The 236,941-nt window shown below is 38.0% G+C and overlaps 26 protein-coding genes across 54 annotated transcripts; 18 read left to right on the plus strand and 8 right to left on the minus strand.

The window, feature by feature from the left end:
* Positions 1 to 28,703: 28,703 nt before the first annotated feature.
* On the plus strand, positions 28,704 to 40,005 carry Spoon (A-kinase anchor protein spoonbill). 2 transcript variants are annotated; one of them, XM_076910259.1, is made up of 6 exons: positions 28,704 to 28,845; positions 35,893 to 36,726; positions 36,792 to 37,304; positions 37,402 to 37,617; positions 37,708 to 37,838; positions 37,910 to 40,005. In XM_076910259.1, the coding sequence occupies exons 2-6, from the start codon at positions 35,937 to 35,939 to the stop codon at positions 38,003 to 38,005; spliced, it is 1,746 nt and encodes a 581-aa protein (XP_076766374.1). In that variant the 5' UTR covers positions 28,704 to 28,845; positions 35,893 to 35,936; the 3' UTR covers positions 38,006 to 40,005. The 2 variants fall into 2 exon arrangements, with proteins under 2 accessions (XP_076766374.1, XP_076766446.1); XM_076910331.1 differs by lacking the exon at positions 28,704 to 28,845 and adding an exon at positions 33,908 to 33,982.
* A 1,104-nt stretch (positions 40,006 to 41,109) lies between these two features.
* Positions 41,110 to 42,151, plus strand: Taf12 (TATA-box binding protein associated factor 12). The gene is made up of 3 exons (XM_076909564.1): positions 41,110 to 41,555; positions 41,633 to 41,825; positions 42,007 to 42,151. Exons 1-3 carry the CDS (start codon positions 41,265 to 41,267, stop codon positions 42,132 to 42,134), a joined length of 612 nt encoding a protein of 203 aa, XP_076765679.1. The 5' UTR covers positions 41,110 to 41,264; the 3' UTR covers positions 42,135 to 42,151.
* A 646-nt stretch (positions 42,152 to 42,797) lies between these two features.
* Positions 42,798 to 46,536, plus strand: LOC143431785 (E3 ubiquitin-protein ligase ZNF598). Of its 3 annotated transcripts, XM_076908726.1 has the most exons (4): positions 42,798 to 42,968; positions 43,344 to 43,935; positions 44,069 to 44,735; positions 44,793 to 46,536. In XM_076908726.1, the coding sequence occupies exons 2-4, from the start codon at positions 43,522 to 43,524 to the stop codon at positions 46,391 to 46,393; spliced, it is 2,682 nt and encodes an 893-aa protein (XP_076764841.1). In that variant the 5' UTR covers positions 42,798 to 42,968; positions 43,344 to 43,521; the 3' UTR covers positions 46,394 to 46,536. The 3 variants fall into 3 exon arrangements, with proteins under 3 accessions (XP_076764841.1, XP_076764837.1, XP_076764847.1); XM_076908722.1 differs by having other exon boundaries at positions 44,069 to 46,536; XM_076908732.1 differs by lacking the exon at positions 42,798 to 42,968 and having other exon boundaries at positions 43,522 to 43,795; positions 43,869 to 43,935; positions 44,069 to 46,536.
* Positions 46,537 to 47,575: 1,039 nt separating this feature from the next.
* On the minus strand, positions 47,576 to 48,909 carry Arf102f (ADP-ribosylation factor 2). The gene has a single exon (XM_076908738.1). It carries the CDS (start codon positions 48,522 to 48,524, stop codon positions 47,982 to 47,984), a length of 543 nt encoding a protein of 180 aa, XP_076764853.1. The 5' UTR covers positions 48,525 to 48,909; the 3' UTR covers positions 47,576 to 47,981.
* Positions 48,910 to 50,207: 1,298 nt separating this feature from the next.
* Positions 50,208 to 51,998, plus strand: LOC143422819 (bifunctional methylenetetrahydrofolate dehydrogenase/cyclohydrolase, mitochondrial-like). The gene is made up of 4 exons (XM_076893756.1): positions 50,208 to 50,383; positions 50,442 to 50,626; positions 50,717 to 51,085; positions 51,604 to 51,998. The coding sequence occupies exons 1-4, from the start codon at positions 50,298 to 50,300 to the stop codon at positions 51,996 to 51,998; spliced, it is 1,035 nt and encodes a 344-aa protein (XP_076749871.1). The 5' UTR covers positions 50,208 to 50,297.
* Positions 51,999 to 52,477: 479 nt separating this feature from the next.
* On the plus strand, positions 52,478 to 54,140 carry LOC143422788 (glyoxylate reductase/hydroxypyruvate reductase-like). 3 transcript variants are annotated; one of them, XM_076893719.1, is made up of 5 exons: positions 52,478 to 52,668; positions 52,749 to 52,892; positions 53,080 to 53,400; positions 53,476 to 53,933; positions 53,995 to 54,140. In XM_076893719.1, the coding sequence occupies exons 2-5, from the start codon at positions 52,816 to 52,818 to the stop codon at positions 54,120 to 54,122; spliced, it is 984 nt and encodes a 327-aa protein (XP_076749834.1). In that variant the 5' UTR covers positions 52,478 to 52,668; positions 52,749 to 52,815; the 3' UTR covers positions 54,123 to 54,140. The 3 variants fall into 3 exon arrangements, with proteins under 3 accessions (XP_076749834.1, XP_076749841.1, XP_076749825.1); XM_076893726.1 differs by having other exon boundaries at positions 52,478 to 52,651; XM_076893710.1 differs by having other exon boundaries at positions 52,478 to 52,892.
* On the minus strand, positions 53,055 to 55,602 carry LOC143422807 (mitochondrial thiamine pyrophosphate carrier). Of its 2 annotated transcripts, XM_076893737.1 has the most exons (4): positions 55,435 to 55,602; positions 55,213 to 55,365; positions 54,827 to 55,029; positions 53,055 to 54,765 (listed from the first exon to the last, which is right to left on the minus strand). In XM_076893737.1, the coding sequence occupies exons 1-4, from the start codon at positions 55,552 to 55,554 to the stop codon at positions 54,300 to 54,302; spliced, it is 942 nt and encodes a 313-aa protein (XP_076749852.1). In that variant the 5' UTR covers positions 55,555 to 55,602; the 3' UTR covers positions 53,055 to 54,299. The 2 variants fall into 2 exon arrangements, with proteins under 2 accessions (XP_076749852.1, XP_076749862.1); XM_076893747.1 differs by lacking the exon at positions 55,213 to 55,365.
* A 989-nt stretch (positions 55,603 to 56,591) lies between these two features.
* Positions 56,592 to 62,495, minus strand: LOC143422771 (ATP-dependent RNA helicase p62). Of its 4 annotated transcripts, none has more exons than XM_076893681.1 (7): positions 62,338 to 62,469; positions 61,985 to 62,026; positions 60,650 to 61,645; positions 59,914 to 60,092; positions 59,773 to 59,832; positions 57,428 to 57,664; positions 56,592 to 57,340 (listed from the first exon to the last, which is right to left on the minus strand). In XM_076893681.1, coding segments are annotated over exons 1-7 (1,611 nt in total). In that variant the 5' UTR covers positions 62,340 to 62,469; the 3' UTR covers positions 56,592 to 57,245. The 4 variants fall into 4 exon arrangements, 2 of the variants coding, with proteins under 2 accessions (XP_076749796.1, XP_076749805.1); XR_013101756.1 differs by lacking the exon at positions 56,592 to 57,340 and adding an exon at positions 58,485 to 58,904 and having other exon boundaries at positions 57,610 to 57,664; positions 62,338 to 62,476; XR_013101757.1 differs by lacking the exon at positions 56,592 to 57,340 and adding an exon at positions 58,485 to 58,904 and having other exon boundaries at positions 57,610 to 57,956; positions 62,338 to 62,476.
* A 675-nt stretch (positions 62,496 to 63,170) lies between these two features.
* Mys (position-specific antigen beta subunit myospheroid) lies at positions 63,171 to 68,212 on the plus strand. Of its 2 annotated transcripts, XM_076908310.1 has the most exons (10): positions 63,171 to 63,372; positions 64,418 to 64,583; positions 64,663 to 64,954; positions 65,033 to 65,261; positions 65,502 to 65,586; positions 65,661 to 66,308; positions 66,397 to 66,708; positions 66,791 to 66,991; positions 67,073 to 67,576; positions 67,651 to 68,212. In XM_076908310.1, the coding sequence occupies exons 2-10, from the start codon at positions 64,419 to 64,421 to the stop codon at positions 67,714 to 67,716; spliced, it is 2,502 nt and encodes an 833-aa protein (XP_076764425.1). In that variant the 5' UTR covers positions 63,171 to 63,372; position 64,418; the 3' UTR covers positions 67,717 to 68,212. The 2 variants fall into 2 exon arrangements, with proteins under 2 accessions (XP_076764425.1, XP_076764344.1); XM_076908229.1 differs by lacking the exon at positions 63,171 to 63,372 and having other exon boundaries at positions 64,410 to 64,583.
* A 2,612-nt stretch (positions 68,213 to 70,824) lies between these two features.
* On the plus strand, positions 70,825 to 75,495 carry Gb (solute carrier family 7 member genderblind). Of its 3 annotated transcripts, XM_076902634.1 has the most exons (13): positions 70,825 to 71,007; positions 71,118 to 71,187; positions 71,359 to 71,508; positions 71,932 to 72,117; positions 72,392 to 72,614; positions 72,690 to 72,805; positions 72,909 to 73,034; positions 73,213 to 73,357; positions 73,426 to 73,549; positions 73,639 to 73,839; positions 73,943 to 74,092; positions 74,161 to 74,338; positions 74,503 to 75,495. In XM_076902634.1, exons 4-13 carry the CDS (start codon positions 71,937 to 71,939, stop codon positions 74,562 to 74,564), a joined length of 1,506 nt encoding a protein of 501 aa, XP_076758749.1. In that variant the 5' UTR covers positions 70,825 to 71,007; positions 71,118 to 71,187; positions 71,359 to 71,508; positions 71,932 to 71,936; the 3' UTR covers positions 74,565 to 75,495. The 3 variants fall into 3 exon arrangements, with proteins under 3 accessions (XP_076758749.1, XP_076758742.1, XP_076758758.1); XM_076902627.1 differs by lacking the exon at positions 70,825 to 71,007 and having other exon boundaries at positions 71,049 to 71,187; XM_076902643.1 differs by lacking the exons at positions 70,825 to 71,007; positions 73,639 to 73,839 and having other exon boundaries at positions 71,049 to 71,187.
* A 19-nt stretch (positions 75,496 to 75,514) lies between these two features.
* Vha14-1 (V-type proton ATPase subunit Vha14-1) lies at positions 75,515 to 76,951 on the minus strand. Its single transcript, XM_076902654.1, has 5 exons — positions 76,739 to 76,951; positions 76,593 to 76,674; positions 76,275 to 76,357; positions 76,002 to 76,124; positions 75,515 to 75,633 (listed from the first exon to the last, which is right to left on the minus strand). Exons 1-5 carry the CDS (start codon positions 76,790 to 76,792, stop codon positions 75,604 to 75,606), a joined length of 372 nt encoding a protein of 123 aa, XP_076758769.1. The 5' UTR covers positions 76,793 to 76,951; the 3' UTR covers positions 75,515 to 75,603.
* Positions 76,952 to 77,365: 414 nt separating this feature from the next.
* Positions 77,366 to 83,300, plus strand: LOC143432664 (uncharacterized). 3 transcript variants are annotated; one of them, XM_076909460.1, is made up of 10 exons: positions 77,366 to 77,444; positions 77,613 to 77,781; positions 77,964 to 78,138; positions 78,287 to 78,493; positions 78,645 to 78,856; positions 79,015 to 79,349; positions 79,425 to 80,711; positions 80,797 to 80,938; positions 82,434 to 82,826; positions 82,952 to 83,300. In XM_076909460.1, the coding sequence occupies exons 3-10, from the start codon at positions 78,004 to 78,006 to the stop codon at positions 83,166 to 83,168; spliced, it is 2,928 nt and encodes a 975-aa protein (XP_076765575.1). In that variant the 5' UTR covers positions 77,366 to 77,444; positions 77,613 to 77,781; positions 77,964 to 78,003; the 3' UTR covers positions 83,169 to 83,300. The 3 variants fall into 3 exon arrangements, with proteins under 3 accessions (XP_076765575.1, XP_076765576.1, XP_076765574.1); XM_076909459.1 differs by having other exon boundaries at positions 77,441 to 77,781; XM_076909461.1 differs by lacking the exons at positions 82,434 to 82,826; positions 82,952 to 83,300 and adding an exon at positions 81,029 to 81,125 and having other exon boundaries at positions 77,437 to 77,781.
* A 619-nt stretch (positions 83,301 to 83,919) lies between these two features.
* Positions 83,920 to 86,543, minus strand: Arfgap1 (ADP-ribosylation factor GTPase-activating protein 1). The gene is made up of 8 exons (XM_076909463.1): positions 86,402 to 86,543; positions 86,058 to 86,339; positions 85,602 to 85,813; positions 85,298 to 85,412; positions 85,133 to 85,222; positions 84,852 to 84,911; positions 84,482 to 84,657; positions 83,920 to 84,380 (listed from the first exon to the last, which is right to left on the minus strand). Exons 1-8 carry the CDS (start codon positions 86,459 to 86,461, stop codon positions 84,176 to 84,178), a joined length of 1,200 nt encoding a protein of 399 aa, XP_076765578.1. The 5' UTR covers positions 86,462 to 86,543; the 3' UTR covers positions 83,920 to 84,175.
* A 719-nt stretch (positions 86,544 to 87,262) lies between these two features.
* Eif1 (eukaryotic translation initiation factor eIF1) lies at positions 87,263 to 89,352 on the plus strand. The gene is made up of 3 exons (XM_076895302.1): positions 87,263 to 87,440; positions 87,666 to 87,823; positions 88,507 to 89,352. The coding sequence occupies exons 1-3, from the start codon at positions 87,413 to 87,415 to the stop codon at positions 88,651 to 88,653; spliced, it is 333 nt and encodes a 110-aa protein (XP_076751417.1). The 5' UTR covers positions 87,263 to 87,412; the 3' UTR covers positions 88,654 to 89,352.
* Positions 89,353 to 90,191: 839 nt separating this feature from the next.
* Larp4b (La-related protein 4B) lies at positions 90,192 to 104,163 on the plus strand. 7 transcript variants are annotated; one of them, XR_013102384.1, is made up of 11 exons: positions 90,399 to 90,532; positions 91,885 to 92,251; positions 93,042 to 93,291; positions 93,505 to 93,645; positions 94,016 to 94,240; positions 94,551 to 94,693; positions 95,859 to 96,716; positions 99,554 to 99,755; positions 100,298 to 100,401; positions 100,524 to 100,835; positions 100,914 to 104,163. XR_013102384.1 is itself a non-coding variant. In XM_076902606.1 (10 exons), exons 2-9 carry the CDS (start codon positions 91,896 to 91,898, stop codon positions 100,391 to 100,393), a joined length of 2,271 nt encoding a protein of 756 aa, XP_076758721.1. In that variant the 5' UTR covers positions 90,192 to 90,279; positions 91,885 to 91,895; the 3' UTR covers positions 100,394 to 100,401; positions 100,524 to 104,163. The 7 variants fall into 7 exon arrangements, 5 of the variants coding, with proteins under 5 accessions (XP_076758721.1, XP_076758713.1, XP_076758697.1 ...); XR_013102385.1 differs by having other exon boundaries at positions 102,537 to 104,163; XM_076902606.1 differs by lacking the exon at positions 90,399 to 90,532 and adding an exon at positions 90,192 to 90,279 and having other exon boundaries at positions 100,524 to 104,163.
* A 4,041-nt stretch (positions 104,164 to 108,204) lies between these two features.
* Unc50 (Unc50 RNA binding protein) lies at positions 108,205 to 110,022 on the plus strand. 2 transcript variants are annotated; one of them, XM_076907565.1, is made up of 7 exons: positions 108,205 to 108,310; positions 108,692 to 108,791; positions 108,865 to 109,016; positions 109,097 to 109,283; positions 109,395 to 109,528; positions 109,660 to 109,761; positions 109,857 to 110,022. In XM_076907565.1, the coding sequence occupies exons 2-7, from the start codon at positions 108,700 to 108,702 to the stop codon at positions 109,991 to 109,993; spliced, it is 804 nt and encodes a 267-aa protein (XP_076763680.1). In that variant the 5' UTR covers positions 108,205 to 108,310; positions 108,692 to 108,699; the 3' UTR covers positions 109,994 to 110,022. The 2 variants fall into 2 exon arrangements, with proteins under 2 accessions (XP_076763680.1, XP_076763688.1); XM_076907573.1 differs by having other exon boundaries at positions 108,296 to 108,432.
* A 368-nt stretch (positions 110,023 to 110,390) lies between these two features.
* LOC143426525 (uncharacterized) lies at positions 110,391 to 113,863 on the minus strand. Its single transcript, XM_076900064.1, has 4 exons — positions 113,732 to 113,863; positions 111,344 to 113,559; positions 110,666 to 110,952; positions 110,391 to 110,572 (listed from the first exon to the last, which is right to left on the minus strand). Exons 1-4 carry the CDS (start codon positions 113,801 to 113,803, stop codon positions 110,409 to 110,411), a joined length of 2,739 nt encoding a protein of 912 aa, XP_076756179.1. The 5' UTR covers positions 113,804 to 113,863; the 3' UTR covers positions 110,391 to 110,408.
* A 1,041-nt stretch (positions 113,864 to 114,904) lies between these two features.
* On the plus strand, positions 114,905 to 120,387 carry Egl (Egl_like_exo domain-containing protein). 4 transcript variants are annotated; one of them, XM_076907030.1, is made up of 9 exons: positions 114,905 to 114,994; positions 115,241 to 115,423; positions 115,605 to 115,790; positions 116,126 to 116,310; positions 116,505 to 117,989; positions 118,322 to 118,402; positions 118,506 to 118,750; positions 118,842 to 119,227; positions 119,529 to 120,387. In XM_076907030.1, exons 5-9 carry the CDS (start codon positions 116,583 to 116,585, stop codon positions 119,888 to 119,890), a joined length of 2,481 nt encoding a protein of 826 aa, XP_076763145.1. In that variant the 5' UTR covers positions 114,905 to 114,994; positions 115,241 to 115,423; positions 115,605 to 115,790; positions 116,126 to 116,310; positions 116,505 to 116,582; the 3' UTR covers positions 119,891 to 120,387. The 4 variants fall into 4 exon arrangements, with proteins under 4 accessions (XP_076763145.1, XP_076762992.1, XP_076763072.1 ...); XM_076906877.1 differs by lacking the exon at positions 114,905 to 114,994 and adding an exon at positions 115,100 to 115,240 and having other exon boundaries at positions 115,309 to 115,423; XM_076906957.1 differs by lacking the exons at positions 114,905 to 114,994; positions 115,241 to 115,423 and adding an exon at positions 115,117 to 115,240.
* A 2,296-nt stretch (positions 120,388 to 122,683) lies between these two features.
* LOC143423776 (bifunctional purine biosynthesis protein ATIC) lies at positions 122,684 to 125,460 on the plus strand. The gene is made up of 7 exons (XM_076895336.1): positions 122,684 to 122,841; positions 123,028 to 123,231; positions 123,312 to 123,600; positions 123,758 to 124,249; positions 124,414 to 124,806; positions 124,946 to 125,210; positions 125,320 to 125,460. Exons 1-7 carry the CDS (start codon positions 122,823 to 122,825, stop codon positions 125,437 to 125,439), a joined length of 1,782 nt encoding a protein of 593 aa, XP_076751451.1. The 5' UTR covers positions 122,684 to 122,822; the 3' UTR covers positions 125,440 to 125,460.
* A 392-nt stretch (positions 125,461 to 125,852) lies between these two features.
* On the plus strand, positions 125,853 to 128,462 carry Cstf64 (cleavage stimulation factor subunit 2 CstF64). Of its 2 annotated transcripts, XM_076899911.1 has the most exons (8): positions 125,853 to 125,997; positions 126,081 to 126,159; positions 126,284 to 126,858; positions 127,066 to 127,237; positions 127,307 to 127,333; positions 127,432 to 127,529; positions 127,999 to 128,195; positions 128,325 to 128,462. In XM_076899911.1, exons 1-8 carry the CDS (start codon positions 125,937 to 125,939, stop codon positions 128,442 to 128,444), a joined length of 1,329 nt encoding a protein of 442 aa, XP_076756026.1. In that variant the 5' UTR covers positions 125,853 to 125,936; the 3' UTR covers positions 128,445 to 128,462. The 2 variants fall into 2 exon arrangements, with proteins under 2 accessions (XP_076756026.1, XP_076756034.1); XM_076899919.1 differs by lacking the exon at positions 127,307 to 127,333.
* A 1,924-nt stretch (positions 128,463 to 130,386) lies between these two features.
* Ry (xanthine dehydrogenase rosy) lies at positions 130,387 to 140,281 on the minus strand. Its single transcript, XM_076903766.1, has 25 exons — positions 140,158 to 140,281; positions 138,955 to 139,094; positions 138,471 to 138,524; positions 138,193 to 138,289; positions 137,858 to 138,093; positions 136,274 to 136,518; positions 136,050 to 136,191; positions 135,772 to 135,939; positions 135,596 to 135,672; positions 135,301 to 135,507; positions 135,026 to 135,210; positions 134,837 to 134,950; positions 134,625 to 134,763; positions 134,249 to 134,545; positions 134,065 to 134,187; positions 133,624 to 133,979; positions 133,343 to 133,517; positions 133,051 to 133,242; positions 132,818 to 132,963; positions 132,245 to 132,422; positions 131,776 to 131,904; positions 131,288 to 131,530; positions 130,954 to 131,208; positions 130,693 to 130,860; positions 130,387 to 130,512 (listed from the first exon to the last, which is right to left on the minus strand). The coding sequence occupies exons 2-25, from the start codon at positions 139,064 to 139,066 to the stop codon at positions 130,468 to 130,470; spliced, it is 4,083 nt and encodes a 1,360-aa protein (XP_076759881.1). The 5' UTR covers positions 139,067 to 139,094; positions 140,158 to 140,281; the 3' UTR covers positions 130,387 to 130,467.
* Positions 140,282 to 141,533: 1,252 nt separating this feature from the next.
* On the plus strand, positions 141,534 to 151,484 carry Ciapin1 (cytokine induced apoptosis inhibitor 1). Its single transcript, XM_076907555.1, has 6 exons — positions 141,534 to 141,766; positions 141,923 to 142,233; positions 142,302 to 142,449; positions 142,722 to 142,834; positions 142,912 to 143,032; positions 151,234 to 151,484. The coding sequence occupies exons 1-5, from the start codon at positions 141,616 to 141,618 to the stop codon at positions 143,020 to 143,022; spliced, it is 834 nt and encodes a 277-aa protein (XP_076763670.1). The 5' UTR covers positions 141,534 to 141,615; the 3' UTR covers positions 143,023 to 143,032; positions 151,234 to 151,484.
* Positions 146,202 to 156,401, minus strand: Cue (Low-density lipoprotein receptor repeat domain-containing protein cueball). Its single transcript, XM_076907542.1, has 7 exons — positions 156,067 to 156,401; positions 151,194 to 151,409; positions 149,866 to 150,055; positions 149,040 to 149,639; positions 148,573 to 148,887; positions 148,069 to 148,348; positions 146,202 to 146,481 (listed from the first exon to the last, which is right to left on the minus strand). Exons 1-7 carry the CDS (start codon positions 156,146 to 156,148, stop codon positions 146,377 to 146,379), a joined length of 1,788 nt encoding a protein of 595 aa, XP_076763657.1. The 5' UTR covers positions 156,149 to 156,401; the 3' UTR covers positions 146,202 to 146,376.
* A 2,167-nt stretch (positions 156,402 to 158,568) lies between these two features.
* On the plus strand, positions 158,569 to 169,791 carry Dab (DAB adaptor protein). 4 transcript variants are annotated; one of them, XM_076892699.1, is made up of 7 exons: positions 158,569 to 159,268; positions 162,044 to 162,258; positions 162,585 to 162,728; positions 163,839 to 163,979; positions 164,099 to 164,347; positions 164,438 to 164,689; positions 164,770 to 169,791. In XM_076892699.1, the coding sequence occupies exons 1-7, from the start codon at positions 159,232 to 159,234 to the stop codon at positions 168,850 to 168,852; spliced, it is 5,121 nt and encodes a 1,706-aa protein (XP_076748814.1). In that variant the 5' UTR covers positions 158,569 to 159,231; the 3' UTR covers positions 168,853 to 169,791. The 4 variants fall into 4 exon arrangements, with proteins under 4 accessions (XP_076748814.1, XP_076748840.1, XP_076748833.1 ...); XM_076892725.1 differs by having other exon boundaries at positions 164,099 to 164,131; XM_076892718.1 differs by having other exon boundaries at positions 162,044 to 162,216.
* A 10,472-nt stretch (positions 169,792 to 180,263) lies between these two features.
* LOC143427433 (forkhead box protein D3-A) lies at positions 180,264 to 182,794 on the plus strand. The gene has a single exon (XM_076901588.1). The coding sequence runs from the start codon at positions 180,887 to 180,889 to the stop codon at positions 181,958 to 181,960; it is 1,074 nt and encodes a 357-aa protein (XP_076757703.1). The 5' UTR covers positions 180,264 to 180,886; the 3' UTR covers positions 181,961 to 182,794.
* A 24,789-nt stretch (positions 182,795 to 207,583) lies between these two features.
* On the plus strand, positions 207,584 to 226,334 carry Cerk (Ceramide kinase). Its single transcript, XM_076900390.1, has 8 exons — positions 207,584 to 207,723; positions 219,050 to 219,301; positions 223,084 to 223,277; positions 223,693 to 224,068; positions 224,514 to 224,666; positions 224,747 to 224,943; positions 225,368 to 225,537; positions 226,137 to 226,334. The coding sequence occupies exons 1-8, from the start codon at positions 207,594 to 207,596 to the stop codon at positions 226,210 to 226,212; spliced, it is 1,548 nt and encodes a 515-aa protein (XP_076756505.1). The 5' UTR covers positions 207,584 to 207,593; the 3' UTR covers positions 226,213 to 226,334.
* The last annotated feature ends 10,607 nt before the right edge of the window (positions 226,335 to 236,941 follow it).

Raw genomic sequence — 236,941 nt, forward strand, 5'->3', positions numbered from 1 at the left:
AAAGGACGACGTTTCTGTAGCTTGATTTCAAAAATAGATAAGGCTCATTCACGAAGTTGTTACTCCAGTGTTACGCACCCAAAGATTTCACAACGATGCAGAAATATAAAATTCACAGTTCAGAAAAATAGTTACTCCATTAGTGTTACCGTACGCCTACGATTAATTGTTTGTTCGCGTATATGTTAGATTGCTACTCTATTCACACGATTACTAGTTGCAGGTAATGAAGTTGCAGTAATTGACCGAATAGGTGAGTGTATTAGAAACAGAAATTGACAAACAAATGGGACGTCGATTTGAAATGATTAAAATCAAAGAATAAGGTTCAGGATCGAGCCGTGATACTTTATGATTTAAAAAATAGAATACGTACAATTATTAACATTGGTGTATTATGCAATTTCGAAGTACCCTACGCGATATTTGTAGCGTGGTTCTATTGAGAGCTTGTCGACTACGAGGTATGCACGTCTGGTTCATCAAGAGGAACAGACCGATTCCTCAGACGAAACCCCCTGCCCTCCTCTGCTCGAGACGCGGAAGAATGGATTATAATAAGTATAATGCCGTGGACAGTAAACCCTTCAGAATTTCGTCCAAGGATCCCCTTAGACGACGGGTTCAACGAAGCGGGCGTTGTAGGTCGCCTAAATGAAGGTCAAGGTCTCCCTTGTCGAGGATTCCAGTCTAACACTCGTTCCTGAACTGAATGCTTACCTATTATTACCCCTGAATGTTTGTGGACCACCGAATTTTCAAACTTAATGGAATTAAATTCGACGAAAAAGATACGGGTTACGACCTTCCTTCCAGTACTTATATGGTTCGCGTTGAATTCCCCTCGATAGATACGTTAACCAAGTCGAAAAGAGCTGCTTGGGATGCATTAATTATTCGTTATTTCGAACCAACAGAAGATTGTCTCTTGGTGCGAAAAGTGAAAAGAAGAAATTGATCTTCCTTCAACCCTTCGCCAATCGATTAGCCGAGGATCAAAGAACGGTCTCGACGTTCGACTTTCCCGAAAAGCGAACTTTTAATTGTCCGCGGGCATCGAAACCGTTAAAGGTTCGTTATAACGATCGTCGAATAAACTTTCAACCCTTAGCCGGAAAGTATCTACTTTTATCTGTTGGCGCATATAATTGCCCAGACAGAGGAGGGTTCCTTATCGCCGCCTCTTGCAATCTCCGACAAAGAATTCCTTCCGATGTCTTGCATCCATTAAACTCGAGCGCAAACAGTCGTAAAGGTATCTCCTCGAGCAGAGAAATTAAAATATTCTTCGCTGAGACGAGCTAAGGGACATAATCATCGAATTCCTCACCGTTTATCTCTGCACGCGTGTTACCAAGTATCACGAGTCGGTTCGCTCCGAAATTTTCCATCTCCATCGGTGCAGCTTCTCCAAACGTAGCGTTGAAACGGGAGGAAAGAAAGAAAAGTGACGAAAATTTCCAGGTATCGAGCACAATGGCCGCGCAAAGATTACACCGGGTACTTGAATCTATTGACGACACTCTTTTAAATCGAGCCACGCGTCGCCTTTTCACAGCGGCCGTGTTCCTCGAGCGGTAGGAATGCTCGGAGGAGCGCATTATGCGCTCGCTCCCGAGGCCATTCTCACAGGGGGGTAATCTCCATGCGGTAGCTGCCCGCGGGACTTCACGGGCAACGTATTACGTGGCCGAGGACGCCGGTTGTTTAGATCTAGATGAACCTGAATCATCAAACCGGTCTGAATGTGGTGCGCGGCTGGCTGGAGTACGTGGCGCGCGGCACAGCGCGGCTCTCGTTGGATTAGGTTAGGGACGAAGGAGACGTGTGTCGTAGCCACGCATGGGTTAGAATAGAGAAGGAGCTTGCGAGTGGGGCGAGCCTAACCGACGAGAGGGACGGAATCTCGTCTTGTCCCGTGATAGAGACGACATGGGGTTGTATATCAGGAGAGAGAGAGAGGGCAGGAGTGGCTGGTAGAGGAGAAGGAAACCGAAGGAAATGATAGATAATGATAAAGAAACGGGGGCGAGGCGAAACAGATAGAGCGGGGTGGTCGTCGCGTCGAGGCGAACGGGAGACAAACGCGGGTGGAAATCTCTCTAATTGAGATTATGGATTTTTTTTAAACGATGAAATATGGAACGATAACGTAATAGAGGACACTGAGGGGGAGAGGGGGGTGAAGGATAATGGGGACAGACGCGATGCTATAATTAAGGAGGAGACTGGACGTCTGGAACGAAGAGGAAAACAGTTGGGTGAACGTGGAACGCAAGGTCGGTTTACGCTCGAAGGAGGTCCTCGTATGTTCGGTCTATTTAGAGAATATCTCTGCGTGCCTGTGTCCGTTCTCGACCGATACAGTTTGTCTCTTCGACGTCTCGCTATTTTTAATAACCCAGCTTCGTATCCAACCCCTAATTCCGTCCAACAGGAAAGAAACGTACGAGACTTCGATCGAGGTTGTCTAGTCTCTGATCTTCCACGCTGTTTAAATCAAAGACCATTACACGCTACGCGGTCTACACTCGAACGCACTTCTACAGCCGCAATTCTACTCGAACGGTTCGTAACCCATCTCGCGAGGAACGAGATCAGTTTGTGTAACGTATCTCGCTGAAAGTGCACTTTCACTAGGCCCAAACCGCACTTTCTACGTAGCTATTACGCCGTTCTGGCTCCAATCGTTCTGCAACTCGCCGGACGGCAACGAAATTACCGAGGACGGATTCAGACGAGCATAAATCCTGCCCTGGGCCCTGGGACGACCTGAGATCGGAGTCGGATTACACAACCGGCAGACACGATCGATCCCCGTCGAGAGGAGACGGATCAACGTTGCGTAATTGTCCCGAAAGTGTAAAGTCTGCGAGAAGGAAGCGACGCCAGGTCGTCACGGACGTGAGGGGAGACCGCGAGACTGGTTCAAGTTCACGTAGCCCCAGGGCTTTAGCTGGGCCCCAAGGTCAACGGAGAAAGCCTTCCTTGTCCGTGGTCTCGCTGCCGATATAGCGTTCGGCTACCCGATACCGCACATACTAGATTCACTCGGTCAGAATTCCTCGACAGGCTAACCCACTCCTCGCCATATAGGTCATACCCTTGCGCCAGGGTTTCCTAGTCCTGGATTCTGTACCCTGAATACATTCGTTAAGACTTTTAACGCGGAATACTTTCGATTTCTCCGTGGGATACTTTCGATTTCTGAACGGAACGACTGCTTTCCAAAGTTCGATCGAACGAACTGCCGTCTACGCATCCAACTCTCCAGTGACACAACGAGAAAAAGTGATCGAAAGTGATTCAAAAATACCACTCGCTCGAGCGTCCATCGAACGTTTTCCATTTCTGTGGAAACACGATCGTTCGCGGTTAATCGGGGTGGAGGGGAAGAAAAAAAAATTTGTGAGATGCTTTCACCGTATCGGCGAAGAAAGAGAAAATGAGTTCGAATTCAGCTCGCGATGGCGTCACGCGAGGGAATTCCGCCGGTTCGTCGACCCGACCGGGCTCTGTTCTCCACTTTCGTTCTCCGTAGGGAGACGGGCGCGGATGGCGATCGCCCAACGAAAGCGAGACACCGCGGCGAGAGTTTTAGAAACCGGATCGCGATCACTGGGGGTCCTGAAAACTCGTCACGAGGCCGGGCTGCCGCGTCGAGAGCGAGCGTGAGAGTCGTTTTTAAGAAAGCGAAACTCTGTTTTGCCCGGCGGAGAACGCGGGCCCGCAACTTTCCTGCGCTATCACCTTCTAGCGGCGCCAAACCAGAGGTGAAATCGCTGGGCTTGACGAGCCACGGGATCCCTCGATACGACCTGCCTTGCCCCGACTTACTCCTGGCCTAGAAAGCGACACGTTGCTTCACTTCGCGATCTTTTTCCGTTGAAAATTTCAAATCGTAAAAAGTAATTGTAACGGTAGCCATTTCAATGGTTGCCCAGTTAGAAAGTGACACTCGCAATTACGTACTAAATTCACTATTTGCCTAGTTGCACTGGACGCATAACGACATACAAGACACGACTGTATCTCTCGAAAGTGAAATCGTACTTGTTCCCCTTCATTGGTCATCGATCGAGCCACCGTCAGCCGATGGAAAAGTACGCAACGACGCGTCTGACCATACCCCCGATCGTACCCCTTGCGTCTTCCCAACCTGCATCTTTTCGCACCTACACCGACGATTACTGACAAACCCCATTGACATCCATTCAAACGATCAGATTCGTACGCGTCACGATTTATGCGTGTACATATTAAATTTAATATCGTACCAAGTAATTGTACATAGTGTGACTAATTAAGAAAGAGAGAGAGAGAGAACCGATTTACGTGTTTCCACAGCTGAGTTATTCCGGAACCAATTAGCACGCTAGTGTCGGGTACACGGATTCGCTGGCACTTTCTCCGATTTCGCTAGTCCGTGACTCACGAGTCAGTCCCGAAACGAAGAGCGGATCCACGACGATGCTCGGCCGTGGCCGCATCGTTGGCCTTGAACCTGGCGGTCGAAAGTGCAAGTGGATCGGCCGGGCGTCAGAGCGAATCGAGGCGACGAGGCGGACAGCGGCGCGACGCGTCCGCAGGAAAGAGAAAGAGAAACGGGGGCCGCGGCCCAAAGAAGAAACGGTTTTCGGCCGCGTTCGACGAAAGTGAAACGGCCTTCGGGAACGAGCGAAACAGCACCGCGCATATATGGGCGCCATTGAACCAGTGACCTTCATACGAGAACCGGTCTTTGTTCACGGCCTCTTCGCGAGCTGAGCGACCTGATCTACCCTCGCCATACTAGCCTGCTTTCTAGACGACGCGCCCCATTTGCATCTACCTCCGGCCGAGATCCCAGGGATTTTGCGCGCTTCCTGGACCGATTTCGTGCGGCTCGTTTCGCCAACCGTACGGCACGCCGATGATTAATCGATCTTGACGCCAGCTTATCGACTTTTCTTTTATTTTCTGCTCACCAATGGGGGGGGGGGGGGGGGGGTCGATCGATCATCGTCGCCGCTCGATTTTCTTCTTTTATTTCGCGAATGAGTAAACGAAATTTTCTGTTCGTCATAATCGTCGGAGCGAAGAAAGGTTTGATATATTTGCTCGTCGTTACGTAATAATTTGGATTTAACAGTAATCGTTATCGTACATTTCCTAATTCTATTATTGCTTGGTCACTCGAATAATGTTGTGAGCGACGTTACAGACACGATAAGATCGTTTCAACTACCCCCTTACGCGTTAAGATGACAGCGAGATTTCTGCGATCAATTCTCGTGTAATCCAACTGGCGCTCACGGTCTCTTTTAAACATCACAGCCTCTTTCTGTTTATCGTCTTTATTATCGTTCATACGCACGAAAAAAACAGTATTGCTTAAACAGATAAGCCGCTCACAATAACCGCGCGGTTCAATGTTTCGAGGCGCGTAATCGCGCGTCGCGAGTCGAGAAATATCGGCGAGACTTAAATTTCATAAATAATTCAACACTTCGGTAATTAAGCCGGCAGAATTTTGGAACTGAAGTTTATCGCGCGGTCGTGAGGCTCGACACTTTTTTTCAGAATGCAATCTTTACCATTTCCAACGACACTTTGGTACTTCTTATCGTTGCAATAAACTTGCTTCTCGAACGGTATAAAAAGCTGTTTTAAAGTACATGGAAAATAAAAGAGAAAGATCAGACGGAATATATTGGAATATATCGAGCAAGTTACGCACAAAGTTTCTCTTTTTTGTTCCGCAGAAACGCGTCAGTGCGTGATTCTTATCGAGCGCGAACTTTTCGTAAGCCCGGCCTCGTCTTGAGGAGAGCGAGACGAAGAGAAAAATAAAAAGGCACGAAACGTGGTGACTGCGTGGCGACTTATCGATACCGATACAGCCACGGAGGGAAGAGGGAAATTCGAAGGTGGGCAAAGTTTAAGTAGCCGTCAGACGGGAAAGCCATGACCTGTCTCAAACGAGGCGCGATCTCCGCGTTTCGTGACTCCGACAGGGGGGACTCGCGTGCCTCGAGAAGAATTAAATCCGCTTTCACTCTTCGGGGCAAGAAAGTTGCACGCGTCGGGGTGCACCCGTGAAAATCGCTCATTTACATAACTCTTGAAACACTTTCGCGGGATCGCGATTATCGCGCAGCGATACACGACCGCCAGCGATACGTTTTTCGCGTCGCTTTTTCTCCACAACCGGGGAATCACTTTCGATCGCGATGAATTTCATTCGTACGATCAAACTTTCTATATATCTTGTGTCGACAAACTTTTTTAAATCGTGTAACCCCCGCTAGGCGTTACGGTTATGAAACTTATTTCGCGGGCTTCAGAGTATTTTGCCTAGTCGTGGAACAAGTATTTATCGTTCACGTTTCATTTGACTATCGGCTGAGTGATCTCATAATTCGATCGGTACGATCAATAATTATTATCAGCGTGGAAAATATTATTGAATCCAATGAAACACTGTATCGAGGCAAGGCTTAAACGTTAAGCCCGTACTGATCAGATGGCGACAGATATTTATACAAATTCTTCTGTTAAATAACGGTGGAGTTAAAAGTGAATGGAACGTTAGAAGGCAATTCGATAAATGTTTAGAATAAACTTGAGAAAACGTTCCATAGGAACGAGAGCAAACACAAGGTACACCGCGATTACAAAATTATCACGACGCGGAGACGACGTTGGTGGCCAGGTCTGTATCACCTGCGATAATTTATGTTAACATTGAGACAGAGCACTGTCGACTCGAGGACGGCTACTTCTGATTCAGATATCATATCTACAGACGTGAATGCGTTTCTGGTATCTATATACCAGTTCTTGTTTCCCTAACCTTGAAGCCCTTTCAGTGGTTTCGTGCGTACCCCTGAGCGTGATGTCTCTGACGCTTCTTTTTACAAAGAGTTTAGAGAGGGAGGAGGAAGCATTGTTACTTCTAAAAGAATAAAAAGAAAGATTTCATGCCTACGTCGTCTTACGTCGAACGACCAACGTGTAACTGAAAAGTCGTATAGTTTATTGTAAGAATAAATTCCACAGTTTCATGCTCTGAGACGAAGCAATCGATAATCGATAACGACCTACGACAAAGTCTGGAGCGCCAGTTGAAATTCGTACTCGGGGTTTATCACGTAATCTCAGTCCTCCTTGTTTGACACTGAATTTCTTATCAGTTTGTCTGCCGTGTAATTCACGTCCCGTTCAAACATATTCGTCACACCTCGGCTACTAACTTGCTTCGTTCCATTTCAATTCTTTCATCAAGTTGCTCTCGCAAAATTATTGCAACGCGCGCAACTCTCGAATACAAGCGATCGATCAGGACGAACGAAAGGGTCGCAAAGTAGTCGCGATCGAAGTGATGTAGACTGACAAGTTTACGCGGGCGCGTACTCGAAGAAGTAGAAAAGCCTCGCGACGAGGTGTCGACGATGGAAGAGATTTCACTCAGAGGCGTCACGTGTCGCAACAACGGCGCGCACAAGTCACCCCTCGCGATTCAACCCTGTCGCGTTCGAGCGTGAAACCACCCCCGTCGTTTCCGTTCTGACGGCTGCGTTTTTAAAAGCTTGCTGCGGCCACGACGACGCGTCGCACCGTGCAATTTGTCGCGCATTATGTACTTATCCGCTCGCGACCGCCTGGCGTTACTTCTAATAAGTGGTTGGTCGAAAATCGCGCTACTACGGCGCACTCAGGACGATCATTAGCGTCGTTGAAAAACTGTGAATCGCGTATGTAAATAAGACGATCGACGGTAAGAGATTTATTTCGACGTGAGAGCTGCAATTTGTATCGCGTGATCCGCGTTATCTTCTTCGATTTGTTACACGGTACGAGATGCTTAATTTCTACCTCTCTCACTCTGCCGCCTTCATTTTGCGATATTTCTAATGTCCAATCTATAACTTCTTAATCTTATTCCATCCAACACCCTCGGATATCAGGTGTTAAGGCTCGCGATTACATAGGTCTCTATATTTCCTCTTACTCTGTACATACTCAAACGTACGCGATTCAAAAACTATCGATCGTCCAATGCAAGGGCAAATATACCCGCGTGTTGGCAATTTTTCGATTTCCACCGTTCAAGTATGCACGGAAATCACCACCCGCAACGACGTTCCCGGAATCGGTACTTTACCCCCCTCGATCTCCCCACTCTGCTGCTGGCAACCCCTAACCCCTCAACCTCAACCCCCTGTCGACGCTCGCCACCCTACGTCAGACGATAGTACGCATTGCGCTGCGCCTACACTGAGAACCTACAGTCTAGCCTTGACTGCGCGCAGGGGTTGCTATGGCGATCACCACCCCCGCTCCGTACGCTCGCCCGCGGCCGCCGCTCCTCGCCGCCCCTCGACACCCCCATGCGTCCCGACGCCGGCGACGACGGTCTACGACCAAGAGTGTGACCCCGACCTTTCAGGTGGATGACCTCCACTGCATCGCGTGGATGCGCGCGCACGCGGCGGCCCTCACCTAGACAGAGCCGCGACCGTCCACCCCCGTTTCGCCCTCTGCCACCCTCCGTCGACCGACAACACACGCCCGCGATGCAGCCAGCGAGGGTCGAGAACGGACCGACTGTGGCTTGTCATTACTCGAGACTGAAGATTGTCTGGCTGGTTAGAGTGAACTTCCATAAGGGAGGCGTTTCAGGGGTTGTCCTCTCTGACAAACGGCGCTGTTGTTCTTTTTGTCCATTCGAATATCCTCAGGTTCGTGCTCTCTGAGAAACAACCCAGACGGGTGACGAAACGAGGAATATTAAGGTTTCTTTTTTTTTTTTAATGCGGATAATCTTGAGGAAATACTTAGGTGTTATTCTACATCTTTGTAAAATGAAATGGATGACAAAAACCAGCGAAAGAAGAGGAACTGGATTGTTAGTCGGAAATCGAATAAAAGAATCGGAAACTCTATGTTCCAAGGGAAAGAGGAAATTTCCACAGGTAGCGCGTTTCACCGCGAAACTTCTCCGCGATTCGATTGGTCGATCGTCGTTGGTGGGGCACACGGGGCGACTCCTCGCGAATCGTTAATATTCCGGGGAGGAAGCGAGGAGAAACTCGGGGAATTTCCGGGCGCACCTGCGACGCGGCAGCAGGAATCGACAGGTGTGGAAAAAGTTTATTCTCTCGCCGGGTTTCGCTGACCCGGTCACAGGCGGCACGAGCGTTGCATCTACGCCTATGCGCCAGACGCCGACAAGGGGTTGCTCACCCCTTCCTGTCTGCACCCTCACATGGAAACGCGTTCGCGGCTCCTGCACGAATGTGCTTCCCCGACTGCACGACTCCGCTTCTCTCTATTCCTCTCGCTCGTGCTCGTACTCTTTCACCCCCTTTACTCTTTCCACCCCTTCTCGTTCTCCTAGCACTGTATCCTCTTTCCATGCCCGTCGACCTGCTCGATTTCACGCAGCCAAAGAATACTTAAAACGCTGCAGTCGGGCATCTTTCGAGCCTCCGACCAACCCCCCTCAAATGCACACCCTTGGCTCGTGGACATTATTCGTCGCGCCGAGAGCAGCGTGCATTCAAACGAGCACGCCTCCCAATTTGCGCCCGATATTTTTTCGCACCCCACGAGCGCGACACGCGAAACCTCGCTTGGGTATGTGAGATTGCATGCGGGCTGTGAGTCGTTCCGAGTACCTACGCGATTTTATCCCCGAGTCTGTTAAAAATTGATGCACGCGTTTGTAATTCGCAAGAGAAACGATTGATTATTTTTAATTCACGAGAAACTTTGGCTGCACGTTTTATCGATCAGTCGATATTTGCCAGCCCATAGTCCACCATAATACCGCGGCTTAACGCAGTCCATCTCGTGCTAATTACATAAATTTATTAATTCCTTGCTGCGCCGACTCCAGATCGGATTTCCAATAATGTTGCCGGCGTCACGTATCACGCTGAATATTTCATCCGCTCGGAAATACCGGGAAGCACGTATTATTAACGAGATCCCAATCGACCACCCGGTAGATCGTCGTAGTTATCGCTGTCGTTGATCGACAATGACCGCGAATGTTAGGGTGCTCCTGTCGGATCGCTATTACAATGCACCGCAACCCTTCTTCGATCCATCACTAGTTTCAAAGACAGAGTACTGCATTAATACACAGTGCTGACTATTTTCAGTCATTTCATTAGATTTCTTTGCGGCTAAATAAAAAAATCTATTCTGCCCTCCCTTCGTCTATAGAGTGACCAATTCCCCACTTTTCAAAAGCCCTAATCGATCGTGCAAAGAGGCACGGGGAGAGGCACTAAAGAAATCCACCCCAAATTCGCGAAAGGACAATCGTTCCCCCTCGAAGCCCGGCTCGGACTCGTCCCGTGCCGCTTACCGGATAACGAATCCAATTACTTGCTAATTAGAGAATCGAGGCAGCGGTACTTTTCAAGAGTTGCGTGGCAACCCGCGTGGGCGCGCTGGCGCGAACCTTTCAGGGGCAGCAGGGGACGCCATGGGGTTTTTCTCGGCGAGGATGAAGTGCGCAATTAATCCGTCTCGCGTAGCCACTTCTACTACTGAAACTGCATTGATATCCCCGTCTGTTGCCCTACGCCGTGTCCGCCATTTTCTCCGCGGGGCTGTCGATGTTTCTTTCCGTCACGACGCCCCTTTCAATGAACGCAGCCGAACGTCTAAGAGCGTCCTCACGTTCCAACCGCGATCTTGCAGACAGCTTCGAGCACCGTGGCTGAAAATGCCTGGCGAATTCGAAGACGATTTCATTCAATTTCGATTATTACAGATCTGACAATTCAATTTCAAATTTGCAAATTCATTAGTGACTAAGATCCAGGAAACAGTAGAAGGCACGATAAAGTCCACGTCTCGCTAGTCCCAAACGTACATATACGAGAGAGTTTGCATCATATTATTTCACAAAAAATGGTCCCTAAATTTTTCCTATCATAAACCGATTTATCAATCCCACGGGTATCGTTCTATCGATTAGAAATTCAATTTGCGCTTGTTCCATCCGACTGCACAGTCTAAATGGATTCGCGCGACGCACAGTTGACGCGTTCAGCCCGTGCACCGTGCGACTCGAATTAATTATTTCGGGCGTCGCGAGGCTACTATTTTCGACGGTATTGATGAAGCGTTTTGCGTCAGAGAGCGGATATATAAATGCACCGAAGACGGGGGAATAAACCGCAGCGTTCATCGGAAATGTTTATCTTGACAATGCGCAGGGATCAGCGCGCAATTAGACACGTTCGGAAACGTTTCAGCGTGGCCAATGCCCCTGAAGCTTAATGACCCCGTGACTGTGCACAAGCAGCTGGCCAAAGGCCCCGCGTATCGCGTGCACATACACTTTGCATCGTTATCGCACGAATAATTATACACTGCCTACCCCACGAATCGGCCTAATCGCCGCCGAACTCGGGACGAACTGTTTCGTGCGAATTGCGATCTTGGCTATCCCTGACGAGTACAACCTCACATTTCCAAGTATCAGAGGGAAATATAATGGTAACTGATCGAATTAAAAGGCTCCCATTTGTAAACGAGAACAATTCAACGAGTAATTATATTCTAAGGTGAAGTCTCAACCAAGAGCTGTCCAAACATTAAAATTATGGTGGCACTTGTTAGAGTTAATTTAACCAGCTCGCAAACCGAATCGAAATCGCAAATAGAACTCCAATTATAGCAGACGAGAAAATACGAGAAAATAATTGATTATTCTCTAAATGAAGGCTTATATTTGGATGGCCGTTAAATGGTGCCTGGAAACGACGGTGAACTAAGATTGGAAAGTTCAATCTTGAGAAGACGTCGCGCGATAGGCGTAGAGGAGGGTTCGAGAATAGAACAAGGAGACGGCACGGTGGTTTCTCTCGAAGGTTGCATTCTTCGGCTGCACTTTTCGGCCGCATCTGAAAACAATGCGTCCCGCCTACGCAGTCTACCAGCCACTATTCGTTATTGCTTCGTTCGCCACGAGGAACGACGTCGTTGCCGATTCACGGTCACAGTTCCGCGGCGAACAACGATCCGTCTAGACAGACAGCTCTCCACGGACGAACCTTCCACCTTTTCTTCCTCCACCCCCGTTTTTTCCCCTCTAACGCAGCGCGTCTACTTCAACGTATCCACGACCGCTGCACACCAGCGTCCCGAACAGTTTCTGCATCGCACATGCTACGATCGCATCTCCGCCATCGCAGATTTCGCTCGATAAAACGTAGCATGTCCTCTGAAAAAAAAATTTGAATCGTTGACATTGGCCACCACTCCCACTGTTACAGGCTGTCTGTTGTCTGAATAGAATTGCACATGAAAGTACAACGAGATCCCTCCATGGCCTTTCCCGCACCCATTTCAGCGCCAAAAAGTAGCGAAGATTAAATTCGATTGTGAACGGAGGATGGTGCGCGGATGGAGCGTCTCAGTAATCTCGAGGTCCCCGCATAATTACGATTAATTAAAAATGACTTTGGTATGCCGGCGTGGGCCCCTCGTGAAAGCGCGCATCGATCGTGGCATAACGGAGGGTCGTCGTCCGCTTGTGTTGCAACGTATCCTACGCAGACAGGATGCACTCCTTTCATGTCCGCTCATGCAAAGGACACTCTCATCGCGTATGCAGCTTCGAAGGCTCCACTCGAATTGTCGGATCTCTCTCCGGCTGTGGCTTTGTTCCAGGCCAGCAGCGAGTCGATGCCGATTCCTCGCGAATACACGGTTAAAAAAAAAAAAAATGAAAAAAGGAATTGATTTTTATCGGCCGGATCGTTTCCTCCTTTGTCTGGACGTCGCTGTGCCTTTAATTTCGATTTAAATACCGTTCTGTCCAGGCATTCCATTGTTTTGTTCCATTACTGAGAATTCATTTTTTACTAGGCAATTTTTAATTATTCTAATTAAGGTGATTCCAGAGGAGATTCAGATATTTTATAGTTTAACTCGAATTTGATATTGTTATTTTATTTATATTTAAACAAAGTGGTCTTGGGTTCATCTGATACCATGGCACAGTATTGTGTTTGAACGAGTTTTTTATGGAACGATGTAATTGCGAGTCCTCCACGAGATCCCATTAAATTCTTTTAAGAAGTAGATTCAGACGCGCTGTTCAGACTACCACCTGAGTCTAGGAACCTGGAGAACAGCGCACCGCGACTGAAGCTACTCACAGTTAGCTAAATCGCCTTGCACAGCGATTTCTTTTATATTTTCTAGTTATAATTTTGCAACTTTGTTTAAAGTTTTAGTGTCTATTATATTTATTTGACTATCCTTCCTCGTTGAAAAAAATCGTAGCCAGTAAATTGCACGTTGCTAAGAAATTCTTTCCCTTCGATTGTTTTGCGTCGACATCCCCGACGGTCGTAAATCTGTACGATTCTATATTTTCCCTTCTCGCTACCAACAGCGCGGATAATATGGGATTACAAACAGCTTTTGCGGTGATCAATGGGGTAAAGTGGCTCACCATACGTCTTCGAAAGCGTTCTTGGGTGGATCCTCAGATTAGAATTTCTAGTATTATGTTCTATGTAAGGGGGTTTCTTAACATCGGTATAGAAGGGTGGCAGAGGTCGAAAGAACGATCCCCATCATCTAAACGTCCTTTGGAAACCCTCCAGAATGGATTCGCATTTTCCTACCTCTCTTTGGACCTAACTCCATTTCTATTTTCCCTCCCCCTTAATGGATATTTCGCAAAACATATTGAGCCCTCGATACTTATAAATATTCTTAATCCCATTATGACTTCCGACATTTTCCCGACCCCCGCGCACTCTTTTCGTTATTAAAAGACGAAACGAGTCTCGTAAAATAAAAACGCAATAATTCTTCGCATCGCGCGAAATTAAGATCTTCTAATCGACGCTTAAGGGTCGCAGAGGCACTCAACCAGACGGGACCAAGGAGTGACGAATAAATTTTTACTCGGAGGACCGTCGAAATAATGCGTCCGAGGAGGCAGACAGTCGTTGGCACGATTTTCCGTCGTAGCCGTGCCTTGCCAGATTATATTTCAATGGCAGTCGAGGACGGACCCTCGGCTTTCCACCCCTGCGCGTCCGAATTCCCGTACGGCGAGTGGCTTAGCGTAAATGGGATTTTGCTGTGGCGATATGACGGTTTTAATGCCGGGAATGCCCCGTCAGGAACATATGTAGACGCGACGCGGATCATCCGCGGAATTTGTCTCACGGGGGAGAAATATTTCGCAGAGGTTTACCGTACGCCAATCTCATTAATTATTCCGTATCTCTCTCTCTATATACGTATACTATAGTGCCAAGTGACAAATTAATTTTCGCCCAGCAAAGGGTGTCGATCGTTCCTCCGCTGTTTACGAGTACCTGCATGAACGGATTTCGTTACAGAAACCGATAACTGGTTTCCTGTCGGACCAAAGGGTGACGGTGGTGATGGCGGCGGTTGCTGGTGGTGGTGGTGGTGCAACGGGTAGACGAACGCTAGGTCGCCCGGACACGGGGGCTGGAATTCTGCAGACAGGATGGCGGCACTGGGGCGAACTTTCGCTCTCTCATGCTGCACTACCACTATGCCACTGCCACGCCCCGTGACGCGACTGCAACCAGGTGGAAGTTTCGCGTCGCCCCAACAACGTGACGGCAAGACGCTGTGTCCTGTTTTTAAATGGCCGGCCAGCCAATTCTCAGGCATTTAATTTTTTCAACGTCGACGGCGACGGTGTTCTCATTTATTGCTATAACGATCAATTTATTTTGTATTTAGTTGAAGGCTAATCTCTGTATCAGTAGCCGATTTCAATTAATGATAATGAACGATTTCTGCTAGCTAATTCGTTCTGCTAATGTTACAAGCAACACCTGGGTGCAACAGGAGGTTAATTAGGGAAACATTTGAATACAGCGGTCGAAATTCCGCAGAACGACACCGCTGGGACGTACCTCCGCGTTCCCGCCACCTTTGGTACCACGTTGTAGTTGCTTCTCTTAATATTTGCCGCGTTACTTCAAAATCGTTTTTCCATTTCTCAAATCCTCAAGTTTCTTGCTTCGAGGAACTCGATTGCAATCTAAAGAACAATCGACCCTTTTCCTCGAAAACCCAATAAATCTCGAAGCTTCCGTAACGTTCGGGAACGTTCGAAGAACGACAAAGGAGAAATCTCAGGAACGGGCCCGAAACGCTTCCGTTATCCGTTTCTTACCCCTTCAACCCCATTCTCCCTCTCTACGGCGTTAATAAGTGGGAGCCATCTTCCTCGAACTGGCTCTAGGCCCGCAGAATTTTTTTTAATAGGTCTTCCAAAGCTTGGCAACCGCCCTGTCTGCGAGCTTGCTCCTCTTTTTGCTCGTGCGAAAGCGAAGCGGACGAACGGCGAGAGAAAGAACGAAGACGAGGACAGGTCCCGCGCGAGAACGAGACGAAAGTTTGCCCCAGTACGTTGCTGGTAGGCCCTTCTCTGTCTGGCGAAGGCATCCAGCCAGCCAGCCAGCCAGCCAGGGCCCCTACCATAGGGGTGTCGTCCCTCCAGGCGTCACAGGCCGCCAACCCTCTCCGACATCCCGGTACTCCCGTATTCCTGTTTCGCCGCCCCCGAGTCCGCTGCACCGCCGCCGAATCAATACCGGCAGACATCCTAACTCACTGGAGGTCAATGCCTCGTTCCCGCGAACGGCGACGACCTCAACCTCCTACGTTCCCTAGCCTACAACCTCCTTCCAGAGACCCCTCAAGCCAGACGATGCCTCCGTCTCGCTTCCTCATCCCCTGTCCCTCCCACGCGTCTTCCCTTTCTTCCAACATTTCTCCGTCCCTCTTCATCTTCCGGTTCATCCAGCACGCCTCCCTCCACCCCCCTTCTTCTTACCCCCTTCCTATTGCTTTCTCTCTTCCTTCGGCCACGTACGCGTTTCACCGCAAGATTCCCAACCTCTTACGCGCTGCGACTCCGCCGCTTCACCTTGTTTCCCCCTCTGTTTTTACTTTTGTTTCGAAGGTAATGTCGCGCGGACCCATTATTTTCCTTTCTGTAAGCGCACGCGAGATGCTTTCCTCGGATAGGTTCCTCTTTCAGGTCCTTTTCTCCTAGCGAGCTCCAACGGGGTTGGAAGGGGTGGACGACGGGGTCAGCGTTTAATCTTCCGTTGTGAACCGTCGCATGTAGAATGGAGACTGGATTTTCTGTAATTTCTTTGCTCGGATGTGTCGACACTGTAGACACACGGGCACCACGATTGGACATTGGGTTCTTTGAGAAGTACTCCAAAGTCTTCGAACTATCGTTTCGCTGACGTGTCGTTGCGGACAAGAATCTAATGTTATTCGATACGTTAGAATCTGCTGGTTCTGCCGATTCTTTAATTATTCGTACGATTATTTTCGGTAATCTGTTCACGAAAACAGGAGCAGCCAATGTTTGTTTGCATCGGACTGCACGATTTCTCTCCAACCCCTTCTTGCCAATTGAATTTTGCGACCTCTGTTGCCGTTTCAACCCTCCGACTCGTACATCGTACGTCTGTCCAGACGTCTCTTCGCCCGCCCTATCCCTCCTCGAAGGGGGTTGAGAAGTTTACTTGGCTTTCCTCTTTGGCTCGGAGACCGATTTTCGTGCGGCCAGAAATGCGATTGCGGGGTGGATCGAAGCGGAACGCTACTTTCGCCTCGTCTAATCGGCTGTTCGCCATTACCAACCGGGCCAGGCTCGTTGTTAACGGAAAAAAAGGGTTATGGGAATTCTGTGTCGAGGCGTCTTTGCGAGGGATGATCGTAAGATGCAGAGACAGCTTTTATTGGTTTCTCGAGGGTGCCGTCACGCTCGAGGGCTATACCGGTTATTTGGGGGACGAAAATCAATGGTCACGGAGTTGTTTCACGATTTCACAGTGTCCCCCTCTCTCTATTGGCCTCTCGGATATATTGAATTTCTTTGCTCGATATGACTACGGCTCTGTCGTATGCTATTGTTCGGTACTTTCGTTGCAAGTGGTCCCATTGTTGGTGATTGAAAGTTAAAGTCTATTGAAAGCCAGTTTCGGGGTCACTGCGAGTTTATATATACTGGATAATCCAGATTTCCAGCTCGCATGGAAATAATTTGAAAAATATCTCTGAACGAACAGCTTCTTGTTTTTGAATCTTTCTTTTTTAATGCAAAGCACGTACAAAATTCTAAAATTTCGTGAAACATCTACTCTCGAAACGCACGAGGAAACGAACCACCCCAGGCTGCGTCAGTGGCAACCGTTTGGCGGGATGCAATGGCGTGCCCGAGAGACAAAGACATTGACATTCAAAAGAGAGATCCTCCTTTCCCGGTGCCTCTTCACATTAGACGAACACTAATCCCTCCTCCCTCGTCCCTGTTCGAACGTTTGTGTTACGTAGTCTCGTTTCGAACCCGTGCAAAGAACGCGTTCCGGTACGCGCGTGCGCCCTATTCACCCTCTTCGACTTCACCCCTTTCGCCCTCGTCATTTGCATCCTTTTGCAATTCCTCGAAACAAACGCCGATAGTTCACCACGGATCCAGACGAATTTCTGCCCCTCCGACTTTGTTACCATTTCCTTTATCCGTTTATTAATTCCCTCGATTACCATTAAATCAGAACTCGAATGCGAATCATTTCATATTTCGAATCAGTTCATATCCGAGGATCGTCCATTCGCTTCGCGCGACGATAATCCACAGTTTCGTATCCCGTTTCTATGTTCCGTAAAAGTAATTCCAAAATGATCAGGATCGGATATGTCGGACGAGGAGAGCCTTTCGCGAGCCTTGCATCGACGAGACGCGCAAAAAGTGTGTCGGCACGGGGGAAAGGGCGAGGTATTTGCACTAGACCTAGAGAAAAACAGTGTTCCCGAGGGTGTGCATAAAATTAGACGGTGCATTCAACTCTGCTGAGAGCGTGCCAAGAGCGTCGCGGCCGGGTGGTGTCTTCTCGTGGCTCCCGCGGCCGCTATGTGCCACGACGTTGCACCAGCCAGGATGGCACCAATGCCCCCGTTCCAACCTCCGCCTGAAACGCTCTCCACGTTTCCCGTAATAAATCGCCTTCCGACTCCGTGGAACGTGATACGCTTACCCGCGCGAGTAATCGGTACGAAAGAGACGCGATCGAACCGAGGTGGACATTCCGTTTCCGAACCTGACTCCCTTTACGAGCTTGAATACTTCCCACTGAAATTGACAGAACGCTACGTACCAATATTTTCGAGAATATACTCAAATAGAATCGCACGAAAGGTTCAATCGGTCCTCGCTCGATCCCTAATTACGTTCGACGTCGTCCCCTCGCGCGCGAGCGCAACATCGAGAGGATAAAACGAGAACTCCTCGTTAAATCGGTCCGTGAAAGGCGAATCCTAGCCAGCGAGAAGGGAGTGCAAGGAGAATGGAAGAAGGGGGTGCAAGAATGTCATCCCTCGGTTCACCATCTCCCGGATACCCTACCCTGGTACCGACACGCTCGAACACGCTAACGAGTGTTCTATTTTTCAAGAGCACTATGTTTACCGCTGCCGGCGTCTGCTGTCGCTCATATCTAACCCCGCGGTGCCGGTGCATTCTGTCCCCTGACAGGCGCGGGCACAATGTGTGACGACGACGACGTCGCCGGCGAGGACGACGGCCAAGGGAATGGGGCAGACAGACATTGCACTTTCCCTCGCCACCCGCCTGGCCACCCTCGCTACTTTGCCCTCCGACTTTCATATCCTCTGTCGCGACCCTCCCTGGCGGCCACGATAGAGCGTCGGGGTCGATCGCGTCGCAGTGGTGGACAACCTGCGCCGCGTTAAGAAAGTCAAGTTCACCCTCGTCGGCGGCTGTTTTTTTTTTCTACGGTTCGAGGGAAAAAAATTGTTGGAGGATCGTGCATTGGTGGTGGCTTCCACCAGGGGGGCGACGTCCACGAGACGATATTTAATATCTTGTTGACTATCTCTTCTCGTAGTCGGTGAAAATATTGTATCGTCTCACTTTACCAAGTAGGGACAGGTAATGGAAGATATTCTGAAGATATCTGTTGTATGAACAAGTTCTCGATCGAAGTATTCGACTGTGGACCGATTGAGAAACTATAAGGAACATTAATGGGGTTCTAACTCTGACTATTTTAGACACTATATCGGCTTTAAAATCAACAAGAGCATATATACTTTAGACGTGGCTCTCCTCTGCGAATCCCGAAGGGTGATATTATCGCGGCGAGAAAACGGGGATTACCGTAGGAAAAATGGGAAATGTTTGAAAAGCATGCGTAAACTTGTCGGAACCGCTCTGAATCCGGGTTACAGGAGGGTTCCTTGATATCCTCCGCGAGGAAGGATATGCGCGTGATCGATATTACAATCTGAATACCACCGCACCAGTCATCTTCTTTCTCTTTCGTATCAGCGTGAGAAAAAAATTCCATCGGATACTCCAAGCTTTTCATTCCTCCTTCCAACTTCCCTCGATTGTTCAAAAATCGAATTAATCTTAAGAACGCTCGAAGAGTATCTACTTTACCACTGTTCCCCATAATTACCCAAATTACTTGGAAAATTGGGAGGATCGAGAGATGTACGCGTTAAAAATCGTTCATCGGGCAGAATCTCGAGAGCCATTCAGATTTCGTAACCTCCAGTTAGAAGAGGACACGCCGGTTCCGCTCGGCTTGGCTCGCTCGCGGCTGGATCTAGGCGAAAATGGCGATCGTTTACTCGCCGTGTCGTCCTCCAGGGTGACTGTCCAGGAATAGCTCAGGACATGTCAGTCGGGTGGTGGCTGCGTATATATACGTTCATCAGTTCAAGGTTAGAGGAGCGCGCGGGCCGTCGCCACCGCGTGGCAGCGTCAGCGTTCGCGGGACCGAAATACATCCCTCCGGTGATGTATAAATACTTGGCCGAGGCTGTTGGCCGGGGAACAGGGACGACAGATCGTCGATGCATCCCGGTAACCTTGCTATGTTGCCACTAAAGTCAACGCACCGATTTAAATAATTGGTTCGGACTCGGCTGCGGAGAGAGAAGCTCCGCGCGTAAGGTGCGCTCCTCTCTGAATCTGTTTCGTTTCGTTCGGTGTCTTTTGCATTTAGTAAATAAAAAACGAAACGGCTACCCACGTATCGTGCATGCTGCGATTAATCTCAGATGTCAGAGGCTCGAATAACGCCCCTCGTGCTGTTGCTCAATTCCGCTGCAATCACCGCGGAGCACCGTACTCCGATTGGAAAAGAGAGGCAGCGGGTCAATCGACTGTCACAATAACGCTCTGTTTAGGCTCCGTCTCGATTTACTATGGCCGAGAGATAGCGACGCGAATAGCGACGGATGTTTTCCATTTTACGTTTTTCAAATCGGCTCAATCGTCGCGTGCCGTTCAAGGCGAGGGATCCGCGGCTTACGTTCGATCGAGAATCGTCCGCGAGGACGATCGAACGCCTCTCTTTCTAGCAGTAGATACAGACTGGTGGACGCACCGTCTCGAGATAATGCTCGCGCGATCGAATGCGTTGACCTTTACGATGGAATACACCCTGTCGCATGTCGATGACACTGTGTTCTATAAAGATACCCCGAGGAGGTAGGGACTTTTAGCCTTTGTCTCAGTCCCGTCCGGCAGACGTTGAACCCGGAGCCCGAGGACAGCACACTTTGAACTATGTATACGAGTAAATTAGCTCTGCCATTGTGCGTGATCCTTTCGAAGGATCTTTCATTATTTTTTCTATTTTTTTGCGAAGGGATGTTCATCCCTTTTGTTTGTCTGAAAAGATGGGGATTCAACGTTCCGTGACGCAATGATCGTTAGTTTTTAGGGCACGCTCGTGAGATAGATTAAGTAACAGGCTTTAGCTATGGAAAATTAATGTACGTCTGATGAATGAAGAAATTAGGAAAATTTTAGTCGAAGTTTCTGCATTTTAAAGCCTTTGTTTTATATTCTAACGTAGTTTCTCTTCCCTTTTGAGTCGCAACCCCCTCTTGCTATATCCTAATAGCAGCGACAACTCCCTTGAGGATCACAACCCTCGAATTGAGAATTACTGTTGAAATATTCTTACAAACAGTTAATGCTTGTTCATTCTCTTTTTCATAAGCTACCTTGTACATTTTCTAATATATTTTTAGCCACGTTCCAACGATTTTTTTAATATCTTTGCATCTTATCATAGTCGAAGCGGATAGAAAACGAGATTAAAAGTGAAATGTGTAATTTTAATCTCGCGTGAGATCCGCGGGAGTAAGAATCTTGTAAAACGAATACTTTCACTCGATTTGAACCGTTAAACAATTAGAAATCGCAGTTATCGTTTTTTGTACGTACTTCGAAAGTGAACGAACGCGTCGAAACGAAGGAAAAAGGAAAACGGTCCGCGCCCGGGCTTTTTCTACCAACAACCACGCGAAACGATTGCAAACGAAATATCAGAACGTGAAATATAAAGTACGATTTCGAACGCGTTTCGATTTCATTCACAGAAAAGAATCCGCGAAATGACCAACCAGCTTTCCACACGACTTATGACAAACAAATACCATCGCCCGTTTAACGACTTATTCACTCTACGACAAGACGAAATCAACCGCGTGTAATTAAAATTACGATAAACGATAAAGGATGTTAGAAGCGTATCTATCAATTATCGTAACTGCATCCGCGGCGCGTCTAACAATGCGCTCGTTTCAAACTCTGCTCTCCACACACTTGCCCATGGTCGATCACCACGAATATTACCATTGTTCTCGCGTTATCCGGCAAGTGTACGCGTCTACTTTCGGATCGTCTATCGGCATTTTTTTCGCGATAACGCGGTTATGAAAAAGGGGGGGCAAAAAAAAAATGCTGATACCACTTGCTCGGTATGGCATTGGTTACAACGAACTCTGGGACTCGCGCAATAACCTCGAAGGAAGCGGCAGACGGGGCCTTGAGGATATAAAAAAGTAGTGCAGTAAATAACGAGATTAGCAAGAACAACAAGATAATAGTTCCATGAGAATCAACGCGCGACGCTTGAATACGTAATTCCTGTACCGCATACGCGACTTAATATACTGCAACCTTGAAGAGGCCAGAAAAAAAAAGGATAATTTTTATTTAAACGTCGATCATCCTCCAATAGTTTCGCTTCACGTGATACAACAAATACAGATTCGACGAAAGATTAAAGCTCGGCCAGAACCACATCCCAGACCGCTGTAATTCATTACACAACCGCATCGCAACCATTTACAACATCCTCGGGCATCCTCCTCTCGTGTCGATCCTTCCGAGAAGCAGAAAAAAAGCGAATAAAAGAGAAAGAGTCGAGGGACACAGAGACAGAGAGAGATAGAGAGAGAAAGAGAAAGAATTCGAATTTGAATTTCGACGAGCACCTTTTCGGGCACGCGGGCTCCGCCAAGGTGCGATGCGCCTACGTGCAGCCGGGTCAAGGTCGTATCCGTGGTGCGGCCGCTTGGCTGAGTCATTCGTGCAGAATCGTGCATGCACTCGCGCGCGCGAGTGCATCGAACCCGATGACCGTTGCAGCTGCGAGGCGCAGCCTCGTGCATCCTCGGCCGGGTTCGGCTGCATTCCGCGTGTATCAACCCGGGAGACCGCCCTCGAGAGAAGCGCCGAGTGCAATGGCCAATGCCGCGCGAACACGCGCCGCTATGACGCGAACAGCTGCGAGCAAGCCTCGCCGCGGACTTTGGTTGCCTTCGGTTTTTGGTTCTCGCCCGAGCTCCCCGTTCTTTCTCTTCGACGTTAGCCTATCCAAGGGCTCGCGCTCCCGTCTGTCAGCGCGGAAATCGCGACACGTACGCGTCACCACGTGTATTCGCGTAGAACGCATCAGCCTCGTTAGCTCAAAGGTTTCGTTGAACGCTGCGATCCGTGCGATGATCGAATGGTACAACTTATCCAAAGAATCGACCCAATCTCGAGAACGAAGTCGATACACGATGATCCGACAAATGAGCCGACCGTAAAATCGATACACCCTACGCCAACTTCTTCTTCCATCTGATTCTAGAGCACGGAATGCGGGACCAAGAATGCACGCTCCCTCGTATGACGCGCGTGTCAATACGTTCGAAAAGGATGCTCGCGCTCGTTTTTGTCCACGCGGCTGTCCTTCGGCTTTCGAATTCTTTAGAGTTCGATGAAATGGCAAAAAGACCACCGCGAAAACGCGCCTGCCCTCCGAGGGTGGCGTACGTGAGCGATTTCGCGTAAACGTTTCGGCTGAATCTCTCCGCGTAATCTCGCGACGATAAAATTGTTGAATTATTTAGCCTGGACATTAAACGTCCACTACATACACGTTATCAGATAAAAAAATATATAGATAAATATATACATTTAAAAGATATAGACCAATCGACTCATCGAAAGTCAATTTTCGACGCTCGGAAACTTTCAACCCTATCGTAGCATATGTCGATACTTCCTATTGATATAAATCCGAAGTTCGACTCCTTTCTAACACCCCTCGAACGTTCTCCCTAAGGGCCACGCTGACAAAATGCAGGATATTGCTTAGGTTTGAGAAACGCTGTGCGAAGGGCCGACGCACCGGTCAGGGTGAACGCTCTCCGTGCGGCTAGCTCGCTAACTTGTCCTCTCGCTTCGTTTCTGTATCCTCTCCCCCGTTCCCAATGACTCCGGACGCCCAGTGTGCTCTTCTATTGCGAGCTTTCGATACCCCTCTAACGACTCGAGGCAATCGTTCCAGTTTCCCCTAAATGATTCGCATAAATCGCTACAATAACGAAAAAGGAAATTAATAATCCGACATGACTAAAGTAATCGATCGAAACACCCTAAATACATCGTTTAATCCTACCAATCCTACGAATCGTCGCGGTACGCGTTCACCATTCCTGTTGCGATCCCTCGTTCCCGGAGAACAGCTTGCGCCTATTCGCGACAACAAGAATACATCGGTGCAGCCTAACCTAGACCCGAGTTTGTGCCCAATGGGTGCGCACGCGCGCGTACTATTCCACACGCAGCCAGGCGCGTCGTGCAGGCATCGTGCGTGGCCGGCTGCCGGCCTCGCGGGGTCTACTCCCGAGCGAAACGACTGGGAGTGGACGTTGCATATGTGCGAAACGGGTGCAACGCGTTCGAGGTGCAGAACAGACGGCGAGGGGGGCTGCGAGGGGAGGTGAACCGGAGAAGTGCATGGGGCACCGCGTGCGGCGCGTTTCGCATGGCCACAGAGTTCAGTGTCCCGAGCCAAGGCCGCTGGGGCACCGCCCCACTGAACCAATTGTGCCACTTTTATGCTCCCCGGCTCATTTTCGCCGCGTTTTACCACTCGTCAGCCATCGATCTCTCTTTTTTCTCTTTTTTTTTTTTCTTTTTTCTTCTCTCCCGTCACCCCGTTTGTTTAGTCGTCCGGCGAGCGGGACGGGGGTCTGCGAAAAGATATATATACCCATGAAAGTCCCTGTTAATCCGTAACGACTGTTAATGAAGAAGTCTGCTGGTTGTACGATCGATCTTACGGATCTATGGGATTCGATGGGATATATAGAAATGTAAGATTGCAAATTCACTGTGAGAGCTTCTGGTGTAGAGTCCGTCGTTTCAAAGCACACGGATATCGTTAGCATCATCCTTGGTACGAACGAAAAAGAAATCTATAAGTTTTATACGTTTTTCTTTTTAATAGGAAGAACAGTGAAAGTGTTGCTCACTTTTCCGTCGATTCTATCTGTTAAGCATTTGAATTTTTAATTGCAGTCGGCTCGATAAATAATTCAGTTTCGAAATCAGATTTCGTCTGCGAGTAAACGCGCAGAATTTGAAATTATCAGATGGGAAGTCGCGGGCGTGTAAAAAAAAAGGAAGGAACAAATTCTTGCTCGACCACGATGGCACGTAGTACGTACACGTCGCGTCGGAGTCATCCAGTTTAGGAAACGTGCAGAGCTAGCTGAAGGGCACTGAGCCACGGTGACTCACCGATAGCTATACGACGGATTCGCTGGATCAATGTCAACGAATTCCACGTATCGATCGGTATGCGCTCACCGGAACATCCGGACTCCTCTTGAACCTGGAATCCAGCCACCTCCGACGTCCACGCGTTCGCTTTTTAAAATGAATCATGCTCCTTTTCCTCGTTTCAAGTGCATACGGAGAATCCTGACTAAACTGATCAATATCCCTGTTTTCTATTGCACACTCTTTGCTTTTCTTTACAGTTTTAACAACTGCGCCTGGCAGTTCGAAACAGCGCAACTGCATATGTATTTAAAAAAAGCTATAAAGTAGTACCACTATTTTATAGCTCTACTTAAATTGCGCCACTTTGTCATTCTTCCGTCCGATGGATTTAATTCGAATCGAAGGCAAGCCATCGTCGAAACTGTGCCATGGGTGACGAAGTTCCATCCGGGACGCGAACGCGTGAGAGATTTGCGAACCCCGGGAAATGCGTTCGGGTTTGGGAACCCCCAGACTGGAGGGGATTGCCCCAGACACCCCCTCCAGCAGACGGGTCTCCCTCCACCATGGCTGTAGCTGCTTCTGGAACCCTAGCCACCGTCAATGGTACGGGGTGCAAAACCCTGTCTGCTTGATAATGCGTTGCACCACCCACGCGCGATAAACGCAATACGATGCATTCAGCCGCGATGGGAAAATGAATCGGAAGAAAGAGAAAAAAGCGAAAATTTGCGAGAAAGGGAGGGTTTGTCGAGTGATCATCTCATTTGACCACCCTCGTGTTTCCCGTACGATTCGCGCGAACGGCGTATAATCGCATCTTCTTTTCGTTCTTGGTCGCTGGATTATCGGAGAAAGTAGAGCGAAGGTACGTGCAGTGGTAAATATCGAGGAATCCAACTAGTGCAAGCGGGAGGATCACCCATCGAAACGCTGGGATTCTCCGTTAATTGAGATTAATGGGCGGTCGTTTTATTAGAGAGATGGGTGGCTGTTTCAATTTGTAGACCGATTAATTTCTAACTTAAATTATTAAAATTCTATTATTCATATGCCTGTATACACTTCTATAAAGTGTACGCACGATTCACGTAACTTCTATGTACGTTGAAAGGGTTATTGTGACTCTGGTGATTATCGACGGTCCACTTGTCGAATTATTTCGAAAAGCATTCTCTGAAACGTGTAACCGACGCATAATTAATCCGAACGCATAACCGGTGGCAGTAAAGGGACTCAGCTCGAGCCGGGCTCGCGTAATTAGCCATTACAGTTGTTTAATCAATAGCCCGATTGATACACGTGGGCTGGATGTAAACAATCGGTGTGCCTCGGTGTCGCAGACTGTACAACGCCACTGGAAAAGCTGGGGTTGCGAACCCCAGCAAGGTAGCCAGCCAGCCAGCCAGACAGACTAACATGAAAGGGGGTGACCCAGACACCCCCTCCACTACGTTATTTGCAAGCAGCTCGACTACCGCATTGGATAACAATCGAAGGGTTAAATGCACCAGCGAGCCAGCAATAATCAAACGAACGGCTCTGATCGAAAATTCAAACGGTACTCAAGGTCGAACGCAAACGTACGATCGTATTGCTAATTCTGAATCAAGCTCTCGTGGCCACGAGTCCTCGGCCATAGGAAAATTCTTTCTACCGAAAGTTTCGTTTTTCTTTTCTCGTTTGAAACTGTGGATGTTCGAATTTCAGTCAGATTCGCGCACTGTGACTACGGAAATATGAATAGGAGTTGAGGAAACCCAGTTTAGAGTGACAGGAAAATATTCGTCGCTAGGGGAGGCAGACGACGCGTCCCCCGGTGATTCCCCTACGCTTCGAATCCACTTATCGGTCTCACTAATCCCTCGAACACGTCGTTTTAACATAAGCGACAGGGATAATCAGCATTTCAAATGTTTCTTAACCATCGAGTGAAATGAAAACGTCTGATCACCGTGCAAAAATGTAAGAAGACAACCCAATTGTAAGTTGCTAATAACTGTTAACGATTTGCAGTAGAATTATGAGTTCTTGAGATCAGTTTAAAAGTGAGATGTTGATACGATGATCCACAAGAAAAAATCTCCTTGTAATTTATTCGTACAATTTCCTTCTGACAAGGATTGATCGCGTTAAAAGTAGATATCTGTCTTTGCAGTTTGATAAGCGAGGACTCTGGTCGTAAGATTTTTTTATTTCCTTCGTCTTTCTTAATAAAATATAGGTAGACGCGTACAAGAAAGTGAGAGATAGACCGGGTGGTAGGGCTCCTGGCTGGCGAAACTGCAAGAGGGGGAACGATAGGAAGGAAGGAAGGAAGGGCAAGAGAACGTAGGGAGAGAAACAGGACTGGGTGAGGTTGGGAAGGGGCGAAGAGAGTGAGAGGAGAGCGGCCGTGGTGTTGCTGACCCGACGACCGCTGTAACCTTGCGTCCCGACGCCGCGCATCCAGATCAAACCATCTCATTGATTATCTGAAGACCTTTTCATTCCGGGTGATCTCTTGCAGTCGTTTTTTCGAACCTGTCCCCGTTGATATTGCGTTTCAACAGAAGTTGTTTACTATCCGGTATTTTTCAAGCGATTTATCCTGTTCCAGGAGAGCATTTATTAGAAATCGACTAACAGAATCTTGGCTCGACGAATAGGGCCTGTTTCTAGTCGAAGTTTTCAAAATGGACAGCTTTCGCGAAATCTAAAGCGGCGGTGACGATGCGCCCCGATTTGTTTAAGCTTGGAAGATTGGATACTAAATTTATCATATAGTATGCATGCACGACCGTACGGAGAATCAACGTTAGATTCCCTTACAGACACGATCTTCGTCGAAATAACTACTCCATTTGCGTTATACGTTATGGGGCACCGTTCTCGATATTATGTAGAATACAAAGCATGCCGTCCTATTGTCATTTACATTTTTATGAGAGTCGATCCACTCTTCGCCAGGATTTACGCTCTGCCTATGCATATAAGTGTCGCGGGATACACGACGCGCGATCCTTATGGTAAAATGTCTAATAAAATACCGTGGAATTGCCATTGAATACGTAAGAAGCATCGTAGAATCATGGGACGTAGCTCGTTTAAAATAGGCTACCGATGCGCACGCATTTCAACGCCAAGGTCTTGCTCGTTCTATGTCTAGGTCGAACCCTTAATTGCTGCAAGATTTTCACAGATCACATTTTAAACTATCTAAGATATTGATTTAAAGATATTCCTTACGATACTTCCATAAGAAGAAGTTTAAAACTTTCCTTTTACTTTTCACACGCTTACCTACTTGTTTAAATGTTCTGCGATTTTCAAATCTATTAGTCTGCCATCTTCCAAAAGATAGCTGGACTTACGCATCAGGCATCATTTTTATCATTACGATACAATGCGAAAGTACATTACCAACAACTGCTCAAGCACGATACCTCTTACCGACTAGTCGATAGCATAATATTAATCGTCTGACATGAACTTTTCGCTGTAAGATGGCAACGCGTACCAAAATAACAGAAATCAATACCTTTTCGTACGAACCGAACACTATATTTAATATTCCACTGTTTCCCTTTCGCGATGCTAATAAAAACACGCTACGGCAACATTAACAATTCCGCAAAAGTACATTCTATTTTTATTTTTCACGCCGATTTCAAATCGAAAGTGGTTTACCGCCGCGGTTAATTCACCGTTTCTCTGGTAGACGGCGATGGGATCACATCGTGCCGACCACACTGCGCCCAAATCTGTACCGCCATATTGTCTCTCACGAGCAGGGAAAAACATTGAGATTACGTGGTGCAGTTTTGTACGAAAACCACGGGAAGTTGATATTCTTTGTGCCTGGAATCGTACCGCAGCCGTTAGTCGATCAAGTGCGAAAGATCGTGACGAAATTGGTTGCCGATCGACGAGTAATTACACAGGTACGTCCATCGTGTTCTACAGACCTCGTGCTCGCCTGTCTCGCCTAGCGGCTTTCGTTTGTTATCTTTTACTTAACGCCGCAGAGAGGTTGTACAGCTTCTGAATTGATTTGACTCGACGTTTGAAGCGAACGTTCAGTTAAGGGAATCCGATCTGCGCGCGGCAGACAAGCGATTCCCGATGCATGATTCAGAGGCGGAAGCTGGGGTTATTATTTTCTTCGGACACGACCCAGTCTTTTCTTCGGCGAAATTAGGCCTGGCCGCAATATGGGTGCATCGTTCGGCAAAGGAACGAATTCAGTTACCGCGACACGCGTGACACGTGCCGCGTATCGGGAATCCCGCAGCACTCTTGTGCGTCTTTTAAGAGAACGTCTGTCGAACGGTGTTTCGTTCCCTTCCCACGATCAAGTATCAATGCATACACGTCGAAGTATGAAATTGGCATGTTTTCGAAGAATGGACGATATACAACATCTGGAAATAGAACGTCTCGTGTTCGTTAACCCTTTCCGCGTTCTGATTCACCTTTTGTGTACACCTCGGTGTAGAACAGCGAAATCGTGCCATGCGTGTGAAGATACGTTGATTTAACTACGCACGCTGTTCATGGAATTGATAAGTTACATCGGGCGCCTGTAATCGTTGGGAAGAAAAAACTTGTGGTCTCTGCCGGCATTTTTCTGTTACCACGATTATCTTATTTATTAACGATTATCGATAAAATATCGTTTCGAGGAGTAACTCGCACGTGAGGTGTTTTACACGGCAGCACGATGACGCGATCTCCCATGTGTGTACGGATATTTAAAGGGTCAACATACCGCGATGTCGCTTTTAGTTACGTGCTATTTCTATGTTACGACCGTTCGGTTTGTCCGTCATCTACTTTTCGATCGTGGTTGGCCCTGAATATAGCATTGGTTATTTCCGTATACTAGTTGAATCATTGTCTAATCATTCAAATCCATAGAATCACGTGATGTATCTCTACGAGCGTGAAATTTCTGGAAAACGCGAGGCGCGTTGTTGGAGATACGCAGAATAATGCCAAATAAATTTCAATGTATTGGCAAATAAATTATATTTAATCGAGAAATACTTTACCGGCAATTGATAATCAGAGGGTTGTTGAATATTCCATTGCTCTGAACTTTGCTATTATCTTGTTTGTTGATAGTGGATCCAAAAAAAAATAATGACGAAACGCGTATTATCGTCCAATAATTTACGTTTGCTCATTTATAAATTACATTTTCATCGTTTCTTTCCATTTAACGTTAACATCCGTAGTTTTATTCTGAATTTCACTCGTTAAAACTATATCGCGTCGGTGAAAATATTCGCCGGCTGCTCTTTGAATAAAACATTACGGCAAAGTGAAAATCGAAATCGGCAATACTTAATACGTATAATTCATTTTTATTTTATATCCATGTATTGCATAATGCTCGAAACGTGAGCCACGATATTTGAGGATATCTTTTCGATGGTTTTCAATAACCAGCTGGTAATTAAAATTGAACAGCCGCGAAATTGAATGTAACATTTTCGCAAATGTTCAAGAGCCATCGTTATTTAAATAATAATTTTAAGCATCATTGATAATACTGGCTTCGATCCATCGATTTGTAAATACGCATATGTCTACGCACATGCAAGGTCACTCGTACAGTAGACGAAGTTGATTCGTAAAGGCTCCTTACAATTTACTGTCGATGGATGAGGTGGTTATCAATGCTTCAATTATAATGTAAATAGAATGTAACTGTAAACAGAAGACGCTTAATCTGTAACGATAAGGACTGTACGTACGTACAACCGATAGGTCTTCTGCCGTGGAACATCAGGTATTAAAAATAAATGAAAACTAACATGCAAAACATACATATATTATAAACATACATACATATATTATAAACATACATATATTATACTAATTGCACTATGGTATCTTGCATATTTTTCCATCGTATCAGCAATTAGCATCACTTATTACCCTTACATAATGTTGCAGCGATTATGATGTCTCGCATGATGATGTACTCGCACCACGTTTTGGTCCTTGATCTTCAATGTACTTCTCGAATACGGACATTACCCGTCGAGGAACAATAGTATCATGCAAGTGATTAATTCGAAAGCGTTCAAAACCGATCTGCGATTGATTCACAAAATTTCCACAGATGGTGCTGAGAAGTTCGTCTCTTTTCAAAACGTGTTCCACGGCGAGGAGCAAGGATCACTTTTGCGTGTCCTTCTCACGAGTTCCTCTTCCTTTTCTCGTCCCCTCGTCAGCTCTTGATATTCCGTTTACCGTGCTCGGTTACTTCATCGCTCTGCGTGTGTGCAGGTTGGACATTCCAGGAGCACGTTGAACCGCCGCGGTCACCCTCGTTTCTTGTATATACATATACACCGTCGTCTTCCGGCGATCTTATTTATTTACTCTAATTTTTCAAATTCCAGTTGACGTCATTAGGCTCTATCAACCGATTTATTCGAATTGCGATCTGCGCTGCTTGGTTCGCTTTCGATATCGACGAATCGACCGTGTCGTTCAACTCAGGTTAGCCGTGTTAATTAATCCGTAATGTCCACGCCAAGTTGCTCAAACTTGCAATCGCTACTTTGTATCTAATTACTTAACATTGGCAATCGGTTTAGGTATACACCGACACCTGACCCACCGTAAAGTCCTGATCGATCCTTTTGCGCTGGATCGGATCAACCGTGTTCGTCGCTCGATTGCATGCATTATTTTCGAGTCACGATGAAAGCACCTTGCGAGCACCGTGATTGGGAACACAGCTTGTATCGTGGAGAAGTGGCAAGGAGACCTAGATACAGCTTCCGTGATCCAAATACCTTCGTATCCGGGTATTCGAGATAATAATCGATCTTCGAAATTAATTACTGGGACTCGAATCACCCGGAATCGTTTAAAACAACGTTATGCTCAACGATTTAAGAAAAGTCTCTGAACATGAAGAAAATAACGTTGCTACGCAAGATAGCAGTAGGATTTCGGTTTGACGGTCGTTCATCTAAACAGTAAATCGATAGAAAAGAATGCATGTCTCTTTCTCTGAAAATTTTTATCCCACGAGGAGCTCTGTTGGCGCGTAACCCAGTTCCTCGAGCGATTTCAACGTCGATCCCGATCTCCATCGGACAACGGTTACCGGTTTCATTTTAATTTAACTTGCTCCTTTTTCTCTCTCTCTTCCCTGTCGCTCCAGTACTGTATCCCTTCTCCGTTTCGGGTACCGCAAGTAAAAGCTCAAATCGTGTTCTTGCCTCACCTTGGCCGATCTCCTTTCTTACGTACTTCTCAGCTCCGTGTCGAAAGAGATTAAAAGGGGCCGCTGAAATCGCCCTTCCGATGGAAAATACTCGGTGACGATTGTCAGGCCGTTTCTTTCCTTCGATCGCTCCGTTACGCGCCGCTTGTTATCGTTAAGAACGATGACGGTTTATGTCGGCGAGAAATGAACGAAGAACAACTTTGACTTTCTTCCGATCTCCGATAACGGGAAGCGCAATTGAAAAAGTACGATCGAAGAGAAGTTGTCTCGATTTAATGTGTTTAGAACGATAGCAGAGTGTTCCGGCTGTTACGTTAAATTAAGAGACGTTTACTATTTTTAGCGTTACGTCGGCGAAACATTGCCAAGAAATTAGTAATAAATATTGTATATAAGGAGCAGCGATATATAAACGTTGGTACACCTGTGCGACGATATCAATAAGACACTGAAAGTACAGTCTCATCCGAAGCGATAGTACAAGTTTATTGTACAAATGAATGAACGTAACTGCTCAACCATTTTTCCTTTTCTTCCGTACAAACGTCAAACCGATCAAACAAAAGAGAAACTATTTAGACGCTTCTATCGTATGTCTTTCCTTCTTGCTGGCCGCGTATAAATCGAGAAACGTTTGCGGTTAGCAATTAATTTTTTACGATAGAACACGAACAAAGCGAATTCCTTGGACCCGGTGCTGTACACATTTGTATGTGTGCGTGAAATCACCTGTTCCGTCGAAATTGTATCCTACACCAACACCCAACTGATCGAAACCTATAATTTTATGCAACGTTGCGTAATCCCCTGCTTTGATCGACAATTTTAATCCTTTTACTTTCAAAGCGGATTTCACGATAACTTTCTGAAATCGTATTACCCGAAAGGGCGCGTATCGTCGTTCGAAAAAACTGTTTGTAGCATTTTGAAAATTTATAACTGAAGTGGTGAAGACCTAAATATATTTAAAGAAATAACACAATTGATGACGCGTATAATATCCATCATAAATATAGCCACATATAAGTTATCGATATTATTCTTCGAGATAAGTTCCTTAGTAATTTAAACCGCGTCCACGACAGTACTTACTCCCGAACAAACCGTTTTCTAAAATTGAAACGCCCTCTTCTATATTCGATACACACCGTGCTACTCAGGCCAACCCGAATACATATCTAAAACCACTGATTTCACTGTTACGGACAATTATCCTGTTCGATCTAGCCACTCGAAGGAACAAAAAAAAGATGGATTTTTTCTTTTCTACTTCCCTACATACATACTTTTCGCTTTGCACACTCTTTGCATTTAATATCTTTGCATACATTGTTCTTCTTCTTAACTAAAATTCGTTACTCTTTCCTACACCTTCGTAAACTCTTTCTTCCCCCTATTAGTCGCCTCTTACGACAAGCAGGGGATACTGTAGGTGTATTCTGATCCCCACCGCACAGGGATGCGTTATCACTGTTGTTATCCATCGTGTGAACGCCGCTTAAAGTAATGGCGCCTGCGCAATCGGGAGCGGTTCCAGTCGAACTGGTCTCCTCCGGGAGTTATCCACGTGTTGAAAGCCGCGATCGTTCCGCAAACCGCAGTGCCGCGTTAGTCTCGTTAACGAGAGTGCCTTTACCTCTTCCTTGTTTAATTATTTTCGCGAACGCCTTTCCACAACTCTCGATTTTCACTTAGTTCCCCGCAGTCCGTTTCGACCCGTTCACCCCCGCCCCCTGCGTTCGCCGATTTTTCCATACGGATTCAAAAACGGGCCCGTGACACGCGTCGAACGATCACAGATGGGTATAATAATGGGCGTAACGCCGGTAAGTCCCCTACGATTGATAAACCCGATACGTTCCACTCGACCTTTAAGTTAAGTTGGAAAACTGTTTCGCCTCACGCGTGGCCGTGTCCCTCATGGGAACCGCGTCGGATTCCATGTCGCAATCGACTTCTCGAAAGCGAGAGAAATTTCGTCTGTCGATCGTGTATTGGATACGACTAAATTCTATCTGTTCGTTCGATATTTGTCTACGAGTAATGCAAATTTTTTTATTTGTTCGACGCGCGATAAACATTTCGCGTAAGAGAGAGGGGCACACAGGACGTCGCATATGTGTACATCCGTGTCTCTTTTAAATTTCCGGCCAACGGTTAACTATTTTTGAAAGTTCGAAAGTACTTCGCGTTACGTTTTTTTCTTTTTAGCCCGCTCAACGATGTTTCCTTTGACCTGTGGGGGAACTGTTTGGATACATTTATTGACTTTTGAATATCACAGATGTTATCTGTGAGCGGAGGGGATTATATATTACACAAGTTGGCTTAAGGTACGCGATGTGGATCGTATGGAGGAGATACTTGTCGAAAGAAAGATCGACGAGTTATAAATGATAAAATCAGAACGCGTAATACATTTCAGATACGGACCATATGTTTTAGTACAGTCTGTACGATGTGTCGCGCCTCTTGATCCACCCAGTACACTTCGAATCGCGAACTCGAGCCGCGACTTCTAATTAAATGTATATTTATCCGTAGGTGTGGCGAAAATTCTGATGAATAAATATTGAGCGAGTAAATCATTCGCAGATACCGTATCTTTGTTTGTTAATATGCTCGCGTTGAAGTAGATTTATGATTCGGAACCACTTTACGCTCAATTTCCCTATTAAAATATTATTCAAAACAAGGCATCGACTTTGTTGTTACCTGCTATTTATTTTTGTTCGTAAGTGGTCCCATTTACAGATGAACTTTCTAAATGAATAAATAAACGCATGCGATTACGATTTTAGTAACGGACTACTAACTAAATTTGATTACGGTTTTACCAATTAGTTGCAAGCCCGTTGTACTTGTTAATTCCACGTACACGCGCTTAGATTACTTATGCCAGCGCGTGTTTAATTAATTTAATGAAATATTAAATACGACAGTCGCATGTATCTTTGGTTTTCTATCGATGTTAAGGTCAAGATCAATTTTTCATTGATCACCCCTAACGATAAGTTAATTATAATGGGATTCTCTTAGAATTTTAATAGGATCTTCTTACTCGGTGGTATTTATATAAAAATCCTTCGATTTAAAAAACGGCCAGCCATTTGTTTGTACACAATATCTTCACTCTTAATTAAATTATTCGAACGAGTATACACTACTGGCCGGAAGTTCACGCTTGTGAAACGGTAATTAACAAAGGAAACCAAGTAAGACGAGAGGCTGAATAAGAATGAAATTTCATCGACTTTGTACGGTTACTGTAAAATACGTTTAAACGTAACTTTTATTTCAAAACACAGAGCCTCCCGCTTCTACGTAACAGAGTGATATAAATGTTCGAATGATGAAATCACTTTTTTCTGAAAGAGATAGAAACTAATGAGGTGATAGAAAAAGTACGACTCAATGTAGATACTAGTTGCAATCTAAATAATACAAATATTTCCGCGTAATTAACCACGTTTGTTAACCACGATACTTCTTGTTCAGAGAACAGAACTTTCGATCATTAGGTTGCCGCGTACTGCGCCACTAGATAACACTAAAATAGAAACATACAGTACGCAGGTGATCAGAATTAGACTGTTGTTCGAAAACTTTCGCACTTGATACATATATAATTACTTTCCCACCAGAATAATGGTCGAAAGCATCTATGTCTCCTCGATAATAATTAACGAAATAAAGTATAAGATCCGCTTAAAATAACTGACTCGATCTGTTTCAGAATAAAAAGTTTCTCAACGCCAGCATCTACGGTAGATTGAAACCATGTCAGCATCTCATATCCAAGTCGTAAAGTGGACTTTCCCTGCATTTGCCCTGATAATCGGTCTACTCTGGTACAGACGTCGTCGAGTGGACAGAGTCGATCCGGGTGGAATTGACAAATCGGACTGTAACGAGAAAAATCACATCGATCAAAGGAAAGAAGCGAGTTTATCGAAGACCAGTTTCAGCTTTTGCGACTCCGGCGTTGGCGATGAGTCGTTCGCGTTAAGTTCGCCCAGCCAACCGGCAGAGGAGATTGTTTGCAGCCCCAGAAAAAGAAGCGAAAGTCTGGATATTCCGCAGAGGAAGCCTGGCACGCAGTGTATGTCGGTACACTCCGACACACCTCCTATAGACGACCAAGCATGGTACAGTTACATGGACGCCGCGTCGAAGATGGACATACAACTGGGCAGTAATCCGAAAATAAGCAATTTCGATATGGTCGCCAGGAGCAAAAGCGCCTCCTCTTTGGACGCGGCCGCCGATTCTTACGAGAAGATGTTAAAGATATTCGAGAACCTTGTCGAGGAGGAGGAGCAGAAAACTGTTCGCGAGAGTAGCCACGCAGAAGCTGTCAACAAAAGCGATGAAAATGGTACGAACAATGAGTGTAATTACTTACAGAACGAAGAACTACCTGTTGCCACTCCGGCCCAAGATAATGCTAAAACACCGCCGCAAGCGTTGTCTGAAAGGGACTCCGCGAACCACAGTCCAGTTTCTGGTGTATTAGAGGGCAGCGTCACGGATGAAGCTAGAAGCGAAGGGAGTACCGACAGTGGGAAAGGTGAAGTTAATTTGTTAGAGAAATTTTATATCGTTAACGCTTATCTTGTACAATATCCGTTGCAGGAGGTAGTATCAAAGGCCATACAAAGGATAACGCGCTTCCAGTCGTGTACGAGTTTTGCATACCTGACAATTTAGTTGGAAGATTAATCGGCCGCCAGGGTTGCGTCTTGCAAAATATTCGACTCAAGGCCGGAGTACATATAGTCATTAAGCCTCATCCCGTTTGGAAGGACCAGAAAATTTGTGCCATACAAGGTTCTTCGGAAGGAGTCAACATAGCTTTGGATATGATACGACAAAAGTTTCCAGAGAAAAAGTATCCACACGTGACGCTTGAACCGATATTCCCAATGAAAACGCCGGAACTATTTCCGTGTGTTACTCAGTTGATGCAATTGTCTTTGGTCGAGGGAGTGAACAACGACGTTGTCGTGTGTCACATAGTAAAACCGAACCGATTCTTCGTACAGCTTCCTACACACCCTACATACCCATTCCTGCGGGTTTTAGAAAACAATATGACACAATTGTATAATACGACAGACTCACCTGCAGCCCCAGATGAACTTAGTAGTAAGTTATAAATCTTAAATAGATAGTTATAAATTAATTAATTGATTACTAAGAAGTATCGAATTCGTTGCTGAATTAATTGTACCTTAATTTACAGGAGGTATGATCCTAGTTGCTAAATGGTACCACAGGTGGGTTAGGGTATACATTGAACAACCAGATCCTCACGGAGAACAACATTTAGTACGACTCGTCGACCACGGGGGTTATTGGTACTTCAGTAACGCTGAAATAAAAAAAATTAGGTCAGATTACCTTGCGTTACCGTTCCAAGCAATTGAAATATTCCTGGCGAATGTTCAACCGAAGGATGGTAAGCATAGTATTATTACATTTCGTACATTTTGCTACATTAGTCTTGAATCATATCCTCAATTTATATCCATATATAATATTATATTAGATGAGTGGAAACAGGAAGCTTATGATGTAGTTGCTTTTATGTGTTCTGGACTTGTTGGTCAAGCTCAAATTGAAGGCTACATCAATACGAATATATATGTTAATCTTTATCTCAATATTCAGAAATACGGGGTAAGCAAACGTCAATATAAAATAAAATTTTTGTTCTAATTAACTTTATCTCTCGAATTTGGTACTTGCAGATGATATCGCTTGCCGATGAACTAGTGGCACGTGGATTCGCGGAAAGTGTACCATTAGAGAGCATAGTTCCAGAAGAAGGTATATCAGTTTCTTAAGCTTTAGTTTAAAAATTTAGTCGTAAATAATTCTACTGTAAAGAAATGTTGCGGTGATAATACGTAATCGTGTAATTTTTTTAGTCACTACATGCGTATAGAGAATTTTTTGAATTCAATCGTTCATTGTGCGGAGTTTCCATACTTCACGATAGTTTCATACATTCGAGGGAAAAATTACGAACGAAATGAGATATACTTCCCAATATTAACTTGAAAGTTGTTACTAACAGTGTAGATCTCTTCTGCCTGTTCGATATGCTGTTTCATATTTATTAACTTTACATCGCGTTACATGACATAATTGCATACATTCTCTTGTTAATACATTCAGTATCATCGGGCACATGGTGAAGTATGTTTAACGAGCATTTATAAATACTCCTCGTGTATGATTTGTGACTAGTACAAATACTATTTTTGGAATGTGGCATGTTAACGTGCATCGTTAAATGAAAATTTTTTAAACATTATTTCTCGCGCAACTGGGTGGGAAAAAGTTTAAGGTCTTTAGAGTGTTTCTTGACACTTGGTATATATATACATATATGTATACAAGTACGAAATGCCACGTTCTAGCGACAGAAATCGAGTAATAAGGAATAAAAAAAAAAGAGAGGACCTGTGTATATTTAATACTATATTCAAACAATTTGTAACGTAACACCAGCTATTTTACGATATGATAGTGTAACATACGTATTTCGTAATCTATAGCAAAGAAAAGAGAGTTGAATTTTTCATAAATTACAAAAAACCACATGGTACGGTCCATGATACTTTTACTTCTGGAACTACCGTTTTTTTTTCTTTTCTTTTCTTTTTTTTCCTTCATATCGCAATGAAGTATACATAGGACAAATTCTACAGATGATACTGTGACGATTTTCGATAATCGATTATATAAAGAACTCCAAACACGGTTACAATAAGTTTGAATTCCAAATAGGTACAATATAACGCGAGGAATTGAAATGCAAAGTTTGAGACTGTTAGCAGGAAAAAATACAACTGTGTTTGTGTTTCGCGTTGTATTTAGTTTCCCGTTTTTTTTCTTTTTTTTTTAAGCAGATTACGCGATTAATACTTCTGTAAATAGTGTAAACATTACTGCTCCGTTTATAAAATATTTATAATACTATACTCGATATAATGATTATATATAATAAAAGAAGAAAAAATAACGGTTAGACGCTAGCTAGCTCTACACGGTGATAAATATGACAAGATGTAAAAGATAGCAAAAATTTATATATTTTACACTTCTCAAACATTGATAGAGAAAAGTGATTTGCATTGTAAATGAACCGGACGAATCGGGAAATTCGCTTCTCCGCGTGACTTGCGTGCCACCTGTTACAAGTCCAAATTTGTTTATTCTAACATGATCTTTTTCTTTCTAGGAATTAAATTATAAAAGAAACATGCTTTCTCCGTTTAGTATCGGATCATTGTTCGAATTCTTTATTCTTTTTTCTTTTATATTGATACTAAAAGAATCACGAAACGCGGTGACATCCTTGAATAACTGAGATTACTATCTCAAGAGTTGTAAACTTTATTATCAATATACATGTTAGAAACTTTTCGTATAATCTATATCATGTTGAACGATTATTAACGAAAGTTATTTTCAGCAATGCAAAGAACATTGTCTATGATTTCTGTTTTCTTTTTTTGCATAATCGTAACATTACTTTCTCACTGCATATGTAATTTTTGCCTCCGGTTATCGCGGCAAGTGATCTGTTATATTTTTACTTCCTAAATCATGCTTTATGTTTCTTAACGATATTTGTCCTAATTCTAATTATGCATTGCCGTCGAGCAGATGTTTGCGAAAAGACTGATAGTCTTTTCTATAGATCATACCGTGTATTGTTTACGTATATTTTTAATCATAGATTGTTCAACAATTTACTTTCAAACTGCTCTCGCACGAGAACAGCAATCATATTGATTATACGTATAAGCTACGATAAGCGTGATACAAATTGAAATAAGAGAATTACGAGAAGAATGGTGATTTGTAACTTTCGAACTGGAAAACACAGCTTTCAGGACTGTTACGTGTTAATACTTATCGTTTATTAATATGTAAACGCGATAGAGATATTTGTCTAGGAATATAGATAGGATAAAGTTATTACGCCGCGAATTACTGAATTGTACGTGCTTCGATGTATCACCGTTACGAAGACAAGAAATTTCCAAATTATTTAAACGTTTTTACATCAGGATTAGTTTAAAAAAACAAAAAAAACAGTTCGTTTCCTATCGTATGTATCGCAACGGAATTACTGCACGAATATTTTTTTATTTTAACATCCGATACGTCTTTCCAAACAGAAGAAGTACGGATGAAAATAAAATTTCGTTGTACATCAGCCTCTTAAATCGTAAGTAGTATACTCTTTACGTTGCGTATACATGTAAATAGTAATATACGGCTAACGAGCATCCGATTATTCATGTTTCTTACGATGTCATTTATCATTATCGATTAAATTAAGCTCATTTTGTATATACTTCAATGTAGTCTTCGGCGTTTTCATTAAATGTGCATCATTTTAATCATATTACCTTTACTCTACCTGTGAAATTACACAATGTTTTTTTTATTAACAATAAAAGCAAGTAAAAATGTAATAAATATGTTACCATTTGTAAAAATCGTCTCAATTAAGAGCTGTATAATATGTAAAGTATCTAGCAAGCACGCGTTAACGTTAATTATCTCGAAGAAAAAATAACATTGCAACGTGCAGTACCAAATGCGAGTTAGAAAATCAAAGTTACACGGACTTTTGAATTTTGTCGCCTTATATGCCCCTATTGTAAATCTAACGAACTAAAACGAGAAGATAACCAATAATGAGCAATTAAGTAGACAGAGCCATTTTCGATGATAAGGCTCTCATAATTGGTTAATATCGCTATTAATTGCCAAAATCTAAAAGAATATATTCCCGGGAATTCAAACTATAAAAATACAGTCATTGATACATTTAGTTTATGGTTGTATTAAACGATATGTGCGCCGTCTCACGTGATAAAAATATAATAATTCAGACGCGAATCTAGAGAATTATGTTTCGTGCGTTCACTTATGGAATATGTTCGGTGTTTGTGTCGCACATTCGTTGTGTAAACCCGCGCAGTTAACAGTAAGAAACAGCTATGTTTCAGAGGTTAAAGTTATTTGAATTTACTTAATAAATAATAAAAAGGAACGTAGTAAATAATAGAAGTAAAGAAGATGTCACAACAAACAGCGCTCGTTCAGACTAGCAACGCGGGGTCTGATATGACACCTGTGCTGGGTAGTTTACAATCTATCGGTCCTAATACTCAGGCAACATCTAATGTGCCTAATATACAAAGTGGTAACACGGTCGTACAGATATTACAGCCTCAGACGCAATCCCAGCAAACGCAATTTGTTTCGCAACCACCGAAACAGCAAGTAGTACAACAGCCCTCTGCTCAACAACAACCGCAACAACAACAACAACAACAACAACAAAGTTCCTTCAACGATTTTCCGCAGGTATGTTTCCTGTGTGTAAAACAGATTGATCCTTGTTTTTCTTTTCCATCTTATTCTTTACGCTATCTTAATTTCAGTTTCTGACTAAAACCAGATTGCAAGATCTTGTGAAAGAGGTAGATCCCACCGAACAATTAGACGAAGAGGTGGAGGAGATGCTATTACAGTTAGCGGATGATTTTGTAGAGACTACCGTGAATGCAGCATGTTTGCTAGCCAAGCATCGACATGCTAACACAGTGGAAGTTAAAGATGTGCAATTGCACTTAGGTAAGCTATAATGTATAATAAATATAAAATTTACGCAGCAATGAAGTTATCTAACAACTAGATTTCTCAAACTGTTTAACCAACATGTAGCTGTATGTGATACAATGCTGTTAACTGCCCTTGTTTATTAATTATTGTTTAATTTTAATTAATTTATTAATTATTGTTCTTTTTTTTTTAGAAAGGAATTGGAATATGTGGATCCCTGGTTTTGGCACGGATGAAGTACGCCCGTATAAACGGGCGACGGTTACGGAAGCGCATAAACAAAGATTGGCACTTATACGAAAATCAATCAAAAAATATTAATTTTCCTATACACTTCATCCCGTGTTTTTTTTTTTTCTATCTTTAACTGATAATTCTTTTGTATTTATACGATCTTATATTTTGCAGTAGCATATTCGTACAATCAATATTTTTAAATGAAGAAAAATTGAATTGTACAACCATTTTTGCTACATATGTATGTATATAGTTTTAAGTATTATATAATTTTTGCAGTGGATAATATAACTAAAATGTTTATTCTTAAAGAAAAGAGTTAAGAATTATTTAAGTATAATTTGAGTAGGCATCAAAGCATTATTTTAGTCTTGGGTATTAAATAATACTTGCCATTTGTAACTTTAATGCAGTATTCTAAGTTCGAAGAAAACTATCATTGAGAGGAAAATCTACTATATGCAGTAAAATAACGCAATATGTAGTGGCAATAAAATTATTATACTAGAAAACATGAATGAAACCTGAATTGAAAATTTATGTTCAAGTACAATTAACGAACGATCTAAGAATATGAATTTTGATATTAATATTTTAGAAATATATTCTGAGAAATCCGCAAAATTAATAAATGCTCGTATAAATGGGATGGACGAATGTTAAGTAAATCGTTTGAATGTTTGTTTACATTAATCTTAGATTTGAAACGAAATGGCACTAGATTCAAATCACTAGTATATCTAGTTACTCTTTAATTTAGTAATGACTGAAACAGAAGAAACCGGAACCTGGTTGTTCAGCGAGCTGAATTCATCAAACCAACATACCATAGTCTAGTATATAAATCGTGATAACCTTTTTCTTTCAGGGACATCCTGTGAGATTTTACCATCTGCTTACTGGAAGGGTTCCCAGACGGTATTGTTCATTTTTTTCTACCTATTTCTGGAAATATGTTCGGCGATTTATAAGAAAATATTCGCGTATCGTCGCATCCCGGGATATAAACAGTCACTTTTTTTTCACGAAATATCTCTCCTCTCGCGAATCTAGTGATTGTGAATTACTTCGACGCGATACGTCTATATTCTGCTGCTCAAATATAAAAACGATACTGGACAGACATTAGAAGTTCGTATTTTGCTTAATCAATCTAAGTGAAGTGTTCCTTTTAATAACTAATCAAAGTTACCAACGAAGTAGCATTCGATTACATACATATAGAGTGGTATAGTTAAGATTATATTTATAGGTAGTAAATATATCGAAATTGAAACGTTAACTGTGTTGCAGATCGTATGGAACTTTATAGAAGATAATACAATTTATCCCATTGAAGTCAATGGTTCACTAAAAAAAAAAAAAGAATTGAGTAAATTTGAAAAAGAATAAGTATCTATTGTTAATCTGCGAGCAGATTGTATACTCTGGCAGAAATTGACATTTCCAAAGAAAATTCTGCTTGAAAAGAATGTCCGGTAGTAATGAAAGTACGAATAGTAACACCTGTGTCGTGTGCTATAAAAATGTTAATATTTATAGCATCGGTATGTGCGAACATCCTGTGTGTTACGAATGTAGCACCAGAATGAGGGTGCTCTGTTGTCAGAACGAATGTCCGATTTGTCGCCAAGATTTGCCAAAAGTTGTATTCACAAAGGAGATAAAACCATTCCGCCAGCTGCACAAAGGACACCTATTAGATGCAAGATACAATATCTATTTCGATACGTCAGACATTCAAAGTAAATTTTATGATTTATTGGCTAATATCTGCAATATATGTAAAGAGAAACCTGTGTTTAATAATTTTAATAGTTTGAAAGATCACATGAGACATCAGCATGAGTTACACTATTGTGATCTTTGCGTGGAAAATTTAAAGGTAAGTTATTGTTATTCTACGTTTTGAGTTTATTTCAGTATACTTATTAAGATTATTTTTCAATTTCTAATAGGTTCTAGTAACAGATTAATTAAAGTGATTTTATTAAAAGATTGTTGTTTCTTTACAACAGATATTTTCCCATGAAAGGCGATGTTACAAAAGGTCCGAACTTGCACAGCATAGGAGGAAAGGAGATATAGATGACAAAAGTCATAAAGGACATCCATTGTGCGAATTTTGTGATCAGCGTTATATGGATAACGACGAATTATTTCGACATTTAAGAAGGGATCATTTATATTGTCATTTCTGTGACGCGGATGGTTTACATCAGTACTATAGCTCTTATGATTATCTTAGAGATCATTTCAGACAAGAACATTTCTTATGTGAGGAGGGAATGTGTGCCGAAGAAAAATTTACGAGTGTCTTTAGAACTGATATAGATCTTAAAGCGCATAAGGCAAGTGTTCATAGTAAACAATTGAGCAAAGCTGCTGCTAAGCAGGCAAGAACATTGGAGCTAGAATTTACACTAGCTCCTCGTGGTGAGAATCGAATGAATAGAAGAGGAATGTTGGGTCCGTCGACTTCTAGGAATTCAAGAGATTACAGCGGGAGAGATTACAATCTCAGGGAATATCAGCAAACAGTTACGCTAAATAATTCTAACGTATTCGTGTCGAGCAACGAACCTACATTTGTACGGCAGCCGTCAGTGGACGTACAGAGTACAGAGGAATTTCCTACGCTGGGCAACACTGCACCTATCGTACCTACCTTAGGTCAAAGTAAAGGTAGAGGTAACGTAACGATTCGTAGTACCATAAGACCCCAGCCTCTTGCTGTTACAGACGAAAACTTCCCCGCGTTGGGACCGGAATCGGGAAGTACGGGTATTTCGAAAACCGTTAATTTCAGCGTGTCTAGCAGTAACGTTTCAGGCCCGAATGCACAATCACAAAAGAGTACAACTTCTAATGTATCTATTCAAGTAAATCACGAACCAAACGGAACTGTTACTACTAAAGTTTCAGGTCCCAATATCAGAATTCGTCCTGCTCAACTTTCGATGGAATCATTTCCTGCGTTAGGTTCTGCAGAACCATCGACTAGTGGTAATGCAAACTCGGCTCATTGGAAGGAAGTTTTACAATGGACTTGTTCCAAATCAGCGTCCACGTCGGTACCAAAACCTAAAAAAGTTGCCTCACCGCCTCAGGTGCCCTCACCGCCGCCTATTCAATCCGGCGAAGACTTCCCTACGTTATCGAAGTCGTCCAAATCGAAGAAGCAATCGACGATTACGGTGGTTACTTCCTGGGGCCAACCACAGAGCTCTAGCAACAGTAACAACGCGAAAACTACTACCGATATAACGAAGGGGAAAACAAAAAAGAAAAAAGTCAAACAAAGTTCTAGCAATAGTAATACTAACGGGAACGATGGTAGTAGCGGTTCAAGAACAAATGTAAGCACTGTTATGGTAAAAAAAGAATGCGAGACACCTAAAAGTCCGACTAATACAAGTAAAACGAATGTTGTGCAATCAAGTTCTCAGTCTACGCGAAATGTGGATAATATCAGTAGTAACAGTGAGAATACATCGAAGAATATAAACGTTCAATCTTCAAAGGAAACGGAACAAATTAACAAGACACAGAAAAAAAAGCATAAAAACGTTGAAAATGAGACGGCTGCAAATACAGACACCGATAATAATGCCTCTAACGGGGTACAAAGAAAACGTACCGAATTGAAGATAGATAGCTTGAACTCTACGAATAAAAGTGCCTATCATTTAGACGAATTTCCAGCTTTAGGTGGCAGCAGTTCCAAACCACCCGGTTTTACAAACCCGCCGCCTGGATTTGGGACAACAACTCCTCCGCCTCCTGGTTTTTGTATTAAATACAACAGTATGGATAAACTGAACAACAGTAACGGATTAACATTCACGAACAGTTCTGGAGAAAGTTACTCTATCCTACCGGACAATAGTAAACATAATAGCTCGTACAATTATGTGCCACCTCCTGATTTTCAAAAGCGGAACAAATGTCTCGTAGCCAAAGTTAACGAAGTTCTGATGCAACACGATCAGATCGACGAGTTTCGATATATAAGTGGTCTCTTCCGTCAAGGGACGTGTAACGCCCAAGATTATTACACGAATTGCCGCGAGGTAATGGGTCTCAGCGCATTCGAGAACGTGTTCCCGGAATTGTTGGTTCTCTTGCCCGATATCGAAAAGCAGCAGGAACTATTTAAGGTTCATAAAAAGGAGAGCGGGAATAAGATAAAAGGTTTAGAAATTTGCGCAACTTGCGGCCAAGTCTTGAAGAACGGTCCTGATTTTCGAACACACATGACTAGTCATACATTAGAAAATCATTTTCCAGCGTTAGGTAAGAACAGCGCCCCGCCTCAAAAAAATTCTTGGGTACGTAAATGAGTATAGTTGTGTTCCTTTAATTTAACTTACAAATTCTGCCAAGGCTCTGTAAGCTATGAATAAAGGAACTGCTAATCAAATTATTTTTGTTAATGGCATCAATGTAAGATAATTACATAATTAATTTGGAGCTACCGATAAAACACGTAAAGTACATATTTCAACTGTCGACTCTTAGTGTTAAAAGAACGTTAGTTTGAACAAATTAATTACCATGTTATACTTGGTATTTGTTCAATGAACTTGTGTGATTGCTGCCTAAAATAAACAAGTTTGTTATCGAATGGTTGTACTAATAATTTTACGAAACGCGTACAGCAAAGCAAAGTCAATAATCCTCTGTATAATAACAAACTTTATGTAAATTAATTTAAACGATTTAATGCTCGTGACACGTTATGGATAAGGTATCTACGTACACACAAATCTTGTACTAAAAATGTTTTAATTGATGCCCTATTCTGTCATATGTTAAAACTACTCTGTATATATTATTCATAAGTAGGAAACTATTTCTGTAATTTATTCATATCTTTTATGGAGTAGAGATGGAATAAAATTTTATGATGCATAAAAAATAACACTGCATATTAACAAATTATTTGATACGTTATACATTATACAGTGCATGTATTGATAATGTACTGTTTTGTACTATAATAAAGTTATTACATTGAGTTATACAAAGAAGATTAGAGGATATGCTTTGTCTCTTATATCTCCCCTTATTTTTTAAATAAGAGATTTTTAGTACCTTATTCAAGAGAAAAAGGAAATTGAGAGCAATAGTATAAAACAGTTGTAAATTTACAATTTATAGTTTTATTTCTAAATTCTTTCTTTACTTTATAATAAGCATATATGGTATTTTTTTACAATATAAGAGAAAATTATAAAATTGTGAATAAAGAAAGAAAAGATAGTAGATTTAAATGCTTATTCTTATAACTTACTGTTAGTGTTACTAATTCTACAAAATTTATTATTTATTTAGAAAAAATTAGATAGTAAAAGTAATGTTATGTAATATATGTAATTAATTTAGTTTTAGTTTCGCTGCATAGACGCAGAGCAAAGTGCAAAATATAAAAATTCTCATATACTTTCTTCTGCATTTTTTATATCAGAAATTGTTAGTTATAACTATAGTAGCTTTGCCTCCAAATGAAAACAATATACGTGTAAAAATTAACGTAGAAATATTCTGTATTTATTTCAAATTCAAGATACATTTCTCTTTAGAGTAAACTCACAATTCTATCGATCAGACTAATAAAGTACCATACAAATAGCATACAACTGATAAATTTATACATTCTTCTTTATTCCTGTTCTTTTTTTTTAGTAAAGGAAATTTCACTTTGTAAACAAAACCTGATTCAAGTATCGCGATCGTCGAGTCAGTCAAGTTAGTTATGCTCTTATTATTTCAACTAGTATCCCGTCTTAAAAATTACAATCACAGTGGTATGTTAAATTATACACGTAGTGCGTAATCTGACGAAACGGAAATTGCGACCTGTCTTCTACGTCCATGCTTAATGAATAAATCGTTCATGATGATTACGAATAACAGATAAGTGTTTTATCACTTTTTAGCTAGTTCATTACTCAACCAGTCGAGCCCTTCATAGAGTCCATTTCCTTGAGTGGCACAAGTGCTCTGAATGTACCAATGACGCCCGCGTAACGAATTCAATCCCAATTTATCCGTGAGTTCAGCCGCGGACATCGCATTTGGTAAATCCTGTTTATTAGCGAAAACTAATAAGACTGCGTCCCGTAATTCATCTTCTTTTAACATGTTTGCCAGTTCGCGCTCTGCCTCCCCGATACGTTCACGATCATTACTGTCAACAACATAAATGAGGCCCTGTGTGTTCTGGAAGTAATGTCTCCACAGCGGTCTTATTTTGTCCTGACCACCGACATCCCATACTGTGAAACAAATATTCCTGTATTCAACGGTTTCAACGTTGAAGCCAATTGTAGGTATTGTTGTAACAATTTCGCCAAGTTTCAATTTGTATAATATAGTGGTTTTCCCGGCAGCATCTAGTCCGACCATTAATATTCTCATTTGTTTCTTGCCAAAGAGCCGGGTAAGCAAACTGCTGATTGTTAAGCCCATTCTGTTTGGGAATACACTGAAATGGTCTGAGGTACTTAAACTAATACCTTTCGACTTGGAACGATCTTTTAGCTGCCACGTATTAATCTAGTATCACCGACGATGCGATGTTTCGCATAAAAGCGCAATACTTTAAAATCTTCGAAACGTGACGACGTTTACGATGCTGAACACACCTTGCAGACAATAATAGCAAACGTCACCTCTCAAGGCAACTTATTATTCCGGAAATAGTTGGCAAAATTGGCCACGCACACCAACTCCTGCTTTAAAATACTGATGGAAAATGCGTTGATATAATGAAAACAATTTTAAATAACAGTCTCTTTCTGCGACATCTAACCCACACAAACGCAGATAAACGTAATCGAAAAGTATACTGAAAATTATTTGATCACCATATCTCAGGAATCTTATGTACTGAAGAGAGAGCAACAATAATGCGTGCCTTGGCATACAATTCATTGACTGTATAACCAAGCGGGCAATTCAAAGGTAATACATATCTTTGTTGAATACTGTATCATTTTATATTACTTGTAAGAAAATTCTTTTATTTAAGTAAGTTTATTTGGCAGTATAAATTTCGAGTTTTTAATTGTAATTTTATTAAATAAATTATGTTTTAAGCGTGATTCGACAAGCCTTATTATTTTGATTTTATATTATATCATCCGCCTATTTCTTTTCAACTGCTGGTCTCTTTAACCTAACTGGTTAACCCCCAATTTCTTTTTTTACAAGAAGACGGCCGACAATCTTGTACATCTCAATAGTTTTATTGTCATTTATTCTATATTTCCCGCTTTAGAGGTAAGAGAGAGAAAGATACATAAGAAAGCTATAAGAAAGAGTGAGAAAGATGTTATCGACCCTACTCTAGAACCCGTGGCGCCATCTTTGTAAAAAGTGCTCAAACTGGTCGCCCACAAGTACCGACAGCGAAGTGAACTACTGAAAACTACTAGCGCCATCTCTGCGGGGGATTCTGAAACTAATTATCGTTCTTCAGTAGTTCACTTCGCTGTCGATAACGCTGTGCGACCAGTTTGAGCACTTTTTACAGAGATGGCGCCAGGGGTCCCGAGTGAGGTCCGCTGCATCTGTCTCACTCTTTCTTATAGCTTTCTTATCTCTCTTTCTCTCTCTCTCTCTCTCCCTTTCTCTTAGCTCTAAAGCGGAAAGATATAATTTATCTTACTCTTTTCAGTCGATGAAAAATAAGGAATTTCTTTATTTAATCAGTAGTACTCTAAAATTCTATAATTAAGATGAGAGAGTACAGGAGAGAGATGGAAAGAGATGCGGAAACGAATAAAGAAGTATTTGTGAAATTTGCTGCCCTCCACGTCTAAAAATAATTACTTAAATAGGGGCTAATTAAGTCACGGGAACAATCAATGTATAATAAATAATTTAATGTGTAGTAAATTGTACAAATATATTTATTTCACTAGTGTATCGCAAATATTGAACGTAATATATTATACAATATTGCCACGACTATTTTGCCTCTGTACCATATATATATGCTATAGCGGTGCTAGAATATCGCCCCTATGCTAAGACTATGCCGTCATAAGAACTGAGTACGAGTACTGAGTACTTTCTCAGCATGATTTCGCCACGGAATTCGTTCCACCCGTTGCCACTAGCGTGGTAATCGCTAGAATGGCTGGGTAAATTATACGATTTTATATACCAGGAACTCTATAATATTCGTAATTATTTTTTATTATTAATTTTCGTAATTATTGTCCAATTGATAATTATATGTTTGATATCATGTTTTTCTGGAAGGAGCTTTTAAAAATTACTTTGCATGACTCCTTGAGGCAACTACATACTTCAAAAAATTTGTAAGTATGCTAGTATTTAAGGGTTTTTTCATTTAATCAATTTAATGTATATTTTTAGGCAAAAAGCTGTTATAATAAATGGTAAACAAATAGCTAGTGAAATTCAAAGTGAACTGAAAGCAACTGTTAATAGTTGGATAAATGATAATAGAAAGAAACCTAAATTAGTAGCTATAATAGTTGGAAATGATCCAGCTAGTAAAGTATACATCAAAAGAAAAATTAAAGCTGCAAATTTTATTGGTAAAGTGCTAATAAAATTTATATACTAATATAATATCAACAATTTTTAGTTGAAGAAGCATTATAATGGATGAATATTTATACATTCAGGAATTGAAAATTATACCATTCAGTTAGAAGAAAATAGCACACAAAAAGACCTTATTAAAGAAATTGATCATTTAAACAAAGATCAGACTGTGGATGGAATTCTTGTACAACTACCATTAATGAAACACATGAATGAACAAGAAGTATGCCAGGCAATTGTCCCACATAAAGATGTTGATGGCTTTCATTTAGAAAATTTAGGTAGTTTGGCATTAAGTACAGATGGGATTGTTCCTGCAACTGCTTTGGCAGTAAAAGAATTAATAATTAGGAGCAATATTGATACTTTTGGGAAAAATGCAGTGGTAGTTGGAAGATCCAAACATGTTGGTTTACCCATAGCATTACTTTTACATGCAGACAGCAAAGGTCTGCATATTTATTATTATATTATTATATTATTTATAATGATGAATGATTATGGATGCGGATAGCATATTGCAATTGGATGGATTATATTTTAAACTTTACAAACGATAAAAAAACTATCGAAAGTAATGTTGCATGATAATATTCATTTTGCTATGACATAATCATTAAAATTCCTGTGTACAAAACATGTCGTCATATTATTAAGGTCATATCTTCCATGAAATATATAGCTATCAAAAATGTTAGATATATTGTGATATATTGCCTTTTTAGACTTTGTACTCCAGTACCCTTTCACATAGAATGTTCTAAAAAATTGATACAGAGTAAAAAAATACTGTAAGTCCTTTCAAAAAGAAAATGTATTTTTTGGCTACATCGTTCCACTACTGATTTTTTTCTTCAACAAGTTTTTCTTATTTCTTATCAAATTCAAGATATGACCCATCCCAGTTACATGACACATTATGTAATTACATCAGCATAGAATATAATTTTTAATCTTGAATTTATAGATAAAATAAATGCGTTGGATATGACTACAACCATATGTCATCGTCATACTCCTCATACTGAATTAGAGAAATTTACAAAATTGGCGGACCTAGTGGTTGTAGCAGCTGGTATTCCTGGTTTAATCACCAAGGAAATGATAAAACCGGGAGCATGCATAATTGATGTAGGGATTACAAGAATAAAAACAGATAATAAGTATAAATTAGTAGGTGATGTAGACTTTGAAAATGTAAAAGAAATTGCTGGATATATAACTCCTGTACCTGGAGGTGTAGGTCCTATGACTGTAGCAATGCTAATGAAAAACACAGTTCTAGCAGCTCAAAAGAATTATGAAAACTCAGAAAAATACAGACTTAACAAAATTGGATTGATAATGGATAAAAGCTTCTGATGGATAATGGTATATAACAATGGTATAATGGATAAAAGCTTCTGATGGATAATGGTATATAACAATGGTGTAATGGATAAAAACTTCTGATGGATAATGGTATAAGGCAATGTAAATGTTACTTTTTATACTTAATATAATCATTATTTAGCGTAAACATGTGTTATCTCTCATTTGAATAATAATGAAACATCTCTACATTTACCATTCTTGAGTTAGTAATATCAAAGAATGATTCTAGATAATTTATGACACCGAGCACTACAACCTTGTGATCTATTTACAAAACTATAATGATTCAAAATGATCTTGAACTTATATTTGAGATAGTCATGATTTTTTATTCATGTCACTATTGCAGTATTAAACATTGTGTTTTTTTATTACATTTATCATTACTACAAATGCTATATACATTAAGAATTTCATATACTAATATATATCTATTTGTAAACGTAAACACGCACATACATACACGCGCAAATATGTGCACGTAAATGTATCAAAAATAAGAAATTAATAAATATCAATTTAATATGTAGACAGTACACGTTACATATATAAATTTATCTGCTTATTTTGCAGTATGATGTACGATAAATAAAAGATATTTTGACGACAATAAGTAAGGTTACCTTCTTTTACTTCACATTGTAAGAATTAAATAAAAGTAATAGTACTTTTATTATTACGTTAAAAAAAAAGAATGTTGTTATCTACTTTTTTTTCCTGTGCTAAACTAACTCAAAGGTCACTGCTTTCAATCTCTGTGAAACTTTCACAATATAATAGCCCGAAATTTGTAACATTTGACTCGATGAAAATGAGTCGACCGAAAGTATTAATCACTCGCCCAGACATTCCAGCTGCAGGATTAAACTTACTTAAAGAACAGTAAGTACACCTTTAAGTAAATTAAATATTTAATACGAAACGTATACCTTTCACGTTTTAGCAAATAAAATGATATATATACGAACAAATTTTCTTATACTTCAATTTTTCTATTTGATTATTTTTATATCTTTAATTTATGTGAATAATTCAATTTCTACCTTTTTATTTATGTCTCGTATTATAGATGCGATATCATTCTATGGGAAAAGCCAGAACCAATTCCTAGGTCAGCATTATTATCAAAAATAAAAAATGTGGATGCTGTTTACTGTTTGCTGACAGACAAAATAGATGAGGAGGTTTTAAATGCAGCAGGATCACAATTGAAAGTTGTAGCTTCTATGTCGGTTGGTGTTGACCACTTAGATTTGCAAGCTTTAAAACGGAGAAACATTAAAGTTGGTTATACACCAGGCATTTTAACAAATGCAACAGCTGAATTAACTGTAGCATTATTACTAGCTACATCTAGAAGATTAATAGAAGCAAACAGAGCTATCTATAAGTAAGAAATTGAATATTTTGTGACTTGTACTAGATAGCATAACTAAAACATTAATTTAAAATACAATTCGTGTAGGGGTGAATGGAAAGCATGGTCGCCTACTTGGATGTGTGGTCCAGGATTATCTGGATCAACAATTGGAATAGTAGGTTTAGGCCGTATTGGCACTCAAGTGGCAAAGTGCCTTAAAAGCTTCAATACTGCCAAAATATTATACACAAGCAGAAGTGTTAAACAAGAAGCATCCGAGTTTGGAGGTGAAAGGGTTGAATTTAATGTGTTACTACAAGAGAGCGACTTTATAATTGTTACTACAGCTTTAACACAGGAAACTAAACAAATGTTTAACCAAGATGCATTCAAACAAATGAAAAGATCTGCTATATTTATAAACATCAGCAGAGGGGAAGTTGTTGATCAACCAGCTTTGATAGAAGCTTTAAAAACTGGAACAATCAAAGCTGCAGGTTTAGATGTTATGACTCCTGAGCCTATTCCATTAGATAGTGAATTATTGAAATTGGATAATTGCGGTAGGTATAAAAAAGGTATTCATAAATTTATGACGAAATTAACAATTTTTTTATATTTTAGTTATACTGCCTCACATTGGTAGTGCTGCTATAGAAACACGAGAACAAATGTCAATAATCACAGCTAAAAATATTATGGCAGTCTTGAAAGGATCTCCAGCAGATATGCCTACTCCACTACAATTATAGATTGTATGTTGCAAATAAATGATTAAAATAGGAATAAATATATAAAAAATAAACTGATATTACTCTTCATATAGGCATAATTAATAACTAAAAATCACATTATATTGATCTCATGTTTCTTGTACATTATATATGAATTGTTTGTCCCCTGATGAGTTCAGACCACTAATGATCTTATTATTCAGAAAAGTGCAATCTTAGTGCTTTTAATGCCTTCAGGCTTTGTTCATATGTAGTAAAATGCAACGCTGTTGTTGCAGTAGCTTTAATTTGACTTGGTACTAAACCTTTAAAAAGTCCTCTTACACCTTCTGCTTTTACAGTTACCCTTAAACAATCTATAAGTCCTCTACACTCGAAAAAAGTACCAAAATTTTTTCTACCACTTTTAAATCCTTGAATCTGTAATCTTTTTCTACTAAGATCAAAAGGATATATGGCAGTTTTAGCCAAAAGGCCAGCTATGCTACCAGATATCATAGAATTATGAAAACTAGTATCAATTTCATTAGAATATTTCTTATACATATCAGTAAAGAACCCATAAAATGCAAATTGCAGACCACTGTGTGGTAGAATTTGTAGTAAAGTTGGTAGTAGTCCATAAAAAAATGTCTTTGGAGATTCATGTTTTATGATGCAACTGAAAATGCATTATGGAAAATAACAATTTTAACACATGTTTGAAATAACATTAAACTTACCTGCAGCAGTGAAAAAGTCCTTTGTAGACTTGGTGATTAGTTGACTGTGCCACTAATCTTGTTCTTATGGTATCAAAAGGAAATGATACAATTGTAGCTACAGCGCCAGCACTTGCACCAGCTATAAATTTGGTTGAATATTTCCACTCATTTGACAATGAAAAATGACGAGATACATTCATAAACATTTCATATGAATAGAACTGTAAAATTTTAATAACTAATGTTACATATATTACTATATTTTAAAGAATTATATACATAAAATGGAAAATTCACAGTTTCTAAATATACCGTTTACAGTTTCAAAAAGTATCTTAATTTTCAATTAATGTTAAAATGAAGGAAAATATTCTATAGAAACATATTTATATCAAATAATTCACCTGGCTCATTCCATATACAACTGACAGTACTTGAGCAGGAACATGTCCTTTCCATAAAGAAACTATACCTTCTTCCTTAAACATGGTGTAAAATGCTTGGAGTAACGAATGATATTTACTACCATGATGGTTACCAATTGGTTCAACTTGCAACTATATACACAACTAAATGAATAGTGCTGTAAACATGATAGCTTTGTAAGAAGTTAGTTTCTCATTTACCTGAAACCTAATTTTTACAACATCTAATGGTTGACAAAGAAATCTTGTTACAGATCCACTTATAGCTCCTGCCACAGCATGATCTAAATTCTGATCATTGCCTTTTAATGAGATACCCATTACTCCCTTTTTTTTTACTTTATAGTAGTAAACGGAAAATTGAAAATAAGATTTCCTACGCACAAAGAAATATTAAATTTTAAATATTAATATTGAGAAACTATATTTACGTATGTGTCTATTTTAATTGAAAAGTATAACTTTTCATATTACACATAACCTAAATTACTTTTAGTATTATGTACATACAACGTAAATGCTTGCAAACTTTGAATGAAATGTTTGGAATAACCTTTCGTACATAAATGTTAAGTCCAAGAGTGATCAAATTTAGATTATAATTACAAATTAACATGATGGTCTATAAATGTTAATACTTTTCAGTTTTTTCAATGTCACGTGTCCCTTATCTATGTTAAACTGAAAAAAATGTTTTATGTATTATACGTACACATCAATGAGTAACACTGATGTTATACACCTTCTATGCTTATCTTTCTATTAGTAATTTCTCTTAAATTTCTGCGTCTGTTTTCATGGATTGAACTTCTAACCATGGACCGTTCCATTATTTCCGTTCAGCGTAAACATTTTGGTCTTCGTTCTCCTTCGATACATAAATGATAATATATTTGCATCGATATACATTCACTACTAAGATAGAGAAAATGGTTTATAGTATTTAATTAAATATATTAACATTTAAAAATATATCATTACTTACGTTTCAGTGACAAAATGTATGCGTAAATCAGGGATTGTATAATAAATACGTTTTTCTTCTTTAATTCACACTCAGTTTATTCTTGAAATTGTAAATCTAATACATTAATATACGACACCTTTTTTTGTCTCTTGAACATCTTGAATATATAGAATGAACGAAATAAATTGTTTGAATATTCACTAGAGTATTATGACAGTTTTGAATAATCTGTTGGGTTGATGGAAAATTCTAAATTGTTTACTTGCATACACAATTTTATTGTAAAATCGAATCGTCGGGCAGATTTTTTTTTTTTTGGTGAATTAAAATTACGGTATTGACATAGAATATGGTAAGATATGCATATAAATAAACTATAGTTTTACAAATATTCAGTTCGTTCTCCTATTTTATTGTAGGGACATCAACAAACAAAATTTCACTGTCTGACCAAATATAGAATCGGTCACGTTTAAGTGGAATGAATACTGATACATTTACTATGTACTTATATCTTACTGAGCTCAAACTTTTGAGACGCTTAAAGAATCATAAATTAAACATTTTTTTATCTATTAAAAAACTGAATAAAATGTAATTACAACTAAATTTTAGCAATCGATTTCTTATTGATACGAACGAAAACTTAATTTAAGGAGATTGTCAATTGTTCCACATTAAGTATTTATTATACTTAACATTTCCATGTGCAGTAATGAAATATCTACCACATTTTTCGTTTTGTACGCGTCTCGATGAGTAGAAACATAGAAATGTAGTGTAAAATATTATTACATAATGGAAATTTAACAAAGGTACTCTTTGCATGTAGTTTACTGAATTGTACATTAGTGCTAACTACACAAATAAGATTATAAATAAGAATAAAAAAAGAGTAACACCGAGCACGGAACTAACGTAAAGCAATACTAGCTTTGATGGAGAACTCCTAATCACAGAGAAAAAGATTGTAACAAGTTGTTCCAGATCTCCAAAAGAAGTTACTTATTCATAAAGTTTGTGATCGGAAGTCGAAGTAGATCAACTACGCGGTAAAATAACTTACATTATCGAATCGTTTATGCGTTTTTGGAGGGAAAACGGTTTCTCTTCTACGGTAATTTCCATATCCCCAACGATCTGAAAAATTTATATATAAAATAATAAATTAAAGAAAAATAACTTTACACTAATTAATTAGTTTCAATTGTTTTCACAAATTCTTACTTCGAGACATATCATTGCCAGTCTTGTCTGCAAGTTCCAGCAACTTTGGATTGATGATTTGTTTGGCTTCCTTAAGTACATTAACCAAACCTTTAGCTTGCCGGCCATTTTGTGGTGTAAAGAACGCATAACTCGTCCCAGAATTATTTGAACGGCCTGTTCTACCAATTCTATGAATGTAGTCTTCGGACGAGGTCGGATAATCGAAGTTGATCACGTACTTTACGTCATCGACATCTAAAGAAACAACCATGTTAGAAAATATACTGCCGCAAGAAAAAAATGTGTTTTAAATATGGTATAGATGTTATGTATGGTAAAAGTACTAAATTTTTGACAGTATGTACTGTCAATAATATTTCATGTAAATAATTGAAACCCGTATCTGTTGTATTAAAATTGTACATCATATTTCTATTTCTGTTGACCATTAATTTGTATGTTTTCCCGTTGATATAAGTTAAATATTATGTAACAGAAATAAATAAAATAACGAATCCTCAATACGAAACGAAATATGCAGCTAAGCCTATAATCATACACTATTATCCTGTATCATATCGTACACAAATACACATTTCAGTATAAAAGATTAAATTTTATAATAACGAATAATTAGTAAGTTACAGAACGTTGAACTGGTAACACGTACAGACATTTTTGTCTTTTTAAAACATACCCCATATATAACTCTGAATGCATGTAAAATGCATAATATATGAAATTTAAAATATAGATCAATCAAACTAATAAATTAGAATACAACCATCAATCACGAACATATTTCAATAATTACGCAAATTTTGTTTAATATTAAAATTACTAAATGATGACTAAATTAAGTATCAAATTTATGATTATTTTAATTACTTAGTAACACAAACTTTTTTGTCCCAAATTTGCTTAAGTAACAAAAATTTAACGTTATTTAATCGTTTATATTTATGCTTTCGTTTATGATGATCAAACTATAAAAAGTATACATTATAAAGTTGAATCAATTTTATACTTAAATGTGTATGAATGTAAGTTAGCTGCATAGTAATTAAATACAAACCCAGTTATCGTTGAATATTGCGTTCCGTATGACTCCATACAGAGCGCTGCACCGATGTGTGCTATTTCTTAAATGCAACTTCACATCGCAACGTTGTGTCCTAAGCATCACCACCGAGTAGCGATAGTAGCAAAATCAATAGATTGTTGTCTCTGATACGGGCTGAACATTGGCTATGAAGTGTGACGGTTGTAAGAAAATGTAAACCACGGTCTTATCTCACAACCAACCAGCACGATAGCGGCACCACCCGCGCACCACCCTACTACTTGCGTGGTACACAGGCTGAACACAGAGGCACATTAAGTACAATACTATGTGCAAAACAGAATTGCACATGTACAATGAGTGAGCCATGTTTTCTTTATTGAACGATCGTTTTTCATCGCACACTCAACACAATTTGTGCACCATGTGCCTCTGAAACAAAGGACAACCAGACTGATTAACATAAATTACAAGATGCCCACACTTATTACTAACGCACATCCTATATTTCCAATCTTTAAATCTCAATTCTTTAACACAAGCGTGTAGTTCAATTTTTCCTTCTCTTTCTATTATTTTTAAATAATGGAATAGATCGCACTATTAGATATTATAAATAAAGCTGATGAAATAATGAAAATGAATAAAAAATTATGTACATTTCCTAAAGCATTTGACATATAATATATATATATAAAATATAAAAAAAATTGTACAATGTAAGATTTAAAACTCTTCTTTCACAAAACATCTTAATAAAATAAAGTATAAAACTCATTATAAGTATTTGAAGCTTTCATATACATATATGTAAGTTTTTAAATGTATTTAAATAAAAATGAAAGAAACAACAGAAATTATAAGATATATATACCAGCTACCTAATGCCATCTAATTCCATCTATTTAGAAAATACCAAGCTTATGTTAAGTTTGAGAATGTGCATAAAAATACTTTTTATACATCGTGTTAACCTTGTATCACTCTGTATCTCCAATAATTAATTATAAAACTCTGCAGTAAAATACTGTTCAGAAGTCATTTGTTATCTATCAATTGTTTTATTTATTAAAGATATATAATTAGCTCAATAACTTATTTAGTATGAATCACTTATACTTTAAAAACAGTGAGGCATCACCTTCATATAACCAGTCTGTGCTACATCGCCACTTTACCCCCATTTTAAATTAAGTATAAATTTTCCCAAATGCATTTATCTAAAGCTCAATGAATCCTTCAAATTCCAATATGTTTCAATCAGAATAACAAATATTAAACTAAGAAGACCATTACTTACCCAATCCACGAGCAGCAACGTCTGTTGCTACAAGAATTGAATCCTTATTTCTCCTAAATTCTAAAATTTGACACAATGTTATTAAAGACAGCACGCAAAAAATGTAATGGAAATATTGTTCCAATTGCTAAAAGAACAAACCTGCAAGGACATAATCTCTTTCCAATTGTGATTTGTCACCGTGTATACATACTGCAGGCCAACCATAACGACGAATAGTTCTGGTGATAGTCTCCACCTTTTTCTTCGTTTCTACAAAAACGATAGTCTTGCCACCTTCTGGATTAATATTACCAATTTCCTGAAGGAGGTTTTCTAATCTGAAAGTAATAATAAAAAAGGTTTTAAATTTTGTGCGAAAATAACAAATAAAATATTTATAAGTTAAATATAAAATATCAGTTCTTCTTAGAGGAAAAACGTTCATAATCATAAAGTATCATGTATTACTTTCATCATAAGAGATAGGATAGCAAGTTTCACTTTATCATAATTTATAACATTAATAACATGTTCCAGGTGTATCAAAGTATTAATAATTATAAATGGTTGCTACAAATGTTTTTCCACTCCTAATTATTGATGTTAGTGTCTCAATTCACGTGTGTATTTATATACATTTTAGCATGTTTAATAGTTATGAACCACATTTATCGCATATTTTGTCGTATAAATGTAGTTATTAGCAAAATAATGATGTGAATAAAAGATTTTCTACGAATACTAAAACACCTTAGCACGAATTACTCGACCCAAGATGGCGTAATTCCAGTACTATAGATTATTGTGTAGGGTTATAGATGTCGCTACGTGTCGTCACTTTTGTGTTAACTTCACGACATTTTCTGCGGTGATCTTACATAAGTAAAATACGTACTTTGATTGTTTTTCGTGTTCTTCGCAAACGTCAACAATCTGAAGAATATTGTGATTCGCTGACAACGTTAAGGATCCAATGTTCAATTGTGTGTAGTCTACAAGATATTCTTCTGCAAGATTTCGTACTTCTTTTGGCCAGGTTGCAGACCACATCAGTACTTGTCTGTCTGGTCTAATTTGCTCAATAATTTTTCGGATTTGTGGCTCAAAACCCATGTCTAGCATTCTGTCCGCTTCGTCCAATACCAAATATGTGCATCTGCGTAAATTAGTTGTACCACGTTCCAAAAAGTCAATTAATCGTCCTGGTGTGGCAATACAGATCTCAACTCCTTGTTCCAAATCACGAGCTTGACTTCCTTTTGGTGCGCCACCAAAGATGCAGGTGCTTCTTACATATCCAAAATTATATGTAACTTTTTGAATTTGTTGTGCCAACTCTCTAGTTGGTGCTAAAATTAAAGCAATTGGTCCATCACCACGATTTAGAGGTTGTTGACTGCTAATATGTACTATAGCAGGTAAAATGTATCCTAAAGTCTTTCCAGAGCCTGTTTGTGCTATTCCCACCATATTTTGACCAGACATAGCGATTGGCCATCCTTGAGCTTGAATAGCAGTTGGTTCACTGAACCCTTGCTTTCTAATGCATTGCATTACATGATCAGGAAAATTCCCTTCTTCAAAATGTTGTATAGGATTAGGAATTTTTTCTCCTTTGAGAGTAATCTGATTTTCTTGTCTAAATACATCTATTTCTTGTGGGTGACGCGATTGAACATTGGGATGTGGTATATAGAAATCCTTTTTGAAAGGTTTCAAATTTTCAAAGTTCCAATTTGGTTTCTTTAAATTAGCAACAGTGCCATTGATATTAGTTTTTGTACGATTTTCAAATCTTCCATTTCTATTGGTATTATTATTTCCATATGGAACAGATCCCCTTCCCTTAGTGTTTCTGTAAGTCCCACTGTGGTAACTAGCTCCGTACGTCCTATAAAACAAAATGTAACACGTGTTAAAAGTAAAAATAAAAGTAACAATAACAAATTGGAAATCATTACATTCTGTATGTATAATTGCAAATAGATTACAATATAAATGTAGTGAACATAGAGAGACGGCTCCAGACAAAAATGTGTGGATTCCGAAGGCATGTTCTCAATTTACTATTCCTCTCAAAAGCATTCATGCTCCATTCATGTATATAAAATGGAGGCATGCCAAAATGAGAGGTATGATAGGGGCCGTATCTATATCACTAACTGGATTATGTATTTTAAACTTTAATGTATTGTACCACAATTATTGAAGGAGATACTTGGATACAAACCTAATTCTGAGGGATCCAATAGCTCCTACTACATTCCGTAACCTTTAATAAATCATAACCGCGTTTATATGTGTAGTTATGATCAATTATTGCGAGTGCTCCCAAATGCACGTATATATTAAAATGAATTTTAAAACAAATATCTCAGTTAAAAAGTCTTACGTAACAGTACTTCGATAAATTTACGCAAGATCGTGATAGAGCAAAATTTAGCGTCGCATTGCAGATATTCATATAATGGCCGACTATCAACGATATTGAAGAGAAAGAATTGCAACCGATTCGCATACATCAAATAAGTAAAAAAAATTCCTCGAGGTATTTGTTACATTCAAAATAGAAGTATTACTCACATTTTTGATGCGGTGATGGACTTTTGATCTCTAATTAAATTTCTGTTCAAAATGATAATTTATACTTGATTGATTGGATAAGGCAGCAACAATTCTAAAACAATCAGTAATTTTTAGTATTGCTTTTTCAATTTAATCTACAAAATATATACAACTATTATAAAGAAGAATTAATGGTTAACTATGATGGAAAATCTAAGAGTTAGAAAAAAAATGCAAGCAAACAGGGTATAACGACAGAACATCCTACTTACGCCGCCTCCAGGAACAGAAAGAACGATTTACCACGAACCCGGATGTTCAACAACGTCGATCGAACGTTTTCAAGAGTGGGGGATGCGCAGACACTCCTTAAGTCTCTGTTTTCGTTCTGTGCGCATGTACATTATAAACTAAATTTTAATCAAGCAAAAGTAATGAACTACGTTACTCAAAATAATATATTATTTGCTTTATTTATGTAGCATTTTGGCTGTAACTGTATATATATGCTTTTAAAAATAACAAAATATTTTTATCGTATACATTTATACATATTTATACCCATTTATAATAACAAAAATTTTACTTTTGATTCCGCAAATTTTATATATTAACCTCAACAATTGGTTAGAAATTATTCTGCATAAAACGCTAGAGTTTGATAATAATAATATTCAGAATATGTTATTACTACTTATATAAAGCTTGATGTTTAAAACCTCCCGCTCTTTGCATATCATAAAAAAAGAAGAAAGGAAGTAGTTCGAACATTGAACACGTACAGCATTAATGTTGTAAATTAACTGCAGACATCTAGATATTATTATTCTATGGTAGAAGCGGAATCGGGCTGAGACCGTGTAAACACATAGTACTGTGTGGTCTGTGGTATAAGTTGGTCTATTGCGATTTTGTATAGGCAGTTGCTTGTGCTTGTGGCGTGCGTGCGTTTGATGGGTTACCTTTTATGGTAATTCAAGTAACAAGAAAACATTAGCCAAACTTGTGATGTTCTAATAACATAAAGCGAAAAGGGAAATTCCAACAGAAGAAGTAAGCTCTGAAAATTTCTTGATCAACCTTTCTCCTCGTTTTGATATTTCCTTTTTCTTGACCGCAAAATGATAGCACTTTGTAAATATAAAGATGACGGCATCATCATGAATGAATAAATGGTCTGTTTTACACAGTTGATAATCGTATCTCAATATATCGTATTAAATATACCTGAAATATAAATGAAAAGGTCTTCAGAATTCTGTATTAGATGATTTTTTAATTCAACTAATATACGAAATGTTGCCTACGAACTAGTAATTGAAAGCGTGAGAGATTTTTTGTATAGCCGCACCTTCTTTACATTTTCCTACTTCACCAAATATATATATGTAAATATAAATAATTGTGTTTTTTGTAAATATCGTTCACTTTTAACAAAATTTTATTTTCATTAATTATATACGTGCTTTACACAAACCATGTAAATACTTCAAATATTTCTATGCATAGTTTAATTACTAATTTGTTTAAAATTATATAGCTTCAATGTTAAAATAATATCATAGATTGTCTAGAATTACTTGTTTTCTGTATAAATATGTATATATAGGCAAACTAAATTGTTCCTCTTGGTCTTAAATATTAATACCTTAAAAAAGTTTTAGTATATCTTTTCCTTGTAAAGTGAATCATTGTACACCATATGTAATGCTTATTCTTAGTAAGTAAAATAAGAACAGACTGTGTATAATTTAAGAATTTGATGACTCAACAATTGCAAGAATAACACCTCATGCGTGTTCCTTATTTTAAAAAAAAATGATTTTATAAAAAGTTATTATTTCACTAAAATTTGTTAAAGAAATAATCAAAGTTTTAAATATATGTTATTTATCATTTTCATTTGAAAAAGTATATATTTAAAATATAATCCATAAGCTATGTATCAATTGAACTAGGTGTAAATTAGGTCAAATATGTAATACCTAGGTAAATTTTTAATTGATTATTTTAATATTTTTAATTAAATTCCTTACGATCGTTAAAACTATACTTTAGAAACAAAAGTTTAATGTGCATAAATATTTTATATGTATAGAATGTTCAGCAGCTCCAGATGGATTTTAGCAATAACAATTGTCACGTCACTAGCAGAGGCAAACTATTCGCCTCCAGAAAGACTAACTGGAATGAACCCCTGTATTAGTAAACAAACCTGCCATGAATGCATACAAACACCACATTGTGCCTGGTGTGCTGCACCAGTAAGTATTTATTACTTATTTTATTTAATATACATCATAGTTTAAGTTATAAAATATGTGTATTTTTTTTTTTTTATAGAAATTTTCTGAGAAGCGGTGCTTCTTACCAAATATCAATGTAAAAATATTTGCAACATGTCCAGAAGAGTACACATGGAATCCAGACAATGTTTTCAATATGATAAGACATAGAAATTTAACCAAAGGTGGTTATGCGAGTGGTTACGAATATTCCTATGCAAATTCTTCATATAGCTCTAGTTCACAGTCCCACAGTGAAAGTAGCAGTAGCAGTAGCAGTAGCAGCAGTAGCAGAAGACAAGAAGCTGTACAAATTTGGCCACAAGAAGTTAATTTAAAGCTTAGAATAAGTAAGCTATTTTTTATAATTCTTATGTCATATATGAATTTGTAATCTAAAATAATATTTGCAATGTAAATTGTTTTAGACGAAGCACATAGAATGACTTTTGCATATTCACAAGCTGAGGATTATCCTGTTGATTTGTATTATCTTATGGACCTAAGTAAATCAATGGAAGATGACAAAAAAAAATTGTCAGATTTAGGGCAACTCTTAGTGGAAAGTATGAGCAAAATTACAAGTAATTTTCGCTTGGGCTTTGGCAGTTTTGTTGATAAAGTTGTAATGCCTTATGTTAATACAATGCCTCATGCGTAAGTTTCTTATATAAGAAATTGTAATTTTTACATATACATAATTCTGTGGTGAAATAGAAAAATGGAAAGGATCTTAAATTGGAAAAGGATTTTTTTGTGAAAGAACATTCGTGTTTTTCAAGATTTGGCCTTTTTTTATTTTGATTGACATTTAATTTTCTGTTACACCATAGAATTTGACTTTACAACCTTATAATATCATTTAATAATAAAATTATAGTCGTTTTTGTGTTTCAGATTAATAGATCCATGTGGTGGGTGTGCAGCACCATATGGTTACAAAAACATTATGACATTGTCTCGAGACACTAGTCACTTTGCAGTAAGTAGATATGAATTACATTTTTTATATTGGCATCCTACAAAAGATATTATTGTTTTCTTTTCAACTTGTAGAGTTTAGTGCGAAATGCTTCAGTATCTGGAAATTTGGATGCTCCAGAAGGAGGTTTTGATGCGATAATGCAAGCTATAGTTTGCAGACGACAAATTGGTTGGCGTGAAAAGGCTCGTAGACTTTTAGTATTTTCTACAGACGCTGGTTTTCACTACGCGGGCGATGGTAAATTAGGCGGGATTGTAAAACCAAATGACGGCGAATGTCATTTGGATAATAACGGGCTTTACACTCATTCATCTTTACAAGATTATCCAAGTATTTCTCAGATTAATTTAAAAGTTAAACAAAATGCCATTAATATTATATGGGCCGTTACGGAACAGGAAATTAATGTATACAAAAGACTGACTAAACATGTAGAAGGATCTTTTGCCGGCAAATTATCAGATGATTCAAGTAATGTCGTGGAATTAATTCGTGAGCAATATGATGCAATTTCAAGTTCGGTTGAAATGAAAGACACGGCTAGCAGTACAGTGAAAGTGAAATATTTCTCTAAATGTTTGGGGTCGGGACCACTTGTTGAAACTTCAAAATGTGACGGATTAAAAGTTGGAACGAAAGTGGAATTTACTGCAGAAATTGAAGTAACTAGTTGTCCAGAAAATAGATCTGAATGGAGACAAAAGTTTGATATTTATCCGGTAAGAATAAAAGCATTTGAATTTGGCTTAATTTTTTAATTATTTAATTGAATTATTAAAAACAGAAAAAAGATATTTGCTTTTTTAGGTTGGTATTAATGAAACACTTACTGTAAATTTGGAAATGTTATGCGATTGTGAATGCGAACGCGAAGGTGCTATGTACGAATTAAGGTCACCTGAATGTAATGGTGTAGGGACTTTAAAATGTGGTATTTGTGAATGTTACGATGGATTCTTTGGAAAACGCTGTGAATGTAGTCCTCATCAAGATATAACAGGATTTGATAAACATATACAATCTTGTAGGCCTGATAACACATCTCTTGTCGATTGTTCAGGAAGAGGAACTTGTGCTTGTGGTCAATGCGAATGTGAAGAAAGAGAAAATCCGCAAGAAGTAAATATGAATATTTGTTTCATATATTTTAAAGAGTTGACAGTTTTTCTATTTAGCTATTTAATGTTACTATTTGTTACAGATAATTTCAGGTGCTTTTTGCGAATGTGATAATTTCTCTTGCGATCGAGATCAAAATCAGTTGTGCTCGGGTCATGGCACTTGCGAATGTGGACAGTGCGTTTGCGATCCAGAGTGGACTGGTCCATCTTGCAACTGTGTGTCTTCGAATAAAACTTGTATTGCGCCTAAAACTACTAATGGATTATTATGTTCGGGACATGTGAGATATTTTAGTAATTGGATAAAGCAAAGTTTATTCTATCTAGTAATTTGTAACTTTTATCAATTTTTCATTATTCAGGGAGATTGTGTATGCGGTAAATGTATTTGTCACGAACATGGGAATATTAGGTATTCCGGTGAACACTGTAACAAATGCCTAAACTGTCCTCGTCGTTGTGACGAATTGAGAAACTGTGTACTTTGTCAAATGTATGGTACTGGCAATTTTACTGACACAGAAGAATGTGAAAAAAATTGTAGAGAATTCAAACCCGAACCAGTTGACACAGTTATACCAGATGTAGATAAAGATGAAGTTCTATGCTTTGGTATAGATGAAGATGACTGCAAATACAATTTTGTATATTATTACAATGAAACGAACTGCCTACAAGTTCGAGCACAAAAGGAAAAGGAATGTCCACCACAAGTTTATATGCTAGGCATAGTATTAGGTGTAATAGCAGCTATTGTTTTAATTGGGCTTGCCTTATTGCTTTTATGGAAATTGTTAACAACTATACATGACAGAAGAGAATTTGCAAGATTTGAAAAGGAAAGGAAGAAGGCGAAGTGGGATACGGTATAAACTTTAAATTATATTTGAGATTATATAATGTAATATTAAGCATGTCTTATTAAAATTTGTTTAAACAGGGAGAAAATCCAATTTATAAACAAGCAACATCAACGTTTAAAAATCCAACATATGCTGGAAAATAAAGGAAGCAAGGATGATCTCTACTTAATGGAAAAATTATAAAATTTCAGTAAATTGTGTTTTTATATATATAAAAATTGTTAACCGGTTAATATTTAAGTGTGACGCAAGAAACTTTAATATCCAGCAAATAAAGCTTTAGCAGTAATTAGGATAATTCTTAACATCGTAATTTATAAATATTTAACGCAATTTAATGTAATACGAAATTTTATCAACTTATTCGTTTAAGTACGATATTATAATACTGCCATATAACTTAGACTGCTATGTGTGAATGAGTGCGTATATGTATAGGTGTAAATTATGTACACAATGTATACAATGAAAAACTATATAATGTAGGGTTGAATATCTTCATAAAAATATGATAACGCAACGGTTTAAAGATTTAGGATATAATCTTACCTAAAATTGATATGCAAGTGCCTTTTATCTTATGATAAAAATATTTATGTAATTTTTTAATTGTTCTTTTAATACGAAATTTATAAAGTATATATATTTATCTTTCAGAGGACTTCATTCACACTTTCCAAATTTAGACTTAAAGTGTAATGAATTCTTCTATTAAATATCATATTTATTAAGATTTATCGTACATTTTAACACACTTCAAACAAAATGATTAATAAGCTAAATATTAATATGTGATATTATAAGATTTAAAACATTTTTTACAGGTATGTTTTAACCAACTATGTTGAATTCTTCTCTGTCTAAGTCTTCCTGAATCTCATGTATGTTTTAATATTTTATAAAGAAGAGTCTCTAAAAGTGTATGTAGAAAATTGTATAAATGTAAAAAAAGAGCAAAACGTATAGTAATAAGTATAAATCACTTTGCGCTTATAAAAAACACAAAGTTTGCAATTTTTTACAAATGTTCATACAATATTATATAGAGAGGTAAAAAGCTATAAAATTTGGTTGTTTGTTCTCCACCAAACGTCATTAAAATAATTTAAATGGACATTTTAAATGTAGCAAAAATTAATGCTTTTATAAATGAGTTGTATAAATTACATTAATAAGGTGTTCCCACTTTATGGCTTTCTACCATACTCTTTTCTTATTTACACATTCATGGTAAAAAGGAAAGAAAAATCAAATATTTATAACAATAAAATAAGGCTCAATAATGAATATTTTATCATTAGGTGCAAACAAGTATATACTATTATTATAAAATAATTGTGTTTGTACGAAATTTATACTTAATATAAATCATACACGCGTCACTTAAATTCAATCATTAATAATGATAAAAGTGTCTGCTTATCTTACAATTCATAATAAAATAAAAAAGATAAACATAACACTCTATATCATTTTACATTGACAATATAAATAATTTTATGCGCATTTATACAATGTCTTTTGTAGCGCTTTATTCTCGTAAATAAACTAAAAGCTTATACGAGTTGATTTTACATTAACGTTTATTTATCATTCTTTAAAGAAGAGTACAAAAACAAACCCGGAAATATATAATTCTATATAATAATATTATTAATATAAATTTTGTTCCTAAAGAATTGTATAGAATGTTTTAAACATATCCTCTTAATTTTTTGAATCGGTAAATTTAGAAATTCTGAACCAGTTTCATATTCGTTGACCCCTACATTTTACTAGAAATTTGTTTATCGCCTGAAACCAATGCACGTATTGTAATTTTCGCGAAAATTGGCGACTCGACAAGAACGTAGTGCAATAGTATGTTGCAGTTGTAATTTTGTGATAAACCGCGCAGATTTATATAATAAATTGCATTAAGATATACAAATTTATGTTCACTGAAATATGGATAATATGACGCTAAAATTATCTTACATGCAACTGGATTGGAAAGTACGGTATACAGTTAAATGATATGGCTATACGCTGTATAGAGATCACGGGAAAAGAAAAATAAAATGTATTATTAATTATGTAAGCTATAATTATTTATTGGGTAAATATATATACTTGGTATTGAGGTAATTATTATACAATTGCAACATACAGTTACGATCTTATATAATATGTTAGTCCGAATGAATCATAACAATCCTGATACTTAGTGTTAATAGAATACACTGTACACTCTACATAATGAAAATTAGGAATGATTGCATTTAATTGAATGAATGTCAAATGAAGAAAAGCCAGTCACTCGCATAATGTCCTTAACCTTTTAAAATTAGAATTTTAAATCTGCCTAACTTTATGATAACGGAATATTTCAGTGTTCAAATATTTATATATATTTCGAAGTTTTTACAAATTTAAAGGAAGGACAACGGTAATAATTTGAAAAATATATCTGGCCGGCCTTATATGGTTCCTCATTTATATTTGCTAAGATAAATCAATTTGTTTGGCATCACGTAGATGTATCAGATACAGTACATCTTGCGGAATTATAAACATGTAACAATAGATGATTTAGGGTGACTAAGCATAACACCCAATGGAATAATAAACTCCATACTAATGAGGATTTCTTGAATCTAATTTAATCAAGTTTGTAATTTAAATATTTGGAAATTAAATTATGACTTCATTTATACATCCAAACAATATTTCAGATTAGGAAAAACGGTACAATGTGTAAGAGAAGTGCGAAATCACAAATGCTCGAGAGGGTCGCCGTGTTTTCATCATCTCGATGTTAGATGGAAAAGAAAAATAAATTCTAGGGGATGCTAGGAATTAAATCCTTCTCGTTATTGCATGGTGAGAAAGTAAGATTCTTTTTAACCGAGGCTTTATCATGAAAGTTTGTACAATAATGCCTTCTTAGGTCGTTCATATTAGTCTCGAGGATACCCCTAATGCCATCTCACACGATTTTTTTAAAACCTTATGCTTTTAAGAAGGATTCTTCAAATTAAATTCAGATAAACTAAATATGATTATACAATTTTAATTTGTATGTACGTAAATGCAGCTTTTACATTGGAAAGAATAGAGGGACGCTTTAGAATATAATAAAAAAAATAGGCTTGATAAATCATTATGTAAATCACAGCTTAAACAGCTTGTTGCAATGATATTTCAATCGGAGTCTTTTTATGGACAGCTTCGTACCTGTAGCTGTAACCATTGATGTTGATTAATTAATACAACAAATTGATAATTGTCAATGCATTTTTTTAACGTAATAATTTATAATAAATTTAACAATAACTTGAAAATTATGCAATTATGTTAATATTATGTAATTTCACTGCACATTACGTCAGGTATCTTCTATTGATTGCTTCTAAAATGTGCAACACGTGTAAGAGTGATGATTTAACAATAAGGTATTGATGATGTAGGTGTTAATAGGTCAGTCCTATTGAATAACAATTTACATTACACTTAAATTCTTATTTTCTATAATTGTTTCATTTAAAAAATTTAAACTTAATAGTAAAGGAGGCTTGCGAACCAACCTTTAAAGTATCTTAACGCACGTGTTCCTTTCCGAAAGTATAACCTAGGTAGGTATATTTTTCGCATAACAGTTCAAAATAAAATTTTGCAAATAATAAAAATCAATAGTTTACGTACATCATTTTTCATAAATACTGTCATTAATTGAAATAGTATTATATACAATTTTACTGTATGTTTCTGAAAATAATAGTATTAACAAGAATTTTCCTTTTCAGATGATGCACATCCAAAAAGGAATTCAGAAAATTAATGTTCACAGATAATATGCAAACGCCTGCATTTTTTATAGTGTACATCTATTTATTCTTTTACTTATACCAAAGAGAGAAATCTCAGTATTATTAAAAAATTTAATTTCCATAAAGGTATATATCAATTTTTATCAATAATATTGAAAATAATGGTTTCATGAATAAAAAAATATTTTATAAACATTAATCTATTATCCTAATGAGTACTTATGTATGTTATTCATTTGTATTTATCTTAAATATTCAGTATTAAGTATTATAAATAGTTTAAAAGTTTTATCATAACATATTTTATAATAATAATAATATTAAATTATTTCTACTCTATAAATGAATAGGTATATATACTTTATATAAATATGTATATTACTGTTACATAAATAAAGGTATACAGCATATTATATATACAATATAAAATGATACTACATTTCTCAGTAATTTGCAAAAATATCATTGTAACGAAAAATTATTTCTTCTGCATACATATGTACATATATGTATAAATTACTATTAATATTTTATATTGATTTCATATAGACAAAATGGTCTCCCAAATATTTGATGAGTCTCCCAAAGAAATGCAGTTGCTTAGCTCAGACGATGAATCTCAGAATCATAAACAAACAGATAAGAAGGTTAATAACACTGATAAAGTACAAATGAGAAAGCAGCTAGGTCTCTTAGAAGGTGTTGCAATTATTTTAGGAATTATATGTGGTTCAGGTAACAATTGATTTTAATATATGTATTGCAATATTTTCCATATATTATTTTTAATATTTACATTTGTATTTTTTCTATATGTTTAATAATTTAAAAAATGAATTTTTATAATTACAAAAATGTATGTTTTGGTCATGCAACTGAAAGTTTTTAATATAATTTAAAAATAATTAATGGAAACTAGGGTAGATACACCTAGTACATTTATTGCACTATGTAATATACAGCGTAACTAATTATATAAAAATTGTGAAATTATTTCAAAATTTTGTAGGCATTTTCATTTCCCCAAAAGGCGTAATTACAGAAGTAGGAAGCGTTGGTGTATCTTTAATTGTTTGGATTTTATGTGGTTTACTATCTATGGTGGGTGCATTATGCTATGCTGAATTGGGCACTTGCATACCTCGTAGTGGTGGTGATTATGCTTATATTTATGAAGCTTTTGGGGATCTACCTGCTTTCTTGTACTTGTGGGCTGCAAACTTAATCTTTGTGTAAGTTACCATTATACAATTATAATCATATTTATGTACTTTATAGTATGCATGATATTATTTCTTTATTTTCAGTCCAACTACAAATGCTATTATGGGATTAACTTTTGCTCAGTATGTTTTACAACCATTCTTTCCAAATTGTTCTATTCCAGATAATGGCACACGTCTACTAGCAGCAGTTACTATCTGTAAGTTACATTTTCTTATACATAAAATGTAGTTCTTCTACTTGTGTTGTATTTTATTTTATTCAAATGAGACTTTATTTTATTCAAATTTATTCATTACTAGGTTTACTTACATTTGCAAATTGCTATGATGTTAAAGATACATCAAAAATGCAAAATGTATTCATGTTTGCTAAAATTGGTGCATTGGTAATTATAATTATCACTGGATTAGTTTGGATAATGTTAGGTAAGTATACATTCAATGTGTTATATTTAAGTCTTTTGAAAATATGTAACAAAAGAATATATATCATTAATTTATAGTAGATTTAGTTAAAAGAAAATTTCCTATAAGAACTATAATAAATGTGTATATGCTATGTTTTAAAATATTTAGTTTCATATCCTTTAATGATTTATTACAGGACACACAGAAAACTTTGAGAACACTTTCGAAAATACAATTAAAGATCCTGGTAAACTTGCAGTGGCATTTTATTCTGGCATATTCTCATATTCTGGATGGAATTACTTAAATTTTATGACCGAAGAATTAAAAGATCCTTATGTGTACGTGATATAAAATAACGTAAAACTACATTTCTTTTCTTAACACTAAATAAATAATTGCATTTTAGGAATTTACCACGAGCTATTTACATATCACTGCCTTTAGTGACACTTATCTATGTCTTGGCAAATGTAGCTTATTTATCAGTTTTGACACCAACTGCAATGATTGCATCTCATGCAATTGCTGTGGTCAGTACTATTATCCAAATATTATTCTTATACAAAAATTTTTATATTGATTATATGCAGCATAACATTCCAAACTAACTTTTTTTTAGACTTTTGGAGATCAACTTCTTGGTATGATGGCATGGATAATACCTGTTATGGTAGCTGTGTCTGCATTTGGCGGATTGAGTGTGCATATTATGACATCATCTCGAATGTGTTTTGTTGGTGCCAGAAACGGTCATTTTCCTTCAATGTTAAGCCATATTAATGTTTCCAGATTTACACCCACACCTGCCTTGGTCTTTCTTGTATGTATATGTTACGTTTTTTTTGTTTTTGTTTACGTTTTTTACAAATTTTTACAAATTTATGTTTACATTTACATTACATAAATACTGTTTTCCCTTTCAGTGCACCTTATCCTTAATAATGCTATGCACAAGTGATATTTTTGTATTAATCACGTATTGCAGTATAGTTGAATCATTTTTCATAATGTTATCAGTAGCTGGTATTCTGTGGCTTCGTTACAAACGGCCTAACATGGATCGACCAATTAAGGTAATTAATTAAATAAATATCAATATAAATATTTTTATTTCTTATATTTTCTTATTTATATTTTACAGATGCCTTTGTGGATTCCTATTACATTTGTAGCCATATGTGCATTTTTAGTATTTGTTCCTTGCTATGAAAGGCCGTACGAAGTTGGGATAGGTACTTTAATAACTTTATCTGGTGTTCCGGCTTATTTCGTCGGTGTTAAATGGAAAAATAAACCACTATGGTTTCAACAACTTAATCGTACGTACTGTTTGTAATAAGCCATTATATATTACGCGAGATACATATATTTATCGTGTTATATTATATATATATATACTATTTTAAATTTGTGTTTAATTATAATTTACTGCTTATTTTAGCACTTTTAGATTTAAATAATTTTAGAATTTTTGTATTTACAGTTGAAATTACTTACACTGTACAAAAGCTATTCATGTCCGCCATTGAGGAACGGGATTATTGATTTAACTAATATATCAATTTAAAAACAGTCTGAAGCGAAAACTTGATATTTTGTTCTAATGGTAACTATATGCATAACTTGCATATTGTTAATACTATATAACTGTGTTCTTGATAATGAAATGTTTACAAATATACATATAAGATAAAATAGGTTGCTCTCTAGGTTATAAGATTAATTATTTATAGTTACCAATTGCTATTTATTTGGGAAAAGAATAATAACATTATAATTTATTGCGTGCAACATGATAATCTTAATTTTTTAATGTCATTTTTTCATGCGAAATTCACTGCAAATTCATATATCATTTAGAAGTAAAAATTTCTATTTTTATAAGTATTAATGTGTTTTCCAATCTTTATTTATTACATTAAAAAATTAATACATATTTGAAATTTGCCTTAATTAAAAATTTTTGAATGATTTTGTTAGATATATCAATACTGAAAGTTCTATAATAAGGAATTTGAAATAGAGTTTTAGTAAAAAAAAATAATTATGTTCCTGTATACAAACTTTAAAAGCAACATATTATAAAGAATGAATAATTTATCGTAACCTCTGTGATATGGGTAATTTATGATGAAAATGTTGATCCAAATTTTTCTAATATTGTAATAAAATACTTGTAAAATTCAATTACATAGATAAAATCATAAATCTTAGTTTGCAATTAATGTTTATCAAAATGTTATATGACAATAAAGATTCCTCTACATTGAGCTGTAAATAAAATATGCTGTAGTTTACTATATATTTATAATACATTTGTTCATTTACTTTTACCAAACTTCATGTATGCAACATCTTTGTAGAATATGTTTCTTTAATTTGAAATTGATTTTAAGTGATATCACATGTCTGTACAGAATAAGAAATAAACATTTTATGAAGAAATTGAAAAGTTGGTAAATTTTTTAAGGTATAATAATAAATAATGGAATGTCTTATACACATTTCCTTTTTTTCTACATGATCTATAATAATAGAACAACATTGAGAATAGAGAAGTCATCAATTATTTTCTGTACATATATTAATGTATATCTTCTGGGTTAAACATTCCCTGCAAAGTAAAATTAAAGAAACTAATTATATAATTAATTAATAGTAGTTCAATATTTCGGAATGCTTTCTCACAACTGTTTAAAATACTTGGAGGTGATAGTACATAATCCATTCATGCAGATTTTAGTTTTAATATATATTAGCCTTAACTGAATAAAATATATTATTTATAAATAATTATATTCACTTTACGATTAATAAGTCATTCATATATATAAAACTTACATGTCAAAATATTATTTATACAATTATGGATCAATAAGGTTTTTTTTTTTTTAATTTAACACTTAATCACAGTGATAACATACAGTATATAAAAATGAGTGAAAGTTAATTTCTATTTGTTATATGTATTAATTATCTTACCTTAGCACGCCTTAGAATTGAGTCTTTACTAGCATCGTATGGGTGATCCTTACTTGGAATTTCTAATACTGATGGTATAGGTTGTGTGTGACTATCAATTACATGACGAATCATTTCAGCAACCTTAAATGCATGAAAGAAGACTTAATATAAATAATATTAATTAAACTTTTATTATTATATTAATCTTCCTCTATATATCACACAAGTAATATAAATTTAAGCATATTTCATATTCAGTCTTTTAGTTCATAATGTACATCTAATACTTACATTTTGGTTGATAAGTATAATATCAATATCATCACGTTTAATGAAACGTTTAAACGTATCCTCTATGTCACTTATAGCTGTGTCTATAAAAAAAATATATACAAATGTATATGCATACTTATCTAAAAAAAATATATATATAAATATATGAATTTTTAGTTGTTAAAATGTTAGATGCAGTTATTGCAGACTGTTAAGTAACAAGTAATTCACATTGATATTTTAATACAAAAATATTAAACTACAGTGTTAATCTGATACCTAATAACGTTTGATCTTTGGAAAAACAAAAAAGGAACAATATTTAACAACACGTACTCTTATCTACAACCATAAAATTGGGTTGACGATGTTTGTTAATCTCACCAACTCCACCCAACAGAAAACCAACACAAGTGTCCTGAAATGAAATTCTTGTAAATATTCTTTTAATGTTAAATTTGATGTAGACATATTTTATTTACCTCATCTCCGATCACAGCTAGAAGTTTGCCCTTTCCTGCAGAATGAAGAGCCATTGTTACGAATAAAACGACACCAAGAGACTAAATTTAAGAGAACAATTAATTTAACAAATCTTAACGATGTGCATCAGCTGACAGTCACACCTATTTACGTATAATACTGAAACTACTTAAACATCACGTGCCGAATTTGTCCAATCGAAAAAGTAGCGGAGAATGATACCGATCGAGTTCAGAAACAGTGAATTCTAAAATAGATGTACTACCTACAGTGTTGTATATATCCGCCAATCTTTTACTTCATCTCCCTCTCTCACTTTTTCTCTCCCTGACAATATCGATCGGAAAAAGATGCAATGATGTAATATACAATTGTAGACAGATGCTAGGAAATAATTTCAATACGTATAAGACTTGCTCTCATATCGGATACTTCGCTTATGTCAAGCTGAGTTTCTACTGAAATGGTTATTTTTAGCCATTTTATGTACTAATTGCAGGAACAAAAACAAATCCACATGTTTTTATTACATACAAATGAGTTAAAATTTGTTGATAAAAAAAGTTAATTCGAAACGTATGACTTAAAACTTAAAGCAGCTACATATGTGTACGCATATAACGTGTGTAACGCATAATGTCTAGGGTTATGTTTCTGCATGTGTTGAGGCATAAGTGGTATATGTGTCTGATATAATAATTATGTGTACGTAAATTGAAAAACGAAAGCTTGTGTTAAATTCAACAATTTTATGCATTGTTATTTTATTATGTTTATATACAGAAATTTAAGAACAAATATTCATTGAAATATCTGTAAAAATTCGACATATGTATTTGCACTCCGATTATCATTATTAATTATGTTATTTAGGTTATTATGTGTTATGGAACTTAAAGTCCTAATTTTTGAAAAGTTATAAAGTATACTTTTATTATTAAATGTACAAATATGAATATTCGTGATATGAATCGATTTTCCTCAAACCTGGAAAGGAGTAAACGTCCAATTATCATTTGCTGTTAATAAGAGTCTCTAACTTGTAAGTTATTACTATTATAAGCAGCATAACCTTAAGTAAATATCAATATTTTAGCAGTGTATATTCATTTACAGACCTCAATGATACTTAATCACTTCACATAAATGTATTTTCCAATATATAGGCTTTAGTCTGTATTTTAAGAATTTCACTTTGTTAACACATGTACTCGTTCATTGTAGTGTAATTATCAGTGGATGTAAAACAAAAATAAAAAAAAAAATGTCATTTGTGAATGATGTTGATATTTATAAAAAGATGGTTTCCGAGGATATTATACAAAAAACATGTACGATGCATGAAAATTCAACAGAGTTTATAGATTTACCTAAATGTGAACACATTGAAGAAACACTGGTAACAAAATAATAAATATTTGATGAAAAATGTATTTATACAAAGTTGCATTATATTTTTCATATACATATATGCATATATAAATATATATAATTTTTTATATATTTGAAATTTATTTCATATTATTAATTAAAAATATTTTGCATAGGTTGTTGGCGAAGAAATCATCGTAGATGAAAATATGGATATAAATCAACAAATCTCAGAGGAAGTTATTTGTAAACAAAAAGATGATCCTGAGTATTTTGAGGAAGGTATGCCTATCGAGTACGCAGAAGATTCCATACCCTTATCTGCAGATAACATAGTTAAGCAAAAATGGCTTTCGAATGATATTAATAAACAAGGGCTATTGGTAAGTTTTCAGAAACACAAATTTTATGGAATGTGTTATTGAAAATTTGATAAAACTTTTAATCAAACAAACTTGAAGCAATAAATTAGTAGAAATTTATAATTCATGTTATATATAATTTTGTAATACATATATTTATATAATACTATAGTTATCAGAATCTGAAGAAAGTGAAACAAATATATGTAACAAAATAATAAATGATGATCAAGATGGAGATGAAGAAGAAACAATAGCTACATTTGTAACTGCCACTGGTCAACAATTAGCATTGTATGCAGTTGAAGATTTAGAGGAAATTTTCGCTGTAGCAGTTTATGATGAATCTGGTGAACCTCCAACGAATTTCCAATTTCTCATGAAGTATGCATATTTAGTTACTCATTGTGTTGATATTTTACTTGTTGTGCAGATTTAATTTACATAATGTAATATGGTGTTTGAAGATTAATAATATGATATTTTGAGAAAAACACCAGTAAATGTATGTATGCAAATAATGACATAATTTCATGTTGTAGATCAGATGTTGAAAGATTGATAGGTGAAGGTGCTGTTAGAACAGTAAAAAAACCAACACAGATAAAAAAGCAGTTAGTAACTACGCAATCACCGATATTTTTCTCCAAAAGTGAATCAACAAGTGATGTATCAGTACATAATGAAAATAAGATCATATCGAAAAGAAATGGAAGAGATCGAGAAAAGGAGGAAATGTTAGAAGAAAGTCCAAAGTTAATAGAAAGTTGCAATTTAAATTTAGATGCAAAACGTGTTCCTAACATCCTATACACATCCGATGAAAAACAATCTGATGTAACATATTTAATGATGGACGATTGTTCTATAAATACGGGTATGTATTAAAAAAATATAATTATTCTAATATAGTAAACTTCCAGATATATATAAAAATATTACAATTTAACAGACAATTCTGGGGAGTATGAAGAAGGTGACGAAAGCGACGGCGAACTTATAGAACAATCAACTGTACAGTATATCCTATTTGAAGGTGATCAATCGGATTCTGAACTAACATTCGATGAAATTCACGAAACTCTTCAAAATTTAAAATCGAACGCAGCAAAGAAAGAAATGACCAAAAAATTAATTAAGGATCAAAACAACTTTGGAAATGTGAAAGCAACAAAACATGAAACACCGATACATAAAAATTCTAGTAATCAAATGTCTAATACTTTAGCGGAAAGAAAATTAAATTTCTTAGATAGCCGAAAAGAATTATTAGAGACATTAGGAGACTCATCGACGGATATAATATCAAGTAGCACAAATTTAGATATATTGAACAGTTCAACTGAATGTACATCACCCGAGTCATCACAAACACAGTACAAAACTAAACGGTCCCGGAAGCAACAATTAATATCTGTAAATCGTGAGGATTCGGAGATTATCATACAACCAGCATCTCTCTTAACCGAAGAAGACAATAAAGTTAGAAAAAAAACTAGACGAAACAGGAGAGTTGTAAATCACTCTAGGCATCGTCAAAGAAATAACGTCTCGAAACGAATGAAAAGAGTCAAACGGAAAGAAGTGGAGATTATTGAAATTGACATTGACGAGGAAGAAAGTACTTTAAAATCAAAGCGGGATGTCGTTGAGATAACTATAGATGATAGTAAAGATAAATATTCTAGCGATAAAGAAAATGAAATTATAATGGTCGGAGATTCCGATGACGAGTCACAACAATCAAACTCGAAAGCAATTTTGTTACAATGCCAACACTGTTCGAGAAATTTTAGGCAGCAAAGAGCTCTAGAGACTCACTTGCGAGTTTGCTCGAAATCACCGTCGAACGCGATACGATTTAATGAACAGAAACTGAAGCAAGTAAATGGAACAACTGAAGAGATTGTTAAAAAACAGTATCCTTGTAAGATATGCCAGCAAAAATTTGATGTTGTGGTAGCGTTAGCGCGTCATGTACGTTCAGCACATTCTCAAAGGAAAAAACGTAGATTTAGTAAATCGTCGATAGAACGCCCATCTATAGAACTTAAAGAAAAAGAGCATATTGAGCCGAAAAAACAATTGACTATAATTAAGAAAATTAAAAGAAAAAGGAATCGACGACCAAATTGTACATGGGAAGCCAAAAAATTAAGTTGTTCTGATTGTGGTAGGTGGTTCCCTAGTATTGCATTATTGAAGGCACATTATTTACAGCATGGAACAAAAAAATCTGGTAAGAGTCTCGGTAATTGTTTGAAAACTCATCAATGTAATTTATCAGTGGCATTAAAATAATAATAATAAAATATTTTTTATAGAACAACAAATACGTAGATGTCAAGTATGCAAAAAATTAATTAAGTCTAGATTACTTTTTGTGCAACATTTAAAGAAACATGGAAGTTTACAAAAAAATACAAAATCTACTCCAAATATTCAGAAAAAATTACATACTACCAGGTCAGTGACAAGTAAAATTACATCGCTCAGAAAACGGGGACGTTCACGAAAACTTTGATCTCTTCAGACATTAACATGTAAAATTTCTAGAAATTGGTGATATGTGACAAAAACTGTTGCTATTTCTTCTAATGTGAAATATGTATAATATAATGTTCATAATTCCAATAAAAGTTGGAAATATTTATATGTTTGTTGAAAAAAATATCTTTACGTTAAATTACATAAATATAATATAATATCCAGTGAAGTGTATATATCATACGAATATACTATGTATATTATGGATCATTTAATTTTACATTGTCATATTATACATTTATAGCTTAACTATTGACTAAATGATTGACTTTTTCTAATTAATACTTTTCTCTTATGCTTTTTTAGTAATAATGATAATACTTAAAGAACACAACAAGTGCCGAAAATTAAATCAATTTAAAAAAATGTAGAAACACTTGCGCACACACGCATCATATACGTATGTAAGGTAAATTAGATAAGTCAGTCTTTATTCATAAGTTTAAATGGTGTACATTGGTACTTTCTCATATATTAATAATACTACTGACTATTGTAAATAAAATGATTATTGCATTAAAAGAAATATACATACATATATATATATATATATATATACATATGTAAACATTTGGTCTCTTATATGTAAAAATTTGTTTGATCATCAAATTTTTAAATATTTCGAAAATGGTTGTAAATTTCTTCTTTATATTTGATTATTTATTATTTTACTGTATTTAACTTTGCTTCTGTAACAAGTTTAGTGTTTCACAAATTTCTTAAAAATCGACAATATTTATTAAATTTATTCCACATAATATGTATGTACATATATATATTATATTATATTTTATATTATTTCAATCAACCGATACTGCTCAAGCAAACTTCCCAAATATCTGATACATACAAATTTTATCAATGAAATCGCTTCAAATTTCACACATGGTTTGCTGTATTTGGTTATATTAAGTGTTAGATATTTGCAATTATTAAATAATAATTTTATACAAAACTTTTTTGCTTAATTAAGTGGAGAGTTTTATTACGATATAAATTTAAACCAAGTTTATTGCAATCCATCCAAGTCCAAAAATTAGCATAATGTTTACTAGATTTAATGCAGCTATTTTTATACGAACTCGCCTTTATATTTTCGATAGTATTATAACAAGATATGAGATATTAGATCGTAGTACGTAACCTTAATAGCGTTCGCTATTTTCAGTATACAATTTACTTATAATATTAACATTTTATAATACATAGAAATATGTAGGAACTTATATTTTTAATATACCCGTATTCCTTTCCATTTTACCAATTGAAATTACATCAGACACGGAAGAACCGGCATTCCGACGAGTTTGTCTATTGTTGATTTTTCTTTTAAGACAACACGTTTCTGAACAATATCTTTCAACAATATTATATATTATGGAGAAAAATGAAACAATCGGTTTTTAATATCTAGTGTGAAAATGAACGTCGCCAAGAAAAAGGAAAGTGTGAAAAAGGTTGCGGAAGAAAAAAGTGAAGCAGGATGTAGTGGCAATGTAACGAAATCAAATAAGAAGTGGAATAATAAGAATAAAAAGATATTGTTAGAAGCTTTAAAAAAATATGGATCTGAAAATATTGAAGCTATATCGAAAATGTTGCCAAGCATACCGCCTAAGGATATTAAATTGAAAATTTCTGAGTATTCCCAAGAAGCAAAGAATTTATATGAAGAAGAGTTATTGAATAAATGGTTGAATTGTGGACTGTACAAATCTGGAGATAGCCTTATACCAAAAGCATTATTATTTATATCTTTATTTGAAGATCACCCACCTCCCTCGGAAATGGATGGTTACAACATAAAGTATGGGCTTATTTTATTTGTTAATCCATTTGCAATACAATCTGTTGACTAATATATAAATTGCAATTGCAGTATAACTTAACTGTATGTTTTGTTATATTAATAATGATGTGTTATTATTGTAGAGCAATATATGAGTTCCTTTATCATTCATGCTCCCAGCGAAGATCTTATTTTGATTTATCACCAAAAGATAGGGAGCTCTTATGTTTTTTATTATCGAGAGTACAAAGAAGAGTATGGCCACAGTGTCAACAAGAGATGTTGGAATATATTGGTACGGTTTATAATAAAAGACACATAAAAAGAGTATATCCAGGAAAAGGTGGACATTTCTTATAATATAAAATTAGAATCTGTTTTTATACGTTTGTGTTTAGAAATGTTTAAGAAACTTTATAGTAACATGTTTTCATTTTTGTATCAATATGAAATAATCCATTCATGATATATATATAGTAAAACACAGCAATAGACATAATGAAAAATTGTGACAATGACAAATGACATTTGCAGTAATTAAATTGATTATTTACTATTTTTCCATCAACTATGAATGAACACCTTATTATTTCTAATGTTTAATGATTTAGAACTTTTATATTATTATATTCAATTTAAAATGAATTGTCTTAATTATACATACTTAAAATTGATTTTCACTGAGAATTTCATTTATAATAATTATATGTAAAAGCAATTAGAATATATTATATTGTGCATAACTATATAAGTGAATTGAAATAGACGTTTATTGCCAAAACATTCTAAAAATACACTATTAAAATATAACTTTTTTATCTTAAACTCGATCATAATAATAACTCAAAATGATAACTTATAAAACTCATTTCATGCAATATGTATTGTAAAATGTGATATATTGACTTTATATTTTCTTTATTTAAAAGTTATATGTGTGTATAATATACGTCTTTGCCACCTTATTAATTGCATAAATCGGATAAAGATAAATAATGTAATACGCTAGCTATACTACACATTTATGGAATAAAAATACAAACGTATATTGTAAAATAATTAAAATGTAATAAAAAACAGCACAATAATATGTAGAGTACTGTACATTATATTGTTCTATTGTATTATTTAACATGCATGAATTATAAACCAGAATTTGGAGCACCATCGTTTTATGACATAACGTTTATTTATGCTTCTTAAAGCAGAAAATATACTGATATTAAAAAGGCAAGATGTAAAATAAAAATAACTTCATTTTAATAATTAGTGTTATACTATTTTGTATGAATTAAAAATTCATAAGATGGAAAGAGCATTTAAAGATCTTGAATTTTGATACAAATTTCCTAATTAATAAATAGTAATCAATTTTTTAATATTTCCCATGCATCATCTTCCAATTTCGAATTCCAATTTGATGCATGATTATCGGTACCAAAATTAATTAATGATTCTTCTTTAATTGTATCTTTTGATTTTCTTGGAATTGGTTTAGGATCCGATATTTCGATACCTTGTTTCATATCGTTACCCCAATCCCATTCACAATTTGTAGCTGATACATTGGTTCTATAAAACAATTTTAATTCAAAAAATTGTATTCAACATAATTATTTATTATTTAGATTTTGATATCTTGTTTCATTCAGGAAACAAGTAAATCAGCTTACTTGGATTGCGACGTTTTCACCAACGATGTTTTTTCAGTAGACTGATACTGAGCTGCATCACTATTTTGATACGCGGTAGAAGAACTTTGATAATGTTCTTTTGAATTATATTGATTCTGTCCGACTGAATTAGTCCCTCCAATGTCACCCCAACCTCTTCTTCCTAAATCTCCAACCTTGAATTCATACATTACAACCTTCATTCAGAATTCATTTCTCTACTTGTGCTTACAAAATATGAAATTATATGAACATTCACAGTATAATTATTAAAAGTAAGTTATAACAATATGATATTAACCAAGTGTTAAACTATCTAATTGATATGCACTATTAATTAAAAAAATATTTTCAATACACAGCAATCTACCTTAGCAGCTAAATTATTAGCTTGAGTTCCAACTTCTTCCCAAAGAGTACCATCGCGTACCTAACAAAAACAAAATAAAATAAAACCGAAAAAGAAAAAATGAAACTGAAAAATAAAATTTTGCCAAACATATATTGAAGACAAAATTAATAGTAATTATTAATATGCTATACTATTAAATAATAATCTAACAACTTATTTTAAGATCAAAGCATTTATAACTATCATAGTCACCATTTATTACTTACACCATTTATTATTATATATATATGTATATATACCTTTTGTATAGCTAATTCTCCAGTTCTAATAGCATTCTCTGTAGCTTTACTAGCTATTTTTGATGCTGATGAAGAAAGTAATGACCAACCCTACAAAATTGAATATCAATTGTAAATTGTCTATGTGGATAATTATAGATATTAAAGAATAATTAAATATCTTACACTAGCTAAAGAAGACACTGCAGTGTCAAAAAATTCTTGTGAGGAGCTTCGAGGTGGTGCTTCCATTTGGTAACCAAATCCTCCATATTTACCACCTTGACTAGGCGGAATATTACTGAAAGAGTATTACTGTGCTAGTATATTATTTAACATATTTTATTGCCATTTTAATATTTTGATATAAATCCTTAATATCTTTCATTTAGTAATTCGGAATAATGTAAAATCATAATCTAGTTTAATTAATTTTTTTCATTCACACCATTGTAATTTTTAACTGTACATATACTAAATTAATACTTACTCTGGTCTATTAGCATTTTCATTTTGTTTTCTTGCAAAGAAAGCTTCTGTTTGAGACTTACAACTATTTGAATTAAAATTTTGGTAACAATTGGATGCATCATTTTGATATGAAGAATAATCTTGTTGATTTTCTGAGTATGTTAAAGTTTGAAAATCCTTTGCAGAGGATTTAGTCGGACTCCAACTTTCTCCACGAGCTAATGTTGCAATCTATTTATTTACATAAAATATAATTTCTTGTTTTCAAAAATATAATATTAATTATACACATTAGAAATATTATTCTATGTACTTAGATAACTTCTAGACCAACTAAGAAAGCTATATAAAAGGCATAAAATTTAAATCTTTAATTAGTTTCATTATAGTTTTGACAATAACATAATCAACAAAAATATGTATTATAACAGGAAAAGTAGAAGAGTGTGACCAAAAGCATTAAGATATATTCTACCTTGTCTCTATATAATGCTGCTGCTTTAGTATTATACTTTTGAGTTATTGACATACTCTCATCCCAATCAGGTTGAGATTCAAAGAATTCACGAGCATTTTTGTTACCGCCGACTCTCATTTTTTCTAATTCTAAATCTTTCCATTTGTCCATAGAGATAGACCGTACAAATGATAAATGGACACCTAATCCTCTATGCTTGCCCGAACATTCAAGACAGATCCATATACCATACGTGACAGAAACCCACTGTGGATTATGCGTTCCACATTCGAAACATCTCTGGAAAATAAAACAGAATTAACATATGGAATGCTGTTAAGAGGAGAACACGAGTGTATTACATTATTCTCATCCTTGGGTTTCAGTTCACTTAAAATTCTTCGTGTACGTGGACTGGCCATATTTCGTATTACTCAAACTCAAATCAAATCGAGTCCAATATCTATGTTGTAAATTAAAGATCCACCATACTGCATTTATGTCATCAAACACCTGACGGAAGTTTGTTCCGTTTTTTCATGGATAGTAAACGGATAACAGTACTGATTAATTCCGATACATATATATGTCAATTAGTTCCTATCTATTTGAAATTCTATCATATCAAAAAGATAGTAATCGTATTATTTACATGCAACCGAATTGAACAGAACATCACAAAGTCTGAGAAATTGATCATTTCATCGAATATGTCGATCCATATGATAGAAGAGAACTAACAATGATTAAAAATTTAAGTACGGTGAGGTTGTACAATATACCGCTACAGTGCGCTATAATATGTATAAAGTGTACCGACTACATTCTTTTTCTTTTTATAAGTAGGTGGAAAATAAAATCACGTGCTTATTATAAAACGAAAATATATCTATATTTGTATAACAAATATTTGCTACATTCAATTAAAAAATTGTTATTCATAATTAAAATAAACGTTGTTTTTATTTCATTTGTATATTACATATATGCGTAGGGCATATATATTATAAAAATCTATAATTATTTTGTACTTTATTTTAAGAATATATAAAACCAGAATAATTAAACCTGTAGCGTAAAATTAAGTGAGTAATAGTTCAAGTACGATCGCTGGTCATTACCAATCAGATAATGCGGCATTTTCTTCATGTAAACGACGCTTATCGCTGTAAAGCGCGCATGCGCAACCCCACCCACTGTTCATGACAAATGCAACTTTTACTTCCGGTTGACTTCAGCCTCTGCACAAGGTTTTTTGGATTTAGCAGTATTCTTGCTTGGTGCTTCTGTTATCCTACATCATCCGTGATTTTTCTCAGCTGCACTTGCACTTTGCAATTCTATATCTCCCGGGGATATATTTTGTTTGTCGTATGTCCATCCAGAATCTCAACACATTCGGTAAATATAATATTTTCTATTTTGTAAAGACCGATCATATTCTAGAAGATAGTTTTATCAAAATGGCGATGGCGTCTTTTGCTTGCATCATAGTACGCAATTAACATTTTACATCGTTTCTTTCTTTTGTTTACTATAATCATTACTTTCAAAAAGTAATTTATTAATCGAACATAAAATTAAATGAATTTTAACATAATTTCGATCGTTTGGCCTTTCTTTCAGACCCCTTTGCAGATGCAATCAAGGGTTCAGATGATGATGTCCAAGACGGTCTCGTGCATATAAGGATCCAACAACGGAATGGTCGTAAGACCTTAACAACTGTGCAAGGACTTTCATCTGAATATGACTTGAAGAAAATCGTGAGAGCATGTAAAAAGGTAACGAAAACATATATCTACTTCGCAACTTTTAACAATTGTATTTTGTCAGTATCAAATAGTGTACTAAAAATAGAGCTGATGCAGACAACTGTCCACTGTAAGATTGTAATTGCACCCAACTTTACAAACATCTATACACACACACACACACATACACACACGTATATATACATATGTATTAGATTTTCTAGAAAAATTTTCTTAGCGCGATAAATTATTTCATATTATCACATTTTTACTAACTATTTATACAGAAAAATATTTTCCACATTAGAGCTATATTTCAGTAACATATTTTTACGCATAACGAATTCGTAAAAATATTCGACTGATAAAACTGAATATTACTTTTTTATCGAAGAAAGTGAACGAAATTTGAATTTAATTTCATTTTCTTTGATTCATATACACATATAATTTTCATTATATGGAAATAATTTTCATTATTCTCTCTCTCTCTCTCTCTCTCCCACTCTCTCTCTCTCACTCTGCATGTATGTATATGCGCGCGCGCGTAAGAGAAATCTGCGCGCGCATCTCGCACTTAAACAAGTTTATAAAAATTCCTTTATTAATACTTTTTCAATGTTTATTTAAATGTTTTTTACTGTATTATAAAAGTCGCAAAATGTGTACGATATAAAATGAGAATGGGGCAAAATGAAAATGTTTGTTTATAGGAGTTTGCCTGCAATGGGACAGTAATCGAACACCCGGAGTACGGGGAGGTGTTGCAGCTGCAGGGGGACCAGCGAGAGAATATATGCCAGTGGCTAACAAAGTCAGGTCTGGCCAAACCTGACCAACTCAAAGTCCATGGTTTTTAACCAGCAAACACCCATGCCACTATCTAAGAACACTCCACCTTCATCAACACCTTATCATCTTAAATTATCTGTATCAGTCATCAATACTTGTTGATACATCGTGAGATATCCTATTATATACACATATATATTTCAATAAAAAATATATAACAGTAACGATATAGGCACAATATTCTAATGAGAACATTTGTAAGATTGTAGGAAGCAATATTTTACAGCCTTATGTTAGGTAATCCACTAAACTCATCACGTTTTAAAGTAGTAGCGATAACTAATTAGTGATTTGTGAAAAATATACAAAGGATAGATACAAATAGTAACGGATGGCTCTTCTTTTCTGGATTAGGTAGTATGTATCTCGGCGCTATAGACGTGTTCAGAGAGAGAAAGAGAGGGGTTATCAAAGAAAAAGAATTATTTTAGGCCCAATATTGGCTTTATTGTGTGTAATGCTGAATGCTTTGTTTTGTTTATACAGTAGGGTAACAGGCCTGGTTTTTACATTGTCATGTCCAAGTTTTGTGCCTTTAATTCCACATTGATTGTATTATTTATTGAAAGGATCATCTTTTATTGTAATGGATTTACTTTGAGGGAGAATTGCCAATTTTTTCCTTTTTTAAAAACAGTATTGACAAATGAAATCAATTGTTTTCAATAAAAATGTGGCTGTTCTAAATAAATGGTAATTCACCACTATTTTGACTTTCTTCTCCTTCCCCCTATGCTTTTAACAATTAATTAAATATGTTAGAGTAATGAAATAGTACATTGAAGAATGTAAGAATTGATGGAAAAACTTAAAATTATCAAACTATATTAAATTAATAAAAAGTTTACATGCAATTAGATAATTTATGGTAAGAGGAAAAAATTGCTATTTAAGTATTTAGTTATAGCTTAGATAAAATTGTATTTATATTCTTGATTAATTTTATTTATAATCTTAATCACATTTAATTAGTATTGTTTCCATATTAAAATGTAATGTATGTTTTCTTTATTGATATGCACATATATAGCAATTACATAGACTGATACCTAAATTTATCATTTTCATCAGTACCATTTGTTGTATATGCTTTTATATTTAAATAAAATTAATGATCAAAGTAAGTAATGATTGACATACATAAGTTATATAAACGTTAAAGAACTTATTTAAAGATTTTGTATTTCTACTTATATATATATGTGTGAGGGCATCTTTACTTGCTTATACGCTTTTTTCTATTATATGAACATGTTACACAACAAGTGCAATAATTTTATATGAAGTTTAGGTTAAGTTCGATATCTTTATATTTAATTAATAATTGATAAGAGAAAATAAAATTAGCGAAATCGTTTAATAAAGAACAGTTTTCAATATAAATATATACATACGTGTGATAACATATTAATGTACTAATGTTGAATTTCGATTAAGTGAACGTGACAGACGGAAATTATTTGTAAAGATTCAAATTTACCGGGCACGAGTCGTAGCAATCTAACCACTAGATATCACTATAGTCGGGCTACATACTTACGACCCACAATGCACCAAGCTACGGCATGTGCCTTTCTGTGTCGGCCATTTTGTAGTTTCCTTGAGAAATTGTGTTGAGTTGATTCATCTTCTCGGTAAGAATTTTATAAAATTGTAAAACGGCGCGACTCACATTGATCCAAATGATGTAGAGGATTGAGGGCAGATGCTTATGGCTAACTATTCATAGCTTGAGAACGAAGAATAAGGTTGCGTTTTTTGCGCACAACCGTGTGCGCTCACGGTACTTACACCCGAAGAACGAGCCAGTAAACGAAGCTGCCGAGAAACACCTATTGATAAAGGCACATGGAATCCGGGATTGTTTCGGGATGAATGGTGATTTCGGTAACGATATACGATACGCATAAGTGTACTGTCCAAGTGGTTGTCACCATATCTGCGTGCGTGAACGTGTTGGCCCGGCCAACGTCTCGCTCTATATTTGGCTAATCGCATCCAACATATTGCATATCTTGCCTTTTCAAAATTTTTACTTTTCATGCCGTAACCTTTCCTAAAGAACTATATCAGAAGGATACAATGTGACGTTTAAGTGTGAATGCTTGACGATTGCACATTGATACTGAACAAGAGCAAATCTTAGCATGTGGCACGGTTTGTACAATCAACAATTCAATTTTAACATTCAGCAGAATCAGTGAAACATTTCGGTTTTTTTTCTGCCAACGTATAAACGTTCCTTTTCATTGTCTCGCCTTTTCCACGTAGAATCGAATGGCAATTAATCGAGAACAGCCGTTTCATGTGAACGTCTAAAAAATCTGGAATCTCTCTCTGTCCTTCTATTTTTACATTTATCGTTCTTTTACGGTCTATTGAGAGACTTCGTGTAAATAAATTTCACACAATTTGAATACTGCGACATATATGCATTTTGGGCATGCACATACACGCCCGCGCGCGCGCGCGCGTGCATACATACGCACACACATACACATTATGCGCACGTACTATGGTGCTATTGAACATAAGAACGCGCGCGCGCGCATCATACGTGCGACACACATACACTTCTTTATGAGTCGTGTATGGATGTGTTTCATAGATGTATGTGCATAAGTATATATATATATATATATATATATATATATATATATATATATATATAGGTGCTGCAAATGTATTACATCAGACTAGTATATTATGCATATTACATACTTTTAATCACATTTCTGGAGATCTATATTCTTTAACAAACATGTTTAACACTTAACATTGTTCTGTCTTGCACTTTGTTGTATAGTTCTTAAAAACTATTGAAGAAAAGAACTATATTTGAACATTATACACTTAGAAAATGATGGATGATTGAAATTATTTTATGTGACTAGAAAAATAAATTGAAGTTTATGTATATTTAACAATACAAACAGCTACTACATTATTTAATTTTTTAGTATAAAAGAACAAGAGATCATTTCTCAAGGTTCTTAGTTTGTTAGTTCTTTATAAATTTGTAATTTTGTTGTACTAAAAATACATATATTTATTTAATTATTTTGTTTCTTTATGATAAAATATTTAATGACTTAATTAGAATTGTGTGAAATTAATAACTGATAGTAAAATTATATATTACATGTAACAACATGTAAGTATTATTATATGGGCATTGGTAGTCTTTGTAACACGACATCTTGATATATATTACTGATTACGTTTTGTGTTCTTTGTAGGGTACGTGTACATGAATGGGGACATTGGGAAGCTCCCACCAGGGGCGGTTTATCCAGCCACCCCTGAACCTCTGGGTTCTGTTGGGGGTGCAATTGGAAGCACTGCATCCAATTTGGAATATAACGTCATGAACGGTGTTCCAAGCGGAAATGAATTGCTATTGGAAGCGGGTGTTGGTACTCTAGAACCTTCGCCGCAACATACTATGGGTATAGGAGGTGCCACGGGTTATGGGCCAGTGGATGTTGCTCCTTTAGGTGATGTGCCAAATCAACCTGCTCTAATGGGTGATTTATCTGCCCCTGGTATACCTCTGGAACAACTTAAACAAATGCTCTCTTCACAACTTGAGTACTATTTCTCCAGGTAAGCTATTGATCTAATAAATAACTATCACACATTATAGTATTGATTATTCTTTCCTTAATGGTTATAAACTTATGGTTATAAAGTCATTCTACATCTAAAATTATTTTTTGCAATTTATCTCATTTGTTCTTTTATTTCAATGTTGTATTTTTTTCATATAATGCCAATATAACATTGTTTTTAAAGTTTTGATAAGGTTTCTATAATTAATTTTATAACATGGTAATTTCAAAGTTAGATATTTATGCATTAACATATACCAACTTTTTCTGTTGTTGTGTATTATTATGTTTTACTTTTTTATTGTTATTAAGCAACTTGTTTATATAGCCTTGCTTAGTTAAAATGTACCATCTAAAACATTTAATTAATTGTGAGGTTAATTCTACATCTGCAGTATGTATACATGTTCCATAGAATGATATAGCTTGTTACAATAATATGAGTAAACTTAATAATTAAATATTTTTTGTCCTAATTGAAGAAAGAGAAAATTTAATTACAGAAGCTTAATATAATGTAGTATTTGTTATGTAACCTTTAATATATAGTGTTTTGGTTTTAATTTATTTATTGCATATGTATAAAAAATTAGAGGTTCATTTTTAAAATTAATTATACTTACAATTTTTTTATTAACGAACGTAAGGAATAATATTAAATTAATATTTAATGATTAATATGTCATTTGATACATATAGATACTTTTATTTATTATGCAATATTTTTGTAACATCTTGCATTTCACTGTTTGCAATTACTGACTGGATTTTTCTTTTGTTTTTAGAGAAAACTTAGCTAATGATACATATTTATTATCACAAATGGATAATGATCAATATGTACCAATATGGACAGTAGCGAATTTTAACCAAGTGAAGAAGTTAACAAAGGATATAAAACTTATAACAGAAGTTCTAAGGGAATCTCCTAATGTACAAGTTGACGAAGAAGGGCAGAAAGTAAGACCTAATCACAAACGGTGCATTGTAATACTTCGTGAAATACCAGATAACACTCCATTGGAAGATGTGAAGGTGAAAAAAATACTAATATTTGCACATATATATATTTTTTCTATTGTATCTTTTTTATTATAATATAGTATGTGTGTTGTTATAGTTAATTATAAGTTGATCTTGAGAATTAGATACATTGATATAGATATAAAAGTTACAATGTTATAACTATAATAGTGCAATGATCTTCAGTGTTTATCCAATGCCAACAATATAAGGCTTTTATTACAGAATTTATTCTCTGGTGAAGGATGTCCAAGGTTTATTTCGTGTGAATTTGCACATAATAGCTCTTGGTATGTAACTTTTGAATCTGACGAAGATGCTCAGAAGGCCTACAGGTTTTTACGCGAAGAAGTTCGGGAGTTTCAGGTAATTTTTAGTTATAAAATTACTTCATTATCAACCTGCATATAGTCCTAAAATCTTTAAACTACATCATTTAATTACTTGATACTTGCTTATTACCTGTGTCAACATATATGCTTTTTTCTTTACTACTTTAAATAAAATATTCATTACATATACTATATATGTATAATTATTAACACAAACTAATTTATATTGAGGAAAGTAAACATTTTTTTTCTGTAAAAAGAAAATTGTAATATTTCCATTTTTATAAGAACTGATAACTATAGTTATTACTAATTTATATTAATAGTTCGTGCAATATAATTTATTTATACAGTTCTTTTGTTCTTTGCTGTTTAATGTTTATGTCTGTTATTTATTAATTTAGGGAAAGCCAATAATGGCGAGAATCAAAGCTAAACCAATGAATAGGCTACCAATCCCGGCAGTTGCTAGTGTGAGTGGTATTAAAAATGGTTACAGAACACCACCACCACCACCTGTTTATGATCCAAATACCTACACAGCTGGTCAGCAACGCTTCCTTTATACGAATGGTACTACTATGCCACAAACTACCATACCGCCATATGCCAATCAGGTTCATGTATATGTAAGTAGATAGTGCTTTATAAAGGATTTAATCGATAAATTTATGATAGTTTACAAATGTAATTAGATTTATGCTATTTTTAATTACGATAAGGATTTATATCAAATAACTTATTTATAGTTTTCAATATACTTTTATTTGCATTATTCTACATTCAAAATTTGATTATTTAACTTTTTTAGATTACTAATATCTTTATTTACATGATATGTATATGATCAAATATTTATTTATACGTTACAAGATTTCAAAGTCTATTTAAATCTGTTAAGTATTTCAAACTTTGAGCAACTTTGTATAATTTTTATAGCATCAACCATTTTATCCTCCTGGAATGATGTCTTGGGGACCTGCAAGTCCCGCTTATTTCGATATGTCAGGTGTTTTCATGAATGGTATTACACCACATAGCACATTTAAACCACATAACCCAAGATTCAATCCCCGTCACAGGTATACAGTTAACATTAATCATTTTTAACGCAATATTAGAAATATGTACTAATTTTATTATTATAAAAGTTACATATATTCTCTCACATCGATATATTCGATATATTGTTTCTTTGATATAGAATAAAATATATATTCGGAGTATTAAATGAATCTACAGTATTTCTAAATAAATTAAATTTTGAATAATATAAACAAGTTTCTTTAGATAAAAAGTTTAAAGATCTTATATTGTAATTTTCCTAAAAGTTATTTTGTACAGCATTTAACTGAAGTAGGTGGCCAAACATCGGTATCGCATTCTACTTTTTATAGAGACAAAGAAGGGTTATATCGCTGCAATAACGACATAATTCTACAGTAATGATTTTCTGAAAAACAATTTGAATGTCACAAATTATAATCTTGTAAAAGTATCATATTCAACTGTTAAATTGATATAAGAGATATTGAACTGAAATAAAAGTATTATATATAATACCGATACTCTTTCCTCAGTGCCATGACCTGTCAAAAACTATTCGTTCTGCACCAATAACGCAAAAGCGGAAAGTTTGAAGTTGTGGTATTATTGCATTAAATGAGCAATATAAACGTCGATCGGAAATGCTTCTTTTTGAGAGATATTGACATAGAAAGAATGCATAGGACTTAAACAAACTGCTATAAATGATTTTCTTCTGTAGCGATAACTGCTTAATATTAGTATTTTGTGGACATTGAATTTGACTACATGCAGCAATGGTGCAATTTGCAAGTGTTTCACATTATCAATACAATTTTTGTGAATTAAGTTCTAATATGAATATACATTACAAATCAAAACTTAAAGATATTACCAATTTCCAAAATCATTATAGTATTATTATTATTAATTTTAACGATTGAATAATGATAACGCTACCTAAAATTGTACATAATAGCATTTCATATTAAGTTCTATTGTCATTAAAAAATCTGTACATTTAGAAAAAGAAGTTTTTGTCTCTTTGTTTATTTAACCTTTTTGTATTGTAAAAAAAAAAACAGAATACGACGGTAAAGTTTGTCCACCTATTTCAGTTACAACTTGTCTACTTACATGCATAATAATGCACACATACACACACATACACACACATAAATATATATATATATATATATGTATGTATATTATGTGAAACAGAAATAAACAAAGAAATGGGTCTGAAAGACCAGGCTTAATGGACGGTGGAGGCAATATGGTGCCAATGGGACGGACTTCGCATCCGCCTATAAGCGGGGCGCCGATATCCTTAGGAGCGACAGTTCCAACTTTTACTTCGAGCTTGCCTACGGTGAAGCCAACTTCTTCTTCCTATCAGACCGGCACAAAGTTCCATTCCTCACACACAACCGTAGCGACAGGGGAGACCCAATATAATAGCAGCCATTCGAAGGCATCCCAAGAGAATGACGCTCAAACGCTGGACTCTGGGGTACAATTTACGCGTCATCGTATGCATCGTAGGACCAAAGACCAAGAGTCATTATCGAAGGCAAACAGTAGCCCCTTACCGTCGATCAGAGAGTCTACCCCGGCCAGTAATAATAACACGCAATGTAACCGAGGGGTACAGTTCGATTTGGAAGCTTCTGCTTTCCCTCCTCTTCCTGGCCTAGATGCTGATCTTGCAAAATCCCATAATGCTTCAGTAGAAACTATTATTACTGATTGTACGCAATCGCAGAATAGGCTTTCAGATGTAGTTAAAGGTACCGCAAAATTGAAAAGTGTCAAAGAGAAAGAACCGACAGGAGCACAGCAACAACAACAACAATACCATCAACAACCGACAAGTAACAGCAGTAGGTCTGCAAGTCCAGGGTCAAGTGCTGGTGGTCATGCTGGTGTTTCGCTAGAAGCTGCAACAGGTTCTGGCAGTGCATCAACTACTCCCGTTACATCTACAAACGCCAGCTCTAATGCTTCTGCTAGCAACAATGACTCCACAGACATCGCTCTCAGCACCATCACTCTCACTCCCCCGTCATCTCCTGATAAGTGAGTGTGCTTTCTTCTTATACATACATACATACATACATATATACGTACACATACAGAAGTAGATACGCGCTCGAGCGCGCGCGACATATATATATATATATATACCAAGAATATCCAACTTACGTACGTGCATATATATATATATATATATATATATATATACGTATTATGTCAGGTATATGTACATACATAATCTGTGTATGTGCATGTGTGTAATAGAACGAATATATAATTCTGTTCTCGTTGTAAAAGCGAAGTAGTTGTTTAATTACATTTCTAAAGTATTGCTTATTATAAATTATTGTTAAACTTCTTTAAATCGCTTTTATATGATACATTGCATATATAATGTATATATGCATAGACATATAACCTACACAAATATATACATACATATAGACACGCACGCACATACACACATATACATCAGAATGACTTATGTGCAGGCAGTCAATATAGAGCCTGAAATGATTGCTAAGCTGTGTTTGATAGTGTTGGCTGCATTATATGCGTGCTATGCTCTGTATGGTGGATGTGTATTAGTGAAAGTTATATAGTCCATCTATATTTTCATATCATCTATATAAGAAGGAAAGGGAAAGTAGTTGTTCATGGTAGTTTGTTTCAGTGTATATTATGTTCTCTTAGTATGGTACTATAATAATGTTCAAGTTTCTGCTTATTTACTAATTCATAAATAGAATGTATAAACATAGTAAATTAATATTTACTGTGCTAAAGTGAGTAAAAATACGTGAATATTGAAATATATGTTTTACTTTCGGAAAGTTTTATACTATGTGAGCAAAATGTTCATGTATTATTTTTTAATTTGTCAATAATTTAATAAGCGTATTTAATAAAAGATACCAAACATACTTTGTAATTATTCAGTTTTGTCTTCAGTAATGTTCCACAAAATTTGTTGATACTCTAATAGTTTTTCACTTTTAATCTTTTGTTTAAATAAATTTATATCAGATACAATATATAATATATTAATATGTAAAAGTATTGAAATTATATTTAAAAATTTGTTTGCTGTGGTATAATCATTAGACTTTCCCTTTCTTAATTATCTTATACTCATATAGAGCAGTAAGATGTAGGTGTATCTTTTTTTTTTCCTTTTTTTTTTATTTTTGAATTTATCATTACTTTATTATCTATGGTGGTTAATTTTTGTAGGCGTGCTCAGTTGTTCCAATTTGCCATTTATTTCTATTCATTGCTACATCTCTCCTCTCTCCCCCATCTCCATTGAATGACAAGTTGTTTAATGTTGTTTGGAATGCCTCGCTAGTATGGTTCTTTCACTGAAGAGAACAGATTTTTTGAATAAGAGCTGGTGCTCCACTTGATGAAAGAGCAAACATTTAATTTTAAAGCGTAAAAAAATGCTCAAAATCGAGGTAATCATTTGATACTAGGTAGTCAGAAGTTATACCATTCTTCTTATAGTAATTACATAATACGACAAAATGTTTCAATGCGTATGTATGCAAGAATGTATGCAGTACTCTGTGGTAGCACAATTTATATTTTTCTTGCCTATACTACTGCGGCAAATGAACAATACATATGAACTATTATATTATTCAGGGTTCTTTAATATATGAGTTTATTATTATTTTATTACTATTATTATTTTATCACTTTCGTCATATCATTTTCGACTACATTGCCATTTTCATTACCGTTGTCGTTACCTATACATATATCATATCAATGGTTAGCATTGTCATCACTATGAACATCATAATTCTTACTACTAATATTATTGCTAATGTTGCTATTAAAAACTGCTAATACAACTACTATTGTTACCATCTTTTGCACTGTAACTATGAGGATTAAAGGTATAATTATAAACATCAGTAACATTTTTTTACAGTGATTGTTATTCTTGTGTGTATCACTGTCAATTATTATTACTTATTATATCATTTCCTTCAAGGGGTTTCTCTTTTTTTTTTTCTCCAATTCATTTTCATAACTACTTTTGTGTTAGTACAACAGTTATTATCACTGTTACCAATGATTGTTGTTGGTAATTTCTATCTCCTGTAATACATACTATCTTCCATATTGCTTGTTATTACTACTATTACTGTTATTATGGTTACTATTAGTGATTCTACTATTACTAATATTATTGATGTTGGTATTTATCATTATTACCAAGAATATTTTCATCTTTACAGTGTTTTTAACATCTCCTGTTATGAAATTATCATTATCATTAACATTATCACACTGAATATCATCATTCTCATCATTATTCACTACTATTATTATTACTATTACTGCTACTACTACCATTACTATTACTGCTACTATTACTGTCACTACTACTACCACTATTACTACTATTACTACTATTATTCATTATTATAATGTTATGTTATATTATATTATATTATTATATTATACTATATTATATTAGAAATATTAATTGTTCATTTTCAAGTTATTCTTAAAGGCATTTCAATTAAATTCTTAATTTTTAATATAAAGTTAAGCTGTAATATTCGGCACATGAATATAATAAAAAGCATGGTTCATTATTAATGGATGACTATAGATTCATTGTCAGTGAAAGTAAATAAATGATATGTATACTGGTTTGTTAAATAAGTGTTGCAATCTTGCAAGACCCACTCCCTTAACTATGTAGTATTTCTTTTTTTATTTTTTGTCTTTTTTTCTCCTTGAATGAAAAATGTACATAATAGTGGCTGTCTTATTATTTTGTGCATGATATTTTAAGGTGCACAATCGTAATTATTTAATGTATATTGAATATATGTTATATTATACTTATGCACGTTCAGGTTTAGTCCTTTATTATTGAAATGCACCGCTGACAGATCTGTTAAGACTGACGATTCGAACATGGTGAACGGAGTGGACGAGGCTGTTTCAAATGCACACACAATGGAAGATTCTGAACAAGTATCTAGGTGTGAATGTAATGTCCCTACTGCCTCACAAAATTCCCAGTCACAAACGGGAGTGACGTCTACCTTCCCTGTAGTAAGTATATTCTCACTTCTTATGCAATTTTCTATATTTTCTTCTATTATATTAGCAGCTTAACAATGTATGCTTGTATAATATTAATATAGTAAGAGAAGTGTATTATCATATTTGTCTTTAATAGTGCATAACAATTGAATGTTACAGGATTAACAAATATTATTGATGGAATAAAAATAAAATAAGAGATACCAGTATCGTTTCAGTTATCATAAATTTTATACAGAATAATTTTATTTTTATAATACTTATCAAACAATTCTTTTATAGTTATAACGTTTCTATGTAGTTAATGTTATATTAATAATATTTCAGATAGTTTTATTAATCGTATTTATCATATTAAACACGTATCTTTGGTTGAGTTTGTTTTTTAAGTAGCTACTTAATCATTTATGAGCGAGATCACTTTTCAGGATTTGTTTTCAAATAAAATTACTTTCATAGATTTTTCTTAACACAGTGAAGAATACTATTTTGAAACAAGTAAATATTATTTAATATAAAACTCAATAAGTAACAAACATGTCTCATTCTAGGATCTTACAAGACCGAGTTATGCCCAAGTAGCACAACACTGTCGCGAACTACCTTGTACAAAACATAAGACAGATGAAAGGGATGGAAATGTGTAAATCCATATGTAAGTAAACAAATTTTTTTATACACGTTCATTAGTTGTTTCTATTGTTTTTGCAAAAGTAAGCAAGGTTTTCAAATAATGTACATGAAATTGAAGATGTAGTGAAATGAGTACCTTTGCAGATACTACCGCAGCGAATTTCAATATTTAGCTGTTATTCTTCATCTGGATTATATGGATTATGTACCACACTGCTTTTATCCTACTCTGGATATAATATAGTGGGTATGAAGAAAACTTTTTACATTGTACAGTGACTTCGCCTACAATGAATGTGGTATCAATTAACTATGAATCATAACGAAAAAAAAATTATTTGAAGAAACTCTCTCTAATTCGCTGCATATTTAAAAAATAAAAAAATAATAATACGTTTGCTGGCAGGATAATACATTGTGTAGAAGAGTTATTGCTTTGGTTCTGTGATTTTGGAGGTACATATTTGTTAGCTTGTAAAAATGTTAAACTAAGGTATTAATCTTTTAATTCCTTTCTCCTCTCCCCTTTAATAGCACAGGGCCGTAACTGGGAAATGTTTATCTTTGTGCCAAACCTTGCTATGTGCATACAGCTTTATGAATGTTCAGAGTGCAACGAAACTTATTCTCAGACAGAATTCTGATTTAGAAAAAGAAACAAAATAATTAAAAAAAGGAATGTAATTTTTAAAGCAGATAAATCATAAGGATGTTTATTTTGGAAAAAGAAATATTAATTTTTGTTTTCTTATAATTTTCAATATTTCATTTAAATTATTTTTATATATACATATATATAGGCAAGATTTCCATATTTTCCAGAATATTGATGACAATTAATGTACAAATGAAATATATACTGTATCACCTGAGTTTTAATTTCTATAAAAACTCAAAAAGATAAGAATTTAAACTAAAAGAAAAGAAGAAAAGTGCTATATATGTGAGATATTGATTATTCATGGTCTCGCTATTATTGCCTACAATAAATAACTTATTAGGTCATCTTATCAAAAGAAAAACTATTCAAATTTACTATAGTCATTAAATCTATTGTAAGAACATACCAGTAAAAGTATCTTATCATTGTGTTTACCTCTAGAAACGAAGATCAAACTATATTTTATAATTGTTCTTATAAATAACAGTAATTATTCAAAGTAAAGATACTTGTATAATTAAACTTTTGTTTTTAAATGTATTGTTTTACACGTATAAACCAAAAGTTTCTATATATTGGTTTGTTATATTTTCTTCATTACATATTTTGTGCATGCTTATAATTAATATTTTTATCAATAAAATTTATTTAGCAATAAAGACATTCAGTCTGTTGTATTTATCAAGAAAATTAGAAAGTACTGTAATCATTATATTATAAGACAAAAGATGTAAATTGGGTATATTTATTCATAAAATTATCTACGATAGTTTCTAAGATGTGGTGTTATGTACAAGAAGAAACTACTGTAACAGAGGAAATTTAAATTAGAATGTTAGTATACTTCAAAAATATAGCATTCCATATTGCCTCAAATACATTCTAGTCTCCACTAGAAGCTTTAAAAATTTTGTATATTCCAAGTGATTCGGAATTAATGATAAAGTATCGGTTGTTATTGATATTCTGGAAATGATATTATAAATAAATTTTAATTTTGTGTTCATCTTAAATGGAATAAGAGAGACAATTGTTACGACATGTTTAGGCACCTATTTACGGCACTGACTTTTTCTTTTTAATATTACTGTTACATAAGATAACATACAATTTAGAATTATGCTTTGGCAAGTAATATAAGAGTTGTCAGAAATATGGTCTTTGAGCACACGTTTAAGTGCCTCAAAATGTTGTGTATATTACAGGAGCTTGGCTTTAGGTGTTATATAATTACATGTACCTATACATTATAACAAAAGAAACGCATATGATATATTTGTTACTGATATGCGTGCAGAAATCGAAGTAAATGGATATTAAAAGGAAAACCAATCTCCTGAACTATAAAATAATCAACAACATGTATAATTATACTTTACATTTATAATACTGCCTTTTAATTTCTTTTTATATCTGAAACAATTAGTCATGATGTTGGATAATACAGAAAAATTTATTGTCAAACTGTAAATGCATTAAGATATTGACTGTTTCAGTTTAAACCGTGGTGCTGTAAACACTCTGCTTTAGCCTCAATTTGTAGCACAACTTATATTAATTGTATCTCGATAATACTTTTGGAATTTTGAGAGATGTAACGCGATTGATTACATCGAGAAACAAATACGATATATTTAACATACACACATAATTATCTTTTCATTAGTAAATTCACTCATTTTTCAAGTTACGAAGTTTAATACAACTCCTAATATTGTTTTATTTTATTTTTTAGTTTTGTCACATTGATTTTCTTTTTTTGTTTATTGTTTTCTTCTTTTCTTTTTTTAAATCATACGTAATGAGAAATATAAAATATACCAAGTTTAATAGTCTTTTTAAAAAAAATGATATTGTTTTTATTAGCAAAATTTATTATTTCCTTTTAATATATCATATGATGTAATACTTCAGTAAATGTGCGATAGTATATTGACAGCAATCTTTAAATATATCAATAAATAACAAAGTTCATTTATACGAAAGGTAAACTGTTGTGTAAACGATACATCCTATACAGAATATTTTTTTGTATTTCAAGTACGATCGCCTTTGTTTTTTTTTTTTAATTCTATAAGTACTTTTGACTACTTTAATATCGTGTGAAGATAATTAAAGGAGAAATACTTAATAAACGGTATAGCAATTTGTCAATTAATTTACTGAGTTTTTATATATATAAAATATATGTACATATATAATGTACATTAGCGTGAATTTACTGATAAAAAGATTAATATATAAATACGAAAGATACACACACGTATATATATATTAAAAAAAATTAAATAAGCATTAACATTTCTCGATAATGGAGTTTTTAGAAAACGTGAAGAATGTTAAAGTGATTTATCTTACTTTATGCGTTACCCTATAAATTATGTATAGCTAATTATGTGTATGCTTTGAATATTCATTTTAATTATCGCTACGGATTATATGTAAAAAAATTTGAAAGTTGATTCCTGTCTATACATTGTCTTTACTAAATGTATGGAATTTAATGTAAGAAACAATAACAAAAAAATACTGTTGGTATAATGTATACCTGTACAATACAAAGTGAGAAATAGACGCACCAATACCTTGGATCGTAATGATCGCTTGCTCTGTCTAACAATAATATACCTTATAGTTGTTTAAAATGTTTATTTTGTGAATTGCACAAGACGAGAACACTTTTAAGCTTCACATAAGGAACGTTAGCGACAGTGAAAGTTTGTGCTGTGTGATTAAAAGACGTAAAATGTACGGTGATTTCGAGTTAATATGGTTCCAATGGTCCAGGGTAAGGGTAGCATATGCTGGGATAAAATTGTGATTGAAGTGTTTGAAGAAAAAAGAAATGGTATATTAGAACTCCGTTCTTTTTTTAATAATCTCGTCACAAAGAAAATCGTGGCTGATAAACTTACGTTAACTCATTCATCAGAATAAACTGTGATTAGATTGAAGTCCAACAAGAAATACAATGTATAATGTACTCCGTTTCGTAGGCTTCAGGCCTAGAAAGTCTGATTTTTTAACTACTACGAAAAACTTGTGTATTATAATATGATCTATGACGTTTGTTTATTACTATGTAAAGTGACAAATTTCAAAATTAAACATTAATTACTGTTATTGGTTTTTGCTTTTACTTTAGCAACAATAAGTCTCACAGATTAAGTTACATGTATACTTTTATCCGCTAGAGATTTATATAGATGCAGATTAGACAAAATATGGCCTAGCATTTGTGAATAAAATAGGAAGAAAGAAAGGGAGAGAGAGAGAGAGAGAGAAAGGAAGAGAGAAAGAGAGAGAGAGAGCGAGAGAGAAAGCTCTGAGGTATTCCAGTAAACACGGTGGTAATTGATGTATTTATATACATATGACGAGAACCATTTCTGCATGTAATTTAATTCAGGGCATAAAGAAACTGCCAATATCTTTGAAACAAGAGACTGACAGTATCTTTACACAAGATGCAGATTCAATTAAAAAATTGCGAAACCTTCTTAAGTATTGTTCCACGAAAAGATATAATAATTGTTTGCATGTACAAAGCTGGAAAAATGGAGATTTTGTACATTAGAAGGAATCAAATCAAATGATATGTATCTAATATATTATCCTATTGATTAAATATAATCGAGGTGTATCAAGCATTACCTCAATGATAGTATTCAAAATCGGATGATCAGTAGTTACATACTTTGATTTTATAAACTTTATTAATATTTTATTTTGGTATACAACCTGATGCGAGGAAAATTAAAAGAGATAAGTTTGAGTTCACTACTAATATTAATTAAGAAGAAGAATTCTAAAATCAATATTGTTTTGCGATACGACGACCTCAATAACTATTAATGATGTACAATCATACAACGTAATAATTTAACACTTTATTGTCTTCCCTTATTATCTTACATCAATGTTCCGTATATTATTGATAGAGATTAATGTCAATTACGAGGTTTTCATTTTTCATTATTTAATAATACATGTTTGTAGTAGTATCTAGATATATAACAAACAAAAACTTATTGTTTTGTTTAAACGTACAGTTCGTAACTTTATATCTATTATGTAGTATTTTTTCCTTTGCGTGTATTTGACTTCTTGTTATTTACATCAAATTTTGCAATGCAAAATACACTTTGACAAGTAATCAAATAAACTGTACATTTTCCTAGAATTTAAGTTTTCACTTTAATTGAGATACACAAAGTTGATTTGAAATAACTATTAATAAAAAATGAAATGTATAATTTAAAAAAATTGAAAATAATTTAAGTTGTGTACATTATGCTGAATCTATTACAGTAAAATGTTACCAATTAAAAGTTTCAAAAAGTATCGCATTTTTATCATATATGTTAAACATTAATGACAATTTTCTAATAATTTGATGCGAAACATAAAAAATTGTACAAAAATGATAACACGATAATATGATTAAAACTTTTCTCAAAGTGTTTGTAACTACCACATTGACCATTTTTGCAGACAAGTATAAAACTATAAATTATAACTAAATATGAATGAAAATAACATAACGAATAAAGCATCTAGTGTTTGAAATATTATCGATGCGTAAGAACACATCATGATATACATATTAAACGATATTGAAACAGCGACAAGTACTTTGTTATATTTATAAACTGATTTGGTAATCGAACATTCCTGACTAAATCTTCGTTAGTATTCTGCGTCTTTGGCGCATAACTAGAGGAATAATTACAATTTATAAGTAAGATTTGTTTATTATAGTAGGCACTGGACTGCAATGTCTAAAGTAATTATGTGAACAAACTTTTTGAGAAAGTATATGCAGAAATTCTCTGTTAATGTATTTTTAGTCGTATGTTATAAATATTTCATTTTTCTCTTGTATAATAGAACCTGCGTAAGAATAAATGTGCGAGAGATTTACAATTAATACGGCACATTGTAATATGTGCGTTTATATGTAAACTCGTAGCTTGAACTGTACTGCATAAAGTTTAAGTTTACACAGGAAACATCGCAATAAATATATAATTTATCGTGCTCAAATGAATGAAATTAATTAAAGTATGCCATGTCACAAGTGACATTAAATCAAATTTGATCAAAATGATCATGATAAAGCCTTGCAGATGTTAGAATATAGTAATATGAAATATAAACAGCGATTGCCTCCTAAAAGTTTCAGTGCATTACTTATTTGTTAACGAGAATTACCTAACGCTCCTTGTACAATTTCAAGTAACAAGTATACATATGCAATACTTTTCAATAGATTGTTAAGATTTATATATTCTGTGCACATCAGAAGCTTATTTTTCAATTATAAAAATTATACTGCGAAAATCGTGTCAAATGTGACATGACTACGAACAACAATTTTACAATACATACAACACATTTTAACGTCATGAAATTAATTCATCTATTTGGGTCCAAACCGTTTGCAACATCGCTTATAAAAGAGAGAATACTCTCTTTGACATAATTTAAACCAAATATTATAATCTTGTTAATAATATTTGAATTTTTAAAGACAAATTAAAGATCATTTTCAAATTATTTAGAGGAACAATGTTGAAAGATGGTGCGACGATATTTTCAATTCATTCATTAATCTGTATCAACTAATTACGTTTATTGTGCTTGAATTGAAATGCTAATAATTTTCCTTTTCCAATCATAAAAAATAAGAAATGTTCTCATTAATTACACCGTCGCTCCTGTAATACCTATAATACGTCCTAATACCATCAGTTTTATTGCGGACGAACTCGTTGTACGTTCAGTGCCTTTTTACATATATTCATATGTATGTAAAAAAAAATCAATTAATCCTTTTGTATCTATCAATATCTTCCAATTTCCACACGAAAGGAGTTCGTACGATATGAAATAATCTGTCGAGAAGTTCTTATATTCCCTGCCGATTGGAACAAAGAATATGGAGAAAATATGATGCTTAATTAAACGTTGGCTTCTTACGTGTGAAATATAGAAATACGTGATAAGCCAAATTTGAATTAAGCGTATTTACGTATACATACATACATATATAATTTAGCATTAGTGTGCTTGATTTAAAGTGCATCATTTTTAAAGGTACACGCATATTTTTATAAATTTCGGTATTGATACGATGGTTTGCTATATAAATATATATATATATATATATACATACATACATATATATATTTATATTTAAATATAAAAATATAAATATATACATACGAAAATATATAGGAGATATGTAAGAATATATGCGATCTACAACAAATGATATATACATAGAAAGAGAGAAAGAGAGAGAGAGAGAGAAAGAAAGAAGGAGAAAGTGAGAGAGAATTGTATCCTATAAGAAAGTTATGGAAAGAAGAAAAGACAGAAAGCTATATGTATATTAGCTATACATATTAACTCGTGGCGCAGCGTATAAGAAGTTCAATTACACGTATAATTTTATGTTTGATGTGTGAACATTTTCGATGTATCTGTAATTATATATTTGTACATAACAGGTTCATTTGTTGCGTCCATTATGTGGTTAGAGACTACTTTGTACATAATATAAATACACAATAAATAAATTAATTAATTAATCGAATGTACGAAACTGGAAACCGACATCCATACATTTTCTTATTATATATTTATTATATAAAGATTTATTGTGTTCTTATAATATTTTTATTTAATTTACGCACACAAATAGCAACGAATACGAGTTATACATTAGGAATAAATAAAAAAAGATTAAAAATTTTTTAATGATTCTATCGCTGTTTTTTATAATATTTTTGCAATGTATTAGTCATACGTATAATTTATACTATTTTTACACATTATTTATCGCTTATCCTATTTATTGATAATAAAATAATTTGTCTTTAAAAAAAAAAGACAATAATTGAAATCTAATAATCTGCTGATATAAGATAACTGCAAGTTAAGTGATTTGTCTGAGTAATCTATTTGTACAAGTGTATAGAACATGTATAAAACATGCATGTTTTGTCAATAATTTAAATACTTTAAAAGTTCTTATCTCTCTTTCATTTTAAATTGAACGCAAGTCGTTTCTTCGTATTCAAATTGAATTAGAGTACAACAAGTGTTAACAATTTTGTTGTTTTGTTTTAAAAATGTTTAATTTTAGATAAAATTTAGCAACTAGTTTATGGGAAGAGATATGTTTGTCGAAGAGGAATTGAAGCAGATTAAATGGAATTTAACCAATGGCTGTCGTGTATCAAGTAATCCTGTCTTTGAAACTGTAAAGTAACATTTTACACGTATTCTCCTAAGATTGTTATTATAATATATGAAATTTATATATGATTATTTGAGGTTGTTCGTTTTGTTAATATTGAAAAAGATATCTCAAGTGTAGTGTTTGTAAGTTAACTTTCCTCAACATAACCTGTAATAAAAAATGATACATCAAATTGACACAATTAGATATGTTATTTCTCAGAAGAAAAAGATGATTACTAAATGCCATTAGTGGTAAAAGATCATTGTGTAGTTCTATTATATTCTACGAAAATTCATTTCAACAGAAAAAAATATTCGGGCGAAATCAATATCTATATTATAACTTATTTCTTGCGATTTGTTGATGATTGTAAAAAAATGATGAGTTTCTATTAAATAGGCTCAAAAATGAAATACTCCACTTCACCACCGATAAGTAGGTGTAATTCACCTGGCCCAACTGAATCAGGCACAAATTTACCGATGCCAGTAACTTACAGGTATAGAGAATCATATTTTTAATTTTGATTTATCCTAGGTTTGTTTCATATATGTTAAATTTATGTATTTAAGGCAAGATTGCATAGGTGCAGCAACAAAATGTTATAAGTATCTAAGAAAATTATTGAAATTTGAACAAATGGATTTTGAGTTTGCTCTGTGGCAAATGATTTTTTTATTTATATCACCACAAAAAGTATACAGAAATTTTCAAAGTAGAAAACGTAAGTCGCTCTATTTTTTAATAAATTTCTTATTTCATGCATTATATATTTTTTATTGTGCAAAATGAACTACTTCTCAGAAACAAAATCACAATTCGCAAGGGATGATCCTGCATTCTTGGTACTGTTAATGTGCTGTTTATGCATATCGTCTATCGGCTTTACAATAGTTCTGGGATTAGGATTTTTTCAATTTATAAAGCTCTTATTTTACATGATATTCATCGATTACCTTGTAGCTGGTCTAATTGTAGCTACAGTATTCTGGTAAGTTTATACGCACATACACACAGACATTCATTAGCACATAAAATATCTATTATGAACACGGGGTTATATCTGTCTATTATTTGAAGCAAAAAATTTGTCTAATTTCAGGTTTGTAACAAATCGTTACTTAAGGATTGATAAGACTCAAGATGTAGAGTGGGGTTATGCATTTGATATACATTTAAATGCATTCTTTCCACCTTTAGTTATACTACATATTGTACAATTGTTTTTATACAATGGTAAAATTTGTTTTCTTACTTTTATTAATCTATATATCTGTACTTTTTAAAAATGAATATTGATGACATCTGAAGATATAATCTTAATTATATATCAGTTTTATTTTTACTGCATTTAATTGTTACAATAGGTCTTATAAACTATGATACATTTTCATCACGATTTGTTGGAAATACAATCTGGTTAGTAGCTGTTGGTTATTACATTTATATAACATTCTTGGGTTACACAAGTAAGTATATAAATTTTATTACATGTACATTCATTATATTTAATAATTATAACATGAAAGATAAAAATTAATACAAATTTCTTCATTTGTTTTAGGTATAGAGATACTTCATAAAACACACATAATATTATCAACATTACCAATAACATTACTGATGTATATTATGACACTGTGCGCAGGTATCAATATTAGTCATTTAGTCATGGAATTTTATCACTATCGAGTTGTTTAAATAAAGTTCGTTATTTTATTATAAAAGAATTTATTTAAAATTGATTTTTAATACAAGTTTCTGTGCATATAAACTTAATAAATTATGGTTGCTATTTGCGAACCAATGGATAATACTTAAACTCTAAAATGAACTATTTGTATTTAATTTTATAAAAATAGGGGAGAATGTATATCATTAGACAAAGATAGTATTTTTTTTATTTATATTTTTTACATTAAAAACTATGTCATGATAAATTCTTATATTGAATTGTTTGTATAAAAAATTTTTTAAATGACTTTAGGAAATATCATATTTTATTTTTTCAGTAATACAAGGATTAGATCCTCATTTTTTTTCCATAAGCCATCATTTATACATTTACAGTATATAAATAATAATTTTTGTTTTATGGATTCATACTATTAATGTGTTATAAAAGTTTAGGTTGTTGTTTTAAAGTTGAAATATCTAAAATCTTGCTTGGACAGGTTGTCCTATGATTAAATGGGAAACGTAATGGTTTTGGACTATTTTTTGAATTTGCCAATTTCAAGTCAATCTTTGGGGACATTTCACTTTGTACTTTGCCAGTATCTAGAAAATGAAAAGTAATTCTCATATCATTAATTTAATTGAAATTGTGTAGTATATATTTTAAGTAGAAACTATATCTATTAATTATTTTACCTTCGGTTTGAACATTATTTTTTCCTGGTAGTAGTTGATACCTTTCTAGATAACGCATTGTAGCAAAAGACATATTTGTACCTTGTACATTGCTAACTAAAAGGTGTTTTACAGATGCTGAACTTTGTCTTTGTACTGATAATTCAGCAAGTTGTTCATCTGTTAAGTATTTTAATGCTAATGCCTTCATATGCATACTTGTATTTGTTTCATTTACAGCATTTGTAGCTTGCGTCATGTTTGATTGGTAATCCAAACGCGGATAGGATGATAAATCGAACGCCACCCTTTTAAACAAATTATTAAAATTCATTATGCAAAATATAATCTGGATTATTTAGAATAAATCTAACCAAGTTTATATTAATTAATCATTCAATTATAGTAGAGTTTCTCCTGCATCTGAACACTCATTATTCAGTCATTAAAATGTTTTATTGTCCGTTGTATGTTTTAAATATTTCTGTCTACCTGTTAGTTCAGATATAGGAGCCTCTATTGTACCATCTGCACAAGAGTTGAATTATAAACGAGTCATTTAGAAACCAAACTATACAATCAATTCCACTTTGTATAAATTTCTTAAATTTAGTACCAGCAACCTTATAGAACTAGACAGTTTATTTTTATAGAATTAATTAGTTTTAACTTCTAAATGCTTCAGAAAATGAAACGTACTTGTTACTATTGTTTAATTCCTTAACTTCTGGATTTTCGCTTAAACTGATCCCAATTTTTTTAAGTTGTTCTAGTGTAGCGACTTTTACAGTATCTAGTACCGCTCTATTTTCAGTCTCATCTCGTTCATTTTGATTTGTTTTTGTTTTATTTTGTTGTTGCTCATCAATAATGCAAGAGTTTTGTAACAATTGATTTACTTGCCCAAGAACATTATTATAAAATGTCCAGCCCACTTTCGAGCTACGTTTAACTTTCTCACTGTCATCATCGCTGGAATATTCGTGCATATCAACATGAATGCTAGGCTCTGGAGTAGGCGGTGGTCTTTCGTTTATGTGTAAATCGCCGCCGTTTAAAATCAGACTATCCTCAACACATTTAGTCCGTTTGGATCTAGATAACTGTCCTTCTTTTCGGTAATCTTTATAATAATCAGAATTATTCGCAGAACTGCTCGCTTTTGCAGAATCATTGTCTCGTTCCATAATTGGTTTTTTAAATTGATCTGTACTAGTAGAAATATTTGAGGAGTTTTTTACATTTTTATTCTGTGGAACATTATATTCAATATCTACAAAATTTCTTTGCGTCATTGGTGTCTTTACAGTTTCATAATTTCTTGGTTCCTCTGTACAAGTTTTTTCTAAATGTTTTTTTACACTATCTTCAGCCTCGCTCAATTTTGTGATTATATTTCTACGTAATTTAGGAGACTCGGATTTATGGGTATCTATTTCTCTTCTAATGTCTACATAAGCTTGTTTCTCTAGATCTTTTGTAGAAGTACTCGCATTTAAATTACTACTCTGTTGCTGACTAGATGACATATAACTCTCAGAGTCCTCTACTATATTCTCCAATTGTGCACTAGGTATTCGAGTAAAAGAATTCTTGTATCTTCTTAACGATTCGTTAGTATCGCGAAAACCAACGTTGTTACACGGTCTAATATTTTCTTCGTTTTGTTGGCTATTCTTTCTTTCACAATCCTCAACATCTACCGTAAAGGGACTCTGTACAGTGAACTCAAAACTGGTCATTACACCAATGGAAACTTTTTCTTCCACAAATGCTTTCTTTGACTGTGTGTCTGTTAATATCAAATCACTTTGATTTCCATTTTCATTATGACTTTCTTTCCTGCCATCCTTAGAAAATTCCCTTTGATAAACATTCTTTTTTGCATTTTCCAATACAGCAACATAATTAGAAGCATCTAAAATATCGTTAGATTTAACAGCTGTCTTTAACTGATCATTCTGTTGCGATTGAAACAAACAAGAACATCTTTTCCCTTCTTTCAACGTTTTTTCTTGTATATTCAATAATCTATCCACTTGTATCTGCAGAGCTTTAATTTGTTCATTCTGGCTATTTATAATCTGTAGTAAATTCTTTAATGTTTCTTGATTGTCTGTATTATGAGTAGCATAATGATGTACTTGAGGATATGGATAAGCGTTCATGTTAAAATAGGGATACTGCTGCCCTATGTAATGCGGTAACTGAACTTCATTTCTCTGCAAAGCATTTGGATTGATAGGTAAATTATTTACATTTGGCTCGGTAGCTGAATCATTACATGGTATCCTCTGTTGGTTGGTATTATGTGTTACCAGCTTTCTATTGTATAATCGTGGTGAATATTCATTTTCACTAATGATATAATTGTCAGTATTTATGCAGGGTTTACTGGCATGTGGCATGGAAGACACTGATCCAATATGTTTTATTTTATTGCTGTTTTGAACTTTAACAGTCTGACTGTTTTCTCTATGCATTGTATTATTCCCAAGCGTTTCAAAATTATGGGTATTCGAACAATCATAATCTCTTCTATAAGTTTCTTGTTCACATTGCAATCCTTTATAAATATCTCTTCTCCTAACGTAGCTTCCTTCTTTGGATTCGTGTTGGATATCTGAAGGGCTCTCTGCTGAGCAAGGATGTCTACTATAATTTTGATTAAATTGTATTTTTTCAGCAGTTGTATAACTATTAACTTTAGAAGATGATGGTTTGCATGAATAATTCCGTTCTTTCCATGCTGCATAAGACCCATTAGCACTTAATGGAGACGAAGTAATAGTTTTATGTATTAGACTTTTAGATTCTATGGATGGTGACTGAAAACTTGTACATTGTGTACCTTTATAATTTAAAGGTTTATCAAATATTAAGGAAACTTCAGGAACTGATGGTATTGCAAGACACTAGAATTAAAGAGATTAAAATAGGTTATTCTTATAATAAAATTAATTCTTTATGCATTAATATTGTTCATTTTTAAATTTAAATTATTTATTCTCAATAATTAAAGTTGGAACTATTGAAACTGTTTCCTTACATACCACATATATTAATGTATTTTATGGAAAAACTTACATCAGGTTTAGGTGCAGGTTTTGGTGTAATTCTCGGTTCGAATTCATCTTCGTCATTACAAATTTGATACATATTTCAACCGAAGTTTATAATTGTAATCTGTATTCATTCGTCCTCTGTTCATTAATTTTTACGCGTTATTCATTATAATTAATAATATTACAGCTATTATCCTATAGTTATCTAAATCTTTCGGATAAACGTTTAGTCAGTACTTTTACACGACATGCGTGTTAATTACTTCATACTTTTTACAATGCTTCTTACTTAACATATTTTTATTTTACTGGAAACTTATTTCAAACAAATTCTGCGACAATGATTCGAAATAAAAGTGTAGCCAACGTATCGTAAGAAACTAACGAGTGAATAATAATATTCTTCAATGATCTTTAAAATTTCAAGGTATTTAAAATACCAAATCATTTAATGCTTTCTAAATTGTCGCAAAGCAGAATTTTATCCTTGTCTTTAAAATATTTTTAATAATGTTATAAAATTATCACTACCATACTTTGAGATTGAATAATGTTTACATTTCTTATACATGTGATTCGCTACTAGAATTTGACCAATTAAAAGTGTCTTCGTCAACGTGAATTCAATCATACATCATCCTATACTTTATGGCACCGAACACATTTACACAAGTCAAGTCAGTGACAACGGTTACGTGTTTGTGTCCTGTGGTAGCGTCATCAATTGCGTGTCATAGATAGGACAGTATTCTTTCTGTTTATCTGGTTGGACATGCGCATGGTTAAACTGCTATGTATATATTTCTGTTTATTGCATTATTTAAAATACGTATTAATTCTAATTACAGTATAGATATACATATATATCAGCTTATGTATTATAATTCTATATAACACTATACATGTAGTTAATGCATATTATTTTAAATATACATACATATATACGTGTATATGTATGCCTTCTTTTCTCCAAAACATTAATGGGGTATAGTGTATTTTGTTTAACAACGATCTTATAGTTAGTAAGTATAAGTAGAATTAAATTTGATGTCAGGAAATTGGCTATGCAAATGCAGTCATCATTTAAGTGAGTATTGACTGTTGCAAGTATTGTTTTTTTCCTCTTTTTTTGGGGGGGAAAGCTATTTTCCACCTTCGATACTCCCTCTCGTGTCTGTTTTACCAGGTGAGGATTAATTGAATATGTGTGCACCAGTATATAAAATGATATATCGCATGGTGCACCACATTGGCAAATGACTGAAATTTTACCACATAATATTAGGCAAGCTATAATAAAGCGACTTTCGGATAAACTATAATTATCGTTGTCAGTTGTGGAAGTAACAAGAGTCCGAGGATGGTTAACGAATACTATAGGAACACATATCGAGATCATTAGTGTAGCGTGGTATTTTAAATCTATGTCAGAGTTGTTTGACCTGTGATATCTTAGAATTCGTTTATCGTCGATTCTAAAATTCTGCGATCCGATATGCACCGATGTTCAGCGAAATTTCATCTGTCATAGGTAATTATCATACCAATCAATGTCAAATTGCACAACAGTATTCCGTGATACAGTGAATTAATTTACAGACATATGTCTTGTACGTGATATGTGCTGTGATACTTTGTGGAATACACGATTAAATCTTCCGATTTGAAATGCGAATACAAAATTGGAACTCATAAATATTTATCTGCATCATAGGTGGGCAGTTGTTTTGCACTTGTGTCCATTGCATATTTTGCATAATTCTTGTCTTTTTAATCTGTTGAAGATTCATTGTATGTGTGGCATATAAAGATATTTTACTCTTTAATCTATAACTTTTGCTATATTAACTAAATAAATACCTATATATGTTACAATTAATGTTTATATTTACCAGGTTATATTGTAATTATATTATAATCCGTTAAAGTAACGTATACTTTCGAGTAAATTATTATTAATAAACTTGATTTCTTTGCGAGCGAAGTGGAAGGTTTTATAATGTTCCTAATCTGTACAACATATATCATATCGAACGAAAGGAAATTGTATTCACAAGAACTCTAATTTGTTATAACATAAGGTTTGTATGAAAAGAATATGATGTAGAGTAATAATCATGAATCTTTTATAGAGAAACTTATTTTTAGGTATAATGGGTCATTGAGAAGAAACCAAAATTTTCTCAGTATTCTAAGCTTTCGAAAAGTTTAAAAAATTCACAATTTATTTTTAAAGCAACTAGTATGTCATTCGATAGTTTTTGAAATTAAATACATTGATTTTGTCTCTTTTTCTATTTTGGAGAAATTTCAGAGTGAAATTTTTGCTTCTTTCATCAATGACCCAGTTTACCTATGGAGAGTTAAATATAGAAATTGGCATATTAAAATACTTTGTATTTTAATGAATTTTCAGATTTTGTTTGTCTCTGTTATGGTGACTGTGCAGTCGTTCAATCATTGGCATTTGATCAAAATTAAAACGAGTGCCTTTTTTGTATGAAAGTATTGCCAATGAGGTACTTATAAGAATATGTACTAAAAGATGGCAGTAATTTATTTTCTCGCTTGTATCCTTAGTATTTGATAGTTATCATAATGGTAAATATATATTAGTTTGAGTTATATATTTTTATATTAATAAGAGAGTCATGAAAATTGGGTTTCACGTATGCTTGATCTATTATTTAAAAATATTTTAGTTATTTAGCATGTTCATATGTCTGGTACCTTAGATGCAACAAAAAGTCATTTATGTCATATATTGTACTAATTATTTAATTCATTGTGTTTAGGATATATCATGACATCATTTTTTGGAAATTATAAGTAATAAAAGATAAATTCCGAAAGTAATAAAATAAAACAAGAAAATGGATAGTTCAGAGTATGAGACTGTACGAAATATGACACTTTTATTCTTCTTTGAACTTCTTGTGGACAAAGGTGGTCCACGCACGTTACATGATTTGAGCTGTCAATTTGGAGCTAAAGGATTTACAAAGGAAATGCGTCAAATTGCTGGCGGATCACAAAGTGGCCTTAAAAAGTTTCTAGCTCAATATCCAATGCTTTTTCTTATCAACGGTGATTATGTCTCAGTGAATACATTTCAACAAGTTGTCGAAGAAGAGAATGGATGTAAATTAGGCGGTAAACGTGATTACGCTCGAGAGGCTGTAGAATATTTTACAAATAAATTAATGCAATATGGAGTTGGTACCGAGGTGCCAATAAAAAGTCTTCTGGGGCATCGGTCTCAAGCTTCTCCAGAAGTTAGACATATTTCTGGTCAACATTATAAGGAGTTTAGAGATTTCCTTTCAAAATATCCTGATGCTTTTGTAGTTACCGAGGACAATGTAATGTTAAAGCAATACGAAGGCATGAAGGCAGAACCTTTTGTAGAACTAGAACCCGATATACCTATAGATCCAGAAATTACTGCCAAATTATTAGATTTTCTTTGCGATTGTATCGAACAGAAAGGTCCAATTCTTGTGGATCAAATGTTCAATATAGTTAATGATAAATTTTCATATGAAAATTGGACCTCTATATTTAAAACACCACAGGATCTATGTACATTTGTTAAAATGTTCCCAGACGCGTTTCACGTTCAGAGCAATTTGGTAACGTTAATAGGAAGACCAAAATCTGCTGCTATAGAGGGTAAAGCAAAAGCAAAAGTTGGAAATTCTATGCGAAATCAGAATAGCACTACAAGTCAGGCGAATTTTAATCAAGCTATTCAACCAAGTAATACTCAAGTGTCTCAACAAACAATCAATTTGGAACCAATTAGTACTAATGCTGTGAGTCAGACTAACTCTTTGCAAAATTCTTATTCTCCTTCGATTGAAAGCAATAATAGCTCTCCTCCAATAAGCTTGCAACAACAAACTTTAAAGCAAAGAATAAATACGCTTGTAATGAAAACATTGGCAGATAATACAGAAAAAGATAGAAGTTTGCAGACTATGCAAATGGGAGATGCGTGGAAATTAAAAGTATTACAGCAAACTAGAGTCATAGTGAATCCCAGAGAGAGTCTTCAAATTATAGAAGATATAATTAATCCTCGCAAGCCTTCACCTGATGGTAAAATTGTTATATCGTTCGACTGTGAGGGTATAAATTTAGGAGTTAAAGGACAATTGACGCTTGTGCAGATTGGAACTATGTCTGGTCAAGCATATGTGTTTGACTTATTTGCTTGTCCTAATCTTGTACAAGCTGGTGGTCTTCAGAAGCTTTTAGAGCATAAAGATGTTATTAAAGTAAGGCATAATATTAATATCTTTTCTTCCGTAATTCTTTGCTGCTATTAGATTGTAATATATGAAATGTCCCTTTCCTACAGTTAAAAAAGAAGGACATGTAAAATAAAACAGGATTACCTAATAATGAATTTTTCGTAAAGCATAATATAGTATAGCATATGATACTAGACTCTATTATACAATAAAGTATGTTATAAATATAACTAAATAAAATTTTTCAAGGATGTAATTAGAAACATTTAAATGGACGTTTTATATATTATTACTTAATAGTTATTTACCATTTAATCATACTATAGTACACTTTAAATATATATGTATTATTTCAGGTAATTCATGACTGTAGGAATGACAGTGTCAATTTGTACAAACAATTTAAGATTATATTGAATAATGTTTTTGATACACAGGTATTTGATTCATGATTTTTAATATTTTTTAAATGTTTTATTTAATGCTTAAAATGATAAAAGTATATGGCGCTTGAAGAACAAATTGTGCTCATTTTCTTAGGCAGCTCATGCGGTACTCCAGTTTCAAGAAACTGGTAAACCTGTATATAAAGTTAAGAATGTTAATTTGAATACACTTTGTGATCATTATGGTGCTCCATGTAATCCATTAAAGGAACAATTGAAAAATATTTATCGTAATAATCAGAGGTACTGGTGTAGGCGTCCGCTAACACGAGACATGCTCATTTACGCTAGCAGTGATGTTCTAAGTTTGGTTCCACAGATATATGTCTCTATGTCAAGGTATAATACTTAATTATACTTTATTTATCGAACAGTTTTGTTTTCTGTATGCGAAATATTAAGTTGCTTTCTTTTACTGTAATATTATTAGACTTATAAAGCCGGAAGTACAAGCTCTTTTTAATGAGCTGTGTGAGGAACAAATTCAAATGCATATAAAACCAGCAGAAGTAAAGGCGCGTAAAAAGCAACGAAAAGTAGAAACAGAAGTTGCTGATTTGAAAAAAAGAATGGAAGAGGCAACTAGCAAGAACATTGTTTTAAGTAATCGTGAGATACGCCTTTTACGTTATCTTGATCTAACCGAAGACGAGAAGGAAAAATTAAAAGGTAGTTATAAGGTTGCAAGGAAATTAGAAAAGCTTGAAAATATGGGACAAGATAAAGGGGAAAGCAGCGACGACGATGATGAAGATAAAGTTGAGGATAACGAATATCATAGTATGGAAAGTTATACTTCCGAAAATTCACATTCTGGTATAGTTTTTTCGATTCAATAATCCATATTACTATCTCTGTCTCGAGATTCATTTATACACGAGCGATTTAAGTATGAGTCAAGCTTGAAACAAATGCATTGATAAAATATTGTAACATTTTTTACGTTACTTCTTTTTTTTGTACCGAATAATGTTCTTAGCATCTGGATATCTAAGTATTTGAAATATTTATAATTCGAACTTTAAGTTTAACTCATTATCAGACCGTTCTGGTATAAATGGATCTTTATTCAGCATCATCGATATCGTTTTATGTACGAAAATGTTCGTTCCTATAGGTGGTATATTATCACCAAGGAACTCGGACACACCAAGTCTTACTGAATCGATGCAGATGGTGGATGAAATCCTATCCGACGGGCGGATGGATAGATACGAAAAAATTGAAAAACTGGAAGCTATTCTTTCAGCTGTTACTGGCTCCGCAACTGATCAGTTTTCTTCGAGCAGCGCAGACGCGTCTCCGACGAAATATGTGTGCTCATGTCGTGACAAAAGTAAAAGTCCACGAACAGATCACAACGCCGGTAGTAGCGTGGCTTGCCAAACATATAGTACAGGTGATATAGTAATTACCAAAATATTTCTCACGGAAGAGGAAAAGGAACGTATAGATTTATTGAATTCGCCAAAAAAGTAGATACGTCATAGTTATTGCGGAAGTGGTAAGGAATGAAGTTGCCATTATTAGATTTTTACGAAAAGGAAGAGTCGGGTGGCGAGGAATAAAAAGAATTGAAAGTGTTGGCCTATTTTACGTAGTTTGTCAAAATTGTAATATTCAATTGATACATTTGTTTTTCCAAATCTGATGCTACAGGAATCAGAATTTAGGAAGAATTTGTTTTATTGAACGAAGAAGAATTAGCATTGTAAAATATTTCCTCTTTTTTTGCAAAAGATTACCTTTCTTTACAAGAGTATAAGAAAGAATAATCGAATTATGTATTTATGAATACAGTGGAGCGTCAGATATCCTAATCAGTGTTGTTACAGACAGTCTTTGATATAGTTAACAAAACTTAAACATTACTTTAAACAATAATCTTCTTATAACATTAACCATATGTAATTACTTTGTACTGTATATATTTATTTATTTTTATCCTTGTAGAATGTTACAGCTATAGTAATGGATATATATTGTTATTTTATAGAATCTTTTCAAAAGGAATTAATATTTTGCATAATACACACTACATTTTAAATTACAGCAGTAGTAGTCTTATACTCAGTAAGTCATTCTAGCCATAATTTCCATAGTTAGAAACTGAGAAATAAGCATTTTATTATCTGAACAATTTGACTTTCGTATCAACTTGTGCTCACTTGGTTTGGATAGTTGACGCTTTACTTCAATTATAGAAATCAATATTTGTTTACTAACAAGAATACTGTGGATACAATTTTTTTACAATTATTTATGTTTTCCCCTCAGGATTAAAACACTAATGTTGTTCCTCTGTAAAGCGATATATAAACATTTTTAATGTTCTAGTGATGCTTTTAAAATGAATTTTTATTAATTTTTTTTAATACAATTAATGTCTTCATGGACGTACAGAACTACGTTACATGTATGAAAATATAATTTGTCTATGTGAAGTACTGCATTAAAATCACCGTCTTACGTAATGTATTTTTTCGTACATTTATATAGAAATATTTTCAGTTTTATTGGAAAATATTTTTGATAACATTCACTTTTAATAAAAGTTTATGAGGATATACAAAAATTGTTAGTAAAATAAGTATAAATATGTACAGTATGTAATGACATTTTACACGTTTGATATATCTAATTTTCTTGAAATTATATTTGTGCCAAGACCTAACATAATGTATCATTTATAATTAGTAAAGTAGAGAATTTTTGTATGTTTCTTTTACTAATAATAAATGACATTTAGGAACTGTGTTGCTTGTAATAAATATATCCATCTTGAAGATGGCTATATTTGAAAAAGTTGCGACAATCGCTTAAAAGAAAACCGATAAATGTGATAACGTTAAGATGCAGCTGCTTTTAATGCAATACTTTTCAAGAATACAGCGTTTCTATTTAAGTTTAATTTGTACATTGACGTAGCTTTTAATTTCAAACATCTGTTTAAAAGTGTTTCGAAATTTTATTGTTTGTGAAAATGCTTCTTTAAAAGAGCTATGAAATATGCATTAATGGAATTTTAATCATTGACATATTTAGGGATATATAATGATTATTTTAATAACTCTTTTACATTGTTTTCTTTTTTAAATGAGTAGAGCTAGTTCTTTATAAATATCAGACTATATAATATAAACTTTGTTACACAGGCATATACCTCGAAGTATCTCACGAAATAACACAATTTTTTATCTGTATTCAGCGATGTCTTTTAACAGAAATAAGCCTGTTAACATTACGTTATATTTATTACTACACGTAATATACGATGTAATATTTTCTGTTTATTTCTTTCTTATAAATATAATATTGACCAATACAATATTAACAGTAAAAGAATAGATTCAGCTGCCTTATTTGTACTAATGCATTTGTCATTTTAACGAAAAAATATATTCTAAATCGGAAAAAGAATGATGAAACTATTTTATTTGAAATAGTAGACATTGTTGTTATTAACAACAATTAATTTATTGCATTAAACATTTGAAGAATGTGCATAATAAATTTTATGATATAAATTTGCAGTGATTTTTTTATACGAAGCAAGTTACTAATAAAACATATTCCATTTCCTTTCATTTAATACAAAATAGATAAGATGTTTTAATAATGAAGACGTCAGAAGCAAATCATTTGAAGATTATTATTCTGTTTAGATATGTATGTTGTTGAAGATAAGCAGTTGTAATAATCAGAACATAACAACTCAGGATTTGCAGATTCTATTTATGTTGCGAATAAATATTAGCAACTTGTTGTAAAGTATCTTATCTAATAAGATGACATTTGACCCGCAAGACCCCCACGAATTACAGATTTTGAAACTTTATTTATGTTTCTCTTACAATGTTGTTCAAAAGTTTGGGGTACAGCAAAGAAAACAAATTTCTCTATGTACATGTACATTCAATTATTTTATTAGAAATATTACATATTATACTTATTATAAATATTATAAACATATATATTAGATATTACATATATTATATTTATTAGAAATATTATATATTATACTTATATACCATAAACATATTATATTATATAAAAAGGGGAAGAAAGGGTCAACAAAGATGTAGGAAAGAGTAACGAAGTTTAAATAAGAAGAAGAATAAAGAGCGTTAAAATATCCAGTAGAAAATGTTAAACTGTAACTTAAAAGAACGTATGTTCTAAACTTTTGAATGGGAATGTACTCGTACGTGCGAACGCGTCCTATTACTCACACGTATGCAATATATACTATAATGAGAGCGGAGATCACTTCAGGGTCGCGCACTTGTTGAATTTCCATCACGCTGTTTACAGAAGCCGGTTCCGTTCTCTTGTGTGGAACAGTAGATCGTTTTTCTTCGAATCTATTTCGATTTTCAAAGTGAAGTAATTAAAACAGAGAAAGGGTACCATGTCTTCTGGAAATTTAGGTAATATTGCATACAGAATTATCGAGACAGAATTAAAACTGATAAGCATTGCGGGATGCGTGTTTTTTAAAAATCAATGACTCGTATTTATCTTTTTATACTTGCAATTTTTTCTAAAGTAATTAAGAAATTTCCTACAATCAATGAATTGTAAAATCATATCATTTCATTCGTTTACATTCGCAGCACTTTTAAGTGTCTCCGATAAGACAAATCTTTTGCCATTTGCTAAGAAGTTGCATAAGTTAGGTTTAACTTTAATTGCATCTGGCGGAACGGCAAAATCTTTGAGGGATGCTGGTTTACCAGTTAAAGATGTATCTAATGTTACTGGGGCACCTGAAATGCTTGGTGGAAGAGTTAAAACACTTCACCCTGCTGTTCATGCTGGTAAATAAAACCTGGATCATTTAAATCTACTCATTATTTTATAGATGTTATACATATTACAAATTTGTTTTTCTCTGAAGGCATATTAGCCAGACTCACAGAATCAGATCAACAAGATCTTCGTAAACAGAATTATGAACTGATTCAGTTGGTAGTGTGCAATTTGTATCCATTTGTGAATACAGTTGCAAAATCAGACGTGTCAATTGAAGATGCTATAGAGAACATAGATATCGGAGGAGTAACTTTATTACGAGCCGCAGCTAAAAATCATAATAGAGTAACAGTTGTTTGTGATCCTAATGATTACGAAAAAGTTGGGAAAGAGATGGAATCATCTGTTAAGAGCGATACAACACTTGAAACTAGGTATTTTTCTCATTAGCTCTCTATGGTTTTTTAGTGATTAACATAGTATGATCGATTTTTATAATTTTTGTTCCAAGTAAAAAGAAAGGATTGAAATAAATTCAGAGAAAATAGATTCTTATGTACACTATGTTTATTGTGTTCTGTTCCTATTCAGGCAAAGATTGGCACTTAAAGCATTTACCCATACAGCAGAATATGATAATGCTATATCGGATTATTTTCGTAAACAGTACAGTGCTGGTGTTTCTCAATTGACACTTAGATATGGAATGAATCCTCATCAAAAGCCAGCACAGATTTTTACTACTCTGGATGATTTGCCATTAACTGTAATGAATGGTTCTCCGGGTTTTATTAATCTATGCGATGCGTTAAACGGTTATCAGTTAGTGAAGGAGTTAAAAGCAGCTCTAGGTTTGCCAGCTGCTACATCCTTCAAGCACGTTAGTCCAGCTGGTGCAGCAGTGGGTGTTCCATTAGATGCGACGTTAGCTAGATTGTGCCAAGTTGATGATTTACTGGATCAACTTACACCTCTCGCAACTGCTTACGCACGTGCACGTGGGGCAGACAGAATGTCGAGTTTTGGAGATTTTATAGCATTATCCGATCCATGCGATGAAACTACTGCCAAAATTATATCTAGGTAATACAAAATATAGTTACCATGACTTCTTTGTTTATTGTAGTAAATGAGAGATATATAAATGATAAACGAGTGATAAATTGTATTCGAAGTAACAAATTATCATTTGCTTCAATTACTGCGTTGCCTTTTACTTATATTTTTATTTTTGTAACAAATTTTAGGGAAGTCTCTGATGGTATTATTGCGCCTGGCTATTCAGATAAAGCTCTTCAAATTTTAAAAAAGAAGAAGAATGGTGCTTATTGTGTTCTCCAGATCGATCCCAATTATGTACCATCTCCAATGGAGCGCAGGGTCTTGTTTGGTTTGACTATGGAACAAAAACGTAACGATGCAGTTATTGATAAAAGTACATTTTCCAACATAGTAACCGAAAATTCATTCAGCGTTCCTGATTCTGCTATAAGAGATCTGATCGTCGCTACTATTGCTTTAAAATATACGCAGAGTAATTCGGTATGCTTTGCAAAAGATGGACAAATAATTGGAATTGGTGCCGGGCAACAGTCAAGAATTCATTGCACGAGACTTGCTGGTGACAAAGCGGATAACTGGTATATTATATTTTAATGGTGTAATATATAATATTTCTGTATCTGAGAATTTATTAGTATAATCGATTTACTATCGCCAATGTTACAACCCATTTCTGATATGCAATTACCATTGTACATATTGCCAAATGGTGTTTAGGTGGCTTCGACAACATCCTAAGGTTACTGGTATGAAATTTAAGAAAAATGTTAAGAGAGCAGAGATATCAAATGCTATTGATAATTACGTAAATGGATCTATTGGAAAAGATATGGATGAGGCAACATGGGCAGCAATGTATGAGGAGGTTCCAAAAAAACTTACAGAAAGTGAGAGATTAGAATGGATAAAAAAGGCGGACAATGTTGCTTTAAGTAGTGATGCCTTTTTCCCGTTCAGAGACAATGTGGATAGAGCAAAATTGGTATACAATTTAAATATGATATAAGATATCCTACAAGTTTTCATGATAAAACCTAAGTTTATATATATATATATTTTTAAATTTATTGAAAATCATTGTTTAATTACAGAGTGGTGTTAAATATATCGCAAGTCCTTCTGGTTCCATAAATGACGAGGGAGTAATACAAGCTTGCAATGAACACAAAATGGTATTAGTTCATACTAATTTGAGACTGTTTCACCATTAATAGCATTGAAGCGCTATACATTGCGAAAACCGTGTTATTTGCTATAAATAAGAAGATTGCAATAATATAGAAAACTTATTAAAAGCATAAGCAAGCGGTCCACTATAGAAATATTGATTTTTTTGTAGAAAATCGATCTATTCGTATAAAATATTGATCTTTTATAAAATCAATTTGAAATATATATCTTTTTGGATGGTAACATCAAAAGTATATTTTTATATACAATAAAATATCTATAAAATACAAAAAAATAAAGCTGTTAAAACGAGAAAAAAATGTATTCGTCTATTAATTATTTTATTTATATATTTATTTATTTTTACTTCACTATCGGTAACGATGCGCGAATAGTTTGAACACTTTCCTGCGAGATGGCGCTACTGTGACAAAATAAAGTGTTTCATTGGATATCCTTAATTCAGGGTTGCGTTTTCCTCTTAACGAGTTTTGTTTGTTTTTAAACTTCGAATATAACAAACGAATAAATCACGAAAATGAGTAATTCAACTATTTCCGATCAATCGCTTATGGATAAATCTATGCGAAGTGTTTTCGGTAAGAAGCATCGTTTTCTTGTATTATTTTTTCATCAATAATTACACGTATAACCTTAAAATGCGTACGATTTTTTCTAACAGTCGGGAATATCCCGTATGAAGCCACAGAAGAAAACTTGAAGGATATTTTTAGTGAAGTTGGACCAGTGCTTTCATTTAAGTCAGTTCATTTTACATTAGAGATATTTTTATTATTATAGGTCATAATGCTATTTTACAATTATTATCTCTGTAACTTCGGATGGAAGAGGTACTTAAAATGATATGGAATGTTTTTATGTTAGATTGGTATTTGATCGCGAGACTGGTAAGCCTAAGGGTTATGGCTTTTGCGAGTACAAGGATCAAGAAACAGCTCTTAGCGCTATGAGAAATTTGAATGGTTATGAAATCGGAGGGAGGACATTAAGGGTCGACAATGCTTGTACAGAAAAAAGTCGAATGGAGATGCAAAGTCTTTTGCAAGGACAAAACACTGAAAATCCGTATGGTGAAGCGGTACAGTCGGATAAAGCTCCGGAAGCTATAAGTAAAGCTGTTGCATCTTTGCCACCTGAACAGATGTTTGAGTTAATGAAACAGATGAAACTTTGCGTACAAAACAATCCAAATGAAGCGCGTCAGATGCTGCTTCAGAATCCTCAACTGGCGTATGCTCTATTGCAAGCCCAGGTAGTAATGAGGATAGTGGACCCTCACACAGCAGTTAATATGTTACACAAAGCGAATGCAATCCCAGGTGTGTTAACACCTTCCGATAAACCAACTGTGCATCCAGTTGTACCAAGGATTGAAGAACCATGGGCACCTGCACGACCAGCAACGGTTGTTACCAATCCACCAGCACCAATATTTGCTGGTGAGAATGGAATTTTTGTTTGAATACATTGCAGTTGTGCTTTTTCTGTACCACAGCATCAATGTTAAATATGTTTAATTTTATTTAATTAAAATTGAATACCTTTTAATATTAATATAAAAATAGACTTCCCTTATATGTTGTATATATATTTGCTGAATTTTTGCTTATCGTGATGTATCAAATAATAGAAATACTTTATAACAGGACAAGACGTTGATCTGCGTACATTGGACAGGCAAATGGATCCGCGTTTAGCTAGGATGGACCAAGATTTAAGGGGACCACAACAAGTACAACCAACACCTGTTAGCGCGCCTTCAGTTGTATCCGCCAATACAGATCCTAGAGCACTTAGCACATTTAATATTGCAGATAAGTTAGTATTTTTTCATGTTAGAAGAAATTTCTTAATTAATATACTTTAAGAATCTATTCTTTTTTGCAGCACACTTCCTGTTGAAGGAGTTGAGAGGTTCTACAATTATTTTTTTTTTCTAGACAATTTAAAGTAACAGTACTTAAAATATTCTTAATATTTCATCTAAACATTCTTAATATTAATTTTTTCAGTTTCTGCCGTGACCCAAGGACAGATAGATTCGGCAGAGATCCGAGAGATCCTAGAGATCCAAGAATGCCTATTGACCCAAGAATTACAAAAGCTAATGGTAAGGTTGTCAGAAAATTTTCTCGTTTTTTTTTTGTGTTCAATTTATGCAATTGATGATGACGCGTTGGCATCCCTTCTGCGGAAAATCGTGCAAGAATGAACATCAGTCATTGTTTAATGGTTAAATATTTTATTTGGTACGTTTTGGTTGTTTAATTTGACAGGTATATAGATTAGGTGCGACAAAGACGCAGAAGTAACAAAAATGCTAGTTCGGATACTGAATCTTGCATATCTATATTTTTTCGCCTAATTATTTTTGCTAATACATTCATTGTTCAAGGAGATATTTAAATAATTTCTTCGCAGGTTTATCAGTATAGTGCACTATACAGAGTGATTCACTACTCGTGTGACAAATTTTTACAGCTGATACTACACCTCAAAAGCAACAAAAAAGTTTATATAAATTTGTAGTAGTGAATTACCCTGTATTTGCATATACAATTTCTAATACAATTTCTTAGCACCAGTACCAGTTGCACCACCAGTGGTACCGAGACCTGTCGCAGCACCTACTGGTCCAGCTGTGAACGTTCCTACACCCAGTGTTCCAGCTCCTGCTACTTCATTGACAACATCTACCACATCGGCAACTTCGAGACTGATGGCAGGCATGTCTCCCGCAGGAAATATTCCGAGTGGTGCGTCCGACCAGGAGAAGGTATACAAAAATGCACTATTTAAATATCAATTAGTTATTTTATACAAAAACGTATCAAATTTTGTACATTAGTTTTAGTTACATAATCTGGTACATCGTTGAACATAAATATATTTGACTTGATTTTAGGCGGCTTTAATAATGCAAGTGTTACAGCTATCAGATGAACAAATCGCGATGTTACCACCTGAACAAAGGCAAAGTATTTTATTACTTAAAGAACAGATAGCTAAAAGTGCACAACGCTAATACCATTTTTCTAATTTTCACCAGCTTTTTCTCTTTTATAAAAATAAACCTAAAGCAGTATAAAAACTGTTAAAATGTAATAATATAAACTTGGTTCGCAATGGCCAATAAAGTTTTAAAAATAATTTGACATTTGCGTTGATGATAAACGAATAGGCGCAAAAAAAACATAAAATTTCACCTCGGGAATTGAATAGTTTTATATTTCCTTGTCGGATATATACGACATTGAAATAAACAATATGCTAATATCTAAGTCTATAATGGACTTTATCAATTTTCTTCTTGCATAATTTCAAATAAACCTTTATCGATAAGTGACTTATATATAAGGTTTTCGCATTTTTTGTTTCACGTAGTTTAACATATATAAAATTCTCATCTGTTTCCTGAAACAATCAATTTTTATTGTTTGTAAACAGTAATAATTATATTACTAGAGCATTGTAATTCATTACAAAGTCTTCTCCAGAAGTAACGTAAGCAGTCGAAGTGATTATTCCATCCTTTACTTTAGCCCAGGATTTATTGTATATTTCCCGCTTTAGAGGTAAGAGAGAGAAGGATATATAAAAAAGCTATAAGAAAGAGTGAGACAGATGATACGACCTCACTCGGGAACCCCTGGTGCCATCTCTGTAAAAAGTGCTCAAACTGGTCGCACAGCGTTATCGACAGCGAAGTCAACTACTTAAAACTACTAGCGCTATCTCTTGGAGAAGTGCTAAAACTAGTCGGTAATTAATTTCACTACTTTCCTCAGAGATGGCGCTAGTTCTTCAGTAGTTCACTTCGCTGTCGATAACGCTGTGCGACCAGTTTGAGCACTTTTCACAGAGATGGCGCCAGGGGTTCCCGAGTGAGGTCGTATCATCTGTCTCACTCTTTCTTATAGCTTTTTTATATATCCTTCTCTCTCTTACCTCTAAACCGGGAAGTTTGAAGGTCCCAGGTCTGTACATGTGTCTTTCCACCCTCTTGAAATGAACGCGCGCTTCAGGCACAAAAGAAGGTGCGAAGGACACTCGAAGGGGCACACTAATTGGTAATTTACATCATTTTCGCAAATGCCAACAGTATCCAGCCCCTTGCACAGAGGAAGGAGTAATGTAAGCCTAAAAACTGACACAATTCGAAACGAAGTGTTTCCTTTCATTTGGAACAATTCTCTTTCGCGAAAATTCTTTATGAAACTCCTTCCATTGTACGTTTGCATGGGGATCGGAGATCGAACTTGTTGCAAATATACATTGAAAGGAGGTTTTGTTTAATGATATCTTGTATATAAAAGGAGGGTGGATGGGAGATGGTTAGGGTGGGTCTCCGTTCGCAGCAACCTCCACGTGGTGAGACCTGGGTTCTATTTATTTAATATATAATTATTAATTGCATCATAGAGTGATACGATACAATTAATAATTTTATTATAAATAATTAGAAGCTAATGGCTGCCATAGGTTAGTTTTCTTCAAATTGGTTTAGAATCATACTTTGTAAACCTAATTATGATAGATAATAGAATTTTCCGAACGATACCGCTGGTAATGATTCTTTCAAACGTAGGGGTAAATGTTTTATAATTTTTTAGTAAAAGTACGTTTAGTTTTAGTTCTAACTATTCTATGCTGCATGAATAACACTAGAAAGATACGTTGGATATATACAACCCTTGAACTTTGTGGTATCATCTTATGGGACTTCATATCGTATGTTTCTATCAATCATCGAAAATTTTACTGAAAGTTGTATCGTTTGTCTCAGCCCTCGTAAAAATAAAATATATATGAAACATTTTTAACTTACTTATAACATCAAGATCTTGGAAAGAAGAAAAAAGGAAAAAGGCAAAAATAGTATAAAACAGTATTAACGAGAAATTGACAAGTTAGAAAAATTACTTTATTAGAACGAATATAATTAGTCTGTTAGTTGTCTAATTACTTGTTAGTTGTTTATCTTATATCATACGTTGACAATACATGAATCTATAATGATACATATTTCTCTATCCATTAAAATACTTTTATGGAACGATGTTCCATTGACATTGTACATCCGGTTCCGCAATCTGGAATTTAAAATATATTAAAATTAATACACAAATTACTCCATTTTCTGCTGTAAATTAAAAAATATATAGTCATCCTTTGTCGATTATTTCGTTGTCGCAATTCTAAACCGCGAATAGCCATATATAACTACTAAATTGCGTAAATTGAGAAAGGTATATATAAAATACTTGATTTACTTTTGATGTAAGCTCATCGGTACACGCTAATCGAATACGAGCTGCAGTCGCAGGCGAATCTAATCGGAAGTATCCCTTAACACCAAATTCCTCGCGAGCCGATTTAATAGCTTCTTTAATTGCAAAGAAAACAGAGGACGCTAGAAATAGTGGCGGTTCTCCCACAGCCTTGATTATGTAAAGATAGTACATTAAGTAAACGAAGAAGACAGTGTATTAGGTAAAAGAAAAAGATAGAAAACACCTTTTTAAAATAATTACTTTGGAGGAATAAACAGCTCTAGGATTTGAAGCACTTTTTAATAAAGATACATTAAATACTTCAGGAATATCTGTAAAACCAGGCAACTTATATGCGCCTGGACCTTTACTACAAACTGCACCATTTCTCAGATATATCATCTCTTCTAATGTGAATAGACCATATCCTTGAATAAAAGCACCTTCAACTTGTCCTATGTCAATTGCAGGGTTTAGACTTTGGCCCAGATCCATCACAATATCAGTTTGCAATACCTATGTACGATTATTAATGTTACAAAACTGCTTCCATTAAAAAAAAAAATTAGAGTACACATGATACACATATATTTACTTGATGATCACCAGTCAAACAATCAATTTCTACTTCTGAACATGCAACACCATATGTGAAGTAATTAAATGGAGTTCCTGTATTAGTTTCGAATGAATATCCTATATCAGGGGTTTTGTAAAAACCTGTAGCAGAAAGGCTGATTCTTTCTAAATAAGCTATTGAAACCCATTCTTCCCACGTTCCATCTGGTTTCTTATCGATTACGGGCTTCAGACGTTTCATAATTTCATCGCAAGCATTCTGCAATTTGTTTATTTCATCGGTGTTACTTTCTTAAATTACTAATTTTTACTATACTAATTAATTTTTACTATACTAACGTGATCCTATTACTCGATTTGCTTTGACTTGACATAAAATATTAACTCATGTTTCTTTTAAGCTTCAAATGAAACAAAGATACCAAGGTATAACAAGAATAAGGTTTTTATATCCACTTAAAAGATTTAAAGATTATATTAGCAAAAAGGGATATGTTTACATACCATAATAGCCATTCCATTCAAATCAGAACCAGCGCTAGCTGCTGTAGGAGATGTATTTGGTACTTTATCTGTAGCTGTTTCTATTATACATATTTTATCTGGTCTCACTTTTAGTGCTCTACTTGCTACCTAGATATGTTTAAAAAAAGGACAAACAATTGTTATATGAAAGCAAAATCACATTATGATTATATTTCAACTTTAGCACATAATATCCAGTGTGTTAATAAAACTAATTAGAGTAATGAAATAATATTAAAAAATAGATTATAATGCATAGAATGAGTCTAAATTACAGAAAACTATATATGCAAATGTTTTGAATAAAAATACATATACAAACAAAAAATAGATAGAATTTATGCTAGATGAGAACAATTACAAATTACATTAAACCGAAATTACATCATACGAGAGGAAGATATATGAGAAACAAAATTGTTAGTTTAAGTAAAATAAATAATGTTACTTGTATCATTTTTGTGTGTAAACCTTGTCCCATTTCAACACCACCATGACTAATTAATACAGAACCATCCGTATAAACATGTATAAGTGCTCCTGCTTGATTCAAAAATAGTACAGTGAAGGCAATACCAAATTTCGTTGGGATTATTGCCAATCCCTTTTTCTTGTACCTATTTTCTCTATTAAAATTATCAATTTATTAGAGACAATACAAAAAAGTTGCAGACAAGAATTTTTATACATTGAAACTTCAAAATATGCTCATATCAGGAATAAAAAACAACTATCAAGATTTTTGAGACTTCCTCGGAAAATATTTTAAAATCGTGACATATTCTTATTCCTTTCTCTTCACTTTTTTTTATTTTTAAGTAAAGTTTTTAGGAGTTTAACACACCCATAATAGAACAAAATTTGTATACTATGATTGCAGAATGTGCGAAAAATATAGCAATGAAAACAACAAATAACAGGAGTAAAGAAAAGGCAAAAAATAGAAATACTACTCATTAAAGATGAGGAAAGCACAGAACATGCTCAGACATTTTGGAAATGCTTTAAAATCCATAAATACCTGTTATACTTTTGTATTTGCACAACTCGTTCGTCATAATTCGAGGATAAAATACACTCTTCCCAGCAACGTCTCAATGTGCAATTAATAAGTTTTTGATTATAATGTGTTATATCTCCTTCTTTATATAAATTTAACTTTGATATCTGTTTAGATTAAGTTGTCATTATTTCTTAAATTCTATTTGTCAATTACAAACCGTACATTCTCGTACTGTCCAATTACAATTATACCTTAATGGGGTCTACATTTAAATATTCTGCAATATGTCTTATCATCGTCTCGGCTGCAAACATTCCTTGCGGACCACCAAAACCACGAAAAGCTGTGTTCGATGGTAAATTCGTTTTACATACGAAACCGTATACGTCGAGTGCTGGTATTTTGTAGGAATTTTCTACGTGGAACATGGCACGTTGTACAACCTAAAAACATATAGTTAGCATTCTGTAAACCATAACAATTTGTTTTTAGAATCATCTCTTAAGAAATATCTAAAAAATTCAATATGAAAAATCAACTTACTGCGAAGGAAAGATCTTGAGAGTAACCCGCGTTGTTATAAATGTAAACTCGTGCACCTTTAATGGCACCAGTATCATCAAATCCAATTTTATATTTGAATAGAAAGGGGTGCCTTGTTCCAGTTGTCATAATATCCTCGTCTCTATCTAACATACATCGCACTGGTTTTCTTAATCTGTAAATATAAAAGTCTTCTGTTATTATGTTTACAAGTAACTATATGAACCACAAACGGTCCATACTTTGTAATTAACTAGTCTATTTCATTCTAATACAATTACTTGTGGGCGGCAAAAGCAACTGGTAGAGCAAGTATCGATGAACGCGATTCCTTTCCTCCAAAACCACCACCTAATCTTTTGACTTTCACCGCAATTTTATGGGCGTGAACGTTCAAAACATGCGCTACATGCTTCTGAATTTCCGAAGGATGTTGCGTTGAACAAAATACCTCCAATTCATCTTCTTCTTTCGGAACTACCAAAGCTGCAATTGTTTCGAGATAAAAATGTTCCTGTCCACCTATTCGAATTTCTCCATCGAGAACGTGTGGTGACTCAGCAAGTGCTTTCTCTACGTCTCCATTTCGTATACGCATTGGAGTTTCATTGAAAAAAGAACTATGCTTAATAGCATCCTATAATTAATTCCAAACTAATGCACAAGAAGCAAAAATTCAATTGGGATTGAAACATTATAAATTATTAACGTTCGTAATTTACCTCTATAGAAATGATTACTGGTTCCAAGTTCTCATATTCGATTTCAACCATTCTAGCAGCCTTTTGTGCAATGCTCTGATTAATGGCTACTATTGCCCCAATTATTTGACCATGGCTGGTTACCTTGAGAAGAAATGTATTTATTTTTCATTTGTGCAACTCTGGATAGTAACGAAATTCTCACCTTTTCTGATACAAAAACTTCTTCATCATAACATACAGGACCGTGCCATCGTTGCTTTTCAGGTATATCTTTCGCACTATAAAAAGCTTCTACACCTTCTAACATTAGTGCTTTAGTCGCATCAATTTTTAAAATTCTCGCATGAGCTCTGGTAGATAAAACCAAGGCTAAGTAAAGCTCTTCGGAGTACTTTGGCATGTCGTCGCAATATATTGCTTCTCCTGTCGCTTGTTTAAACGCGCTAGCGTGGACAATTGTTCTTCCAATTAAATCATTTGTCTCCTGATCCTTTGAAACCTAAGTACATCAGTATTATTAAAAATCAGAAAATTTTCAATATGTTTTCACTTTTAGTGTTTGAGTAAGTTATAAATACCATTTGGTAATATTGTGAACTGCTTGGTTCTTTGGTATGGAATCCCACTGCTGCACTTTCAATTTCTTTCGACAAAAGTTGACGATTCAAAACGACTTGAAGCTTCTTAGCTATATGTAAAAATCCCTTAAAGAACAAGCTGCAAGGTTTATTGAAAAATATTATCTTGAAATAATACCAATTTATTATTAAAATACAAATGTATTATGTACCTTAGAGTTAACGATTTACGATACTTGACCATTCCGCCTGGAACATTATCTGGTAAAGGTATTTCATTCAACAGCGAATCATAAACAGTTTCTAGAAGGTCTTTGTCCCATTTTCTTAAACAGTTTCATATTAATATCCTAGGTACAATTTAATCGGAAAGGTAGATGTTATGTAGCTTTATAAAATACCTTCCAATCATAGTTTCGCAAGTTTTTCCGGCTAATATCGTTGTCGGAGCCATACCACCAAAAGCTAGATAGGCTTTACTCACAACAGTGGTTTCCGGTTTGAAGAATACGTTCAATGCCATATTAACAATGGCAATATCATCATCTCGTCTTCTTGCCTGTTTATAGGCAATAAAATATTGATCCTAAAAGATAGAACAAAAAATGTAGCACACTGCTAACTGATCATCGGTAAATTAACACGACTTTATCGAAGTCCTAAACATTTTCCTTACTTTTTCGGAAAATGGTATTTGTATCGAAAGGAGAATCTCTTCCGGCAAAACAACGTTTTGTCTATACCCCTTAAAGAAAGTGTGATCCATTGGGATAAGCCTGTTTCCATTCTTCAAGCTAGAAACATTCAATTTTATGCCTGCCGCCATAAAAATTGGATTCAAATCCGATATTGGACTTCCTGTCATTATATTTCCACCAACAGCCTATCAATCAGTGTTAAAAATTAACGTTTAAATATTGAGTTTATCGATAAGAAGTCTTGGTAGTATATTTTTAACGAATAACACTCACAGCAACGTTTCTGATTTGTTTCCCGGCAAACCAGTGAAGCATATTGACTATTTCACTGAAAACTCTTGTTTGGTACTCTGAGGGATAGCAAATCATACAATATTTGTTAAATTAATAATCTACAAATTTTTAATTTGTAACGTAGGACTTGAAGCACAATATATATAAACATTTACCAGGTTTTCTGGCAATTTGGTTTTTTAAGAATGTTTCCATTTCGACAAGTGTAACACTAGCACCCACGTTGATCACGTCCGGATGCTCTTCGATATTACGCATTTCTTTAACTAAAGTCGGTTGTATAAGAACTGGGTACGATAGGTGCTTAAATTTAACTTCGACACCTCAAAACAGATACAACAAATTTACCATATGTACATGACTTTTGTAATCCCATTAAGTAATTAATATTTCATTAACACATCCATTAATTTACCAAATAAGTGAAATTTACCTATTTCAGTATTTCCAACTACAATTTTGGCATTTGGGTGTTGAGCTTTTAGATGAAGTAATTCGGGAAGTGTTTTCGGTCTATACCAAGTGGCGTTCTTTCCTTTTATTATCAGATACTCGTCATCTAAGTGCGAAGAAAGCTTAAAAGATAGGTCATTTCGTTTATTAAAATAAAGTTAAAGACAGGAAAAGAACACCCATTTAAAAAAATAACTAACTTACACATAACTTAGGTGGAAATATAACTTCTTGAGAAGGATCATACGGACAGAATTCTTTCGAATCGAAAACATCTGTAGATTCTGCTATTGGAATTTTTTTGCAACAATTTTCTCCCATTGGACAATTCCCGTTTGTTAATGTGCTCTCTTTGTTTTTCGACATTAATTGCATTGTTTCCCATTCTTCTGTGAATGTTTTGTAAGCTTCTATGATAGGACGGTACCCAGTACACCTGCATAAGTTTCCTACAAATAGATCGTCAACCAAACTGATAATAAAACCGTAAATACATAAATAAAAACGTAGGATTTTTTATTCAAGACATGCAAAAAAAAATATTTCGTAAATTTTCAATCAATTAAAAATATAAAAATAAATACAAGAAGTATCACTATTGAATAAATCGTGATATCTTTCTACACTTTTATTCTATGAAAATCATTCGATATAAAAATTATAGAATGCTTAAAGAAAGGACCTAATTCTTTTCTGCATTTTAAATTAGCTATCAGGACCATAATTAGAAAGTTGCTGAAGTTGAGTAATAGAATGAAAGAATGTGTAAAATGAAAAAAATATGAACACGATTTTGTAAAAAAAATTAACTGTTTATTATAGAAAATTTGCACAATTACAAAATAGGTTTCTTTTATAAAATGGTAACATGTATATAGGGTGAGTCTCCTCATTTTGCGACCTGAAATTAATTTTAAACTATTACATGAAAAGATATAAAAAAAAATTATATGGTATTAAGAGAAGCACAGAATATAATTAGTTTAAAGAATAGTTTAAAATACTTGTAAAAAATTATTAAACATTTTATTCTAAAAGAAACAATTATTTTATTATGCTAACGTGTGAATTGCCGTCGAAGCAGCAATCTTCAAATCACTTCGCCTTCCTTCCTTAAGAAACAATAATCTTATTTATTGATGCGGATATCATTATATGAAGAGTCTCTTCTCTGCAACAATTATGTTATTTCTATCAATTTTTTCCTACTACTTCGATTATGATTTTATGAAATCTAATGAGTTTTATTTTACCAATCGCAGTTCCTATTCTTCGTCAATTTGATTCCTACTTTTACGAAATATTCCTCAATTTCAGCCAAATTTCAGTCACGATTTCCTTGAGTCTCCGATTGTTCTTTGCATCGCGTTTAACAAAATTAATAATTCTGTAAAACAATATCGTAACCGTTAAGAAAATTTCAAGCAAAAATCAAACTAAAAACAAGAAGAAAACTGCTTAGGAAAACACTTAAATTATTTTTAGCAATGAAAACCATACACTACTATTATTAATGATATACACGCGAATTAAACGAATAGTAAAAAAAAATTAGCAAGAATACAAACGACAAATTAAATTAATTGATATCAGCAACTTCCTGATTATTACCAAGGGTAATTAGAACAATTAATTCCTAAAAGCATTCCTCGTTTTGTTCAACTAAATCGTTTAGTTTGTATCTGCGATTGTAAAACGTTATAAGAAAATAACTGCAGGGAACGCATTACATACCAACAGCCATCATAGAATGTAATCATCCATAATGCTATTAGATTGTTGTTTTACCTTGAAACGCGATTTCAAGATCCTTCATACTTGGTTTTGAAATAGATCTCAGTAATGCGTACATGGACATTACAATTCCAGGTGTGCAGAAACCGCATTGTGACCCGTGTGCTTTTGCTATGCGTTCTTGTACCGGATGGAGTTTCGTTCTAACGCTTCCAATACCTTCTATAGTGGTAATTGCGAGGCCGTGCACGCTACAAACTGGCGTTAAACACGCATTTACCGCGAAATGTCTGATGATTAAAATAAATAGTCAAGGGAAATCATTCTTTTATCTATTACAAGTATAATTACTTAAAATTGGGACTGGTTACTGGTACTAGGAAGGATACGTGATAATTCCGGTTGCGCGATCCAATTTCGATATCATTACTGTGCAGGCTCCACAACCACCTTCTGCACAGCCCAATTTTGTTCCAGTTAAGTGTACTAAATTACTCTTGTTAAGGATTATCATCCACAAATGTTTTTCTTCATTTCTATAAATCCCTGCTGTGTGTGTTGAGTGTATGACTATTTTTTATATATAATACTTTATTTAAGTATCAAACAGGTTTGCATAATTATTTACGTATTATACGTAGTTATTTTAAAAATGCAAAAAGGATACACTTATTTCTCAAGTACCATAGTAAAGTCCATTCTGGATCAACATTATCGTCTACTATCTAGAATAGTATGTGAATATTTGCGATATAAAATAAGAATTCTACGAAAATTATACTTTTCCGTAACCTTTCCAATGATTAAAAAAAATTGTTTATACATTTTGTTGATAGTTATTTTAAAAAACATTCGAAAATTCGAATTGTATAATAAGCAAGGGGATTTGTTATAACAATAATTGATATTTAAAACTCATTGTGAAGAGGACAAAATATGTTACGCATTATGAATAAGAGTTATCATTGTGATAAGCAAAGCAATATGTACAAATATAACTTTGTACAATTAATTTGAACGTAACATCTTTTTAACATAGAATTCTAGTACAAGTCAAAAATGCAATAAATAAATTGTAGTCACATTTACATTTTTTCACATGCATGTACAATATGATACAGTGATGTTTCACATGTAAACACAATATTTACATACCTCTTTCCCATTGACATAAAAAACTAAAGTATGAGATACTTTATTGTGGTGTAAATTATTCGACACCACAAGTTCAGACTCAATACTAATTAGTTTTTCTCGAACCATTTTTACCACTTGTAAATTTTAAAGAAACCTATGAGATGAAATAATACAAAATTATTTTTCTAGTGTATGAAAGTACATTGTATAGTAGGACGCATAATATACTTAAATGTAAACAATCACTGTCTAAATGCTAAAGTAAACACATTAATCTGTTAATACTTTTAATAGCCAGGAACAAAATATTTGAAAGAAATTTATTTTTGACTGGTAGATATAAAAATATCAAAATTTTAGAAAAAATATTCAGATGTTAATATTCACAAACCTTTTTTTTTATTATAGACAACTGAATATATTTTATTATCATAAACATTGAACACAACTGCAAAATATACATATAAGAATATATATTCTATGTATACGTATATAAAACTGAAATATGAAGACTGGAATATGAAGATTTAGAGTGTATTATTAAGAAATATCAAGCATAAATCTTTATCAATATCTATTGCTTAAGAAAATAATGATAAGGATGACCTATGCTTCCAATGGAGTTTAATGTAAATATATAACAATGAAGAGACAAACTCAAGTTAAATTGCAGATCAGTCATATATCTTTTTACATAAAACTTGATATTAAAATTGCTAATAAAAAATTAAATGTGATTATTCCATAATATTCTTTTTAATTTTTCTTTTAGAAAACATAAGAACTTATGCATTATAATTAATTTGAGAATAATTAATATGTACACATATACAATAACTATAGGTAATTGTTAAATTTAAATCAGATAAAATTGTAATTGTAAGAGATAGCATGTGATTAATAACAATAGAAATTACTTTTTTGATTTTTTAACTATAACTGTAAGCAAAATTATATGCGTCATTTTTATTTACTGCTAAGGCAACAATTTTACAAATTGCAACGTCTATGTTGTAAAAAACAGATACTCATAATGCAAACAATTTTTTTGTAAGTTCTTATATAATTTATAAGAAATGTTGTGAATATATCACATTTTAAACAATGTGCTATAAATATAGAACGTGATGTGTGCATACAAAATTGATATGATTATGCATAGTGTTACTGTGTAGTTAAGGTGCTACATAAAATGGAAATAGATTAGGAAAGCTTACCTTTTCTTGCACTTTTTTTCTCAAACCTTTAATTCGTTAAGATGCACTCGCGCCTTAGACTATATAGTACGAATAACAGCGAACAACTGAGCATTAGGTTATCAAGCAAGATACGTTTTCCCTACGAAGCTTTCCTAACATTATTAAAGCGAATGAAGCAATTTGTCCCTACCACGTCTTGTTCCTCAATCAGTCCCTTCCCTCATAACGCTTATAATAAATATCTGTTATGTACTCTGCTGTTTCTATGTTATATTTCATAGTTATATATATCTCAAATTACAATTCAAAACATTCTACGTTACTAGTATACATAACAGAACTGTTATTTGCTTTCGCAAAACTACCAAACTATTGAATCCTCTCGCATTCGATGCATACTGATAACAGTAAACTATATATCATCATTTTGTTGATTACTAAAATTGATTACTATAGTTGATTACTAAATTACACAGGACTCTAAATATATATATGTATAAGTATTGACATCAGAAAGACCCGAACTTGAAATGAAACGCTTCTGCTTCCATCAAGTTGTGTTTTATAATTAGTATTGAAATACACCATCCCTCTTTCCTTTATATACTTACAATTAGAAAGAAAAAAAGATTGTCTGTGAATTTTTCTGCAAGAATAGCTTTTGAAAACGAAGTCTGGCCTCCCTTAGTATAATTATGTTAACAGAATTTATTTAATTTCTGGAGCCAATCTGCTCTTACATAATATCGGCAGACTGTAATTTCAAAACATGTGTCTAATACGGATATTCCCTATAGAATTAATGAATGTAGATCTGTCTGTAGATTGGAAATGAATCTGAAGCTAAATTACTAACAAGTTACAATTATTTTACCTGCTAAGAGCATATACGATTATATAACATCATAACTGATTAATCTAATCAATTCTTTGTACGAAAAATTCTACGAATATCATAGATATGATATGTTAAGTGGTATCAAGTTTTATTCAAGATCATCTTTATATATTTACTGTACTGTGTTCAAGTACAGCTGATAGGTACTGTTTCATGTACATTAATATACGTTTAATAAAGCAATTACTTTATTCATTTACATCAATGAAATAAATGAGTTTTAGTTTTTATATAAATTTAAAGTGGTAAGTAAGAACAGTAATGCTATTAAAAGTAGAAATGCTTGACTGTAAGATAAAAATTTCAAGATTTTGCATAATAGTTAATATACTTTTAGAAAAAAATAAATAAGTACTTGCATACACGTTCCATTATGAATTCAAATAAATAAATTAGTTTGTGAAGGTCATGGTAGATGGCGCTAATATCACAAGTATCGTTTATCTACAGAATTGCTTGTCTATATGTTACTAAATCGTGCAATACATATCAGTTGAGTTCCACACGGTCATACAGTAGGTGAAAATTGTTTATTGGAAGTTTCACAACATTGTTAATGTTTATCGTGATTAGCGAAAATGACTTTTCTCGAAGAAAATAATAACGTACTTGTGATTCTAGATACTGACATTTCTACTGATGACACTGTAGATTTGATTAACGCAATTAAAGAGCATCTTAAATGTGCAGATCAGTTGACAACTGTGTCAACGAAGGAACTGGAAAAATGTATGTAAATGCTTACGCAAGTATTTATAACAAAAAGCGCGTGATTATATATATTCGTATGTCTTAATTGTAAATATGAAACATCAATTGTGAAATTATTAGTGATAGCCGCTTAATTATTGTATATTTATTGTTAATTCTTTAATTTTTTTGTAGCTACCAATTCTTCTTCCTATGATGTAGTCATTTCTCTCTTCAAACAATCATGTACAAATCCAAAAATATTTGTAGAACGATATCTACAAATGTTAAAAGCTGGTGGTACATTGGTTATTTATGAGTCGTTCCAAGGAAAAGAATATGCACAATCTGCTTACAATGAAAGAGTTTCTACGTTGAAATTAGCTGGTTTTAAAATTAAAGTGCCAGAAAGCTTACATACAAAACAATTGAAGGATTTTGTGCTTAAAGTATACAATAATATAGATGATGTTTGTGAAGTGGTAGCAGAAAAACCTTCATTTGAAGTATGTTGTATGTTTTCATAGTTTTGATGTAATGTTGATTTATACTTATATATTTTATATTCATACAGATTGGCTCTAGTGTAACACTTAATTTTGGAGAAAAAAAATCTTCAAATGTTTGGAAATTAGATAGTGCTGATGATGAGGAATTAATTGATGAGAATGATCTCTTAGATGAGAATGATATCTTAAAACCAATAACATCAAGCTTGAGGGGTATGTTGAATAATTAAATTCGTACTATGATTATGATGTAAAAACAAATAGTTCTTCTTGTTGCAATTTCAAAATATGTGATCAATAAAAAGAACTGCTTTCTATTCTAAAAGTGATATGAGAGTCAGACTTTAAGTTGTATTAGGAAATATGAAAAACGATATATATATAAGAAGGGAGCATGCTAATCAAAATGAATGCATTAAGAATAATGAATTTGTAGATTACTGTATCTTTTCATACTTTGTTAATTGGTTACAATTTTATTTTAGTATGTAGTACAACAGGTAAACGAAAAGCATGCAAAGATTGTAGCTGCGGTTTAGCTGAGGAATTGAGCGGAAAAGCTACATCCCAAGAAACTGCAAAATCCTCTTGTGGAAATGTAAGCACTTTGCACATTTCCTTTTGTTTCTTTTTAAACCAGGTATCAAATTACGAGGAATTAAATATTTTTTATAGTGCTATCTTGGTGATGCATTTCGATGTGCAAGTTGCCCATATCTAGGTATGCCTGCATTTAAACCTGGTGAAAAAGTTGTTTTACCCGAAAGTCAATTAAAAGCACCATAGCAAAATATGTGTAAGTTATAAATATATCTATTTACATTTTTGTTGTTTTGCATGGAATTATTTCAATAATAATATTGTACTAAATTAACAGGTGTTGTTCTTCACCTTAAAATTTTTACTTAACATAGTAGATGTTTCTTATTTTATCTTTCTCTAGTAGAATATATTACATACATAGAGTATTTAAGAGATTATCCCTCTCTATCTCTTAAAAAAAATGCAATAAAAACATACAAGATATATATGTACTTGCTTAATTACTTTTATTACGTTTTTTCATTTGTATACAATAGCAAACAACATGTTAATCATAATAGAATGATACAAAATATTTAAGATTTTTGTACCTTCAATAAAGTATATTTCATATTATCAAAATGATAAAATAGTTTAAGTACCACACGTAATTGCTATAAAAAAGTCCAGTATTACGTATGAATGGAGTACAATTTATTATTGCCTTTATTACAAAATACTTTTGTTATAAAGACACGTACGTAGTTACAGACATTATCTGTAGTTACTAGAACTGAAGTACAATAATTTGAAAGATCATAGTCTGAAGATGATCCATGGACAAACCTCAAACTTCTGTAAATTATTTACTTTTTTAAAAAAATTATCGTAATTGAAACGCAAGTTGAAAGAAAACAAAAAATAATTCAGGTTTAAGTACTTGTAAAAGCTTCGAATCTAATTGGTAAAAATTTGATTATGTTTAGTAATATAGATGAACTGTTTGAAATAATCTCAGATTCGAATCTACTTGCAATATACTTGATCTTACTTCTAAATGTGTGTAGACAGTATCTAGACAATGTTTGTAAGTACGTTATTTTAAGATTGCCAATATCAGTTACATTAAGTACAAGTACAAAAAAACAAAAATATTACAATTTAGTTATCTATAAAAATTACTTATAAACAATTTGCGAGGGAATATAAGCTTTTCACTATAAAACCACTATCCCTCCTCTGGGGATGAGTGCTCGTGAAAGGACTACATTCCAAATATAATATTCGATATATACATCACTTGTATCATTCTATTTGAACATACTTTGGAATTTAACAAAAATGATACAAATATGTTGTATAAAAGCGCATAGGTCGATGGGTTTAAATTATATATTGTCGCGTCGTGTGCAGGAACAAAATAAATCGTCATATTTTTAAATTGCCTCTATGACAACAGGAACATTACTCCGCAGTGTAACAAACAGAAGTATATATCGAAAACAAAATTTAATGAATGTTGCTTGAACTATTAACTCATTTGTTTTTCCTTTTTTTTTCTAAATAAAACAATGAGCCATTTGTACTAATGTTTGTGATAATAAATGATAGTTTATGTCCGTAATTAATTATAGAAGAGCATACAGCTGCCCTGCGCCTCTGCGCCATAACAACTACATTGCCGTTAGAATTACTGTCCTGTTTCGTATATTTATTTAACATTATCTCATTTGGTGGCGTCAAAGGCGTACTTTATTCTTACCAGTACGATTATCATATGTATGAAATCCTATAAACTTAATCATTAATGTTGTCTCGAAATAATTAAAGGATGATATTTCAGAAATGAAATTACTATACTTAATGTGTGTTGAGAATGTCACGCGTAACTTTGGTATCAATTTTAGTTTCGGTATAAGTAGATATACACTGTAAAAACCGCTTATCGTGAACAATCGTTAAATGTATAAAGGGGGCGATAGAAAGTACAATTTAATATATGTGTATATGGACAAATCTCGTATACGTATATAAATAGGTATTGGAAGCAATAAAACGGAAAATATGCAATATGACAATTTCAAATAGATCATTGCATTGTTTAATGTTCCTTGTGACATTTTTACTTTCACGTAAACGTATAGCTATCTGTACTCTATTCCGAAAATTAAGAGATTCCAAAGAAGCCTCCAATTTGCAAACAAATTTAAATAAGTGTTCGTTGTACTTTCTATGGATGTAAACGTCTACAAATTATATTCGTTTTGTAATTATTAGTGGAGTTGACGAACACACATCTAATTCGTCGAAACGGATTATACTCCTCCATATAATGATTTTTCTTTCTGCTGAGTCATGCACACGTATTTGCACAAATGTCCAAAATATCAGTATACAATCTTTGTACAAACAATTATAATCGCTTGAAAAACAAAGTTGTTCACAAAGTCAGTATTTTAGTAGAAACTAATTTCTGAAGACTGTCCAACTCATATTTTCTTCATCATTCGTGAAATGTACAGAGCAGTTGTAAAAGGGTTCCTCATTTTTAGTAGAACGATATATAAATATATAACATTTTCTTAACACCCATGTTCATATTTGTGACATATGAATGCATGCAAAGACAGACATAACTAAACTAAGAGAAATGATCTGTTCAATAAATTAATGCTTCGAAATTTTTACGCGTGAGCTATTAAGCTCGATGATATTCTTTTTTTTCATAAACATAATGTCGTTACCTAAAATTTTCTTTAGAAGTGTACTCAATAGTACGTTGAGCAATCATTAAACCTAGTAATTAAGGCATGTTTCGTGTACCCTTTGGTTGTACTCAGAATTAACGCACAGTGCTATTTGCGTAGAAAATATTTCACTGCTATCAAAGCAGCCTAAAAAATTAGATAGAAATAAACAAGGTACAAACAAGAGAACTAGGAAATTTTGAAGAAAGTATCATATACATATATATATATATATAGTTTCTATAAGTTTTATGGAAACAATATACAGGGTATTCCAAGGCGAACAATGCAGTTAAGCAGGCGATTGTTCTATGTGCAAAAATAAATCAAAGATAAAGAACAAAATTTTTTTCATTTGAAGCCTGGGCGTATATGATAAAAATAATTTCTTCTTTATTTTTTATTTATTTTTGCACATAGAATAATTCTTCTTTGTTCTACTAACCAGTTGGATGCCCTATATACGAGTATGTATGTCTTTTTATTATTCATACATCAACAGACAAAAATGCTATAGAACTTAAGATTTCCTGTTCTCTTCTGAAGAATATGTAACTACATGTTTAAAAAAAAAGAAAGAAATCGTTAACCCTTCTTTAACAACTAGACGAAATAATCTTTATACAAACACAGCCCTACGCGTTATATGACGTAATCAAAATTAAGAGTCCTTGAGGACACCTTTGGCTTTTGTTCTTTTATCTTGACTGTATCATCGTTACGGCATTTCCGTACATTTCGCAAACATCGTTACTAAATGTACAATAACGCTACAGCATTCTGCGGTATGTACAGACGTACGGTCCAGCGACCTTTCGTCAACCTGGCTAAATCTTCGCCAATTAATACATCGAGACGTTAGTAGTTTATGCTACCACGTAATCTCTTCCATGTTATCAAGCAAAGAGTTCTTCTCCTCTTTCTTTTTGCCGTTCGCTTCCGATGGCGCGGCACGTAATTTAGTCTCGAAACACGGCTGTAAAAGATAAGAGTTTAAATAACACAACGGCACGATTTTTCGTTTACCTTGAAATTCTGACGATATAAAAAGCGTGATGAAAGCGGCGAACTTTTCAACGAAAAATCTATAGGACGTAAAATATGTTATTTTAGTAAAAAGCAAAAAAATGGTACTGGGAGTAACTGATTTCTGAAAGAAACATTACATTTTAAAGAAATATAAAATCTTTATTCAAGAGTCGATCTCTCTAACAATCGCTTGTATAAAGTATGGATTATACGTTATATTTATTAGAAGAAAAAAAGTTTTATTGTTTCCATATCAAAAGTTTAATAATTCTTTTTTCGTAATACTAATCTACGGAAAGGTGATTACGCTACATTAATACTGAATAACTTTTGCGTGTTCGAGAATGTTTTTATTCGTTCGAAGCTCAATGTGCTTGCAATACAAGTTTGTTTAACTCATAGTCATTAAATGACTGAAAGTCTATTGTATAGTGGCAGCTTTCATGTATAGCTGAACATCATATGGTGTTCACTCATAAAAATTCACGAATTTCGAAAATAAGCATTCCTTTAATCAATCGAAAGCTCGGTGAGAAAAATAACAGAAAAAGCAACAGCAGTTTATGTTTCGTAGTAACAATTCCATACATATGAATTCATGCACTCTGCTGCATATTACCCAAATAATAAAAAGACCAGATATCACAATTAAACATGACGTAATTTTCATTATGATAGCATTAAAAGTTAGTAAATAATAAATATGCAGTTGTCCTAACTTTAATTATGTATTAAGTACCCCAAATTTAATTAAGCACCCATAACAGATCTCGAGTCATCCAATACGACCGCTTAACCACCACAGGCAAATTGTTGTATTCTGATTCAAACTTTCATAAAAATGTGAAACTTTTATTACATTATTTAGAGAATAATAGGGCCAAACTATTTATTTTAAATATGATCCCAAAAATATATAATTGATAATTGTATATATTACAAACATTACGAAATTTGAAATTGGGATAATTTACTCAAATACCACGAAACGTGTTGAGACATTTTTATGCTATTTAGGTGTAAGCACGTTCAACATGCAAAATAAAATTTAGTGTTACTAAGTCTAAGAAGTACTTATACGTTCAATATTTACATTATGTTTATTATATATATTATATGTATTATGTTATAATTGTGTCAATATGAAAGTATGCAAAAGAACGTGATCTTACGTGAACAGTGGTTAAGTGAATCATATAAGAAAATACTTTTACGTCATCTATTCAAAATATGTTAATTGTAGTTAAGTAATAAGTCTTATTACTTTAAAAAAATAGAGGGCAGTGACTTTTTGATCTCTTTGTTTCTGCTTTAGGGAAAAGAAACAATCTACTTATACAATATTCGAGATTCATATTTCATTTGTTCTCTTTAAGTTTTTAGCCGATTCTTTTCCCCCGAATACTTGTCGTGGTTGCAATGCGTACTTTACTTGCAGTACGTATATATATATATGTGTGTTTATGAACCCATTGCACATATCATATACTCATACATAACATGCAATTTTTTATATTTTAGATGGATCACTCACAGTTTCACAGATATTCATGTTGCAGCAGTTGTCTATGATTATTTCGCAGCGACTGTCCCGCAGTTGCGGACGAGACGTGAGCGCCGTCTCAACCCGTTTGCCAGGATTGATACGCTTGATGCGCGGCTGCCTTCGAAGTTTGTTCACGTAGAAACTAAGTACGATTATCACGAGAAGAAGTAAGATAATTAGCACACCAACAATGGGAAGCAGCGTCCCGTATATGTCGTTATCCTGATGCGTCCTTATTTCTACTACTCTTTCACTTTGCTCGGAGCACCTGTCGGTAAAACATAACAGGGATTCATTGTAAATTGTATCTTCTTCTAGGTTTAATTGTAACGATAAACATGCAATAGGAGCACCGTGAAGTCATTTTCACTTTGCAAAAGTTAGCTTAAGAGATCATCTTATGCCCTTATTGCGTTCGTTACTTCAATTATAGATTTATCAAAACGAATAATTGTTACGAAATAAGGGAATATTAATAGTTTTTCAAAGTACCTGCAGTTAGCAGTATCGATACTACTAGGAATTGGCTCAGTGTTTGCACAATATTTTTGACAAAGTTCAGTGATATTGCTTAAAGTCTCACAACGAGAACCCATAGAATATTTACATTTACAAACTGGTCTCTGGTTTAGGACGGAGCACTGACCGTCGTGCAGGCAATAGTCTTTGCACAGATCTGTTTCACATCTAAGCCCAACAAACGTCCCACTACACTTACACATGGGTAGTCCTTCATCATCTATGTTACAGCTGCCTTGAAAGCAGTAATTGTGACAAAGGTGCATTTCGCAGAATGTGCCATTGAAGCTGAAACGATAGAGTTCTTATTTATCGGCTATTATATTAATTACAGATTCATATCATTCCAGTCCTTTGACCAGATTCTAATTTTATTTTTTTTTTTTAGACACGAGACAAACGAACCAACTTTTTCTGCACGGCAAGAGTCAAACACTTACCCAAGTTTGCACTGACAGACCGGGACGCCATTCTTGTCCTCCACGTAACCATCATTCAGGCAGTGTTTGGGTGTTTCAGCAAATTCCGATTCCTCCGTGCTGGTCGTTAAATTACTATACGACCCTATCTGTGTTAGCGTGGACGATTCTTTTAAACGCATTTTCTGCCTTTTCGCAATCGCCGCGCAATCAATCGTGCCGATATTATCGCGCGCTACAACACCGGCCGGCTTATTGCTGTACAATTCAAAAGTATTCAACATATCCTCATGAGTCGCGTTTTTTGGGAATGTCCACACAGCGTTGTGCACCGTATCAGACCAGTATATCAAATCTTGGTCTATGGCCAAGTAACCTGGTTGATGGCGTTTAGGATGAACCAACGGTTCTTGATTTGTACCATCGAGATTGCTCCTTTGTACCTTAATCCGTATGCCCTCTATATCGTCGATCCAGTAGAGTTTCCCTTCCGCGTGATCTATAGCGATCGCCATCGGCTCGAACAAACCGTCTTTGATCACGATCGTTCGATTACTTCCGTCTAAATTCGACATCTCGATACTTGGGCTTGTGAAGTTACTATTTACCCAGTATATCCGACTGGAAAGAACATAAAATTATCAGATACTCGCACTCTTTCTTTACGTTTCGTCTTTTAATCCTGTTTCATTTTACTTTACGCGCGCGTCTTGGTCTTCCTTATCTTTTTATTACGAAGTTACTACATCGTGCGTATTGAGAAAGCATTCTCTTTCCTCACATTGACCGTGAACTTCTAAACGGAATTAGATCGGCCGAGTTCTATGTAGGAACATAAATGGCACACCTGTTACATACGTCCAGAGCAATGGCGCGCGGTATCTGGTCCGTTAAATTGTGCACGAGCGTCGGTTTTTCCGGCGGCCCGTCGTTTGGTAGGCGCATCTTCATGATTACTGCTTGTTGAGTGTCGCTCCAGAACAGGGTCCGTGTCCTCGTGTCAAAGGCGAGCCCTACGATGTTGCTCTCCTCTTGTTCTGGGAATAGCGAAGCATCGTTTACAGACACCCATGTCGATTCTTTACCGCGCGACTGTTTAACCGTTTGACATATACATAAAACGGAATTAACGTATTAATTGCTTATCCACTTCTACAAGGACAGCGTGAAGATATGTTAGAGACATAATTTAAATTTACAATGATCATAAACAGGTGACGTATCTGAGACGGCTTCGTATGTCAAAGGGTTAAGCATCAAGTGCTGCTACAATGAATTATCTTTAAATTATACTCCGATCAGACGCCATTGTGCTTCACTTTTATATCGACTTGCTATATTTTTTCAAGTAATATACTATATTGTAATTTATTCAACTACATAACAATGTCAACACATTATGATTATATCGGAATAATATTCATGGCTTAGATTAATCACAATCTAGACGCGTCAGAATGCGATACATTAAGTTCAGCAGACAAATCAATTCAAAATTACTTGTGCGAAGTAAGAAAGGACAGGAATAAAGCTAATCATATAAATTGAAGTGTAAGACGTAAAAAAAAATGATTAATATGAAAATATATTTCTAATGGAGACGGTTCGCGTTGCGTTGATAGTATTCGAACAGAAATATTCTTCGATAGAATCGAAGAGGGATTAATACGATCTGCAAACAGGTTGACCAGTTGATAACGGGATCAATAGGGTCAGTCAGCGAAAAATATTTTTTCATTGCATGGATTCTTTTTATGAAAACTCTGCTTCTTAGAAAAGTAATAATTCGATCACATTTTTGCAATAAGTAAGCAGACCTACTACTTAATCTTAACGCTACTTTAATTGCAATTCAAATGGAACTCTCTAACTTTAACTTTCTTCTGTAATTAACAACGGCTACTGTTCGTATGATCTTTATTGAATCTTGAATAACCTTTTTTATTCGCTACGAAATGTAATCTCATCAATAGCGCGTTTTAAGTACCGCGATAAACGAATCATTGCAAACACCTTTGACGCCACCCAGCACGTGGCACTCTACGGCTTAGTGTAAGCAATTGCATGACTTGCACGCATACACACGCTTAACCAAGCTATTGATAATGGAAATGGTAGAGATACTTAAAGATATCGTGAAATAACTAAAGCAAGTAAGTAACATAGTACACTTACTTTTAAGTAGCGGTTTCAGGGTGAAATTCTTGTCTTGCAGGTCGTTCCTGAATATGGATACATTTTTATTATTTAGATCACTAAAATACATCATGTGTGTAGTATCATCGTAAGCAACCGCCGACAGGGATCCAGCTTCCTTCACCAGTGCCTGTCCGATCACTGTAGAATTGTGCGCGTAGAATTTTACTTCACGGCCTATTACTACAGCTAAATCTGTAACACAACAATGTAAGTATGTTTAACAACGTTGTAGGATCGGCTGAAATTAAATAAAGGAATCAAATTTAATATTCCGCTGATATCATGAATATTTGGAAACAACATTATCTTAACTTAAATGCGTTTTATAATTCAAATGCAGTATCATACAAATTAATTTAATTATTAGTACTTTGTACTTTTCTTCTCAAGACGAGTGTCTCATGTTTGTGCCAGTGCAACGATGTTCACAACATCATTATCACCATTTTTCACATGATTCTAAAGCATGCAATTGCATATGCATATCTCAATAATTTGCAATACGTCATATACTATCGAAGGAGGAAAATTATCGATAAAAAATAATAAGATAGAAAATTCAGAATGGTTTACAACTTGCTCTGTGCAATGAACTTTGCTTGGAAATTCCAGTTCAGTTAATAGTCGTATAATAATCCTTGAAAAAGGGACGCCTTTTAACATTAAACAAAATATCTCCCCTCAGGAGATAACAATTTTTCTCACTTAATAAAGATAAATGCTGTCCCAGTAATTACTTATTATTATAATTATGCACTCATTGAAAAATACGTTTAACCTTTGACAATCTTATATGATTTGACTAATGAGTCTGGCTTCATTAATCGAAGTATAAGTTAAAAAATATATTTAAACATAAGAGTGAGAGAGAGTTGCTCTTCAACGTAGCTAGAAATAAATATAATTTCTCTGCTTTAGTTACAGCGTATCTTGAACAAAAACTTTAAGGATCTGATTAGCTGTGATTTCTACATATTAAAAAATGTATTTTTAAAAAATGTAACACATATAGCAATGTATAAAAATAACAATGATTGATAAAAAATAGCTTAATTTACTTGAACATTTGATTAAATTTAAAATAGTTAAATCAACAAGCATTCAGTTTCAAAATTGCAGCCGAGTATAATGCTGAAAAGAATTCATATAATTAAGTTCATTAATTCGAAGTACCACTTGACGAACAATTGTCAAGTCTCGATTTCAAGAGGTGATGATAGCACTCCCCCTTGGTTTATGTGCAGTAAGATATCGTTTAATTAAGGCTGATTAACCTTGACTCCTTCGATCGCGTTCAGCCCTCTCTAAATTATTAAAAGTGCAACAACTATATTATTATAGTTAGAAACGAGCGTATAACGAATAATGACACGTTTAAGCTTTCACTACTACCACTGCGAACCATCTCTTTAGTGTTGCAATGCTGTGGTTATGGTGACTCCAAAGTTATGCGATTGTGTAAGAAAATGCAACATACATATTTTCATATTTTTTATAAATAATAATTAATAGCCCGTAAATAATTGCGAGGTAGTACACTGCATAGAGCACAAGTTTTGAATAAAAATAAAAATCTGGCAGTATTTGCATTACAGTAAGAATTGAGAGTTATAAATCTTTCAAATCGAAAAGAACCATGAATTTTCGAGACTAGTTTCTAGAATACTCTAGAAATTTAAATAAGAAGAACATAACAGAATATTTTCGAGATCCTATACTAGGCAACTGCGTCACAGAGACGATCTAAAGCTTATATTATGTTGAATTTATTCACTTCGTTTCGATATGTGCTTTAATTTGAAAGTACATATGTTAGCAATCCAAGTTTTAAAAACAAGGAAGAGTTACGTCGTTATTATTTCTTTTCATTCAAAGCATTAGAAGAATCTAAATTGTTTTTTTTTTCAAGTGTTTCAGCACGTACATGGAACCGCATTTAGTGTTATCATTTCGATTAGTGTTATCATATTCAATGACATTTTACGGTATAGTGGCTGATTTTGTAAACTTACGGTTTTGCATTTTTAAGTTTTCATTTCTTTTTTTCTACTACATTACACGTGATAAATGGGAGGAAAGATAGATTTTATATACAGAAAATAGATATCGCTAGAAAAATGTACTTGTATATTTAATTTCAGATAGCGTGGTTAGAAATTAATCTATAAATCGATGATAACGATCGATGCAACAGGTTCTCTAAATTATATTCCATAAAAAATCTAGTATTCAAAGTACATAGATAATTAAAGAAAATATTAAATATTTAATATGAAAGTATTAAAACAATTTAATATATGCATTTAATGTAAGTATTAAAAGAATTTAATGCAATACTCATCGTAATGACATCAGATATTTCATATGTGTGATTCTCTGGATGAGATTTACAAGTCTTATCTTTTCATATATCTGTCAAATATTTACAACACTGACGGTGTTACGGCAATTTCATACTTTTTCCATTAAGAGCACGGATGGAAATTTTGCCTTTACGTGCGTTCATACTACGCACGTGTTCTGTAACATTGCGCGCGCAGCTGTTCGATATTTGAAAAGTGCGCGCCAAAAGTTCGATGCGGAACTTTTGAATCAATTTTTTCGTTGTAAGAAACATGTACAGAGTTCACAATGCATCTTATAATTTTTAATCGAATAATCTATATGATGCGATAAAATTAAGTAGAACGCTGATGCACAAAATAACATTCCAGATAAAATTTGCTGATTTTTTGCACTTCTAAGAAAAATGACTACAATTATAAGTGTTATACAATATCATATATTAGATTATATTTTTCGATGAAAATTATATATTTTCGGGTATGAATATAATTCATTGCTTTGTGTGCAAGTAACAATTTTATAGCAATCAGAATCATATTAAAAATAAATTATATTAAGAAAACCAAGTTTGATAAGACTAATATATACTTATTTGTGTTTTTCTTACAACGTACGTTCTATCAATTGGAAACCAAGAATAGAATTATGCAAAGCGTGTTATCTAATATGTACACTAGATCTGGATCATAAATAAAAATTGATGCGTCAAACTGTCCGGAAAATTTCTAAGACGACACATTGAAGATAAAATATTATCTAATCGTGCAGTTTGTTCTAAATCGGATTGGAAGTCGAAGATCATCGAATTTTTCTTTCACCATCGACTGACCTGCCCAAGAGGAAATGGAAATACGCAATGACATCGACCCACGGAATAATTTGTTCATGTTTTCGCAATATGTGCGCGTACAAGTATGTAAACTAAGTTGCACTGATTTAAATCATATGCAAAAATCGATGTTAGTCACGAAACTAGTTCTACAAAAACCATTGTGAAACAATCAACAATTGTCGGGATTTAACATATATAAATGGTTATAGCAAAAAAGTGAAAGTAATACTAATAGCACTTTCAATGAAATAAGAATAGCAGATCGCTAGTTTCATTTATTTTACTGCTGTAGTTTACTACATTCTAAAGAAAATAGAGTAACCGTTATTCACTTATAAAACACAAGACTATTTCTATCCGTAGAAAGGAATAATCGAGTAATTATATTTATCTAAAGGTATTTACGGTAATCATCATATATTTTACTAATAAAGACAATACTATATACTATATGTTACAAACATATTGAAAATAGTAATTCCAACACATATACGACTTTAATTCTCCAATTCATGTAATAATTTTGCAATCGATTTCATCGAATCAACCTGCATGGTAATGATTTTCTTGAAAGAGTTCCTCGGTAGATGCGCGTGAAATAAGAAAATTAGTGAATAAAATGCGAAATGATATGCAAAGCTGACTCATCTACTGCTATTGTAATACCCGGTTTCATATGTTTCTGCTTTAATATTAGAGTTTAGCGGTGTGCTGTACGATTTTGCTGTCCCATGTAATTCTTCGTCTTATGTTTCCCGCCTCGTGATAGCTACGTAAGAGAAACAACTCGAATAGTTTTCATAATGCTCGCATGTAATAAATCCCGAGCAATTGATTAAGCTTATTTATAAGATCGAAATCGTCGATTATAAAAACTACTGGAGATCTTTTATATCTGCAACTCGTTGGGCTAAACCATTTCCAGGTGTCTCCAAAACGATTGAAAATTGAATCTCTATTTAATTAACCTATTATGCTGTATATCATTACACTTTTTACATAACGATATGTATATATATATATATAAACTAACATATCCGTAAACATATCGTCGATGCGATAATAGTACTAAAGAAAGCCATAGATTTGTTATGTAATCTGCAATTTTACACTTGATCGCATACGCGTGCAATTAAAATGTTGAGTATACGTTCAATTGGTTACCGCGAGAGTAGGCTACATAATTTTCGTACGTGTTACCATATCATGGTAATCGAATGGGGACCAACTTTTTTGCCGGTTTGTTAAGATTTTGGATAAAAAAAAGGACCCCTGCCAGCCTGCTACCCATCGATCCCTGTGTGCGTGCGTGCCCGCATATACGCTAGGCCAGAGCGCACGGTTTGACATTCATTATATAAACAGGTATAAGGACAAGTACCGTTTCGTCCCGTTTCCGCGTCGGCACAAACGGTAAGAGTCCCGTGGAGCGTCCCGTGGCGAATAAAAGCACGGTTTCATTCACGTTTCGCACGCGGCTTCAACTTTCTGCATGGTAAAACAGTCCGTGCGAAGTGGCGTACGTGACCACGGAGTCCGCGTGAATGGAGAGGCAGGCGCTCGCGCGACCCGCAACGCGGTAACACGTCTACCCTCGTGTACATAGTGTAACATCCAACACTAACAATTTTCGTCACATAAAACGATTAGCGGTACGATCACTCTACTTACTCCAAGATCTGGCGTGCGTCTTAATCGCGAAGATTCCTAGTACTATCGTTAATGCAACCGACAAATTTTTACGGCTTGTCATAGTGTGCGTTCATTTATTAACAGCCGGATTAACTTGGAAACGTCGCTAAGGCACTGGTGACGGTCGTAAATTACGTTGAAAGTCTACTGCGAGCCTAATTTCTTTCGGTCCTCTTTCACTGAAGTAAGCGACGAACGACACAGCACACCCTTCCACTACGGCGGCTCTGCGCAAACTGACTCCCGATTTCGAATCCCCGATAGTCGTGTCGCGACATATATTTAAGTAGTTGTAGTTCTCGCTTTCGCGTTCGAGCTCGCATTACGCGAAGCAGTAGATTTGCATTCCATATACCGTTGGCAGCATATTTCTTGTAGCTCTTACCGTGGATTATGTCAACAAAATAACGGTACGATTAATACGTAATCTTTTATGTTAGATTACGTTCATTCGCACTAACTAAAGAAATACGATAGAAAACCTCTGCTGACAGACTTTTTGGCCGCGCGTCAAAAACGCTGTAACCTACTGTATAACGTACAGTGGATTTGTGACAGAAGTTTAAACGAATTTACTGTTGTTACGTATGATAGATTGGTGACACAAGCATAGGAAATCCATTAATGGAATGCCGTCTATCGATATCTAAAGGCAATGTATCATTTGACGAACGTTAATGAATGATCTATTCTTTCATATAATGAAATTAATTCGAATGTTAATAATCTTGATTATAAATATGAAAAAAAGCGTGAAATAGGAGTTTTCATTTATTTAATGTATCTACTTTAATTTATACAGCTTTTCATTTTTTACTATGAAACCACATTTTTAGTTGCAAACACATACGGAAGTAGTTAAATAGCAGAGAATAGCAGTGGTTGTTAAAAATGTGATCGAAGAATTTGTAGACGTAAAGAATGTTATTTTGATAAAAAAATCTTCATTATAAAACACTTTGTATTTATTGTAACTCTTACCTTGTAAAGAACAGTTACTGTGCAACAACAAAATATTAGATTATCGATTTTGAATTTGCCCGCGTCACACTGTCTCGGTTAGGAAATCTTTTCGGAACAGTTCGTACTTGTTCGGGAACATGTCAAGAAGTGTTTTACAATTTCATACACATTTGCATTGCTAAAATAATGTAATAATGGAAATCAATGAGGTTCTACTGAGTTAGAGATTCTTAAATATTAGTACAACAGTTTTATTGCGATCACTGTGGTACTGAAAAGTACTAATTGGTGTGTGTGTGTTTAGAAAATCGGGTTTCAAAGGTTAGTTCAATATGAACTTTGAGAATTATTCGTGAGAACGCGAATAAGTCCGAAGAAACTTCGGGTTCGATCGTTTGCCTTTTTAAAATAAAAGTTCTAAATATAAATTTCACTGATAATACATGTATATATAAAAAAATTATATTATTATTAAAATTTGGGTGTGTTACTCATCCTCTCATATTATAAAAATATTGACCTACATTTGTGTGTTGCAAATATATATATATATATATATATATATATATATATATATATATATATATATATATATATTTTTTTTTTTCTTTGTAAGCTTCAAGAATGTACCTTTTTGAAGTAGAAGAATAGAAAAGATATGAATAATACTTAAAAGTGCAGCATCTGCACTTCCGCAACGGAGCAGTTTTATGTCAAGTAGCAGATTTTCTGTTGATTTTATGAAACGTTAGTATTTTGTGGTCCTTAGGAATCCTTAGGAATTTAATTAGGATCGATTTAATTTTCAACTACACTAATGACAAAAGTGTAACATTCTTATTTTAAATCGTACCAAACAGAAACAAATTAGTGTACATTTATAAAACTGTATTAACATAATCATTGTTAAATGCGTATTACGTAACCTAATTAAAATTTATATTTTTCATCAATTCGCCGCATGAGTAATAGAAAAACAATTATGAATAACAAAGTAACGCTAACGTCATGACGTTATGTGACCGTCAATATATCGTTTCAGTCAATATTCAAGTACGACTGATCTCTATAGTTGAATAGGTACTGTGCGAACATATATACCGATTCAATGATCTGTCATCTTTGAGAATAAACAATACACGCCACCTAAGTGGATGAAAAAGTGGATTTCACCACGTGCAACTTCCTTATGTAGTTTCCCGTCTAACTTATTTTTTCTTAGGATCAATGTACAATGTATGTAGGCTGTTCACAGAGCACTCTATGTGGTGCTTTCAAAGGCTGACCATATCCTGTAGAATGTAGTAGTACTTTGTCACTTATTCGGGTGGCGCTAGTGGTTTATTCTCAAAGATGGCGGTATTTCTAATTAGCGCGGATGCTTCTTGTGCTTATAAATCCCGTACCGCATCTAGTACATAGAGCTCCGTGTATACAAGCACAAAACTTTAGGAATATGATCCAGAACATAGCTCTATTCCAGACTGGTGAAAAAGGTTAGGGAAAGATAGAGAAAAATGGGGAAATAACGGAAAAGCGCACCCTGAACAAGAACTGTTCTCTGTGGCCCCGAAGCGACGACGCCACGTACTAGATGGTAGATTATTGATTAATAAGAGAGGCTAACATGGGTGACCCGAGCCGGCAGAGGCAGCTGTTACTTCCTCCGTATTTTTACGTGACGCGCGTGTACCGTGAGAAACCATTTGTACAGTGCCCACGCGATCTTCGTGTTCCTTTGGCTTGCTGCAATGAAGTGCTACAAACGCGTTGCGGAACAATAAATACCGACTGTACATGAAACACGGCAGCGTCATACTTCCGTGGAAATACGCGAAACAAGGGTGACACAGAGGGAGTAACGGAAGAGTAACGGCCAGCCAGGACAGGCAAAGAGGCACGATATAGGCCGCAGGGTAAAAAGGGAACCGGTAGTGGGAGTAGGGAAGAGAGACAGAAAGAGCGGGAGGAATAGAGCAGAGGACTCAGGAAGCGAAGGGAAGAAAACGACAGAAGGAGAATCGTAGAAACAGAGGAGAAAGAGACGTGCAAGCGACATGTGTCTGTGTTGAGAATTCTGTCCACGATAGTGCGGCGGCCGAGGGTGCGCCGAGAGAGAAGATCGGTAACACTTTCCTCTCCTATATCCGATACTCTCTCGTCGCCTACACGGGACTATCGATGCAGACCTTACGGAAGAAAAACAGTCCGTGCAAGTGTGAGTAAAATAATAATAAGGAGGAGAACTAACAGAAAGGAAAAGTAACAGAAAGCCACCCCCGTAACGAATTGCACAATTTGTCGTGGATACCATTAGAATCGTGGTGGTATCGACGTCGTCCCGTGTATTTGGTGTATACTTTGTGATACGAATCAACGGATAGGTAGTAAACGACGGTTTCATGCTGTTCCGTTGGATGTTTAACGTTGTCGTAAGGATTACGTTGTGATATCACCCTGTAGATTGGTTAAAGGGAAGCTTTGGAATATGGCTTCCACTCTTTACGAGGGAGAAAGACAGCGGTCGTTCGATTCGTTTCGTGACACAGCTGAGAAATTTCACATGTGAACGATGTATAACGCGCTGAATGAACGAGGTGACAAAAAAATAGGGTATTTTTTGTTGTTCAAGATATTACTGTCATTTTCGTGGTTTTCGCGCGACCTTTTGATGTTGTTTTAAGTTACCGACTGTGGTAATGCAGTTTGTTGATGCGCTCGTTGAAATGCTATAATATATCGTAACTCTTATGGAGGATTATACTGTTTAGCTTGCAAAACACATACTTTACACTGCAATTAAATTTATATTTCAAGAATTACCAAGGAAAATTGAGTTTTATTTTTAATCTTTCGTCTTTAGTTTCAACTTATGTAAGAGAGTCTGAAGATGCATGTTGAATTTAATCTGAACCTCCTAGGTTGCAAAACATAGCATTAAAATAGCGAGGCCTTACGTATAAAACTTAATACTTATAGTTTTGAACACTGTTCTTTTGAGTTCATAAAATATGGTCTTGAATGTTGCATGGAAATCATTGTTGACATATTCTGTGCACAAGTGTAAAGAAAGAAACATTACACTAGGCTCGTAAAACATTTGATTTGGTTGCGCCAGATGTTAGGCAACCCGCAATACATTTCTGCAAAGGACGAATCTAACATTACACTATTAGCAAATAATTATCAAGGGTATTAGAATGCTGTACTTTCGATTGAAATTGAAATTAATTATCGAACCGTATTATTCATCTCCCGATATTGAGATAATTATCTGTAAAATTGACTTCCTTTATATGCTTTACAAATCTTTAGCTGCAATCGTATTTGCTTACACATCTGAATTGTTTCCAGATGATTTTACTAATTTTAGCTTACTTTTCTAGGATATTCGAAATCATTAAAGACAACAATTAAGCTAACACCGGCTGAGAATATCGCATTACGCAAACGGAGGGCCAAATGTTCCTCTGTTTAATGAAACCTCCAACACACGCCTCTCTACGAGTCCCGTTTACAATTTTAAGCTAACAATTGAAATCCTGCCGAAAGTTTGCGAAGAAAAATAATATTCAAGATAATAGCGTATCCACAAGTCACCCCTCAGCGACGACAGTGTACGCACATACATACAGTAGTACATAGTTGTGACAACGCTTGGTTAACGAGTGCACCGGATGGGCAAAGGAGAAGGGCGCTAGGAAAAAGGGCGTACAAAGGTGATCGTGACGGGGTGGAAGGAGGGAAGGGCATGAATTGGTTATCCGGATAGAGTCTCAAGTATCGACAGTTGGCGTTCTCCACTCGAGCCGCACGAGTACGTTCAAACAAATGCGCCGGTATACTCGTGGCCATTAAAGTCGCGAGGGGTCGTCGGAAGTGTGCGTTAAAGAAGCTCTGCGCTCGTGCTGAACAGGGTAGGGGGTTGAAGGGAGCCGGGGCAGGGAGATTTCGATAAATTGTCTGTAGAAAGGCAAATCGAGGAGTTATGAGTACCAGAGATTAAGACTCGCAAGGGGTGGTGTAGTTACGAGGATCTGGTTGATGATCGAGAGAGAGAGAGAGAGAGAGAGAGAGAAAATGTTGTGTACAATAGTGAAGAGCACCGCCTATAAGTATGGTGGAAGTACAATGGTCGAATTGACAGTTGTTGGAGTAGTTTTCCGATGGATGAAACAAGGAATTAAAATAATATTTATTATGGTAGATTTATGGGAGATATAATATTTAAATAGAAGGTATTAGCTACCCTTCTTAATTAAATTGAGTAATTGATTAAAAAGTAAAACTAATTAATACTGTAATAATCAATAGAAGAAAGGCAGTAGCAATCAAAGGACTCTCTTATAGGATCCTGTATTCAAATTAATAATCGCCAATTCGTTCTCAGATTGACGAGTAACTCCATTACAGACTTTACGAGATCAATTTCCCACAAGATAGGCAACGAATCGTGCGACGACTAACAAAGTAACGCGGAATCCATCGCGGTGGGTGCTCGTTTTAATGTCCCCGCATGAGGTCTCTCGTTCAACGCGGGACCAACTTGAGTCCCGTTCCACGCGAATCTATCGAATTATCGAATTCGAGGCAGCAGGGGTCCGAAACGCGATCGGGCTTGGTTTCAAACGGCGTTGGTTTCGAACACTCTCCAACTTAATATCGATCAGCCACACGATCGATTCTCCCAGTCAAAGCGTAAAACGAGAATTCTTTCGAGTGTCCTCCAGACAAGCAATTTATTTCTCTTTCCAGTTACCGGGCTCCCCCTTTCCACGAGTAACGATTCAATCGGCGATTTTTATTTCATTTTTACGTGGACGCATTGACGACTGAAACGTTCAACATTTTTTAAGATACGCGTGACTTTATTTATTTGTAATAGCAAGTCTAGTGGAACAATTAAATGCCATCTAAATGAAATCCTATATTTTTATTTAGATTTCATTCGATAAGTAATAAGCGAGCAATTTTCAATCGTTCATGTTTGTAGTGAAGAACGAACCAACCCGATTTATTGGGGAAGGTGTATCGTTCAAGGCGAAGCTGATTGGCATATTGGAAGTATCAGAAGCACGCGGGGATAGAATGTGCCAAGCAGCTTTGGCGGATCTGAAGATGGCGATTCGAGCTGCCGGTGAACACAAACAACGAATCATCATCCAGGTCAGCATCGAAGGAATACGCTTACGGGACGAAAAGTCTGGGGTAATGATTTTCAAAAATTGCAGTCACAATAAATAAATAGATTTAAAGTTCAACCTTCGTAAAGTCCAAAATTTTCACATTGGATACTCTTTTAATTCATCGCACGTTTAATTTCTGAACGAGAATAGACATCAGAACAGTTATTTATTGAATATTATATTTTTGAAAATTTAATCAACTTAAAATGCCACGTTTAATTATATCGTACATTCCTATACTTGACATCGATAGTTTTTGTATATAATTAAATTAAAAGAGAAACTTTTCCATTTGTTTCTAACGCTGGTCGAAGATTCGATAAAGTGTGAATGTTCCTTTTATTTCAGGACTGTCTGTATCAGCATCCTGTACATAGGATATCGTTCATCTCGCACGATATGACCGATTCAAGAGCTTTCGGGTATATTTTTGGGTCACCAGACACTGGTCATCGTTTCTTTGGCATCAAGACAGATAAAGCAGCAAGCCAAGTAAGATACGCACGGAATCGATTCCACTTTAGTCTTCATTGGCTCTACAAAGTTAAACGAAATTTTAATATCGACTGCTACTTGTTCGTTTAATTGAATCAGTGGATCGATAGTATCGTCATATGTAGCTCTATAAAAGGATCTACTGTTATAAAATTGTTTGATTCCATAAAATATCTCTTCGAACTTATCAATAATTATCAAACTGGAGGGAAATCGTTTGCCACCGAACCGATGAAAGAGCGAGGGACGTGGTGAACGGGAGAACAGCCGAGCATTGTATCCTCGCCGCTGGTCCTACGGTTGCCTTTGAGAAACAACAAAAGGACAAGCTTGCGAGCGTTGATTCGATAGGAGAGTCGTTCGTGCGCGAGCACGATCCTTAAACGTAACTCGGATCGTGTCATTTATCCTGAACGGTTTTCGCTTTGCCGGTGCTAGGGGGTCTAAAATGATATTTGTCCAATCCCTAGAAGCAATATCGACCTCGTAAGCTCCGGTAATTCCGGAGGGGTATGTAAATAATTGCGTTATACGATTCGGGCTGCCGCCCCAACGATACACCGCGGGAGATTGTTGTTCGATTATACGCGATTCACTTCTGGCTGCGTTCTCGATCAAAGGAGATCGCGGTTTCTTCTCAATCAATTCTATTTCTCATTTTACGAGCTTTATTTATACGCGGTGCAGTTAAATGTTTAAAATGCGTGTGATTAATGTCGGTTTTCTAAACGATGCTTTAGTAACGAAACGGGACGAAGACCTTTTTAAAGTAAATTAATTTAAATTGCGTGCGCACGGGTGAAATTGATACTAGGGAAAATTGATATTTAAATTTATGGGAGTACGCGTACGATATAGCTGATCGCATCACTGACCATTGATGGAAAGATGGAAGTGTAAGCGCGCGAGGTGCAAGTGACTGCAGACAGTGTATAGTCAGATATGTGTCAGTGTAACAGGGTGCAACTTTTGTTTGTAGTCTTTACATTGAGTTTTATACTCACGTTAGTCTATTAAGAATTTTCATCTTTTCTTTTCTTTACGAATGAACGATCAATAAAATGTTCCAACAATTTGTTTGCTTTGAGAGAAATGTATTGTTCGCAGGTGGTAATGGCAATGCGAGATTTGTTTCAAGTGGTGTTCGAGTTAAAAAAGAAGGAGGTCGAGCAATCGAAGCAGAATGCCATAAATGTTATTAAATTTCATACCAGTGGCATCTTTGTCGAGCCTATCCCTGATACTAAAGTAATAATCACGAAATATTACCAGTTTTCTCAAAATTTGTTCAATACTCGAGACAATGTTACATCAGCGTCGAAAGATTAAATATTCTTAGGTAAATCGTGCCATTCTTTCTGTAACAGGGTGCAGCAGGATCAGATTCTTCTCTTCATCGGGTAAGAAATACTAATTCGGAGATAGACAAGCCAGCTGACAAACGAAACGAGTCCCAAAGTGACGTAATAGCGGACTTATTAGATTTACAATTCGAATTGAACTCTCTGCAGCAAGGAATTCACCATATGGACAAAATTACCCCTGAAAATCCACTTCCCTCCGCTCCCTTCCTCTTTGAAATCGATCCATTTGGTGATTCATTTGTAAACATGAAGGTACACGCCAATAAATCAATCTTAATACTAACATTTTCATCGTTCAGAAATTATATTATATATCTGGTTTAAACGACACTGTGATTATAGCCGGAGGATACTGTACGACCGATTCTACCGCCGCCACCGTCATCTTCCAAAAGAGGCCAACTAGAACGACAGCAAACGGTTCCAGCACCCCAATCGTCGGTCTCATCGAGTCCAGCCACGACTATATCTAGTAAAACCCCGCCACTTCAAAGTACAATTCAGTGGTTCGACAAGGAGACCGAAAATCTCTTCAGCGACAGTGAGCCTACGAGCTCGCCTAAGAATACGCCAGTTAAAAAGGACGTGGAAGAGGTGAATATTTATTTCCCTACACTGATCGTCATTCTTTGAACCATTTTATTCAATGCTGTATTACTACACGATTGTTATAGGTGCAAGCTACCAGTCCACAGATAGATGTCTTCACAGAATTGGATCCGCTAGGAACAGGTTTAATAAAGCCATACGTGGACAAGAAAGATTTCTTCCAGCATCTGAAGAACCCTCCCAAAAAGGTCCTGAAAGATCTAGTGTCCACCAACTCGGCGGACACGTTCCCAACGTCTTTCAATGCACCCTCGGAGCCTCTGGAGTCAGCGAGCGTTCGAAACGACCTGGCCCCGAAGGATAATCAATTTGAAGACAGTAACTTTGCAAATTTCGACCGATTCGACGAGAATGAAGTGTCACAACCAGTCTTTGCGCGCACCGATTCGACTAAAAAGACAGATACCACGTCCAGATCGGCTCATCATCAACCGCTCTCGGTGTCTTTGCCTCCTGAGGACCCTTCTACCTCATTATCCCCTGCGATCTCGACCGTGGCCACTTCCGGAGGCGTTTCATTGCTCGGCAGAATCGAGAAGGACTCGACGGAGTCCATGCACGGGTTGATAAAGCTTCCCAGTCCCATAAAGTCCACGCGTAGGAAAGAAGTCGATATCGATTTGGCCAGCAATAAACCACAGTCCATCGACAAACCGTTCCCAGTTGACTTCTCGACAGCCAACGAATCACCGGCGTCCCCACTGAAGTCTTGTTCCTCCGATGCCAATTCCCGACTGTCCACGTCGTCCGCGGAATTGGAACTTGTACCTGAACCTCCACCGCGAGGAGTTGCTAGCATTCTGATTAACCCTCCGCCTCTGCCACCGAAAAAACAAGGAGTCAGGGGCGTAATAAAGCCTCCGCCAAGGCCGCCGCACACAGATACCTACTTCCACTACGATTTCCCTGAAAGAGAGCCCGTGGCGACTAAACAAAGAACCAAGAGTCCGTCGAACGAGATAAAGAGTCAGTTCGACGACAACTTCAGCCCACCGATTCATTTGTCCAGCAAATCGGATCTGATAGGCTCCATGACCACGTCCACGTTCGAAGACTCGTTCAGCTCTATGGTGCCCACCACGAATTTGTCCACATTTTTTACGAACACTAGCACGCCCACCGGACCCAAGAAAACTAAGCCTTCATTGGACATTACGTTGAGCCAATTAACGACTGCTAACTTGAACGAGCTGGCCAGTAGTTTAGGAATGACTGTCCAGGAGCTGACTAGTTTGACTCTGCAACAGTTGACCGAATGTTTGGCCACTCTTTCGGTTAAAGAAGCTGCTGCGAGCGACACCGAGGAATCAGTCTCAGCGGGTCAAGAGGAAGTTCAAGCTACGAAACCACAGACTGTGTCCGATATGGCGCAAACGAAGATATCCAATGATTTTCAGCCGTTTGCCAAGATGAACGCTGAACCGGAAACCAAGCAGGATGCTACTTATGACAAGTATGCCGTCTTCAGGGAGTTGTTAGAGTTGGAGCAGATGGAGAAGAACGAGGAAAGCGCGATGAAGGATTCTATAGAAGAGGAGACGTCTTCAGTGACGAAGGAGGAACCTGAAGTGGCTGATCAGCAGCAAGAGGCTACCGAAGACGGTAAAACAGAAATTTTGACCTCTCTGGTGAATCTAACGGTGAAACTTCCGCCCAGCAATGAGGACTTATCGAAAGAAGAACCAACTGATGTGAAACCGGAAGAGTCAACCGAACCTCTTTCTGAAAAGGCTCCACTGGCTGAACCAGAAAAGAAAGCGGAACCGATAGCAGAGTTTGAACCAACTACGGAATTCTTATCGCCACAAGTTACAGCAGATGCCCAAGAAGAGCCTGATAGGGTGAAATCTATAGTGGAAACTGAAGAGAAGGCAGAAGATACTGAATCTGTCGAGAAACGCAGCGATTCTAACGAGGATTCTGACAAACCAGTATTGGAGACCACGTTAGAAGAGACAAGCGGACCTTTGATAGTAGACAAAGTTGAAGTGAAGTTATCTATATCGACATCCAGCGACAGGTACGCGGCTCTACGCGAGATCATAGGCGAGCCGGAGCCACCGATCAAGCAAACCGAAGAGGACGCTTCAAGTTCCACTAGGATGTCCCCAGTGATTCAACCATCGGCTCAGTCGAAGACTTCGACCGAGGTAGAACTCCTGAATCTATTTTCCGACACGCCACCTCCATCCAGTCCCAAGAAAGAGGCCAAGCAAGAGGAGAAACCGAAAATAATGGGCCTGGACATTTTCGAGGAGATCAAGATGTTGAACACCGGCGCGCAATCCACGAAGAAAACCAAATCTCTCATTCCTGAAGATATCTTCTGCCCGTTTACGGAGTTGAAACCGGAGAGGGACGACGGCAAGGACGATGGCAATTGGGCTAAGTTCGACACTGGCCTCTTCGTCTCGGACAGCGGCATCTCACAGTGGTCCCCTGATAGCAAAGAGTTCCATAAAGAGGCTACCTTCAAAGGAAGTGCGTATCGACAATCGGGTGATAGCGACAACGAATGGAAAGACGAGGAAGAGAGCGAAGAGAGTAGCGAACGGTTGCGAGAGGCTAGGCTCTGGTGCAGTCGTCATCCTAGGTTCGACGCGCCTTTCGGCGATAGGGATTTCTACGAGGAGACGGGAGGTGGCTCTGGGAGTAAGAGAGACAGAAACTTCCGGGACAGAATGATGGAAAAGTCTCGCGACGTAGTGAGACTGAAGATTTCCGGGCACAGAGTTCGCGATCCCACTTCTTGGCACGACGAGAACCAGTGGGACAAAGAATCCAAACGCTATCCCCATCGGAAAATGCCATACAAAGACGAAGAGGAACAGTACGAGGCTCACTGGAAGTGCCGAGTCAGGCCTCAACGTTGGGCCTGGCCGCACGAGCACGGACCGTTCTACGACGACGAAAGGAAGAGGAAAATGATGCTGTGGAAAGAGGACAGGTTCGATAGCCAAGAGAGCATGAGTTACGAGGACGAGCACAGGTGGAGCAGAAGGTGCTACGAGAGAAGAAGATGGGAAGAGGACGCGAGATTTTGGAATAGAAGGGCAGGTCTTCCTGACACTGATTACCCTAGCAGAGAGAGCTACTATTACTATAGAGAGGGCAGAGAACGGCCTCACGATTATGTTTCAGCCTGGGATGAAGAGTACGGGTCCGATCGACCAGGGGATGATTCCCCGAGATACAGTCAGTCCGGTAGAAAAAGACATTGGCCCAAGCGGCCTAACAGTGCGAACGAGGGACGCAATGCCGACATGGGTTACACTGAATCTAGAAACAAATTCGGCACCTCTAGATCCGAGTGCAGCGACAACGACTCTGACCTTTATCCGCGATCGTCGCAGCGCTCTAGGAGTCGCGAGAGCTACTGGGGCAGCGACCAGGAGTACGATGCCTGGGTAGACAGACCGTGCTGGTCCGAGGGGCCGGATACCAAGAGCGAAAGCCTACAGCGGAAGAGAATACCCAGGCATAAACCACGCCACGCGATCTCGATCCATTCGAAGACGCAGAGTCCTTTCGAGGACGACTTTGCCCAAAGTATAGAGCATACGGATCCCTCGCCCGAATCGATCACTCCGGCAGAGCCGCGCGTACGTTCCGAGGGTAGCGAGCCGAAACCACCCCCACCGAGTCCCTCCTTTGCATCGAGGTACACCAAAGGATCCAGAAGAGCGATGCCCATGGAGGAAGTTTACAGTAAGAGGTCCAGCTACTTCGAAGACGACCTGACGCCTTCGGCCAGCGGAACGAGCGACACGTCCGATCGGCAACGGCTGTCCGCGGAGCTGAAAGCAACGCCCGAGGAGCTACCCTGCGACACCAAGGAGGCCAACCAGACGGCCGATGTGTTCGTGTCCGAAGACAATGGCCGGGACTCGTTTTTTAACGGAGACCTGAGATACGACGACGACGACGCATTCACTTTCAAGTCAGAGCTAGACGACAATATATCCGATCACCGTGCCACCACCTTGCCGTTAAAGAATCACGGTAAACAAGGAAAGTATCCTGGCGGGAGTAACAATAATAACAACAACAACAAGTCCAGAACCGACCAATACATTAGGAAGTCCGAGTCGGTGAACATATTCGTCAGGGAGAACGATCCCTTCGACGACGATGACTTCTTCAATTGATGCACCATCCGGAGGGTGTTTGATCTACGCAGGCAAGGTGTTGTTGAACATTCCGAGGATGTTTCGCGCAACAGGTCTGGGTTCTCTGAACTGGTGCTGGTGTCTGGGTGATCTGACTCGGTGCATTTCCATTATCTGTCCACGAAACGTACCAGGCTTCGATGCTCTCATTGGCCGACCGGGAGACGATTTCTGTCTAGTCCTCTGGTTAGCGACGGATAATCGTGTACCACCTACGTTTCCCTCGATTGAGTTTAAATTGTAGTGGAGGCGATAAGTATTGATTGGTCAAGGTCGTCGGGGGATGGACCTTGGTACAGTGATCCGTTGGGTATAATAAGGGTTGGTTTTTGTTAATGGTTATCAGGTATATGATTCTGAGATCCGTCATCGCTTGCTACTTTTTCTTCAAATTTTCGTTGCGTACAGAGGGTTAAGCGAGTCCTGTGTTTCATTACAAATAGGTTTTTTAACTTTGATCGTTTGCTTTCGAAAGAAACGCTAAGAGTAACACTATGGAGGTAGAGAGGGTGATTCGTCTGTTCGTATCTGTTGGTTGAGTGTAAAGATGGTATCGGAGTCTTTGTAAAAGGTGAAACGGAATGAAGTCTGCCTTAATTCCTCACAGTCGAAGGTAACTAAACGAGTGGGAATCTCGATATATATAATTTCTATAGCAAACGCATGAGAGTAACGAAATTATTTTTCTGCCATCTTGATGGTGCTAGTTGACTCTGCTTACTTCATAGCATTTATCCGGTTTATGTCGTAAAGAGCATATTGTTACGTGAGAGGGCTATAAAATTATATAGTTAAAAACTACGTTTACTTAAGAACTTCTATCATGTACAATGGTCCGATAAAAATTATAGTCCTTAATGTCTGCAGAATTATGAATACGAAGGAAAGTTTTCCAATAACATTTACTTGATATATCCTCCAGAAAATTGCTAAAGCCGGACGATACTGTTCTTTTTTTCTTATATCAAGTAACTTTTATTCGGAAAAATGTTCTTTTGCCGTCATGATTTAGGAGATATATAAAATAGCAATTTTTGTTGGTCCATTCTATATGAAAACGCGATTACTTGAAGAGTATCGACGAGATGATTGTCCTTGAGTGGTCAGTACTTGTGGCTTCTGCTATAGCCGAGTTGTTTGCTCGACTATGCCGCGTGAACGCCTGAATTAGGAATGATTTTGAAATTTCATAGGGACACAGACGCCTTCAATTTGCGACCATTCACGACTCTGCTCATCATCGAAGAGGATTCGTCTTGGCGTATCGATAGCGAACTATCGATCCGGTACGAGTTACGTACCAACTGCTGGTCATTGTTTTAATAAATTTGTACATAATGTTATATCGGTGTTAGCGTGAGATCGATTCGTCGATTGGGATTTGTATATGCGCGTGCAGTTTGTATGGCCAATTGTTTGCCGTGATTCCGGGGCGTAATTTTAATTCCTGATCACATCGTTCCATCGAGCGTAATTATACTTACGTAGGTTCAGAAAAAGTGGAACGCTCCGTGCTATATATTAGGTAGAACAGTAATTAACTTCTGCCCATTTCACTTTTTTGCTTTCCATCCGACTTTTTACGTCTCGATTCGTTTACGCAGTTACTGAGAGAGCACATTTTCGTTGCGTCGAGGATAAATAACAGATAGAGAGCATGTGCCGATTCGAAAGTGATTTGGAAACTTAAACTTACGTTTAAAGTATTCATTGAAAAGTTTTGGATAGTTCTCGCTTATGTTTGAAGAATTTGATCGAACAAGGAATGCATTTGTCGATACCAAATTGAATCATTCTTTTTCGAGCACTCCACTTTTTTCCGCGTTTTTCCTTTATTCGTTTCATACGATCACAGTACTAGTCATTTTCGAGGAGTTAGGATATTAGAGAACACAGACTGGATTGTTGATGGTTGTTGCGAATGAAATTGTTAGAAATTTTTCAGCACGCTACTTGGTTCATTTGCAGTGTCCTTTTTCTTAAAGGCGGTAGACCGATGAAACGTGCTTTTAATTATTTCATTACGAAATCACGAAGCGAAAGGAGAGCCGAGTTGAAGATGAAAGAACTTTTTTAGTTTCTTTTTTAAGAGCATGAATCAGTTGAAGAAATTCTTAATAATTTCAATGGCAACAATCCTAATTGTGAAAGCTTGGAGAGATCTCATTCGATAGTTAGGTTATTCGGAACGCTTGGGAATCAAAAAATGTGACTTTTATACGTTTTTTGACTAGAACGAGCTTCGTTCGCGCGTTTAATCGATACTTTACTAAGGGCGAAGTAGATTCGATGGTCGATTGCCAATCGAAAACGACAAAAGGAGAGAGGAAAAGACGGAGATATGGAAATACTTCGTCGGTCTAGATAGTTTACAATTGCAGTTTGTTTACGACTAATAGAAGTAATGTTACTCTTTAATTTTTTTTTTATTATTTTTGTTCGCAATAGAATTTTATACTATTTATTTTTTTATTTATTTATTTATGTGTAGATAGGTGCTGATATTTGATGGTAAATGTATTTGACACTACACGAACACGAGTTATTTATTTCATTTATCGATGAACTCATGAGTTCACTTTATAGCGAATATTAGTCAGAGTTTTGCTGACAATAATAGCTTCAACCGACCACGCAGCGGCAAATTTACGTTTAATCACCCGTGTACATCGCGAAGGATTTAAATGTGATTAAGATAAGAAATTGGATTTAATTTATCTAATCAGAGTTCTTGAGTCGTGTGTGTACGCGTACGTAAAGCGATTCGATAAATTGAAATCAATTTTTCTGCCCTTTAACAGACTTAAATTGATCGCGATAGATATATCGAGGAAAAGAAGAAGCAAATTGTGAATTTATAAATAAATATATAATGTACATCGCAGTTGAACTTAAACAGGAGGTGACAACTTTTCCGAGTTGCATTCGGAGCATTGAGTTTACAGCATTTTATTAAACAAATGAAAACTGTCGAGATGGCAATAACTATGTTTAAAGCATAAATTGTAAAAATGTAATTTTCAATGATCGGACACTTTAATTTAAGGAAGAATTGTTTGAATATTTCTCTGCAATTAAAGAATGAACGGAACGAAGAGACGATCGTTAAATGCAGCAGCTAGAAAATGGTGAGCAACGGAAACTGCGAATCTCGTATTATTCGCAGTTTCCTCAACAACAATATTTCAACCAAAAGAAATTTATACATTCATCGGACAACGTACAGAAATTGTTTAACAACAATACTGCAGAGCCAGACCTACCCAAGTCTATTTTTGCGCAAGCTTACTTCATTTATGCACACCCCTTCCATTTTATTGCTATTTGCTTACTTTATTACATCTATCGGCTACAGAGTAAAATATAATGCTGTAAAATTGATTAATTTTTGATACAATCATCGGATTAAGCATATTAATCTTTTTAATATGTACGATTATCAGTTCGTTGTTGATTTAGTTTTCTGTTCTGTTGGAAAGTCGCAATAATTGCACGATTCGAGTTAGTCTGACTCTAAGGCGTATAATAGCAGCTGTGCAATCATGTGACAACTGGAGACACTTTGAGGGACTTTCGCTAACAAAGGACTCGTCAACGCAAACCGTTTTATCCTGTGAAGAGGCATAAGCGATCGGTCATGGTGGAAATCGTGCAATTTCACATAAACGTACAGTTAACACATTATTATGAAATAAGACGAGGGGAAAGGAAAACTATGACGAATATAAAATATATCAGATGCTTGATTTCTACGAGAAGATGAAATTATTTGGAAATTGTGATCAAATGCTGGTTGCGAGTATGTTTCTGTCCGGACGTGTATGTGATTAGCCGAAACGGAAGTCGAAGAACAGGACGAAGGACACAGATTAAATATGCAAACGTATGGACAGCATTTATTTCCTTTTTCTTTTTTAATAGTAATAAATAAAGGAATAAATTTTCGACGTTTAGAGACACGTACTCCGTATCGCTATAATACGATAAAATACGTTCGCGTAAAAATTTATGTGTGCGCTATTGATCGTGTGGGAATTGTCATTTTTATTACGACCAGATCGAAAATTGACAATTCAATTCCGTGCATTATTGTCAGCCTCCCGGTGAGCATGAGCCGCAATACAACAGTAAAACAGGAACCGTTCGAATAAATTTTCACTTTAAAAATGTTGGAACAGAATAAACTTCTTTTGGAAGAAAAACCCCCTGTGCTTTTTTCGTCGTTCGCACTCTTGCTCTTAACTATTCCAATGCTTCACGCGATGCTCGTAGAAGATACTTTGAAACATGATATGCGATTCTTCCCTTTTCCTAACTTAACGCACGCCAGTTCCCTTTTCTTCTCGCGGCTCTCTTATCGATGACGATCGAGGCAAGAGACAATTCTCAGAGTGATATCAGCACACAATTTTACATAGAATCCCGAATGAATACCGAAATATTTCACGGTTCGTTCAAAATTCTCTAATTTGATTTCTAGACTATCCCAGACGAAAGTAACGGATCGAGAGTGGTCGGATAATTGTCGCGGCAATTTCGCGAGGGAGACGCGAGAGATTCGAATCGGTTATTAAACCTCGAAGGTAACCTAATAAAAAACAACGTTCCTGACGGAACTTAATCGATCCCAGGCGAAACGGAGCAGAGCGTAAACAGTGGTAAAACGTGGACGTTCGCGAAGACCACCTCTCCTGGGGGTCTCTCTTTGTTGCGATCGGCAGCAGTGGTGGCGGTCGAGGCGCCTCCTCACCCCCGTTCGCATCGAAACGGGTGGAGATCCCCACCGTTGAACCGTCGGGAACCCCTCCGCTCCTCGTCTCACCACGGCCGGCGTGTTCCCCGTTCCTTGATTTGGCCGAGCACAATGCACAATAAAAGAGCATTAGATCGTCGGCTTTGTCGAGCGGTTGCACGACTTCCCGTAACAATGGCGTGGCCCCCACTCGGCCTGGCCACTCGAAACACCTGGCAAACAAGGAAACAATGCGCACGAGCCGCACTTCGACGGGATTTCGCGCATTTGGGGTGCGCGCATGCTAACAAATTATCACCCCCTCTGTCACTTTCCTCTCGTTTTTTTCTCCGCGCTCGAACCACCACCCCCGCGGTGCGCGCCGCGCGAAATACTTTGCTCCGCTCCGCTCGCGATTACGTGGCAATCCGGTGTCAGCCGAAGTTTAATGACCGCCATTAGTCGACGATGTGGGAGAAGACGGCTTCTCGGCTGTTTCAGCTCGCGATGCTCTCTTGGATAGGCCAGACTCGAGGTAAACCGGGCTGCTGAAAGTTCGAATTGGGTGAGGTTTCGCGTTTGATCAAGTTTGGATGACGATGATGGTTTCGGGTGGAGAACATTTTAGCTGGTATCGATCGCGATTGCGACAGACCGCAGTCGGAGTCGTGTTAAGCTTATCTTTAGTCCTTACTGATATAGTATAATTTTGTATTGCAATCTTTCGATTTCGTGTCCAATTCTCTTGATTCATTTCTGCAAATTAAGACGCTATTTAGTAGCGTCGACGTTTTATTCGTGCCGCGCACTTCAAATCGGAGCGTGAAACAAATTTATCGAGTGTAAAATGCGAAAATGGGAGAAAAAGGAATAAAGCATCCCCTTTGACACAACACTAGCCGTTGACCTACGGTTGTAGAGCAGCGCGCGGAAGGTGACGCAGCGAGGGCGCGAAAAAAGGGGAAGAAAGAAGAAAATCAACCCGCATGTGCTCGGACGCACTTGAAAACGAAAAGTACTTTTGGGCCAAGAGCGATATGGAGGCGGTATACGTCGGAGAACGTGAAGAGTGTACCGAGGGTGCGTGAACTATGAAATGCACCGGCTATACACGTTCCCTCTTTCGACGAATGTAGCTCTGAAAAGCCACGAGAAATGTTTATAATTGGTATCGTTGGCCCGTTGCGCTCTCTTTTCTTCCTACCCACACGCGCGCGATGCTCGGGTACTTGCGAGGGCAACGTCGGTGTGCGCGTTTCATGTAACTTTATTCGAACATGTACGCCTTTCGTGCGGTTTAACGTTTAGAAGATATCGAGAAAACATCGTCGGGCATCGCGAATGATCGTTCGAATCGTTTCGGTTAATCGATACGGCTCTGTCGTCCCCCTTCGAGCGATCGTTCGTAATTTGTAAAAATCATAAGCCCCTAATGGCGGTCAATTTTGAAATTCCGTCCGACGTGTCGTTTTAACTCTCGAGCCGGCGACGTCGTTAGCGTCATCGATGCGAACCTCGTTTCGCACGGACGCGCGCGCCAAATGGAGGCCTATCAATATTTCATAAGCCTGGTAAAAAGGGACGAGTGTTTACAGCGTGCTAAGCGACGAATCCTCGATTTTGTTCGCCGGTTAGCCCAAAGTGTCTTCCGCCCTCGGGTCGCCGGGCGGATTTGCATGCGATTGAATTTCAAATTTCGCTCTCGTGGCCACAGTGTCTCGAGCATCGTGTCCCCGGCCTCCTCTTGCACTCGATTCCGCGCGAAATGAAATTGTTATTAACCCCTTCGTTCTCGTGGACGTGTTATGTCGCGATGGCAAAACCGTGGCGCCGAGTTACGCGTCCGACATTACTAATTCGAGTTCCGTTTCTTCCTGTTTTCACCATCCGTTTCCGAATATATTTGAAATTGGAGGAGCTTTCGAATATATCTGAAGTTAAGTTAATTATTTATACATTTCTAAAAGACAGGACTGTCCAACAAAAGCCACGAGGAGCAAAATCATAGCCCAAAATCGTGTTTACACGATCAAACGTTCGCTTAAATGCCCGTGCTCCTTCACTGAGATCGCTCTTCGTTCCGTTCTTAGCCCAGAAACGATACCTTCAGAGCTTCCTTCTAACGAGCGTCCGAGGAAATTGTATACGAAACACGTCAGATCCATCTGCGTTAAAAACCACCCCGGCGCGCGGAATATTCCGCAATTGCCGCGCGCACAGAGAGAAAATCCGCGGTTCTTTCACCCCAAAAGGAAGCCTCAGTTTGCCGTCTCTGAATCGCGTAGGTAAATGGCTGTTCGCTTTAACCGCGTACACGAGAACCCCGCGGGAGACCAAAGAGGTAAAACGAGGAAGGCGAAAGAGAAAAGACGCGGGAGGCAAGACAGAAAGAAAGACGAAACGAAAGGAAGGAAGAAAGAATGAAAGAAAGTCGAAGGCCATAAAGACAAGGAGGGAGTGGAAGTAGAAAAAGTAGAGGGTTGAAGAGACAGAGAAGGTGGAGGAGGAACGAAGGGGGCTTGTCGCGAAACAGAGAGAGGATCAGAGGCTCGTAGGAGTGGAGTTCTCGAGGTGGTAAGCACGACGTGGTAAAAAAGGAACGGGACAGGGCGGAGGGAGGGTAGGCGGAGAGTTACTGGCGGGAAAAACGGTGTCTTGGAAAAGGTGCAAAGCCGACAGTATTCTTTGTAGCGGGAATATTCGCCTTCTGTGCCGAAGACCTCTCGCACTTCTTTACCTTTTGCAGCCCCTTCCTCTCCTCCACCATTACCAGCGGAGCAAGACCGCCGACCGTTACCCCTCCTCCTTCTTCTTCTTCTTGGACTTAGAAGGAACCGCGTCTCCTTCCTCCTCCACTTCCTCGCTCGAAGAGACGATTTCTTTGGCTTTCCTCCTTGCTCGTGTCAGCCGTCTCCTTCGTCTTCAACGCAACGATTACAGGCTCGACTACTGTAGCTGAGAACCCCGCTGCGTTTTAGTAGTAGTGGCGGCTTACTTCTCCGCCCACGCTCGGATCCCTTACTCGACAGCCTCTTCTGCCACGAGATATTTACCAACATCCAAGATGGCGGCATAATCTTGCCGGCTTTTCGTCGAAAGTCGACGAGTCATCCAACGCAGCCAGTCCCTTTTTTGCCCATAAACACTTTCATCGTTCTCCTTTTGACTGACTCCGCCCTGCTGTTTTCGCCTCCACCCCAACCCCCTCCCGCAAGCCATTCCTTTTCCTTTTCCTTTGCTCCCTCCTTTATCCCACGCTTCTCGTTCGTCCCTTCTTAGTCGACGAGCCACGAAGGCTCCTTCGGCTCCAACGACACCTTCGCTCGCGGTTCTTTTCCTTGGGATCGATCACGCGACCGCTTCCACGCGCTGACAACATCTCGGGGGCATTCGCAATACGTGATTTAATGAACAGGGACACAGTAGGGATACAGATCGATTCGATGGAGATAATCGTAGTTTTTCTCGTGCTTTCGGATCAGATTTGGAGAAGAATCAGTTCGCTCGATAAGTGCTGTACTTCTTTCGTTTCAGCGTAAAATACGAACGTTCTGCGACGAAATTAGATAAGGAACAAATATTTTAGTAAATAAGTAAAATGCTTCTGTCCTAAATTTATCGTTCAATGAGCAACATCCCACCTTGGCATCCAAAGGGATAAGATGTGAAATCGTTTCTTCGATTGTTTCGTTTCCGTCATAGTGAACGACGTCCAAGCAATGGATTGCGAAGTGCGCAATAAGTCCAGGGGACACCTCCGACAGATTTTGCCGCAAAGAGATCGAGAGGGAAGAAGTCAGGGGAGGTAAATACGTGTGGTGAGAGAGTCGATGGATAAGAAGCAATCGAATCGAATCGAATGGTGGAACTCGTGGAATCCGCAATCCGTCGCGAACTGAATGGGCGGCTGCCTAAGGGTTTTTCTATGGCCCGATATACCAGCCGTCTGTTCCTCTGTCCGAGGACATAACCTAACCCAGTCGGAACTTGAGATTAATGTGGTAATCGCTGAATCAGCGGAAGACACGGCAGGCGCCGCGTCGGTGAGAAGGAAGAGGATCCTTTCTAGTGGATTCAATACCTTTCCTTCGAATGGCCGGCCAATGGAATCAGTGGGAAATTTGCGATAAACAAGGAGTGTATAACGGAGCTGAAAAAGATTTCATTCGATGATGCATAGAGAGGGTAGTATCATCGATGCGGAGTTCCGATCGAAAAACTGGAGATCTTCTGAAAAATCGTATCACCATTTTAAAAATTATATTAGCTTTTACGATAGAGCATGGAACGAAAGGCTGAAGTGCGCTCGAACTGGCACGAACCAAAAATCATCTTCGAATTATCGAGATTGATCGAACAAACAACCTCAAAAAACGGTACAGAGAAGCAGACGGTAAAAGGTGCACGAGAAGGGATACCGTAAATCTCCCCGGAACACGGGAACAATACCCAACTTTCTTCATCGAAGCGGCTGGAAACGGAGCGCTGTAAATAATCGCGACTCGAGGAAAAAGCAGCAATAACAGGATACGTTCCCGATGCGACGAGGAGTACACGTACCCCGTCTATCGTGTAAATAAATACTCGGCCAAGGGAGACGGAAAGAAGGAAAGAAGGGGTTGAAGCTGCGCCAGTCACGGAAGAACCTCGCTGGTACGCGGAGTAAGTGCAATAATACCAGATTATTTGCATCGCAAAGCCGTGCGTATGGGTAAACACAATATTCGCTCTCTGCTCCGCTCTGTGAACCGATAGTGCGCTCAGGTAGATACGCATCCGTCTATACCGTCACTCGCATCCTCTCTGTCCCTCCGAATCCAACCCCTATCGCCCCTTTCGCTCCGTTCCACCAACAGAACCGTCGTTCTCTATTCTGTTCACCCTCTATTCCATCCCTCCCTTACGCGCTCCCGTCCTCTCTTCCTCCATCGTCGCGTCTCTCCCTGTCGCTCCACCCTTTCGTACGTTCGGTCCTTCTCCGCCTCTGTCTGCCGTCCCGTCTTCCTCCTTCTCGCTCTATGTACCACCGCGGCGTAATACAGATTCTATTTGAGCTGCCTGAGGGAAGTTAACTCGTGATGCGTGCAGCTCGACTCGCTCTGTTGGCGATACTACGAATCCCATCGTTCTCCATTTCGAAACTGCGAATCCAAGGACCCACCGGGGACCTCGCCAATCGCCCCGTCTATACGCGCGCGCGTGATCCCTTCCGATTTTTCTCGGTCGCCCCGTTTCATTTTCGGAGGCATCATTTTTGTTTCGTGCTATCGGTTATTTCGCGCTTTTTTTTTGGGTAGGGAGAGATTTTGACGGTAAAAGTTTGCGCAGGACAGGAGAATAATCGATCGGAAAGAATAATTCGCGGAAGGAATGTGTATTTATACATTTTTTTAGAGATAGTAGGTAACGAGGTTCTATTAAAAGGACTATCTGTTTTATCAAGACGCACACCTCGGCAGACTCGCGCGCACACGTACCCACACGATGTACCCATTGTCGTGTAGAACATTGAGTATGTTTGAGAACATGATCTCAGGATTATGATGGTATATGTCATACGAATTTATGTATCTAGTATTAAAAGAGATTCGACATTTTATGCTCATTCTTCTCCTCCGGTTTTAGTAGCACGGTGATTTAAATCGTATCTCTCTCTCTCTCTCTCTCTCTCTCTCTCTCTTTATATATTTCAATATAAACGATGAAAACACAGATTTGCCTATCCAGTTATTCGAAGTGATATAAAATCGCAGTCTAACTTAATCTATTTTATCTTCGAGACTCGCGTCGCAACGATCCTCAGCGTTCTATGTTTCGCGTTCCAAATAAACATACTCGAAACGTTTCGATATATCAGAACCGCGTAAGCACCCGTAGTCTACTTAGAACCCACCCCGCAGCGAGGAACTGCGACGAGAACCGACACCTAATGGCAAGTTGCAGGTGATCGGGAACATTCGAAACCGACTATCGATACCCGGAGCCCGGTGTCTGGGCGGCAGGTTCTATTAGTACGTAACGCCTGGTCCTTTTGCCGTGCTGCTCAAAGCAAAGCAGCCCCCGGAGTGTTACAATTTCGCCCCCGCCCCAGCCCGTTCGCTACCCGATCCGTCACGAAAGTCCCTTTATCTATCCCGCTATTTTCCTAACTCCGACATCCCCTCCGGGGACGTTTCTCCTCGTTTCGTGGTGACGACAACGATTCCTCTTCTCTCCTGAAGGAGGGTGGAGGATGGTGGGGCGCGCAACCGGATCCGCCGGAATATCGCCCACAGTGGAGGGGTTGCCGAGCACCACCGTCAACCCCGCTATCCCCTCTGTGCGAGGGGTTGAAATGCCCGCCCATCGGTCCGCCCATGTAGAGGAACCAAAGCAGTCACTTCGAATCAATTCGACCCACGATTTCGCCTCGTAGACGGTCCTCCACGGCGTTTGCCAGACTCGCAATCGCGCTTCATAAGCCTCGACCGCATTTCGTACACCTAACCTCGTACCAACGGGCCGTGATCCATCGGGAGAGCGTCAGGTTTGACACGCATGGTTGACATCAGAGTGAGAACGGTGACTGACGTCCAGGGAACAACCGTCGACGTTTATCGTATCGTTAATCGTTGCTTCTCTATTTCGTGCTCGAGCATCGTCGAGGAGTGTTCCGTATTCTCGCTTCCTCTTTCTCCTCCTACCGATTGAAAAAGTGAATCTTTGGATACGTTCGAACATCGGATGGGAAGAGTGATCGATGCGGTCGGAGGAGAGTTTGGGCGAGAGAGATGATTGTTGGCGATAAAGCCGAGTGCGTCACGGCAAGACGATATCCTTGAGATACAGACGAGTGGGTGACACGGAGAACAGGCGAAGAGAAAAGAAGAAAAAAACCCCTCGTTATCGTTGTGGAAACAAACTATTAATGTAAGATAGCATTTCGTCGGTGCTCGCGTGCGTGACAGTTGCGTCGCGAAAATATGTCGCAAGCGGAACGCTCGTTCAGCCTGAGTGTTCAGTGATCCGTTTACTTTTGTACTTTGACGGTTGGATCGCGGCAAACATTTGGAAAAAATCTTCCGGTTAAAAAACTGTACTGTATCGAAACGGGGCGAGCACACGTGTACCTACGCTGTTGCACACGTTCGTACACGTTGATGGTGGAGGTAATAGTCGGTGCGGTAGAACGAGAACACCAGCATGTGGCACGGCAACTGTTTTCAATTACCCTTGAGAGAGGGAACAAATTGAGGAGCATTTCGGGAATCGACGCTTAAATGTGCCCATGAAGCGATCACGATGGAACCGCGTGGGATGATGATGTCGAACCTGTCGTGCGATGGCTGCGCGGATAGCGACCGCGACTCCGACAGCAGCAGCATGATCGTGGACCCCGTCAGCCTGGATAAAAACGATCTCTCGCCGTCCCAATCGTCGTCCAGCCCGATAATACCCAGCTCCCCGGTACCACCCGCCTCCGCGTCCTCCAGAAACCGCGGCGGTAGTCGCAGCAAGAAAAGCTACTCGATGATGTCGGCCAGCAATCAACAGAAGAACAACACATCCGGCCAGGCGTCGTCCTACAACAACGACAAAATGTCCTCGTCCTTAATCAAACCCCCGTACTCCTACATAGCCCTAATCACAATGGCCATCCTCCAATCGCCGCAGAAGAAGCTGACCCTAAGCGGGATTTGCGAGTTCATCATGTCCCGGTTCCCATACTATCACGACAAGTTCCCCGCCTGGCAGAACTCCATCAGACACAACCTGTCTCTGAACGACTGCTTCATCAAGATACCCCGCGAGCCGGGTAACCCGGGCAAAGGGAACTACTGGACCCTGGACCCACTGGCGGAGGACATGTTCGACAACGGGAGCTTTCTCCGTCGCAGGAAGAGGTACAAGAGGCCGCCGCCGCACTACGTTCTACGCGACAGAGCGATCATGGCCACCTTCGCCATTTGCGGGGACCGAGGACCGTGTCCAGGCGGCGGCGGCGGTCATCCGGGTGCTCTGACCTATCCGAGCGCCGCGTACCTGTCGCCACCGCCTGGTCTCCCGTTGCTCGACTTCTCCCCGTCGACCTTGGAGGCTCTGAAGCTCGGCGGTTTCCTGGAGCCGCCGCCGCCGTTGTACAAACCGGTACCAATTACCGCGCCGCCGATCAGGCAGATGGACCCGACGCCGACGAGGACCACGGCGATACCAGTGAGCCATCCGCCGGCTGACAAGAAGAGGAACTTCAGTATCGACGCGTTGATCGGCAAACAGGCGGCCAACGATCAGAATTGCGGCGGTTTGCTGGACCTGAGCCCGTCGGAGCACAGGGAGATCAGGAGTCAGGCGTCAGCCTTCTCCCCTTTGGTCTAGGGAGTCTGTCTTGGGTGATTATTCGGGAATTGAATTAGGATCGCGCCCTTGTGGGAGCTGGCTTCCCATGACCGGGAAACGCGGTTCCACGCGAAGCTTCTGGAGGATTCACGGTGATTCTTGAGACCGGTGGTGGGCAGACTGCTCCAGGAGAATGGACGCGGAGGGACGAGGGACTCGCGGAGGATAGTACGGGCAGGAGTTGCCAGTTTAAGAGGTTTCATCGGAGATTCACGGGACTAGTGACGCTATGGAAAGTGAAACGGTTGAATCTCGCACGGGACACCCTGGTACCAAAGAAGAAACCATCGAAGCCAACGGATCGCGACGCTGTGAAGCGGTCGCGCGAAGGGGAGACGAGGGACGAACGAAGCACGTGGACGGGACGAGGAGTCGAGTAATTGTAAAAAGGTGTAGTGCAATAGTGTAGTGGTCGGTTTAAGTACGAAAGAGAGAAAGAGACACCCCTTCGCTCTTACCAGCCCCCCTAGCGACCGTGCGTCCCCGGGACGATCGATTCCACGCGAATCGAACTTAATTATTTCCCTCTAGCCCCGCTGTCTTCGGTTCCCTTTCCTTTTTCTCTCTTTTTGTTTTTCACTACCACGTTCCGTTCTTAACCGGCAAGGAATAGCCTGCGCGTGTTGGCCCGTTTGTAAACGATCGATTAATATCGGCACTGTAAATACGCACGTACGTACGCATACTGTCGCGCGCACGTACCCCGAACAAATCTTTGCTCAGCTTTCTATTGTTTGCGAGTGAGAGAAAGGGAGAGAACGAGCGAGCGAAAGGGCGGCGGGGAACGATAGAGAGAGAGAGAGAGAGAGAGAGAGAGAGAGAGAGAGAGAGAGAAGAGAGAGGGGTAGGTCGGTTCTCTTCACTGCGATTTAATGTAAAGCACAGCCGGGTTTTCGGTCAAGTAGACGTTTAGTGTACATAGACGGCGCATATACCGAGCGCAGGGAAACGCGTTCAACAGTGAAACGCGTAACCGTGTTCTCGTTTGATCGGGATCTCGTCGGAATAAAACGTGTCAACGTGTGACGCAATCGTTCGCAGAAATTCGTCTTATCGGTTCTCTTGTTGCCTTTCGTAATCGCGATAACCACCGCGAAAGGTAGCGCGAGGTTGCAACGGATCCATTTCATTCTACGTTTCGTCTAGGAAAGAACCCCGCTACGCGACAAGCTTGTTCTCATTGGTTAGCTTCGAGTCGAACGATCGACCTCTTGTTACGCCGTTTCGAACATGTACGATCGGTCAAAGGAAGATTATGCCGAGAGGGTTGCCCCTTAACTCGCGTCCTTCTGACTCACGTTGCTTCGCGCTTACACCCCCGCTCACAAGTACCGGGCACTTTTAAGTCCAACCTCTCACCGCGTGTTCATTAAGCCGAATTCCTCTAGCAACAGTTTTAGAGACGCGAGATTTAGGTTAATTTTTAATGCAAATAGCTGCTAAGTGTCCGCTGTGTTTTGGAACCGTAACGTTAGTTGATTCTCATCACTGTACATATTAGCCCCCGTTATCGTTACACGTAAGTGTCCTGTCACTTATGAACGGAGTTGTACATTATTTCTATCAGCGACGTGATAAGTATTCGCCGGTATGTACATTTCATCTGTCCCGACTTACGTTCACTTCGTACGTGCGATTAATTTACAAGCTCCAATCGCGAACGATTAATGCAGGATTTATTTGCAATTTTTTCGGACAGTGTACGAAGCAAACAGTTTCAGCTTCGATAAGCTCTGCGTGTTCTCGGTTATCCAACCAATTTAATGCCACTGTATAAAGATTTGTTTTATAGAATTAATCGACATCGAATGGTCCGTGTGTAAATTTCCTATTTTAACGGCAGCTGTTCGAAATATTGCAATCGCGGCCAATGGAGCAATAAGCATCGAAATTAACGGCAAACGTAACGTCATCGTCGGTCGCGCAGGAATAATAATTCACGAGCGTCTTAACAGAGGCTGATGAAAAGAATTTAGCGAACGCGAGAGGCGTTTCCTCGACGAGTGATCTCATTTTCGAAAGGTGTATGCGAAAACCGGAAACGTACGCGACGGGTTCGACGAATACTTTTAACGCGTCGCTCTGGTTCGTATCGGTCTGCGCATCCACGCATGTGCGGCTGTCCATGGGGGAAAAGAGAATGGAATAATTTACAATTAATCCCCACGCGAACGATACGTATCTGTGACAAGTACGCGCGCGTTAGTCGACATGCACGCACGCACATTTCTGCCAGCCGCTGGTGAATTTTTCTTCCCGATTCGCACGGCGACAATTGCGAGATAAGAGTTATTGCACGAGAACGTAACAACGTTGCATTTGCGCCACCAATCGGATCGCGTCCATGTCTCTTACGACCGAGGAGGAAGGGTGTTTAACAGCCTCGGTCGATCGCAGGATAATTGAATTTTTACCACGGAAAAAAGCGTCGCTGGCGTTTCGTTTTTTCCTACGCATTCAGAATGCGCGTTATGGAACAGCGTGCGATCGGTAAGGTTTTTGTTAACGTTTAGTTCGGGCATATTTCGATATTCGTTCGTTTATAGCGCAATGGAGAAGAGGAATTATCGTTGATTCGAAAACGCGACGATTCTGTAATGTAAGTTCGAAATTAAAATTCAATCGCGTCGAAGAATACTCGAGGATAGCATTCGGGGAGATTAGAAATAGAAGACTCGCGCGGTGGTTGAAGTTACGCTCTGTAAGTACTCGAGGGTACGCGAGTGAACGAAGAAACTGTTATTCGAAATTAATTGAAGGTATTTAAGAAGGGCGTTCGAGTAGATCCAGAATATCCAAGAGGAACAGTGAAAGAATTGCAAAGTACTAAAAAAGAGCATGGAAGAGTATTCAGCGGCACTCGATAGCAGTACTCGAGTGTACTCAATGCCAGCAATAAGAGACGCCAAAAATATTCCAATATTACAAAAGACATTGTTCCGTGAGAATCGTCACACATCCACCGGCTTCCCTCCATTTTATTTCAATATCGAATATCGGAGGAATGGCTCTTCTCCATTGAATGAAAGCGGTACGTGTGACCCGCGCCGCACGTGACGCGTTAAACCAGAAGCAACGAGACGTTCGTTCGTATTTTCCGCTCGCTCGAAGGCTTCCCGAGGCGATCAAGACCCGCGGATGCTTTCGTTATCGTCAACATTTGTCTAGAGCTGATTACGTAGCCGGCTTTGGAACGGCTGTTTTCGTGTCGCGGAGTGGCAGCCGCGATAACGGAAATCGTTGTCCCAAAAATGGAGCCCGCACCTCATCCGCGGGAACGAATCGTTGACATATCCAATACCAAGCCGCGATTCAGTGCTGGATAATTTATTCGAGGGTAGTTTTCCTGCTCGCGAAATTAATTGTTTTTGTCGTTGCACTCCGAATTTCGTTTGTTCGATTATTATTCGCGAAGAATTGGTTTTTTTTTATTGGCGTTACAACGAGCACGTGGAAAGAGAGGCTCCATAGATTTCGTTGGATCTCCGGCGGGAAGAAGCCGTGCGATCGAGTTTTGGGTACAAAAAACAGTTTACTTGGTAGTCTTTTATACATGGACAAATTCACGGCTGATCGATCTAGGGGATTTGAATATTTAGTTAAATATATTGTATAAAAATGCGCGATCTCGAGGGGGTTATCAATTTGTTCGGGTGTATAGAGAAGAGGGATAACGGCGGGGGTGAAGAATGGAACGGACGAAGAGGGTGGAATGTGACAGCGTCGAGGATGATCCAGGAATTATTTATTTGAACAGTGTATATTTTACTAATCTCGTCGACTCCGAGCTGTCGTGTGTTAAGGTATTGTCACGAAAATAACGCGATACGTCTGTTTGTTCCTTTACTAAAAATAAGTACCGATGCCATAATGTATGTTTAGTTATAGGTTACCGTTACAACTTGTCTCTGTAGATTTAGTAAGTATTATACGTGTCAAGATGATAGATTTATAATAACGTGTAATAATGTCAACAATAAAGTACCGTTAAGTATAAAGGATCGTGTGCGCCTCGTTCTTTGCCGATGCTTGTTTAGGTCGAAGAAACGAAGCTCCGATGAAGAATAATTTCATAAACGATGCGATAAAAACGTTATTCAAAATCTTAAATCGATGAGCTCGACGCAACATAACCGGAGCTTGATGAAAATAAATGTACAGAGAATGTAAAGGACAAGGAATAAATTATAAAGAAAATTCGTAGACAGAGAAACCAAGTAGTAACAGCGAGTGAAATATTGGAGCGGTGCTAGGTATCCAATAAGGACTCACCTTTGTATCTATGAAATATTTTAGAGTAGCTGACGTCATGATAGCCGTTGCATACTGATATTAAACAGGAAAAGGTGACGAGACGAGGAGAAATAAAAGAAACGCATAGGCAAGCGTAATAAAGAGGAACGAGCCAAGTGGGTAGACACTAGGACGTGGAGAAGCAAGCTAGTAGAAATGGAACTCAAAGGGCAGAGACGCGACGCATAATTGTTACTACAAACTCTTCCTTTTTCCCTCTTTGGTGACCGTTCTCCTCAATTACATCGAAATTGCGAGAATACATCTTTGCCTTACAAATCGTCGTCTGTACACAGTTTTACAATTTACATTTGCAGTTAACATAATGGCAGCTACATAAATGATAACAACCGATAAGTAATAGCCATCGTGCGCGGGAGGGAGGGTACATTTGACAGATCCATAGGAATACGTGAAACGCAACATCCCTAACGATCGCTCGATTCCCACACGGAGCGCAAGATCAGCGGCGCAAGAAGAGGACCGGTCCGTTGATCTCCCATCGCAGCAGGTATCCGTCGCACCCGTCGACCCACCGTTTATGCCCCAGCGTCGCGTAACGAATCCCTTTCCCATCGTCGTCCTAATTGTCGACGCCGCCGCGGCACGTTATTTACTCGAACGAGCGTGGAATTCTGAAAGGGACGATCGGTCCAATTTCCACGGCCCACGGAGGACGAGGATGGCACACCTCAGCGCCGCGTATCCGTGGCGACAATGCAAACCGAAACAAACACTTGGCGGCACGTGGCCGGGCACGTGCCCACCAGGATATATTACATTCCGAATGCACACACACTCGAGCAACGATTAAAGGGGTGTAGGCTGGGAGAGGAGCCGTGATCGTGACAACGGCGAACACCGCCGCCGCCGCCGCCGCCGGCCCTTTTCTTCCCACTTGCCCGGATGCTTGGCCCGATGAGAACGGCCGATATACTCGGGACACTCGACTTTCCCTCGCTCTCGACTGATCTCAAGTTTCGTACAAGTTCCTTTCCGCGTCTGACACAAACGGTGAACCTGGCCAGAGTCAAAAGTGAGAATGCGCTCCTTGGACACGTTGCACGTCGATCGAACGTCGATCGAAAGGGTACGTTCGTTTTGGACGGGGACGGGGAAAATTGATAGTTGCATAGGAATTTGTTACACTTGCTATCGCGACAAGCAATAGCGATATAATAATTAAAGGACAGTGTTTCAAGTGGAATAAAACTTTGTTCGAGGTTTGCAAGCACTTTTATCGTGCCATCGTTTGTTAGGTTTGAAAAATCGATCATCGTTAGAGCGAAAACGTTCTAGCAACCAGTAATCGCACGATAATAAACTGTAATCGTCAGAAACGCTAAACTATCACGCTCAAAGTGTAGATTGCCTGTACAATATCGCTCGACCATAAAAGGCGATAATAGTGTCAAATAGTAAATGCTGTTTACTCACGTGACTATTTTATTACGTATCTGCTGTTTGATTAACAATGATACCGATTACAATAGCAAATCTGTTTCCATGAAATTGTAATTCATACCATTCGGTGCATAACAGACATTCAATTTGACATTTTGATTAAAAATGCTTGTTCTTTCGTCGCATGTTCGTATACAAAATAGAGAACTTTGAACCATTTTTGCAGTAGATTTATTATTTGCTTATATCGATTGTTTTATTCGGAATTGGAGCCCTTTATTACAAGTCTGACTTTAGAATGTTAGGAAATATCATCGATATTATTTGCAAAGTGATGTGTAATAAGTATTTATTCAAACACTCTACCAAGTACGATGCTGTTTCAAGCTGTTGATATAACGTTTAATAATTTATTTTCGAATTTGCACATTACACGTTGATGGGCTAAAATCGAATCTCGTATGCGTTATGAGCGCATCGTTCTTGGAAATATACCGGAACGTAACACTGATTCGCCTCGACCCTGAATCTGAATGCCATCCAAGGCACGATTTATGGCGTTTAATCGGCAACGGCACAGTGTTTACCTATGTGCAAAAAGCTAGAGATAGTGCAACAATAATTGTCTATTCGAGCCACGATTCTGTCGGCGAGGCGACGCGTGCGGCGGGGCTCTATAAATTTTCTCGTCTCTACGCGCGAAATGAAAGCACGGCGAAGATGGAGGCGGAGGGAGAAAAAGAAAATAACTTTCCATCGTGAAAAAGGCGCCAGTTTACGATTCTCATGTCTCGCTTCTTTTCCCCTGAGTACCTCTAAGTATACAGCAGGAGAATCTTTTTTCACGTGTGTTCATTATTGTTCATTCTATCGCGCCATTTACTTATTACACGTTTCCAATTGTTAGAACGTCGAACGATCTTCTTTCTCGATTAGTTAAATTAAAAATTGTTACCACACTGTTTTGTTATATAAAAATCTCTCGACTGTATTATGTTCTACTGAAATTTAATTGCTCTACAGTCATACGTAAAGACTGGAATTTCATTTTTAGGTGCACAGGGTTAACAGATAGTTAATCACCAAAGGAAAGTACCGCAGAGAAAAAGATCGTAATACGTAGTTCGTTGTATAGAAAAATCTGCAATGAAATTGTCAAAAGAAAAGTCTGAAGGGGAGACAAGAAAAAAAATGATCGAAAAGCGTCGCGCAGAAGAGGCTAGGGGTTGGCGTGCGCGGAGAGGAATTAAAAACGTGTGCAGAGTCGGTCGACAGGCTCGAAAAGCTGGTTCGCTCTGGCTGTTTTCGTCACGATCGAGGAATGCAATATCGTCACCCCAAGCGACAAGAGTTACCTTCGAGAGTATCGTCGTTTAGAATGCCGTGACGGGGGATGTAGCGGGGGCTGTGGATTAAACTGCAATGAAAATCCACTCATTTCCTGCACCCTTCGCTTTCCTTCGCGTTCCACTTCGCGCAGACACGCCTGTACGGGGCCAGATAAACATGATATTACCTTTATACCTGCCTCCACCCCATCGTTCTATCACTGATCGTTAGACTTTCAGCCGGGGGTGGTTGCTACTAATGGACTGGTCGATACGTATCCGAAAAGTGAATGTGTCTCAAGTAATTTGTTTTTGGCTGTGGAGACAAGTTCTGTTACGATTAATAGTGTAGATGAAAGTACACTACAAAAACAAAATTTGCATCTTTTCTTATCGATTTAGAATTTCCATTCTGTGGGTCGAGTTAGACGAACGCCTTACCAGTTGTATCAAATATGGCATGTACCTTGACGAAATCATGCTTTCGATTTAATCTCTGTAGAAATTCACCCCTTCTCGTATCTTTTAATTTCCCTTTCGATTGGTTTTCTATCGATTTTAAATTTGTTACGTCTACACTATCTATTCGTCCATCGCTGTTTGTAGGTATCAATTAATTGTCCAACAGAGAAGAACATAAAAAAGAGGGCGAGGAGGAAGGGAAAAGAAGAAACAAAATGAAAATTAGAACTCGGCCCGAAGCGTATCCCCAGCAACAATTGTACTCGGTCAGACAATATCCGGGGAGCGTCGTTCCACACGCGACACGTCCTCCCGCGTGTGAAAGATTCCCGTTTGAAGCACAGCTACTTCGCCTCATCCAGCGGAACAAGCAATGACCAATATTATGATAATTCCAGCCATCGCTGGTCGTTTTATCTCTCGCCACCTCGGCCACCCTCATCTCCCTCCATCGTCCCTATCGCCCTTTCCCTCCGTCCTCGCCCCTCTACCGGAAACTCCCCTATCGCCCTCCGTCCTTCTCCGCCGTTCGTCCTTTTAACAACATCAAGGTGCACGAGTCGCGAATATGGGCAGCCATATTTGAGGGTGCGGGCGTGGCTTTCCGGTTGCCCCGGGTAACCGGCAGCGGCGTTATCCCGATATCGACCTGGGAGCAACGAGAAGGGTGGCTAGGCTTCTGTCCGGGAGGGAAAATGTTATCACTGCTTTGTGGTGGCTAAGATAGCAACCCACTTTCCCTCTAACCCTTCTTCGTCCCTCCGCGAATCCTCATCACCTGCCTCCTCCGTCGACCCCGGCCACCCTCCTCGGCCCAACGCCGCCCTCTTTCTGCCTCTTGCCTTCTGGCTCGTTTCTCCTCGGCTCGCAGCCTGCGAGCGTCTTCCGGTCGAGGAAAATTCCGGGACAACGTGTCGCGAGCCGGATCATTTCCCGAGTTAACGCCGCGTCAGCGTACGCGGAGGCTTTTTCGACGATCTCACACCCCCGTTGGGGGGTAGTTACGGATGGGCGCGAGAGTTTTGGGATTTATGGCGAATCTTGCGGTCGCGCGGTAATGAGGTGGGTAGTGTAAGTTGAATCGGAGGTGGTTTCGAGGTTTTGACGTGTTTCAGGGTAGAGAGTCGGGTTTGGGGGGGCTGGAGGGACGCTGGGAGGTCGAGGGACGGTTATTGCTTCGGTTTCGGGGCAGATATTCGATCACAGTTAACAGTTTATCAGCTTGCTGATTTATCGCATTCCCGAAATGCTGCGTTCAATTTTATTCTCGATTTCAATCGAACAGTTGTTCAAATCGAATTTCTATTCTGTTTGTGTTGAAATGAATTCGGGTATCGATGATTGCGGAGGATCTCACGATTTCTATTTTCAGGCAAAACTGTGTTGCATGTTTAATTCAGACGTATGTGGAAACTCGCCACGTTTATTTCTGCTTATCGTACAGGCAGTAAACTATCGGCATTTTTCTGAAGGTTTCCTCGTGGCATTTATACCAGTCGTGACATATTTGCATTGCAAATATGCATCTGAATTTTGCTTTTATGGAATTCGAAAGGAATTCGTTATTCTAACTCACAGACACAGAAAAATTTCCAATATCTCCGCTACTGGAAAATATTGTGGAATATTTTGTTCACATTCGCAGTGTCGTAGAAAAATGTTTTTCGTTCACGACTCTTGCGTTGTTCCGAAAATAATGAACATTGTCGAACTAGATTTATTATCCACCGTTGGCTAAGATCATAGACACGCCTCTCGAAAAATTGCATAGTTGCTCGTTGAACTTGATCCGCTAAATTACCATTAATTGAACCATCGACGCACGCAAGATTAACGCAGAGGAACGATGAAAGGAATATAGCACGGCGGAACGCTGTCGATATCAGGCCGTTATTAAAAGACACGAGATCACACGCGATCCAGGATAGAGGTGTATATAGGAGAGGAAACGGTCTGCGTGTCGCAGCGTGCGATGGCATTTCGAGAATGTGTGCGAACCAAGGATGATATTAGATTCTTGGACAAAGTTTTCGCATGGTCGAGGTCTCGAGAGCTGTCCCAGAGGCTGTGCTCGTCCGTGAGGAAGAGAACGCGTGTTAGCTAGCCTACGGCATTGATTTCTTCTTGCTGCTTTTGTCTCTCCGTGCCCGGCTATAGAATACCGCGCCGCGAGCTTTTAAATTAAACCCCTCGTGTCTCTTGACACCGCGTGTCCCTGCCAACCACTATCGCCGATTCATTCACCACTCTCGTTTCGTCGCTTCGTTTACGTCTCTGACAAGTTCTGGAATATTAATTTCGTATCATCATTTTTTTTTTAAACTGTACGCAATTTTTCGTCTTCTTTTTTCTGTTTGGGGGGGGGGGGGCAGTGAGATTCGCTAAGCGACAAAATTGAACAAGATAGCAACGGAAAAAGTGGTCCCTGTTATCAAATAACGCGACGTTGATCCTTTCGGAAATATTTGAGGTAGGCGACTGTTATTGTAATATATGTTCAGAGTCCAAAAATAAACCATCACCGTCGTTTACGACCGAGAGATAGTCTGCGCTTAAAAATTCTCCACACGAGATTAACTTGCGTGCTCAAATTAACACCTCTCCGCTTACGTTACGCTACACTGCCGTGTCGTCGGAGCGCTAAAAAAGAAGTTTGCCTCTTCGAGAAAGAAAAATTAACAACGACGACGCGACACGGTACAATTTAACTCGCCAAACGTTTTTAATAATAATCGTTGGAGTCCTTCGAAATGCTATAGAGATGCTATTTTAAAAGTGGAACGGCCTCGCGCGGAACGTTTGTTCACGAAGGTATAAATAAATCGGCGATCTACACGCGGCGGAGGTGAAGAGAATGTATATTTTTTCCCCGGGCGTAGAGGTGAGAAACTGTGGGATGGATAAGAAAGTACGACATTTATAATGTATAGGTTTCTTGGGAAGATTCAGGCATGTGCCTTAAAACTTTTGTCCGCTTTTGCGTCGCTACCCCCAGAGTGGTTTCCAAGGGAAGAAATAAGTGTATAAGAATATGTACGCGCGCCTACATCTGTCCGTACCGGAGCGCAGGGAAAACGCGATGCATTAGGGAATGGCTTTCGATACTTCTTTATCCATCTGGCTGGGAATCGCCGACCGATAACCTTTCGCAAACGAACTTGAGGCACAAAAGAGACCGCGAGCTCCGAAACGGAACGACGAATCGAACGCGATCGAACATTAAACTTGTCCAACAATTCGATCGACCTCCACAGTTACACTCTGTCTCATAAAGGAACGATTATAATAATCTAGATGCTATCTCGATGGATGAAAGTTTCATTACCGGTACGAAGTTTGGCGAAAAAACCACCCCCTCGGGGAGGAAATTTGGAGCTGCGATAGGGGGCAGCGCGTCGAGGCGCAGCAAAGTGGAGGAACACGTAAACAGAGGCACGGACGAAGTCTAAATAAAAGCGTATCGTAACTCGCGACAATCCCCGTGGGAATAGACACTTGGCTTTACGTTTAAGGACACCGCGCGTACGGGGACGGGGCACAGGACGGAAGAGAGCGGGGGCACAGCGCGTGCACCGTTTAATGCACCGTTTGCTGTTTGCACTTCGTACTAATGGCCGAGCTTAGCGAGATTTAAATTTGACGGTTCGTGGGCATGGCCCGCGGGGTAAAGCCAGAGTCCCTGTCCCCAGGACGATTTAAACTTCGGCCTTCCGTAATAATTCGAGCAACTTGCACAGCCCGCGGCCGTCCCGTCGCGCTTTTAATTCACCCCTCCTCGTCCAACCTTCCTCTGGCCAGAGCTTTTATTTCCCGCTTTTCTCTGTCCGCGGGACCGTCTTATAGTTCGCGGATCCGTGGAATTTTAATAGGTACATTAACTCCGCCGGAAGTCCCTGAGAAAGTCGGCGACGTTTACCCCGTTTCCACCGTCCCCGCCGCGGTAGGTAAAACGACGCGATCCTCCTGCTCTCTTTTTCCCCGCCGTTTTCGCTATTTAATGATACATTGTGCGGGGAATGGACAGGCTTTGCAGTTTTTACTCGCTCGCCGGCCGAGATAATTCTAATTCCGCGATTCATCGCTCTGTTGATGCGTTTCGATCACCTCCCAGGGTAAACCCGGTCATTAAATCTCTCCCTCGAGTTTGAATATTAATTTGGCATTTTTCATTCCCCGATTTATCGCCGTGGTGGTGTCCGTAATAGCGGCTAAAAATCGAGGATCAATTTCCCATATTTCGCTCGTGTATAAATCTCTCTCTAATTTCTTTGCCAATTTGAAATTAATTTTGCAGATGTTAAATAACAGTTTCCTCAACGTTCTTACGGATTTTTATTGAACAACCAACGAGTTAAGATTCTTAAAGCTCGAAGCAGATGTATTTTAAAAAATGAAGCCAATTTGATCGCAGTGTAAAGTTATTTTAATAACTTACGGATGTAAAATTGAGTACTTTATTCAATGCAATAATCGTCAAACGTGTGCCAGAACTTGTTCGATAATTTTTACAATACGTATTTGTTAATTAACGAAGGCTGTCGCTCGTTTCGGAAAAATTTAATAACGCGCCCCGGCTACGTCAGTTCAAAGTATCGTGTTCCCTCAATCACAAAACCAATATTATATTTGCCCGGATAATTGATTTTTTTTAAAGTGCTTTCGAATGCGCCCCAGCTTGTTCATTTTTTCATTATTGCGATGTTACTGAAAATGGACGGAATACTCAAAATGCCGTAGTCACGCGCGATGGGTTCCAGAATTATAGCTACGACAATGAAAACGCATTTTTTCGCGTTTTTCAAGCAAAATGCTGGAAACCTTTGCAATTTTCATTACGAACGCGGTACAGTTTTTGATCCGCGGTACAGTGAACGTCAACGACAGAAATTTATTCCTCCGATTTCAACTGTTTTCCACCGATCAGCATCGCGCAATAGAAATGTTCGCCCATTTTTTTTCACGGGACCGAATAACTCTCGAAATGCGCTCGAAAACGTAGCACACAACACGCGCCAGCAGCGTAACAAATTTTTGCATCCGACCAGCACTCGCAGACACCTACTCGCCGATGCAAATTCCTGCAAACGCAGAGAGCCTTGACAGCCCCTAATTTAATCGAATCCTCCGTCCGTCGTACTGTAGTTCGTTTCGTCGGATTATTTCACGAACCGACCTCCGCGTTAACGCCACTTATCGTCATCGCGGGTGTATTACGGAATTTTCTATCGCAATTAACCAACGAAACGCTGCTCGTTTCCCGTCGAAAATACCCGCGAAATGTCCGCGGCAATATTTTCGTTGAATCGACGGGGGTGAGAAGCGGGGTGCGGCGTCAGCGACGGCGGCACGCGTTTTCGATTTTCGAACGCCAGCGCCCGGGTTGAAATGCCCCCGACCGCAGTGTAATACGACCGGTGTAAAACATTATAATCATTATTGCACGATTGATAAAGTCCGCATATAAGCTTAACGCGCGGCGAATTACGCTTTTCGTGGACTACGTATGCAAACGTGGACACTCGGAATGGCCGTTACGCGCTTCCACCCGGTTGACAAATTTGCGACTCAATCACGCGTCAAATATTTAGTATGATTAATAATCCTTCGCGGAAGTTATTATATTCCGTGCTGTTATCGAGTGCAGATCGGCAAATATCGGTGCCCGGTGTTTGAGATATCAAAACACATCTAGCGTTCGATACCAGCCAGATATTACCATCGACGAGCCGTTAGAGCTCTCTGTAAGATTCTTCGCTTTTCCGTGGCCAGGTGGAACTTGTAATTTCTAATAAAAATTTCCTCGAACTTTTACCAGCCTCTCGCCAATTTCTTGTCGCCGTTTACAAATATGCAGCGAAGCGAAAAAACCGATGTCGCTGCTCCGAAGCGAGGAACGGTGATTCCACCGCCCAAGCAATTTTCCAAGCAAAATCAGCCCTTCCCTCTTGAGAACGAAGAAGAGAGGGACCACCGGTAACAAACGGGATCGAGTCTCGCGTGCGAGTCTCCCTTGGAAAATATTACTCGGTCAGATCCGGGCGAATTACCGCGTTCGAGGGTGAGAAGCAATAGAATAATCATGCGAGACGTTAACCTGTTAGAGCATTAGCGGCGCATGATAGGCGCTCTGCGGGTGGCGTCACAATGAAATGAGAGTAGCTACGGGGATGACGGACGGAATAGATTGAGAGGGAGGAAGGCAAAAGGAGAGAGAAAGGGAGAGAGAGAGAGAGAAGCCACCGCCGGGAGTAAAACAATTAGGGCTGCGTCGACGTACACTCGACCGAGCACCCCTCGTCGTGCTCGCCAGCAGCCCCCGCGTTAGGGGCCTCCTACGGCCTTTGCCGACGCGATTCTGCTTCAGCCGCGTTGCTACGCCCAATACAATATCTGCCCGCGTGCTCGTCGCCTCTGCGAGAATTCAACGACGCCACCGTTGGCCATCGTTAGCCTGCTGCCCGGAAACTAGGTGGTCGTCGATAAAACCCGCCAAACGCCAGGGATTAAGACACCGCCGCGTGCTAGATATTGCAACTTCCATTGCGTCCGGGATTTTTCTTCTAGGCCTGACGCGTCGTGTCGTTTCGTGTCCGTACGATCGGTTATATCATTCGCGTAGAATCTAGTTTCGAATCCATCAACCAACGTGCAATCAGTGTTTTATCTGCTTGCATGCATAACGAGTTTCGACTTATTGGTATTTTTTCTTAGTACGTATTTAATGCAGCGATTACGTGTTTAGTAGGACTCGATAGGTGTGACAGCTTGTATAATGGAATCTCAAGTGTATAATGTATACTTGGATATGACGATTGATATGAAACGACACACGAAGGACGAAACTACTTTGCATGTCGAGCCGAGCGTATTATCGTTAATATCATGTGCAAATGATCCACGTCGAGGTCGACTGCTGCGTATCAGCTGTTGCATGGAAAATTAAATGTCTTTGACTACGCAGTTTGCGTTTAAATTATTCGCTATAGTATGTACAGAGTGTTAGAGAAGAACGTAGGAGTTTGAGGACAGGTAGCAGTCGTGAGAATAATTTTATAAGATCCCATTTCTATTCGCGCTCGTTAGAAGCCTTTAATGCTTCACGTTTAGTTTCTACGCGAGGATGAATTTTAGGGTAGTTCGAGTAACACCCTCGGTTCAAGGCTGGACACACGGATTTCTGTCCGTCGGCAAAGGGACTGCCTCTGTCTCGTAGAAATTTATCTCCACTCGCCAGGAAATCTATCCGATTCCGGATAAACGTGGACAGTATTAAACGTGACGCCCACCATTTGTATTCAAGCAAGGTTTATCGTAACAGCAACTTGACCATCGCCACAAGATAGCGTATTCAGATATTGGAATGGAGATCATTTATTTATCGTTCCAGTACTTGCTTCGCAATTGATCCACGTGAAAGAAATCTCCTCTGACCTCCGAAAATGTTTGTGTATCACGTCGAGCAACGATTGCCTGAGAGAGTGGCCGAAGATATCTCGATTCCTCAACGACCATCGAAATTCCATAGGAGAAGAGAAAAAAAAAGAAGCGCAATAATGCGAAAGAAGGGAAGAGAGCAGTGGGCTCACTCGAGTCGTGATGGAGAGCACGTAGGACAGTCTGTATTTTCACAGGCAAGTAATCGGAAGCGGCGAGAACGCGTTTCAGGGAATGGCGAGACAAGTTGCACCGACGGGAATACCGGGACGGAACACAGTGGCATCCGTCGATGCATTTATCGATCCGTTTAGCTTCTTTTCGCTCCTCACTTGTCGCATTTAATTCGCTAGAAAATACTTGGTGTGCTCCGGGCACTCTTTTCAGTTTAAAACTGCATCGCGTTTAATTCGAACAACAGCGAGAAATGGCGCGGCAGCATGCAGCCTCTCGGAAAATCGAAGTGGAAAACTTCGCAATTAGTCCACCCCCGTTGCGCCATCATCATCCCCCTCGTTCTTCGCCCCTCTCGCTCGCGCTCGCTCTCTGTCCTCCTGTTTTCCTCTGTTTCCGCCCGTCCGTCTTTCTCTCTTTCGTTTCCGTCACTTCTCCACCCCCGTTTGTCCACCCTCCACCCCCTTACGTCTTTGCCGATGGTAGACGGAGTAATTAAACGTCGTCTAATTAAACTCCTCATAACATTTTTATAAAGTTCCGTTCACCTGAATAACCTACGATTAAAGGACCCGTGTCTCTTCTTTTCGTCCGGCGAATTACGGATAAACGTGCCCCTTTGTTCGGTTGCACTCCACCCTCTGCTTTCGTACTCTTTATTCGTTTCTTATCGATGTTGGTGTACGCTCGAATTTGTTTAATCACGGGCCGCCGGGTGGACGTTGTAATTATTGGTATTCGATGGCTGTGATTTTGGTGGTTGCGTGCAACGCTCGAAACATTCACTGTATCAGCTGACCGTGAGACAAGGGTCGTCGTTCGTTCCGAGCTCGGTTTCTCTTGTTTCGAGACGTTTAGTTTAACGGTTCGCGTTACTTTTCGTAGTATCGAAGTCAAGTGAATTGGAATTAAATTAATTTGTATTATTAGAGGTTCGACATCGTCTAAGGAATGAGTAATAAATGTATAAAAAATTGAGTCGTTATCCGTTTCTCGAGCAACTTGGCTTCGAATTAGTTCGGGTAATTAAGCCTTTCAGCCGGGGCCCGTTATTTTCCACTGAAATTTATAAAGGCACGAAGAAACGAAGGAGGACAACAGTCCGTGGAAAAAAAGTGGAGAATTTCGTGCAGGCGGACGCTGCATATTTTTGCCGTGGACGCATCGGAGGCACAATGCGCTTTGGCTGAGAATAAAAGAGAAAATGTGTGTGTCTCCCTTTTTGTTCCATTTTTCAATTACGCCCGCTAGCATACGAAATAGAAATCGTTTAATTAGCGTGAAAAATGCCCGTTAATACCGCCGCTTTCACCACCCCCCGTGGCTAAGTACGAGAAATTTGGTAAACAAAGGGATGATTTAAGCATCTTCCGCGTAACTCGAAACAATTTCGCTCACGAATTTACTGCACGGCAATTTAGACGAACTGTATCGCGTATAATTTTCGAATTCTTTGCGATTAGTTCGTAACGATAGTAGAGAATTTCGTTTCACGATCTTTATTGTACGAATACGTACATTTATGAATATCAGTATAGACATTGGAAAAGGTATACTCACAAATCTAAGTATACCCTAACGCTGAATACCAAACTCCAAAATATCCAATTCATTAAATATTCAAACGTTTAATTATTCAACTATTGAACTTCGAAATATCCAATTACTCGACTGTTCGTTTCGATTGAATTTCCAAATATCGAGTTATGAAACGCCTAATTACTTTAGCATCCGTAAATTATACGAAATCCCTTTTACCGCATTTTTAAATCGACCTACCCTCTTCTTGGTCGAAACAAAATTTAATAATCGATGGAGAATCACTTCGAGAATCGATTCGTCCCTTCTTCCTCTCTTCTCTTTCCTTTTCTTTTCTTTTTTAGAGCAATCGTACTCCATTTTTAAGTTAATAATCGCACGGGTGGAGTTGGTCAGTAACCCCCGTGAATCCGATTACAAGAACAGATTTATTTTGACTGGAGCACGTGACCCAACAAAAACGTTCGCACCCTTAATCTGTCTCTTTTATTCGAATCGAAACGCAACACCTGCTCGCGAGAGAACAGATGCGTTTACCGCAACAGATTATCGTCTCGCTCATAAAGGGACCTGCCATCCAGTCGAATATAGAGTCACTTTATTACTTTTCATAATGTATTCGGGGGCACGAGCTCCTCTTACCCCCTTTTCTTACGCCTCTACGCGTTAGTCAATTCCCGAGCCTCTCGTTTCGTCTATTAACGTCTAATTAGCACGCGATTCGGTAATTCTGTTTCCTCCTTGCGTCGATATTGTCGCGAAAGATAATTATTAACACAATAGACGACGAGCATCGGACGAGTCAGCCTTTTTAAATAAATAACCATAATCTACGGAAATCGTAACGAATCGAAAAAAAGAAGGTCCGCCATCTATACAAACATAAGAGGGGAGAAATATATAGCTATAATTTTATTTACCTTCATTTTACCGGATCACCCTCGATAAATGCACCAAACACCCGAAACGCTCCTCCTGCCAGCGTGGCTGGAATCAGAATTCTAATTGCGAAGAGAGCCACCAAATTCGTCCGAAATCCCGCTTCGTACAGAGTGACAGGAATAGTAAATTGTCTATCCCACCCCCCAACGATTTCGCGCCTTAATATCGGCCATAATTTATACCCGCAACCCTGTCCTCCGCGTGTTTGTCGAATCGGGGAAGGGTGATTTAGGGTGTAAAGGCCGCGGAAATCATCGACACGACGGCCAGCAGAGCGTCAGTGTCATAAGTCATCCGTTAAGCCATCGCAAACGATGCCGAGCCTCCGAAATTTCGAATAATGCACCCGCGCGTAGAAGAATATGGACGCGTGCGACTCGTATGTAACGCGTACCGACTCTGTTTGCTAAATATTTCGGGATGACTAGGCGGGAGAGCAATAATCGTTTAGAGGGAATACGATACGAAGTTCCATCGGGGTGTTTCCATGAAAACAGTCCAACGATTGTTCGTTCTATTTGATTTTGTCTTCAAAGACACGACAAATTGGATGAAAATTAGTCGCGTAACGATGACGAACGCGTGACATTTTTTCCATTTTCAGTTCAAGTCGCATGGAAGGCATGAATTCGTAAATCGCGATCAGCTGGATGAAATCAAGCGAAATAACGCGAAACAATCGACGGAAAGAAATATTGATTCGATTCCCCGTGGCCAACCCGTGATCTCGTTTCGTTCGCAGGGATTCGTCCCAATAAAAAAAAGCCACGACAATGGCGGAGCGTTCAGTTTTCTTGGACTTTCCCTTGGTTGGTTGCTCTTGGGGTAGCGGATAAATGGCTACCTCGTTTCTTCTACGCCCTTCAAGTTGATTGTATCTGCGGGGGTTGCGGAGGGGCTGGGGAACGCCGTAGGATGGACGGAAGAGCTGTTGAGAGAAGGGACAAAGGGCCATCGGCAAAGGACGATGGCGAAAAACACGCGGGCGGAGGTAAAGAAGGCGACGTTGCCTCGCTTCGAATTATGATACAGCCCCGTGTGTACACACGCCCACGAAACTTTCTCATTACATTACGTTAATTGCGTATTTAAGCATCTCCGATATTAAACTTAATTACGGCGCATTATATTGCTCGTTTAGCCAGGGGGTAGGGGACGAGAACGATTTCACCTTGAACGGGATCATCTTCTCGACGCAGGGAAAGTACCCTCGTTCCGCTGCGGCGCTTATTTTTTTTAATTACGCGATTGTTTTCGAAGGGCTTAAAGGACGTTCGTTGGTGTATAAAGCGGAACATTGTCTCGTTCTAATTGGACTGAAAGTTAATGGCGCGCTTCACGCTTGACTTAGTTTCGCATCGATTTGGAAAACATTTTCTTCGGGATAAGCGAAGATGACAAGCGTTTTTTTTTTCAAACTACAACGGGCTTCTCGCGATTATTGAATGCATGAAAATTCCCAGTCCAATTGTCGCTAAGTAATCGCGGAATCCGTTTCGAAGTTACTAGAAGAATTCTTGCAATCTCCGCTTACCGATCCAGCCAAAATCTCCCCGACGCATCCGAACGATTTTCAACCACCGTGGTCGAATCATCGGCGTTCCAACGATCGCTTATCCTCGGTCCACGCATCCATCCCTTCGCTGGATAATATCGAAACGACCTGGAAACAATCGCGCTGCGATTACCCGGAGACGCGGATGCGAGGCGAATCGTGGCGAACAATGCTTCCGCCGCGTTCCAGACAAAATGGCGCGGCGTTAAGAACAACGCGCGCACGAAAACGCGCAACAACGAAATTATCGTTCTTCCCTCGGCGTGGATAAGGCGATTTGTCGAGAACGGGCGAAGTGAATGCCGCCGGTACCGTCGTCTGCGTGCGTCGCCGCTTGTGTACGTAGCTTAACGCCCACAATATCGGGTTGCCGGGCGACCCGCCGCTCTAGGAGGAAAATTTAATTTCAGCTGACAACATCCTGTTTCGCTACACACTGCGCTCAGCATTCTACCAAATCGCATATCCCAGACGATGCGGAGCTGGATGTCGAGCAAGCCTCCATCGACGGTAGCTATGGATTGCTCGCGATCGATGATCGTCGCCACGATTTCGAGTTACTCCCTTTCGAAAACGATTTTCAAAACTCAAATACGCGACTACACGCCATCGAAAGCGTGGACCTTGCATCGAAGGCTCTGTTCAGCTTCCGTACGGTGGAGCTTTAATGGTAACAATCCCTGTACAGCGAGCCATTCGATAAGCGAGATCAGAATCGAGTCGTACCCGTTCCATCCACAACCGCGAGTGTTTTACAATACCAAACAGTTTATCCGCAACAATTTTACGAAATGCCATTGCGCCTGGCGTGCATCGCGTCGTGGAACGACGCGGGGTGTTCCGCGTTTCCCAGTACCAACTCCGGCACCACCGCCGCCGTCGATCCCAGACGAAAGCCACGACACGGCCTGTGCACACAAACCGGTCGACGGGTGGGCTCGCCGTGGAGCCCCGGCGTTCGAATGCGTGCAACTCGCACGAGTGGAAAATACCTCAGAAGCTGAGGATGGCTACAACCATTATTTGTTCTAGTCTAGTCTCGCTCCGCATCTCGTAGCCACCCAATTCCCTCCCATCCCCGGCATAGCCAGCCGAACCGATCCGCCGTCCTGTTCCAACACGCTTTGTCTCGCCCGCCTCCCTCTCCGTCTTCCCCGTCTAAACCCCCTCGAGTAACCCTCGCTCGGTGCACGACCCTTTCCTCATTTCCTACGAGCAGCCTCCCTTCCCCACGGCCAGCGCGTCCGTCGTCCTCTGGTTACTCTTTTAGCCAGGGTCTCCGCCGTCCGCGCGATCGCAATCCGCTCACCTACCCACCTGTCCTCGTCCCTATCACTCGCGCCCTATCTCCGTTCCCTTCCCTTCCCTTCCCTTCCCTTCCGTTCTGTTCCGTTCCGTTCGTTACCGGTCCCCACTCGTCCCTACTAGTTTCGTGCGTCTATTTATCCACCTAGCGGTATGATATTACACCCCGGGGCACACTTCGGCATTCCCCCACGCGGGCCAGAGACCACCGCCGTCGCCTGTGGCACCCCCTGACGCACCCTTCGCTCGAGCCACGCCCAATCGTGCCCCGTCGAACACCTACCCTGCAGCAGCCAGTCCATTGGCCCGCGCTGACTTTGCGTCATCGCCACTCCGGCACTTGCACCGCGTGTTTCACTACGGATACGCCGCCACCGCCGCCGCCACCGCCGCCGCGCGCGACTCCACTTTGCCGGCTGATTGCGAGAGGGCATCGGCTCGCCGACAGAGACAGGCGAGGGAAGAAAAGGAACAGACCCAACGCCCGGCGCAACCCGGTATCGGCGGAAACCGGGGCGAGAAAGGAGCGGAGGGGGCGGCTGAAAAAAAGCGAGAGAGAACGGACAAAGAGAAGTCGAAGGCGCTGGTCGGCGCTCGCCGAAGAGGGTGTTGAAATTTAGGAGGCTTCATTTGGACCATTCTTTCCACCGCGCCCCGTAGTTATTACGCTTATACTGGGATTTCTCTTCCTTTGTTTCCGTTCCGCCTCCGCTTTCCTTCGCTCTCCTCCGTCCGCTTCGTCGGGATTGCCCGCGCGCAGGGGCGCCTCGTTCGTTTCTTTTCGAAAACCGAGGGGGTGGTTAGAGAGACCGTTCGACGCGTGTCTCCTCGCGTCCTTCGATCGCGCGAATCTGGGTTAAGTTTTTACCAGTCCGTTGGAATTTTTCTTTCGCTTTACCAATGTTTTTTTCTTTCCTTTCGTTATCGTGGTACTTCGATGCTTCGATTAAACGAGCGGGTAGATCGAAGATGAAATTCAGAATTCGATGAAACGCTGTTGCAGTACCGTTGCTGTACTCTCACCCTCTGACACTGACAATGAGAATGTAGGTTAAGCTACTGCATATACGTGTAGAGGAATTTCCTCTTCCTTCTGTTGAAGTTTTTCTCTATCGTCGGTCCCGGAGGATTCCAACGCGAGGGGTGGACTCTTTGATGAAATCAGCGGTTAAAGGGTTCAATGAATCGAGCCCGTTGATCCTGTAGAGTACACGTGTACAATCGTTCTCTTCTTGCTTCCGGCTTCCTGGGAATCTAGGCTAAGTTGCTAATCTTATATTCAGATTTCTCTTTCTTCTCCCCGTCTTCCCTTCTCGTTGCCCTCTTGATTGCTGACGCGGTGGTTCGCAGCGTCGTTTCTTTTACGAAAATCGCAGGAAGGTGTTAGGAGGATCGCACGGATTGAGCGCGTTGATCGTGTGTAACCGCTGTGTCTTCTCGCCTTCCGACACCAGGAATCTGGGTTAAGGGGCTGACCTCGAGCCTCGATGGCTTTTGTCAGAGAAACCGTTTTAACGCGTCGCCGACCGCCCACGCTTGTTCACCAGCCGCGTTTCGATTCGGCCGCGATGGAAAGGCAACCTCGGTCGAGTCCGATTTTTCACGCGGTCGCTGCGAACACTCGCGGTTTCGACGCCTTCGGTGGCATCAAAATTGCGACAACCCTTCCGTTACACGGAACGAATCGACTGTGCCTGGTCCATTCGTTTCCGTTTTCTCTTTTTTTTTATAGAAACCGTACAATCTTTCACAAATGAAATCTAATCTCGAGAGTTCCTTAGGAACTCAAGGTTTGCTAATGTTTTCTCCATATCCTATTAAAATTAGTTCGATCTCTTTAAAAAGAATCCGCGAATAATACCCGCTGAATTAATTTGAACGACTTAACTGCTTCCTATCCGGGGGTCTTCATCTTCCAGCGAACGTTCCTCTCTCTCTCTCTCTCTCTTCGCCAAACTCCGCCGCGATAGAGAGAAGAAAACAAACCCTGTACATCCACCCCCGCAGAAGTCTGAAGAAGCAGAAAAAGTAGCAGTTAGAGGAGGAACGGGAAATGATAGGATCGTTTGAGGCGCGGGCAGAGGTATCGCGTTCCTGCGCGAATCAAAAGCGTACTCGAGCGTTGGCTGCGGGCGTAACGAGCTGCTCTTCGACTTACCTCGCGTACCAAGAGAAGACGCACGATTTTTCTAGCGGATAACAACAGCCTCTCGTCCCTCGCGCGTCACGGAGAACGCAGTGGCTTTGATCAGCACGATAATGCATCAGTCGCGCCAAGAACCGCGGTGAAATTGCAACTCGTTGCGCGGTTGAACGAAGGGGTGGCCGCGGATGGCGAAGAAGGAGATTTAGGGTGAACAGTTGAGCCTCGAAAGGCCTAATCGTTCCGGCAGCCTCTTTGTACGCAAAGTTAATAACGTGTATTTATGTGTTTGCCACGTTTAATTGCCTGTGCGGCTATTACGCCCGCTCTGAAACGCGCGAGCCCCCGCCTTGAATACACCCCGGAGGTTGGGTAGTATCAAGTACCCGCTCGAGTGGTCCGCGAGTCTGGCAATGACACGAGACCTTCGCCTACCGCTATCGTTGTTAGGCTTTGGTAACCGTCGATACTCGTGCGCGACTGTTTCCACCGTGTCGTGCTTCTCTTCTTTTTCCAACTAAAATTGCGCTTTAGCGAAAGGGTATAGCGAGTATTACTTTCGACGATGGTAAGCACCAATCGCGTGTATTATCGCTGTCTGGTTGTTTGTTGAATATTAAATGTTCAACGATAACTCGTTGTATTCGTAAATAATTTTACATTTCTACGGAGAAAAGAAGTTGCGCAATATAGTATCTTCTAGTCATTTCTTAACGATGCTATAGTAGTTTTTGCTGCAACCAAAAATTCGAGAATACATCATTTCGTACAGATACGCACGCAGCATCGTTCGCTACTCGTACGACAAATTTTTACAGCCGATACCACACTTTAAAAGCAACAAAGAACATCATATAAAGCTGGGTCCGATTTGTAAAAATGGCTGAGAAAATTGGGATCCTTATTTTTCTCCGAGAAGCACCAGTTTCACTGGTACTATCGATTGAGTCTTCCAAATCGTAAATCCTATAAGAAAATAGCAAACAATATTAGAAAGAGCAATAAATTTGCTATTATAATAGTAAGATAAATTATATCTCGCGCTTTAGAGGTAAGAGAGAGAAAGATATATAAGAAAGCTATAAGAGAGAGTGAGACAGATGATACAGACCCTTCTATGGAACCCCTAGCGTCATCTCTGTAAAAAGTGCTCAAACTGGTCGCACAGCGTTATCGACAGCGAAGTGAACTACTGAAACACTTGCGCCATCTCTGTGGAAAAGGCTGAAACTAGTTCCCGATTTAGTTCAGCACTTTTTACAGAGATGGCGCCAGGGGTTCTAGTAAGATCAGTATTATCTGTCTCACTCTTTTCTATAGCTTTTTTAATATATCTTTCTCTCTTTTAATATATCCCTCTTACCTCTAAAGCGCGAGATATAATTTATCTTACTCTTTTTATACAATGAAATAGGGACTATTATAATAGCAAATTTATTGCTCTTTTTAATATTGTTCCTCATCTTCTTGCAGAATTTATGGTTTGGGAGGTGCGACCAATAATACGAGTGAAACTGCTGTTTCTTTGATAAAAACAAAAATCCCACTTTTCTCTATCATTTTTTCAAATTGAATTAGATCGTAATATTCTACTATTGTCTAAATATATAGTCGAGGTGATAGCTTTCAGTGGAGTACAATATTATATGGAAGAATTATTGTTCCAGTAGATGAACAAATTGGTATCCACCGATGTCGGTTTACTTGGAATAAGTAAATGTAAATGTTAGTTAATAAAGCAAATAAATGTTACTTAAGTATTAGTGCAACTGTTTAACTTGATGGAATGTTTCATGACTTAATTTGTATTTGTCGCATTGATTAGCTAATCGTTTCTTATTCTTTTGTAAACACATGGAGGACTTTGAATGATCTCTTCATAGAATCATTAATTATAAGTAATTAAAATGCATGTAAATTTCCTCGTTGCAGGATGAGAATTGTTTTTCCTAGGATTGCTAGACAGATACTTAATTTACGAGTGTATAAAATGTGTTCTTTAAAATTAATTGTTAGAAACTATTATCATAAACTAATTTGCACTGTACCGCAACTAGTTTCAGCGGTTTTCGAACAAATCGCGCTACAAGTTGCTTCGTCGTCAACCAGTTTAAGCAATCTTGTTTCAGATGGCGCAACCAGTACAAAATTCAAATTTTCAAACGAAAAGCATACAATTTTTACCCGAACAATTTAACATGACGCGTAAACCAATACGGTGCTGATTAATTAGAGGATCTCTTATATTTAATTGATCCTCAAAATCCCCTCTCTACTTTTCCCCTCACATCGCATACAATAGAAAGACGAAACGATTACAATCTCCATAATCTGAAACATTCCTTAAGCAAAGTATCTTAAGAATTTGAATTCACACGCTACACAATATCCTAGAAAATTCTCCAAAGTGATAGCATCGACGACAGAGTTCCGATAGAACGCGAAACATATTCTTCTTTACCATATGGTACTTCCTGTCCTCCTACTCTTTCGTTTCAGGCATCGTTGATACGATACACGTTTCACAATCCTGTTCTATCCTCGATCAGTAACATTTCTAGCGGTATCAAAAGCGATAACGTGGTATCGAAGTTCGATGAATTTAATTCAGGAAAATCCATCAGCCCAACCGTTCGCTAGATCGCTAAAATCTTTCCTGAACGAGGATCTCAGCCGCGGTTGGAACAGAGTCGGCCGCCGGAAACCGCGCTCACCGCGTTCGTGTTTAAAGGGACAGCTGGCTAGATGGAGGCGCCAGCCTGTGTGAAAGGCAACCGCGTACGGTTTGACACGATTCACGGCGAGTCGATCCTCCGCTGCAGTCGTGCTCGAGCCAACGAGTTGGCCAGGTTCTCGCACGTTTTCTCTTCGCCTCTGTGTGCGTACGGTTCGCGAGCGTCGTGCCCGATTCGCGTAGCGATTTTTTCCACATCCGTTACGAATCGATCGGCGTGATGACGACGTTCCTGCGGCTCTGCCGTTGAGACAGCGGCCAGCCGTCGAACAGGGCCAGCCAGAGAGCCAGCCGTCAGGATGATGCAGGAGATCACGGACCAGTCCTCGAGGACGGTGCTCCTGAACACGTTCGTCGTCAAGAAGAAACGATGCAGAGTCTATTTCCATCGTGGCACTCTTATCTGGGAGACGGAGAAGCCGCCGTACAGTAAGTGCACTCAAAACTGAGTCGCGTTGAGTCACGCTGTCCTGGTGATTATCGAGTCGTGCAGACACTCGTGCCATTCGTGCACGTCGAAGAAAGTAACATCGCTCTGTCCACGTGCCCGCGCGAATTTTAATCACCGTTCCCTGCTCTTTATTAGCCCGTCGACGGTGCATTATCGCGCGTTAACAGCGTTCGAACGGCCTCGTCGCTTCCGCTTTAAGGCTACGCTTTTTCTCTCGTGTCAAAGTGTGCGCGAGGTACTCGCCGTGCACGAGACACGGAACAAGGTCTCGACTCGCTGGACTGGAGCGTACGCACGAAACGACAGTCTGGAGAACGCCAGACGTCTCATAGTACTTCGTTGTTACCCGCTGGAAGCCCTTTCGAGTTAGCGCACGCGAGCTCTCCAGCTCTTTCAGTTTCTGCGATCAACGTTGTCAGCGTATCTGCTCGTTTATGGTGAAGCTAGGGTCAGTGTCTGTGATGTATTTACTGAACTAGCGCGAAGGTAAATATCGTGTGAGTCAGTACCGGTGAAAAATTTGAAGGATATCGAACCGAGATAGCGGAACAATGTTCTCCGACTGTTATCGACTCTGTTACGAAATGAATCTGTAATTGATTATTAATTCTCCGTCGATTCGCTGGTGCGATGCTTCGTTCGTTTCGTTTTTTTCTAAACAACGGGGCTAACATTTACTCTACCGTTACACGTTATCTCCTCGTTCGACGTTTTCAGTTTCTATCCATTAGCTTGCAATTATCGAAAAGCCCAGCGGGGCGTCCTTCGATAACTTTCCATCGTTTCCGAGCGAATCGATCTGTTGCATCGTTAAAATTACTCGCGCGTTCCTTCGACGTCCACCGACGAATCTTATTATATTACTGGGAACGACGGTGGCTTTTAACGTGCGAGCTGGTTGCGATTGTGAAATCGATCCCAAACAAGGAACTCGAACGAAGCGCCCGGGAAATTGCACAGTTTCGTTACGGAATCGCTCGACTCGCTACTTTTCCGGAAGTTGTTAGGGAACCGCGAAGATAAATCGCGACTGGACGCTCGCGATTCGCCTGACGACTATCGTAGACAGAGCGCGGTCACATTCTTTTTTGCGCGCGCGTGCGATCTTCGATCATCGGAAAAAACGTAATTACATCATGGCTTTACATTATGTACCGTTCGTTGAAAGATATTATCGCCAGTAGTAATATCGAAACAGAGACGTAAATCAATGTTTCACTGTGCAGGTAGACGTATTCTTTTTTATAGTTATATAATATTCATTGGTGTACACTGGAAGCGGAGATCCTTCTCGTCGCCTTCAATTATATCATAAAATCGATTCACGTCTCAATACCAAAAAAGGGAAACAAGTATTCCATTTAACATTATACTGATTTCAATAATTATCTATCGTCTATAGCGCTCTTTTATTGCGATTCCTAAATATTTCGTTTGCTTCGTCGTCTATCTTCATGGGCAATTTTTATCACCGAAACGAGCCAGATATGGCGTTAAGGAAAATACTTATTTCTGCTCGACGTTATCGTCATTATCAACGAGTACATTAATTATCGATCAGTTCGAAACGTACGTATCGCTGTCTCAACGTTATCGCGATCAGCGTAAGATTCTGTTGTCATTCTGTTATCGCGACTGCACGCGATCGAAGAGATCTTCCAATCGTGATCGCGTGGGTAGCGAAAGCGATCGACGATGCGGTCTTCTTGGAGAAGCACGCGTGTTAATGAATGAAAAAACTTTTAGAGTAGTCTGAACGGAAAACCTAAATCTCGTCGCGAAAAATAATAACGAAACATCGCGAGAACGCGACAGAATTTTCAATGAAGAACGAAAAGCGAATTTTGAATGAAGTCTGGGGAATAATTTCTAAATTCAGAAGACTTTCACCGTAATCAAAGGATGATACTCGCACGTGAAATTACATCCGTCGACCTTGGTAGAGCGAACTCTACTCCAGTTCAACTAGACGTGGTCGCACGTATCCGATCGATATTTCCGGCGACGGCACCGTCGAGAATCGCAAGATAAATTCGGTAGGCGTACGACCCGGGAGAGAGGAATCTACTTAAGTGGAAACGTTCCCGCGCTGAACAGACGAGAGACGAGGAGGACCGTAGCAGAGGAGTTGGTGCTGTGAACGATACAGAGCCCCCTCGGCTACGTGACCCATCTACACCTATGGAATATCGATAAGTGTAATTATTTGCTTTTCGAGGAGCCGTTCAGATCGCATCGATTTTGGCGTATGTTAAACGCGTTCCAAAGGACACTATTTCCAGTGATTCTCTAACAACTTGACGAGAACAGTCCTCTTAGAATCGTCTTTTTAACAACACGCACGATTACCAACGCATTCTCCTGTTATTTCGCAAAATCAACTAATAAATTATCGTTGAATTGGAATCTTTACGCGATAAGATAGACCAGAATTGAAGTAACGAAACTTGTTCTTAGACATTTTTTGTACGAAGTCATGTTCACGGTTAAAAAGTAAATTAATGGAACATATGTGGCGAAGATGCGTCCTTGAAGCTGCACGGTTTACACACGACTAGATATGGTCCCGTTCTCTTCTGCGCGTGGTACCTACGTCACGTTGAACGTAGAACAGATACGAAATCAAATCGTGGGAATTTTTGAACAGTTCCAGAGAGGAGGTTTACTCGCGACTAATTTCTAGTCGAAGTTAGTTTCGCCTCGAGCTGGTACCGAGAGGCTCGTAGAAGTCGAGGAACGGGACCAGTGGATGTTTAGAGGCGTCTGTGTTTAATGAGACGCGAAACGAGAGTAACAGAAAGAGTTGAAACGAGTAACACGTGTCGGGTTATAGGTCAGACTAATATTGGACGCGGAATGTATTAGGGTTACTTCTCCAGATGTGTTGCGGATCGGTATGCTGGTCGTTCGAGAGCCGATACCACCATAACGTTTCGTATTTGCATACCCTGTGTGTTTCTATGCTCGCACCACGCTTTGTCTGGAATATACGATTACTTCCTTTTCTTTGAAGCTATCAGCGCGCAAAGTGCACACCTCATTCAATTTTGCAACGTGCTTCGTTTAGAACGTGGACACCAGCGTCACTGAGTTAAATTTCGATCGTTCTGATTCAAATACTTCCCATAGCGCGAGTCTCGTGCTTCGAGTCTCGTGGATGCGTCTGTTATTCACCTGCTGGATGACTCGAAAAACCGTTTCGTTCAACGCAACGTTGTACGAACGCGTTCGAATACGCCCTGATTCTTTCAAATTGAATTCGATCCACGTTATCGGCTCAGCTATTAATGCCAAACCGCACATTGGCCGCATTCCCTTCGATCCCAACAATCGAGACGATTACCAGTCGCGTTGTTTCGTTTCATCCAAGTTAAGTGCTCGAGGAAACGTTCGAAGAAACAATTCGTTAGAGCCGGATCATTGCATAAGATCGCCTGTCGTTAATTCAATTTTAATAACTGTGATCGGACTCGCGGACTTTTTCATTATCATCGTCTTTAGAGTAGAGTCACTTTATTCAATTGCAACTCCATTTCGTTTGTTTAATCGCTTCTATCGTCTCTTTCGAGAATTAATTACTTTCGATTATCGAGGTTTTTTAATTATTCTTTATGTAGCGTAAGAAATGTGGAACATCAGGGCGCACGAGCGATCTTACTATCTAGCTAGGAGCTTGCTTAAACATGCGGAGGAATCATAGCATTGGGGGTGTCCTCGAGGCTAATACGAACGAACCTTTGAGCTGAGCACAAATCAAATAAACTATCCTAGCACATCTACAGATTGCTTAGCCATTGATTCTATTTCAATCTGTTTTACCAAATTTTCACAGTAGAAACTTGCGAATCTGAAAAATTCTGTCTTCTTGGAGAACTTACTTTTCTAGAGAAAAAGACCTACTTTTCTTAGAGAAATTATGTCTTCTCTTTCTCTTTCTCTCTCTCTCTTCTTTAGTCAAAGATTCTTATTAAAAATTCCTAATTATTTCCTACTCGAAAAATCGCGAAGCCTACTCGTTACCAGCCGCCAGCGACAATCTTGATACCACGGTTAGGCGAATGCTAGGCACGCGAAAGTGAAACTTGCTACTTGTCGCGCAGCATGTAGGATACTACCGTGCCACATAATGCCACGATATGTACCTTATATACCTACACTTTGGAGCAATTTGTGCGGCTGCATCGTTTACGTAATCCCCCTCGACCCGTGCATCATCAATCCTGAATGATGCACGCCGTCAGTACTGGTTCGCGTTCTTCTTCGCGTGAAAGAAAGACCGACCTTTTGGCACACGTCTCAATTATCTCAATCGCGCGTCGTCGCATTCCGCTTACGATGCACCCGCGATACCGATCGCTGTTCTGCCGATCAGCCACTTTTCTTCAGGCTCTGCTTCGTTTCACGTTATTACACCATTTCTCCGATACTCGTTCCGCTTCGTCCCCCTCGATAATCGATGGGATGAGCTTCTCAAGGTGATTACGAGACTACGAAATTGATTAGTTACCTATGCTCTGTTACGTGAACGAAATAATAGGAAGAATGTTATTACCCAATTAGAGTAAGCTTGTCTCTCGTTCCGCTATCGATTATCAGGGTGACGCTCACCCACGCTGTTTTATACAGCTCACATTCGCGTAAGTGGTGCACGTCGATAGGGCACCTGAAATTGCTGTTTCGAACAATGCGATCGATATTGAAGTATATCACGAGTACCAGTGTCAATCGAAAATGAAAGTATCGGTTAAAGGATAGCGGTGGTTCCACTGGACTACAAAAAAGTTTCTCGAATCTGTATTATATGTACACGTCATCTCTACTGTGCGTGACGAAACAAATGACACGTGTTATAGGAGAGTAGAAAATAGCTTCTGAAAGTTGAAACGTTTAACATTTTTCTTTATTTTCCTCGGCGAGTGTACGCGCAAACGCATTTACACGAAGTGACGCTGGCGAAACTCCCTTGGACGTCCGTGACCGAGCCTCTGGCTCCATCCGAAAGGTCAGACGCTAGGAACAGGGTCGATTCGACGATATCTGTCACGAAACGGCACCGAAGGAAGTCAGCTACGAAGACGTTGATTTTAATCACAAACCTCTCCATTAATAACTCGAGACTGTTGCGAGCAACGACGATTCGTTGATTGCGCGACGGGTCGCGTGCGAAACTGTCGCTCGATGGGATCAGAGACGAAGATTCGTTCGAGTAAATGGTCGTTTCAGCTGGAGGAATCGTTTGAGAGTGATTCGTGAACGTTCTCACGTGTCGTATCGCGGGCTTCTAGCTGAGGAAGAATTTCATTTCCGTCACGTTTCGCCGTCGTGTCCATCTAGCCGATTGCTACGTCGTCGATTATGTAAATGGGCGGACGAGCGTTGCACGGCTGCAGGTAGTATTCGTTGCGAAACTCTTTAATTAAGAGCCACGCTGCAAGAGTTATGTCTGCGTCCTGTCTCCGTCTTTCTCTTTTTTTTTTTTAATATCGCTGCACGATGGAATTGACGTAATCGAGCGATCGAGAGGCGTTGCACGGTTTCCTGTGTTTGGTTGTCGCCGCGACGATTGTTGGCAGCCCCGGAGCAATTTCGAGAGCGATCTGATTTCTTAGGAGTCTTGTCGAGGAGTGGAACTGGATATTTGCGGCTTTCTTGTTCTTCTAAGCAGTTTATGAAACCTGTAGAATTTTTTAATGCCACGTTACATTTTTGGCTCTTTTATTCAGTTTAATTATTGATTCGAACGATCGTTTGAAAGGTCTGCCTTCTAAAACTTCAGAATTCTTCTTAATGGTACTGAAAGATGATGGTCGCTGGTTAAATTTATATTGCTCGAGATGGAAGTTAAATTAAATTGTACTTAAATATATCCCTCCTCTCTCCGTCTCTCTGGTAGGTTCTAAGATCTCGAGTCTTCTCTAACCGCGCGCAAACAGATGGTATTTCGTGTTAAGGGAAAAAGAAACATAACTTGTCAAATCGACCAAGGACGAGTGCCAAGCGAGAAAAGAGTAGGAAGCGGAGGATAAATCGCTCGGAGCGGTCCGAAGTGAAGGCGATCGAAGGTGAACCAGTTGGCGAAAAGAAACGACCTTCGACGGGCTAGACTGAAAATCGGTGTGAACGACCGGCGCCGCGCGATGCTGCCTAAAATTACCTGAACAAACTTGAGGCTGCAGCCACGGAGGAATTACGGATTCCTTCCGACGGGCTGCAATCAAGGCTCGAGCGTGAGTAAACCGGGCGTGCCTCCAATACCAATTATCATCGACTTTGGTTCAGCCGCTTCCGAATTTCCATTCGGGTTTCTTCCTCGACCTCTGACATTTCCGAAATCCAGGCCAATTTCCAATCCTCGCGCGAAGGTTTCAAAGTTTCAGACGTTCGTGCGACTCGAGCCTCTGCTTTTCTACAGGGGTCGCAAATCTAATCGATTGGATATCCGATAGAATAGTTACAGCTTTCGATATCCGTCAGATCTGAATCTTTGAATCGCTTATCGTTCCAACGCGAGTTGCATGTCGGAAAGGTGAATAAGATGTGGTCAGGTGACTGCTGCTGCTGCTGCTGCTGCTGCTGTTCGCACGCATTTATTTTCAGATCTGCCTCTCGCGTTTCGCATTCCTTGACGAGCGCGACGGCGACGCCAGGGCCGTTCCATGGTCCCTGGGCGCGAAGGGGTGGCTTCTGACGGCGCGACCTTCGCGTTCGAAAGCCCTTCAGCGAGTCGAATAAAAGGCTTGATACGTTTCTGGGTCACAGTCGCAGCTTCCGCGACCTGTAACAGCTGCTAGACCGCGGGGCTCGAGCGTGGGCGGATATGCAAATTCCACTTTCTACGATCTTTAGAGACCCACGTACATACGAACGAACCATCCAGCGTTGCATTTCGATTCGTGTCTTATTACCAGACTAACACAGCTTCGTATTTTTTTTCTTTCTCAAGGCTGAAGCCACTGCTCTTTCTTCGTATTGCGCGTGGTCTAGACGCATTCGTGGTTGTAACGAACAACTTTTTTCACTAGATCACTAGATAGAGGTCTTAGAATTGCACTTGCGTACAATCTTGCTATAAAATTTCTAGCATACACTCTCGCTTTGCATACTTTGCATTAAGAACGTATGTCTGCGCGTGCTACCCTTAAACGCGCGAAGGGTGAGTCTGCTTAAGTCCTTCGACAATGTAACTTACAAGTTATTTGGAGTTCGTTTATTTAATTCAGATCGCAATTTTCTGGGTTCAAGGCTTTTTAATCTCCTTTCTTCTTCCGGTTCTTATCTTGGTTCTTATACAAGTTTCCTTCTTGTTCGTTTCGACGATTGGCTACGTATACACGCGTGTACGTTTCAACAGAGAAACAAACTTGGTATCGTTTACCACGATACTCGAAGCAATAGTATTCGATTTGAAATATCGTTCAAGTAAATTTTGTTGCTGCGCAAAATATCGATGGATCGCTCGTGCCGTTAATCGATGCGTGGGTAATCTACAGTTGGAAATACCGCGCAGCTACTTTTCCGATGGCCAACCTCGAGCCTGATTGATCGGTCTTTGATAAGGTTGATCGAGGAGCGAAAGAAGTGGGGGATGATAAACGGCAGTGGAACAGGTCAGGCTCTCGTTTGTAACCACCGATCCAGATGGTATGCAAAATGGTAACCTAGCTTAGGAAAGTGGAACGAATCGATGCGAGTGCGCTCGCGAGAGGAACGCGAGATACTCTCGCTAGACTCGACGGCGGACTGGCCATGTGCGCAATATATTTAGCGACGATTTACACTTGCGAGCGCGATACAGCGTGAGCCACGACACGAGGATTAACCAGACCGCTTTTAATAAACAGGAACGCGACCGTTCCTACGGTTCTCAGTCGTGTCTTTCGATAGGGTTAACAGTATTTTTTTTCTCTCGCGCGGAGGAAATGTTCGATTCGATTTGCTCTATCCAGCAAGTTTTTGTTTGCGATACATCCATGGATGATTGTATTTTCTAATATCGACTCGATCGAAGTTGTTTGCCCTCGACTCGTCGAGCTTCCTAGCTTCAGCAGGTCGAATAAGAAATCACGGTGGCGCACGGAGGCGTCTAACTCGAGGAACTTGTTATCCGTTGTCAGCGGCGATGTATATTAGCTAAGTTTGTAGTGGAAACAGCGTTCTCGATTTGCTTTCGAGGCAGCTTCAGATTTTGGATCGACTTGGTTCGCGGAATTCTAATTAAAACTTTAATTACGGAAGACTGGAGGCTCTCGCCTTGCTCTCGATGGCTGTTTTGTAATAACATCAGGAAGAGTGTCAGCTTTGCAGTGATTTTTATTATTTTATGTAATCTTCTGTTTCTCTCTCTCTCTCTCTTTCTCTCCCTCAAGATTCGTTTCTAAAAGCACTTCAGATATTTTAATTACATCTACTTATTATCGGAGTAAAGCCTCTGAGACTTGGCATCCGTGGCAGCCAGAAATAACAAAGTGCGACACGATAATGAGAACGGTAATTTTCAAATCGTAAACGTGTTTACGATCGAATTAAACCAGCGGGGTGTTTAACACCAGGAGACACGTGAATCACCGAGAACAGAGGCTGAAAACAGAACCCGATTAACCATCGTACGCGTCGTTTCGTCACGCATTATTAACTGATGGCTTTGTTGCACACCGCTAACCAACGATTTCGAAATGTTTTTCATTTTAAGAACAATAATAAGATACTGATTGTTCGATACTCGTTTTCTTGATAATTCGAGGCTTATCGATACAAGATTAATTACCGTGCACCTCGATACCAATCAGATTTATTAATCCATCGTATCTGCTTACTTTCTAGAGAAAAATAAAGGAAATTTAAAATTTGTTTTCCTTTTTTCTCGATGATTCGCGGAATTCTGTCCATAAAATTGAGGATCGCTACCGATCGTCCGTCAGGGAAAAGTCGAGAGCGAAAGTTCGCGTCGGGGTGAGTAATTTACGAGCAGGAAGGGAGCCGATTTAGATGGGTCCGCGTGCTCGATGAAATAATTCGACGGGACGCGATTGTTATTCCTATCGCATGTCGCCAGTGCGTGAAGCATAGCTGTACACGATCGTGACACGTGAGTTGAAAGAGGTACCAGTGGAATCAGCTTACAGAGTACTCCGTTTTTTCCTCTTTTCTTTCATTTAGAAGCCTCGTTTTATGAACGAAATCGAGAAAGTCTCTTTTTAAAGGGACTGCATTTTTTTTTCAATTTTACAAAATAGCTTGCTATTACTTAGATTTCTCTCCACGCGATGGATCTTGAACATTTTCGAGTCTATTCTTCCGATACGAGTCTCTCTTTTAAAATTCCTACCACGCGGTTCTAAGATGTTCGATCGAACCGTCCTCTTCGATCTCTGATGTCGACATTTTCTAATTGCATCCGTCTACGAGTTAATTATGCGTTATTCTTAATCGACCAGGCAGAAGGACTGCGAGGAAATTCATATTTAACAGCTGTATCGCGACTATTGTATCGTGGCCTGTTATCAGTTACGTAATTTCCTTATCAGCCTGCTTGAACCATGTCACCGTGTTACAATTGCTGGATTTCTGCGCGCACTAACTGTCAGCTCGCCGATAACGTTTGTCCTGATTAAAAGAGTCCACTGTAGGTATTCTATGTTAAACTTCTGACGAAGGTGTTCGAAATCAACGTTCGTCGAAAAAATTCGTTCTAATTCCAAAAACGAATTCCCAAGCGCGGTAATAAGTAACCACTTAAAATTACAGATAAATGTCCATTCTAGAGATATTTGCAACCCCTTGCCAGGTCAAAGTGACAAAGTACAGCCTTTCGATCGTTTTCTTTAGAATTTCGTCAAAGGATATTATTCGTGATCATCTCGCGTTTAATAGCTTCATCGATTCCTCGTTTTTGGACTCATATTAAACGCTCTGACGGCTCGAAATTAGCAAAAATTAGTCGTCAGCAGGACGATGAGTATAACTGACATTGGCGAAAAGTTTTCTCTGCTCGTGCGAATGAATATCAAAAGAGAGACTTCAGCTGGTACAGGTTTAAAACCTAGCCAAGGCCATTGGAACAAGAGCTGTATACCCACAGGTCGTTTCATGTTCCGTACCAGCAACCAGTGGTGTCTATAAGATGTTCGTAGCAATTTACATCCGACAGGATGTTTGCCTTGCCGACTGATTTACTTATCGTAAATGGGCCTCCTTCTTCGTCGTATCAGTATCGTCCACAGAGTACCTTCCGTTTATCAGCTGGCCGTGATTTCTCGTACTCCAACAGCGAAACGTAGCCACGATCCATTTGCGAACATAGCAACAAGGGACCTTGGATCTTCTTCATCCAATTAATTGAACATTTTCAGCAATAAAATTTATCGTATCACGAGCTGCACTTCTCTGAGACTTCGCAATCTTCTTAATTTCAGTTCGACAGCGACGATCAATAAATTTCTTATCGCAATTATCTTTCGATATTTAAGAATAAAAGAAAATTGAGAAACTCGCGCGTTTCTCTTTCCTCGTATCTGACGTTGGAGGCTGCTCGATAAACGTGTATAAACAAGTAGAGCGCCTCGTTCAATTATGCAAAACAGTTCGAACGGTTCGCCTTTGTTCCCCGTCGTTCTATCGCAATATTAAGTGGCGGCTATTAGAGAACGTAAATCGAGCACCTTTTGTCTGTTGCCCTTCTGAGCCGAATGCGTACACGCTGCACGCTTACGGACATTGCCTCCTCTCGTACTCGTTTCTTTATTAACGATAATCAATGTTTCACGTGGAGGATCAAAGTGTATTCTCGTGCAATACGGTTAATTCGGTTAATCGCTTTCCATCGAGGCGATTATTTGCTATACTAAACGAAGACAGATTTATATCGTACCACGATATAAATCTCCATGTGTAACAGAGAGATACGCGCTTCGAATTCAAGGTTTATTTTCGAATCGAGACACCGCGATGCGAAAAAAAAAAAGGTTGCGATGCAAGGAAGCTTGCGCAAATTTCTTCGCCGTTTCGATCCAACCGGGACAACAATGGCGACCCAGAAAGAATAATGCCAACACTTTGCGGTCGAGATCTCCCTCAGTTTTCTCTTGAATTTATTTTTTACGTCTAACGAGGGTCGAGTGCTTGTAAAATGGCGCGAGTCCATGTAAACGGTTAACCCCCCTTTCAACCCCGCAAGAACATGAATTGTAAGGCTCCCACGAAACGTTCGCCACGTTCTAAAAGAGTCGCGTGAATTTAGATTCTTTTTTTAGACATTCGAGGCTGGTAGTGGTAATTGTCAATGGGATTCGATGCTCGAATTTTCAGCAAGATGGACGCTACCGATGTCGGACGTGCTCGCGGTGCGCTACGGCGACGACTGGATACCGGGGGTGAACGTGAAAGAGAAACAGCCGCCAACATCACCCACGTCACCCACTGTTTGCCCAACGAATTTCATCCTCCACTACGCCGTGCGCGGGTCGAAGAACAAATGGAGTCATCACAGCGTGACGATGAGCCACACAGACCCGCGACAGGTCGCCTCTTGGGTCAAGACCATTCGAAATTACCTCATGGGTGAGTTTCACTCCCGTTTCTTTTCATTGCCTCGCGTGACACGTTTTCATTTAGACCAACTAGGGGCTAGTTTATGTTTCCGTTCGCATTGTATTTCTCGAGGGGTTAACAGTTCGATAATTATTATTTTCCACATCTCTATCGCTTCATCTGCTAATTTCAATTGTTTTACGTGCTCTTGTTTATCTTGATGAGATACTTCGATAAACGCGCGCTGATAATCGAGGGATTAATGCCGTGAAAATGAAATCGCATCGCTAAGTAGCGTTCGAATGTCCGTTCATTGTCGAAGAGTACGCGGATCGAAGAGCATCCGATTTTACCGTCGACGAGCCATCAGTTCTGATAAGCAATAACTTGGAGCCGTTTCGCGAGTCGTTATCCGCCCAATAAAATGGCCCCACGCTGCAATGATTGGCTTTAAATCGTCCCAACTTCGAAATAGTCCTGAAATACCTTTAAATCCAATTGAACGCACAGTACACGTAAATTAATTATCGTTTAACCGGTTCCTAATTTACACCGCACAGTTTGCTTTCAATGGTCCGTTGGATCGAGAATGTCGTCGCGAGAAAATACGAAGGGGGAAGCACGAGGAGTGAAAGTTGAACCAGGCTACGGAATAGCGTTTCTGGTCCTTGGTCCTTTACACGCCTTCCACAAATAATCGTCGTCTAAATTAATTAACCAGACGTCGATCGTTAACGCGTCTGCGTCCAGGATAATTGGATCCTCGAAGTATCTCAACGGTCAACTGTTTATTTACTCCGTCTCGCGAGAGCTCTAATAAGCGCGATCGAACCCCGGTTTTTCTTTTTATTTCCCAGCGATATGGCCGCGTATGTAATAGAGCCGCGCGGAATCGTGCTTGATCTCGTAAACAGCGTTTACGTTTCCTCGCGAGCGAGTAGAAAGGATTAAAGCGTGGAACTGGGTCGTCGGTTACGGATCAAGGCTGCGTAATTAAGGCACGTTTCTGCTCGCTTGTTGTGAAAAACGAAAGAAACCGGAGGGACCACGGGGTATACGGTTACTGAAATTTCAGCCGCCGAGTGCTTCGAGTCGATTCGTTGCTCGACTGCGAAATTTACGCCTTCTAAGCTTAACAGGACGCGCACCCGTCGATTTAACGCTGATATTTCACACTCGAACAGTGAAATATGCACACATCGGAGTCTGATATCTTGTAATTTGTCACTACTCTGCATAATGGAGACTTTTTCCGTCTTTCGCTTGCGCAAGATACTTATGACTCGTCGGATGATTTACGAACGAGCAGGATATCATTCTTTATACGGAATATCATTTTACAGCGTCTCAACTTGAACTTAAACAACTCTCCTGCAAGTAATTCATCTTATTTCTCTTTTACGGATATCGCACGCGAGAAAAGTGTTCGAATATTTTCTCAGACCCCTTGAAACTTCTCCGCTTGGTCCAACCGTAAGAACCCTTTTCTTATTTACACTTGGAAATTCTTATGGATATCACGAAGTTGGGATTAACCCCGTCGCATCGAACTCTTATCGACTGGAACTCAGGATCGATCACTTTCTGGCTCTGTAATGAGGAAAACTAGGGAACTCGCGACGAAAACATCCAGTTTACCCAACCTTAACCTAAGATCCCTCTTCAGGCACTCGGAAAGGGTCGTCGGACACGAAGAGAGAACGCAGGACGCGGAACGTTCTATTGACCGAGCACGCCGTAACGCTTCGACCAGCGAGACGCACCCTCTTCGCGCCTAGAGTCAACCCCGTGGCGAACGCGCGCCCAAAGGCCTCCGCGTCATCCCTCATTCACCGAATAGATGGTTTCTCGGAAGGCTGATTTACCAGCGCTGTTAAATAACCGGCTCTTTCACTCCGCCGCCTTTCACGGGGTTGCTATTTAACCGGGTGTCCTTCGAGGCGTCGTCTAAAATGGCGATCGACGCGGTTGGCGGCTGTTCCGCATGGTGTTCCCAGGGTTATTAATAACGATGCTCGAAATAAGTGTCCCCTTTCGATAATTTTAGATGAGACAGGTTGCGCTAAGTTCACGGTTCGAGTCGAGGGGTTGTGCTCGGTTTCCATCCACCGGTGGGCTTAGGATAATCATAGGTTGCTCGCGGCCACGAGTCACTTCAGCGAATAGTTGCTCGAAGTTTCCAAAGGTCGTGTACCACTTGCGTTTCGATTAGCTGGGTCGGACTTGACTTAGTTTCGGCATTTCCGTGCTCGAACACGTGTTCAACGCTGTCTTGGTAGGAAATGAATCTTGAATCGTGCGTATTCTTTACAGAGCGGGGTTGTTCCAAGTAGAACTGGCATGATCGCGCGTAAATATCCGTTTTATTTTTAACGAGAAACGTTTCGGAGCACTGTTTATTAATGATTTTAGAAGGGGAAGCTGGTGTATGGACTATTTTAAAACAGACATTCGAGTCCTCGGCCTTAGATGGTACGCTTTGGATATTTTTCTGTCCCTTTTCTGTCTACTCTGAAGATTTATCTCTCAGCAAATTAATAATAATCGAATTAAACAGTCCATGTCGTTCGTCGAGTTTTCAAGTTGTTTACACGGTAGTGTCGTAAGTCTTTTCCTTTACAGGCTTCGCTAATTAAACAAATTGTAGCGAAGAATGTTTCCTTGTGTAACCATGTCCTACGCGTCATTACCTGATGTTGTCGCTGTTAATGGACAAACCTGGGACTACCGGTTTCAAATATTCCACTGCTATTTCCCTGACCAAAGAAACGCGATATTCATTAAAAATAATCACGATTTATTTAACTTGGCGCGGATAACGTTAAAGTCCAAGGAAAATTACTTTACCGGAGAGATTATTCCAAGAAAACCGGTTTCACAACGAATCAACGGTTATTATCGTTTATCGATCGCGTAATTCTTCGGCCCGATGAAAATATTCATTGTAGACGTCGATTTGATCAGCCGATTTCAGCAGCATCCCGCTTGTCGTCGATGCGATCTTCATAGTTCTACGTCAAAGACCAGAATTGTAAATGAAAATGATTAGAAATTTCTGATAAATTTCATCGACTCGTTGGCGTTACCATCGCGAAGAAGTGACAGGCGATCCCGTTTATGGAAGAAACAGGCGGGTAGACCCTGGTGTTGGATAAAAATAAACCCACCGCGAATGGGAAGCGAACTGTAGCGGTCGACTGGGACACTTTCACCAAGAAGGGTCACCAGGCCTATGCCATTCGCATCGAACGGAAAGAGCCGTCTGCCTCCTCGTGAACGGGAAAAGTTTGCTGAACACGCGACACTCTCACGATCCCCGGTGACATTTTCGTTTTACAGTGTCGCGAAACACGAAACGTTATTGCGCGCGCGATTTACGTATGCTGCACTTTACGCGAATGCGTTACGTTACCTCCGTGTATCGCTGTATGGAAGGGAAAAAAAAGAGGGGAAATTATGAGTTTGACGTAGCAACAAGCGATATGAACGCACCTTACGTAATCGTTGCGCGGAATCTAGCAGGAAACACGGTCAAACGGGAAAAACAACGGGGTGGTTCTTTGCCGCGCGTGTAGTAACGCGATCTCTTTCTAGGCTACTCTGTTAGGGGTGACAGTATTGATTCGATTTCGCGCTGACTGCGTTGCTTTCCTGCGAAAGACTATCCCTCGCGTAATCGAACAATTTACTTTCCTCGAGAGACATGATTCCTGTGTTAAATCGATTTCGAACGAACAGCTGATTGTACCCTTTTAATTGTTCGATGCAATTATGGTAATCTACAGGTAATGGGAAAAACGTTCGGTTTTCAGGGTTAACCCATCGTCCTAGAAAGATTCTTTTACTGGTCAATCCATTTGGAGGGAAAAAGAAGGGGTTGAAGATCTGGGAGAAAGACGTGCAACCGTTGATGACCATAGCTGGCGTCGAGACAAAGATGCTCGTCACGGAAAGGATTGGCCATGCTCGCGATATACTTCTAAGCGCAGACCTCGATGACTTCCATGTGAGTCTCACGGTTGGCTTCGTTTACTAATCCTCTTAAATTCCATTTCCTTCTATATAGTCTTCACTTCCACCAGCTTCCACTTCCTGGAACGTTATCGATCAAACAGCGAAGGTTACATACCACTTTCCATTTCCATTCTAGACAATTCTAACTACAATTTCCTATCGAGCATTTCCTTTACATCTAACGACATTTCGCTGTCTTCTCATTTCCTCTGAAAAATCCTGGCATCTTCCATAAAATATTCATCCCGTTTTCCCTCTTTTCTACTAAAATTCCGACCGTTGTTCGTCCTCCGCTCCCTCGCGTCAGCTTTCTTCCCCCAAGATATTACCAAGAACCGTTTCACGCCTCTCTCCACACCCCGCAGAGTCGTCTGACGTTTCAACCCCTCTTGTTTCGTTTCACCCAGGCGGTGGCGTGTATAGGCGGCGACGGGACCCTCGCGGAGGTGATCAACGGGCTGGTGTTGAGGGCCTCGAAGGACCGGCAGATCGATCCGAACGACCCTGAGGCGATCCTACCATCCCCCATGCTCCCCATCGGGGTGATACCGAGCGGGAGCACCGACACGGTCGCGTACAGCCTCCATGGGACGACGGACGTGCAAACGGCCGCCATACATATCATTTTCGGTGATAGCACCGGCCTCGACATCTCCTCCGTGCACAGCGACCAGGCGTTGCTCAGGTTGTACGCCAGCATGCTCAGTTATGGCTACCTGGGCGATGTGATACGGGACAGCGAGAAATTCCGATGGATGGGGCCGCAGAGATACGATTACTCGGGTACGTAAGGTGCTCGCTTGCTTCTGACCAAGTTCAGAGGGTGGTTTTAATGGATATATTATATTTTGTGACAGTTTTCGTCGAGGGATAGAACTCTGGTCGTTGATAATTAATCGTCTATACTTTTGGCCCTTCCTTTGGTAGAAATTGTTGTTCCAATAAGCTGGTTCTTAAGCTGTAAATTGCAGACGACTTGATGAGAATTACGTGTTCTTGAAAGAGAAAATTAATTTTCTAGGCTTGTTAGCTTAACCCACGAGGAATAAAATAATACATACCAGTGTTATTCAAACGAAATCGAATTTCTCTGAATTTTTTATGCTCCTCTCTCTATCCCCCTGAGCTCTAATTTCCGTGTCAGTGCACAGCTTTCAGAATTCTGCGAATAAAAAGAATATTGTCAGTACACAAAGGGGAACGGGTGCATTAATTACTCTTGATTCAGGTTTCAAGAAGATCCTCGCGAACAAAGGCTACGAGGGAGAGATACAGCTTCTTTCGGACCCGTGTCATCCAGCAACCAGCACGAGGTGTACGAAGAACTGCACCAGGTGTTTGCAGCACATGCACAACAGCATTCCAGACAAAGAAATTTCCAGTTAGTTGTCAATTCGGGTTGATAATTATTTAACACGCGTCTCGGGACTCGTTTCACTCGCCTCGATTTATTTCGTTCAGGGTGGATGACCGTCAGAGGGAAATTCTTCATGGTGAACGGCGCCAATCTCGCCTGCGGTTGTTCGAGAAGTCCCATGGGGTTCAGCCCGCACTGTCACGTCGGCGATGGCTGCGTGGACGTGATTCTGGTCCGGCATACGTCGCTGTTCAACAACATCAGGATGTTGCTCAGGCTGTCGAGCAAGCAGAAGACGCTGGTGCGTAAAGTACCTAAAAAAGAAAAAGAAAAGAATTAAATTTCACGTACAAATTACTACAGAAAATATCGGAGAACGCATCGAAAAGGTATTCGCCAAGGAACAAGTGGTCGCAGCTTTTATTTTTAGCCGACGAGTAAAATTAGCACGTGGGGAATGTAGAACGTCTAATATTAGAGACATCGAGGTGTCTCGCGATTTTATGCTTAATCCTAAAAAAAGCTGGAACACACCTGTAGAACTTTCGAATGCTTCGAAACATCGATCTCCGAATTCTGAAACGCGAGCAGAGCTTCCGTACCTTCCCGAGTCCCCTCGAGTATTCGAAATTTCCCAGATTGCTAAAACGGTACAAGTTGAAATTGAACCTCGAAACGATCTCGCACGACCAGACTGCGTTAGCTTTGCGAATTGTCTTGCACAGTACGACCTACCGTTCGTCGAGGTGTACAGAGCGAGGGAGTTCACGTTCCGCGCCCTGCCCACCCTGCATATGCAGTCCAGCAACGAGATCAGCAACCGCTATCTGAACTCGAGCCTCAGCGTGTGGAATTGCGACGGCGAGGTGATCGATAACTCCAACGTGAAAATCAGGTAAACATCGGCTCGAGTAATTTACAAGCACTCCTGTGCTCGCTTCCCATTCGATCGTCTACGCGGGGGCATCCAAGCACTCTCGTATCCGCCACTGTCCTCGCGTTTTGTCCGCTTACGTTCCTTTCTCTCGCGAGTTATTAACCATTCGCGCTGAAGATCGATCGAACGGTGTTCGCAGTTAAAATCGTCCACGGTGTGTTTCGAAGCGAGCCATAAATCGGCGGACACCGTCGAACCAGAGCCTCGTGCCAACAAGTTATTTCTATGCTAATATTCTAGACGGATGTGTACAATCAGAGTGTTTATTAATAATTTTGTATGGAGCCGTAAAGTTGAAAACAAAACGCGTGGAACGTGGAATGTAACCAGAAAGGTTTGCTGGTGATCGAATTTTTTTAAGCCAGAGAATCGGTTGCGCGCGTCGTCGCAGCGCGAGTGGTTAACAGCGCGGACGAAAAGATAGTGGATACATAATTACGTTACTTTCTATCGAAGAGACGATACGGAAATGAATCGTTTTCTTCTTATTGAACTATACTAGCGAAATGTCATGACAGACGTTAAGTAATTTTATGTTTGGTGTTGTTTGTTGACAGAGTACACTGCCAACTAGTGAACGTATTCACGAGACGGGCCCAGGAACCTGTTCACGACCGGTCCTGTTTCTGTTAATGGCGAACACACATCGATCGAGGCCGCTCGAAATCCACTAGAATCGACGGTCGCGTGTCCCAGCGGCACGCGAGGCGCCGTTCAAATCGCATAGTTCCTTCGACTTGCCCTAACTAAAAATGAGAAAAGAAAACCGTAATCGCGGTGTCGCCAATAGTGCGACCACTCTGCGAGCAATCTCTTTCGATCGACAGCGATATCTCGAGAGAGCAACAGTTCTTTTTCTAAGATTTCCGCGCAGACACAACGCTGCTCTTGAAACGAGGACTAAAGGAAAGGCGATCTTTCGAGACTCGTACCTATTATACCTACTCGTATGATCGACTCCTCAAATTGGAAGGTTCAGGATTTTCCTATTCCCTTGAAATTCCCCTCGTTCGAATCCGAAGGTACGCGTGTTTGAAAATCGATGATGAACTTGAAATATTCGCAGCTTCGGAGTTTGGAAACGCTGAAATTCTAAAGCTCGGGTCCGAATGACGCTGAGCGAACGTGTCTGGCTGCAACCCTGCGTTCCACTAGCATCGCCACTGGGAACCACCGTAGAAGAGACCGCATCGTCGAATGCGTTTCGCGTCTCTTCGAACCAACGTTTGAACCTACCCGAGCAACCACGTCAACGTCCACGAAGGCCTTCGAAGGATGGCAGGATCGTGCGTCGGCCAATCTTTCCACCCTTTCACTTCCTTTCCCCACCAGTTACGTTAGATCGTGTAATCTTTAATCGTCGAACATTCCATCGCGAACGTCTTCACTCGCGGCACAGTCAGATAAAGCAGACGTACTTACCACAGAATTTTGTACGAACCACCGTCGGGCTTTTCCGGTCCCAACCTACCCGCTCTTCTTCCCAGCTGCACTGGTTACGCGTTTTCGTACTTAAAAGAAGAAGAGACCCGTTAACGTGCCCGAATGGACTCCTCGCTGCACGATATTCCCGAGGATATTGCCGTTAGAACACGCTGTCCAACGAGACAATTCTTGCGTAGTGTACAGAGAATCGTCCGTAAGACTCGATTGTATATTTTTCACTGTAAGGACGATCCAAAGATACCGCTAAGGATTCAAAAGACGATCGGTGGAACCGAATCGTGACGAGATCGATGGGGTATTGCTTCGAGTCCTTCGAGGTAACAGGGTGGACAATGTATTCTCGGTCGAGTTTACGAAATACTTCGTTCGTCGATCGTTATCAATCAAATTGAATCAATAGTGTAAACCGATATTGGAAGAAAATGCGATGGACGAGTTTTCTAAAAGATTTGCAACCCTTCAAGCGCTGGAAGCTACGTACGATGACTTCGTTCGATACTAAATAAGCCAACGAGTGGTTTCCAGTGTGAGCTACTTATTTTCCATCGAAACTGAACAGTTTTTAGCGCTGAAGAAATATCTGCTCGATATTATCGTACGAAAGATTTTGAAATATCGAAAAGCTAATAGAGACGCGACCGAAAATACTTTGCTCGTCTTGATACCTGCACCAGAACCGAGCGTTTCGTCTTCGTCTAACATTAGAGTAGCGATATTTTCTGTACGACAGCCAAGATGGATTTGACGCGTGTAAAGGCAAACGGTGGACAAAAAGGGAAGAAGCAATACGTACTTTCGTGCGACGAGCACGATTTTAAATACGCTGCGTCCCCGTAGAGAGGTAGACGCGCGAGAAACATGGCTGTTAGAGCTTAAGCTTAGAGTATTCCAGGGGAGAACCAAGCGGCATTTACTTTACCGGGATAAGTATTTTCAGTCTATTTATTTAACAGTAGAAAGGTAGTGAAACCCGTGGCGCGATCCGTCTACCTGGCGATACTGCACGGATGCATTCACTGCTGCGTTGTTTCGCAGCCGTCACAGTTTCTCTTCTTTTTCGTTACTTCTAAACGCGGAAAGCAGTTGGAATCGCGGTTTCCATCGTGGTGACTGGTTGACAGTTGTATAAAAAGTTCGTAGAGCGTTCGTCGAGGTAAGAAGAAGAGAAATTCTGATCGAAGTAAGATATTTTTCTATGTTTAATACCTAACGACGCGGTTAAGTAAGGGGAGAAACGTAGAGGTGTCGATGGGAGAAAATGGCACACCGTATCGATGACAATTTAATCTCTAACTCGGAATTATCCACGCGACAGAGAAGAAGATCGAACGCAGCAATGAATGCGTGCAGAAACGGCAACCGAAATGGCTGTTTTCGAGTTCTGGGATCTACTCGCTAGATTGCACCGAACAAGTGTCTCTCGTCAAGCAAGTTGCTCCCAACTTGGAACACACGACCGAGGAGCGGAAACTTTCGCCTGATCCTTTCTAGTCTGTTGCGTTCGCGTCGGAACACACGTGATCCGTCCTTAGTTCCCGTTTCCTGTCGCCCTGTCTGTTTCCAAGGGACGGAAGTTTCCCTCGTCACCTCGTCTGGGCGCCTGTCGCGCGCAGAAAGAGGAACAAGCAAAGTATGCATTCTCATGCTGCATAGAGTCATTGGAATCGTTTTCAGTTTTCGTTCGAGCGATAAAATTCGATGAATTTTGCTGTTGTTACTTTGCACTTTCGATTCTCAAGCACCGACGTTCTGCGTTAACTTTCTGTTAGCACAGAAAAGCGATGTACCATCTGGTTACCATCGAAACAACCGTGTCTCTCGAATTTCGTCCAAAATGCATTTCGTCTTTCTTTTTACGTTCAACCGCCATAAGCTGGTACCGTATTCGACCACAGAGACTTTCCGACTCTTTGATCTTTTGTGGTCCACACTTCCACTTGTAGACGCAATAGCAACAGGATCGTTCTGTAGTTCGTACCCGCGGAACTTACTATTCTGACAACGAAATTCCCCTTCGGATGCTTCGTTTTTCTTTTCGACAACGGCGGGTGGCGTTTATATTTCAAAGAACCAAAATGGCGGACCACAAGAGGTTGACGACCGAACAAATTCGAGGAAAGAAAATTAGCGATTAGGTAGAGATTATTTTGTAGACGCGCGTGTGTCCAGGTTGTACAGATATACACGCGTACACGCGTGTATATACATATATATAATATATATACACACACACACATATGTATATACCTATATTTTAATTACGAGGGTATTTATATACATAGAGCGGAAGAGATATGACGCTTCCAGTATGGCTGTAACCGAGCGTAATTACCAATTGATTTCGATTATTTTCGCGATGCGCATATTATTAATAAATTGTACTTCACTTTTTCAGCTCGCCTCGTCTTCTTTCTATCTCCGCCAACTCCTATGAATTTCTCTGGTCTGAAAATGTCAGGATAAACTTCTAAATATTCTAAATCACAAAAAGATGATAAGGAAAAAGTGTTTTTCTAATGTTTGTTACCTCGCACGCGTAAATCTGCACGGGGCAACGCACTCTGTTCAGTTGAAATGAAATTCTTGGAAAAGAAAACTGAAGAAGGGGATCAATTTTCCGAGCCAACATCCGTCAACACGTTTTTTTTCTCCTCTTTTATATATTAAGAATTTTTAATAATCAATATTGTCGGATATATATATATAATATATGTAGATATATTATATATATAATATAATACATTTTTTATATTAATTGAGACAGTATGGACATAACGTATAATTGGCGCGGTAAGGTGACAAAGAAGCCTCTCCCTTGTCAGTGTCCCTTCGTCGGAGGGATGCCAGCTCCGTTCGCGAGCAACGAGGTCGTCTCGCGCGGATCACGGATCGCTAATTTTTCGGTTCCCCTTCCTTTCTTTCTCTCATTTCTCTCCAACCATTTATTCCTCGAGCGTTCCTCTCCAACCATGGTCGCGTAGGTGCGTGTCTCTCCCCGCGCTTATCACAACTGGTTCAGCTTAAGCATTAATCTTCCACGCGTAATCGTATCTCTGTCTCGAAAGAGAAAGAGGAGTAATAAATGAAATCATTCGGAAGAGTATAAAGGAAATCGTTGAATTAATGACTCAGCGACGTAACAGCTGTGGGTCCCATGAAATGCAAGCAACACACTGAGGCGGAGCATAATTTTAGAAACGCTCGCCTTCTTTTCCAAGAAGAAGAATTACTATGGTTGCACTTTAATTGGCAACGAAAAGTGTTATGGTACACGTGTCCGCGCTCAGTGTGTTAATTTTTTTCGCTGAAAGAAAAATTGCACGTTCTCTATCTAAGATATTTGACAGAAGTTTCTCTATAATCATTGTATTAAATAAAAAAAAAAAGAGAATCAATCCTTCGACACAAGTGATACAAATTTCTCCAAGAAACTGCTTCCATAGAGAAATATAATTAATCGCATTTCACCACCTTCGTCACAGCCCTCCCCCTCGTTGCGCCTCCTCCAAAGGTCATCCACCCTTGGCTCCTCCGCACCCACTCTTCCCTCTCTTCTTCCGTTCCACCTTCTTTTTTTTTGTCGTGTTTTCTTGCCACCTCCCTCGCAGCGTATCATTATACTATTTAGTCTAATCCCTGATATATAACATGAACGTCGTTCACAATCGTAAAAAAAGGATCGTGAGACGAAAATACACGCGGACCCCCGGTCGAACTCGTGGCGACCAGGCGTACGCGTTTTCTAATGCTTCCTAGTTTCCTTTCTATCGTCTCTTTCGCGCTCTTTTAGTCGGTTTCGCTCGTGGTTTGGCGTACGCGGGCCAATCCTCCTCTCCGCGGGGGTGCTCGTTTCAGAGTGTTGGGGGTTGCGAATCTCTTTAACGATAGGAACGGTAATAACAATTCTCTGCCCATAGCAATTGTGCGTTTCGCGAAAGAAAGATGAAAGGTACGACGAAGGGAGAAAGTAAAAGATTCTAATATTCCTTGCGAATACGTTAGGGAACAGAATATACAGGAATTCTGTCGGTTCTAACTAAACTTCGAACGACGAAAAGAGCAAAGCTGCAACCCTCAAACAGTATCCGTCTGTAACACCCCTTCTTCCTTTCGCTATATAATCCGTCGCTAAAAACTAAAAGATCGCCCACGGTATCTGTCTTCGCCTCGCCGTCTACTTTGTACAACCATACTACACAGTGTGTGCTAATCTCGTTTTGCTCAATAAATATTCGATAAATATATCATTGTATTTCATCATAATAATATATGTATATCATCGTATTGCCGTAGTAATAGGTAGTAATAATCGCACTATGTTAATCATCGCCGTTTTCGCCGTTTTACAATTACCAGTACCGTTAAATATCGTTTAAACTTTATATATATATATCATTATTATTATTAATATTATTATCATTACTCTCGCATGCTCGTGCGCTCTATATACGTCTATCGAACCCTCGCAACACACTTTTTAACCAGCCACCCTCAACAACGAAAGGGAAAGTAATGGTTAAAAACAATTATCTCCTTCCTTCTTCGTTAATCGGTGCTCGCACAAAATTAATAATCGTCCCTTTATGTCTATACATATATATATATTTAATTATACGTCTTCAGTCCCTCGCAAGCTTAAATTCTACGCAAACGATCCGCTTATAGATAACTCTTCTGTCTTTCCTTTCCTCTAAGTCGCTTAATTGCACGCTTAACGAGGTCTCGAATTATTCCCCGTCCCCATCACCCACCCATTCGCTCCCCGTGGGTTGTCCACTTCGAGAGCATCGCAGATCTAATCGGGAGGAGCGTTCGCGCGTCTATTTAATCGTCTCATCCTCTACGATCCGGTTTCAGACGGTGCGGCAGCAGCAGCAGCAGCGGGTGGCCCGGGATAGTCGAGTCGACTTTCACCCCCGAAATTCTATCGAGACGCGCGACCCTCGCGTAATTAAGCTTTCGCTCGGTGTCCCATCAGATCTCGACCCACCCGCCCTCCCACGAAACGGCTACTAGAGAAATATCTATCTTACGTAGAAAAAGTCCTCGTGCGCACTGTCGCGCCGGAGGGAACTTCCGGTTGCGGCTGAGGATCACCTCCCAACAGCTCGTTCTCGTTCTAGAAGTCTACTCCCGTCTCAGTTAACTCGTCAAGCCGAGAGTCTTATTAATTAGAAAACAGTTCTTAAAATCAGTCACCACGCAGCTAGTTAAGTAACAATTTAACGTTCTATCTAATAGTTACGATGTAGCAGTTTCTGTCGAATTTCCAATCACGAGGTAATTAAATGATTCTAGATTAATTGGCGTTTAAATACTCGACGGTGTGAGAACGTGGCTGCTATCGTTCGATCCTCGTCGATATCACAATAATCTCTATGAAGTAGAAAACATCTAATGGTAAATAATATCCGATTTAGAATTAAGGGTTGTTTTTCTTCTTTTTTCTTTCTCTCCCTCTCTCTCTCTCTCTCTCTCTTTTTTGGAAACGTGATCCCAGCCGCAATGAATTTCGACCGGCTGTCGTGCGGACGAATTTTTAATGCACTTTCGGTTCAAGGCAGCTCGAGACGCTATAGAAAATGTTTCCGTGGATGCCCCGAGAGAAATCGGCGCGACGCGAGCTCGACGTTCCGCTGGGACGTCGTGTTGAGCGGAAACCCGGCTGTCTGGACTCTCAGATCGGCTAATCGCGGGATCAAACGATCGCCAGCCGTATCAAGGAAAAATTTATACCTCACCTCGCGGTTCTACTACATTTTTACATCCTAACGTTCGATGGTTTGCAGTCGAAATTTGAATTGGGAAATTTATATTCCAAGACATATGCTTCAATATTAAGTAGAAATGGTTTCGTTTGGTTCCAGTACACGATCGAGGCTTGAAATGAAATTACAACGATCGAGAAATTCGTAGCTGGAAACGTTCGGCTCTGAGAATGTTATCAAACATTTCTGTCGTTTGGTCCGAGAGTTGTCAATTCGAATCGAAACTTGAGACGAAGATGTAATCGACCGAGAAAAATTTGTCCCCGTTAAAAAAAAATGGTTCCTAAAAGCCGACTTAACCGCGACCTTTCACACCCGCTGGGAAGACCTAAGGCTACTCTTTGTAATCGTTCTACCCTAATTGGCACTCTACTCTAATTGCACCCTTGAAATCGTACGCTGACTCGTGCTCGAATCACGAATTCTCTAACACATTCCCAAGTTTTCTAAGTAACGCACGGAAAAATATCAAAAGCGATGTCTTCTTCGTTCAACATCCATCGAAAGGCCAAATTTCATTTCACGAACTTATTACACGTCAACTAACCGTTCAACTATATCAAAAGAAGTCGCGATACTAAAAGTAACAAAGAGGAACTTTTAGAATGTTCCATATCCAATTTTAATTCGGTATCACAACCCTTCTATTGACCGTACCAAATCGCAAATTTAATGTAATATTATTATACATGATCTTTGGCTACCAGTCTCTCTAAAAAAAAATCTTATACAATGTCTTCAACGAATTGAATTGAAAAATCGCCGTAACAGATGCGTATACGATAATATAAGCATGTATCCCGAACCACCCTGGTTTCGTATTCGCAACATCCACCCCCCGGTGAATTTTCAATTAATTTTCTTCTTCACCTTTTGGTTCTTCTCTTTTTTTTTATTAATCGTCGGCGTCGAATGCCCGCGCGTCTTCGTTTAAACAAAATAAGAACACGAAGTTTCCTTACAATCCCTATTGGCATCGAGGAAAGTATTAAAATCGCTTACGCATCTACCGCGGTCCTTTCAACCCCTTCGCAGCGAACCATCTTCGAAGGAAGCTCTAGATCTTCGCCTAAATCGTTCAATCGTTACATCAAATCCTAATCGCTTCTAGTATAGAGTATTCGATGTATTAACATCTAATTAAACTAATTAGTATATATATATATTCCCGCGAGAAAATGAAAGATCGAAGAAGATGGTCGGCGAGGGGTTCGAAAGGGGTGCGCGAGATCCTGAATCGATCGGGTCCAGAGTTTTCGGCTGTCTCTCTGCCACTGTGCGTAAATATAATAACTATGGATGGGCCAGGGTGAAACACCCTCCTGTGAGTCGCTCGTGTTACAGAAAACGCGCACGAGACGCTGTATTTTACGGTACAAACGTCAACTTGCTAAAGAACCGATGAAACTGTATCGCTAAGAAAGCATCCGGTTGTGCTACGGAACTTGTAAATAATTTATCGAACGTTTAATTAACACCAAGTTGGTTCCTGTAACATCCACGATTCGATAAACATTTATTTAATCTAAAAACGGAGGGTGGTCTCACCCCGCGCGTGCGTTTTACGTACCCTACATTCGCCTCGCGTCGAATCAACGTATTTACACACTAACGAAATCGTTCTCTCCCGTAGTAACCGTAGTCGTAAAGCGATTAGTAGTTTAGTTGGTGAGTGAATTAATTAGTAGTATCAGCGATAGCGTCCCTTCGTCATCCCCGTAGTACACGGTTTGCCTTAACTATTGAGACAGGCGATGTAATAGTAACATTTGTATACGGTCTTCCTTCGTATTACGATTAAGTAGTAAGAGTAGCGGTAAAATAGTAGTAGTTTAGCTTACAATAGCGCTGTGTTATTAATTAATAATAGTAGTAGTAGTAATAATAGTAGTGGTGATAGTAGTAGTAGTAGTAGTAGTAGTAGTAGTAGTAGTAGTAGTAGTAGTAGTTGTAGTAATAGTAGTAGTAGTAGTAGTGTAGTAATAGTGATAGTAGTAATAATAGTAATAATAGTAGTAGTAGTGTAGTAGTAATAGTAGTAATAATAGTTGTAGTAGTAGGAGTAGTAGTAGTAGTAGTAGTAGTAATAGTATTAATGGTAGTGGTAGAGTGGCGGTGGTGCTGTGATGGTAAGTGGTTTCCCCATATCTTCTCTTCTTTTAATGGCGGTGCTGATGGCGATGGTGGTGGTTGTGGTGGTAATTATGTAGTTACAGTAGTAGTTACAATAGTAGTAGTAGTTTCTTTTCTCTTCGTTCAGTATTAACAATATAGTTGTAGCGTCGTATTCGTCGTCGCCTCGTTTAATGTTATTAGTAGCGGAACAAGCAATTTTATTTTTCATAGGAATAATAGCATCGTATCGCCGCGATTTTTTTAATTCTCTTTAAGTCGAGTCTGTGCAAACCTTAAGCTTCATCAGTTTATTTTTTCCTTTCTTTTATCGCTAGTTATCGGATATAGTCTCGAGTTCTTTGTACTATCACTACGAACCGATTGACAGGATGCCTCCGTTTTACCCGTTCGCTCGAGTCGAATTTCTTCGACTCGTCCCTAAACGTCCTTTTACTATTGCAATTTCTTTCTTTTTCTTTTGGATAAAACATGGCTACCTTTGCGTACAGCGGAAAATAATTCTATGATGCACTTTAGCCTGAACTTTTAATTACGCTAAACCCCTAATAAACCTACGATACTCTCAAACAAACCATCGACAATGATTTAAACTCCACTAGAACCCTAAAAAAATCACAGATTTATTAATTAAAATTCAGTTACTCAGACGCCCCTATGTTCAAGCCCAAATCGTTCGGAAAGAAAACACTAGGTCCTAGAGCGCTATTAGCCGCTTACGAAATATTAATCTGAAAAGGCACATATAGAAGCACAGACAGGCGAGCAAACACAAGCAACGATCGGGGGAAGGAAGATACAATGAAAAAGTGAGCCACTGTTGAACGATCGCCATCTTATTTCTCGAATGGTTATCGCCGGGAACGAAACAAACCGAACTAAGGTAACAGCAACCGCTCGTGACAATGTACAACTTCCTTTTCCTTTCTTTCCGTTTCTATCCAGGTCGCAACTCGACGGACCTCCGTCGAGTTCGATCCAGTTCATTGCCGTTTTGGACGAAAACGCCGCGCACCCTTTCAATCTCACTCGAAGAGAGAAAGAGAGAAGAAACAAATGGGATACTGATGAACCTTCGCGCAAGACCCAAGGAAGAACACCACCTCGAAGGAAAACTACCTGGTCGTTCTAGTGAGTATATTAAACGCGTTTTATTCCGGTGGTTCCTCGGGTATCGCCGTCTTAGGAGTTACAAAAGTGCACGGGTCGCCCCTCGTGCCTCTTCTTCGACCCTTGCGCTGCCAGAATCATACACAACGTGCATATACATTTTTTTAGTTTAAAATAACTAATAATTCTATGACACACGACAACTATGTATTACGTTTTACTTGAACATTCTTCTCTTCCTTTTTTTTTTCTTTAGAGGATGAGGGAGGGGGCGTTAGTAGTAAAAATTCAAGGACTTTCAGGGCATTTATCACAGTGTCGCCAAGAGTTTTGGTACGATAGTTTTTTAAAGATCGAAACAAAGTACACTGTAATTAACCGTAATGCGTGACGTTTCGTTTGTCTTTTATAAACTGGCAGCGAAAGAGTTCGAATTTCCCGAAGGAAAAAAGGAAAAGAAATTCGCCTCGCATCGTCGGACACCCTCGTTTTAACGTACAGTCGACGGAAAGCACTTTTGGACAATATACAATATTATAGTTTAGGACCTTCGTTGTCGTCGAGTTCGATGTTACATTATCTCGTTGCGCGACGTTACACTATAAAATTCCTAAGTAGTTAATAACTATAGATCTCTCACTATCTCGAAACATTGTCCGCTCGTTCTCTGTACTCCATCTTTTTTTTTCTATAGTCTCGTATCTTTTTGTTTTTTTTTCTTTTTATTTATTTTTTTTCCTTAATTTTTCTTCAACTTCTTCCTCCTCCTCTTCCTCCTCCTCTTCTCGTTCTTCGATCTCTTCCGTCTTCGTCTTCCTATACACGCGCGCCATTTATACCGTTTAATTATCATCGTCGTCATGAAGTAACGTGTATCTCGTAATTAGTTAATCGCTTAATTTATC

Source organism: Xylocopa sonorina, chromosome 1 (assembly GCF_050948175.1).
Source record: "Xylocopa sonorina isolate GNS202 chromosome 1, iyXylSono1_principal, whole genome shotgun sequence".
NCBI classification, from domain to species: Eukaryota; Metazoa; Arthropoda; class Insecta; order Hymenoptera; family Apidae; genus Xylocopa; species Xylocopa sonorina.

What these genes read in the sequence shown, in the direction of transcription:
- LOC143426525 (XM_076900064.1), bottom strand. Translation starts at nt 113,803, where the DNA reads ATGTATCAAATTTGTAATGACGAAGATGAATTCGAACCGAGAATTACA. An exon ending in AACCTGCACCTAAACCTGAT is followed by an intron (nt 113,560 to 113,731) that starts GTAAGTTTTTCC and finishes CTTTAATTCTAG; the next exon opens with TGTCTTGCAATACCATCAGT. An exon ending in GAATTAAACAATAGTAACAA is followed by an intron (nt 110,953 to 111,343) that starts GTACGTTTCATT and finishes TTTGTTTAAAAG; the next exon opens with GGTGGCGTTCGATTTATCAT.
- Gb (XM_076902634.1), top strand. Translation starts at nt 71,937, where the DNA reads ATGGTCTCCCAAATATTTGATGAGTCTCCCAAAGAAATGCAGTTGCTT. An exon ending in ACTAGCAGCAGTTACTATCT is followed by an intron (nt 72,806 to 72,908) that starts GTAAGTTACATT and finishes ATTCATTACTAG; the next exon opens with GTTTACTTACATTTGCAAAT. An exon ending in GAATTAAAAGATCCTTATGT is followed by an intron (nt 73,358 to 73,425) that starts GTACGTGATATA and finishes ATTGCATTTTAG; the next exon opens with GAATTTACCACGAGCTATTT.
- LOC143422807 (XM_076893737.1), bottom strand. Translation starts at nt 55,554, where the DNA reads ATGGGTATCTCATTAAAAGGCAATGATCAGAATTTAGATCATGCTGTG. An exon ending in TTGTAAAAATTAGGTTTCAG is followed by an intron (nt 55,366 to 55,434) that starts GTAAATGAGAAA and finishes TTGTGTATATAG; the next exon opens with TTGCAAGTTGAACCAATTGG. An exon ending in GGACTTTTTCACTGCTGCAG is followed by an intron (nt 54,766 to 54,826) that starts GTAAGTTTAATG and finishes ATGCATTTTCAG; the next exon opens with TTGCATCATAAAACATGAAT.
- Egl (XM_076907030.1), top strand. Translation starts at nt 116,583, where the DNA reads ATGGATAGTTCAGAGTATGAGACTGTACGAAATATGACACTTTTATTC. An exon ending in ATAATGTTTTTGATACACAG is followed by an intron (nt 118,403 to 118,505) that starts GTATTTGATTCA and finishes TCATTTTCTTAG; the next exon opens with GCAGCTCATGCGGTACTCCA. An exon ending in ATATATGTCTCTATGTCAAG is followed by an intron (nt 118,751 to 118,841) that starts GTATAATACTTA and finishes TAATATTATTAG; the next exon opens with ACTTATAAAGCCGGAAGTAC.
- LOC143422771 (XM_076893681.1), bottom strand. An exon ending in AAGAGATTATGTCCTTGCAG is followed by an intron (nt 59,833 to 59,913) that starts GTTTGTTCTTTT and finishes GTCAAATTTTAG; the next exon opens with AATTTAGGAGAAATAAGGAT. An exon ending in TGGCAATGATATGTCTCGAA is followed by an intron (nt 57,341 to 57,427) that starts GTAAGAATTTGT and finishes TAAATTTTTCAG; the next exon opens with ATCGTTGGGGATATGGAAAT.
- LOC143427433 (XM_076901588.1), top strand. Translation starts at nt 180,887, where the DNA reads ATGGAACCGCGTGGGATGATGATGTCGAACCTGTCGTGCGATGGCTGC.
- Arfgap1 (XM_076909463.1), bottom strand. Translation starts at nt 86,461, where the DNA reads ATGGCCAGTCCACGTACACGAAGAATTTTAAGTGAACTGAAACCCAAG. An exon ending in AACCCAAGGATGAGAATAAT is followed by an intron (nt 86,340 to 86,401) that starts GTAATACACTCG and finishes TTTATTTTCCAG; the next exon opens with AGATGTTTCGAATGTGGAAC. An exon ending in GAAAATGCTAATAGACCAGA is followed by an intron (nt 85,413 to 85,601) that starts GTAAGTATTAAT and finishes ATACTCTTTCAG; the next exon opens with TAATATTCCGCCTAGTCAAG.
- Cerk (XM_076900390.1), top strand. Translation starts at nt 207,594, where the DNA reads ATGATGCAGGAGATCACGGACCAGTCCTCGAGGACGGTGCTCCTGAAC. An exon ending in GACGGAGAAGCCGCCGTACA is followed by an intron (nt 207,724 to 219,049) that starts GTAAGTGCACTC and finishes TCGAATTTTCAG; the next exon opens with CAAGATGGACGCTACCGATG. An exon ending in CGAGCAAGCAGAAGACGCTG is followed by an intron (nt 224,944 to 225,367) that starts GTGCGTAAAGTA and finishes TGTCTTGCACAG; the next exon opens with TACGACCTACCGTTCGTCGA.
- Spoon (XM_076910259.1), top strand. Translation starts at nt 35,937, where the DNA reads ATGTCAGCATCTCATATCCAAGTCGTAAAGTGGACTTTCCCTGCATTT. An exon ending in GAATGTTCAACCGAAGGATG is followed by an intron (nt 37,618 to 37,707) that starts GTAAGCATAGTA and finishes ATATTATATTAG; the next exon opens with ATGAGTGGAAACAGGAAGCT. An exon ending in TCAATATTCAGAAATACGGG is followed by an intron (nt 37,839 to 37,909) that starts GTAAGCAAACGT and finishes TGGTACTTGCAG; the next exon opens with ATGATATCGCTTGCCGATGA.
- Cstf64 (XM_076899911.1), top strand. Translation starts at nt 125,937, where the DNA reads ATGAGTAATTCAACTATTTCCGATCAATCGCTTATGGATAAATCTATG. An exon ending in GGACCAGTGCTTTCATTTAA is followed by an intron (nt 126,160 to 126,283) that starts GTCAGTTCATTT and finishes TTTTTATGTTAG; the next exon opens with ATTGGTATTTGATCGCGAGA. An exon ending in AAGAATTACAAAAGCTAATG is followed by an intron (nt 127,530 to 127,998) that starts GTAAGGTTGTCA and finishes ACAATTTCTTAG; the next exon opens with CACCAGTACCAGTTGCACCA.
- Ry (XM_076903766.1), bottom strand. Translation starts at nt 139,066, where the DNA reads ATGGTTCGAGAAAAACTAATTAGTATTGAGTCTGAACTTGTGGTGTCG. An exon ending in GTTTGACTGGTGATCATCAA is followed by an intron (nt 131,209 to 131,287) that starts GTAAATATATGT and finishes AATCGTACATAG; the next exon opens with GTATTGCAAACTGATATTGT. An exon ending in GAGCTGTTTATTCCTCCAAA is followed by an intron (nt 130,861 to 130,953) that starts GTAATTATTTTA and finishes TACATAATCAAG; the next exon opens with GCTGTGGGAGAACCGCCACT.
- Cue (XM_076907542.1), bottom strand. Translation starts at nt 156,148, where the DNA reads ATGACAAGCCGTAAAAATTTGTCGGTTGCATTAACGATAGTACTAGGA. An exon ending in CCTGAAACCGCTACTTAAAA is followed by an intron (nt 150,056 to 151,193) that starts GTAAGTGTACTA and finishes CGCTATTCCCAG; the next exon opens with AACAAGAGGAGAGCAACATC. An exon ending in ATCGATACTGCTAACTGCAG is followed by an intron (nt 148,349 to 148,572) that starts GTACTTTGAAAA and finishes TTTTACCGACAG; the next exon opens with GTGCTCCGAGCAAAGTGAAA.
- Eif1 (XM_076895302.1), top strand. Translation starts at nt 87,413, where the DNA reads ATGTCCATCCAGAATCTCAACACATTCG. An exon ending in CCAGAATCTCAACACATTCG is followed by an intron (nt 87,441 to 87,665) that starts GTAAATATAATA and finishes CCTTTCTTTCAG; the next exon opens with ACCCCTTTGCAGATGCAATC. An exon ending in TCGTGAGAGCATGTAAAAAG is followed by an intron (nt 87,824 to 88,506) that starts GTAACGAAAACA and finishes GTTTGTTTATAG; the next exon opens with GAGTTTGCCTGCAATGGGAC.
- Dab (XM_076892699.1), top strand. Translation starts at nt 159,232, where the DNA reads ATGCAGACCTTACGGAAGAAAAACAGTCCGTGCAAGT. An exon ending in TACGGGACGAAAAGTCTGGG is followed by an intron (nt 162,259 to 162,584) that starts GTAATGATTTTC and finishes CTTTTATTTCAG; the next exon opens with GACTGTCTGTATCAGCATCC. An exon ending in AGCCTATCCCTGATACTAAA is followed by an intron (nt 163,980 to 164,098) that starts GTAATAATCACG and finishes TTTCTGTAACAG; the next exon opens with GGTGCAGCAGGATCAGATTC.
- LOC143423776 (XM_076895336.1), top strand. An exon ending in GGTGACAAAGCGGATAACTG is followed by an intron (nt 124,807 to 124,945) that starts GTATATTATATT and finishes AATGGTGTTTAG; the next exon opens with GTGGCTTCGACAACATCCTA. An exon ending in ATGTGGATAGAGCAAAATTG is followed by an intron (nt 125,211 to 125,319) that starts GTATACAATTTA and finishes GTTTAATTACAG; the next exon opens with AGTGGTGTTAAATATATCGC.
- LOC143422819 (XM_076893756.1), top strand. Translation starts at nt 50,298, where the DNA reads ATGTTTGATATCATGTTTTTCTGGAAGGAGCTTTTAAAAATTACTTTG. An exon ending in TAAAGCTGCAAATTTTATTG is followed by an intron (nt 50,627 to 50,716) that starts GTAAAGTGCTAA and finishes TTATACATTCAG; the next exon opens with GAATTGAAAATTATACCATT. An exon ending in TTTACATGCAGACAGCAAAG is followed by an intron (nt 51,086 to 51,603) that starts GTCTGCATATTT and finishes TTGAATTTATAG; the next exon opens with ATAAAATAAATGCGTTGGAT.
- Unc50 (XM_076907565.1), top strand. Translation starts at nt 108,700, where the DNA reads ATGAAATACTCCACTTCACCACCGATAAGTAGGTGTAATTCACCTGGC. An exon ending in AAATTTTCAAAGTAGAAAAC is followed by an intron (nt 109,017 to 109,096) that starts GTAAGTCGCTCT and finishes ACTACTTCTCAG; the next exon opens with AAACAAAATCACAATTCGCA. An exon ending in ACAATTGTTTTTATACAATG is followed by an intron (nt 109,529 to 109,659) that starts GTAAAATTTGTT and finishes TTGTTACAATAG; the next exon opens with GTCTTATAAACTATGATACA.
- LOC143432664 (XM_076909460.1), top strand. Translation starts at nt 78,004, where the DNA reads ATGTCATTTGTGAATGATGTTGATATTTATAAAAAGATGGTTTCCGAG. An exon ending in GCATGGAACAAAAAAATCTG is followed by an intron (nt 80,712 to 80,796) that starts GTAAGAGTCTCG and finishes TATTTTTTATAG; the next exon opens with AACAACAAATACGTAGATGT. An exon ending in AAAAAATTACATACTACCAG is followed by an intron (nt 80,939 to 82,433) that starts GTCAGTGACAAG and finishes TTTAATATCTAG; the next exon opens with TGTGAAAATGAACGTCGCCA.
- LOC143431785 (XM_076908722.1), top strand. Translation starts at nt 43,522, where the DNA reads ATGTCCGGTAGTAATGAAAGTACGAATAGTAACACCTGTGTCGTGTGC. An exon ending in TTTGCGTGGAAAATTTAAAG is followed by an intron (nt 43,936 to 44,068) that starts GTAAGTTATTGT and finishes TCTTTACAACAG; the next exon opens with ATATTTTCCCATGAAAGGCG.
- Ciapin1 (XM_076907555.1), top strand. Translation starts at nt 141,616, where the DNA reads ATGACTTTTCTCGAAGAAAATAATAACGTACTTGTGATTCTAGATACT. An exon ending in AACGAAGGAACTGGAAAAAT is followed by an intron (nt 141,767 to 141,922) that starts GTATGTAAATGC and finishes ATTTTTTTGTAG; the next exon opens with CTACCAATTCTTCTTCCTAT. An exon ending in CAGAAAAACCTTCATTTGAA is followed by an intron (nt 142,234 to 142,301) that starts GTATGTTGTATG and finishes ATATTCATACAG; the next exon opens with ATTGGCTCTAGTGTAACACT.
- Larp4b (XM_076902582.1), top strand. An exon ending in AAGAAGTTCGGGAGTTTCAG is followed by an intron (nt 93,646 to 94,015) that starts GTAATTTTTAGT and finishes TTATTAATTTAG; the next exon opens with GGAAAGCCAATAATGGCGAG. An exon ending in TGACGTCTACCTTCCCTGTA is followed by an intron (nt 99,756 to 100,297) that starts GTAAGTATATTC and finishes GTCTCATTCTAG; the next exon opens with GATCTTACAAGACCGAGTTA.
- Vha14-1 (XM_076902654.1), bottom strand. Translation starts at nt 76,792, where the DNA reads ATGGCTCTTCATTCTGCAGGAAAGGGCAAACTTCTAGCTGTGATCGGA. An exon ending in TTTTATGGTTGTAGATAAGA is followed by an intron (nt 76,358 to 76,592) that starts GTACGTGTTGTT and finishes TTTTTTTTATAG; the next exon opens with ACACAGCTATAAGTGACATA. An exon ending in CAATTCTAAGGCGTGCTAAG is followed by an intron (nt 75,634 to 76,001) that starts GTAAGATAATTA and finishes TTTACTTTGCAG; the next exon opens with GGAATGTTTAACCCAGAAGA.
- Mys (XM_076908229.1), top strand. Translation starts at nt 64,410, where the DNA reads ATGTATAGAATGTTCAGCAGCTCCAGATGGATTTTAGCAATAACAATT. An exon ending in TAATTTAAAGCTTAGAATAA is followed by an intron (nt 64,955 to 65,032) that starts GTAAGCTATTTT and finishes AAATTGTTTTAG; the next exon opens with ACGAAGCACATAGAATGACT. An exon ending in GTTAATACAATGCCTCATGC is followed by an intron (nt 65,262 to 65,501) that starts GTAAGTTTCTTA and finishes TTTGTGTTTCAG; the next exon opens with ATTAATAGATCCATGTGGTG.
- LOC143422788 (XM_076893710.1), top strand. Translation starts at nt 52,705, where the DNA reads ATGTTGTTATCTACTTTTTTTTCCTGTGCTAAACTAACTCAAAGGTCA. An exon ending in GCAAACAGAGCTATCTATAA is followed by an intron (nt 53,401 to 53,475) that starts GTAAGAAATTGA and finishes CAATTCGTGTAG; the next exon opens with GGGTGAATGGAAAGCATGGT. An exon ending in ATTGAAATTGGATAATTGCG is followed by an intron (nt 53,934 to 53,994) that starts GTAGGTATAAAA and finishes TTTATATTTTAG; the next exon opens with TTATACTGCCTCACATTGGT.
- Arf102f (XM_076908738.1), bottom strand. Translation starts at nt 48,524, where the DNA reads ATGGGCTTAACAATCAGCAGTTTGCTTACCCGGCTCTTTGGCAAGAAA.
- Taf12 (XM_076909564.1), top strand. Translation starts at nt 41,265, where the DNA reads ATGTCACAACAAACAGCGCTCGTTCAGACTAGCAACGCGGGGTCTGAT. An exon ending in CCTTCAACGATTTTCCGCAG is followed by an intron (nt 41,556 to 41,632) that starts GTATGTTTCCTG and finishes TCTTAATTTCAG; the next exon opens with TTTCTGACTAAAACCAGATT. An exon ending in AGATGTGCAATTGCACTTAG is followed by an intron (nt 41,826 to 42,006) that starts GTAAGCTATAAT and finishes TTTTTTTTTTAG; the next exon opens with AAAGGAATTGGAATATGTGG.